The sequence below is a fragment of the Pholcus phalangioides genome, unplaced genomic scaffold (assembly GCF_987345545.1).
Source record: "Pholcus phalangioides strain wild (caught in Gottingen) unplaced genomic scaffold, Ppha-v1.0 ptg000007l_1, whole genome shotgun sequence".
Classification (NCBI taxonomy): domain Eukaryota; kingdom Metazoa; phylum Arthropoda; class Arachnida; order Araneae; family Pholcidae; genus Pholcus; species Pholcus phalangioides.
Genome location: NW_028301600.1, coordinates 38,918,891 through 39,202,341, shown reverse-complemented (window position 1 = coordinate 39,202,341; position 283,451 = coordinate 38,918,891). Strand labels below are relative to the sequence as shown.

Here is a 283,451-nt window from a genome sequence, read left to right as displayed (position 1 = left end):
TAAAATATATTTTGCGATCAAATTTTGCATTTAATCTTAGCTAGAAAGACGGTAATGATATTAAAAAAAAATGGTGTATATTGTAACTTGCCATAAAAAAAAAAAGTCAGCGGAAAAGCAGGAAATTGTTCCATTTTGGGCGAAACGCTCGTTTCAGTATATTCACGGTAGAGGCTTATGTTAAATTGTGTAACTCAATAAATTTCAAAACCTTGAGCACTTAATTTTTCTACTCTAAAATTTGCAAACTTTTCTTCTGATACTACCGGGAATAGCATCAGAAGGTGCGCAAATTACATCCTTTCAATTTTCCCTCAATAGCTTCTAATAAGAAACGTAATGCAATGGGACATGGGCACCGGGGGGGGGGGCGAGAATATTTCAGACAACCCCCCCCCTAAATTTTGTTAGGAGCTGAGAACCCCCTTCCCCAATTAATGAATAAATAACGCGGGGCACTGCATCCTCCTACATACGGGCTCGTCACGAGACGACTGGCAACTTTCAGCCCTCTCAATGTTTTTTTCATACTCACGCCTTTGCCCTGGGCTGCAAAATGTACAGGGCGGTAACTTTTTTTCTGGCGGAAACTGATAAACCGCTATAAAATCATTATGCGGTCTTGAGACTGAAATATAATATCTCCCTACAAACACATCGAAATCTTGTAGAAAGAAAACTTTATCTATATAGCTGTGTACTGTCTATACCAGCGGTTCTCAACCAGTGCTCCATGTCCACTCGATTAAAGTAAAGCGAATCAATAAATTTTATAACCAAATGAAAAAAAACAAAACGAAGCGTAAGGGCTTCGTCGTAGAAATTATATACGAAAAAGGGCTCTTGCGAGTCAGAAAAGATTGAGAATTGCTGGTCGACACTCATTTTCTACTCAATACTGAACATGTTCTTAGAATTTGAACAGATTTGTAGTGATTTGTCAACACGTTGATGGATTAGCAGGGGTTCTCAAACTGTGCGCGCCAACCTTTGTCAGGGGAGCAGCGGCGCAGTGGTCCTGACAAAGGTATTTCGAAGAAATGTTTTGCTTATAACTGCTCTTCGTAAGGGAAAGGGGTGGTGCGGGTGGAAAATGTTTGAGAACCTCCTGGGTTTTAAGGAAACGGATAAACACCGTGACGATTGCCCATCGCTTACTACCATTATCGAAACATGGTTTCTGGTTTGTTTTTTTTTGCTTGTATTTTATTGTTCTGAATATCTGTTATTTCTGTGAATTTGAATGCCGTTTGTTATGAATGAGACACCAGATTTTTTTTTTTCTGATTACATATGAACATTTCACACACAATATATATCTGTATTTCTTACAAAATCGAAACCAGTTTATTTCATCATCCGTGCTTTAATTGAAATTTGTTATGCACAGAACATGCCGGATATAGCCAGCGCCATCTTAACATGGGCCCACTCGGGCATGGCTCGGGGACCTCAAGAAAAAAAAGGGGCCTCACAAAAATGAGATCTGGTTGAGATTTTCGAGAATTTGCCTGGTAGGGCCTCAGAAAAATCATTGGGGCCCATTATGCTCTTAAGACGGCCCTGCATATAGGAGGAATCTATAATTCTGGGACGTCACATAAATAATGGATCCACTCTGATAATTTGTGATTAACAACCACGTATACATTTATGGCTAATAACAATCGTTTTCAGCCATTCACCTTGTTGGGCAATTTGTGTGTTGTGGCATATGTATTTGTATCATTTGTGTTGTGTGTGTGAGAAACTATTCTAAAATTATTAAATACAGGTGAGTATTAAGAATAATGAGCATTTCATTGTCTTCTCTTACAAATGTCAAATGATCGGAATCCAGTAAAGGTTCTTATGTTGTTTATTAGAGGGAAAAGCTGAAGGAATATACTGTTGTAGGAAAACTTTTGATTCGATTCTTGTTTTTCCAGCGCAACAATAAACATGTTTTTTACACTGATATTACCGACACTCTACTTTTTTTTGAAAGAGCAACTACTATTTCTCTACTAATAATGAAAGAAAAACCAACTCTTCTTACCTTTTTGTGAAGTCTTTTTGCCGCGCGAAAGAATTTTTTACCATAGGGAACCCATCGGGGCCCTTTGTGAACTTAACACTTCATTAACACATCTGTATCTGGACGGTATCGTCCGGTGCTCAGGTGCCACAGAATGTAACACGTCTGCTGCGCTGCAATAACGCCTTCGTTGCAGCATTTCATTGCACAAACATTCTTTGGAACCAAAATTTTACAATTTGAAATAGATTCCAATTTACCAAGAAGTTTGACCATACTTTCAGGAAAGTCTAATTTTGACATTTTTATTGTGAATTCATCAAAATTTGTTACGTTCATTTAAAAAATGATTACAAAAAAAAGGTGGCTCCGCAACAAAGGGCCCGGAACTAGAGGGGGACGAGAAGGTGCAACTACCCCGGGCAGTAACATTTTGGGGTAGGAGTTTTAGCTGGGAACAAAGAACACCTTTCTAAAATTATCGAATTTTAAAGTTGGGGGGGGGGGCAAAAATCCTATTCCCGACCATGCCGTAGCACTCCATTCCAGGGCAGGGACATACGCATAATTGACTTTTGGAAGAGGCCAAAAAATTTTCTTCCCGAGCAGTTTGAGTAATTATTATTCAAAAAGCATTTAAATTAACAGAAATAGATTCAAATAGTATATAAAAGGTATTTTCTTTCACTGATACATTGAAATTGTTCCTAATTCTTGGTTAGCTTAGGGAGCAATGCATGAACCCCCTACGCCCTTCTCTTGCGTACGCCTCTTCCCTAGGATGCCGTGCTAAGGGATAAGTACTATATACAGTTTTTTTTTCCTCCAAGAATTTGGAATGGAAATAAATGTTCCAAAAATTAATTTGCAATAACATAATTTTATTATCAATTTATTATATTTATATCAATAACATAATTTTTTCACAGATTTATAGATAGATACATATTCAGAGGCAACAACAGGCAAAATAACCAACGATGGGGCTGAAACAGGATGCCCGTAAAAAAGTATGGATGTTAATATATCTGCTATGAAGTAACCTCATATGGAGAGCGATGACCACGTGAAAGAAAAAAAAAATTATAAAATAATGTACAGTGCCCACAAAAAAAATTATAAAATAATGTACAGTGCCCACAAAAAAAATTACGGTTGCGTCATCGAGGTGTATGGATACCTTCTCGCTTCATCTCATTAACGGTGATATTTTCTTTAGAAAGTATCGAAATTAGATTCTGCGAATTATAGGCATGTATTTTTATTCAGAGTCCGTATCTTGGTTGAAGTATAATTACTTCAATTTTTACACATACTACGCAATAATATCCGAAACAACGGCTTGATACATGAAGTCATTAAAAACATATATCAGGAATTTTACTGTTTTGAGGATTAACGCGTTTATTTTATTGGAATCCTGCAATATTGCCAAACTGATTGATTTGGCATGAATAGGCTGGTAGGGTTACCCAAGTAGCACAAAGATATAGATCTATATCGTAAAATTTCAGTTTCCAATATAGATCTATATTAGGCCTCGATATCGTTCTGGCTAAAAAAAGGCATAGTCAGAGATAAATAGATCTATATCGTAAATGTGATATATTCAAATATTTAAAATTTTAAACGATAGATGGCGCCTTTTCAGAAGAAATTTAAAAAAAGTGTAAGTTTCTGGAGGTGGGTGGGTTTGAACTCATGTACTCAAACAAAAATGAGCAAATTTTTCTAAATTAAAAAAATATGTGCAATTATAAAGTGGCAATTAAAGTTACGGTGGATAAGTTCTTGCTCCTCCTAAAATACCAACATCTACTATATAAAACATACACAGTAAGGATTCAATTATAACTGATGAAATGATTTTGATATATCAACATAATTAATCCTATTAAAATCAAAATTTCGTATGAAAAATTGATCATTCAAACGTTTTTAATTCCCATTCAAACAAAAAATTGTACCGACTTTAAATTTTCTCAAAATTTTTATTTGAAGGCAATATTTTCATTTAAATGCACACGATATGTTGATATATCAGCATATTGTGTATCTGATATATATCTTTGTCAGGTTCACGATATAGATGTATGTCATGTTCAGGACATAGAGCTATGTCTCCTTTGATAGATCTATATCAGGTCTATATTGAGAATCTGATATAAATCTTTGTCAGGTTCACGATATAGATCTATGTTTTTCAAACTATATTAAAATAATTTATTGTCCCAAGTTGTTGTCCTTCAAAGTAGAGATTATTCACATGGAATCAAATACATATTCGGCTGAAAAATTAAAGACTTGATCAATTAACATCATAAATAATTTGCACCATATAGGACAAGATCGTTCTATATCATAGTTATGACATCTGATATTCCTCTGACATTTCGATATATAACAATATGGTCCAGATATTGTACTATATCGTTGTGCTACTGGGGGTTACTAGTTGGCGAGGTGTCACGTTTCCCGCTCAAAGGCTTTTCTTCTTTACCCTTCAAAACGCCTGCTGTCATTTTCGCTCTCTTCTGCATCGTCAGTATATGTGTGGGGACATCGAGATGAGCATCGATGTATTTTCTCTTTTGAAATCGCTCTCTTTGTTCCACTCCCCAGTATGTGTTCGGCCTAAGAAAAAGAAATCGCCACATCAGGCCATCGAGAAGAAATATAACTATATTTCTCCTCTAAGGAAAACACACGGTCAGCTTATGCATGTTAAATTAAGTCCCCTTATATATGGTAATATGGTCACGAAAATCATCTCTCTGACGTCAAATTTCATGCGTTTCTAGTAGTTTTGAATCTGGCAATAACATTAGTTTTTATTTTTATGTGATCTCATCGAGCTTATATTATAATCTCGATGGCAATACTCCATGATTCATCAAGAGATGATATCAACATAAACAGTGTGTAGTAACGTTAGTTTGACAAAACATTTTGCAGGAAAGTCAGTTTTCGTAAAATACTTGAAAAGAGGTTAGTCTTGTTAGATTTCTTGTCGAAATCATCACGATACAAATATGCTTTCTACAGGACCCAATTATGGTAAGCTGAAAACAAATTTGAGATTGGCCATCAATCGTTTGAAATTGTTAGAAAAGAAGAAAACGGAACTTGCTCAAAAAGCTAGAAGAGAAATAGCTGATTATTTGGTCAATGGTAAATATGAGCGGGCAAAGATCCGTGTCGAGCATATCATTAGAGAGGACTATCTTGTCGAAGCCATGGAGGTTGTTGAAATGTATTGTGATCTTCTATTGGCAAGGTTCGGCTTGATTCAACAACTGAAGTAAGATGTCTATTTCTTCTCTTAGTTCCTTTTTCGAAATGGTTAATAAACACGTTATACTTACTGTATTACTTAGTGTCTTGATGCAGGGTTTGTTTTTAAAGTAACAATACTTAACATGTATGCAGGAAAGTAATGCTTTAGTGCTTAAGTTAGCGATTTTGACTTTGATCTTTGTCCTTTAGCTTCTCCCTCATGATTTTTTTTGTCATTGCTGCTATGAGTTTGGCTCGAGTGACTAGATACAAATACAATGCCACAACAGGCAAAATGCCCAACGAGGTGACTAATAAAAAGCCCCAAAGCAGAATGTTTAGCACTGTTCTGCGACTAGCCCTTGGCTGACTGGAAATGTTCTGCGGTAAAAATCCCCATATATGTAATAGTGGTTTTTGCACTTTTTCTTAAAATTCTTCCGAATTGTTCTGCGACGTACGTCGCAGATTTTGGCACATTCTGCTTTGGGGATAAAAAGATGCCCATAATAAATATGGATGTCGTATATTTCAAAATTACAGCAACTCAATTAAAAATGCTGCAATTACAAACAATATATATACATGATAAAATGTTATACAATGCCCATAAAGAATACTTATGGTTGCCTTATTCTAGGTATGGGTAGCTTCTCAATTTACCCTAACATGTTGTCGTATTTCTTTATAAACATGTCAATTGTGTTACAATTTACTACCTCTGGGGGTAAGCTATTCCATTTATTAACAACCCTACTAGAGGAAAAATTCCCTGCCACACCATAACCTCGCATTGTTCCTTACCAATCGATACTGGTATCCCCTTGTAAAAGCAGTCGATTTATGATAGAGTTTATACAATGACAGTGACGATTCAGAATCCTGCCAAAGCACACATCACCCTCTGCCAATTGTGAAGTGTGTGCTCTGTCGTATAGTTCCTCAAATATGAGCGCCCAGTGCATACCCATAAATAAATTTTCTCAAATTACGGGAACCAAATCCACAAAATGGAATGATGTGGTGCTATTAAATTCTCTTGAGAGAACCAATGTTCACAAATCCAAGCAATAATCAACAGAAATAGTGCCATACACTTACATCAAAAGCCAAGAAATTCAGAACAGCTACAGTATAATCTAATTTTTATTGATGTTGACCAACTTTTTTCTTTAGCGAGAAAAATTTTGGGAAGCATGACAAGAAGTCGTTACGAGTGAAACAGAGTCAGGCTTTTAGACATCTTTCTTGTCAAAGAAAAAAATTGCTAACACATCACTAAAAAATTATAATAGGTGATGCAACGTTACAATGTGGCATTCCCGGTTCGTTTTAATGTTTCCCAACATAGAAATTAATTGCGAATGACAACAATGAATGACACGATTATTTCCACTAATATTATTTATTAACATTAAATTAAAATATTTCTAACATATTGTGCAACAAATCTTCTAAAGGTTAACAAAAAAAGGTTAATATATCACAAATATTAGGAAACGACCTCACCAAATAAATCTGTCCGTTAGTTCTCTCAATTCCAACTACCAAAGATTAATCGAGGTCTTCATCTCGATGGTACTAACTCTGCAGTACACCAATCAAACGAGTCCAGGATGGACGCAAGCATGTCCCGAAGTCTGTCAGCAGCATTCCATCTCCGGCAAGAGGGCGTCCCCTCTTGACTTCACTTGCAGGCCACCGGAAGGGACAAAGAGACGACCAACGAGAGGAGAGGCAAAGTTACTCTAGCAGCATCACAGTAGTAAACCCTCTTGTCAACTCATGACCATGAAGGAAGAGGAGCCTTTCGTACAGAGTGAGGTTGGACGACTCAGCGGCGAACGTCTATATAGTTGGTTTGAGAGCTCAAGTATGAGAGTGCATGAATGTGTAAGTGAAAGCGAAGTGATCTAGCACACTGCTGGTTTATATGAAGAAAACCTTCATCTCATTAGCTATGAGAGAACGAATCACAACTGAGAATGGAATGGCACTGAAATTATCATAATTCTTTCTACAAACAACATCTCATTTGCATACCTATATGAAATAAAACACTATTACCACAACTAACATATAGAAATTGGCAACACATAGAATGTAAACATTGGAGACCTGGCCACAACAATAGGCTTATTTTGGATTGTGAGGACTCATGAAATTATTGACTGTGAAGTGGTCCGCTGCTCACAGATGGCATGAAGGTAAAAACATTGCACATTATTCCTGGATAATTACATTGCAAAACATTTATCACAATTTGATATTGCACAATAATATTTTAATTTTATGGAGTTAGACGACGACTCTGCGGGATTCCCACCAGCGATCCGCGGGACCCTAAGATCGGGAGAGGAAGGCAACACGACAAGCTTCAGGATCCATCACATGGGTATTTGTGAAGGATCGGTCGTCATATTACGGTGAAAATGAAGTTTAACTACCCTTATGGGCATCAAGTGAGAAATCTGAATAAATCAAGGAAAAAAATCCTTACTGCGCACACACACGTGTAATAATCCATGTTATAATTTAGAATAATCCACACAATTGAACGAACGGTACACAGATACTACCAAATTTAAAATTGAAAAAAATCACGAAAATGCAAAATTAAAATTAACCAAAAAATAAAGTCGGCAGCGTTTGAAGTGTTGCTAGGCCTCAACCCAACAGAGAGCTGGATGTTTTTCTGGTGTACGGCAGAACAGAAAATGATGTCACTCTTCTATGTCCATTCGGAGAGTGCACGCGCATTAGTGACAAGTGGATGTTCAATAATTAAATTTGGACTCTGCCTAGCATTCATTGTTAGATCAGTTGGTAGAATATAAAACTGGCAGTATGAAGGTTGATGGTTTGAATTTCTGTTTTAACTTAGTATATTTTTTATCTTTTAGTTTCATCTTCAATTTTTTTTTCTTTTATTTTCATCTTCAATTTTTTTCCTCTCTTTCATCTTCCATTTTTTTCCTCTCTTTCATCTTCCATTTTTTTCCTCTCTTTCATCTTTCATTTTTTCCCTCTCTTTCATCTTTAATTTTTTTCTTCGGTTACCAATTTATTTTTCTATGTTTTCCACTTGCATGCAAAGCTGATATCAAGCATCCAGTCATCCCCGGAGGGTCGCCTCAGCCAATTGATTCATTTTCTCGTCCTGTGTGAGCTGTCATGACAAAATAGTGAAAGCAAAATCGTATTGTGCTAATTATAATACAAATGAGATAATTCTTTGTTTTATTGTTTTCAAAAGATTATAGCAAGCCAGTGACGTGACTGAAACAAATTTGCAGTACATTGAATAAACATCCGGTGTCACATACATCACTGCAAGTCTTCTACCATATACAGAATAAATGTCCAGCTTCATATACGTATCCTCTGCCAAAAATATAACATCCTTAGACCAAATACAGGATTGAAAATAATACAAACCAGGATTCTCTCAAATAATACAACACAGTTCCTCCTGATATATAAATAAATATTCTCTGGAATATAAATAAAAACCCAGACTCTTTTAAATAATGCAACGTTTCAGGGTAAAAAAAGGTTATTAGATTCGACAAAGTAGCAATCTTGACTTTCAAATATTATATTGTGAAATTACAGCTGTTCTCAACGTATATCAACATATTTTGACACTTAGGCCTATGTTATTGTGAAGTGTATCTATATCATTGAGAATCTATTTTAAGAAGATGTTAAATTGGTGAAATACATCTCAAGCTCTAAATTTATACACGTGAGAAATAACATCAAAATAGGTGAAGTGGGTAATTTTATATCAAACTGATTTTTCTTCAGTTTGAAGTGTCCACCACTTTTGTCCCGAGATTGGGAGTGATGAGTTACAAGCACATGCTACTGACGCACAAAAAAAATTTTTTTTGCATCATTATGTGATGCATTCCAAAACACTTGTGTACTGATATATTACTATACTTAAATTACTATACTATACTTTAGGGGCGTTGTCGCTAGCTGAAGATATTGATGTGTGTGTCTATTTATGCTTTGAAGTGGTTCTTTTATGAATGCATAATATAGACTGAATTATTCTGGGGAGCTGCAGATGAATGATGAATAAAGTTAAGAGGCCACTGGTGACAACAGTTTGCGAACCTCTGATATAAAGTATAAGCTGGTTTTGGTGTTAATGTTTCATCATAGGTAAATAGCATCTTCATATGCAGATCATGCAATGACATTTTCTCTCAAAGTAGTAAGATTTACATCTGCAGATTTTTACTACTTCACCACACACCAACTCTGGCCATGTCGCTATACTGCAATTTACTGCCATCAATGACTTGAGTTGTAAATGAAGGTCCCCCATCTATCGGTGGTTGTCTCAAGATCGTTAAGGAAATATCTTGTTGTATTTTTTTCCCCGGTTTGAACCTGGGACCTAATGGAAATTTCCATGGTGGTAGATGAGCATCTTACTACCATGCCACTCGGGCAGATTATACATTGCCTCAAATTAAGAAATTCTGAAACATCAGCTATTCCAACACTGTGGCACCAATACATTTCAAAGGACAAGAAAGTTCGAAGCCACCTAATTAACCAATCACAAAACCTTACTGGCTCACAAAAATTTTAAAAAATGGTTGTGAGCCTTCAAAATATCTCAACAACAACAGAATAACAACCAGTCATAAAAAAAAAAAACTTAAAGCCTAGAAAACATCAAGCTCGCAAGCAGGCATTCACCCTGATTTTGACTCTAGTGTTTGACTTGATTAAAAGTGCTATCGTTCTGTCTGCTCCTCTTAAGTTTTTTTAATGTACTGTATGATTTTTTTCAATTTCATAGAGTATTGGATGAAGGATTGGCAGAAGCCATTTCCAGCCTCATTTGGGCTGCCCCAAGACTTCAAACAGATGTCTCTGAGTTGAAGATTATTGCTGATCAACTGGCAGTAAAATATGGAAAGCCTTATGCACAAGCGGCTAAAGAGAATAGCTTGCGGTCTGTAAATGAAAAGTTGGTACACAAATTGAGTGTTCAAGCACCTCCTAAAATACTGGTTGAAAAGTACTTGATTGGTGAGAACAGCCTATCTATCTATATATTTTTTTTTACAAGTAATTTTTTTAATTTAGTTAGTTTTTTTACAATTAATATGCCTACAGTAGCCCCTTGTTTCATCACATCTTGTTATAATGAGCATTTAGATATTTCATGCCTTTTACCAGATCCACTGTTAAAAATGTAACTAATATTAGAATCTAGATAGAGTCATGGGTGGGGGGTTATGTCTTCTGATATATATGATATAATGAGGTGTTACTGTATCAATTCTGATTTCTCACTGTATATACAGTATGTATATTTGAAATCCCGTTTGTTATTTTCACATCTGTTGTGGCTTTTAATAAAAAAAAAAAAAAAAATTTCTGAATACACCCATTCTTTGGGAATGTTTCAATATCTCTTAGAGACGTGAAGTGTGGTGTGTCCGGTCCTTCAATATTCAATGTATCAGTACATTCTGGCTTCTCCTTATATATTATTTTGTTTAATTCTGCCACACCATCAGATATACCCAGGACTTATCAAATAATGATGATTAAAAAAGAAAATGCCAGCCAGAGTTTTTAGGAGCAAAGCATAATTTCTTAGAGAAAAATGGTCAAAAGTTTTTTTTTCAATTTTTTCAGGGACTTGATGACCATTTTCGTTGGGACATGCTGACATAAATTTAGACTTCATTGCTTCTAAGATTGCGAGTCTGATACATGACTTCAGTAGTTTGACAAAGCATGCTACATCAGATATATTCCATACTCACTTGTACTTTACCAGGGTGAACAGCCTCGTAATCAAACATCATTATCAAATTACATCTGGTATAACAAAGATACTATCATCTTTTTGTGTTCCCAATAGTTGAGAAAGTGCTCAATTCACATCCAAAAGTATTTTTCTTTTCTAGATTACTTTTTCTTAATGTGAGATAATAAAATACTTATGAACAAAACTGTACTGGAGTTTTTGGTTGATCATACCAAAAATATTTAGAGTTAAAAGATGTAAATGATTAATTTGAACTATGAATTTGTCTTTGTAAAATGGTTTTGGAAAACACCCCCCCATATATCACAAGCATATTATCCTAAACTAAAATAATCCTTTTTTTTTTTCAAAGTAACTTTTGAATCTTGATGCTTGATGTGCTATCATCATTCAATATTTTTCATTCTTTTTTCTCTTTCTATACTTGGTGAACGATTTTTTGTTCATCTATTTTTTATGTTTCTAGAAATTGCTAAGAGCCACAATATTGCTTATGAGCCTGATAATGAAGTTTTAGCTGAAGAAGAAAAGCCAGCAGATGTAGTCAGTTCTCTTATTGATTTTGATGCTGATGGAATTGCAAAACCACATCAACCAGGGTTCATTGTTGGAGGACCAAATACAGATGTTCCTTTGTATCCAGGAATACAACAACCTGTACCAACACCCCCCAAGCCTTTTGATTATGTTCCTCCTCCAAAAAATGTAATTATAATGTATTCATCTAAATAGGCCTATTCTATTTGTGTCATTTTCCCTGTTTAGGATCATGTACTGTTATATAGAAAGTGCTATAATTATGTGGTGATGAATCCACCTATTCAGTTTTTTGGTTTCTTGACGTCATGATTAAGTGATTCCTGATAGAGTTTATTCAGAATACAATCTCTGTCTCTGTCCTACACATTCAACTTGTTTGTTAAAAACAAATTATTTAAGGTAATAAAAGACAGGTTTATATAAAAATAGTTTTTAATGAAAGCAGAGGCCATTTTCTTACTGTTTCTATTTATTATAATGGACAGAGATAATGAATTAATGCAAGATTTATTATTTGATAACAGACCAATGAGGTTAATTTTGGAATTTTGCATACTCTAGAGCAGCGGTTCTCAACCGGTGCTCCTTGCACACTTCCCAGGGCTCCGCGGCCGTTTTAGAAAAATAAAAGCAGTAAATATTTGAAACAAAAATAATTATAAGTATTTTTAAATAATAAATATAAATAAGTAACTTTTTGATGGAAAAATATAAAATATGCCTACAGGCTCTGCTATAGAAATTATGTACTCAAAAGGGCTCCACAAGTCGGAAAAGGTTGAGAACTGCTGCTCTAGAGCAGTGGTTCCCAAACCTTTTGAACTGCTACCTCCTTTTGACAAGAACTTTATCAGCGACCCCTGGTCCCACACGAGGTGACCATATGTCCTGGTTTTCCAGGACATTCCTGATTTTTAAAAAAATAAATTTGTTGTCTTGCAAGTATTTTTAGAATGCCTTTTTTAACTCAGTTCCACTTTACGTAATTAATGATAAATGAAATCAAATTATTTTTCAGTATTTAGTTTGTAATGCTGTTTTATTATGAAATTGGATGTGTAGAGATGTGTATGTTTTCGTTGATTTTGATATACAGTGTGATTTAGAAAGAATGATATAATCTCAAAATGATTATTTGCTTGAAATCGATTATTAATAATATTGTTCATAATACGTAGACACACACATTTGCCCATTTTTTGGTATATTACTCTTCAAATTCTGTGTTTTTAATTTTGAAAAATACCTATACAATTATAAAATCTGATAATTCTTTCTAAGTCACCCTGTGGAAGTATTAACTTGATATATTGGTCACAAGTAGAATTTGATAAAATTACTTTATATGATACATGGTAAGCAGCTCAATTGGGTAAAGGTATTTTTTGTTTTGACGTATTTTTATTTACGTTGCAAAAAATTGAAATAAATTTCTTATTTGAATAATCTCATGCCCCCCCCCCCCGCCTAGTTCACTCGTGTGACTGGGGGAGGGCAGTGCTACCCACGCTTTGGGAATCAACCGGGGGCCATATGGCCCTCTTGTGGTACTGGGATATTTCAAGGGGGCCACGGAAGAAAATGGAGAAAGGGGCCATGACAGGTGGTTTGGAGAGCTGAGAAGAAAAATTAAGGTGTGAAGAAATAAAGATTTTATATTAGTGACTAACACTTATATACAGTGAGAGAGAGAATCCAACAAAACCACCCATAAAACCAGGGCCTTCTTTAGGGCATGGACCCACCCAGGCCTCACTGTCTACATTTTGCAACAAGTTCCCTAGGATGGGGTTTTTCCTCAAGTCCCTGGCTAAATGTTTCAGACCCCCTTCCCTATATGAAATTTATTGTATGAAAAAAAAAATGATGAAAACCATATTAGGCCCCGGGCTGTAGCTCTGTCAGTCCCACTCTTGTGAGGGGCCTCATGCCCATAAGTGACCCCACCTTATGATATTTTGTATAGTAAAATTAATTTTGAAAATAAGTAGGAAATATGTAGGCTGTTTATTTCCAGCTAAAGTATGGGACTACCATAGCATCACTTTGCCGAAGGGAGGGGGGCCCCCATGATATTGAGACGGTCCTGATAGAACTCGGACTAGCGGGAGATCAATAAATTCTAGGCTAGTGGTCTGGAGGCCAATTTTCTTTGCAAAATTTTTGTTCAGTATAAATTCACTAAAAAATCATTTCAATATGTATAAAGTGTCTTGCTTCTAGATGAGAGTTGAAAACTCTGGGTAGGACAGGGGAGACACGAGAAAAAAATATGGTTCAAAGGGGGCCACGGGCAAAAAAAGGTTAAGAAACTCTGCTCTATAGCATTTTCATTGTGCACTAGGGTGGATCAAAAAATCGAAATATAGATAAAATAATCAGCTTGGTGTGCAAAAGTTGTCTTTTGAGCTTACTAGCATAAATGCAAAATTTTTTCAACTTAATTAATTTCTTCCGGTGCCCCAAGACGCTTAAATATTTGCCAAAAATTGATTTTTATGCAAATTTTGAATAAAAAATAAAAAAACGAGTTAAATAATTGATTTCACAGGAAAAATAGTATAGGCAGAGAAGGGAAAATCATTTATTGCTTATTATTAAATGTATAAAATTATTTAGTATAGTAAAAGTTGGAAGCCATGGTAAAAGTTGGAGGGAATGGTGAACATATTCATGCCATACCCCAATCAGTTGAAAGATGCATTCGCCTAGTGTCTGAGGCGTCAAAAAGTGTGTGTGGAAAAAGAAGAGACACGGCTTCATATTGAATAGAATAAAATCGAAAAGCTATATGAAACATTTTAATACCAAAAAGCATTACAACATTTAGAGATATGTAAATCTTTTCAATTCAAGTTCAAGTTTTATTGCTTTAATTTTTAAATTTATACTTCATGTATTATTATAAAATTATTTTTTATAAGTTTATACTTTAATACCTGAATACTCTGCAAAATTTATAAACATTTTTCACTGATTTAAAATTTTTAATGAATTTTCATAAAATTGTGAATTTTTAACTATTTTTGGGGCTCTTGGGCCACCAGAAGATATGAATGGATTTCAATAAAAAAAAGTATGCAGACTAATATGTCCAAGGAACTTTCCCACCCCACATCAAAAGTAATTTCAAATTTTTTTTTTTATAAATTTTCATTAAAATGTCAATTTTTAACTAGTTTTGGGGCACTTGGACACCAGAAGATATGAGTGGATTTCAATAAAAAAATTATGCAACATATATATATCCAAGACGAAACTTTCCTACCCCATGCCATAAGTAATTTTGAAAAAATTCTTTTTTTATAAATTTTCATCAAAATGTCAATTTTTAACTATTTTTGGGGCGCTTGGGGCACCAAAAGATATGAATTGATTTCAATAAAAAAAGTTATGTAATAATACACCAAAGACAACTTTTCACCCTGAGCCAAAAGTAATTTCGAAAAAAAAAAAATTTTCCTATACTTTTTAATCCACCCTATTGTGCACACAGCTTTTATAGAGAGAACATTGATGGTTACTTTTGTTATTGATTAGGATTAATATGATTTATTTTTATAAGGAGCCATTCTCAAAAGCTCTTTTTTATGCATCACATTTTGAAGTTTTACCATGTGTTTATTTTTTCTTAAATTGAAAATGTGTAAACTAATCGATATTGGTAAATTTTTCTCTGTAGATGGGTGGTTTTGGAGCTAACTCAGTACCACCTCCACTTCCTAGCAATCCACCCAGTGATCCTTATCCTGGTTGTAATGCAAATGCAGTTGGGTTCAACTTTGATGCTCCTGCTCCTTCTTATGACAGTGTAGTCAGCAAGAAGCCATCAGCTCCTAATGAGAAGGCTGTGCCCCCTGCAGCTCCAAATGTCAACTTTCCTGTTGATACTTTGCCGGAATTGCCATCGGTGCCAAATACGGTGATCCCAGGTTCAGATCAGCCAGGTGATAATGATGTAGATTTTGATGATTTAACAAAGCGTTTTGAAGAGCTGAAAAGGAGGAAGTAGAAAAAAGAATGTAGTCAAAATAAATACTGAGAAATTCTATGGAGCTTGAACTTATATATTGCTTTCATTCTCTATGCACATAAGTATTCTGTATCTTCTGCAGGCATTTTTTTTCTTAGAAATGGAATTTCTGCATGCAAAGAAATAACATGCATTGGAGTACTAAATTCTTTAAACTTTGGATACAAAATAAAAATATCTTCAGTAGAAAGGTATGTTATAGACAGAAATTACAAATGTATGCAAATTTATTGATACTTTATTGTATGAGTGTATTTAGTTGATTATCAGTGAAATTCAGAGTTGAAACATTATGTGCTAATTTCTGTTCATTCCATTTGATCAAGTTTTCCATGCATAAATTTTGCTATATGGTTTGTGTACTTGTATATATTCTCCTGGGATACTTTACTTTATTCTCATTTTGTCATTCTAAAAATATTCTTTTTTTTATGATTAGGTTTTGACATGCTATCAATGCATAATTTTTTTTTTTGCAGTTAAAGAAAAACTGTTGTTATACTTGCTTAACTTATTTACATAAGATTTTTTCCCCAAGTAATCTTATACAAGATCTTATACAACCAAATGTTCTAAATGCTAGTGCTAATTTGAATGCTAAAAGTTGAATTTAGCTTGGGGAAAAATTGATAGAAATGAAAAAGTATACTTGTTGTTTTCATTTTACAGGATTTTTCTCTTCAGTAGCTATAAGCATGATAATTGATGATAAAAATGACCACTGAAACCATTTTTTTTGACTAATTCATTAAGAGTATTTTATTTTCATTTTGTTACAGTTAGTAGGTCATAAATGATTTGAATTAAATATTGCTTTTATTATTCCCCCCCCCCCCAGTAAAACAAAGTATTATAAAAGGGAATTTTCTTAATTAAATTAAACCATGGATATGAGGAGGTACATGATAAATCTTGTGGTACAGTTACCACATTCCTTATGTACAATATATCATAAATGATATATTCAAAAATATATAGTTGATTTATATATATACTTCATTCAGTTTGTTTTCAGTAAGTTACTACTCCTGGCTGTAAACTTTTTGTTTTACTGCATATGCATGGATTGATATAATGTTTTTATTTTTCTCTAAAACATGCTAATTCAAGACTCAAGTTTTTGATTGATATACTGTTTCTGATAATGTTTTTCTTCAGGTCAAACATTTATCTTTTAACTTTATTTATCATCTTGTGCTTTCTTTTGAATATTTGCTTTTCTTTGTCTTAATCATATTGATATTCTTTTTAAAATAAATTATGACAAGCTGTAATGATTTTTTCTACTAATATTTATGTTTGAAGTTTTTAAAATTCAACATGTTTAAAATTCCAAGGTGGAAAAAATGAGGTACATACAGGTAAAAAAAAGAATTTGTAAAGTAAGGGTAATCTCTTCACAAAGTGCCTTTGATTCTTGTTGATATAATTCATACCTCAATACCTGTTTTTGCTTATAAATTAAGTTTGGAGTTAATTAAAAATGTTTATACAGGGTGCATGGGAAAGTCCCTTTATCCTGGAATAACATGTGAATGGTTGATTCTAGAAGCATTTTTCAAATTTGAAAAAATATCCAAATAATATTTCATAGCAGCCAAGTCTCCCGGATTTCCACTATACCTCCCAGATTCCCGAAAATTTATTATATCTCGAGAATTTTGACTGTGATTGTATAAAAAAATTGGTACTTTTCTTAGGGGGAAAAATTGTTCACAAAGAATTTACCCGTAAAGTTTTAAACTTTTCAAGTTTTTTAATCCCAGAAATGATGTCATTGCATCAAATAACAAAAAAAAAACAAAACATTTTATCTTTTCAGTTCAGCTTCTTGACATCCGAAATTGGCAAGGTGACCTGTATCTGTGTGGCCGTATGTCCTGTTAAGTCTGTATGTTATGTTTCGGGCCCAATGGTGATATTTTTTTTGTTCACTGATTTGATTAGAAAGTAGTAATGGCAGGTAAAACCTAATGGTTGATGGTGTTTGCCGACTTGGCACTAATCACTGATGGCTTGCACGATTGCACATTTTTGCAAAGGGGAAAATCCCCAGTTTTACTTTTGTTAATGAAAAATCCCTTTTATATTTATTTTCGTACAATATTTGGATTTGTGCAAAAATCTCCCTTAATTCCCACTCTCCAAGGTATGCAGCTATGATGTGTGAACCTCAGATACATCATTCATATTGCAGTGGGCTGTATAGTTATTAAAATAAAAAAAAGTTAACTTTTTATATAGTCACCCTAGTAGTTCTTTTTTCAACCACTGCTCCCCCAAATAGTTAAGAAGATATTTTCACTCATAAAAAACCCCCTCAAAGCATAAATAGACACACAAATGAATATCTGCAGTTTGCGCAGCGATACCCCTGACAAAGGTTGGTCATGCCCACTTTTATAAACACTGGGGCACCCTGTCCAGAAAAACCCAATTAGAAAGTTATTGCCTTGTCTCCTCCTAAGCAAAAAAAACCCCATGGTTTTAAGTGCAATATTTGCTGAGATATTTGAATTTGAAAATTGCTGAAAATGAGGGAAAGTACAGCATATGAAGTGTGGAATAAACTTGCCCGTTAATTTAGGCCAGTGGTTCCCAGACTTTTTGACAAAAATTTTATCGCTAACTCTCCCTTTTTCGACTTCAATTAAATTTGAATCGATAGATGGTACTGCACAGATACTATTTATATATAAATCAACTCTCTGCATTTTTCTAATTTTTTTTTAAACCGACATTACGGTCGAGATACATCATTGCTTGTATGTGTGTATGCAGCAGACACATCAATTTGTGATAGACAACTAATAAAGATTGAATGATTCTAGGGCTTCCTATTATTAAAATCTGCAACTACATGATTTCATCAAACCTGATAATCAAAATTTCACAGGACTGTGTGCAAGCATGAGAAAAGCTTTTTTTTCATTTATCGTTTTTTAGATTTTAAATTTTGATAGCGAGGGGGGGGGGTCTTTTCCAGACACACACTCTGTAGTTTCTAATTTATTAGCTGTGTGCTTTATTTTTGACTAGTAAGCGCATACATAGATAATAAGTGTCTCAGCTAAGAGTTAAGGTGTGTTTTAGGTTTGACACGCATATATTTATTTATTGTGAAAGAATGAAATAAAGACATTTCAATTTTTAAAAATCTTTCGCGACCCCCCCCCCCCTAACTCAGAGGTCTTCAACCTTTTTTAGTTGCGAGCACTGCCTGTACCTATCATCAAAAGAAGAGCACCCATTACGGCAAGCTCTTCATACAAATGTGTGAAATCAGGATGATTTCCATCCTTGAATGCAATTTTTACAAGTTGTTCAATTGAAACGGTGGTCAAGTGCTCGCGAGCATGAAATTGTACACGAGCATTGAGCACTCCGGGTACTTCAGGGAGCAACAGGTAGAAGATGCCCTAGCTCATTTATGTGGTCCCCAGTTTGGGAATCACTGGTTTGGGCAGTTCGTTCCTTCATTTTCAGTGGTTTTCGAATTCAAATATCTAAGCGAATATTGCACCTAAAATCAGAATTTTTTTTCTATTCTCAGGAGAGACAGGGCAACAACTTTCTAATTTGATTTTTTTAGGACAGAGTGACTGAATGTTTAATATCTATACAACCCTTTGTAATATGAATTATGTATCTGAGTTTTTCTCATTATTTGGACACTTTTTTTCTAAATAGAAGTATGCTTATAGGATCAATAGTTCACGAGTTATTCCTGAATAAAGGGACTTTCTATGCACCCTGAATAGTGATTATGCTGAATTCCCAACAAAATGAAAATGCCCTAGTCATTACATTATGTTCTTAAAAATTTAGATAAATTCTCAAAAGCCTGCATACAAAATGTGATATCTCATATATATGTTCAAATAACATCATTTGTTTGTTCTTGAGTGATTTTATTGTTTGTTCAATAAAGATACGTGGGCAGCCTATGTGTTGCTGAATTTATTTTGCTAATTATCAATGAAAATAGAGTGTACAATGTTTCAAGTTTAGGTGTGTTTTTGTTTGGATTTCTGTTCTACTATAAACCAAGGATTTTTTTTCTTAAATGACTGTGGTACAGGAATTTAGTGAAAGACAGTGAAACCTTCCAATACAGAACCTGACAGACACTGTATGAGATGGAGACCTGTCTTAAACATAACAAATGTATAGTGTAGTGCAGCGGTTTTCAATCTTTTTTCATTCACGTAGTCCTTTACAGTATATAATTTCTATGGTGAAGTCCTGTTTGACTCGAGGAACCCTTTTTTGTATATAATTTTTATGGCACACATCTTTTTTTTATTTATCTATCAAATTTACTGATCTATTTTATTTTCCTTGAGTCACCGCGGAGCCTTGTTCCTTGTACACCGAAGTGTACACGGAACCTCAGTTGAGAACCGCTGTTCTAGTGAATAATTAATGCTTTTTCAATTATAGGAAACAGGGTTTAAGCTGGATAAAAAATTCCTTTCACAAAAAAACAAAAATGGGGAGAAAAGCTTTAGCAAAATGCTACAATTCTAATTTAATGATTGATGGTTGGATGTCTACTCGTTCTGTGCCTCCTGTACGCATTTTTGCGGAAGTGGCTACCACTTCTTTTGCATTTTGCGAAAAATGCGATCGTAGCTTAAACCCTGATAGGAAACCTCTGCAAGATGGAAACTGTTTAACGTGGAAACGGAAGGCATATTTAGTCTATGTGTAGATACAAAACCTGCTAAAACAGAATTTTTGACCAAGTGCAAGTTTTTGTTTTTTCGATGGGAGGAAAGTTAAGTCATTCTGAGATCCCCCTTTTGTTAGGTGAACTCTTTCACTTCTTGGAAAAACGATGAATGCTTGTTATCTATCTGAATTGGTTCTGGGGGATTGGGCTTGATAGGAAGTGGATTTACTATTCAAAATTTAGTAAAAGCTTGTTTAGCATTTCGTTTCTGATGAAAATGGTAACTTTTGTTAGAAAACACTCCTATTTCTTGGAAAAAGTTTGATAATTTTTGGAGAGTAACACACGAGAGAGACTGAATTATTGTTCACAATTTAGCGATACCATGTTTTGGTTACTGCAGCGATTTTCATTCAGTGTAGAGATGGCCACCAGCAACAAGAAACTCGTATTGAATTTGAATACAAAAATAGAGTTTGTAGAGGCGTGAAAAAGCAAAATATTAAAAAAAAAAAAGTGTTACAGATATGCAGAATCTTTTTCTTTCACAAATATTGGTTCTTGATCTCATTATCACTGTTTTTTAGAAAGGTATGCAATTTTTATTTTAAATACAGCGAAACCTCACTACAATGATACTCGATATAATGATATCCTTTACTACAATAAATCCCTCTATAACGATACTTTTAGGCAATTTTTGATACCGCCATAAAACGATATTTTTTTATATTTTGCTCAGAATTGTTTTGAATTTAGTTTTAACTTTGTCACTTGTTTTCCTTCTCCTGAAGGCATCTGATGACATCAAAATTTTGCTCTAAAAAATCACAGAAAGCTAAAGTAAGTTATTGGTATTAATACTTTCTGTGTAAGATGCAAAAGTGCAATGCGGTAAACTTCTTTACAGGGGCAATGAATCTTGGTGAATTTTTACAATACATATCAGTTACAATTTTTTTGCTGCAAATAATTACATAAAATCACATTTTCTGATGGTATTAACAATGTCGATGTAGAAAAGATGACAACAGCAGCATAAATTTGATTACCTGTAAGGATAATTTTGTCTCGATATAATGATAATCTAATAATGATGATAATCCCGTATGATATCTAATAATAATTCTACAATCTACACAATATTTTTTATTGGTCCACAGAATATCGTTATATTGAGGTTTCACCATATTAAAAAAATTTCATTTTTGACAAAAGTAAGTTCATTCTATTGCTATTCAAGAGAACATTTTATATTGAAGTTTAACTATTGGCACATTAAATATGAAATTTCAAATGTATAGTTATTTGAAACACAGCAAACATGAAAAAATTCAAAATAATAATATAACATGACGTTTAGCATTGGCAAGTGCATGGTCTTTCATTTTCGTTTGAACAACTCACGTTTCTTGTATGAGTTGAATGGTGTCACTATCCCAGATGCAACTGGGGTCACCGATTTGGTAATTCTTATTGACAAACTTGAATATAATTGCAGCATGGACTAACGATTGGAGCATGACCTTCAGCTAGAAAATTTAAAAAACTCAAGTTTTGGAAATTATTATCAAAAAGCAACTGGGGCAGTGGATGGACGAGAATAATGTATTGGCGGAAAACCAGCACGGGTTCAGGAAGGGAAAGCCGTGTGTAACCAATCTTCTTTCTATGATTATGTGACCAAGTATCTGTGCTATGGCAAAAACGTCGACGTTCTGTATCTTGATTTCCAGAAAGCATTCGATTAGGTCCAGCATAGTAAACCATTGCCTTGAAATGAAAAAATTTACATGAGATTGGCATTGGGGGCAACTTTTTGAACCGGATAGAATCATGGTTGAGAGATACACGGGCGGCTCGAGTTTAGCTGCCGCCCTTACAGAGGACTTTTGCGTGAGGCTGACAGGGTTTTACCATAGGGACAATAAAAAAGGAAAACCTGATTTTTTGCAGTACAAATTCGCATAAAATTGTTTAACAATCGGAATATGTATGAACATACTTCCCGCTTTTAAATAGATTGTCCCAATATTTGGTCTAGAATCATTTTACTGTTTTTAATTATGCCAACTTTCTCGATTCACATTACAGCTGTTGTTATTTACCATAAAATCATCATTATTGACTCTTATCATGTAAAGAGGAAGTATAACGAGGTGATTTTTATATTAAAAATTATTTTTAAAGGGGAGGGGGGGGGGCGTAAAAAGTCGAATTCATTATTTGCCTTCATTTGACCATTCCAAAAAATTTACTAGATTAGGGCATCCAATGCACACTTGCCCCACATTCATGTTTCTGGTATTACTGTCTCAAGCTCAGTCTTTTCTCTCGAGTTTTTTCAACATTTGTGTTGGCAAGAGGCAAATTTGAAAAATGAGTGGTTAAGAAAATTAGTATAAGCGGAGAAGGGCGCCGAATTTTTTTTTTTGGAAAAATATAAATCTGCCTCTTTGAGAGACCAAACGTGACCACAAGTTTGAAAGCATGTTAGTAACCAATAGAGGGATCTAGAGACTTTGCAAGCATGTGAGTCAACAAAACCAGCACCATCTATAGCAGAAGGCCTCCGCGCGAAGCTCGTGACGTCTTTAAGTCATGGAATGAAACTATTGACAGAATTTCATATTTATCGTTTCAACGGTTTTTTGCTCGGCATGCTTTCTCTATAGCTCCGTTCACATGTGAAAATATTGCGGTAGCATTGGGAGTTCTAGCACCCGCTTGACGACTTTTTCCTTCGTAAGGAAAGAAATGGAGAATGCAGTCATTGATGAAAATTCTTGAAGCGGGTTTTAAACCCGCTTTTTCTATTTTCCATGTGAACCTCCTTATGACCCTCTTAGGGGTCGAATTTTGGAAAATCCCATCTTATTGTGATTCTTTACGTTATGAGATAAAACTGCTGACCAAATTTCATAATTATAGCTTCAACGGTTTCGGCTCGGCGATGATGAATCAGTCAATGAGCCAGTCAGTCAGGACATGCTATTTAATATGTATAGGCGAAGCATCAATTCTGCAAATTTTTGTTTCAGTGCTTGACATAATTGTGGCTTCAAAATTACAAAGTTACATGTCTATAGCTTTTTCATTAAAATTTTGTTTGAGAGATTCAATATATTTCTTAATTAAGAATTCTAATAAATTTTACATCTTTTTATTTGTTAGAATTGAGCAAGCCCAAGAAACACAAATCAATGTTACTATCATGGCCTCCACAGGGGGGAGGCTGACAGGGCTCGGGACACGATTCTCATTTTTTTTTTTTTTCACGCCATAAATTCACTATAAAGGGGCCCACCAAAGGTCCCATCCTAGGGGCCCTGCTCCAGGATGTGGGGGCCATGGTTACTGTCACCATTTGTAAATTTTCCAAAATGTACATTTGGAATTTTTCCTTTCGTATTTTCCCAAAAGACAGACCTTTGATTTTTACCTTATGTTCTAGTCTTTTAAAAACATTCAAATATATTTTCTCCCATTGGCCGTTTTTTAGAATTTCTCGAACCATCTTCAGGAAGAACCACTGAACCTTAGCATGACCTCAATATTATCCACAAGTACAGTTGAGTCTCGATAATCCGAGGTGAACGGGACCGAGACTTTTTCGGAGTAATGAAAACTCGGATTATCCGAGAAACAATGGCAAACGACTTTCGGGGGGGGGGGGAAGAACCTCTATATATTTATTTTATATGGTTATAAGGGGACGTCGTGTAGGAGGTGCGTCTCTTTTCCGGGAGGTGGCGGAATATTTCTAAACCCTTGATATTGGAGGGGTGTCCAATTAAAGCACGAAACTGCGGAACTTAAAGAAGAAGCCTTTATTTCGAAGCACACTCAAAACAGACAACTTTCCAGGACGGAAGCCACATTCCAACTCACGTTCATTTCTCTTGGAAGATAGATTTTCTCTTCTCAACTTCTTTAACAACGTATAAACAAACAAAACGCATTAAGTGCTGTAAGGCCACAGAGAGTTAGTAAAAATGTCCATACTGGAAAAATAGATTCGTTACAATCTCCCCCTCTGGCTCCGACGACGTCTCGGCGAGGAGCCAGTAACAACCATCTTTCCTTTGGGAGTAGTTCCTGACGAACAGACCGGGAAGCTCCGGGCAACTGCTGACACTCTTGTCTCAGGTCGAAGTTCAGTTCTCGAGTCACACCGGTTCTGAGGACGCCCACTAGGGTTCGGATGCACTTTTGAAGAATGCCACTCTCTTGGGGTCCGGGTAACCACGGTTGTGGTCTCAGTATCTCGTAATGGAGTCAACTCCCTTTGGAATCGATACTGCTTTACCGGATTCAAGACGAGTTCTCGTTTCCTCCCGTTTAGGAAATCAGCTTCCTGAGTAGATTCCACGTTTTCAATGACCTTATCCAAAACACCATTCCCATGTTGGGAGTCGTGGAGAGTCCGTGCACTCTTCTCCACTACAATAAAGTTCAACAGCTCACACTGCTCGACTCCCTTACCCATTGGGCTGGATAGTTTATCAGCGTGGCTGCCTGGACAGTTACGAGCAATACGACCACGATTTTCACACTGGTAACACACTAACTGATCCCAACATCTTCGGGCAACGTGTCCACGTCGACCGCAGTTATAGCAAGCATGCCTTCCTCGCAAGTTCGAGCGAGAATTTGAAACACGACACTTTTCGTAGTCTTTTCTAGGGCCACCTTCACAGCGGTGTACCCTGTCATCACCACTCTTGTTGATCTGGTGCTTGAGAAAAGATCTTCCTCCCCCTAACTTGGAGCATCTATGGGATTCTTCTGAGAAGGAATAAAGTTCTCGCTGCTCGATGAAAGGTATCGGGCCTCCCCCTGGCTTGAAGCATCGCTTGAACTCCGCCGGGGATGAATCAAGTTCTCGTTGCTGAGAAGTAAGGTGGGTACCTTTATCTTCACGAAGTCGACACGATTGTGACTCAGCAGGTAGTGCCAGGAGGGCACTGCTTTCAGATGGGCCTTCGACGAACGGATGTCGCTTCTCAGGAGCTTCAGAGAAGTACCACTTTCCTTGCTGAACATCCAGGACGATACCAGCATCACTGAGAAAGTCGGTACCGAGAAGGGTTCGGTTTTCTCTGGCCTGGGGTATCACCATCATCTCGGTGGGAATCACTTTACCTTGGACGTTAATGTCCACAATCGTAGTTAGGACTTCGGCTCTACGAGCGTATCCATCGGCTAGTCTCATAACGATAGTCTTGCGGGAAAAGGGCAAACCATGTTCTTGTAGGTGATGATATAGCTTCTCCCCTGCCACCGAATGTGTGGCACCCGTGTCAGCACACACTGCTCCGCGCCTGTTACGAATCACCACTTCGATAGCATTTTTTTGACGTCTCTCAGTTGAGAAACTGTAAAAGTCCAACTCGTCGACACTAACTTCTGGGGTGTTCGTGGCAGGATTGCACGTTCGACATCGGGACTTGACGACACCAGGTTCTCCGCACCCGTAACATCTTAGGATATGACTGCTACTGTCATCTTTCGATTCCGTATTAGGATGGGATGATAAACTGTATAAGTCCAAAGCGTTGACACTGGGTCCTGGTCTATCCGTTGGAGGATTACACGTTCGGCATCGGGACTTGATAACACCAGGTTCCCCACAACCATAACATCTTAAGACAGGATGACGTCCTGCATCTTCCGATTCCGGATTCGCACGTTGATTAGAATGAAAGTCTCTTTGTCGCACTTGGGACCTAAGGGGTTCATGTTGCTTTGACGGAAACCTCTTCCTCTCATATTGGATCTCGCTCTTTTTGTTTCGAAGGTTATCATAAGCATCCAGCTTCTCCACGATCTCTTCAGGGGTAGTCCACTCGCTCCAAACATCCAGAAAATGTTCTTTAACTTCAGGTGGGATCCTCTTCTTCATCTGATCCGAAATCATCAGATCTTTCAGCTCGTCAAAGTTTCCAATGTTCAGTTCGGACAGCCAGCCTTCAAAGTAACTTTGGATCTCAAAGTGATAGTCCTTCCAGGTACATCCAGGTGCTTTTCTGTGAGTAGAAAAGAGCTGCCGGAACCTTTCCGCACTCAGCTTGAAACGGCGTAAGCGAACCTCCCGGATGTGGTCGTAATCATGAGCCTTATCTTCAGATTCTCGAGCAATGAGTTTAGCAACTTCATTCGGCAAAACTCCCAGGAGATATGCAACCCAGTTCACCTTCTCCACTTTCAAGAATTTTAGCTGTCTTTCAAACAACTTTAGGAATAGCGACATATCATCTTCACTCGGATTGAAATTCGGGATCAACCTCTTCACGTCGAACTTGGGCTGATCGATGAGAGCGACGGATGACTCTTCTGCTGGTTGCGAGAGTCGTTGAAACTCAAGCTGCAACCGCATCTTTTCAAGTTCAAACGAACGTTCTAGTGCGATTCGTTCTTTCTCTCTTTCTTCGGCTATTCTGGCTCGTTCCTTTTCTTCGGCGATTCTAGAGCGATTTTCCTTTCTCTCTCTTTCTTCGGCTATTCTAGCTCGTTCTTTTTCTTCGTCGATTATAGCTCTTTCCTCAGCTATTCTAGCTCGTTCTTCTTCTCTTTCCTCAACTATTCTAGCTCGTTCTTCTTCTCCCTCTCTTTCTCCGATAATAGTAGCCAGCAGGGCTTTCACGAATTCTTCCTCATAACCGGAGGACTTTGTTATTATATGCTTGAGATCTACTACACGCGAATCATTCGGAACTTCCTCTCCTAATTCTAGAGTGAGTAGGATCAAATCACGTTTCTTACCTTTGGCCAAGTACGCCATTTCGATTTTAGGAGCTATCAGGAACCTCACAGTTGGGATCGAATGTCCGTTTCGTACTGCCTTGAGTTCCAGCCACGACGTTGGGCGCCAGTTTTATAAGGGGACGTCGTGTAGGAGGTGCGTCTCTTTTCCGGGAGGTGGCGGAATATTTCTAAACCCTTGATATTGGAGGGGTGTCCAATTAAAGCACGAAACTGCGGAACTTAAAGAAGAAGCCTTTATTTCGAAGCACACTCAAAACAGACAACTTTCCAGGACGGAAGCCACATTCCAACTCACGTTCATTTCTCTTGGAAGATAGATTTTCTCTTCTCAACTTCTTTAACAACGTATAAACAAACAAAACGCATTAAGTGCTGTAAGGCCACAGAGAGTTAGTAAAAATGTCCATACTGGAAAAATAGATTCGTTACATGGTAAATATACCATACATATTGTGCACTAAAAAATTAAGAACACACATGGTCCATCCCAGAGCAACCGGGCTGGTTGGAACTTATCCTCCTTATCTGATGAAATTGTTACTCTTACCTTTTTAATTCTTGATTCACGGGCTTAATTATTAGTACAAGATATACGGAAGACTGGATATTGTGAAGATATTTATTATTTCAGATGTTTATTTTATTTTTTTTTTTTATTTTTTTTTTTTAAGGAAGGAAAAAACTCATCTCTGCCTCCACCGGGAGTCGAACCCGGGTCCCTCGATTGCCGGACGAGTGCTCTGACCACTAAGCTACAGAGGAGATAGAGATTTTCCTTCGCTAGAGCGTATATATGCCGAACGGAACCGTGCAATGGACGGTGAAACCGATCAGCTAATAGCTCATTGACGACGAGCCACCAGAGGGCTATATATATGACATGAATGTCGCTCTCCACTTGTTAATACAAGATATACGGAAGACTGGATATTGTGAAGATATTTATTATTTCAGATGTTTATTTTTTAAGGAAGGAAAAAACTCATCTCTGCCTCCACCGGGAGTCGAACCCGGGTCCCTCGATTGCCGGACTAGTGCTCTGACTACTAAGCTACAGAGGAGATAGAGATTTTCCTTCGCTAGAGCGTATATATGCCGAACGGAACCGTGCAATGGACGGTGAAACCGATCAGCTAATAGCTCATTGACGACGAGCCACCAGAGGGCTATATATATGACATGAATGTCGCTCTCCACTTGTTAATACAGGATATACGGAAGACTGGATATTGTGAAGATATTTATTATTTCAGATGTTTATTTTTTAAGGAAGGAAAAAACTCATCTCTGCCTCCACCGGGAGTCGAACCCGGGTCCCTCGATTGCCGGACGAGTGCTCTGACCACTAAGCTACAGAGGAGATAGAGATTTTCCTTCGCTAGAGCGTATATATGCCGAACGGAACCGTGCAATGGACGGTGAAACCGATCAGCTAATAGCTCATTGACGACGAGCCACCAGAGGGCTATATATATGACATGAATGTCGCTCTCCACTTGTTAATACAAGATATACGGAAGACTGGATATTGTGAAGATATTTATTATTTCAGATGTTTATTTTTTAAGGAAGGAAAAAACTCATCTCTGCCTCCACCGGGAGTCGAACCCGGGTCCCTCGATTGCCGGACTAGTGCTCTGACTACTAAGCTACAGAGGAGATAGAGATTTTCCTTCGCTAGAGCGTATATATGCCGAACGGAACCGTGCAATGGACGGTGAAACCGATCAGCTAATAGCTCATTGACGACGAGCCACCAGAGGGCTATATATATGACATGAATGTCGCTCTCCACTTGTTAATACAGGATATACGGAAGACTGGATATTGTGAAGATATTTATTATTTCAGATGTTTATTTTTTAAGGAAGGAAAAAACTCATCTCTGCCTCCACCGGGAGTCGAACCCGGGTCCCTCGATTGCCGGACGAGTGCTCTGACCACTAAGCTACAGAGGAGATAGAGATTTGACCCGGGTTCGACTCCCGGTGGAGGCAGAGATGAGTTTTTTCCTTCCTTAAAAAATAAACATCTGAAATAATAAATATCTTCACAATATCCAGTCTTCCGTATATCTTGTATTAACAAGTGGAGAGCGACATTCATGTCATATATATAGCCCTCTGGTGGCTCGTCGTCAATGAGCTATTAGCTGATCGGTTTCACCGTCCATTGCACGGTTCCGTTCGTCATATATACGCTCTAGCGAAGGAAAATCTCTATCTCCTCTGTAGCTTAGTGGTCAGAGCACTCGTCCGGCAATCGAGGGACCCGGGTTCGACTCCCGGTGGAGGCAGAGATGAGTTTTTTCCTTCCTTAAAAAATAAACATCTGAAATAATAAATATCTTCACAATATCCAGTCTTCCGTATATCCTGTATTAACAAGTGGAGAGCGACATTCATGTCATATATATAGCCCTCTGGTGGCTCGTCGTCAATGAGCTATTAGCTGATCGGTTTCACCGTCCATTGCACGGTTCCGTTCGGCATATATACGCTCTAGCGAAGGAAAATCTCTATCTCCTCTGTAGCTTAGTGGTCAGAGCACTCGTCCGGCAATCGAGGGACCCGGGTTCGACTCCCGGTGGAGGCAGAGATGAGTTTTTTCCTTCCTTAAAAAATAAACATCTGAAATAATAAATATCTTCACAATATCCAGTCTTCCGTATATCCTGTATTAACAAGTGGAGAGCGACATTCATGTCATATATATAGCCCTCTGGTGGCTCGTCGTCAATGAGCTATTAGCTGATCGGTTTCACCGTCCATTGCACGGTTCCGTTCGGCATATATACGCTCTAGCGAAGGAAAATCTCTATCTCCTCTGTAGCTTAGTGGTCAGAGCACTAGTCCGGCAATCGAGGGACCCGGGTTCGACTCCCGGTGGAGGCAGAGATGAGTTTTTTCTTTCCTTAAAAAATAAACATCTGAAATAATAAATATCTTCACAATATCCAGTCTTCCGTATATCCTGTATTAACAAGTGGAGAGCGACATTCATGTCATATATATAGCCCTCTGGTGGCTCGTCGTCAATGAGCTATTAGCTGATCGGTTTCACCGTCCATTGCACGGTTCCGTTCGGCATATATACGCTCTAGCGAAGGAAAATCTCTATCTCCTCTGTAGCTTAGTGGTCAGAGCACTCGTCCGGCAATCGAGGGACCCGGGTTCGACTCCCGGTGGAGGCAGAGATGAGTTTTTTCCTTCCTTAAAAAATAAACATCTGAAATAATAAATATCTTCACAATATCCAGTCTTCCGTATATCCTGTATTAACAAGTGGAGAGCGACATTCATGTCATATATATAGCCCTCTGGTGGCTCGTCGTCAATGAGCTATTAGCTGATCGGTTTCACCGTCCATTGCACGGTTCCGTTCGGCATATATACGCTCTAGCGAAGGAAAATCTCTATCTCCTCTGTAGCTTAGTGGTCAGAGCACTAGTCCGGCAATCGAGGGACCCGGGTTCGACTCCCGGTGGAGGCAGAGATGAGTTTTTTCTTTCCTTAAAAAATAAACATCTGAAATAATAAATATCTTCACAATATCCAGTCTTCCGTATATCTTGTATTAACAAGTGGAGAGCGACATTCATGTCATATCTTAATTATTAGTTTAGGGTTGCCAAGATTCATTTCCACTTTGTAACAGGGTCTCTAGCTCTGGGGACCCGATATGAAAATATTCTTTTTTTTTACGCTGTAAAATTACTGTAGGAACCTGCAAAAAAATTCTGACCTGAGGTCCAACCGAAAACCCCAGTATAGGGATCAAGACCCCTTTTAAGCCCCGTTCACATGTGCAAGATTGGGGGTCGCTTTGGTGATAATTACCGGCATGACAACTTTTTTCCCCTCGTAGGGAAGAAAAAGGTGGGAGAGAAGCTCATCTTTAAAAAAGCCCATCTTTCTTGGGGTGGATTGGGGGTCGACACCGACCTTCTCTCCCATAATCCTTTGCACCGCGAAAACTACTTTAAGCTCCTTCGTCGGCCATCTTGAATCAATCACTTCCGTTTAACCAGTGACGACTTCCGGAAAGAAGAGGGGGATTACCGGCATAAACTAAACGTCATGTGAATAGTTTGTAGCGAAAGTCTCCGTTACCGGGAACTTCCCGGGATGTTTTATCGCACGTGTGAACGGGGCTATACCCCGACCACCTAGGTAACTAGGTTATATACGCTACTCAAAACAATTAGGGGAGCAAGCAAAAAAGTGAAGAAAACCGTGCGAGACAGCCACGTATTGGCATACAATGGATAGTACACGCGTATCAATGCGCAATACAGAAAAAAGACGTAAAAAAATTTGGAATTAAGCTTTAATTCTTTGAAAATATGGAAAAAACATGAAAAGATGATTTTAGGGCAACAATTTGGTTACATGTAAACGATAAAAAAAAGTACTGTTTAGACATGATGCATGAGTTTTAATAGGGCGTGTGGTCTCCTCGAACAGCTAAGACTGCTGCACACCTGTTTGCCATGGATGCGATGAGGTTATCGATCAGACTTTGGGGAATACTGTTCCACTCCTCAAGAAGTGCAATCTGCAAGTCTCGGACAGTAACAGGCGGCCTTGGTCGCACAGCAATGCGTCGTCCGAGCATGTCGACATGCTCGATTGGATTCAGGTCAGGAGAGCACGCTGGCCATTCCATACGCTGTATTGTTTCAGCTTCAAGCATGTTCTCCACCAGACGAGCTCTATGCGGTCGGGCATTATCATCCTGGAAAACAAAGGAATCTCCAATGGCTCCAGCGTAAGGGATGACATGAGGTCGCAGTATCTTGTCTGCATACCTTCGGGCCGTCAAAGTGCCATTCCGAATGATATGCAGGTCCGTACGTCCGCCTATGCTGATTCCACCCCATACCATCCAACCAGATCGTCTGTATTGTGACCTTTCACGAACGAATGCGGGGTTATTTCGAGTGCTCCTGTCCCTCCATACCAGAACACGTCGGGTGTCACACTCCAGACTGAATCGGGACTCGTCTGTAAACAGCACTTGGCTCCAATCATGTTGCTCCCAATCTCGATGTTCAGCAGCCCATCTTCTTCGGGCCGCACGGTGGCGTGGGGTCAACGGAATGCAGACCATTGGCCTACGTGCATAGAGCCCTCCCTCATGAAGCTGATTACGTACTGTTTGGCTGGACACCCTTCGTCCTGTTGCCAAGAGCAACCTTCTTTGCAGCTGCGTAGTATTCTCTGTTCTGTTTCGACGGGCTGTTAACCGTATATACCGGTCATCAGTTGCTGCAGTGGCGCGTGGCCGACGTTGCCCTGGTCGACGTCTAACATTTCCTGTTTCTTGGAATCGATTCCACAGCCTTGCAACAATACTTCTGGCGACTCCAACAGCGTCCGCGACACTACGTTGTGCTTGCCCGGATTCCAGTCTGCCTATAACACGCCATGCCATGGATTCCGGTAAATCACGTTGTTGAGACATCCTCAAGTCACCTTGTCTCAAAAAAAAAAAATACTGCGCAATCGAATTTCACAGTTACGGCAGTAAAACAGACGTTTCTGCAACATCCCGATTTCTGCCCTTATCTCCTTTTTCTGGTTTTTGACGTCATGAACTTTGATTTTCATATGAAGTTTTCTTCTTCCATTTCCTGCTAGGCTTTAAATTATGGATGATTCATTTTATGTTACTTATCGGTATACATCTTTGCGTAATTTTGTTAAAACCATGTGCTCCCCTAATTGTTTTGAGCAGTGTAGGAGGTCGTGGCTATACGCACACACACCTCGTATTATCCGAAACCTCGAACTTTCGGGAATTATTGAGAATCTATTGTATGTTATTTTTGGTTAATCACCATCATCGGGTACCCTTTCTTTCTGATATATTTTCCGAGTTCGTTTGCTACATGGTTCTAGTATCATTTCTTTTGCTTCTATGGTGGATCAAACTACACAGTTGATCCACTTATGATTCATATACGGGTACACCCGTAGATCTACACGTTTTAAGTTTATGCCCTTATTTTGCATAATTTGGCCTACTCTGTGCTTTTTCGACGCATGGTACCACCCGGCCACGCCTCGGGGAAGTGCCGAGAGGGCCTAGTGACAATTACATCTGGCTACAATTTTCGGGAGTAAGTACGCAAATTGGAAGGCACGTATTTTTAGCTAGATGGGGCCTCGGAAAAATCACTTTCCCCGGGGGCCCATCAAAAGCTTGCACAAAATCACAAGGAATCTTTCCAGAGAAATTTTCAGTTACTAATCTTCAAAAAAACATTTTAAATTAACAAATATTGATTTGGTAACATATAAAAGTATTTCTTTTCTCGATGTTTTAATTCTTTACAAAAATATCTTTAATGTTTCAATTATTTTCAACATTTGGAGGGTACGGAGCCCTACCTGCGTAAGCCTTTGGAGCCTATGATGATGTTGAGAATACCCTGGCCTTACTTTATGGAAAATTTGTGACATCTCAATTTCAAAAACTCAGCATTAACGTAAACTCTAGTTTGAAATATTATTAGTTTCTCTAGATTTGAGATTTCAATATTGTTGCTGTGGAAATACAGTTGGATCCCGTTATAACGAATACCGTTATAGCGAAAATCTCCTTATAACGAACACTTTTCCAGTCCTTCATCAAATCACTGTACATAGAAACAATGTATTGTGTAATTCCGGTATAACGAAACGAAAAATCCGTTATAACGAACTCGAAAACAAGTGTCGAAAAGCAAAAGAGTTAATCTTCATCTACTCTCTCAACGTTTTTGAAAAAATCGGACGAAATTGAAAATTCAAACAGTGGTTATAGGATCTTCTAGGAAAAAGATCTGACTTTCGAATTTACAAGATATGGATGCAGCTTTCTGGACATTTCGTTCCCGAAATGTGCCAGTTACCGGCCCACTCATAGGAGAAAAGGTTTTGGAATTCGCACGTGCTTTTGGATGCGGAAACTCTCAAGCAAGTGCCGTCTGGCTGAATCGTTTCAAAGAACGGTATGGTGTGGTAGCAAAACAGATTTGCGGGGAAGCAATTTCAGTTGATATGGAAAATGTGAATGAATGGAAAGTTGGTGAAATAGTGAAAGTAATAAAGTCATATGATCTTTCCGATGTATTCAACGCAGAGAAAGCCGGAATCTTTTTCCAACTCTTACCTAACAAAACTGACATTTAAAAAAGATAAGTGCATTGGTGGAAAATACCTTCCGGACCATTTGTTTGAGCATGCGTATACTTTAGAGCAGTGGTTTTCAACCTTTTTTGACCCACGGAGCTCTTTCCGCTATGTAATTTCTATGGCGGAGCCCTGTACGCCTATTTTTTATTTATTCATCAAAGTTTCTGACTTATTTTTATTATTCAAAAATATTAATAATTATTTTTTTTTTCAAATTTACTGGGTTTTTTTTATTTTCCTCGAGTGGCCGCGGAGCCTCTGGGAGTTCACACGGAGCACCGGTGGAGAACCGCTGCTTTAGAGGAATTTGTTGTTTCCTCGGCTTCCGCAATACTTGTCCAAAAACAAAAAAGTTACGGATTATATGCCTTTAAAATGTTAATTAAGTAAAACTTATGCAAAAAACTCCAATGCTTAATTGATTTGAGTTGCTTTGTGCTATTTTTAAAATTCAACTTCATTCTTTCTATTATCTAGAACGTTGCAGCATTTATTCAAGCAAACGGTGATTCAAAATCTCAATGGAATTTAATTAACAAATTAATTGGTGAGGATAAATATAGCAGCATTGACACGGTTTTTACTGAAACAACTGGTGAAATAACGAATCCAATTGATATTGCTGAATGTTTTAATGACTTTTTTTCTAATTTTTGTAACAATGATCTTCCTAATAATTGTAATTCATTAAATTGTTAAAATTTAAATTTTTTTGAGAAATCCTTTTTTATATACCCTACGGATAGTCATGAAGTATTGAGTATAATAAATTCTTTATACTCCAAAAAATCGTCAGGATTTGACAAAATTAATTCCATAACATTGAAGTGCATTGCACCATATGTAAGTGATGTCTTATCGTTTATTTTTAATTTAAGTTTTATCACTGGCGAATTTCCAGAGTGCCTGAACTTGCAATCGTTTCTCCAATACACAAGAAAGGGGACAAAAAGAATGTAATAATTACAGACCGATTTCTTTACTATCTGTCTTCTCAAAGGTCATAGAAAAAATAATTAAATCCAGAATAATTAAATTTCTTGACAGCATCAATTTTTTTAGTGAGAACCAATTTGGATTAAGAAAGGCAAAAAGTACAGAGGACGCTCTTGTTAATTTTCTTTCAAATGTGTATATAGCAGATAACAATAATTCTAAAGTTGCGTCATTATTTTTAGATATCAGCAAAGCTTTTGATACCGTGAATCATAGTATTCTTCTAACCAAACTAGAATATGCAGGAATTCGGGGTTTGCCACTTAAATTTTTCAAAACATATCTTACTAACAGAGTTCAAAGTGTGAAAGTAAATTCAGTTTGAGTTCTAAAAGACAAATTACATCGGGTGTACCTCAAGGATCAGTACTTGGACCTATTTTATTCCTAATATATATAAATGACCTGTGTAACTTTAATTTGAAAGGAAAAATCACTGCTTTTGCTGATGATTTAGCTATTTGTTACTCTGAGAGCTCTTCAATCAACTAGAGGAATAACATGGAAAATGATCTTAACTCAATAAATATCTGGTTTAGAAATAATAATTTAAAATTAAATACAGATAAAACTAAATATATGTTATTTGGTTTTGGTACTTTCGATGATTTTGGTGTCCTAAAATATCATAGTATGACAGATGGCTGTATCTCGGATTGTATGTGCACAATTGTAAATAGAGTAGACACCTTTAAGTATTTAGGGATTTTTTAGATTCAAAACTATCCTGGAAAACACATATTAATTATTTGAGTGTAGAATTAAATCGGAACATTAGGAAATTTTATTTTATCAGGAATAAATGTTCCCAATCCATTTTAAAACTTCTTTATTTTGCGTTAGTAGAATCTAGATTGAGTTACGGCATTACATGTTGGGGTGGGACATATTTCAGCAATCTTTCTTCACTTTTTGTCACACAGAAGTCCTTCATCCGTATCATTCTGAGTAAAAATAGACTCATGCATACATTTCCACTTTTCAATCAATTAAAGCTACTCCCTCTGCAACATCTGTACGTTTATAAAAGTTTAAAAATGTTTTATAAAAGAAGTGGCCATCTCAATCTGAAATTACATGTCTGGAATGCAATTTAGACGTCATACTATACAGGTACCAAGGCCAAATGAAACTCGTTTCAAAAATTTTTCCTTTATTTAGATCCCAAAATATTTAATTTACTTCCTCAGTTAATAAAGGAACAATCTTCATGTACATCTTTTTTTATCAATTTAAAATCTTGGTTGTTAACTCAAGAAGATTTAAATTATCTGTTTGATATTGTAATGTAATCTTCTTTTATCTTGCATAAGCTGCTAAATGCCAAATTTTTTTGTTTATCAATTCCATTCTTGTTGCCACTTACTTCTTGGTGTTATATGTATGTGTGTTTTTTCTTTCTTTTTTTTCTCTCGTTATTATTTATGCCGATAGATATGTATCGGATATTGTTTTGTGGGCTCACAAGCTTGCTTAGCCCCTAAATGTTTTGTAACTGTGTTTAAAAATCTTAAATAAAGGATATTTGAATTTTAAATGTTAAATATGTTGTCCACCGCGTGTTCTGGCTATAAGGTTGAAAGCACAAATATTCTTGTTCAACAACAGAATCGGAGTATGCCATGGTCATAATGTGGATGTGCTTGCAATTAAGCTTTATTAAACCAAACGCGCCCCCCCCCCCCCGTTAATATTATATTCCTGAGGAACTTCTAACATATAGGGAATGTGCTGGAGATTGCAATTCACCAAAGTTTGCAATCTGACCACTGTTTATAACATTTTGAGGTACCCCCACAGCCAGAAGTTGCAAGGGTTAAGGTGCATCCTGTCAAAATGGGTCTTCAGCAGCTGCTTTGCTGGTATTGCAATGAGCATCTTGATAGAAGTGCTATCCACACACTGATGCTGTGGAAGTGCCGAAATGATGTGGTTGCACAAAATAGATTATACTGCTGGCCAAGTACAGCATCATCTACTTGCAAATTTTGCACTTTTTTCTTTTGCGAAAGAAATGTCCATTGCTTCAGGAGTATCCAAGCAAATTTTCAAGTCATTCTGATCAGTACTTATTGTATAGTTTTGGAATCAAAACTTAAATTACAAACACTCTGTATATAGCTGATTATTTTTCATAAATCTATTACTACTATACAGTAGAACCTTGATTAACTGGGCTTAACAGTGTGTGTGTGAAAGTATAAAAAAACAACTATTGAATATATTAAAACTGGGAGATATACAGTAGGAGATGTGCTACTTCTTATGGGGAAAAAAAATGAAAATGTATGTGAGGTAATGTAACAACTAGTACACTAGTCTTTGTCCTTTAAGGACAGCTGGTGTCTTTATTAGATTATAGGACCACCTGCCCCTAGCATGATGGTGTCACTACTGTAGCTGCTTCTTTGTGAAGGGAAAAAGAAACCCTGTGAGATAATACACCACTACATTTAGATGTGTGATGCAATCCTTATTCATGAATTTGCTAAAGATAGAGCATCAGAATGTAGCCAAAGGGTAGAAAATGTTGTAAGAAATGAGAAATTTTGGCTTTTGTATATAACTTTAAATAACTAAGATACTTCATATGAAAAATATATATATATTCTGGCCACTTTTATGAGACTTTTTGAAAAAAACCACTTATAAAATCTTATGTCATTTAAAGATATACCATCAGAATGTACCCCAAGGATATAAAATGTGATAAAAATGAAACATTTTGGCTAATAATGAACCAATATGATATTTTTCAAGGAAAAAAATGATATTTAGGCAACTTTTATTTGATTTTTTGAAAAAACCACTTTTGGTTAAAACCAAGGTTTAAACCAAACAACCCTGAATTTCACACGCACATATTTGCGGGCGTTTTGCCCGCATCTTTAGACTGATTTTGTTTTCACCCATTGAACGCCATACGTGGATAGCGCGTTCTTTAATAAAAGTATTTAATTTTTTTAAGTTTTATTCACGGTTTTCTCTGCGAGTCACTCAGTCCAGTACGCTCTTAGTTTAAAATTTTGCATAAAAACATTGTTTCTATTTTTTTTTTTGCAATTTTTGTAATTATTTCACTCTTTCACCCCTGATTCAGTGCTCATAGGCAGCCTAGAGCCGTTCTTTGGTGGTTTAATCTAGAGCCCCATAGAATATGGGTATAAAGATGACTTCAGTTCGATCCTCACAAGCAGTCGACGGGATAAAATATCTTAAAATATTTTCAAAAGATTTTGAAAAAAAAAAATCCAAAAATATCCAATGAGGTTCTAAAAAAAATTCAGGAGATATCAGACTTCGCAAGTAGAGAAAAGGGGAGGGATGGAGACTTTCAAAATGTCTGTGCTTAGAAATACATCATAATTTTGTCTTAAGCCCGGATTTTACAGTAATTTTATAATATTAAAAATTTTATAATTCTTTTACAAATGCAACCAATGAGCTGATCGGTTGCATTTGTTCGAATGTAACCGATAAATTTATTAGTTGCATTTTTCAAGTTTCATAAAATAGCTTTCATAAACCTTTCAGAGTGAAATCCTGTCCTTAGATTAGTTACTTCTGAAGTATAAAATTTCAATTTTTTTTTAGTTTATAGACTCAATATCGAGTAAAATATACTTGTAGGTATCGAGGGTGGCGCACCAAAACTATTCAAGTGCTTAGGGCCTTAAACGGCTTAATCCGGCTCTGAGTGAACGCCGTACGTGGTAACATTGTTTAATAAAAGTATTTCGTTTTAAAAGTTAAAAAAATTAAAAAAATATATATTTAAAATAATTTTAAATATTTATATTTTTTTAATAATTTAAAAATTTAAAAAGAAAAAAATTAATTTTTTTAAAATTAAATTTAAAAGTTATCAAAGTATTTAGTCAATTAATATAATTATCGTAATTGAATTACAGAACGGCTTATAATTGTACGTGTTAATACAGATCGCAAATTTTATAGTGTTTTTTTTTTTCTCTCAGAAATAAAATTTCACTCCCAATAACGGCCACTTCTCAATAGCGGCTACATTTTCATGGTCCCGTCAGTGGCCGTTGTTGGCAGGTTTTATTGTATAAAATTGCAAATTATGGACAAAAGGCAGTTAAAGTTGCTATATCTCTTTTATCTCAGAAGGAAACGGAGGGATAGACTTATGTGGGTACATCCTATTGTTGAACAGGGACCTTCATATGGTGTTTTTTAAGGGTATTTATGATTAAAAATTCCATGCAAAATCATCTTTAAAAGTAGCCAAAGATGCGGGCGAATTCCACCCCGACCCACGTCTTGTGAATAGGTTAGGTTTTGACACATGCGGACGCTATCCGTACCCGCACGAACACTTCGAAGTTGCGGGCGCATTCCGCATCGTCTGAAAGGCTCCGTATGTACCAATAGTTAAAACTTCTTCCGGACCCGCGTCCGCTCCGTGTGAAAGGGCCCTTATACGGAGCAATCATCGCTGAGCCGAAATCACTGAAGCTATAAATAGGAAATTTAATAAGTTGTTTTATTTTATGACGTGAAGACTCACTAAGGAGGGGCTTTTCAAATTCAACCTCTAAGGGGGTGATAAGGTGGTTCAAATGTTATATGGGGCAATCATGGAGCCGAGCTGAAACCACTGAAGCTATAAATATGAAATTTGGTCAGAATTGTATTTCATAATGTAGGCACCCAGTAAGACAACATTTCTGAAAACTCAACCCCCAAGGAGATCATGATAGATTCAAATGCTATATTGACGAATCATCACCGCCGAGTAGTTTTCAGATTACCAAATCCATGCATGCGAAGCCGTGGGTAACAGATAGTACTCCATATAGCGGGAATTACTCGCTGTTCAAGACAGAGTCGAAAAAAAAAAAAAAACTCCCGCTATATGGAGTATTTTTGCCTTTTTGCTATCTTTGTATTTCTTTAGCTCCTGAATAAGAAACTTGATATAGTTCCGAAACGCGTCTGTTCTAACTGTTGTCCTCTTCGTATTTTGGGTTTACTGACATTGTTTCCGTATGTATATTAATTCTGGTAATACCTTCTTTTTTCTCACAATGGGGATTATTGACTAACATTCACGATGAATTTAATCCCCCCTCATTAATTCACAGCTCTCTGTGGACCCCTTTTACCACTTATCGTGACTCTCCCTTTCATCTTATTTTGACCCGTGGTCCCCTACAACATTCCAGGACAACAAGGGGACCCATATGGTCCCAGTTTGAGAACCACTGTCTTTTAACATATTTGACACATTTTCTCCTGATTTAAAGATTCATTGCTATATAGAATGTAAAATAGTAATTCCCTTACTTTACTTTAAAAAAAATGAATCTATTTTATAAATAAAAATTCCGAAAATTTCCATCTACAAGTATACAACAATGACAAAAAAAAAGAAAAAAGAAAAAAAAGACACAACGCGACAATGTACAAAAATGTATTTATTTTTTCTCATGCCTGTCTTTTCTTTTAAGTTCTTGAACAGATCAGAGCTGATAAACAAGTAAATGACTAAACATGTTTTACACGCTGGTGTTGTAGTTCTCTGAGAAAACAAATCGCAGGCTTTATTTTTTTTACTCTAAATAACAATTCATGTGATGTATAAAAATTATTTAATAAGATTTGTGTTTAAGGTATCTTGAAATCCGTTTGAAGTTTGTTTCCACTTAAATCAGGTAAATGATGACCAGGCGTAGCGTACACTACATGCAATGAAGCTATAAGGAGCCCGAGAATACAAAATGGTGAAATAAGAAAAACCAGTGGCTTTTACTGTGTTGTTGTTGTACTGAGTTCGTTATTGTATTAAAATAGGTTTTTTTTTCAAACGCGTAGATCATTAAATGTTCATGTGCAATGTGCACCGTATGATAAATTTTCGTATTGAGATGACTAGTTTTTTTGTACGTGCAGCTTAAAAGCACTACAATTTATCTCTTCAAGTATCAAAGTTATTCAAACAATATTTGATAACCATTTTCTGCTCAAAGATACTCGTATAAATTTATACCGAAAAAAATCGCAAAAATAGAATAATTCATAAAAAAATTCATAAGTTTACGAATCGCAATTGGAGTTTTCTTTAAAGAATATTAATCTATTACCGATAGTTTAACATGATTGGAAGAAAAGAATGTGAATTTAAAACACGCGAGTTTTTTTTCAAAACTCACCATCACAGGCAAAGTCATTTACACTTGGCAACTGTGGTTTGCTCAAGAACATCGAGGGACAAGTGAAATCCAGCGATAATAAGAGACAAAAATATTGTGCAAAGCTGAACACACTGCACAACCACCCTATTTTCGTTTTAACGCTTGCAAATTAAAATAAGCAACACCGATTGACTGACTGAATTTGAATGTGGACAATGCACCCCCGGGGATGTTCACGGAAAATCCGGAGATTTTTATTTTCAGCCTATGCATCTAAAGCAGGGGGATGGATTCACCAGTGGTTACAAAAAAATAGGTTATTCATGTAGGCAGATATTTTCGGAATTACATGAGCTTCTGTTTGGCACATTCGGGACATAATATATCTGGCCCATCTGTAATGAATCCTTTGCCTACAAGAGACGATTTGCACATGGCACAGATGAAGCAGTCGTTATGCCAGTTGCGATCTTCGAAGGAGATGAATCGTGTGCCACCAATGCCTATAAAGAACATATTAATATTTTAATATGAATAAATATATCATAATCCATGTAACTTTCTCGCTGTGTTCTCAAAAAAAAAAATTAGTAAAAAAAACACCAATAAATGATATCGTAGAAAGCAAAAACGCTGATCATTTTGCTATTACTGATGGATAATTTTACCATCATCAATCAGGAGTCAGCATCAATTCAGACTAAGAATTCAATGCAGTATAAAATTAACCTATAATCTCTTCTATACCATATTCATTGTTATTGACGAATATGGTGCTATATTCTCACCAATATTTTTTTGTTTCTTCCAAGGAAACCCGCCTTACTTACCGAAACTTACAATCCGCAGTTGGAAAAGTGACTAAAACCTCAGAAAACTGTACTTACCTAGGCTTCGTAAAGAACAGAGAGAAAATATAATAGTAAGAGATAAAGAGGTTGTATACGATTTGTATACATTTTTGTTAAATTGAAAAGTTTGTTTTCTTGTTTCCCGAACAAAAATAATAACACACACACAATAGAATATACGAAATTCAATCGCGTAGATAAACAAATATTTGTACGAGTATCTCACTATGAAAAAATAAAATGAAATTCTCTTGAAACATTTAAAAACACGATTTTTACAAAAGTTTGTCGATTCATTACAATTATGAGTAAAATTTTTTATAGTTGGAAAAATGAGATGAATAACCAAGGCCACTTACTTAACTTCGAAAAATTGGTAAAATGTAATAATATACAAGATACGGGAAATTAGTGAGATCTAATTTTAAAAGAAAAATGAATATTTATTATCATTTTTTTTGTTAGCATGTGATAAATATTTCACTGATGAAAAATGGACAAATAAAATACTAGAATACAACTAGTTAGAAACTACGTATTAGTATGCAATGGAATCAAACACCACACATGCAGAGGAAACATTTTATATTATTATTAGTTATATTGTTCATTGGTTATTATTGTCATATTGGTAAAATAGATTCCATTAATAGTTTAAAATCATTTTAAGAATGAAAATGAGCGATAATATTAGTAGGGTTAAATATTAAAAATTCCATAAAACGTTAATTTCGTGATGCCCAACTACAATACCTTCGTAAACAATTTGAATTTTTCATGTTGGTAGGCATAGACAACAATAAAAGCGTATTGCGATTTCGGTATAAAAATTCATTAGTAGTTTAAATTCATTAAAAGTTTAAAATAGTGTTGAGCGCAGCACAGATGATCGCGAGAGGATGTAATGTATGATTTTGACACATCTTATATTATGTGGGTGAATTTCAGACTAATAATGAAATTATTTTTTCCCTTTCTTCTATGGCGTAACTGGCGTGATATCAGATTGCAACCTCGTCGAGGACAAGATTCCTGCATGTAGAGCTTCTTGACACCCTGACTCATCCGTCATCGTTGAGCGTAAGTGTGATATCACTATTGTCATCATCTATAGCCAATGTCACGTTGAAATAGCCCTGAGGGCAGAGCTCGGCAAAATTTCTCGCATTCCGCATTCCGCACACACCCCCATCTCGTTCGTGCTTTCTTCCCTCACATCAGCACAAGGTTCCGGTGTTCCCATATATATAGATATATATATTGCGTACCGTACACTCTGTGCACTATACTATTTTTATATCTAACAAGAGAAGCGAAATACTCTATCTTTATCTGTTAAGTATATATTCTGTTCTGTATATTCTTTCACCCCCAAGTTGGAATAGATAAAGGAAAAATAAAAAAAGTTCGATGTCAAACACTATGTGCTCCTCACGCTCTAACCACTGTGCCAGTTGTGGGTTGATGTCACTCTGTCTCTTTTGTAACAGTTGCTACAAGTGGCAGTTTTCTTCGACTACTACTACTTAACCACACATGCACCTCGTTGACATTACTCTGGGGAATTTCTAACGAATCGGTACATACAGGAACTTTATCTTTTATGTGTCCGTATTTAGAGTTATGCGTGTTCGTGATCTGGTGGTGCTGCCATCTGTCTTCCATTCCATATTTTGAAGTGAAAATGGCAGATGCCTGAATTTCCGTGTTATGTAAGTATCGTGTTGAAGATCTCTGAAGATCTCGTGATCTCTGAGGAGAGACAACTTTCTTCAACTGAAGGATAAGTTACATTACAGCCAGACGAGGTTTGCTCACCGAAATGAAGGGTCTGAGCGAGATGGCACGGGTGGTCCATAATTGTATATATTCCCTCACACACACAAATATTTATATTTTCTATATCTTCATGCGATCCACCAGAGCGAGTGAATTGAACCCAATGAAACTGTTGCTGGCTTCTAGCCCAGAAATTAACAACACCAACTAATCTCATTTGCTTACATATAAGGTGTTAACAAAGACTGTCCGATGGACATTTTATATTATATAAATGGAATTCCTATGTATTTTATGTATATGAAGCGTTTAAAATAACAGACGACACGGGGCAGCACCTCCTAGAAATAGAAGGCCTCTGCACTGTTTGCCATAAACGTCTACTTACGGACTACTTACTGACGTCACAAGCAGAGTGCGGAGGCCTTCTATCTCTAGGAGGTGCTGCATGGGGTCCTCTAATTACTTCTAAGAAAATAGTACATTCATTCTTTTAACGAAACCTTGGATCATTCTCCAACAATTCCCACCACATCTCATCCGTTATCAGAGCAAAAATCTGTTAATCGCTACAGTACACAATGTCCGGGGAAATATATTGTTATACTTTTGTATATATGTTTGTATATTTTTATGTATGTCACTGTCAAACCCCGAAGTGCGGCCAATTCGTGACAGAATCGACCATTTCGCGAAGTGGCCAGATTCCTGGCCAATGCTCAATGTGCTAATGTACGACGGCCCGGTAGGAGCCAAATCCATTTTTTTTCAATCGCCAACATGTGATAGATATCTATATATAGCAGCTGTATTGGATTAGCTCTATATGACTGGACAAAAAGTGAAAAATTTGAGAGAAAAACTATAGAAATAATTATATAAACATAGTTTTTTCTGCCAAATTTTGGAGATAAAAATGATTACCGAATCGTGACTGCAGTTAGATGGATTGTCATAACTAATGTCGACATAATTGTCACGAAAAAATACGCCAATTTGACGATGATCCCGAATCATGTCTTTTGTTATCGGACTTTGGTCAGGGATCACCGGCCACTTCTCGAAATGGCTGGGTCAATATTTAACGAAATGATTCAATTCGTGAAGTGGCTGGCTCGTCACGAATTGGTCAGTTTCGGGCTTTGACAGTAACATATACATACAGGAGTTCTCGAAATTTACTTTTTATATGGATACCTTGTGGTCAAATGTCAAATACCCAATTAAAAAGTTGTTGCCTAGTCTCTCCTGAGGCCAAAAACAAAAAAAAATTCATGTTTCTAAGTTAAATATTCGCCGATATATTTGAATTAAAAATCGGAGAGAAGTTGGAAAAAAAAAGACGAAATAAAAATGAGGGAAAAAAGCGTTTTCCGTTAGTGTTTATGCTGTTTTTCTAACTTTTCTCCGATTTTGGAATTGAAATATTTCAGCCAATATTGCACTTAGAAATGTATAATTTTTTTGTTGGCCTCAGGAGAGACAGAGCAACAACTTTTGAATCGGGATTTTGAGCACAGGGTGTTGTATAAAAAGTGTTTTTTTCTCTTTTAATAACTATACACCCCCTTGCAATATGAATGAAGTGTCTGAGGTCCATCCACACGTTGTTTGGATACTTTTCCTAATTGGAAGTATGACTTTAGGATCAACGGTTCACCAGTAATTTGCGGTGCCAGGTGTTAGCTATGCACCCTGTATATGTGTGTTTGTACCTTCTTTTTCTTTTTTTGGCTTAATAATGAAGTGTTCCAGACTCTGCCACGAAGTTGGGCTGGCAGTGATTTCGGCAACGGGATAAGCTGGCAGGTCCTGACCTTCATTCATTCATTCAGTCGGACGAGGTTGGACTGGGATCTTAGTCTCTCGCTCGCGATGTGTTTAATTGATTACAGTAGATGAGCTCATGATGCATTTGGGATTCAGAAATGGATAACCAAGTAGCCAGATTATACCATAACTATATTTTTCCTCTAAATTTTTCTGAATTTTCCGAGAGTTCGTTAGAGTTGAAACCAAAGCTTTTTTTTCTGAATTGTGTGCAACAGCATGGAATCATCGTCTGATCTGGTGTAAGTTACATTTTCAAGTGGTATAAATTCGCATCATGCTTCCCCCGAGACAACCCTGATTTCTCCAGGAAATAAGGAGAAGGTAGCCGAGATGGTCATATATTGCGAAACACTTTAGTTGTGGGTGTTTTAGAATAAAGTTTAAAGATGAAGTATCGTAGAACCAAAGCTGGGTGAATATAAGCTGTGAAGATTCTTACACTCAGTATTGCTCAGAACGGTATTATTATTTTTGCAAACTGATCTTCATCCGACTAATATAAGGGAACACATGCTGATAATACGTATGTTAAAAACGTTACACGTATATATTGTCTTACCAGTAATCGGACGGCTACACGCTATGCATCTCTTGGCGAAAAGTTCACCGAAGCAATCAGCGCAATATGGCTTGTCGTCCCTAGAAGTGAAGCGTTGTCCAGCAAGACATGTGTTACAGTTGGTGCAGCAGAAACATTCCCGATGCCATGGTTCATTTCGGTATGTGACACCTCCACTCGTTATAATCTGTTAAAAACGACGATAAATAAATATTAAGAAATAAAATGAAGTTCAAAAAATTAACTGAATTTGAAAGAACATAACAAAAAAAAAAAAAAAAAAAAAAAAACAGTGGATCCAGGAAGCACGATGGATGACACAGTGTATTCTTTGGACATTGTGCCAACAAATTATCATCTGTTTTATTTCCCAGACAACCAACTCGTAGGAAATCCTTCGCAAATGAGAAGCTATCTACGGACTTGGCGTCCAAGATCCCGGATTTTTACTGATAGGGCATAGCAAAAGGTGCGGAATGCTGATAGGGACAAACGGGTATGTGACATTTTCTGTATAGCTTTCTGTTCTCAATGATCACAAATGGCAAGAACATTTTTCGATTAATCAATTTATTGATGGATTTCAGATTCAACTATACCAGCTACGTAGGAATGCGTTACATGTTATTATTCAATAATTTTTTAAAAGTAAGAAACCTCTTGCCGACTGGTTAGCGCATCTAACTCTAGTTTAAATCAACCTGGGTTCAAGTCATAGGCGGAACAGGGGGAGGGCAATGGGGGCAATCACCCCGTTCAGTGAAAAAAATGTGTTATTGGCCCTCCCGCTTATAGGCGTGCTATGCCAAAAGACGGAAGGGCGAAGGTGGATTTCGTTCCCTGTTCAATATACATACCCTCGGTGATTCTTCACCACCTCACCCCCTTCCCGTACGAAAAGCCTATATCCGCTTATGGTTCAATCCTAATAAGTAGAGCCCGGAAGTTCAGGCAAAATGCGATAAATGCCCTTTTTTGCCTATTTTCAAAATTTTTGGTAAAAATGCCTTTTTTGAAATTTTCGTGACATAAATGCCTATTTTAACGTAGTTTTAAGTTTATTAGTGAATTCCAGAGGCCATAATCTGTAAAACTTGGCTATTTTGAGCATTGAGAACTTCAAAAGAATTGCTCTTTTTAAAATTTTCCAATTCTCAGTATTAATTTTCATCAGAAATCTCCCTTCCAGCCCCATTTAAACAAAAATAACTCTTTTCCAAAAATTTTTCCTTCATTTTTAGCTCCCAAAATATTTAATTTACTTCCTCAGTTAATAAGTGAACAATCTTCATGTACATCTTTTTTATCCATTCAAAATCTTGGTTGTTAAGTCAAGAAGATTTAAATTATCTATTTGATATCGTAATTTAATCTTCTCTTATCTTGCGTACGCTGCTAAATGCCAATTTATTTTGTCCATCAACTCCATTCCTGTTGCCACTTATTTCTTGGTGTTATATATACTGTATATTTTTTTTTACAAGCTTGCTTAGTCCCTAAATGTTTTGTAACTGTGTTTAAAAAATTTTAAATAGAGAAAATATCTATCTATATATATATATATATATATATATATATATATATATATAAAAAGAAGTGATCTAGAGAGAGAGAGATTGGTGTTGCCATGCATTAACTTTGCTTTAAGCGGATGGCGTTAGACGTGAACGATTTTGTTTCAGATGAACGCAATCCGTGTTAGAAAAACAGAAGAAAATTAGAAATATTTGTTTCTTCACATGTTTCACATAATATGTCTCGCTCAGGCATTGGACTGCGTTTTATGTGTATAGCTGACCAATGACTGTCGAAAAAAGTCATGAATTGACCTTATGGTTCATACAAGGCGGGGGTAGGAGTAGGCAATGCTCTGGGGCACACGTTTTGATTTTATTTTTTTTGCACCATAAATACACTGCAAATACGTGTGCACACTGCAAATAATGTGCCCGCAAACACTCCTTCAGGCCCCGCGCTTGAATGAGTCTCGCATACGTGGTAATATAAAGTTCTTTTTTTTTAGCCATGATAGCCATGTTTCAACCATAGAAATGATAATGTTTATTCCAAATAATACAACAAATAAACGAGAATTATTCGCAACTCGAAGGAGCCCCACAGATCCTTTTCTCTACCGGCTCCACGTCTGCTAACGGTGGTCTAGGAATTGGCCTAATTCTCAGGGTCTAATAACATTTAATTTTGGGCTTGAAATCAATTTAACTTGGATAATACACCAGTATATAATGTTGGTAACCAGTATATAATACACCAGTTGGATAATGCAGTTATTATAAACTATAACTAAAACAATACACGGATTAAGTGCAACAAATTTTTCAGCTAGTTTTTGGACCCTTAAAATACCTTTGTTTTTAGTTATTTTTTCTTCCTTCTAAAAATTATAAATGCTTTTTTAGTGCCTATTTCGACCATTTTTAGTGCCTAAACTTCCGGGCTCTACTAATAAGTAACATGGAAATAAAGCAAATCGGAATCTGCTTTACCTCTTAAATGACGTGGATGAGATACTTAATTCTAGTCTGAATAAAAAGGCAAATTAGGACCTTTCTTTTGTGACGCTCAAGGTCACGGTATAATTAATCTTTATGTGTATAAAATGACCGTGGTGGGATGAAATAATCATTTTGAGTTAAACTGCGTTTCGTAATGAACAGGTTGTTGATCATAGGTAAGAAGAAACAATATACAGGGTGTCCTGTAAGTGCTAGCACGGCCTTTATCTCATCAACCGTTCATCGTAGACGTAGGATTCAAATTTAAAAAATACTCAGGCGTTCAAAAATTGTCCTGTACCAGTTTTGAGATTGAAAATGCAGTGTGTAACAAAATAAAAAAAATATAAATTTTTAAACGGTCCCCCTGTTCTCTAACTTCCAATTAGGATGTTGCCATGACTCTCTTGTTGCCAACAAAAAAAATATTCGAATTTTAAAAATGGAGGAAATATGGGAAAGAACAGAATTAAATGCGGGTAAAATGTTTTTCCGCATTTAGAGCTGTTCTTTCCCAAATTTCATCCGTTTTTCGAATTCAAATATCTCTGTGAATATTGCACACCTTAAAACACTGAATTTTTTCTTTATGGCATCAGGAGAGACAGACAAGGCAATAACTTTATAATTGGAAGTTAGAGCACAAGGGGACGTATGAAAATTTAAATTTTTTATTTTGTTACACACACGCCGCATTTTCCCTCTCAAATTTGGTACAAAGTAATTTTTGAACGCCTGTTGAGCGTTTTTTAATTGGAATCATACCTCTACGACGGACTGTTGATGAGATAAAGGCCGTGCTAGCACTAACAGGACACCCCGTATAGTGTTCTTCTGGTGCAGTAGCATTCAAACAGTGAAGTGCAATTCACTGGGGGTGGGGGGGTGGGAAGGCGGCTGAAATCTAATGAATTTTATTTATAAATTACTCAGAAATGGGCTTTTTAAGTGACACTATTCACTTCTTCATTGGAATAGGCATGGGGAAGCACGTGTAGATTTTGGGATCTCGGAATAGTCCTGACTATAGCAAAAATTACAAAAATACCCTATTCTAGTATATTCATAACGACCCTAGTGTGTGAGATATTATAATTTAAATATGCAGAATTTCGAACATGAAAAAACATTTTTTTTTCTCTAGAGAGTTTTTATTTATTTATTCAGTTATAATAATCTCGCACATGAAAAAAAGAAAAACGACAAATTTTACAATTTTTCCTGAATTCCTATGAAAGAAAATTAGGTCTCATTCATGTATGAATATCATCGGCTCACCTGATTGCACTTTATGCAGCGAGTAGCATATTTCTCTTCATAACAACCTGTGCAGTATATGTCGTTATCTCTCGGGATGAAGCTTTTGGTACCGATTGGATTTTTGCACATGCAGCAGCAAAAGCATTTCTCGTGCCACTGGTGACCTTTGTATTCCATTTTCTTGGTGCCTGTGTGTAAGGAGATTCCTTATTATTATTCCGTATTCTTATTAATAAGACATAAAAATGTAGGATCAAAAGCATCCATATTTTACAATCATGAAAAGTTGTTACGGTAATTGTGAAAAAATGATAGCGCTTTTATACAATTAATTTTCTCTAAATTTTACAAATACAGCAAATTGTCATTGCCAACAGCAATACGAAATCATTCCACAGTTAATCACGGAAATTATTATTATTTTTTAACATTTTTCCTGATACAAATACAAAGGGCACAACAGACAAAGTGCCCAATGAGGTGGCTGAAAAAAGATGCCCATAAAAAATCTGGATGTCAAATATATCTAAATTAAACTGAAGAGCCAAAAAAACTGGTACAGGCATGCGTATGCAAATAAAGAGATATGGAACCAATCAGAGTACGGCGCTGAGGTCGGCAACGCCTATATAACACAACAAGTGTCTGGCATAGTTGTTAGATCGGTTACTGCTGCTACAATGGCAGGTTATCGAGATTTAAGTGAGTTTGAACGTGGTGTTATAGTCGGCGCACGAGAGATGGGACATAGCATCTCCGAGGTAGCGATGAGATTTGGATTTTCACGTACGACCATTTCACCGGTCGGGAATCCGGTAAAAAAATAAATCTACGACATCGCTGCGGCCGGAAAAAGATCATGCAAGAACGGGACCAACGACAACTGACGAGAATCATTAAACGTGACAGATGTGCAACCCTTCCGCAAATTGCTGCAGATTTCAATGCTGGGCCATCAACAAGTGTCAGCGTGCGAACCATTCAACGAAACATCATCGATATGGGCTTTCGGAGCCGAAGGTCCACTCGTGTACCCTTGATGACTGCACGACACAAAGCTTTACGCCTCGCCTGGGCCCGACAACACCGACATTGGACTGTTGAGGACTGGAAACACGTTGCCTGGTCTGACGAGTCTCGGTTCCAATTGCTTCGAGCTGATGGACGTGTACGGGTATGGAGACAACCTCATTCATCCATGGACCCTACATGTCAACTGATCAAGCTGGTGGAGGCTCTGTGATGGTATGGGGCGTGTGCAATTGGCGTGATAGGGGACCCCTGATACGTCTAGATACGACTCTGACAGGTGACAGGTACGTAAGCATCCTGTCTGATCACCTGCACCCATTCATGTCCATTGTGCATTCCGACGGACTTGGACAATTTCAGCTGGACAATGCGACACCCCACACGTCTAGAATTGCTACAAAGTGACTCCAGGAACACTCTTCTGACTTTAGACACTTCCGCTGGCCACCTAAATCCCCAGACATGAACATTATTAAACATATCTGGGATGCCTTGCAACGTGCTGTTCAGAAGAGATCTCCACCCCCTCTTACTCCTACGGATTTATGGACAGCCCCGCAGGATTCATGGTGTCAATTACCTCCAGCACTACTTCAGACATTAGTCGAGTCCATGCCACGTCGTGTTGTGGCACTTCTGCGGGCTCGCGGGGGCCCTACACGATATTAGGCAGGTGTACCAGTTTTTTTGGCTCTTCAGTGTATATCAAAAATGTAGCAGCCCAATAAGAAAAAAACCAATAATTATGATAAACAAAATATAATACACTACCCATAAAAAATAATCGTTGACTCATCAAAGAATAAATAGCTGCTCGATTTATCCTAATGTATTTATTGTATTTCTTTTTAAACGTATCAATTGAGTTAGAATTCATGAGCCCCCCCCCCCCCCCCGGGGTAAGCTATTCCATTTATTTACAACCTTATTAGGGCGCGATAGCCCAGGTCGATAAGATACTCGCCTAAAGTAGCAAAGGATGTTTAGAGGTGTCGCGAGTTCGATACCCGGTTCGTCCTTGTCAGAAACTTTCCTGACACAAAGGTAAAACAGAAACGGCGATATGGCCACAGAAAAAGATTGCTACTGCAGGGAGCCCCACATCGAGGGATTAGCGCACCAACCTCTCGGTGAGTATAAAAAAAAGCTGCCGTTTGGAATCGGCAATAAACTGTAGGTCCTGGTCTAATTAGCGTTCGTGTGCAGAAAATGACCGTGGTGCGAAAAAAAACCCGAAATAATACAACCCTGTACAAGATTCATTGAAAGACTGGTTACTTGTGGAGATGAAGATTACAAAGAAAAAAATTCATCTCTGCTCCCACGGGGACACGAACCCCGGTCTCTCGCTTGCCGGACGAGTGCTCTACCATCTAAGCGATGGAAACAGATTGAATATTACAACCTTGGAGCGTATTTATATATGTTGAAAGGCTCCGTACATGGACGGCGGCAGCAATCAACTAATACCTCGTGAATGACATAGACCACTAAATGGCCACATGCATATAGAAATGTCCTCTCCACTTGTTAATACAAGATTCATCAAGACTTGTCCCCGTGGGGGCAGAGATGAATTTTCTCTTCCTTGTAATCTTTATCTCTACAAATAACCAGTGTTTCAATGGATTTTATATTAATAAGTAGAGAGGACATTTCTATATGCAAATACAACCCTATTAGAAAAAAATTCCCTGCGACACCACAGCCTGGAATTATCCCTTACCAATCGATAATGGTGTCCCATTGTCGAATAAGTCGATTCACGGTGTATTAATAACTCAGGATCCATCCTATCCATCCCGTTGAAAATGTTAAAAACCTCTATCATATTCCCCGACACCTGCGTTCCTCCTTCTTTCTTTGCACCCCCTCCGCTCTTATTTGCACCCCTTCAACCAAGTCTATGTCTAACTGTAGCTATGGTCTCCAAAACCTTAGGGCATACTCCAGCCCAGGACGAACTAATCCTTGGAAAAGCAGAAGAATGACTTTAGAAGAAAGAGAAGAGACCTTTTCAAGAATGAAACCGAGCATTCTATTCGCTTAATTGACCACCGCTGAACAATGTTCGGAAAACCTAAGCTGCTCGTCAAGGGTAATTCCCAAATTGGTGATCATAGATGCATCGGGAATAATGATACCATTCAACTCGTAAGTGAAACGTGGGTTGTTCGAACCAAAATGAACAACCATGCACTTGTCAACGCTGAAAGTAATGCTCCATCGTTAGTTCATGCAGCAATCATACTCAAGTTCGTTTGGAGCCGCTCTTTATCACTTTGATTCCCGAGTACCCCCATAAGCTTTACGTTATCTGCGAATTTGCTAACAATCCCATCGATACCCTGATCGAGCTTATTGATAATAAGTGAAAAATTTATGGGCCCATGGATATATCCTTGAGGGGGACTTCGCTTTTGACACCTGCCCAATCAGAGAAAAATTCCCGCCCTCACCACAACCCCCTGTGATCTATCTTGCAACCATGATTCTATCCACTTAAACAAGTTGCCCCACTCCTCCAATCCCAATCTCATGTAAACACTTCAAGTATTTACCATGATGTCTGATGACCCAAGCCTTCTGGAAATCAAGATAAACAACGTCGACGTTTTTGCCTTTTCCCAAAGCCTTAGTCACGTGATCATAGAAGCAAAGGAGATTAGTTACACGACTTCCCCTTCCCGAACCCATGCTGGTTTTCCGACATTACATTGTTCTCGCCTATTCATTTCATCAATTGTCTTTTGATAATAATTTCCAAAATTTTCGAGAGGAGCTCGTCAAACTCACTCTACGATAATTCGACACGGCTTCTCTATTAACCTTTTTAAGCATCGGAACTACAATAGCAAGCTTCCGATCCCGTGGGGCGATACCCTCAGCAACATTACTCTTGTAAATCTGTGCAATTGGCTTCAACAATTCATTAGCACATTCTTTAAAGACCGTTGGAAAAATATCATCTGGTCCTGGTGCTTTGCTTGCCCCTACATTTCTTAAAAGTTTTTATAATACCATATATAGCTTCAAAACAAAAATTATATTAATATTAAATTTATCATTAATTCCAAAAATAATTAGCATTAAACGTCATTAATATCTGATTAAGCTGGTTTTTTAGTATCAACACAAAATTTTGAACTGCGAATATTTCAGGTGATGGTTCAGTAAAATATTTGCAGAATAATCTTCAAAAGATTTGCTGCTTTATTACAAAAACTAACTATATAATAATTTTAATGTACGTCAGAAAAAAAAAACCACGTATTATTATTACCTGCACGGAATACTTCACCGCAGCCGTCACAACGAGTGGCAAAGGATGCATCGTAACAATTGGCACAGTATACTTTTTCGGCTTTAGATCCAAAAGGTTTGTCCACTAGTGAGACGTGGCACTTATTACACAAGAAACAGGCTTCGTGCCAGTGCTTTTCCTTGTAAGAAAGGTCCTGGAGAGAAATGATCGAATTCGATTTTTCAATGAGTGTATATGAATGATTTTTTAAAACAATTTATATTACCTCTATACAGTAAGACCTCGATAAGTCGTCACTCAAGTTATCGAGAAATTATGACGGCTTAAGCAGAGTGACGACTTAAACGAAGTGCCGTCAGTCTAAATGTTTATAAATTTGAAATAATACACACCATTTATCAGAATATGAATTAAAACTACACATTAATAAAACTTATAGATAACAAAAAAACAAAAACGAATTTTTGAGCTTTTTAACCGCGCGCGTTTAGTATTCAAATTACTGTATTATGGTAAATACACTGGTAGACTTACGACTTATATCAGTATTTTTTTAATTTACACTAACCAGAGCAAATGTTAGAATAGTTAGCATTTCTCTACCAACACAATTTAATACACATTAATTTTATATGTACATGACACATTTAATTTTTAGTGATTAGAATTTTTTATCAGCAGTTCATGCTATACAAATATGAAGTAATCTAGAACACAGGGTCAAATTTTCACTCAAGGGGTCTCTGGCCAGCGCAAAACCGGCATTAGGGAGCCTTTGGTATCTAAGGCTTTTATGGTCACTTTCGAACATATAGCAGTGTTGTTATCAAGCTTTTTTTTTTAAAGAAATCCATAGAAATCATCTCTGTTCCTTTCTCAAACTTTTTCATAGTGACGAGTAAACCGAAATTAGCGACGAGTAACCGAGGGTTTAATAACATTGTTATCTACGGAAGCCAGACGAGACCGAACAAAAATGACGAATTAACTAGGGCAATGACTTATTAGGGTGACGAATTACTCAATTACTCAATTACAGGTTTTACTGCAATTATAAATTATTGAAAGCATCCGTAAAAAAGTCATTTAAAATGATTACATTGGCCGTAAATGAAATGCGCGTCCTTGATGCGCTGTTTTTGTTTTCTTTTATAACAAGAATGGAGTTTTATGAGATTTTAATCTTTTAATGACTTTTTCCCAATAGGGAAAATCTTTTACATTAATTAGAAAAAATATTTTTCGTTCAAGAAAACGGCTTGCACCGCATGATAAATAGCATGACATCAATGTAATTGAATAAAAATTGATTCAAAATAAAGAGAACTTCATGAAATGAAGCAAGAAATTGAGATTTCATTGACTCAATCTTATTTAAAATAAAATTTTAAATTTTAAAATTCAAAAAATTTAAATGCATTTTTTGCAAATTTGCAAAAATTAAGTATTAGAGATGTGTAAAACTTTATACTGGCATAGGATAGCATATACAATCAAACATATTTGTAAAAAATTTGAAATAAATCAATGGGGGGGGGGGGGTTAAATACTATTTTTAATAATATTTCTACTAAAGCAGTGGTTCTTAACCTTTTTTCCATCCCGCACCCCCAGTGCAATTCAATTTACTTTCTCGCACCCCCTTGAATATTGTGTTGTCTCTTCGTTGAAATTTTTTTTTTGTAATTAATTAAATTAATTATCCAAATAGTTATTGTCATAAAAATTTCAAACTTAAAATATTAATCCTCTAAACTGCAAAATAAATTTATTAAAATGAAAATGCGCACGGGTATCAATGCAACAAAATAAAAATTACTGTTCATGTCGACTGTCACAGTGACTAACTTGTTTTTTCTTTTTTATAATAAGTGAAATTTTGAAATTGAGGTTCTTTCTTTGAAAAGACTCCCTGCATATCACAACCCACATTAAAGCGATTTGTGGTTATTTTCACAAGTAAAAGTGATGTAAATCCCATTTCTCAAAGGAGTAGTGACTTGTAGAAGTATTTGTATAAAGCTGTCTTCCCTAGCGTTGGAAATGGTTCCAACTGAGTAGGCGGAAATTTTTCTAAATAACAGTTCTGAAATTCCATTTAAATACGTGCGCTGGCTCGCATTTCAATAAAACAATTTTTTATTAAAATACCATCATTCGTTAAGTTTGAAAAGAAATGGATCTGAAGTCGCAACAGAGAAAAAGAAACTCTGAAAAAGCATCTAAACTGCACATAAGTGTGTGTTTTCTAAATCCCTTCAAATTGGGGGCTAAAAAAATGAGGTGTCAAAATGATAGATACGATTCGTATTTTTGAAATGCAAAAATTCAATACTTTGCATCATTTCAATTTTCAGGAATATAATCAGCCATCGTGTTACATTTTTATACTCCATCTCGCACCCCTAGGGTACGGGCATCCGTGGTTGAGAAGCACTGTACTAAAGCAGCGTTTCTCAACCTATGGCCCGCAGGCAGACTTGAAAATTCGATTGTAACTGAATGAAAAATTATTATTTTTTGTCGTAATTGTAATATTAATAATACCCGTATGAGTTCAAATAAAAATTACACCTTCATATTATTATGTTTACCATACATCACCAAGGATAATGTGTGATATTGCGATCCTAAATACGGAATACCACTAATTGTAGTCAAAAGATGCAATTTATAAGTTTGGAATCCAAGGGCGCGACCACCGATAGATGGGGGACTTGGATTTCCCACCCAACTCCACTAGTTGGAAATTGCGATATATGACTAGAGTTGGTGCACGGTAAAGTAGTAGATGATCATATTTCATTGAGAAAAATAAGGAGATTGGGATGTCTTAAATACGGGAAGTTGCCAAGTGCCATCAAAACGTTGCTATAAGTCGACAAAATCCCATAATGTAGTTAAAATCGCTGGAAAAATTGAGGAAAAAACGTTATACCTCAAAAATATGTAAGATGACTATTTGTATTTACAGCTGTAATATCGTAATAAATTATGGATACACCGTTTATTCACGATTTTAGTAATCACTAAAAATTCAATTAAGCATCATTAAAAAACGGAACAAATGTATAAAACAATTCCGAACAACTAAAAATACAGGAATGTCATGTAATACGGTACACAAGTAGTCCGTCGAACTGTTTCAAATTTTACTGGTCCTTGGGTTCAGATAGGTTGAGAAAAGCTGTACTACATTATAGTTTCTCAAAGGTATGCGAATACTTCAAAGAGATAACATTTGATTCCGGTGTGACAAAAGATTTCTCTCAAATGATTAAGAAAAAGAGTCAAGGGAATGAACAGTTTTCTTCATTCAACTAAAGTGACAGGTAGTTCCGTGGTAAAATTCTTCATGACCTGCCAAGGCAGAGAAGAAGTCTGTTTACGAAAGGCTGATGGAAGCAGCCAAAACCTTAGAGGATAGCATTTCGTCTTCCTTTTATAACCCAACAGGGAAAAGGAGAACTTCTTTCCTCAATTTTTTTTTATATAATTTATTTCTTTCGTTTCTTATACCTACAGATACGGTTGCCAAACATGGTGCCCTTCAAGTTCCGCATTTAACTTCCTTCCGTTGTACTAACTACCTACATTCCGTCTCTCTCTTCTGCTTCTAGTTCAATTTAACCTCATAATTGGAGCCGAACAACGTGTCCTCAGTAATCATATCAATCAGCTCATCAACACACACAAGAACCCCTTTTTAGAACTGATACGGAAATTTTAAGACCGCTAAGCAGGGTATTTGTATTTACAGTCCACGCCGCTTAATGTGACCACATCGGGACTCAGGGTTTCTGATAACAATAACCAAACGATAACTATATCCGAAAAAGTCTCATTTCAAAGTACGGTGACCATATACCCCGTTTGGTCGAACAAAACGTATGGTGAACTAGTATAAGTGAAACGGGACAACACTGTTTTTCTTTCCCCGCATAATTGGTTTTCAGCCATTGTGAGGTGACCACGAGGTACGGGAGTGCATAATGGAGACCAGCGACGAAAACAATTGCATTGTTTTGTTGCTGCGGGGTTCGAACAACGGGATTTTTCACCTCGAGGTAGGGATTTTCGTTATCTGCAGATTGGTCCATTTCTCTCCCGTTTTTTCCCCTCCCTCTTCTGCGGAGGCATCATCGTCATCATCACCCTTACATTTCAGAACCCCCTTTCCAGCCATTTTCTCTATCCTTTTAATTTTTTTACTATGTGCGCGAGAACGTCCCTTCCTCCACCCTATGCATTTTTTCTTCTTAATCGCAATTCTCGTTCATCTTATCTCTTTTCTCTCTTCGCTCCACAATAACCCCAGCCTGAGATGTTTGAATGTTTGAATGGAACTGTGTGATTTATTGCACGAATTACAATGCATTTTTCAATGTACAATACGTTTCATGGATCTTGAGAAATCTTTCGGGAAAAGAAATTTGAATTCGGTCAACTGAAAGAAATTGATCAAGAAAGGGATTGTTTTTTCTCGTTATAAATTTGCGTTCAGTATTTTCAGACGCAATGGCCGGGCAGCTCCACACGTACATGTATCACAGTGAATACTGTGAACCGATTACGGTGTACGCAAATGTTTGTCAACGGGGAGGAAAGAACAATTTATAGTCTCCTACATGATCTTGCAGCGTGATAACGATAACCTACAGGGGGAAAAATAGGTTTAGTTAAACTTGAGCTTTTTTGAATGAGCAAAAAAGTTTCGACGGAACTAAAATAGCACCATCCGAAGTCCTGACAAATATAAACGATTTTTTTTCCATGTTGTGATAATAGCTCGTTCCGTTTTTTGCAAAAGTGATAACATTACCCGAATAATTACATTGTCCGTGATTTTAATGAGAGGCGTCGGCTGTATTAGGGTGGTTCGATAATGATTGAAGCCAGTCTTTTATTTTAATTACAGTGAAACCTCGCTGCGACGATACTCGATATAACGATATATCCCTCTATAACGATATTTTTCCAAGTCTTGTTTGGATATGTCTATACTCTAATGCTGAACTGCTGCCTCTCGATATAACATAACGATAATCCGTTTACAACGATATTTTTTTCTTGGTCTCCAGAGTATCATTATATCGAGGTTTCACTGCATCTCATAACCGCGTACATGAATGGGATATTTAATAGATCTATCTTCGGACGTTTTATGCAAACACAGTAAAAGTCCGTTATAATGAGTACGGCTTATAATGAGAATCTCGCTATAACGAGTGATTTGCAAGTGATGGTCAAATAGCTAATGTTAAAGACACTAAAAGTATTCGGTTATAGTGAGTTCAAAATTAGAAAGCATTCGCTCTAAAGTAAAAAAAAATTCAAAAAATGCCAGTTTTTCCTTCTCTCCCTTCAGGAATTAAACATGAGGATTAAACTATAAAAGTTTGATAAAAGATCTTTTACAAAACTTAAAAAGTCAACTAATAAGTCTATTGGTTACATTCACTCGAATGTAACGCTTATTGCTTGCACTTTTCAAGTTTTATAAAAGAACTTTTGAAAAACTTTTATAGTGTAATCCCAGCCTTATACAGCACATGCTCCTCGTAAAATTATTGAACAAAGAAAAGTCAAATTTTTTAACGCCTCTCTTCCTATTTTTGGGGTTTAACCTCTGTACATATGGTATGTGTGATGATTTTAGGCCGGTATTACACCATAGAAGTTTCATAAAAATTCCTTTATAAAACTTGACAAATGCAACCAATAAGCTTAAAGACTACATTTGCTGTAATGTAACTGATAAGCTTATTGGTTGCATTTTTCAAGATTTTTAAAGGAACTTTCATAAAACTTTTATAAGGTATACAAAGTTGAGATTACACTATAAAAGTCTGATAAGAGATCTTTTACAAAACTTAAAAAAAAACAACCACTTCTTGGTAGCCAGGATTATTAAGATCAGTATTCTATTTGTGGAATTTTGATTCACAAAAGTTACTATAGTTTTGTCACCACTTGCAAATGAAAGCGTGATGTATACGTATGACCAACACAACACGGCCACAGTTTGGTCGAAGAATTGGCCAAACATAAGAATTTTGTAGTCTCGTCGCACACATACACACCTGGAACTATCAAGTTGCAAATAAATATTTTCCGAAGATTCTATTTTACTTCTATATACGAAAAATATTGGGAATATCGTCTTTCAAGAAGAGTGACCGAAAGGAATAAAAATTTAACCATAAGATAATTATGAAAAAGTAATTAAAGTAAATATGAAAAGCGACCAGTGAAAAAGGGTAATTTAGCATGAGGCTTTTGGATCACGTGATATTTCCCTCTTTTTTTGAAAGACATGCAAACCGTATCCAAGGTAACCAACATGGTGACTTCCTCGGAAGCTAATGAAAGATTGATAGAATAAATATAAATTAAAAGAAATGTAGAAATGAAATAGATTTTTTTTCCTTGAATGGGCGCTAAATATTTCGATTTCTTTTGAAGGTCAAGTTACCTATCTGCCTGTCCAATTGTCTCAATCGCTGCGGAATTATTTCAATGTTCAATTCTCATGAGCCATCACTAATTTAAAAAACTTAAACTATATATACGAATTGATGCAGTTGAATATTAAAAGGCAATACGGGGACATTAACTTTTGCATTTTAAAAAGAAAGATATATCTAAACTTAAAGGATATCACTAAAAAGTTGAAATCGATGCTATTGCATGGATAATCCAACTCAAAAGTAGGACGGGCTAATTATTTCATATCTAATTTTCTGGACTTCGAATCTCTAAGTGAACTCAATATTTCGAAAATCAAGAATTCAATCCAATTTTTAAAGTTATTGATGTGACGAAAAACCCAAATAAATTTCCGTATTTCTAAAGTAAAATCGACAATTTTAACATTGATTTCTATGGAGAATATCTTGTACCTATCCCTGAAAGTGATGCTGATGATGATTATGACGTCTATGTGAAAGCCTGATTGATATATATATAATGTCACCCCTATATGAAATATTATTTATCTATACATATAGAATAACATGTCGTGACTGACTGACTGACTCATTCACGGATTCATCATTGCCGAGCCATATCACATTTGTGATGTGATAATCAGGTAAGAATATATTTTGTTCACCGGACTCCCGCATATAGCCAAACTAAGCTATTTTGTAGATATGAAAAGTAGAAATCGGGGAAGCAGCTGAAGATCTAAATTTGCCTGGTATTTTGTAAATCAATTTGGATCTTAGCACCATTTAGAATCAAACTGCCAATTTTTTTTAAAGAATGGTTTAGTCTCATAATTTAACATATAAGTTGAATCAAATGCTATTGCCGATCTTAAAAGAGTTCTTTCAAAATGATGCTATTTAATATTTATTGACAATGCAGCAAGTCATCAGCCATTCTAATTAATTTCGACACTCTTGGAAGCTTTTTTTACTTGACTTTATGCAAAGAAACAAAAACTAACAACAAAATTACACTGCTTCAACACATGAAGCATATTTCTTTCTATGGACCAAAATGTTATCAAATATTGAATTTTACGTGATGCTCGTTTCTATATAATTTGGAGGAATTTAAAAATTTAAGTGAGTTTTTTAATTACATGTCGGAAAACCAAATTTTTTCGTTGCCATTTTTTTCTGAAAAGACAAGTATTTATCGGAAATTTCGGTTTCAATTAACTAATTTTTAATGTATTTGTAAGCAAAATTGCTCCCCGATTTACGCGCTTATTATTGTCGGCCCCACCTATCGTGTAACTTCAGGATATCACTGTATTTCATTTGAAAGCTAAAGAGAAGGCTGCATAAGACAACGTAAATGCTTCAAATCCATTGAAACGCACTGTATATTATTGGCTCAACTGTATCACCCAAGCAGAAACCCCAATCTCAAATGCCAACTACTACAAGTCTCCGCGACGACAAGATTACACGAAAGTTGGCCTCATCACAAAAAATGTCCTTACGTTAAACTGCAAAAACTTTGCTATATGAAACGTTTCAAAAGACATGGTTCATGGATTAGACAAACTTGGTTCATTCATAAAAGCAATAGCGAGAAAATCATCTCTCACAAAGAAGTATCAAGAAGACCGACTACTAAAGTGGAACCTCGTTTATACGACGTTCAAGAGGCCGAGTCACGACGTCGTATAAATGTGTAAGTCGAATAACTTGAGACTTAAAAAAAAAGACTTCTCTCCCCACAGACATATAAAATATTATAAAATTCAATGTGTTTAATTGCATCTCGAATTCTGTTATAAAAAAAATTCAATCATACTTGAGGAAAAAAAATTAAATCGCATTTACAAAATCACTTAAAGAAGTAAAATTTAGCAGAGCATTACCTTTTTGAGACACGGCATTGGGTGAAAAATTGTAACAAAATCTTCTCGACTTGGGAAAATTTCCCATCTTGGACCCCTCATTTTTTTGGATTTGCAACCAGCAGCTTGGTCTTTGATTTTGTTTGTCCCCTTTATAATAGTTTTCAAAGTTGACACAGGGATATTCAACTGTTTTGCAAGATCAACTTTCGTCATTAATTTAAAATTCGTGTCGAATTCCTCCAAAATTTCCAGTTTTTTTTTTTTTTTTGAGAAAGCGCTTTTCGTTTTTTCGACGTTACGAACGGCGGATTCGACACAGCCAGCAAGCAAAGCACCAGAACGAAAGAAAATTCTAGAGAAAATGATAGAAAAAAACTTACACTCTCTTCGTATTCGTACCGTATGTGTACCAGCAGAGCTGTACGCTCCAAATGCTAACAGTAGACTTTCTTACCGTCTGGGGATAACGCTGAAAACATTGGGAGAAAAAAATTCTGAAAGGACATATGTGGCCGTCAAAGCAACTTGAACCCGTTTCCTTCAAGATCACCGCGTCTGTGTATTATCAGAAGCAAGCAAAAACAAATCCCTTAGGTCTCCACTCTATGACCATCAGCCATATCACTGGCTATTTTCGTATACGTCAGTAATCACCCTAAAATTTATAGCTTTTGCGGTGACAATATGCAAGAATAACTGTTATAGCAACGTGTTTTCACTGCATACAAAAACTGTGCGCATTTGATGGATATAAATGACGTTTTTCCAAAAGATTCGGAGTTGGAGTCGAAGCTAAAACGTTGAATAATTGAGGTTTCACGTCAAATAAATGAATTATTTTAACATTAAAATATATAGGAACAAATTACGACGGAAACCAAACGTCGTATAAATGTGAAAGTTGTATAACAGAGCGACGCGTATAAACAATGTTCGACAGCACTACTAATTGACCACGCACACACGTGCAAATTGTAAACATTCCTCTGAGGATTTACTATCGAATTGATGCACGCCGGAAACGGTCACGTATATATATAAATACAAATTCCAAGTCAAACAGTCAAATTACACAACGGGGTGACTGAAAAAATAAAAAAGGAAAAAAATAATATATATATATATATATATGTTGAATAATGTGTCCATAACAAATAACGCGGATTAATAAGTCCATAATTCCTAATTGCCGCAACCCAAAATAAAAGGATAATATTTGATTAAAAAATACTCTTTTAGAAAAAGAAAAATATGCTGCCATGAGAGAGAGAGAGAGAAAAAAAATATGATTGTGATCAATCACATCACACACATGTAAGCATGGATAGATTTTCGAGATTTTTCCACTATAAATATATTTATTTTTAAACGTGTCTATTGTGGTGGAATTTACAACCACGAAAGTAAACTATTCCATGAATTCACAACACTGTCAGAGAAACTCCCATTGCCACCACAAATTATACCTAACCAAGCGATACTGGTGTCCTCTTGTCGAAGTACTTGATTGACGATGTTCAAGGGCCCATATTATCCATCCATCCTATCGAGAATCTCGAACACTTCAATCCTCAGAACCATCGAGCTTATATTACCATCGAGTAATATAAGCTCGATGCTCAGAACCCTAAAAATTCCTGGAACCCAGAGATGTTTTAAAGAACCAGAAAACTTTTTAGCTACTGAGTAGTCGTGAAGCTATTCTTTATTTTAAATTTTGATGAAATAGTGTCATTTAAAAAAAAATTCAGACCATTTGGATGACTAAATAACTGAGGGACAGCAATTCCAGTGGTTTTCTTTCCCGATCTCATCGGTCAGGGACTACGAACATTTGAACCATGGAAAGAATTCAAGAAAGGCATTTCATTGCAGTTTTCTTTTCTTCAAATCATTCTTTTGTTCAATGTTAAAAGCAAAGCATATGGGAAATTTAAAACGAGTGGCTGTCACCGTGTGAGAGCACTGGAAATTTTGAAACTCCTCACCACAGTTAACATACGGGTGCTTTCACTGTCTAATCAGCATTTTTATATAACATCACAAGCAAGGATAAAAAAAACACTTTGACATTCTTTTTTCATTCTACGTTACTTTATATTTTATTGATCTGCGTAATTTGTTGGAATTTGCCCACGCTGAGATCGCATTCAAGTTAGCGGTAGACCTACACCAGCTCCCTATCGCTTAAGTGTATTCGGGATTTTGTCTGTTCCTATAACGCAGCGTTTCTCAACCTATGGACCGCGGACCACCACCTTCATTTAGTTAGAATTTAATTCTAACTAAATTAACAGTTAGAATTAAATATCCTAACTTTAATTCTAAGTAAATGAAAAATGTTTTTATTGATATTAGTAATATTCTTATGGGTTCAAATAAAAATTACACCTTCATACTTAGGGTAACCATATCTAATTGAAGAAAATACTAGAAATCGCAATATTAAATATGAAGTAAATTGTAACCGAAAAATGCAATTTATGACAAATTTGCTAAAAGTGCTGAGGCGTCGGGAAATAAAGGACCACAGCAAATCGCAATAAACTAAAATGTATTTCATAAAAAAAAAAATTAATCACATTAAAGGCTACTGGGGACCACTTTCATTACGGAAAGCATCATCTGAAATACGGCAAAATACGAGACAATGTCAATTATTACGAAAAACGTTGCCATAAGTCGGCAAAATCCCCAACCCCAATTGTTACTGAAATCGCTGAAAATTATGAATCAGAGTGTACTACTGGTTCAAAATGAAGGACTACTGGCACTCGTAGTGAATTGAAATGTAGTTCACGAAAAAAACGTTGAACATGACAAAATACGTAAAATATAAGATGAGTATTTATATTTTTAGTCATAATTATCATAGTATAATTTTTATGTTATGAAAGTTATCTCTATTCACCATTTTAAGAAAAACTTAAAAATTTCGAATAAGTTGCGTTGAAAAAAACGAGACAATTGTATGAAATCGGAACGGAGAAAAGATGGAAAGAACGGAAAACAAGAGGGTGATAGTGATAGGGGGTGTAATTATCGGGAATTATATGGCCTCTACACACACTCAGTTGTACCTATACAGGCCAACTGTGCAAGTATAACTGAGCGTGTGTAGGAGCCATCAGGCCTAAAATCGCGCAATTTTTCCCTCCGCGTACTGATAGCGAAGTTAATAATGGTAACTGAGTAATTTATGTTGGAGACGAATTTGAATTTTTAGAATTTGAATTTTTTTTCTAATGGTATAATTTTTACGATATTTATTTTTTTACAATTTCATATTAAATACAGAAATCATAATAAAATTTTAGAAATATTTCGACCATTGTTCAAATTCGCAAATTTTGTTTCTGAAATCACTCTATTTTCAATAAATTTGCCCGAAATTATGCACCGATACACATATAAACTCTATATTCAAATAATGTACTATGACAATTAATTGTTTATTGATTATTTATAGAAGAGTTCTTAACCAGGGTTCTTTGGAGAAATTTCAGGGGCTCCGTGACCTAGGTTGCAAAAAATTAACTCTGTTTTTACATAACTTATATATTGGTATTATTGGTAGTCTTCTTATATTATTAACGGTGTTGTATCGTCACCTTTATTTTATTGGCACAAAAGGTCCGTGAAACACAAAAGGTTAAGAACCCCTGATTTATTTTATTAATTATAATTTCCTACGTCTGAAAAATACGTAGAACCAGCCCACTAAAATATGCAGTAAAATGCTCTTATAATAATAAGAATTAAAGAATGTCTTTACTCTTCTCTGCTGACAAAACACACACACACACGCACACACAAAACTCTCAGATCCACTGATAAGAAAATTTAATTTACTTTGAATACGTTTTGTACAGGCTTATAACGGATATATACATAAGCAAATGAATAGAAGAATTCAGTATTTACTTGGGCGGGGGAGGGTGTTATTTACATTGTGTGCGAAGAATTCAGAAACAGTTTGTTAACTACAGGGGTACACACTTATCTGAACTTATCTTTCTCCTTCTCCCTAAGTATTCGGATAATCACGGATACGAATTTACAAAGCTTAATTAATTTCGTTCGTTTGAAAAAATCCGAATTGATCGAAAGACCGATTCGAAGAGATCGAAGAATTAAAATAATCCCCACAGATCACTTAGAAACGGTTCCAGAAACCTCACTTGCATAGGTATAACTGAATCGTGTGGATGCACCGAACTATTCAGTTACACCTGTGCAGGTACAACTGAGCGTGCGTAGGGAGCTGGGGAACAGGGTCTGAGGAATTTTCGGGGTTCCGAGAGCTATTGTCTTCCTGGGGGAAGATTAGCATCGTTCGAGACGTTTTTAATAGGTGAAAGGTCCCTGGAAGGGGAAAATCATGTGAGTGGGAACTAATCAGGTAGGAGCGAATATTAGAGTCTCTGTCAGAGTACCAGGACTTACTATTCTCCGCTCGGGAGGGAGGTTCAGATGTGACAGTGATTTCAGTACTGCCAAGGGGTAGTAGGACATTTAGGAGTGGGATCCAGCATTTCAATTCAGGTCTGAAGGGTATTTGTTCTTCTTTTAAGGGAGGGAGGTCACGTTTTTGGAGCTTCCTGGTTTCAGTGATAGGTGGCTTCGTTGGGATGGGATTCACCTGAATACGGGGGGGGGGGTGTTATAGGTTTTTTTTACTCCCAAACTAGGAGGACGGGAATGTGGGTTAATTAATGATAATGATATGTTTCATGAGTACTGACAGGAACTACCCACCTCTGATTTGGATGGCTTCTCGATTGACACTAAATCTCAAGGCAAATTAAATGATACTAATTAACTCCAGGAGCTTGGGCAATAAGAAGGATTTCTTAGAAACTGTGATAGCTGTGGAAGGCCAAGACCTTGTAGTCATTACAGAAGTTCGGACAAACGATGGGGATGAATCATTCTTACACATATCACGATACGATACATTTTAAAAAATATATGTGATAGGAAAGCGGGTGGACTGTTGATTCACGTGAAATCATGTTTGAAGGCTAGAGAGTGTAACGCACAGAGAAGTGATATTGAAACTATATAGGTTGAGCTTGAAAACAAAAAGTGCCATAAGCTTATTATAGGAGTTTGTGAATGGGGAATTTTCTGATTCGACAGGTGTCAAAAGTGGAGTCTCTCAAGGTAGTGTCCTTGACCCCATACTTTTTCACTTTTCATCGATAAACACGATCAGGGTAACGATGGGATTGTTAACAAATTCGCAGATGACGTGACACTAATGTGGATAGTCGGGAATCAAAATGATAGGGAGTTGCTCCAGACCAACCTAAACAGGACTGCAGCGTGGGCAAATGAATGGAGCATGTCTTTTAGAATTTAAAAGTGCATGGTCGCTGAGTTTGGTTCGAACAACCCACGTTCCACTTTCGAGTTGAATGGTGTTGTTATTCCTGATGCAACTAGTATCACCGATCTGGGTATTTTTATTGATGAGCGGCTTAGGTTCTGTGAACATTGTTCAGCAGTGGTAAAAAAATCGAATAGAATGTTCGATTTCATTCTCAAAAAAATCTCTTCGCGTTCTCCTAAAGTGATCTTTCCCATTTTTTGGGGCTTAGTTCGTCCTGGATTGGAGTATGCCGTCAGGTTTTGACCATACTTACAGAGAGACATTGACTTGGTCAAGGGGGTGCAGAGAAGAGCTACGCGTGCTCTTCATGTCACACAGGGCTTAAGCTATGAAGAGAGACTTGAGTCTTTGAAAATGTTTGCATTGGAAGAGCGCAGATGTAGGGGGGCGGGAATATGATTGAAGCGTTTAAAATTTTCAATGGGATGGATAAAATGGGGGGGGGGAACCGCGAGTTATTAATGCATCTTCAATCAACTGCTTCAACAAGGGGACACCATTATCGATTGGTAAGGGAGAATTCTAGTTTGTGGTGTCGCAGGGAGTTTTTCTCCGATAGGGTTGTGAATAAATGGAATAGATTACCTCCGGGGGTCGTGAATTCTAACACAATTGACACGTTTGAAAAGAAATACGATAAACATATTGGAATGAATTGAGGAGCTATTCATACATACATGAAACAACGATAATTTTTTATGGGCAGTATATTTATATTTTATCATAATTATTGTTTTTTTATTGCTTTTATTGGGTTGGTGTATTTTTGATACATTTTAGATATGTACTCGACATCCATATTTTTCATGGGCATCTTTTTTCAGTCACCTTGTTCGCCTTGTTGGGCAATTTGTCTGTTGTATCCTTTATATTTGTATTTGTCATTAGACATGTAGGCAGAAAAACATAAAAAAAACAATATTCTCAGCTTTGGAACATAAGTACAAACCCAATACTTCTCGCTAAATAATAATTGTGAACTCTAATCAGAGTGAATGTTGTCCGAGAGAATTCTCTTTCATTCGTAACATAAGTTCTCAAGAATTTAGTCGCAAAAACTTGGCCCAATCAAAAAATGATAATAACACGAACACATACCTTGGAATCGATTCCTATCAATTTGCCGCATTCCTCGCAACTGTTGGCAAAGACTTGCTCGTAGCAGCGGACACAGTACGGATGTTCATCTCGAAGTACATAACGTTGCCCTGTCAGAGACTCGTCACACTGCCAACAGCAGAAGTGGCCCGAATGCCAGTCTTTAGACATGGCTTTCGTGTACTCGCCGGAAAATATGAGCTAAAAAGAAACAAAAACGAAGAAAACGGAGTTTCATAGTTCGAATGAACTAATTAATTGGCATTTTAGTTTAAGAATCAATATTAATAACTTGTGTAATTGCTTTTACAGACAATCAAAGATCTGTCTACGATTGCAGAGCTTTACAGAATTATTATAAGTAAAATTAAGTTATTACACTCCGGGAGAACTACATTCTCATCTCTGATATATTTATGAGAAAAATATCTACCCACATATGGATACTTGGTGCAAACAAAAGCTCTTGCCAATAATGACAAAAAAATTCATTTTAACTTACATTAGTTACATTAATGACAAATATATATTGATTGTTATGATTACCATAAAATGTCTGTTGACAGAAGATATTCAACGAAGCCTACTTGACCGCTGAAACGGAAGTCTACAGCTATAGACTGTCTTAATCCAGCTGGTACAGTAATCAATGCCAAATTTGCTTCTACCGTTGCCATGTCATTCGGTACGCTCAGTAACTTCCATATTTCAGTAATACTACCCACATTTCTCATCATTAGCAAGAACATTCCGTTTAATATCTGTTCGACTAATAGCACTTTTCTCTTATCTAAAGCCACAAGAACTCACCTCACATTAGTACAAGCACTCTACATACTTATTGGATGCATAATTATAAAAATTGCTATTTTATGGAAACAATATTAATTTCAATTTTTTAAATATTTATTATTGCGTAAAATACAATATATTAAGGCCTATATGCACTTAATTTCCCAGAATACATAGAACTATTTGAATGATAAATGAAATACGTCGGTGTAACTTTAAATGACGCCTGTAAAAATTAGTAGTAGATCAATCAGAAAATTATGTATCCGGTCATTGAAAATATGTTGTCTTATAATGGCCTTTAAAGTGCAATGTTTTTATGATGCATTATTCAAATGAAAAAAGCGGCATTCTCTTTGCTACTTAAAGGTTGTTAGAGTGAAAACAATTAAAGATTCTCTCTCGCCCCTTCCAAGTCTCTAAAGCTATTTTTGTTCAAAGAAGAAAAGGTAAGGAGAAGAAAAGAAGTCTGCTAGGAATTTTTCCAGAGACATCCGAGCATTAAAAAAAAAAACAAAATGCTCAAAAAGAAACAACTCTACAAGAAGAGCTGAAAATATCCTCAAGACCCTTCTTTATTATAGCTATTCACCTAGACGATAAATTTACGCCACTTGCTGCCATATTTATAGGTTCTTATTTTGAGACACGAACAAATTCAGGATGACTCGGACTTCTTTTCTCGTGGCTGTCACAATTAGAACTTTAAGAAACATTTACCCATGTTCAGTTGTGTGCTATTTCAATGATGATGGAAGGAATCAAGGATCAATGACGGAATTAGAGATTCCATCATTTTATATTTTGATGGCATTGATTTGTTGGATAGTTTAATTGGAAGAATCATAGCGCTTTTTTTTTAACTCATATTGTACGACTATTTTTCCAAGTCAAAATATGATGAGTGTCGCACAACTAATCAGAAATTAACATCAATGAAACAACATAGGTTGAATCTCATTTTGTTATTGCATTTTTCAAACTGATAAAAATGTCAAAACTCACAAATACATTGAAAATTTTCAATGTTTCTCACGTGTATCTTTTGTTTCAAAACCGGCACAACGACACCGACTTACACAGCAATATTGTTAATCCTTGTTACATAATGATCTGTAGACTCCAGATAAGAAAATGTTGACACAAACACACACGCTTTCCATCGATTTTTGTAAAATATATTAAAAAAACTATTTTTATGTTTCACCAAGAAGCCATTACGGGAGTCCATGTTTTATGAGCACAAAATCTCAATTAGCGATGCTACCGTTAGTCTTTCATCTGTTAACAGCATCGCGTTAATAACTATTGCTGCTGGTTATGTGATTTTATGTTAATTAGAATATGATGAAAAATGACATAAACATTTTTTTCACCGTTGGTTAATGGTTAATAACAATGGCATTAAAAAAAAGTAAAGCCGCAAATCATAAAAAAAAACAAGGCAAACGAAATTAGTTTTGCTAATCAGTACCGTGTATTAAGTGAGACGAACATGCAAATTGGCTCCAGCAAAGAACAGAAGGCGAAGGCGGGAGTTGCATAGAGACGATCGCTACCTCATTCTTCTGGTCCTGGAGAGGTCCATCCGGAGTATTTTTACTCTCCTCTGTTTCGACTTCCACCTGGACTTTGGTCTTCTTCTTAGTGGTTTTTTTCACAGTCTTCTTAACTTCCTCGAATTCAGACATGATGGCACAGACTATTCAACGGCAAACAAAGGGCAGATAGATAGAGTGAGAGTGAAAGAGAGAGATGTACGGAACGCGAATTCGGGAGGATAAAGTCAGATGAGGACAGGTGAACTGTCGTCTTCCACTTCAACTTCCACTGAATTCCAAGCGTTTCTCGCTAGCGTTAGTTTCGTTGGGGGTAAGCGGGCAAATTGCCTCGTCGTTTCGTGTGAACTCGCGGAATGTGTGGCTCGCCGTAGCCAACTATGCCCCCGGAAGAACAGACTTATGGGACACAGTAACACAGGTAGAGTTGTGCGCAGGTGGGTGGGGCGAAGTAAGTATGTTAAAAACCCCACCTACGCTTCGAGAAAATGAAAGATTCCAAAGTGATCTTGCTCACGTGACGCCATCTTGGAATACTTCTTGCCACCTCGCACTCCCTCCCTGGAAGCAGGAGGATAAAACCAAGAATAAAACACAACGCAAGAAAGTGAGAGAAAGCAGCGAATCCTATGAGAAACACGCCTCTCTCTAGATACGAAATTGCTGTAGGAAGCGCGCAAGCGGGGCTCTCAGGTTTTCGGTTGAGTGCGGTGGATCCTTAAAAGGACATGCCCTTTCTACCCGTGGCACTGATATCTACTCTCGCGAGCAAGCAAATGAAGCTGTTCTCGAGTTCATAGCACCACATAGTTAGGTAAAACCTGTGAATGGAGGGATGTCAACAGTCCATTAATCCTCAACGAAGTGCGAACACGAACCACGCAAAGCGCGTGTAGAAAGGGTTGAGCTTTTTCATCCAGAAACGCGAAATTCAAACACTTTTCCAACGTTTGAAGATTTTTCATTACTCGTCGGAAATTTCATTTTAATGGGCTCTTTTTAGTCACGATGTGTTTTCACAGATAAAAAATAATAATAACCAGATTGTGTGTGTGTTATCAGCATCCTCAAAAGCTTTTTTCTATAAAAACTGCCGTGCACTGGTCTATTCCTGGCTAACGTTGACCACTCTGACAGTATATTTATTTCGTATTTAAGATCTAATGCAATGTTTCTCAACCTGATATCAGTCAAGCTGGGCCATGAGTGAGTCACCGATTAATTTTTCCAATTAATTTCCTATTAATCGAGTGTACGACCAGGCCTACCAACCTGACTGCGGGCTTCTTAAGGTTGAGAAGCGCTGATCTAATGGAATAGCTTCGCTTAAGTAGAGACTGTAACACATTCGTGGTATTTCTAGTGAACTATATCAAACAGAGTTTTTTCTGAGGAGAGATGTGGTTGAAGTGTATCCCAAATTACAAATGATATTTGATCGTACAGAGCACAGCTTGTCTTCCCGACGGCACCTGTCTTAATGTGCCTCTAACGTACTTCAGGATCGGACAACGGTGCCACAAATTTCTAAAAAAATTTTGGCGATTCCTCCTTCAGATATTTAATTCACGATTATTCGAAACTATGGAATTTCCAGCAAACCAATATTTTTTATTAATATACGTAAGAAAATATACTTTAATACGTAAGAAAATTTATTTTTCATAGCAAGCACTTTTTGCCAGGGTAGGTAAAAAAACCGGGTTTTTTTGGTTTAAACCGGTTTTTTTTGTTTTAAATAGTATTAACATTAAAAACAATGAAATTTCTGAAAAATCATTCAAACTTCCAATAATTAACAAAAATAAAATGTTTATTAATGTAATTAACACTATTCCCATGCTAATTAATCAATAAATATTTATTACATTTTAACAAAAACCAACTTTTGCCATTTAATTATTTTTTGCTTAACTCAATGGATTACTGTGTGTTTGAAAACTCTTTTAATGTTATTATTAATCATATAATATATAAAGGTTTTTCTCCAGTTACTTTCAGTATACTTAATTACGAAGCTATTTTGCAAAAAGTAATAAAAATTAGGTGAATATAATGCATTTCATTTAATGAAGCATAAATCATGCAGATTAATTAGCAATGATTTACGATATACAGGGTGATTATAACTAAGGTTCTGATTTCAAAACACTGTAAAAAAAGAGCGATTGTCAGAATGACTTGAAAATTGACATGAATGTTCCTGAAAAAATTCAATTTTATTTGATAAAGGGGAAAAAATACTTAAAAATGTAAAATTAATGACATCATCCAACATGTGGGAAATTTGCTCGCAGAATGGAAACGATAGCCAGTCATGGCAAAATTATAACTTAATTATAGCATTGCACGACTCCATAATTCACGGAAACATCACAAAAAAAAATGCAGTAATTGAACAAATAACTACGACTTACTCAAGAAATGTTAAATATGTTGTCCACCACGTGTTCTGGCTATGAGGTTGAAAGCACAAAAATTCTTGTTCAACAACAGAATCGGAGTATGCCATGGTCATAATGTGGATGTGCTTGCAATTAAGCTTTATTAAACCAAACGCGCCCCCCCCCCCCGTTAATATTATATTCCTGAGGAACTTCTAACATATAGGGAATGTGCTGGAGATTGCAATTCACCAAAGTTTGCAATCTGACCACTGTTTATAACATTTTGAGGTACCCCCACAGCTAGAAGTTGCAAGGGTTAAGGTGCATCCTGTCAAAATGGGTCTTCAGCAGCTGCTTTGCTGGTATTGCAATGTGCATCTTGATATAAGTTCTATCCACACACTGATGATGTGGAAGTGCCGAAATGATGTGGTTGCACAAAATAGATTATACTGCTGGCCAAGTACAGCATCATCTACTTGCACATTTTGCACTTTTTTCTTTTGCGAAAGAAACGTCCATTGCTTCAGGAGTATCCATGCAAATTTTCAAGTCATTCCGATCAGTACTTATTGTATAGTTTTGGAATCAAAACTTTAATTACAATCACCCTGTATATAGCTGATTACTTTTCATAAATCTGTTACTACTATACGGTAGAACCTTGATTAACTGGGCTTAACAGTGTGTGTGTGAAAGTATAAAAAAAACAACTATTGAATATTAAGACTGAGAGATATACAGTAGGAGATGTGCTACTTCTTATGGGAAAGAAAATGAAAATGTATGTGAGGTAATGCAAGGGCATAGCGAGGGGACGACGACTTGGGGGTCTGGTCCCCCCCCCGAAATGTGAGAAAATGACCGAAAAAAGGGAAAAAGATGGCCAAATCCATTGTTCTGTCACTTTGGTCCCCCCCAAAAATGAAAGTGGTCCCCCCCCGAACGAAATTTCTGGCTACGCCCCTGAGGTAATGTAACAACTAGTACACTAGTCTTTGTCCTTGAAGGACAGCTGGTGTCTTTATTGGATTATAGGACCACCTGCCCCTAGCATGATGGTGTCACTACTGTTGCTGCTTCTTTGTGAAGGGAAAAAGAAACCCTGTGAGATAATACAACACTACATTTAGATGTGTGATGCAATCCTTATTCATGAATTTGCTTAAGATAGAGAGAGCATCAGAATGTAGCCAAAGGTTAGAAAATGTTGCAGGAATGAGAAATTTTGGCTTTTATATATAACTTTAAATGACTAAGATACTTCATATGAAAAATATATATATTCTGGCCACTTTTATGAGACTTTTTGAAAAAAACCACTCATAAAATCTTATGTTATTTAAAGATATACCATCAGAATGTACCCCAAGGATATAAAATGTGGTAAAAATGAAACATTTTGGCTAATAATGAACAAATGTGATATTTTTCAAGGAAAAAAATTATATTTAGGCAACTTTTATCTGATTTTTTGAAAAAAACAAAGTGGTTTTTTTAAAAAAAACCAGTTGGTTAAAACCAAGGTTTAAACCAGGTTGTTGGTTTAAACCAACGTGGTTTAAACCAAACAACCCTGCTTTTTGCCAACCAGTAAATAAAGCACATCAAGATTACGCGTATTTAGAAAGATTTGAGTCCCTTCAAAAAGTTAGTTTCTTACTTATAAATAGTGGTTTTCCATTAGTGTGCCGTGGTGGTTAAGGAACTGCTCCGTAAAAAATAAGTCATACAACCATGGGAAAAGAAAACGGACGAAAATCACTGTTCTTGGTGACTGACACGTCATTTGACATCATGGAACTTGTGGCGAATTTCTCAAAATATGCAAATAGTAAAAACAATCAAATATGTACTCCTTCGACAAGACACCACGTCATTCCCATAGAAGGATTTTATTAATCGTACTAGTATTTCGTAAGAAAGACAAACAGTTGTCCTGAGATGATCATCAGAATTTCTAATTTATAACTGGAAAACGCAATTCTAGTCTTTAAACCTTTTTCAACGGCACCCAACAGTGTCGATACGCAACAGACATTTTTATTACAGTGAACATATCTCTTAAAGGGTTTTTTTAAATTAAATTTTTTAGTGTTGTTTTTATCATTGTTCATTCAAGAATATTCTAAACTTCAAAGACAATTTAAAAATAGTACTAAATTAGATGACCCACAGCTATATACAGGGTGATTCAGAAAAGGTGGGAAAAACTTTAAGAGGTGATAATACACACCAATACAAACAATTGTCATCAAAGAATGCATGGTCTAACATGAAACGCAAACGCGCTAGCGCGTCTCGAAACGGCCGCTCCGCAAACTTTAAAACGACATTCCTGTTGAAATTTATCAGGAGAAAAAGGACACCATGCATGCAAATGTAACCTGGCGAAGAAGAAGAAACCTTATACAAATCTGCGTCACAGTGAATAAAAGGCGCGGACTCAGTATTACTAAATTACGCCAGTATCTCGTACGTTACAACTGTTAGAACGGTTGCACGCTGGAATAACTACACAGGGCTAGAGTCCGCACTTTTTATTCACTGCGACGCAAATTTGCATACGGTTTCTTCTTCTTCCCCAGGTTACATTTGCAGGCATGGTGTTCTTTTTCTCCCGATAAATTTCAACAGGAATGTCGTTTTAACGTTTGCGGAGCGGCCGTTTCTAAACGCGCTAGCAGGTTTGCGTTTCATGTTAGACCATGCATTCTTTGATGTCAATTGTTTGTATTGGTGTGTACTATCACCTCTTGAAGTTTTATCCATCTTTTCTGAATCACCCTGTATACAGCTTTTCAGAATTTGAGATTTTCATAACTGACGCAATCTTGATCATGCTAACATGCAAGCAATGGGAATTACTTTAAAAAACAATTCTGCTAGGGCAAGATGTGACATCCATTAAAAATTCAATCGGTTTTTTTTTTTGTTTATTCCATGCTAATTTGTTTTTTTTTTAATTGAGGGAAGATATTCAGCGTGTAAGCATATTTTTTCCCTCTCTCTAATTCGTTCATCTGAAACGGATCTTGTGAGTTAACACGTCATAAACGGGCAAGGAATCAACAATTTCAAAGATTCAACTTCTTTGCCACCGTAGAAGAAAGTGAAAAAAAAAAGAGTAAAAAAATGCGTAGGGGTTTTTTGAGTGATAGCTCGTGAAATAAGTAAAACGTTACGGCAAACTCAGCAAATGGATTCTACCCGGGGAGAAGTTTTAAAAAAGACTTATTTTAACGTAAAAGTTCCCTGTTCAAAACACTTTCAGACCTCTTTCGTTTTTCGACAAGCTCTAAGCGTTTTTATGAGTTGCTGCTAAAATACACAAAGCTAGACTAAACGGGGGGAAAGTTTTGCTTAGTACTTGAAGATTTCCTGACGGAAATAGAAATTTAGAATCTTTCGCGAGAACCTTGAGAACCAAATTAACGCGATAGTTACTTTCTTTTCAAGTAAAGATTCATTCAATGACTGTTGAACTATGAAAATAAACATGCTTCTCAGTTTTGACGTTTGAAATAAATTCAAAGTTGTTTTAATCGAAATTGAATAGTTTGGAATTTTTTACCCACAACAATATAAGTGAAAAAGTCTGGAAAAATCTATAAATAACCCCTCTGTTTAGATGTAGTGCTTAAACCTTCGGGCTGTCCGACCATGTTTTGGGGAATTCCTACTTTTCATCCTCAATTGTGTGGCGGGATCTTTAGAAGTGTTACGCGTGGGTTTCTTTTTTTTGCGACAAGCAAGGAATTTTTACAAACACACAGACACAGACCACAAGAAGCAAATTGCCCATCAAGTGAGCTGAAATGAAATAAAAAAGAAAAAAATACCCATGACACACCCAAAATTCAAGAAACAAAACAAATGAACTGATTGTTTTGAAAAAAGACAACACGTAAAAATATGTTGGTCATCTAAGAATATAATTATGATATCCCACGAATATCATACTGCTTCGTAAATGTGTCTATTGGTAGAATTTACAACCTCGGAAAGGTAAACCATTTCATGGGTTCACAGTCACACCCCTGTTAGTAGAGAACTTCCTCAACACCCCAACCTCGAATTGTGAATAAATTAATGCTGTTGTCTCCTTGTTAAAACACTAAATTGACATTATCAATGGAGCCGTAGAAGAATTTGCCAGTATGATAGTTGCCTTATACACAAATCGTCTCACAAAATTAGATGTGCCAAAATGCTGGAATAGGGTAATGAGTAGAGCCCGGAAGTTTAGGCACTAAAAATGGTCGAAATAGGATGGCAAAAAGGCACTAAAAATGCCTAAAATAGGCACTAGAAAAAAAGCAAAAGGTATTAAGGGTCCAAAAACTAGCTGAAAAATTGGTTGCACTTAATCTGTCTATTGTTTTAATTATAGTTTATAATAACTGCATTATATTATCCCAGTTAAATTGATTTCAAGTCCAAAATAAAATGCTTGTAGACCCTGAGGATTAGGTGAATTCCAGGGCCACCATTACCAGACGTGGAGTCGGTAGAGAAAATGATCTGTGGGTCTCCCTCTAGTTGCGAATAATTCTCTTTTATTTGTTCTACTATTTGGAATAATCATTATCATTTCTATATGAAATGTGCCGCTGTGGTGGTCGAGTGGTTATAGTGCCGGACTCGTGATGCGAGGATCCGGGTTCGAACCCCACAGTGGTGGTCGGCTGAAGTTGGTTTTCTGTGGTTCCCAACTTCAAGGCGCAAATGCGAGCCGATCTCCCCGTTAAAAATTCTCGCCACAGAGAGCAACAGTCCTACAACGGTAAATCATTCAACCATAACACTTCACTCATAGTTAGTAAAACTGGGGGCAGATGACAGCACTACACATAACAAGCATTACACAGAAACAAACTATACGTCAGGTTGCACTACACGTACACGCACATTCCCGCATTTACCGATTCGTTGGGGGGTTCCGCGGGGGGGGGGGGGTGCATGTGTGGTGTAGCAGTAGTAGGTAGGGGCTCGGGGATCCATGATGTTCTTAAGTCAGCCACCTCGTTGGGCAATTTGCCTGTTGTGGCGTTGTATTTGTATTTGTATAGTTAAAACATGTGTATCTTGTTCTATTTTTGTAACTTTTTTTTATATTACCGTATGCGTATGCGGGACTCCTTTAAATAAAGGGTCCCTGTGTGCCCGCATCTGTCACACACCCCTGAGGGTGACTCTGGTCACTTTAATCGAATACTAGATATATATGTTTAATGAATAGCCATGGTTGTTTGCAGTGCATTTATGGTGCAAAAAAATAAAATCAAAACAACATGGGCCCCAGAGCCGTCACCATCGTTATCTCATGAGATATCAAGATGGTGGTGCCAGAGCCCTGTCTGCTCCTACCGTGCTTTGTATGATCCATGACGTCAATTCAAGACCTCTTAGTCTTGAATTGACGGCCAATCATCGGTCCGCTATACAACGCTGTGCAATGCCTGAGCGAGAAGCCTGTAGGGAAACAAAACTTCCTAATGTTCCTCTGCTTTTCTAACATGGGTTGCGTTCATCTCAAACAAAATCAAGCAAAGTTAATGCATGGCAACACCAATCTCTCAGATCACTTGGTTGCGTCTAAATGGGTCTGGAAGAAGGGGCAGGCTTTCTTATGATAATTAACATTGAGAGTTGGAAAATTTTAAAAATAGCAATTCTTTTGAAGTTTTCAATGACCAAAATATCCAAGTTTTACAGATTATGTCCTCTGCAATTCACTATAAAACTTAAAACTGTTAAAATAGACATTCATGTCATGAAAATTTCAAAAAGGCACTGTTACCAAAAACGTTTGAAAATAGGCAAAAAAGGCATTTATGGCATTTTGCCCGAACTTCCGGGCTCTAGTAATAAGGGTTAGTATTTTTTTAAAAAAAAGGTGAGAAAGAGGATATCGGTAATTTATAAGATCTTCATCAAAGTGTTTACGTCTGGACTCACATTGAACGCATCTCAATCAAATGAACAAGCAGGCTTTCGAAGTGGATTTGATACAATGAATCCCATACAAACAATCAGAGAACTCATAAAAAGACAAACAAAAACTACGAATTACTATTGTGTTTGACTTTGAGAAAGCTTTTACTCTGTCTCCATATCTGCTGTAGTAAGCTCTAGAGGCACAAATACAGAGTAGAGAAGATCTACATAGAACAGCATTAAAAAAAATATATAATCCATGACAAAGCAGTGCTGCAACTATTCGTTTGGATAAATGAAAGGCAATGATTAAACTTGGGAAAAAAAGTCAGACAGAGTAATGCTATTACTCTGTCTAATGGTAATGCTGTTTCCGGCGAAAATGAAATGTTACCATTTCTCCACAAATTTCCACTTGACCCAATTTATTACTGGGCATGGGAATTTTCAAAGTTATTCGCCAGAATGAAACTTGCCAGTAGTTCGCTGTGTACATGCGGAACCGATGAAGAAGATCCCACGCATCTTCTTCTGTCTTGCAAAAATCTGACGAAGGAGAGGATTCATTTCAGAAAAGAACTTAAGAAACTGTCTATTTCTTGTCCTCCTGCATTGTCCGATTTGGTTAGATCAAAGGAAATCCTTCGCATTCTAAAAACATATGTACAAAATATCTTTGCGAAAAAATAATTGGCTTCTATTTTACTTTTTGTATATCCAGTGTATATACAGTGTGTACTAGTGTACATTCTCATTTTCTGTACAAGTGCTGTTTTTGATTTTTGAATAATTAATCAAATTTTCATTTAATTACTAATTCCTTTTACTTTTGTTTTTAATATTTTTTCTTTTCTCACTATTTTCATATATATATATATATATATTTATGAGTGGTCGTATATTTTCTATTCATGTATGTATTGTCTTTTTTTTTTTTTAACATTGCATTGACACCCATATGGCATCCACTGGTGCTATATTGCGCTTTCGAATTGCATCCGTATGTTGTTATTGTACATATTGATCTGATTTATCCTTTCTTTTTGTATTATGCTGTATTGCAAATTTGAGTTTCTTGAATCGTATATTTTTGTTGTTGTTACTTACGTTTGTAAGCCTCGTGGCATACTCTGTGGAACACGGGGAGTTGTTTCTGAAGGACCCAAATAAAAAAAAAAAAGAGTACTGCTATTTCACCAAAGGCATTTATTCCAGCATGTTGTTGTGGTGGTTTGAGTAGGACTTGGTATCGTCGATGTGTATAGAATAAGATCTGGCGTCGTATCTGTTTTTTCGGTTGTCGATGAACAGTTCTCCAATAATGTGAAGGCGAGTTTTAGCCTGTCTACACCGATTGTGACGTCTCTAGTTCCTTGGTCGATGGTGAAATGTTTCCCAGAACGTTTGAGCACTTTGAACGGTCCATCCTATGCTTGGTGTAAAGGTTTTTTCACTCCATCGCGGCGCACGAAGACATGGGTGCACTTATCGAGCTGAGGATGGACGAAGGTTGTCGGTTCTGAGTGAGATGATGTTGGCACTGGTGTCACCTTTCGCATATTTTCTCGCAGTCGAAGGATGAAGTCTGATGTATCCTCCTTTGATTTGGGTGTTGGATTGAGGAATTCGGCTGGTAGTCGGAATGGGGAACCGTACACCATCTCTGCAGTGGAGCACTGTATATCTTTTTTGAAGGCTGCTCGCAAACCCAGGAGAACAAGCGACAGTTTTTCGGTCCATCGATGATCGTTGCGGCATTGAAGCGACTGCTTCAATGATCGGTGAAACCGCTCCACTAGTCCATTGCTGGCAGGATGGTATGGTGTCGTGCGAATTTGTTTAACGCCCAAGAATTTCGATAAGCAAGAGAAGAGGGAGGATTGGAACTGGCGTCCTTGGTCGGTAGTAATAGTAGATGGGGTCCCAAATCGAGCAATCTATTGCCCAACAAAAGCTCGAGCAACGGTTTCAGCCGAGCAAGCCATCTGATGAAACGGTTAACACAGGTGAGTAGATAGGTGAACCCGTTAGATGGAAGCAACGGACCCACCAAGTCCAGATGAATGTGGTCGAACCTGCTCGAAGGAACTGCTGGAGAGGGCTCCTAGTGTGCCTAGTGATTTTTGACCGTTGGCAGTCCATGCAGGCACACGCCCACGAAACGACATCTTTATATAAGGACGGCCATATGTATTTCTCACAGAGGAGCTTTTTCGTGGCCCGAATCCCAGGGTGAGACAAGCGTGCAATGCCTTAAATAGAACAGTTCGGTAGTGCTCGGGAACGAATGGTCGTATTTTTTGTCGGGAACACGTTGGATCACTCAGCAACTTTTGAAGTTCTTTGTCGCTCTGTTGTGCAGCAGCGATGGCGGTAAAGTCAATGGTCTGGGCATTGATGGTCTGTATGCGTGATAATGTATCCGCGACCACATTGTTAGAGCCGGATACATGTCGAATGTCGGTACTAAACTGAGCAATGTACGATAAATGTCTGAGTTGCCTAGGGGAGGCAGAGTCTGAAATCTTTGTGAACGCAAATATGAGAGGACAGTGATCGGTAAAAATAATAAAATTCTGGCCCTCGAGGCTATGGCGGAAGTATTTGATAGAAGCGTAAATCGCAAGGAGCTCTCTATCATAAGTGCTGTATTTGCGCTCCGCGGGACATAGCTTTCTTGAAAAAAATTCGAAGTGTTTAGGACCATCCTTTACGTGAGTATGAAGAACTACTCCGATGACAATGTCTGAGGCATAGACCAGTACAGAGAGTTGTTGCCTAGGGGCCTGGAATGCAAGAGTCGCCGCTTGGGATAAGTCGTTAGCGAGAGACTCTGTGGTCCATGGGACACTCAAACAATCCAAAAGGACTTGTGACAGCTATTTTTGGGATATCATCTGGGTGCACTGGAATTTGGTGGTATGCCTGTGTGAGGTCCAAGGTTGAGAAGATGGTTTTGCCGTGGAATAATGGAGTGCAGTCCTGGATGTGAGGGACTGGATAGCGGTCTGGTACTGTGATGGCATTCAATCGACGGAAATCTCCACAGGGTCTCCATTCGCCATTGGATTTTCGGATTATATGAAGGGACTAGGGGAGAGAGAGAGAGCCCAAGGACTTTTAGAGGGTCTAATGATACCTTGTGCCATCATGAATTCAAACTCTTGTCGTGCTACTGACATTAATTCGGTAGATAAGCGTCTCGGCTTAGAAAATACTGGGGGGGGGGGGCTTTTGTTTCCAATATGGTGGAATACTGTGGTATTTTTCGCCTTATCAGATAAAAGAAAAGGAGGACTTGTGATTTCTGGATATTCCAGAAGTATTTTGTTGAAGTCGGAAGCTTCAAAAAGAATAGTGACGCTGGAGCTAGATGAGCTGATGTCAGCGGTTTTACCATATGAAGAGATATTGGTCTCTTTATCGATGAGGCAACTGCTTTTGGCATAGACAAGTAAACTTAAATGCTTGAGGAAATCAATGCCTATGATATGATGTTCGGCATCGGCTACTACAAATGACCAGGTAAATGCACGACGTAAATTTAGGTTAAGAGTAAGCAACTTATAGGAGATTTTGGTGCTATTTGCAGCACGGACTAGACCATCATCGGTTTTTTCTTGTGGGCGCTGGATTTTTGGGAGTACCGAAATGAGTACCACTGGATCTATCTGCATTGGGTGTTTCTGGGACGCACTAGATACACCACAGCTACACTGAGATTTAAGACAAGTCTGGTAGCTTCCTGCCCCTAGTTCATTTATACAAATTCATTGCTCGATGAAATGCGTGTCTGTCGGCCCTCATTCTTCTCAGCAGACGTTGAGCTCTCGCATAATCACGGGGGTGACATTTGCCTAGTTACAGACACTTAGACGACACCTGCAACTGAATATTTCACAAACCGCTCAGTTTCAGACATACTGTGATACTTGGCTGGAAACCGACAATCGTAGCATTTTTTTAACTTCCGATAAACATCGTTTTTAACCCGCGACAGTAACAGCTGATGCATTTTCAGAATACTTACACATCCTACCTTATATTTATATAAAGCCTGCTCGTGACTTATGCCTTATTTTATCAGCTACACGGAGTTGACTTCTATAAAGGGACGTGGTCACAATAATGTAACTCGACTGTGTATCATTTTGGCGTGAATTTTTTCTTCGAACATATCATTGAAGACACACGAGGAACATCAACGCTCTCCATTATAGAAAGTTTGTGAAAATATCGTACAATAATGTTATTTCTCGTTTATAGAAAACCAGTCCTTGAAAATTTTTCATTTTCAACCAAAATTAACGAGCCATGTTTAGTCTTGACTACAGCACCAACAACATAAAACAAATGAATGTTTGTTGTCAGTAAGGAAAAAAGGCAAAAAACTCGTCAAACAAGTGTGAAGTAAAACACATCACTTTTCAAATATAACTGAGATAGATATACATAGTATTTAGAGGAACGTTTAAAACTGAACAAGAAAACAGGAAACACGGTCTGAGTGTATAATAATTAAATGGTTGTTTTCACAAGACATTATTCAGATTACTTGGGCTGATATGTGGTGTGGAAAAGGGCTAATAAAAACGTCAGAGAAGGAAAGATATGTATATATTTTTTGGATATTATGCCTGTGAGCTCGGAAAGTAGTCAACTTGTCTCCGCCGGGAATCGAACCGAGTCCTCTTGCAAACCGGGCAAGCGCACTATCCATGTACACCACTGGAGACGAGACCAATCCTTGTCAAAAAAATTGTATTTCCTTCACCTATTGGGCCGAGAAATATCATCTCACTCTCTCCAATTGAATATACAGAGCGATTCGGAATTCATGGAACAAACTTTAAGGTATGATCGAATAAGCAACGCATTATTATTATCTTTTTTTTTCCTTGAGCTGATATTTTTTTTCATAATTAATGAAGCGTAGATAAAGCCAGAAAAAATATTTAAAAAAAAATCTAGTTCGAATTTATTGCTTATACAGGGTCTTAAAAAGAACGTACAGGATGTATAATCGCATATAAAATAAATGTATTCAAGTATTATTGCTTTCTGAATATATATACGAGTACCTTGTTTGTGATTCAAACTATGGGAAGAAAAAAAATCGTGTTGCAAACTTCAACTTCAAAAAAAAAGAAATGCAAATAAATCATTTTGACCCTGCACTGCATGATTTTCTTTTTTGACAGGTTACAGAAGATTTATATAGATATTGTTTATTTGAGTAGTTTTACTGCCATCTATGAATGGCTTTCGAACGAAAATGAAAAAAGGGAATAATGAATGTCTCAAAAATATGAAGTTTCCAATTGGCAACAAAAAAAGAAAACATAATTATTTAAAGTAAGTGTTGCCAATCGGCAACAGTAGGGTTAAACAAGCATTTTTTTGTTATGAAATATGTGGTCGAATATGAAAAATTGGGGGTGCAAACACTGTAACAAAACTAATCGGTTGGTCATTAACGCTATTCATTTTGGCAATAAAGTCCCTAAGAAGGTTTCGATAGGAATCGTGTACACAATGCCCAAGAGATGAATCGACAAAAAGAAATCGACAGAGAAGAGAGTTCGGGGGAGTCGAGTACCGCGTGTAATGGGTTCGCCGTATCCAATCCATTGGAACAGAAATACACTGCTGGCCACCGTAAATGCAACACCCTGAAGAAAGCATGCAAATAATATGAAATTTACAACATGCATTAGCGGAGGTGAGATATGCAAATGATTAGAAATTCTGCGCAGACGCACATCACGCGCGCCTGTGGCGCCACTTCAAAGCGCTATTTAAGGCTTGGAGATTTCGACGATTTGAAGTACGGCAATTGTGTTTTTCTTGTGGTTTTTTCAAAAAAACGATCAATTATGCCTCGTAGAAAACAGCGATCATCTTTTGATCAAGTGTCCGAGTTCGACAGAGGAAGGATAGTGGCCTACCGAGATTGTGGATTATCTTTCAGGGAAATCGGTAGTCGTGTTGGACGAAACCAAACAACTGTAATGCGGATATGCGATCGTTGGATGCAGGAGGGTACGACGGACCGACGTGTTCGATCGCATCCACCTCAGTGCACCACTTCACGTGATGACAGGCGTATTGTGCGTATGGCAGTGACGGATCGCTCAGCCACATCACGAACCATAGCACAGCACATTCAGTCTGTACCGCATCATCCAGTGTCTGCGCGTACCATTCGACGCCGTTTACAGCAGAGTGGTCTGTCCGCAAGACGTCCATTGCTTCGTCTACCCTTGACGCAGAACCACAGACGTCTCCGTCGCCAATGGTGCGATGAAAGAAGGATGTGGACGGCACAATGGAATGAAATTGTCTTTACTGACGAGTCACGCTTCTGTCTGCAACACCACGATGGTCGGATTCGAGTCTGGAGACACCGTGGAGAGAGGATGCTGAACAGCTGCGTTATGCACCGCCACACTGGTCCTGCACCGGGTATTATGGTATGGGGCGGTATTGGATATCACTCTCGCACTCCTCTAGTACGCATTGCCGATACTTTAAAAAGCCAGCGCTACATCTCCGAGGTGTTGGAGCCAGTTGTCCTTCCTTACCTTCAGGGCTTGCCCACAGCCATATTTCAACAGGATAATGCGCGACCACACGTGGCACGCATTGTCCAAAGGTTCTTCGTCAATCGCCAGATTGAATTGCTTCCCTGGCCAGCTCGCTCTCCGGATCTTTCGCCGATAGAAAACATGTGGTCCATGGTTGCTCAACGATTGACCCAGATTACATCCCCAGCTGCCACACCAGATCAACTTTGGCAACGCGTGGAAGCTGCTTGGTCTGCTGTACCCCAAGAACACATCCAAAGTCTCTTTGAATCAATGCCGAGGCGTGTGGCAGCGGTGATCTCCAACAATGGCGGCTACTCTGGCTACTGATTTTGGCAGGAACCACACTTCACAGAAGTCTATAAATTTAATCATTTGATGCTTGGTCAACATGTTATCTACAAAATAAATATTGTTGCGATATCTCTTGTCTTTCTTGGTGTTGCAATTTGGGTGGCCAGCAGTGTATAATGCTTGAATAATTCCGTATTTCATTGCAAAAAGGGGCCTACTTCATTATGCTGTTGTAACCACATGCACTCTCGAATTGAATTTTGGTTTACTAGTATAGGAAGTGTGAGGATTATGAGATAGTCCGGTAATATAGAATTCTAGGTATTCTTCGCCTTCAGATATGGGCAAATGGAACAGTGATAAACACAGAGCTGTAGCGTAACTTCTTGAGGCTCCGGGGCAGACACTTTCTTGGGAGGGGGGGGGGGGCTTAAAAAGAAAAAAATTACGCAAAATAACTGCACATTCATTGTGAAGCCCCAATTTAACTCGGGGTCCTGGGGCAGTGTCCCGGTTGCCCTAGCCTAGTTACGGCCCTGGATAAACAACTTCAAAATGCCCCATGATGTTGTAGAATCAGCGTCGTTCGGTTATCACCGTCATCGGCTGCTGTTAGAGAAGATTTGTTTTTAAACTTCCAGAAATTTACTCAGGCAAGTTTTCAAAAGTGTTTATTGTATGAGGAAGTGTAAGTGAGCGCCATTGCATTTTCGTTTTTGACAAAATGGCAGGAAAAATTTTAACAACGCTACTGCATTAAATTTGCGTGGAGCTTGGTGATTTCCAAGAGGAAACAATCCACAAGATTCGACAGACCTTCGGAGATGAAGAAATCGGCACTACGCCGATAAAGGAGTGTCACAACCGCTTCAAAGGTAAGTCGCACATCAATGGGGAGTGAAGCACGTTTTGGTAGGCCCTCAGCATCGAGAAATGAGATCATTATTGACTAAGTGAGGACTCTGGTGATGCAGGATCATCGAATCACGATCGGAGAACGCGCAGACGAGGCGAGCATTAGCACTAGAACAATCCATTTCATTTTGGTATGTGATTATCAGGAGATACGCACCGCACGGCACAACCATCACTAAGGAGCACACTACCAAGAGGTTCTGCGTCGCAATTGGCAGCTTTATCATGATTGATGTAGTAGCATTGTTCAAGTTGTTCCTTCCATTTTGTCAAAAACGGAAATGCGACACGGCGTTCACTTATACTTCCTCAGTCATCGACAGGCTTCTGGCGACTGGCAGCTTCTGCAGGCAATAAAAAATTCAAGCTTGCGCAATGGGATTACTTACATACATCCACCAAAGCACGCTTATTTGGCTTCATTGGTTCAAGCACGAAAAATTATTGGTCGGATAGTTTTTGAACAAACCTCGTACATCACAAGTGTATTTTATTGTGATGTGCTCATTTTTTAGCCAGCGATTTTTCCGTTCAGATGAATCGCTATTTTTTCACAGATGGTGTGTCGGGTAATATGGAATATTATAAGTATTATCTGAGTTGGGCTAGAATATCTCTTCAAGAAAAAAAGTTTTGGAAGATAGACGAAGAGAGAGAAGAGGTCTGGGAATAATTTGTGAATCCTGTTCTCTGTGGAGCCCACGTCGATTGTTTTGGGGCGGAGGAGGAAGATTGCATCTGGACTGTTGTAAACACACTATGATGCTACCCCATCATCAACTACAAAACAAACAAACAAACGATGAAATTTTCATTTTGTTAATATTGCCTCATTAAATCTGGTTTTTGATCAATAGTTAGTTTGCTTCATTTTAAACCGACTATTTCATATAACCCCTCAAATACTATTTCTTATAATTCCCGTTTTTCTCGGACATGGCATTTATTTTTCAGTACCGTACATTTGTCAATGTTACGACAAAACTACGTACTACTTATTATCACAAGTACAATGGCCTGTGGTAGATTTTGCGTTACCCATGTTGCACCACGAGGAGGACTACCACATTGTAACCTCCTGCACTCTCGAGAATGGCTGATAGCATATATCGCAGTAAATACATCGGAAAAATATAATATTTGCTTTTGGCGAAGTGCTATTTTGCATTCTTTAACAGCACCTCTAACGCTTCTGCTATTGCCCTTCAACCACACATTCTGTGACCAAAAATGCTTGTTTAGGTGTCTTATACAGGGTGGGCAAAAAGTACATAAACTTTAAAAATTCATAAAAACCGGAAAAATAAACGAAATAAGAAATGGATTGCAGGGTTAGCATCACTAGGCCACGGGAACTTTTAAGACAGGAAAAAAAAAAAAAAACTAAAAAAAAAACAGCTGATAGGTGACGCTGACGTACACAAGTCAAAGAAAATATACGCAAATAACGAACAAAACGCCTCCAAATCGTTTATTACAGCAGTATGTGTTCCATATGACCACAGGGGATAACACATTGCAGGCGAGTCACAAATCCAGCAACGGTAGAGTGCAGCAGTCCCACATACATGGTTTACAAAGGTGAAGTGATTGTGGATTAGGAGCGCCAGTTCTTATAACCGTCTCATTTGCATATTTTCACCGAAGTCACTCGTACCAGCGTCACCTACCGGCTGTTTTTCGAGTTATGTTTTTCCTGTCTCAAAAAATTTCCCGTGACTTAGTGATGCTAACCCTGCAAACCGTTTTTTATTTCGGTTATTTTTCCGGTTTTTATTCATTTTTAAAGTTTCTACGGACTTTTTCCCACCCTGTATAACCTCTTAAAGTTTGTCTCAAGATTTTAGAATCACCCTGCATATTCAATTTCATATGTGCAAAGAGAAAAAGAAAAAATTATGACTATGTTACTTCGTGGATTGTGTGGCAGTAATATAAAAAGATTCTAAAAACGTTATCCTATGTAAGCCCAAGAAAAGAATTGAGCTGTAAAAAGACTCGTTCAGACTTTACCAAGTGGAAATAAAGAGAAGTTTCTTCAAGAACAGAGCCGCTTTTTATAATGCAATAAACAAATTATGCCACGCTGCTTTGAAGACATATCAGTGCAAGAGGTAAACCTTGATCCCCATTGCTGGCGCGAGGAATCTGGGCAGTAAATGTAGGAAGTAGGTGTCTCGAAAGAAGTATAAACTCATGGGTTTTCTTGGCGGTCGATCTGAAAATAACTTAAGCTTCTCTCTCTCACACACAGACACATTTTCTAGTTCCGTAGATACCTCGTTGTTCTCAAGAGCATGGCTTTCTGATTCTATGACGTTGACATAGTGGAAACTTTGCAAGGTGCGTCGAAGTTTGTGAGGTAGAAAGAAATTCAAAACGGTGCGACGAAGGACGCATACATACAATTATGTAGGTGGTAGAAGCCAATGATGAAGAAAAGAAAACATATCCGGGAGTACCCCCTGAATTGGCACCAAAACAACGCAACATCTCTTCTCGGCGGGAAAATAAAACAAAACCTCTCTTAACCTGAATAAATGAAAAGTGCAAAAGCAAAGCTTCAGCATTCTACAAGTTGACTAATGAGTCTGTTTTCAGTGTCCATGCCTCCCTCGTGTTCGCAAGTTTTAAATCATTCTATGACGACAGGCTGTAGTGACTTTTTGTTTTTGCACGTTTCTTTTTCGACGGATTAAAAGGTTTTCGACCGTGCACAGAGAAACCAGAACAACTTCATAAATACAGTTAAACTCGGTTATAATGACCTCAGTTGTAACGAAACATCGGTTATAATTTCAATAATTGGCGGTACGGGCTGATTCCCATAGAGAATGATATTAATGAACCTTGCTTATAACGTTGATTGAACGCAATGACCTCGGATATAACAACACATTTTTCGTTGCGTTTGCTTATGTTTTTATGGAGTTTCCCAAGAAATTCCTAGAATTAGAGTTCATCAGATTGAGGCGATGTTTGTTTGTTGCTCTATTGAAGCCTAATACAGTATTCAGAAAAAGATGTTGTTTGACGATCAGACTTGCTCCTCATTCATATGACCCGCATTATCTTTTTTTGCCCTTCCCAATTCTTTCTTTCTTTATAAAAATGTCCTGTTTTTCCAACAAAGCTTGCTTACATTCACAATATTTATTAGGATTAGGGATAAAAGTAGTTTGAATAACTTACAAATTGTCTTATATAATAAATATCTATAAATATATTCATCTTACATATTTGTCATGCTTAATTTTTGTTTTCCGTGAAATGTATTTCAAATAAGCAGACTTGCTATAGCACTGCATATCTCGCCAAAGGATGATTCATAAGCAATATTTGGCAATAGCGCCAATGAATGGCAACGGTTTTGGAAAGAATTGGTGATGCTCCGTATTTATGAATTTCCCGTATTTTTATCGACCAGATTTGATCACCTCTACTTCATTCACGATATCTGCACAGCATCTGATTATATTTTTGGTCAAAAAAAGGTCGTGAAAATGTCAACCTCGGTTGTAACTACACCTCGGTTATAAGGACAAAATTTAACGGAATTTTCGATGTAGTTATAACCATGTTTAACTGTATTTTCTAGAAATTTCTAAATACGTTTTATGATCACCCAATATTAATTTTTTTCACTGAAAATCTGAAACAGGACTGGATATATGTTATTTTCAATTTTATTTTATGACCCCGTTGTTTTACTTCTTTGTAAAAAAATAGTTCAAATAGGATGCAGTATTTAATTTTACTTTTGTAAGTTGTTTTAGTTTCTACTAGAGTCTTTTGATTGGATAAAGAGGAAAGATTTGAGATGTGAAGGAGGGGGGGGGGGGCTTGATTTTTTTGAACATGTTTATACTGGTCAAACGTAATGTCGTAGGGATAATAATAATAAATAATAACGTGATCATCACATATTCCCAAGAAATCTTTATGATCTGTCCAGGGAATTTGTTAGTGCGTTAGTAGACATCCATGCCCGAACCCAGACCTGCACAGTCAGAAGCTAGCTCCCTAACCACTGGACTGCCAGGCGGCAAACATATATCATTGAAGTTTTTAAAATTTTCAACGGGATGGATAGAATGGACCATGAGTTATTAATACACCATGAATCGAGTGCTTTGACAGAGGGGGGGGGGGTCGCTAGCATAGATTGGCAAGAGACAATTCAAGGTCATTGTGTCACAGAAAGTTTTTTCTAACACGATTGTCAATAAATGTAATAACCTGCTTCACTCGAGAATTCAAGACACTCGAGTGTCATGAATTCTACCACGATTGATACGTTTAAAAAGAAATGCTATATTCACGTTGGGATAAATTCAGAAGCTATCCATGCCTAGATTAAGACAATATAATTTTTATGAGTGGGCAATATATATTATATTTTTCTCATAGTTTTTATTTTTTTCGTGAATTTTCCTTTTTTAGTTGCTATATTTTTTTAGATGTATTTGCAACCATATTTTTTATGGGCATATTGTTTTTCAGCCACCTAGTTGGGCAATTTGCCTATTGTGGCCCTTGTATTTTTTTATGTATTTATTTGGAAGAACTTTAAATGTCCAGTTCCATTACTTACCGGCATAAAAAGACATGCCTTACTTTTATTGAATGTACCCAAACAGCGTCTTGACGAGATGACATGTTTGAGCTTCAACTAAGGTATTTTGTTTGACAGAAAAATGATTGGGTTTAGATGCATTGTTGTTTCAATTTCATGGTCATAATTGGGGAAAAAACAAATATTGTCCTATGTCTTAAGATTTAAAATATTGCAAGAAATGAATGTGCTAATAGTGGACACAGTGACAACACCATCTACATCAGAAGGCCTCCGTGCGAAGCTCGTGACGACACCGAAGAAGGTCATCTCACCTATATCTATTGGATATAGCAGGCCGACGCATGCGCCATCTTTACCCTTTTTTGTAGCATATCCAATGGCTATAGGGAGATGACCTTCTTCAGTGACGCCACGAGCTTTGCGCTGAGGCCTTCTGATATAGATGGTGTTGACAGCAATAACATACGTATTGTGTAAGGAGACGTCATTGTCTACGGATAGGGCTTTGATATCAAATTTTCCATGAAACTTTCGTCCAACAAATTAATTGTCCAGATTTTGTAGAATAATCATACTTTATGAATTACCTATAAGTATGAAATTTGGATAATCTAACTTTACATCTTTCCTTCGATTACCAAACAACACGAATACTGAAAAAACAAATTTCAATGTTTTAATCCCACTTTTATTTGCTGTGAACACTACTACTTTTGAAGAAACGCTGGTGAATAAACTGGATAATGGAAGGAACAATGTGGGAGACAGAGTTGACACCAAGTAAGCGTAGATAAAGAAATGAATTAGGTGTGAATACCTCGAAAAAGATAAGGAGAGAGAAATGCACACGATGCCAGTTAGTAATGATGATGATGACAGAAAAGCGCGTCAATTTCAAAGACTTATTCAATGAGAAACGCGATTCTCTCTCGTAGAGTTTTTAGACTAAGTGCAAGTTGAAATTACAAGCCGTTGTTCTAATCTAACAGTGCTAAAAGATGCAATGAGTTTCTTTGTGAACTTTTCGAATAAAAGAATGATGAAACAAGTCTTTAAAAAAAACAATTTTGTCCCAAATTGAGGACGTATTATGTTGCACAGACTCCAGTAAACATATAAAAGGAGTCTTACAAACCAACAGCACGTCATTGAAGTTGAAACAAACGTGATTATTGAATTGGATGTGTAAAAATATTCGCCATTATAACTTGTAACAAATTAACGATGATATCTTATAAAATTACTATGGTGATAAAATAATAAATGACACTAAGTATAATCTTTAATTGAAGTTTTGAAATTCTTACTCAGAAACTTTATTATATTTGTTTCATGCCACATTTGATATGACTATTCTCACAAATAGCTTTATCAGGCAATAAATGTCTATAGTTTCGATTAATTATATTTATGAAACATTATTTCTTTTATAGCTGTTTCTATCAGGTAAGATCAAACAAAGAGTTCAAAATGACAGTAAACATGAAAGCATAAAATATTTTGTTTTTTATTAAGGCACCAAAATTATTAGAAAAGGTTGAGTTGGACGTCGTGTTAAAGTGGTTTTCGGGATAAAAACCCGAGAACTAAATTCGTGACGAGATCCACAATATTAGAAGGAGCTACTCATGCAAATGGGGCAGGGTTATCCTATGGCAGAGGTTACGTCACACGGTGACGTGAAAAGTAAGGAAACCGGGGATGTGGGCAGGTAGTAGCTACCTAGAGTAACGAAGCTATTTTTCCTACCTCCTTGCTAGGCTCATAGGACAGAGTGCATGATTCACTGACAGATGGTTCGTCTTCATCTTCTTCAGATTTAGAGCACACATCGCCGTCGTGAACACGTATTTTCGAATCGATGCTCACGTCATTATGGATTTCGTGAGAAACTTTAGAATTCTGTTGGTAGCTCCTTATAATATTCTTCGTCTGATCATGAAACACATCGATTAGTTTGTTTCTGAACTTGGAATTGATGACGAACAAGAAAATGATTATGCAAGCGACCACGTTCCCGACGAACAGGCACGGTATCATGTTACAAAACAAACCTCAAGGAAGTGCGACACAAACATCACACTCCAGATCTTTCAGTTCTGTTTTCCCTTCCGCAATCAAGTTTTGCCAGGGACGTGGCTTCTAGAGGTGAATAAGGAGATGGAAGGGAAGGGATTAGTGAGACACACACAGATAGGTGCCCAACATTTCGGTCATGGTACATGCGCAGAAGAAAAAGAGTTCTCTCTCTCCTCTATCGTCTAAGAGAAAAGCTTCATCTACCAAAATGCATTGACGACAATAGAAATCCCTTACGTAATATCTAAAAAAAGTACAGGCAATATAGGATAAAGCTCAACAGAAAGTAAGAAACGCCCTTGAAAAGGTCTACAATCTAAGTTCGGGGAGGAAGAAGTTGAACATTTTGGATGTGATGAGCATTTGCGCACTGCTGGGTCGGTTTTAAACTGAAACTACTCTACCAACACTATAAGGAAATAAAATTTTTGTGAAGAATAATCATAGTGGAAGCACTAAAAAAAACCGTTGGGAAATTCTTAACGACATCATAAGAATACCAATTATCAAAAAAGTCATTAGTTTCAAAGTTTAGAGCTTCCTTCTTTCCTCCCTCAAAATAAAATGAGCAGCAAGTGTTGTTCAACAATCTAATTTTAGTTACGAATCCAAACCTCAGGGAGACGTAACTAACGACTCGGCGCCCCTTTCAAATTTTAGATCTTGGCTTCTACAAAGAGGAAGATGCTAAAGAATAATACAAAGAGGAGTGAGTAAGTACTAGGCAACAAAAACCAAAAGGCATCAGAATCTTCTCCTTCGAAAGTATTTGGCACCATTTCCGTTATTATTCAGCTTCAAACAATACTTCAGGTTGCTGTTTTCCAGTGGGGAGAATAAGGGAGGATAAAAAACAGACCATGATTGTCCGAAGCTCGTTTGATTCGTCTGTTCAGAATCAGAAGCAATAGTTTCTATGGTTGTAAACTCGAGGCGAGAAGTTGCTTCTAAAACGTTTATTCTTGTTTATAAGAGACTTGATGAAGCATAGAAAAGACAGCGTAAAATAAGACAGCAGCCCTTATTATCGGCGCGATATTTTATGGGTCTCAGGAAGACCTGCAGAAGCTTATTTGGATCTCACTCAAATATGCCCGTTATTTCTTACGATCACATCAAATTTATGCTTAATGTGATCACAGCGAAGTCACTGCTATGTGTGGTTGACTTGTGGACAACGATATACCTCACGCTAGTTTATATAGTATAGTATTCATTGTGACTGACAAGTGACAAAGCTTCGAAGGAAATTAACTATATCAGTGTTTCTCCATCTTTCGGAACCCAAGGACCAGTAAAATGTCTGAAACACTTCGGTGTACCATTACATTACAGTGTATGGGCCTAATTTCTTATTTGAGCACCATAAATATTTTCAGTATATAATTCAAAGTTCAAGTCTGCCCATATTCGCGAACCACAGGTTGAGAAACACTGAACCATATCATATGAAACAATAATAAAACTCTTACCAGTGAATGACTTTAAAACCTTACCTCATCACAAGCTGAACAACGAGGCTTCAACTGTTCGGCATAATGTCGCTCGCAGTAAAGATCGTTTTCTCTGACACAGTGCGTGAGATCCACGAGCAATTCATCACAAATTTTACATACAAAACATTCCGGATGGAACGATAGATCTTCACCAAGTTTAGGTGCTACCACAGTTACTTGTCCGACAGACATAAGTTTATGGCACTTAGTACATTCCTAAATTGAAAACAAGAAAACAACCTACAGAATATGTAAATGTTTATGAAAATTTCAAATCCTTACATGAATTAAAGACACGAAACATATCCGAGTACAACCTTGATAAATTATGAATAAAATTTGCATGCATGTGCATATTTACATAATACCTTTCAGTCTTCCGAAAGACCGCATTCCATTCGCGTTTATTTTTTATTCACAACAAAGAATCATTTTGATGACATATCCATTATGATGTTTCTAGATTACATCTATGTCGATGTCTTTATATTATGGTTTGGGCCCTATGATGTGTAGAGATCTATGCTAAAAACAGAACTTACTGGTCAACCATCTCAAGATGATAATTTCATCAGTTCTATGTCCGAACAGATTACTGAAAATTGTAAGGACTACTTCGAAAAATGTAAAATTGGCTATAAGCAAACCGATTTTTTCAATCTCAAATTATCTTAGATTACTTCGTTAAACAGATTCAGAGTACTCGGTACTCACTAAAATGAGAATACACATTTGAAATCATGAAGAAAGACGTGCAATGGCTTATTTCTGAAGATGTGCATTCTAAAATGCAACCTTATGTAAGTTCATATATATGTTCGCTCATCTCTATCTACTACTACTCTAGCGCGCATCAACTCCGGTCATACCGCCATACAGCAATTTAATACCGATAGAGTTAGATCAGAAATAAAGGCGCCATCTATCTGTGGTCACCTCAGGTTCGTCGGTAAAGAACTTGTTATTTACGTTCTTTCCCGGGAATAAACCCGCAGGCCTGACGGAAATATTCATGGTGGCAAATGAGCATCTTACCATGGCGCCACTCGGACACTGCTCAACTCTATATTGAGCATGTCATTTCCAGAGAGGAAATCAGCATCGACTTGAAATATAATTGTTATTCTACCTCTGCGATTTTCCTAGTTTTAGTGAATAATAAATTTTGCTCGTGTGTGTGTGAATATTAAAAAATACAAGGGTCATTTCATAAGTAATGCACACAACAAAAAACTGAAAATTTTTGTCGTAGTGTTATTAAAATTATTTTGTTTGCTATATTGCTGCAAGGACAAACTATTTCTAGGTATGATTATAGAGCCTATTTCAGAATATAAAAGGTTAGATTTTTTCAATTTTTTTTCAAAAATTAATTTTTTTAAACACCATAATATGAATATTCATTTAAAACTTTTTTACAGTCGGAAGGTTTGGTCTACGACCAACGAGTGAGAAGAAAAAGGCTTTTGATTCGATTTGATTTGAAGTGGTTCTGGTGCTCTTCTTAGCACAGTGAATTACATCATAGTAAACACAGTTGGTTCTATTGTTCAAAAATATCGACGAGTAACAGTAAATGAACCCTTTGAGGTATTAAATTTTTTTCATGGCAACTAATTGATCAGTCAAAACTTGGACGTGCAGTAGTGATAAAGTCACCCTTGCCATGAGCCACTTCATCTGAAATATGTTACATGCGAATAAAATGAGCGAAATAATTCCTATGTCCATATACATATAAATTGGAGTTTGTTTCATGAGTGAAGAAATCTTTAAATCGCTCTATGTGATTCACCCCCATAAAATATATTAACACGTACGCTGCGGGGCCTAAATTGCTTGTCGAGTCCGTGGGGCGCATTTTTTTTTAAAGATTAAAACCAGTTTTGTACATGTCCTTCATGACGCCCGTGAACGTGTTAAAATAATTATTTTTTCAAACACGGATGTAAATGGGCGTTGTTAGTATATTTTTAATTGAAACAATGCATCATCATAGCAATTAGAGTGAATTTTTTAACTAAGCGGTTATTTCAGAAACTCCATAAGCACAAAATTTCAAATTTTGATATATTCAAGAAAAACCTTCTAACTTAACTAAAACCAGATATTTTTTTACGAAAAACTTCCTGAATGTGGAGGACGGTTCTATACATAAAATGGAAACGTGAACGTTCAGGGAAGAGAAAAGCCTCTGTAGTTATGGGGTTTCTGCAATAAAATAAATTTACACCACTGTTTTATAATTTTTATGATATTGATAAGTTTAGTTAGGGGTAAAAATGAGCAAAAAGCTAACTTTTTAATAACATTTTTATTTTTATTTTGGTATAACATAATTTTATTTTGGTTAATTACAGATATTTTTTAGAAATAAAATAATCACATGTAATATCATTCTCACTATTCTGCACACATGCACACACACACACATACACACACATATATACGGGGTGATTATAAAAAAACTATCCCGACATATGGGCCCCTAACTATCATACCTTTCACAGAAACTGAATGAAATTTTGGCATAAGGTATTTTGAGGTATGCGCTCAAGAATGATATGGAAAACAACAGTGTCACTCTAACAGTTACGGTTACAGTGAGAAAATTTCGAAAATATCAAATGGCAACACCAAGTTTTTTGAATTTGAATGCGATCTCCATACTGAAAAACATTAAATAGCGTTGGAATGGCACCTGTAGCACGAAAATCCCCGGAGCTAGGCAAGGAAAAAGTAAAAAGGACTTTGCCGTGCACCAAAGCATTAATGTTCGTTTCATTCGTCACACCGTTTCTTCGGCTGAGATCCCAGCCTGATTAGTCCTCCACAAGGTCATGTGGAAAATTTGTGAAACACAATAAAATGCTTTATTTTATGCTGCTTCTCTGTCCTTATTGGTTGTCCTCACTTTTAGCCTATCTACCGCCGGTGATTTTCATGCTACAGTTGCCGTTCGAACGCTATTTAGGGTTTTTCACAATGGAGATCACATTCCAATACAAAAAACTTGGTGTTGCCATTTGATATTTTCGAAATTTTCTCACTGTAACCGTAACTGTTAGAGTGACACTGTTGTTTTCCATATCATTCTTGAGCGCATACATCAAAATACCTTATGCCAAAATTTCATTCAGTTTCTGTGAATGGTATGATAGTTAGGGGCCCATATGTCGGGATAGTTTTTTTATAATCACCCTGTATATACTGTATATATATATATATATATATATATATTAAATTTCATTATTTATATATGAATAACTGAAAACAAAGTTAATTATGAGAAGAACTGGAATTTGAAAGCAATACATGAAAATTGTAAGCAGTATATGGACATTGAAAAATTCGAAAATGAAATTCATCGAAGAATTTTTCGAGGAATTTAATTACCACTATTAGTGATAAAAATTATGTATTACAAAATATCTATGTTGTTAAACGAATTAAGAGGAAAAAAAATCTGGAGGCGAGTTTAAAAATATATTGACGTCGATTTTGAACGAGATATAAAAAAATATTGCAGCGATTTCAAAATGTCTTGAAAATATTTCGCGATAGAGAGAGATTTACCAGTAAAATAATATCCTTATATTGAGATGAGTTGAACATTAGAATAAGGCATTTCCGAGGAAAATTTGAGAAAAAATATCATTGTAGAGATTTATCGTAGTACCGAGTATCTTTATAACGAGGTATCACTGTGAATAATTTTTCCAATCAGTATGTGTTATTAGATGAGATTTTAAATGATAATGCTGTCTCTAAAACATGTTACTAAATTTAGTAACGTAATTCAGAGAATGATTATTCATCATAATGAACAACTTTATGAATTAATAATGAATAAATAATTTTCAATTTTACTAATTTGTCTCCGTTGCTCTCGCCTTCATCAAAAAATGTACACGCGAGCGCGGCCATGTTTATTTCCGTAACGCGAGCTCAACGACTCGGTTCCAGTCCTCGTTAGCTAACATTTGGCGTAGTTATGACGATAACGAAGATCGCTAGTAACGCTGTGAGAAAAATCAATCTTTAACGATGGTGACGTAAATCTATCCCACATTGCACCACAAACCCCAAACACGTCTGAAACGCAGGCGTAACGACGCCAGCGTAATAGACCCCCCTGGGCTACCGCGTCCTGAAGCGTCAATCAATCAAGTACAAGAAATCAGTAGTAACTCAATTAGAATTTTTTTGGCGGTCATGGTGTTTCTGAAATAAGCGCTTCAATTAGTTACAATTGACAATTTAAGGGTTAAATAGCAGTTTCCCTTTATCTTACTGTTATCTATAAAAATTGTTAAATTTTGCTTAGCAAAATTGTTGCTTTTAATTTAATTTCCTATCCCTTCAATTTGGTGCGATTTTATAAATCTCTGAACATGTAATATTTCAGCAGCTTTCAAAAAATGACACCGACAAGGAATCAACTTTAATTGAAAGATTAAAAAAAAGTATCGCACTGATATAGCCGTATTTTGTACTGAAATGACACCAAAAAATGTAGCTTCTCAAATACCAAAAAAAGAAAAAGAAAAAAAGAGATAAAAGAAATTGGTACAATGGGATTTTTTGACCATGTATATTCAACTATACTCCGCAGGGCCGGAACTACAGGGGGCAGTGGATGCAACTGCGCCGGGCTGAAAAATTTGGGGCAGAAGTTTCAGGTGGGAACAAAGAACGTTTGTAAAATTACCGAATTTCAAAGTTGTGGCGGCGGCAAAATCAAGTTTGCCCCTGGTAGCAAAAATCATTGTTACGACTCTGATACTTCGGACCATAGAGGGTTAGTCCGTGCGAACAAGTGTTGAAACGTGGTCAATGAGAGGCACAGTGGTTATATAAATATTGTAAATAGATATTGTTTGTAATAAAATATACATGAAAATATATAAAATGACATATGCTTCCTCCAACCCGCACTGGCTAGCGTGGAGGACTGGCCAAAAAACCCTCCAAAAAGAATCATGAGCTCTGTGAATAAAACAAGGCCCTCCGTCCCCAGCATTTTCCTGGTTACAGCAGCGACCAGCAAGTCATGGAGACAGAGGGTGCTAAGAATCTCTGAGTTGAACCAGGCTGCCATAGAATGATGACCTTGGCTACGTATAACGGACGACGGACGATCTCTTTCATCGGAAAATCACTTATAGAGGAGTTGGAAGAACTGGAAAAAGAATCTATGAAGTAAGAAGGGGAGAGGCGAAAATCGAACTTGCCAATGCACATGTATTTTATTACAGAGGAACAGATGATGGAAGAAGTAACGGAGTAGGATTTCTCATTCATAAAAAGTGGAAAAATCCCATTGTTGAGTTAGATAGCACATCTGATAGAGTCGCAAAATTAGTTACGCAAATATCAAGCAGATACCGGATATCAACAACAAGCTATTCCGAGGAAGAAGTAGAAGACTTCTATGAAGAATTAGACGAGATGAATAGTAAAGGAAACTATCATATCAAAATAGTACTGGGTTACTTCAATGTTAGAATTGGAGAGAGAAGAAATGGTGAAAGCTCAGTCGGAAGTCACGGATACGGTATGCTAAACGACAGAGGAAACAGACCCCTCTAATTTGCAGAGAGTGAACAGTGCATCATGAATTCGTTTTTTTAAGAAGGAACCCCAAAGAAGGTGGACGTGGAGGAGCCCAACTACTTTACCAAACACCAACTCTGACCATATCGCTATATTGAAATTTACTGCCATTAATGAGATGGGTTGGAAATGAAGGCACTGTCTATCGGTGGTCGCTGCGAGCTCGTTAAGGAAAATATCTTATCTATATCCTCCCTCGGGTTTGAATCTGGGACCGGGAAAACAACCTTCACGGTGGTAGGATCTTCGATTTGTTTTTGAGACATCAGTTTGTTTTTCTCTTTTGTCTTCGATCGAGAAAAAAAATAAGTGTAATTTCCTGAAAACATTAAAAAAAAAAGTAAATAAAAATTAGACGCCATCTTTGATAAAGGAAATTAAGGCTGCGTCAAGGCTGTGGAGCTATTTATTTTATTAGTTGATTCTCGCAACCATCAATCATCAAGACACTGCCGGTTTTCAGACACGATTCCATTGTACAAGTAGAACGTGTCGAAAACGCGGCCAAGACTCAAACGTGTCCTCCTCCCCATACATATCACGTACTATGCAAGTTGAAATTTTGCCAATATGTGTCTGTTCCTTAAGTCTCATTTTCATGGACTCTTTGTCAATTTTTCAACAATTAAACTTGAGATAAAAACTCAAACGGGCGAGTTTATTTGAAGACCAAAATAACATCAATTCGTAAAATTAAATATGACCACTCTGTTTGATCGAAACCAATAATAAAAAACTAACCACACCGGTCATTATTTTTTTCATCTGTTCAGATGATTTTTGCAACTTTTGGTACTTAAAAAAATAAAAATAATACACAATAATGAAGCAGCACAAGCGACTCATGGGTTATTTCAGTGAATTGATGCCGATCTCACAGCTGTTTCGCATGTTTCGCCAAGATGAGACAGCCTTGTTCAGCTATATATAGATCCCCTTCCATAGAAGCACTCACTCGATCCCATCCAGTCCGCAATGAGATAAAATAAATCCCCGTCGCATTCCTCGATGTCTATCAGATCTTCAAGTGACAAGCCGTAGCAATTGACGGTCGCGGTTAATTCGTGCCACGTGTGTGCTTCCTTCATCACTAGACTCTTCCATAAAGCCAGACCGTGTATGCACTTGTAGAGGTCTAGGCGACTCTCAAGAGAGAGTCGAGTGTTTCTTATTTTTTTAGACAGCACAACTTCAAATGATAAACGTTATGGCCATCTATAACTTTTCATACGTAAAAGACAGCTGTATTGTTTTGAGTATAAGCGAGTTGCCAAAAATTGCTTCCCCAATATTCAAGAACAAAAAACAGAATAATCTTGAAACATTCAATTAAAACTTGAGCAACTCCCAACTTGATTAAAAATTTGAATTTTTTTCATTTTGGAAACTTTTATTGTCACTTTCCTCAGTGAAAAGAAAGGAAATTTAATTGAAATATATGTATATTTTTTTTAAGTAAAATATTTTGAAGCTGAGTTTTTCTCGAACACTGAGTGAGTGGTAGGTTGTGTTTCGGAGAGAATTGAGCTTCAAAAATAGCAAGTGCGAGTCATCGTAGATGAGAGCAACCTCGACGATACGAATAAAAGCTCTTTATGTTTTAAAGGCAAAAATACGTGTGGGCGGCATCAAAATATTCTGAAAAGAATTTTACGCTTAAAATAGCGGATAATTGCGCGAGAAAAATAATACGATAAGCTTTGTGAACACAAGTTCCTTCTTTTTTGATACCATCAACCTCTTCCTATATCTTGTACGATATGATATATTCTAAATTACCAGAGTGAAACGTTCTCTTTCAAACGCAGTTCAGGTTAAGCTCAAATAGCTTATTCATTTGTTCACACCATAGTCACGTAGACTAGTTGGACCTGGACCTCATAAGCATAAACTTGTATTGAACCCATGGGTATGATCTTCCCCCCCCCCCAATATTTCCCACCATCTCTATAATACTTAGAGATATTGAATTTGAGAGGAGCCCTCACAATATTTGCAATAATTTTAGGTCTATGCCTGGACCTGAAGTTTATATCCGGTCTGACGGGTTAAGATGCAAATTAGACACCGCCGTTTACAGCCATTCAGACACCTATACTTATACCTATACGTGGAAACTTTCGTACCTATACTTACACTCAAGAGCAGTGGTTCTCCACCTTTTTTTTTGCCCATGGTCCCCATTCAAACATTTCTCATTCTGCGGCCCCCTTGCGACCATGATTAGTTTCCACCCCCTACCCCCCCCCCGTTTTTCGTTGGAAGGTAGTTATTCAAGTATTGTTTGAAGTGTAAATATGTTTGAATTTAATTAATTTTTAATTTATGGAATTATAAAAATAATGAAAAAGCAAAAAAAAAAAACACAATTCAAAATACATTAAAAAAATTATTAATTTAAATTAAAATTTGAAATTTACATCATCGTGAAAAATCTGATGCCTCGTGTTGGATGGCAAGCTACCTCCGAGTGGCTTTTTGGTTCATAATGTGGCCTCTCTCTCGCAGGCGAACGAAGCAACGTGAGTTGGCTCCAACACATGGGCGGAGATACGGGAGGGCGTGGGGGGCATTGCTCCCCCGACAGACCAGACACGACCCAGCTCTGTCCCTCCCGGGATATAAGCCTTTTACCCTTGCGGGTTGGGTCGCGCTGGGGAGAAAATGTTGTTCGCTCATTGCTCCCCCCCAGCGTCAAAGGTGGAGTCGACTGATCTAATGTATATATGTATTGACACGCACACTTCATCATCATCGTGCCCCCCAGCAATAGTGGCCGTGCCCCCCCCCCCCACAGACTTCCAAGTTTATCTCCGCCTATGCTCCAACACAACACAATGTTTCACATAACATATAATAATCCGTACTATATTTAATATATATACACGTAAAAAAAAAACAGTGAGATGGATTACATGGATACATGGTGATTCAAAAAAGATGGGAAAAACTTTGAGAGGTGGTAGTACACACCAATACAAGCAATTGTCATCAAAGAATGCATGGTCTAACATGAAACGCAAACGCGCTTGCGCGTTTCGAAATGGCCGCTCCGCAAACGTTAAAACGGCATTCCTGTTGAAATTTCACGGGAGAAAAAGCACACCATGCAGGAAAATGTAACCTGGGGTAGAAGAAGAAACCATATGCAAATCTGCGTCACAGTGAATAAAAGGCGTGGACGTAAGCCCAGTCATATATCGCCAATTTCCAACCAATGGAGTTGTGTGGGAAATGAAGACTCCATCCATCGGTGGTCGCCTCAGGCTCGGTAGGCAAAGAACTTGCTTCTATGCCCAGATTCGAATCACCCATAGACCTTGATGGTAACCTTCATAGTGGAAGACGAGCATCTTACCACTGTGTGTCACTCGGGCACTTCGCTTAAAGATAAATATTCTGAAAGGGAGAGAGATAAACCTTTTTTTTTTTCCCTTTTATATCTCATTACTGACTGAAGTCAGCTATGCCTGATTTCCGCGTGGGCGAGTAGGGAATTCGCCCAGTACCACCATATTTTAGATGCCGTAAATTAAAAAGACGAATATTCGCTGACCAACCATGCATCTTTGCCTATGGTAAATAGATTTCAATAAAACGAAGCCAGAATATCTAACCCCAGCCAAATGTCACCAATTCTCGTCAAATATTGCTTATCAACGACCAGTAATAAGACCAAACTGTATTATACAGTATCACGTTCTCCCGCGACAATTCAAAGATCAACTGGGACAGATCATTCAAAGAGGCGAACGGGGTAGGTTAAGCGGGCTCTTGCCCAGGGCAGAAAGTGCGGATGGGCGGATAATTATAGTGATTGGTGGCCAAGAATGTTAAATTAGAACCGGTGAAGAGTGGCAAAGCCATAAATTCGCCTCTGGCCATTCAGACCCGGATGTTTGGTGCCCCTATCTTTGACCAAGTCATTGGGATCTTCTCTTGGGGAGGGTCCCTTGGGCACTCTCTTTATCTTCATCTTTTACACAATAAATTTACTGGAAAATCAATTCAGATAGGGCTAGGGGAAGCCCACATCTTCCCCTAGCCCTAGAGGAAGTTTTCTAAACCACAGAAAAATCTGGCCTTGGGCTGGAAGATTGGAGACCCAGCACTTCAAATCCCTGCTTTGCTCTCTTAAATAGAAGTCTCACCATGATATTCAGCCACACCTGCTTTTTTACGGGTCCAATCTGACCTACCATGAAAAAGATGAGGGCTGAAGCATGGCGTTTCGTACTCGTAGTGCATGGTCACGGGACTCAAATCTAGATTTAGGGTTATACACAGTATATTAACGACAACATCTTCTCGTGTGACAACAATGCATACTCGACATTATTGTATACTTACTTTATTTGCTTCAAGCCGTTCCTTAACGAAACCGATATCAAGAGCAACTTCATTTCGATTGTTGACGAAATCTTCAAAGTTTTTATGGAAATCGGCTTCAAGGAATTTACAATATGCCAAAGCAAGATCCTGTTTCGGTAATTGAAGTATAAGTTGACGATCTCGATACTTCTCACCAGGGGTACCTAAACGAGGGACTTTCTCACTTGGTAATTGTTCAAAGTACTCTTCTACCTGCCGAAAATAAATAAAGATATATTTATATACATTTGCTGTCTAAAAATACACCATAAAATAATTACAACATTTTTCTTCAATTACTAAATAAACTATTTGATACGAAAAACAATCTCCCTTACAGCGATCAATCAGCGCCACAACAACAAAATACATTCATTTAAACGTATTCTTATCAGATGATTCATAGCTTCGTATTTGGGAAAGAGATGGCAGCACATACAACAGTAGGTCATTTGTAGTGCATCCTGGCAGTTTGCCACTTATGACTGACGACTTCAAGTGTTAATAGCCAGGCAAAGAAAGAGAAAAGGCACAATCAGGGTCATCCACCATTTAACCCGTATTTTATAGCATTCTTTGACTGTCCCGACTTTTTTTTATAGAAATGTCCCGTTCTTTCAACGTCGCTGAATGAAGCTTTACTCAAATTGTGAATATCGTTGATTTTCATATAACTTTATAAGTAAAAATGTTTTGCCGAGTGAGGCTAATTTGCATGTGGACTTTGTTTCTTTATCTCCCACTTATTGTATTTTTTTTATTGAAAAACCACACATTATATACAATAATACACATTATTACAATAAGTTTGTTAAAAGATCTTTTAACAAACTATTATAGTGTAATCACGGCCTTACTACAAAATTTCTACTACATGCGCACTTCAAAAGTCGAAACATACTATACTCTGACGTGACGTGATTTCACTTCACGTCAGAGTGTAGTATGTATCCGCCTTCACGTCACGTCAGTATAGTGTGTTTCGGCCTTTAGTGTTATGGAGAAGTTTAAGCCACATCTCTTCGTAGATGTTTTCTTGTTTCTAAGTATGGATAGCTTCTCGATTTACCCCAACATGTTGATCGTATTTCTTGTTAAACGTGTCAATTGTGTTAGAATTTACTACCTCCGGGGTAAGCTATTCTATTTATTCACAACCCTCTTAGAGAAAAATTCTCTGCGACACCATGACCTAGAATTGTCCCTTACCAATCGATACTGGTGCCGTGTGCCAATAAGGACACCCGTAGCGCTTCTCTGCACCCCTTTAACCAAGTCTATGTCCCTCCGTAGTTATGGGCTCCAAAACCTTACAACATAATACTTCAGTCCAGGACGAACTGTCTCGGAAAAGCAGAAAAATGACTTTAGGAGAACGCGAAGAGACCTTTTTGAAAATGAAACCGAGCATACTATTCGCTTTTTTGACCACCGCTGAACAATGTTCAGAAAAACTGAACCGCTCGGCAATGAGAATTCCAAAATCGGTCGCCCTAGTTGCATCCGGGATAGTGACACCATTCAACTCGTAAGAGAAACGTGTGTTGTTCGAACCAAAATGAGCGACCATGCACTGGTTAACGCTAAACGTCATTTTCCATTCATTTGCTCATGCTGCAATCCTGTTTAAGTTGGTCTGGAGCAACTCCTTATCACTTTGATTCCCGACTACCCCCATTAGCTTTACGTCATCTGCGAATTTGCTAGCAATCCCATCGATATCCTGATCGAATTTATCGATAAAAAGTGAACAAAGTATGGGGCCAATGGCACTTTCTTGAAGAACTATTAGAGAATTCCCGTTCACCATAACTCGTTGTGACCTATCTCTTAACCACGATTCTATCCAATTCAGCAAGTTGCCCTCCAATCCTAATCTCGTGTAAACGCTTCAACAGTTTACCATGTTGGACCCTATCGAATGCCTTTTCCCAAATTATTAGTCGTGGATCATAGAAGCAAAGGAGATTAGTTACACATGACTTCCCCTTCCTGAACCCATGCTGATCATCCGACAATACATTATATTCTCGTCTATCCACTTCACCAATTGCCTTTTGATAATAATTTCCAAAATTTTCGAGAGGGAGCTCGTCAAACTCAATGGACGATAATTAGAATAAGAACCCAACCCTGATTCGTATTCATGTAGTCTGGAGTTTTTTGGCAGTTACAGTTTTGTTGTGATTGATATGATAGATATGAACTTTAATGGAGATTTCTGTACCAGAATTTAAGCTTTAGGTTTTAATACATTGATATTTCTTTTTTTTGCACGTTAAATTCAAGTTTGTTTACAATCATCCACTGATTAATATGTCTCAGGCCATCATCCGTCTTTTTTATTAAATTTGCTATATCGTCATCTTCTAAATACAGAGCTGTATCATTGGCAAAGGAAATCGATTGTCCGTCCAGTTTTCTGATGATGGGTAGCATATTTTGGCAGTTTTAAGAACTACAATCGGCTCTACTTAATTGGAGGCACCAAAATTGCTCCCATAGAGACGATGTTAACCCCTAGAATCTAGAATGTTACAAATCCTCTCAATTTTTTAAACGAAATGCATTTCAAGTCAGGGCGTCTTAATAGCATCAGAGGCCCTTAGGCAAAGTGATTTTTCTGCCTCTACCACCTGACCAGAAATACTTGCTACCAAATTTACATCCTCGTTGCCAAAAATTTGACCAGATCTCAGTTTCACGAGGCCCTTTCTGCACTGGAGGCCTCCGGGCCGTGCCCGGATGGACAAATGACTGCACTGCCATCCTTCTCCACTTCATTATATGACTTTATCTGTTGGTGAGTAAACAATCGTATTCTCAAAAATGGATGCTGCGCTTTTCTTCTTAAAGAGCCTTCATATCCTGGAGCAAGCTGGGCCTTTGTTAGAATAGCATCTACCCTGTTTGGAAGCAACTTGGGTTCTTGAATTCGGGAATTCAAGAACCCATGAAAAGAAGGCCCAGCTTGAATTCTGGGAATTCAAGAATCGACGGCGAGTGGTCGAAGTGTGTGGACATGCGAACAAAAAAAAAACATATACACAAACACTGCTATCAATGAAAAGATATATTTTTCAAAGTGAAACAAAAAATCCCCAGAAAAAAAGAAAGAAAAATAATTCCAGAAACCTGAAAAGGAGTACAAAAGGGAGAATTTTTTAAAACGGAGGTGGACGCTAGAAAAGGCATCAAAAATGAGGACGCCTGGTAAATTGACGGCCCTAAGTTGACACATCTGATTTTTTCCAAGTTTCTCGGCAACTCATTAGATTCAGCGAAGTCAGTAGATGCTGTATGTGCGGAGTTAGAAAAATTTCTACTGATGGCTGAATTTTGGACTTTGCTTTCTTCATGGTTGCGAAACTTTTCCCAAGCATTTCGTGGTAGAAATGTGGTGTTGGTTGGTGTATCTTTTTTGCAGATTTTTCGTACGTGGTAAACTTAATTTTCTCCTGAGAATTTTCTGGTTTGGGTTTTTAGCCCTCGAGTTGATGTCATTTGCTCGCAGCTGGGCCAAATCTTTTTTGTACGCCTCGCGTATTTTTTTTTAGTTTTACTCACAGAAAAGGAAAATTTTTTGGGAAATTTTGCTCGTCCATATTACTATCATTGACTTCCGACTGCATAAGAAAATCTGCTACTGTTACTTCCATAACTCTCCCACAGTAGGTTTTAAAATCAATCACGTGACCTGTGTGTTTAACGATTTTTTGTGTTTATGTGTTGAAAATATAAATTGTTTTTGTCAAATCAGAAATATATATTTTTTTACCCGTAATCTCGTCAATCGAAACTAATATCGAAAATATAATAGTTTTTTAATCTTGCCGCCGGTCAGCTGTTAGCCATCCTTGCTCCAGAAAAAAACAAAGATTTAACGCATGGGTGGCAACCTTCGTACCACAAATGGCACTGCATGGTATCAGGAGTAGCACGCGAACGCTTTTCAAAAATTGAAGAAATTCTATTCCATTTTTCAATCAAAGAAACTCTCTCCAACTTTTAACCAATCCTTTCCTTATGAATGATGGTCTTGTAGGTTGCCAAACTTGGTATTCGACACAGGGCCTCTTAAAATAATTACTGATGACTTTTTGTTTCTATTTAATGCGTTTCTGTTCGGGCATCATCTTTGCGCATAGTATTAGCTGAACGTTCCACTGTACGAGAATCAGGATCGTCCACATGGGGGACATGTACAATGTAATTGAAGCGTTTATTTCAGAAACCGCATAACCGACAAAAAAAAAAATTCGAAATTGAGTTAATATTGGTTTCTTGTAGTTGATTAATAGACGCTTCGTTTGGTGCAGAAACCCACTGAAAAAACATTTTTTTATACCTCCATTTTGCATCCCTGAAAATATTCGTTTAGTGCAGAAACCCCATAAGCGACATCACTTATGGGATTTCTGCGCTAAAAACTTGTAACAGTTAGCAGCACTGACGTCATTTGGCGGGTTTTATGAGACCTAAATGGAGTTAAACAGGTCGATCGGATTATTCTGTGTTTTGAAAGTTTGCTTGGTTCTAGTGATTATTTTCCCATCTCTGTTCTCTAAGTTTGAAAAAAGTGTCTAGTGAATCGTAATCAGACGTGGAAACTCAGAAGAAGAGGACAAAAGGTGTCGTTAATCCAGGCACTCGCAAACGCAATATAGTATACAAATCACGAGTTTAGGGCAAAGAATGTGCCACTTACAAAGGTAAGACAATTACTCGGAGAAAACTCTTCCTGACAAAATCAACTGCAAATGTTCCGCCAAGTGTTTCAAACTTGGCACCCAAGAAATTCTGAGTACCATGGGCAAAGTGAAAGTCAAGACGTTCATTAATGGCTTGGCCACATCAACATTTATTTGTAGAAAGACCACTCGCCTTCTAGAACCGCCAACTACGAATGCCTACCCGGCTGGAAAAATCCCAATCAACAAGAAAAAAAAATTGATAATCTGCAAAAGTTGGCTGAATATACCGCAGACTATGCTGAATTCTGCCACATAATTTGGAGTTGGCCGACATTTGAAGTTAAAATAACAGAAGATTCCCCACGACGCAGAATAGAGAATGAAATATTACATATGATTGAAAATCTATAATTCACCAAAATAAAAGTCAATGTTATTAAAAAGTCAGCTTTATTGATTTTTACCCATAACTGGACTCATTAATATCATAAAAACGGTAAAAAAAGTGATGCAAATTTATTTTATTGCAGAAACCCCATATAACAGCAGAGGCTAGAATTTTCTCTCTTTTACCCTTCTCCCCTGAACTTTAATAAAGATATCACATTTTCATTTTATGTATAGAACCCTCCTTCACATTCAGGAATTTTTTCGTAAAAAAATACCTGCTTTTAGTCAAGTTAGAATGTTTCCCTTGATTATCTCAAATTTAGAAATTCTGCACTTATGGGGTTTCTGAAATGAACGCTTCAATTGTATTATACGCATTGTATATCCATGAATTCTTGGGGGTGGGAGGGTAGGGGGTTAAGTCCTTCTACAAGATTTAGTGGGGAAGGGACCCAGGGCCGTCTTAAGAGTATCATGGGCCCCTGGGCCAACTGATTTTTCTGAGGCCCTAGCGAACAACTTCTCGAAAAATTCAACCAGATCTCCGTGTGAGGCCCCTCTTCGCTCGAGGCCCCCGGGCCGTGCCCGGCTGGGCCCATGCCTTAAGACGGCACTGAAGGCACCCCAATCACAGGTTTCGGTGTCTATTCCTAACATTGTGCAGGTAAGATGAACTACTTACGTATGCTACATACTGAACCTGCATTGCGATAATCGAATTTATGACTAAATTATTTTAAAAGTAAAAACAATTTAGAACTCAAAAGAATGACAAACTGAGCATTTTTACAAAATAGGAGGACAGTTCAAACATATTTTACAGGAAGGGGGAGCGTTACAATTTGTTGAGTGGCACGAGCATTGAAATTAATTTTGGTTTTGGTTCCCAGTGGAAAAAAATCAACCGACTCCGATTCAACGTATTTTAGCGCCATCTCTTACTGCTCAAAAGAACTATACACTACCAGATTTGCAAATAATAAGTTCGTGCTGCCACCTATTGACTTTATTATAAACTAATACATACGTATTGAAATTTTTCAACATATTTTCAATTTTATCTGAATAAAGCATCACTTTTTAATATAGTCAGATAAACAAGAAGAATATTGGGCATTTCTGACTGAAACGGTGGTATGTATACTTAAGGTTACCAGACGTCCTCCTTTCGGAGGACATGTCCACTTTCGAGCGTCGTCCTACGTTGCGAAAAATTCACCCTTTTCAGGTTTCGGAATTATTTTGCTTTTTTTTTTCTCACGAAAATTTTTGTTTCCACTCTGAGATATCTCCACTAATATGAGTGTTTTTTTTTCACGCATTCACCAATAGCCGTCAATGCCGAGAATTTTTTCTGTTTTTGGTTTTTTTTAGCGGTTCTCTTTTAGTTAAAAATTATTGTGCCTGGTTTTATTAGTCGGCACAGTGGCGCCATCTGCTTTACAAATTGGAATAAGGTGACGTTACTAAGGTACGCGCGCAGGTGCGCTCTTTTATCAGTTCTTGTGAATCTGATACGTTTGTATCGCCATCTATTTTTCTATCAAAGAAATACAGACGATGATATCGATTCTCGTATTCTCCTCAAAACTGAAGCAAAACTAACCATTAAAAAAAAAAAAAAAAATTTCGATTGAATTTTGTTTATTTGAGTGTGTGTCAAAATGTCCTTCAAAAAGTAAAAAAAAAATTATTATATAATTAATTAATTAATTTCGGTCGATATATTTTTTCCAAAAATTAAAATCATCTTCCAACTCAGAAATTACATTACGATAATTACGACTACAAATAAGAATATTTATTTCACTTATTTATCATGTTTTTTTTAATTCACAGCAACTTGAGAGGTGGTGCTTCATTTTCCTCGATTGGCAACTTTTCTGTGATTTTAGCAGGAATTCGTGACTGCATACTTTTGGCATCATTTTTGGCTATTATTAGCAATGCCCCGTATTTCGAAGCCAAATTTCACGTATTTTTCTCGAGCAAATATGGCCCCCCCACTTTCACGCATATATCGAGTCTCAACTTCGGGGCCGCTTTAATCTCAGAGGGACTTAACCACTTTACGATAAAAGGACGTAATATTGCGTCCAAACGCAAGTGGAATAAATTCAAAAAAATTCACTCTGTTTCCTTTCCTCTCTCCTGATCATCCCGAAGCTTTGTTGCAACCTTACAATTTTTTCCCCCACATATGATGCATCTTTTTTATAAGAGTGAAGGAGAACAGGTAGGGTGAGGGTGAAAAAAGAGAAATCTAATTTCCTACCTACATTCTTTTTTTTAATCACCATATCTATTTTTTTTATACTCTTTTACTCTTTCGATTCCCCCCCCCCCCCTACATTTTTTTCTTTTTCTAACGTGTGGTTAGGTTAGGACACGGTTACTATATTTCCTATTCGTCAAATAAAGCGCATCCGAATTTCTTGCCAATTCCCTTGTAAGCGAAGGGGTTAAATAAATATCAAAGGCTTATTCCCTAAGACAATTCAATTTGCTCAATCAGTCAGTCGCGTCTCAACATGAAAAAAAGAATCATTGAAACTATTTAAAACCATTAAAAATCGGTGAAAATGAAGGTACACATATGTGTACCTAGAAGCCGATCAAGTTCGGTTAGGCGCCATGTCAGGATCGGACTTGAGGGAGTGCGAAAGGCACGGCCGCACCAGGCAGAAATTGTTCCAAAACAGCGGTTCTCAACAGGTGCTCCACGGCCGCTCGAGGAAAATAAAAAGCAACAGTAAATTGGAAAAAAATATATACATATTTTTAAATAATAAAAATAAATCAGTAAACTTTGATGAATCTATAAAAAATAGGCCTACTGGGCTCGGCCAAAGAAATTTTTTACCAAAAAGTCTTCGCAAGTCAAAAAAGGGTTGAGAACTGCTGTGTTCCAGAAAAAAACCCTTTCCTTTTTTTCTCAGCAGATGTTTTGGAAATTTTTGATTACAATATAATTTTTTTCCTATCAAACTGTCATTGATTGTGAAAGGAGGTTTTCAGTTTAAGAAAAACAGTGTATTTCAAAAAGGAATACACTGTTTCCTAGGGGATACCGCAGGGATATAGAATGCCGGTGGTCGCATTCTATATCCCTGAAAAAGTATGGCCTTTCTATCTTCCATTAAAGAATAACAGGGCTATATTAACCAAGAAAAAAGAACATGCTTAGGGCATCAAACGAAAAGGGACACCACAAAAAAGAAATTTAGTAATTTTTTTTCCCTTGAAAACCTCCCCTCTCGTTAGATTTACCATCTGGTCTAGGGGCACCAATAGTGCTCACGAGGTGAATGTGCTTGGACATCTCTAGATGACGACTGCCCCGGCGCGAGGCAACTTCGATTGTCGTTTGCAGTGTTAAATACATGCCTTCCCGGGAACCTTTGCACTGTCGTGTCATGATGTCTGCCTAGAGGAGACTTGAGAACTTCGAAATTTTCAGTCATAAACACTACCATCTGAATAATCTCTCATATATTCCGGAAGGCGGATATACAATGTATGAATGCTAAATTTTCACTACTGCACTTCCGAAAAAAAAGGTAAGACTCTATTTGGTTTTTTCAATCTAATTATTCACCTGGTACAGTACCAACATTAGAGATATTTTTGTTTCATGAATAGAGATTTCATGTATAAAAACGTTTAAGAGCACAAAGATCCGAAAATTTAGGATGTAGGCTATGTTGCTTGCAGCCTCGATAGTACATTCTCTGATAAGACAATGTGTTTGCCTACTATTAAATAAATTATATCTGAGGTTTAGGCTGATTGAAGATAGTGTTTTTAATTTTCGACAACCTATACCAGGGCGTCTTTTTGAATTTCGAATTTGAATATCCAAATATTGAGTTTGTAATTTTGGATTTTATTTGTGGCAAAAAACTCGTGGCTTTGAACAAGTGAATTGGCTTTGAACAACATTGAACCATTGAAGTAATAACATATTATAAGCTCATATACAGTGAATCCCACTAATAGCGAATTTTCAAAAACTCGTAATGGAAAAATGTTGTAGGCGGAAAAACGCTTTGAACAGGAAATTCCGATAAGTGTTAGTAAAAGTTAGGAACACGAAAATAAGTCGTACTAAGCGAGTAAATTCTCCAAGTGGGAACGTTCAACAGAATACTCTGCAGTGATTTAAAATTAATACAGTTCTAACGTGTTTCACACAGAATGTTTTTCTTTATTTACTTATTTTTTTATTTTTTTTTTTGTGAGGTCCTGTACTTAATTCTTTGCTTATATTAATTAGCATTAATTAAACAAAAACAGCAATAAAAAATTCGAAAAATTATCGAACGCTAGCGAATTGCAACATGTATTTGATAAAGATGGTGAAACGGTTTAAAAGTGTGTCAGAAATGTATGTCTCTGTTCGATATGATTTTAGAAACGATGAAGTGTAAGCAGGTGGACCACACTAATTATTATTAATCATTTATAAATTTTATCAAATTAATTAAAATGCGATTCCCTCTCAATGGATCGCGTTTGATTACTAGAGCCCGGAAGTTCATGCAAAATGCCTTTTTTTTTGCCTATTTTCACGCTTTTCTGTAAAAATGCTGCCTTTTTTGAACTTTTCCTGGCATAAATGTGTGTGCCTATTTTAACATAGTTTTAAGTTTATTGATGCATTTCACAGGCCATAATATGCAAAGCTTGGATGTTTTAAGCATTGAGAACAAAAGAAATGCTTTCTTAAAAAAAATTCCAACTCTCAGTTATTAATTTTAATCATAAATTCCTCCCCCTTCCAGCCCCATTTAAAAATGCGAATAAGTAATCTGAGAGATAGGGAACTTTGCTTTGACCACGGATGATGTTAGACGTGGTGTTTTCAGATGAACTCAGCCCGTGTTAGAAAAGCAGAGGAAAATTATAAATTTGTTTCTTCACATGAAGATATCTCGCTCAGCCATTGGATTGCATTGTGTATGTATAGCTGACCGATGACTGTCCCAAGAGGTCATCAATTGACGTCATGGCTCACACAAGGTGGGGTAGGAGAAGACGGGCTCTGGGGACCCTTGTTGTTTTGATTTCCTTTTTTACACTATAAATGCACTGCAAACAACCATGGCTATTATTTTACATACATATTTTGTGATATTCGATTAAATTGACCAGATTTGCCCTCAGGAGTATGTGTCAAATGGGGCCTCGCGCTTGAAAGGGTCGTGCGTATGTGGGAATATAAAAAAAATTAAATTTTTTTTTACAATAGACCAAGGTAGTTATGTTTCAACCATAGAAATGATAGTGATTATTCCAAATAATGCATCAAATAAACAAGAATTATTCGCAACTCGATGTGAAGCCCACAGATCATTTTCTCTTCGGGCTCCGCGTCTGGTAAGGGTAGCCCTGGAATTGACCTGAGGGACCTCAAATACTTTTTTGGGCTTGAAATAAATTTAACTTGGATTCCCAAGTTAATGGGAATCCAATCCTTACTTATGCAGTTATTATAAATTCTAATTGAAACAGTAGACGGATTAAGTGCAACCAATTTTTCAGTTAGTTTTTGGACACTTAATACCCCGGTTTTTAATTATATTTTTTTCCTTCCATAAATTATAAATGCCTTCTTTAGTGCCTATTTTAGGTAAAAAATGTTAGTGCCTTCTTGCCTTCCTATTTCGAACATTTTTAGTGCCTAAACTTCCGGGCTCTATTGATTACGATCCCAACTATTAACGCGTTTCTGAAATAATGATAAAATGAAGCAATTTTCCCCCATCCAAGATTTATGTTCGTAACTCGAAAAGTTCATAAGGGGATTGGCTACATAAAATTTTTTGGAGGGGCCATCAAATTTTTTTTGCACCTGGCCGCGAAATTCCTAAGCCCGGCCCTGGCCCATGGGCGGAGATATGGCAGGGAATAGCCTCTCCCCCAGCACTAAAGGCGGAGCCGACTGATATAATGTATATGCGTATATATGAATCCCATCAAGAAACATTTCATGTAAAAACTGAAGCCAAGTCTCGAGATTCTTTAGCCGTAAAAAGTTGAGATCTGATGTAGAACCAAGTCGAATGCTGTTATTAACTGTGACACTTTTCATTCACAAATCACTCCAAGGCTCTACACCTTTAGTTGAAGAACATTTTGGGACTTGGCAATTAATAACAGCATTTGACTTGGCTCGACATCGCGAGGAGCCAGGTTAGAACTCAGTCGTTGCCACAGTGATGGTAGGCTGAAGTTGGTTTTCCGTGGTTCCCAACTTCGAGGCACGAATGCGAACCGGTCTCCCCGTTGAAAAAGTTTCGCCACAGAGAGCAACAGGCCAACAACGATACAATTAGTCAATAATTACACTTCACTCATAGTTTGAAAAATTGACGGCAGATGGCGGCACACAATACACATAACTAGTAGAAAAAGACTTCACGTTAGTGAAGGTCTTCTTACACCACCTGCTAAAATCTCTTCATTGAGACAGATCAGCGGGCCATGATCTGGCTAAGAGGCTATGGCATTGTATTAGGGTGACTGTATGACCCGTATTTCTCGGGACATACCCGTAATTTTCAGTTATTTTGAACACATTCCGACTTATAAAAATACCTCGTGTTTTCTATAAATTTTAATTCTCTTTACTGAAATTAAGAATTAAAATTATATATATTTTTCCTCACCGTATTACTTATGATAATTATGACTAAGAATACAAATACTCATCTCACATATTTGTCATCTTCACAACCTTTTTTTTATTACTTGCATTTTAATCAATTTCCCGCCACTTAGCAATTTTTTAGTGATTTCAGCCATGATCGCCAGTTTTGCTCACCTTTGACATCATTTTGGAGACAATTGACGATTTCCCGTATTTTTCGGCTTCCGATTTTCCATCTTTTTTTCGAAGAAATGTGGTTAAAACCAAGCATTTCCGCATCGTTCGTGCAATTTTATGAACTTTTCTATAATCAGTTACCAACTTTACACTTTTTTTTCTAATTTAAGGGCCCAATATTTTATTCTGTGCCCGGGAACTTAACCGACTTTAATCCGCTTCTCCTATCAATGGAGCTTTTCAAGGGTTGTTTTTCAGCGAGACAATGAGCATGCTAAACAGCAAACAGCCTGTAGGCTTTGCGAAGTATTTCCTAGATCATTTTCTGATCTCACTCTAGTAGAGAGAGTATCTTTGGGGCATAAGTGGACTAGGACCGAACACTCTTCCTCATAAGACTCGTTCTCACTGGTTATTAAGATAGTACTGTATATATATGCATTTTTTTTAAACCTTGTCAGTGTGGAAATTAAAAAATCAAAGAAAAACTCACTTTGTCTGTATTTAATCCAGGTGGCACCCAGGAATAACCAGTATAGAGGATATTTTCAGGTGTTGGCGCTCGTGGCCGATGTTCTGGTGATGGCTGGAAACCGATTCGGTCACATACATTTACAACTTCTTCGTGGTATACATCATGTGCCTCCCGAGGACATTTGCAGTTGTTGCATACCGTCCTAGAAAAAGACAAACAAACGATGAATAACGTGTAAAATGCTGATGCATTGCGTTATGTTGAATCGTCATTTTTGTAATGTTGAAAAATTAACACTTTGATAAAAATGTATCTGATCATAAATATAACCCTGGCGTTCCCTATGCGACAATTAACTGCTCCGCTGCCGTTACAGGAACGTACTTCGCTCCGGAGGAGTTAGTTCCCTACACCTATCCCTTACTTATGAACTCCCATAACACATCACCTGGGGCCCGAAAGCCCAAGGTCGTCATCGTAAGACCGGTATAACAGGAGGCTTTGCTGATGGTGAAAAAAAAACAAAACAAATATAGTTACTGTTTGTGAACAATACGCTGTAGGTGTCCACTAAAGTGCCGGGAAAAAAGCATTGAGCCAACCCTATACGAATTTCATTGCAACGTCTTTATTGCACGATCGTTCATACTAAGGGGAGGATGCAGGCTGTTACTGGCTCCGTGATGAGATGATGGTGCATCTAAGTCGTATGACTGACCGACGTACTACCTGAAAGCGAGTTAGCCAATAACCTGAATTAAAACATCTACGGCAGGTAGAAGCTAACTAAACATCCTTTCTAATAAGTTACACCCAATTTTTATTTTGCAGTCATTGGTGTACCAAATCAAGATATGAATTCATAAGAATTTGAGGTCAAAACCCCTAGCCATTTAAGTCATTAGGCTATAATGCCATTGAGTGCATTATGAATGGCGCACCACACACCTTTTGTGGGACAGAGAAACTAAGCAGCTTGGAATACAGTAGAATTATGGACCACTCGCTCTACATGGTGCACGATGCTGAATTCGCCTATAGAGAGAGAATATACTTACAAAAGCTCACGGAGTACATGTCTTGTCTAAGGACCATCTTGAAAACATGATGGGTTCCCAGGTAAGTCATGTTCAGGGGATCCCTGTCTGGATGGATTTACCAGCCTCCCAGTTTACACATACGTACTCTCGGAAATCATGAACCATGAGGCCTTCCTATATACTCGAGGCCCCTGAGCCATGCCTAGAGGTGGAGGTTATTTCTGCAGTTCTGCGGTCCCTCGGGGGGGGGGGGAGGAGCTACCGAGTATTCACCCGGTACACCAGTTTTTCGAGAAATACAATGATAACAAAATAAAATAAAAAACAAGGGCTAAGCCCTCCAGTTTTCTAGCAATTTCAGTTTGTATTAACCTTGTACACAATGATTCCAAATTGAAGCCATGATAATGGTTGAATCCAACTGCGAGTGACAAGCGAAAACTCTATAAAAGCAATAACTCTCTTATTACAAAACAGCAGCAGCATTCTTCCAATGATAATTACAGCAACCTTATCATGGGTGACTCTTGACCTTGCAGAATATTCATGGTTAGAAAAGCGAAAGCGCTCGGAACGTGACACAAGAACGTGGAAATCTCATTAGACAGATTCTATAGCGTGACCTGAGCAACAGATCACAGGTCTATGATTCTGTCCGGGAGGTTAACAATAATCTCACGACATTTTGTGGAATACGATGGAACAGAAAACAGTAACCAATAGTTAGCTACTTATTTTTCGTTACCATCTCTGTAAAATTTAGTGAAATATCCATTTTTTTGGAAACTGGCTATTGACGTCATACCAAATGGAAATAAAAATTCTTGTTTCACGTGAATCTGGAATGTAAATCCTAATGGAGTGTGAACTAGTCACATATGCAGTATGATTATTTTAACTAGCAAACATTACGTTTGAATATTTCCACTTTTTGATGATTTTAATCATAAAATAAATGAGTTTCTACAACTTTGAAATACAGCTGAAAAGCTGCCAGAAAGTATGTTAAGTTTCTTTTGGCTAAATCCTCTATTTTAAGAATCGTGAACTCAATAATCAACAAGGTGTAACAGTAGTTTAATTTCCGACAGATTTTGGAAACGCGTGATGTCCAAAATGGAGAAAAGATGTATTTTTCGATGGATCTTATTCAAATTTTGGAGAAGCAAAACATAGGACTTCATATGGTTGTTTTCAATAAATATCTCTGTCAAATACTTGTTAAACTATTTGAAGAACATGGCGAATATCGAGAACCACGTAATTACATTATGTTCTACCATTCTTTTCACACTTCGTAATAGTATTAATACAGTATAACCTTTCATTCTGGACACCCCCTATATTGGACAGTTTTAATTGGAACCAACTGTAATCCTATAGCAGATAATGTCCACAATATTCTATATCTTGGACACCTCTATATCTTGGACATTGGACACCCTTTGTGTCTTATCTTGGACAAGTACTGCTCATATATTGTCTGCTGATTATCTATTCAAGTATTGAATACCCGAGAGTGTTATGAAGTTGTTGAGAGGATAGGTTTCCTCCTCCTTTCTCTCTCAAATGGATTTAAATAACAGGTTTCTTGAAACAGTTTGATTGTTAACCTGCAAAATAGGGGGTGTAACAGTCAGATTATGGTGTTTTTCTTGCAAATGCGCATCCTTTTATTTCTAAAGTCTTCTTTTTTATCTCTCTGCGTTTCAAAATTTTTTACCCAGTCTTCAATAGTGTTCTGTATGAAAAGTCATGCAGAATGGGCATTTTAAATCATCAATAGAGAAAATATTTAATCGATTTTTCCAAAGCATTGGTTTTATATGTGAAAAAAAAATGGCTTAATATATACATTCCAAAATACATACCGTACTTAATGATTGCATTCAAATTTCTTCATTGTAAAATATTGTTAGTAATTAATTTAGATTTAGATTAGTTTAGATTAGATTAATTTTAATTAGATTTTTTTGGCACACAATTATTTTATAATGAATTAGTGGTTATAAAATTTTGTCGCCCTTCTCCCATTATGTACTAATTTTCTTAGCCACTCATTCCTAAAATTTGCCATCCCTCCGAACTTGATGCCCGATAAGCCCGACTGTAAATATGCCACTGGTTTTTCACCATTTAACAGATTGTACAGGGTGATTCAGAAAAGATGGGATGTAACCTGGGGAAGAAGAAGAAACCGTAGGCAAATCTGCGTCACAGTGAATAAAAGGCGCGGACTCAGTATTACTAAAGTGCGCCATTATCCCGTACGTTACAACTGTTAGACCGGTTGCACGCTGGAATAACTTCACGGGGCTCGCGTTTGCACCTTTTATTCACTGTGACGCAGATTTGCATATGGTTTCTTCTTCTTGCCCAGGTTACATTTGCATGCATGGTGTTCTTTTCCTCCTGATAAATTTCAACAGGAATGCTGTTTTAACGTTTGCGGAGCGGCCGTTTCGAAACACGCTAGCGTGTTTGCATTTCATGTTAGACCACGCATACTTTGATGACAATTGTTTGTTTTGGTGTGTACTATCACCTCTTAAAGTTTTTCCCATCTTTTCTGAATCACCCTGTATAGTATATTCGTTTCCCCATAGGTCTATCTGGGCGTTCCATTATGAGAGACGCATGTATTGGTGACTGTTTAGGATACGACGAGTATGTCTGTAGGTATGGGTGAGGGCAGCGAATTGGTGATTGTCTTAAGCTGGAAAGGCTATTTATCTTCATAACAGAAGGCGTGCTGTAATATCTTGCGTCTTGCACACCTTTGAGTGTGACTTACAGTTGATAACAAAGATTGTCAATTGCTCTTTCTTGAAAAATCTTGATAAATTTGGTTCACAGCGATCCGTGTTCTTGCAATGTAAAAGGCTCCACTCCATTATGCAGTCAGTTGACCCAAGACATGAAGCTGCACCTTCAAGAGCCATCTACGCCTAACATCACAGCATATAAGAAAAATCTTAAAAATAGTACAGAGACTTAGTTTAAAGGTATCGCGGGATTTTAGAAAAGCATCCTGATCCGATGTGGACGATTTCAACTGCCCACATATTATGTAATATCTACACCTCATCAACAGGTAACGCTTGTCGGAACGTACGTCACCCACAGAAAACAAGAACTTGATTCTCCGGATTGAAATCTCATTAGACTCTTTTTAAATTTTAACACTAGACGACTCAAGAGCATTATGTATATTGTCACTCATCATTTAATTACTTACGGTACCAACACCTTCTATAGCAGAAAGCCTTCGCGCAAAGCTTTGACGTCACTGAAGTCATCCATTTCACTTGTAGCCATTGGATATAGCAGTCCGACGTATGCGAAATCTTTACCTTTTTTACAGTATACCCAATGACTATAGGTGAAATGGACGACTTTAGTGACGTCACGAGCTTCGCGCGGAGGCTTTCTGCTATAGAAGGTGTTGACGGTACGGTACCGTGAAATGGTGCAACTTTGTGCCAAGTTTACAACATTGTGCCACACACGGTTTCCGAACGTCAACGCGTGAATGGTTGCGAAAATAGAAATTCGGAAAAATACTGGTAGGAAGGTACACGTATGTAGAAGTAATGCTGGGTAAGAATAACCTTCCCAGTTATCCCGCGTGCTTATCAGAAAATTACAGGTGATTTGCAAGTTTTTAGTGTTCATGAAAAATTGAAAAGAGTCTCCTTTGGTTAGACCATTTAGGGTTTCCTGAGAGATCTGGTGCATATGTGTTTATTGCTGTTATTTTACTACAAGTTTTTTTGTTTACCCGTAGTATCATTTGTTATCAATAATCAGAACTTTGTGTTACAACTTTGTACCACCAAATTTTTTCCAATTTTCATATTTTTATCTTTTTTTCGCTAATCGGGTTGAAAACCGAGATGAAGTCGAGAGTGTCCACTTATTTGATGATGTAGAGGAGAGTATACAAGATGATGCACAACAAAAGGATGAAAATATTTACGTTATTGTGAAATATTGTGGAAAGCGTCATCTAGGACTGGTGGTTTCTAAGCCAGACGACGAAGGAGATGTACTAGTTTCCGCTATGGTGAATGGAAAATACGTATTGGACACACTGAGCTATAAGTAAACTGAGCTTTACTTATAGCTCAGTGATTGGACATGGCCAGACCCTGCTGACATCGTCTGGAATCGCGCAAATCAAATTGTGAGCGAGGTAAGCCCACCAAAGTATGCGGGCAATAGCATGTACCTAGTTGACATGAAAAGTCGTGAGTGTTCTTCATAAGGGTTTTTTTTTAATTGTTGTTGTTTTTTTAATTGAGATGTGTATCAATCCTACTAACAGTTCCTTGATAAAAGAACTTTAATTAAACTTGTTTTTTCATTGTTTTTTTTATCATTTTTCATTCTTCAATTTATAAAAAACAAAGAAAAATATAAAAATAGGGGAAATAATATTTGGAGGATTTTTATCAAAGCAGATACATAGAAACGATAAAAGCAGTGACGAGAATGTGCCAGATCGAGTTTATAATGATTTTTTTTCCGACACATTATTCAATAGGTGAGATGTGCAGGTATAATGAGTAACACATTCTCACAAATAAGTGCATAATTGAAGGAGATACTCTTTAAAAACCTCAAAAACTGGCACAAAGTTGTGCCATTTTACGCGGTATATATTTCATATACACGTCATTTTCACTTATCATTTATGAGTTACATGTGTTTATCATTCACATCGTAAAGCACTTTCATCGAACCATCTAAAAGGTTAACGTTGCCACATAATGAGTTATTATGATAAGTTTGCTGTGCATGTGCCTAAACCTGAAAGAATTTTGTCTACGGTCGATGAATATATGTTCAAAGAAGCTGGTAAACTATGAAATTTATTTCGTTACTATTCATTATATTGTAATTAAGGCAACACACAAACACCACGCTAAGAGCTAGAGATGCGACGAATATTCGCCTGCTATTCGGTATTCGGCCCTTTTGCAGAATATTCGGTTGAGCCAAATAATGCTTAGGTACTTCGAATGCTTAGGTATTCGGCCAATATCTGTGCAAATCTGGAAACAACAAAATAATTTTAAAAAATTATATTAATTCGAATTTTTCCCATTAAATAAAAAATTTACTGATTATATTTTATTGTGTGGCGTATACCTATCCTTTTCTGTGAAAGAGGTTATGTCGGTAAATTTCTAGGATAAGAAAAACATGAAACTGAAAATAGAATCCTGCTGCAAAATAAGGTGGAAGTGTGAGAATGAATTACACAAGTTCACTAACTGAAGGATGTACACAAGATACGTATTGAGCTACTAAAAGAGGCAAAAAGGGCAAAGAACATCTAAAGAAGAAAAATAAGAAAATGTCAAAATTTTATGATGCGTTACTAGTTGAGAGTAAATTTTGGTTGACGTTTTTTCTCAATTAGATGAAAAATTGTCACAAAAAAAATTTGATTCTGTAAGTTATATTAAAATGCAATACATCATCGTTGAATTTGATTGTCAGTATCATGGCAATAAAAATCTTTCAATTACCAGTTTTTTAATATTTATTTAAATGATAAATTGCATAATTAAAAAATCCAACAATATAAATCATTTGAAATAACTAATATTTTATTTTCAATTAAAAACACCAATTTTATTTATACTTATGATGAATTTTAAGAAAACTGATGTTCGGTATTCGGCCAAATCGCTATTCTTCTCATCCCTAATAAGAGAGCTTATACAACATTTAACATCCCTGCACTGAGAAATTAGATTGCACTTTTATTTTCAGAAATCTGTGGAAAAATACAAAAAGACAAGTTTTTCTTGGTTTTTCTCTTTCTTTCAAGTTTTTCTCTAGCAATAATGAAAAATGCCATTTTAGCATGCGGTACAATACAATTTCCATTGATGTTGAGCATCGGTTGTATATTGAAATATTAAATAACATATTTTTTCATACACATATACTAAAAACAACAAATTAGTTTCGATTAGCGACTTATGTTGCTGATTACGTTTCAACCGTTAGGCGCCGAGTAGACTAAACATTTTCAAAGAACAAGTGAAGTTGCGGAAGTATCCCGTGGGTTTGACAAGGATGTTGCAGGGCAGAGGTCAATTTCATCAGATTCTTAAGCTAACAAACATGAACAAGCTTCAATCTTGGTGCATAAAAAAAGAATGCGTCCTAGTTTAGTTGAGTGGTGCTGACAATTTGAAGAAAATATACATTTGTTTAATTTAAAAATATTTAAGGGGATCATGTCTTTTTACACACTATAGTATTTCAACTACTAAACCTGTAATAAAATTGAGTACATAAAGATTTGGGACAGATGCTCTACTATACTTATACTCAAACTTTTATCATAAGTGTGGTTTGTGCATGTATGTTAGGGATGCCTAGTCAGACCCTAATACTCGTATCATGTTGCCGAGCTATTTTTAGTTCTAAAACGGTCGTTCGTGGAGGAATGAAACGATGCAATTTGTGTTCATATGCTCTATCGGATTGTGATCAGACTTCGATGGCCACTCATCTCGGATTCCTCCCTTGCAAGGAAGTCGCCTAAAATTTAAGTGTGGTTGAGTACACGGGTTATAGTCGTGAAAGGGAACTGTACGCCTTCTGCACCGCCTGCCTACGTCTTCGAAACAGACAATAGAGTGCTTTGACCCTCAGAATGCTTCCATCATCTACAAATGATCAGCGTAGTAGCCTGCTCAATCATCTTGTGATGATCTGAATTTTATCCCCTTCTTCACTTGAAGTTCTTGAAATGACGTGTAGATGGCGTACGCATATATATATTCTAGTTATTATTAATTTTTTTTATTGTTTCTCTATTTTCTAAGGATTTGTTTGTACTATATATAGTGTCCCTAATCAACTGACGGTTTTCCAAATGGCAAAAAAACGGTGACAGATATTAAAGCCATTCTTGCGGAACATAAATGTGCAAAGTCGTTAATTTCTGATACGTCATTCATGTTGCAAAGTGATGCATAGTTATTAAAGCAAAAAAATTAACTTTTTATATGGACACCCTGTGCCCAAAAACCCAATTAAAAAGTTGTTACCCAGTCTCTCCTGATGCCAACGAGAAAAAAATTCACGTTTCTAAGTGCAATATTCGCTGAGATATTTGAATTAAAAAATCGGAGGAAAGTTGGGAAAGAAGCTTTGTTTTTTCTTTTTTGCTGTGTTATTTTCCAACTTTTCGCCGTTTTTTAGTTCAAATATGTCTGCGAATATTGCACTTGGAAACGTGAATTTTTTTTTATGGCATCACAGGAGACAGGGCAACAACTTTTTAATTAGGTTTTTGAGCACAGGGTATCTGTATAAAAAGTTAATTTTTTTACTTTAATAACTATACGTCCCCTTGCAACATGAATGACGTATCTGAAATTCCTGACTTTGCACACTTACATTTCGCAAGCATGACTTTAATATCTGTCACCGTTTTCTTGCTATCTCATTTTGAAAACCGTCAGTCGATTGTGGGACACTCTGCAGGATGGGTGTACATTGTATCATTGAGACAGCGGCGGGCCATGATCTGGTTAGGAGAAGGGGGTTGAATAGCGGTAGAGTACCTGCCTACCACCAATCACTATTTTTTTATATAGTGAAACCTGTACGAAACGGAACGTCAAGAGACTGAAATAATATTACATTTTAGACAGATTTCCGTTTCACACATAAAGGTGCACATAAAAACATTATTCAATGAAGGGATTATTTTTTCATTCTAAAGCCGGAATTACACTGTAATCTACATCTATTTAATGACATGTCCTGACTGACTGATTCATCATCGCCGAGCCGAAACCACTGGAGTTATGAATATGAAATTCGGTCAGAGTACCGAATGTAGACCCTTTCTTAGTGGGTCTTTACTTCATAAAATAATCCATTAAGAAAGGGTTTTTCGAAATTCGACCCCTAAGGGGGTCATAGGGGGTTCAAAGGTTATGCAGAGAAATCACACCGAGCCAAAACTACTGAAGCTATATTTATGAAATTGTGGCACTGTGTAAAATGGCAAAACCCTCATACATCGGTTTTATTGTTATTGCTGACTGTGCGCATTCCTTTCACATATACATATGGACTTATCTTCTAACATTTGCATATTCTCGCACTTTAAGCTGTTATACTGTTGACTGTAGTATCCATTTTGTCGCACTTTATCCCTCCGTTTTAAGCACTTTATGCAAGGTACTTAACTTTTGCATATGTGTCTACTACTGTATCTACGAAATAGTGAGAAATTTTCACAGGAAGATTAACGGACGTCTCGTCCGCAATGGTTCAATGGATTTCAACAAAGGAATAAAAAAATTGTGTTCAAGACTTCAGAATACTATCTGAGACAATAAACGGAAGTGAGGAACAGATTATTTTCGACTCTTGACGGAACAAAGGGATCTCTTTGACTAAAAACAAAAATGGAGCCGATGCAGAGGTGAAAACGAATTGAAATCCTAGACAATACTTCATGGAACTTGAAAACGATAAACTCAAGAAACAGTAGGTAGTTGAGGAAACATTTCCCGCACGATTGTAGAAATAATTCGCGTTTCGAAAAAACAAAAATATTCAGACTAACGAGGCCATTGCTTCATTCTCGCAATTGCCTTAATAAATGAAAACACAAAAACTATTGCTATTAAAAAAAGTAGTGCGGTCAAGGGTGCGGCACTAACATACCCACTCAAATACACAGGGGATCTTTTGGAATCTTGGAGCTTCTTTTCTTACAAGAAAACCTACGCTCATACAGCAACAACAAAAAATGTAATTATATGAACATTTCAGGTTTCCTACTAACCCGTCACAACCTTTTGACCTAAACAAGTGTTTATCCACACGATTCAATATAACAATTTTTACTCTTACTTTTTATGAAAAAAATACATGCTTCCGAAATTCTCAAGTGGGCGACAATATCCATTAAAAGGTAATTATACTCCTTTAATATAATTCATTCGAAACTTGCTTACTAATAACTGAGGGGGCATCCATTGAAGTATGCGCCGATCACGCTAATTTCGTTGGTTTATCTCCATGCATTTCACATTAATATACGTTTAAAAGAAACTGAAACAATCCATAATATCACTGATAATGATAGTAATGAGTATAAAATATTAATTATTTCTTAAACGGGTTGACCCCGTTGAACATTTGCAGTTCAGATATAGTAAAAGAATTTGTCAGTATAATAAAGTGTTAAGTCTATAATTGCATGGTCGATGGAAATTTGTCCTATCCACAACTAAAAAGTTTTACCGCAGTAGAAGCCCTTCGACCAAGTAGCCAGAAATAATCTATGCAGAATGCCGATAGCTGCTGAGCCCAAGTGATTTCTGAAGTGTCAACAAATGTTCACATGTCCAGATAAACTTCTGTCACTTTACATAGACGGAGATAGACTTGAAAGTCTGGGGAGGGGCCGGCACGATGATGATTACTGGGAGGGGGGGGGGAAGAATGATGATGCTGTCAGCTCATATACAGACGTCCCTCGTTTTACGCGATAAATTGGGTCCACAAAATGCTCGCGCTCGCGTAAGACGAAATCACGTAAAGTGAGTTAAATTTAACATGGATAACAAAAAGCAAACTCAACTTCTAGCAGCAAAATAAAGTTTTTGCAATGAATTAATTATTCAAACTTATAAGTAAATCTCATCAATTTAGGTTGTACGAATAAATTTAATTAGTACTTTCTATTTCGGTAGCTGGTATTTTACTGCTACCTCTGATTGATTCTGAGCCTGATACGATAGGATGATAATTTTTTTAATGAAAGTAGTCGAGATTCAGTTGAGAAGTAGCATTCTTCGTCTCTTCATGAAAACTAGAAGCTGAGCTGGAAAATTCTGAATATCCCTCTCAAATACATATGGAAATTCTAGTTTCATTAGGATCGTTTTCTTTGACTAAAATTCTGATAGCATTGTAGATGTGTTGCCAGATGTTAATTTTCGAGATGAATTTGAGCGTTTCTTCCATATAAATCAATATGGAATCAATTTATATTCTCAAATAAATCAATAAATCGAACACATTTTAATTGTCATATTGCTAATTTGCAAGCCCATTTTTAAGATTAAACTCAAACTAAATTTTGCAGGTTTCAGTTTCTGAAGTTACCTTTTTCAAAATTTCGTTATAGCGAATAGCGAAACCGCGTAAAACGAGGGATACCCGTATACGCATATACGCTGGAACTTGAACCTGTGCCCCACCCCCGTATTTCCGCCCATGTCACTTTATAGCTAATGTTCTGGGTTTTCGGATCGCGTTTGGATTGCGAAACTGCAGTGCACACTGGAAGACATCAAATGAATGGTAAATGAAGAGTTTGGCAGAATAACGGTCTATTGGTTTTTTTTTTTAAACTTCAGAGGAGACAATAAAAGTCATCGCTGAATTAGGGAAATTTTTTTTGCCTGGATGTAACATAGACCGTTATTTTGTCAAACTCCTATGGCCTGCGTGGGAAGGTAACTGAAGAAAACAATAAACGCAATGGACCGTTGTTCCAGTTCTGGAACTTAAGGAACGTGTAACAGAAGCTACATAGAACGTTATTTAATAAAAACCCGATTTCGCAAAAAATGTATTATAGACCGTTATATTCGGCTAAACCTTCAAATGTTATTTTTCAAAGCGTTTCTTTGGGAGAACCCCAAAGAAACATAATACAAGAGTCCCTTCCCTTGAAAATGCATACAATATGTATGGGCTGTATCGCAATACGCTTCAGACATCAATTGAATCGTTTAAGAACGTGTGAAGACCAAAAATGGCAAAAATACTTTTTTGTACTCCAAAGTATCTCCAAGCTTCGCTCTACACGAGTGGTGAGAAAAAAAAACGAAAATCGTTCCATAGAGGCAGTCATAAGACCAAAAAATTTGGAGGTTAATTGAATGAGAAAAACCCTACCACTCGGTACAACTTTTTTTTCGATTTCTCAAAAACTATTTTTGAACTTATTCCCTTGTTAAACCCGACGATTAAATTTTACCTGCCATTGGAGAGCGGTATGGGTAACGAGAAATTTTATTTGCAACTAGCTTACCCGTCGCACGTTGCTGCGATCTCAGAAGAAAGAAAATTCAAGGAAATGAAGGAAAAAGGAAAAAAAAAAAAATTCAAAAAAAAAAGAAAAAAGAAAGAAAACCTCTCTCCCAGAAACCTTCGCGGGAGTGTACTGAACAACTTCCCAAAGTTTCATGGCGATCGGATGAATGGTGTAGTAATGCATAAAGGACAAACAGACATACATTCGTTTTTATATATATAGATGAGGTAGTCATAGCTCGGCTAACGAAGATGATCATATTCGTTAGCCGATACGGGATTTGCCATAGGTTTCTATGGAAAATTGTTCAATTCGTTCCAGGTAAGACCCAAAATTTGAAGATGTTCTATAAAACACTACGAAGCACTAAAAACGACAGTGATCGAAGGCTGAAATGAACAGCCTCACAATTGGATATATGAGGATTTACACAGGAGGCCAAGACATATATGTATATATATATATATTCAGAATATTTTACTTTAAATCATGTTAACGCTTAAATGACCGCATATTATTTCCCGTAGGCACTCTAAGACCGGCGATTTTCTCGTTTGGAAATGAAAAACAAATACATAGGAAATTAAAAATCGAGAAATCTCGTTGCCGGTCTTTTACGTCTCGTTGAAACACGAGAAATCTCGTGAGCGGTCGTTTAACTGTTAACAGCATAGTCGGGTTCACAGGCGTCCTCTTATGTGATCTGTTGGGCCAGACATGACAAAGGCTGCCCCATGGGGGATATGGTCAGCTAATTTGTTTCATATTCTTTAAATGGAAAAGATATTCTTAAAGAATATTAGAATTCTGGTATGTTGAATCTCACACCGAGAGAACGTGTACACTAAAAACATTCACGTCCAGGGTCTTAATACGGTATTTTAATGCATTTTTTTTTTTTTTTTTTGCTTTGAAACAAAAATAATAATTAAAAGCAGTTCTGATTCTCGTGAGGCTTTCTGAAAAATGAAATTTGGAACGAATATACGTTTTATATAAATCACAAAACAAAGAAACAGAGCCCCACGGTAACCAATAATTGCTGTAACAGCATTGGGAATCCTTCTCTGTGAGGCAGCCTAAGCGATCTAATATTAGCGTCTGATGTTCTCTTATAACGTTAACTTGGAATAACGCAATTTGCGTTATAGTTCGGAGGGCTTGTATATCCGCTTTCGTTCTTGTTTGTGGGCCTGGGCAGAGTTTTGTTCTTATTCTCAGAAGTGATGGGCTTTCACTTGAAGTTCAGTATGTACTTCATTAGCGCAATTCTAACAACGGCTGCTCGTTTACTGTCTTAACATAGACGACTTCAAATTACTTGGAATTATTTCATGCGCTCTCTTCCACTTTTCTTTAGTGATACTGCCACATAACTAATTTTGAAGTTCGTATCGTCATCCATTCCAATTCTCTGTCTCTCTTCCACCATACCCCCTTCTTAGTTGCCAAGAAGCCAACTCGAGATCAATCTTCATTCCGATACGGATTTCAGTCCACAAATGTGACATTTTCTTCTCATGTCTCGTTTCTGTGTTCAGAGTATCCTTCGCTTTACGCGATCTCGCTATACGAGATCTTGCCCAACACGATCATTTTGCAGAAGCAACTAATCAATTAAGTAAGGGACATACTGCGAGCGAATTCGTTGTTTTAGCACGGGGAACCCTTGTATTTGAGGTATCTGGTCTGAGATAGATTGATATAAGATCTAGGTTCATTCATCATGGCATCAATCGCATTATAAATTCGTCCCAATCTTTTACATTTTGTCTTCCGTCTTTCATAAGAATTTCAATACCTTTAAAAACGTCTAAAATCGATGCCCAGTGTATTGAGGCAACCGCGTCCAAATGACAGTTTTTGTCGAAGTAACTTCAAACTTCAATAACTCCATCAAAAACAGACATAGCGCTGCCATGTTGGTCTCATTTTAAAAACGAAAAATGAAAATTTGTGCTAGTATAAGTTTTATATTTGTGGCAGCCTAAAATCAGGAACTGTGCACGCGCAAACTGAACCAATGATTTTCGAGTTTGTGGATTCGACGCGTGTCTATAAACGAGATCGTAACTCAGAAACTACTTATCCAATCCCAGTGAACCAAGTGTTGTTTTGAAGAAAATTATATGTACTGTAACACATTTAGAAGAGAGAGATTAGAAAAGATTTTTTTATTTTGAGTTGGTGTGTGTGTGTATCTCTCTCTCTCTCTCTCTCTCTTTCTCTCTCTTTTGAAGTTTTAAAAAGATACAAGGCCGTAAATTTAAAAAGGTGTATACATCTCCGGTTTTTTTCAAAATTTCGCGATATATGAATGCAAAGTAAAACCAAAATAAAATCGTTCACGAATGCGTAGAATACAAAAGAACGAAGAGAAATGACACCAAAAACGCTGTACCCGAACCAACGCGCAGTACTACTGTGAATATAGGCAACGAATGCGCGCTCGGGCAACTCCAGCGGCATCTGATGGAGCTGGTTGAAGTATGGCTGTGGATTTCGTTACTGATGAAATGGACAGTGCAATGGAGGTCGACCCAGACCCATTGGACCCCTTGGCATCCCAATGCTGCATCGGGGGGGGCGATATTGGACTTGCACCGGGGCCGACAACTATTTTAAAAAGTCGGCAACTACTTTTAAAAATTTCACAAGAACGAAGAACCAATGAGAAACGAATTTGGAAAACGTTCGCTTAAATTTCACAAGAAACCGAGCCCCACGTGAACCAATAAAATGCAGTAAATTTAAAAGCTAAAGCCGGGCCCAAATAAAACCTTTTTCTTCCGCAATTCTGGTTCTACTCTGCACAGTCCTGCTTTCTCAGGCCTTTGTTCTCGTTTTCATGCCCGGACTGCCACTTTCGTTCTCTGGCCTTCATTACCATTTGCGGGCATAGACGATCACTCTCTTATGGGCCTGTGAAAAAATCCGCATTTGTTCCGATTCTTAGAATTGATGGGCTCGTACTTCAACTTCAGTATGCACTTAGCGCGTTTAACAACGGCTACGGGCTTACCGTCGCAACACCGATAATTTCAAATCACTTAGCAGTATTTCATGCAGTCTTTTTTTTAAACAATCCTCTACTACCTATTCATCACTAGTTTCAAAAAGTTCGTTTCCTCATCCATTCCTATTCTCTGTCTCTCCTCCACCATTCTCTCCTCCTTAGTAGCCGAGGAGCCAACTTCAGATCGATCTTCATTTTGATATGGATTCCGAACCTTCCCTTACGTGAAATTTTGTTTCCATGACCCCCATAACAGCATTTTATACTACGAAAAGTTTAATCTCAGTACATTATGCAAGACTAGCTGTTACCCGCGACTTCGTTCGCATGAATTTAGTAATCCGAAAATTCTTCCTTGAGACCCCTTTAGGGAGTGAATTTTGAGAAATAGCTTCTTAGCGAGTTCGCATCATAAAATGAAGATACTGACCAAATTTCAAATTTATAGTTTCAGCAGTTTTCACTCGGCATGATTTCTCTTCATAGCATTTCAACCCCCGTTATGATCCACCCCCTTAATTAAGGGTTGGATTTTAAAAAACCTTGGAGTGAGTCTGTCATGAAATAAAACTACCGACCAAATTTCATAAATATTGCTCCAGTGGTTTTGGCTCGGCGTGATTTCTCTGTATAACCTTTGAACCCCCCCCCCCCTTAGGTGTCGAATTTCGAAAAACCCTTACTTACTAGGTCTTTACTTCATAAAATAAAACCAGACCGAATTTCATATTCAAAACTCCAGTGGTTTCGGCTCAGCGATAATGAATCAGTCAGTCAGGACATGTCATTATATAGATAGATTGACGTTTTCACACACACACAAAAATAACCGCGACACTGCTTTTTTTTCAAACTTAATTTTTTTAGATTCTACGAATGAAAAATAAATCAACGTGATGTTTTTTCGGACGATGGAGGAGCCACCCGGAGCATGGTCATCATTCCAACCAACACCGTAAAGGTTAGTCAATTAAAAAAATTGCGGAACATTTTATCAACATTTTAATACCACTTGTGGGTTTGACATTGAAAATATTGAATTTTTTCACATCAATTTTCTGCGAAAAAATTTTATGAGTTTCTTGTTACAAAACGAAGTTATTTCATACTTCCAAACCAACTTCCAACCGGCTATCCTTTTAGGATAAAACGGTGATAAATTCACTCAATGGTGAGACTTGGTTTCGTAGTGCTTAATTTACTAATAATTAAGCTTTAATTAAAAACATTGTCTAGTTTTTCAATCGGATTGAAATGACGTGTGCTTTCCGTGTTGATTAAAAATTAGTGAAACGTCGACGTAACAATACTCTGCGGATCAAGAAAAAAATATCGTTGAAGAGGGATTACCGCGTTATATCGAGAGGCAGCAGTTTTCCATTACACATTGGGCATTTCCAAACAAGACTTGAAAAAATACCGTTGAAGAGGGGTTTATCGTCGTATCGAGTATCGTTACAGCGAGGTTTCACTGTATTATAATTAGATTTCGTAATGTGGAGCTAAAGCATTGTTGAGCGCTCCTCCAATTCGTGACGAAATCGCACAATTTTCATATGTATAATGACTGGTTATACTTAAATAACATACAGTCGTACCTCTGCTAATGAAGATAATTCGTTCCGGAATCACATTCGTTTGTGTGAATATAATACCGATACGGGATCCCCCCATAATGGAAAATCGTTCAATTCGTTCCAGGTACGGCCTAAAATTTCAAGATAAGTTTTATAAAACACTAAGAAGCACTAGAAAAAAGACAAAACTGACCGCAGGCTCAGATGAACAACTTCGCAATTGGATAAATGAGAATTTACGGGAAGATACGAAACTGAAGATAATTTTATTTTATATTATATACACAACCCAGTTGGGTCCGTAGGTGTCCTCTTATATAATTTGGTCAGCTAATTTCTGTCTGATAATGCAGATGCGAAAGATATTCTCCTAGAATGTGTAGACTAGTGTTTCCCAAACCGTGCAATATCACTCCCTGGGGGGGTGGGGGGGGGATTGGATTTTTTGGGGGCGGTAGATGTATAATAAATTGTAATTAAATTTTTCGTAGTATAAAATGCTGTAATGGAGATGACGGAAACAAAATTTCACATAAGTGAAGGTTTGGAATCTATATCAAAATGAAGATCATCTGAAGTTGGTTTCTCGGCTACTGAGGAGGGGAGCAAGTGGAGGAGAGACACAGAGAACAGGAATGGATGAGGATGCGAACTTTAAAACTAATAATGGGGCAGGATCTGTCTAAAAAAGGAGTGCAAGAGTGTATGAAATAGCGCTAAGCGATTTGAAATTGTCGGTGTTGCGAAAGTAAGTCAGTAGCCGTTGTTAGACACGAGCTAACAAAGTACATGTTGAAGTGAGAGCCCATCACTTCTAAGAATCGGAACGAATGCAGATTTTTTCATAGGCCAACAAAAGTGGGAGTCTATGCCCGTAAACTTTAATGGAGGCCCGAGAACGAAAGTGGCCGCCCACAGTGAGTGCCGTCTTACCGCATGGGCCCACCCGGGCACGACCCGGAGACCTCAAGAGATGAGGTGCCTCAGAAAAACGAGAAGTGGTTGAATTTTTTGAGAATCTTCCATGTAGGCGTTCAGAAAAATCACTTTGCCCGGGGCCAAGACTGCCCAGTTTCAAACTAGAATGGCAGCATGAGAAAGCATGACTGATCAGAACGAGAGTGGAAAAGTTTTTATGGGGCCTCGGTTTCTTAGTTTTTGCATTGGTTGCATTTCATTGGTTTCCGTGGGGCTTGGTTTCTTCACTTGTGTGAAAAAAATTTTGTTCTCTTATTACATACTACGAGAAAAATTTAATTTCAACTTGCACGTAATTGACGTTTTCATGAACATAACCGCGGTAATACTACCGAACCGTTTTTTAAAGTAATTGTCGGCCCCGGTGCAAGTCCAATTTCGGGCTCCCACCTTCGCATTGGGAATGTCAAATGGGTCCAGGCCGATCTCCATTGCGCCGTCCATTTCATCAGCAACGAAATCCACATACTTGATTCAGCCCAGTCAGATACCACCAGAGTTACCCGAGCGTTGCCTATATTCGCGGCAGTACTGAGCGTTGGTTTTGGGTACAGGCCCGACGTTGTCATTCTCTTCATTTTGTGTTCTATGCATTTGTTCCCGACTTTTCTCTGATAGTACTTTGTACTTATATATTGCGACATTTTGAAAAAATACAAAAATGTTCATACTTTTTAAATTTACTCTTGTATCTTTTCACCTATTTTACTCAATCCTCAAAATGAGTTTGCATTAAATTTGAGCGAATGTTCTCCAATATCGATTTTTTGTTTTTATCATTGGTTTTCGTGGGGCTCGGTTTCTTGTGAAATTTAAGCGAACGTTCTGCTTTCCATTGGTTCTCGTGGTTCTTGGTTTCTTCTGAAAGTTCAGCGAATGTTCTCAAATTTCCAAATCTTTTTTTTTCATTGGTTTTCATGAGGCTCGGTTTCTTGTTCAATTTGAGCGAACGTTCATCAATATCCAAGTTTTTTTTCTCTTTTCATTGGTTTTCGTGGGGGCCCGGTTTCTCGTGAAATTTGAGCGTTCTCCAAATTTTTTTTTGCAGTGGTTCTGGTAGGGCTGTTTCTTCTAAAATTTGTGCAAATGTTCTCCAATTTTCAGGTTCTTATTTTTTTTATTTTTTGTTTCCATTGGTTTTCGTGAGGCTTGGTTTCTTGTGGAATTTATGCGAACGTTCTCCAACTTTTTTAAAGTAGTTGTCGGTCCCGTGCAAGTCGAATTTTGTGCCCCCGCTGCAGCATCGAGAATGCCAAGTGGGTCCAATTGGTCTTGGTCGACCTCAATTCCACTGTCCATTTCATCAGAAAGCCACAGCCATACTTGATCCAGCCCCGTCAGATGCCGCCAGAGTTGCCCGAGCGTTGCCTGTATTCGCGGCAGTACTGCGCGTTGGTTTTGGGTTCAGGTCAGGCGTTTTTGGTGTCATTCCCTTCATTTTGTTTTCTACTATTCGTGCCCAATATTTTTTTTTATTTCTGTTGTACTTTGCACTCATGTATAGCGACATTTTGAAAAACTCTAGAAATGTCCATACTTTTTTTTTACAGCCTTGTATCTTTTCACGTGTTTAAGATACAAACTCAGTCCTCAAAATGGGTTATACCACATTTACTTATCTTCAAAACAATACTTGGTTCACTAGGATTGAATACGTAGTTTCTGAGATATAATCCCATTTATAGACACGTCAATTCCGAAAACTCAAAAATCATTAGTTCATCGGTTGCATTTGCTCGAATGCAACCAATGCGCACCTATTGGTTGAATTTTTTAAGTTTTATAAAACTTTTTATCAAACTTTTATAGTGTAATCCCGGCCTTAGACTAAGTAATTGGTCTTTTGGTCTTCCTCCACGTAAATGGGAGTTCTATTTTCATTTTCGAATAACAAGAACTATATGCCATGGAAAGCTGACAAGGGTGTGCCCCCCAGGATTTACTTTCATGGGGGGGGGGGGGGGTACACAGATCAATTCGAGGTTTGAAAGGGGAGCACAGAGAAACCCTCTAAAACCTTCAAAGGGTACTTTAAAGTCACAGAATTCAATCAATTCACAAACTCAATCAAACAGCATTTACATTATATAAAGGATATTTTTTTCAATATATATTTTTAAATTTTTTTATCATTTTGGACAGGTGGGGGGGGGGGGGCGCTACTACTACACCACACATGTACCTCGTCCATATTCCTCTGCGGAACCTCTAACGAATTGGTACATGCGGGAATGTACGTGTAGTGAAACCTGACGAAATTTGTTTCTGTGTAACGCTTGTTATGTGTAGTGCTGTCATCAGTTTTTCTAACTATGAGTGAAGTGTAATGATGGAATAATTTATCGTTCTAGGCCTGTTGCTCTCTGTGGCGAGACTTTTTAATGGGGAGATCGGCTCGCATTTGCGCCTTGAAGTTGGGAACCACAGGAAACCAACTTCAGCCGACCACCACTGCTGTGACGGTGGGGTTCGAACCCAGATACTCACGATGCGAGTCCGTCACTATGACCACTAGACCACCACAGCGGCGACAGAGCTGGGGGCTGCAAAAAGGACCTACGTGCCCCCTTCCAATGTTCCTCTCGGGGGAGGCATCAGGATTTTAAAAGATGCTTAGGTAGGCATGGCGGAAAAAAGGTTAAGAACCACTGGTCTAGACCGTTCAGTTTGATATTGAGCCTCGCACTGAGAGAAGGTGTGCAATGAAATCATTTTCAAGATCAGGCTCTTTTTTTTTTTTTTTATAATGCATTTTTCTCTAAGTAAAATCTTTTATTTTACATGAAATGACTCGAAAGATTTCTGGAAGAAAAATAGAGGGCATATATAAGTGGGAAATAATTCTGAGACGGACACAAATGAATCGGGCCTCTAGTAAAAATAATTTTGATGATGACTGTCACTAAAATTCAGCTCACAACGCTACTGTGTTATGAGAGAGCGTGCATCTTGATCTACCAAAACATTTGTTATTCGAATCCATATTCGTTAGACGAGGTAAAATATATTCGTTAGCCGAGGTAAAATATATTCGTTAGCCGAAAAATATAAAGCCTCGTAAACCGAGGTAGCATTGTACGAATACACTACTATTGAGATGCTAGAGTGTGATGTAGATGAAATTATATCTATATATATTCCCAAAGTATCCATCAAGATTTTTTTGGCTCCCGGGAATGTTTATGAAATAACACTTTTTAATCATAAATTCTGATATCAAATATCCTGCCAAACACGCAAAAAATTACACATGTGTAACTCTTTAGGTAAGTTGCAGTTACTGCAATACGTAATGGGTATGATTCCAAATAAATTGATTATAAATTGATTCCAAAATTTAAGGACATCTTTCAGGTAGATTTTTTTTGGGGGGTGGGGGGGACTCCTTATCGTAATATTTCATTCATCAAAAAAATTATATTTTATTTTCCAGGTGATTTTGAACTACTGTAATTTTTTTTGAATTTTTTTTTCGAGGAAAGGGAGTAAAATACACACGAAATAACAAGAAAAAATTGCCATGTGTTTTGGCGTGAAAAATATATTTTCTTTTATAAATGTGTGACGCGAACAAACATAACGTTTGTTTTCATCGCCGAGCCTTCCTTGTGTAATTGCAAAAAAAAGAGAAAAAGCCACAGACACTGCAACTTTCTTTTCATTTTAAACAACAAAAATAAACTTTGAATTACTCATTTCACGCTTTTCAAGAAAGTTGATTTTGGCATCCGAAATGCAAAAAAAGAAACTTTTCAAAAATCACTATTTTGCTATTTATTTTATTTTACGAGTTTTTCCCGTAGAAAAGGCTAGAATTTTTTTTATCTCTCTCTCTCAAGCTATTCTGTGGACATTCATTGTAATTGCACTTGAACGTTGAGAGTTCTCACTAGCGAAAAATTAAAACTAAAAACTAGAAAAAACAAAATGGAGTTGCGATTCATGTGAATTAGGAGAATTGCCAGACGTTGAATGACGGTGTGATTCGATGCAAAACAGAGTAAGTAATACTGTCTGTATAACTACTGCTTTTTTGTGATATTACTTGGCTGAATTCCCTCAATTTTTTATTACGTAACAATATGTGAAAAGTCTGCTGAAGTAAAAGAAGCAAAATGGTTTTATTCCTGTGTGAAATAATGTCTACTTAATGTTTCTGTTTTTTAGAGGATTATTTTAAAATACGACGTCGTTACCAAACGTGGCACCTCATTTCTCTTGTTAAAACATCTCGCTACCGTGAGTTTACACCATTGCTTGCGCAGGCTAGTCTTGCGAATGAAAAATAACAATCTTTAACCATTCGAGTCTTTTTATACAGGTTTGTTTTTCTAATTGATCTTCTTAGCTTGTAGATTGTCATTAATTTTTTATTTTGCAACAAGGCACTTTTGTGTTCACTATTAACAGTTATTGGTGTTTAGCACTGATTTCGAACGACATGATGTGGATTTAAATCTACCAGGAGGTTCTGATTTGAGTACAGTTTTCCTATTCAGATCCAATGTGAGACCAGTCGAGGCCCGGGCTCTGTCCCTTGAGGGATATAAGCCTTTTACCCCGAAGGGTTGGACCACGCTGGAGAGAGCTGGCTGCGCCGGGCCGAAGGGCCATATTCAGATCTACTGGAGACATTTGGAATTGTATACTTAAATTGGAATCACCCGATAGATTTGTGTGGATTGAATATCGGTGTTGTTAATTATCACGTAACAATATGTGAAAAGTCTGCTGAAGTAAAAGAAGCAAAATGGTTTTATTCCTGTGGGAAATAATGTCTACTTAATGTTTCTGTTTTTTAGAGGATTATTTTAAAATACGACATCCTTACCAAACGTGGCACCTCATTTCTCTTGTTAAAACATCTTTCGAGATAGAGAATTAAAAATTTGGTTTTTATTTTTTTTTAAGCTTGACCTTTTTCTCTGGTCAAGAAATATCACCGTAATAGTACCAATTCCGGTGAAAAGAACGGCTGTGAAAATTCTTATAGACGTTAAAATGCTACTTTAATAGCATCATCCGTTCGTAAAACTACAAAAAAAAAAAATTCTTTTTCGAGTTACAACGAAGTTTGCCAAATGATATTTGTCAAAAAATATTAATTATACGCTCATTCAAAGAATGTTGTATCTTATTTATTCAGTACAATTTTTTTTGTTTTGACAAATGTGTTTCGCCGTGAACATCAAAGAATTTTTTAGCGTCAATCTCGATTATAAATAATTTAAATCTAACGAGTAGCATTTTATTTTTTTTTTTTTGTCGTGTTTTTAAAAAAGAAAAGTGAGCGTTTGCCAGACACACGAATGCTGACTTCAAAAATCTTATTGGATTGTGTAGTTGAAAGCGACAGGTTTCTGTATCTTGGCAACTCGTGCATTATTTTTTGAATCACTCTTATTCGTTCTCTCGAGTCCATCTGCTACACATTCTAATCTAGACATCTTCACTAATCATCCTGCCCAACGGCTGACTCTTAAAAAGACACCGCCGATTTCAGACTTTTTGTACTCGGAGGAAAAGTGAGATTTCATTGACCTTTTCACATATACCTTTACATCTTCTTGAACCTGTGTTCTTGATAAAAATCATTAGAAAATAAAAAAGAACCCCGAGAGAAGCAGAAGCACTGAAAGGGGTTCTTGCTTCAAAAATTACTTATATTAACAGAAAAAAAATAAATAAGATGTTTATTTATAGAGGAGACAAATTACACGAAGGCGCTGTGTAAGTTTTAGAAACGAAGCAGGCACTGACTGAGTGCACTTGGCACAGGCATTAACGTTGAACTGATCTTACCCTGATAACACTCATTTTATTATGCTGTCAATTTGTAAGATCGTCAAGATGATGGGGCTACAATTTAGATGCGTCTTGTTAACTCTTTTGCTTTTTCCCCCCATCAAAACCATTTTACGCATTCATGTTAGAATTAATACAATCTTTAGCTATTACATTTATATCAGAACTCAAGGTCATCGGATTGAAACCAACACCTTACTAGCGGAGAGCCTAAAAATTTGAGAGAAATGTGACACACTAAAGTTCCATATTAATATGATTATATAACGAACGAAAATGGCCCATACCTCCACATGTGAGGACTGAATCCGGAGCATTTTTCTCGACATGTAAGACACGGTTGGCCTTCATCGACTTCTTGCACGAGAACACCCTGTTCAAGAATTTACAAATAATCAATAAAATCGATAACGATGTAATTACCGAACAATATAGGGGAAAAAAATCAATCACAGTAATGCTTCTGAGACTTTTAAAAAAAACAATGATTTCTTTGGTACAATGTATGCCATGAAGAGGTTATGGCACCAAACCTCTTAGGGACTTTTCCAGGTCACCATCTGCTAGAATTAGCCGATGTGAAATTGATACTTATTCTTATCATGCAAATGAATTTAGTTTTTCCCCCTATATTAAGCTACAGTAAACTGAGTTTTCCGCATTATTTTAATCAGAGTGAATAATAATAATAATACTTTGCGGAGCATCAGAGCGAACAAAACACAAGCAAATGACACTTCTAAGGATGGTTGATCACCCGAAAGGGATGTGGCAAGTCAAGCTTCGTCGCTTTATTCTATTTCGTGTGGCCTGATCGACACCACAAACGGACCATAGATTTTCCTATGTGAGATTGTGTACGTTACTCCCACATCACACGTCAAATAGATATTTGAATACTTTTAAACCTCAACTAATGAAGACATTTAATCGTTTTTCGTGCGGGGGAAATGAGCAAATGACATGTTTAAGACATGGTGGGTGGCACATTGAGTTCCATAATGCACGCGATGGATATGCAGTTCATGGCAAAACGCATCGCTTGACTTCCTTAATTGTTGCACATAAATCCATCTGGATATTAAAAAAAAGTATTCGGAAAAATGCTTGTATGAATCACGAAAATAGCTGTAAGACAACTTATCAACAACGCTTGAACAAGCTGGAAAGCATACTTCAATGAACAATAATGAACACGGACACATGGTAAAAGAAGAACATCATATTTTCATGATTTGCAGTAATGAAATGCTCTGATTTTTAACATAATTTTTTAAAGAATTTCAATCTTTGAAATGAGGCGCAGATTCTGGTAATCTTCAGTATAAATTTTTGTCAGTCGCAAACTTCATATGGATTCCAATGTACTTATCATGAGAATGGATACTATTTATTTTTACATTTCAATAGTCCTGTAAAGGAAAGTAAGAATTGCAAGTATCAAATTTACAGCCTTACGATCATTTCGGCACTCGTGGTGTCGTTCGCACAGCAAAATAACAATTTGCGAAAATAGTTTCTGTGTCAGACAGAAACCGTAGTCAGAAATCTTGTTTTGGTTTTGATGGAAATGCCACATATGATGAAATTGATAGCGTCGAAAAGAAAGGGGAAAGACATTTTTTGTTTACTTAATTCAGAGATTTCCATACATGTGTACAAAATCGTTAATTCCGACTTGTCCTATAAATTTTCTACCGCATTCTAAATTCTCCAATGGATTTAAACGATGGTAAATGTCTATCTTTCTGGTTGTAAGAGATAAGTTCTTATAATACAAAACACTTTGCAGTGTTACATTGCGTATTGAAATTCTCATCTGCCACTTGAAAAACTGACTGATGACGACTTGTGGCAGAAAACAATTACTCAATCTCGTAAGCTTTAGAATGTAGATACTAATAACTAAGGAAGCAAAAACATCATGTACAGCGAATGAGGTAAAAAAATCTTGTAAAAGATAAGCCGATAGCGTTAAATTATGGAACGCATGGTCTTTCAGGCATGTCACGATGCATGGCAAGGCGAGGCAAGACAAAAAAAAAAAGCAAAGAACTATGGCTATGAATGATCGAGTTTCAAGTAGGGAATCCCATTGTGAGTAATTTCACGGAAAGTGGCGCATGCTGCATGCAAGCAGTACGAGATGGATAGAGCAATATAGACGTAAAAATAAAAATTTAGTAGAAGATATCCTTCGCATAAATAAACATCCTCTTTCGTAGCACGAGATTAGACACCTGCTACCGTGAAAATACCAGCTTACCTAATTCACGATCACTAAGCAAACATTTTTTGCCGAAACCACGAACTTGACAAGTACTGTATTTACATCCTTCAACTCATCACAAGTACAACACATTCCAATTATGGATTTTGATCTAAAGGAATCTCTATTATATTATTAAGTTTTATTGATGAACAAATAAAAATAATAATCATTTGACATATATTTAATTGACTTGTCTTTTTTGATTAACTCGCAAATATTCTAATCCACGTCTGATGCGAAAATGAAAATAATGGTAACATAAGAGACGATGCGTTATGGACTGCCTTATGTAAATAGTGTGGCGTTTCGTGGGGTTTTCACAAAATTTCCGGAGAAGGACCACACAATGAGTTTTGCAGTACCAAAACGGTATAAACGCGAGTGAGAGGTTAGACCCCTTGCTGTTCGTAAGGTAAAAATCCAATATCCAGATGGTAAAAATCCAAAAATACTTCTCACAGCGGCACCATCGTCTTTTTCAGCACCTACAAGCAACTCTACTCTATAGTTTCCTGTCTTATTTACTTACTGTATGTTAACCTGGGTCTTTTTTTTCCCTTAGGGTTAAAGTAAACGGACAAGGTATCACCTCATTAATTTGTTTCTATGACACGCGTTAGGTAAATATTTCTTTTTTTTTAGTGTGCGAGTGAAAAAAAAGTTCCTCAATCTTGAACAACTGGGTGATAGAATTAAAGTTCCTGTTTTAACCCAAGCGAACAAACCACTTTTACAATCATCTAGCTTCTTCACCTTACAGTCACTTATTTTTGCATTTTTTAAATGTACTTAATTTATCGTATATTTTTCATGCTGTCGTCTCTCTAAACAAACATGTGAAAAATACGTTTCGTGTTCAGCTTGAAACCGGTTAGCAAACTCAAGCTGTCTAATATTAGTGTCCAAATCAAGCCTTAGTCAGTTGATTACTTAATAGAACGTAAGTGATAGTATATTTGAAAAAAAAAATTGAAAGTGTTTATCAAGGAATTGTGTGTGTGATGGAGACGACTCATTTATTCTGAATAGAATACTCATTATTCTATGTACGAAAACTTTGTTAAATATCTAAAAAGTATATTAAAGCAATATTATTTCACATTCTAGGATGGCCTGATGAAGCGCTATCATGGCGGTATTTAGGCTATGGGCTAAGATACGGGGGCAGCGTCGAAGGAGGAGCTGACTGATCTAATGTATATACGTATATATGAACTGACATCATCATCATCCTGGCCCCCCTCAAGCAATTATCATCGTGCTCCCCCCAGACTTTCAAGTCTATCTCAGATTATGATTTAGGCATATACAACAAGGTAGCTGCACGAAATTGCAAAATTTAAGTGGCGGCAATTCATTTTAAATATTTTGACGTTCGGTCAAGCGGGAGAGTGGGTTAAAATATTTTATTGCTTGGGGACGTAAGAGACCCTGAATGTGGATCTCAGTGCTATTTAGAAATCTTTATCGCTCTTAAGCTTTTTTCCTAAACAACACACACACAACTAGGATTCGGTTCAAAATACACTCGGAGATTAAAAATTTCAAAAATTTATTTCGAAAAACGGTTGAAATAAATAATTTTTCTCTGCTAACTCGTGTTTGTGAGCACTCATAAAAAATATAATTATATTTTGAAATAAAATAGAGATAGTAAAAGAGATAAATGCATACAATATACACAAAAAAGTTATGGTAATCTAAGAGTACGAGAAATAGTAAATAACTTAATTGTGTTAAAACTTACAGTCGTAGCATGATCGTCCAAAAACAAACGATTGTAAGGTCCATAAATCCATTTTATTTTTTGTGGTGGTTTCGGAAGAACGATAGTCACTTTCCTTCTTTGTCGTACACTGTCCGAATAGGACCTCACCCAGTCTCTACTCCAATCGCGAGATACGGTGATGTTATGTCTAAAACTGAGAGCTGAAACACCCTCTCTATGTGCCATAATAACAAAAACAATAACAATACAATATTAATAATTATAGAAGCAGAAGTTGGGCAGGTGTTGTCCGTTTGAAGTGTTTAAAGTGAGGATTACGTTCAACACCTGCAAGCGTAACCATGATTATTATCAGCGCTCTCTTGTTTGTGTGTGTGTTTTTTGTGTCTTCTCGTGGAGGTGACAGATGACGCATATTCGTCCGAGCTTACGGGGTTAGAGTAATAAGAAATTGTTGTTTCTTTCTGATGGTTTTATTTTCGAGTATTGTATAAATAGCAGGAATGATTCTGAATAAAATTACAGTAATACTCTGAGTTAGGCGACTTTCTGGGAAAAATGTCCAGTCTTTTGAATTCAAGCATAGAGGAAAGGTGGATAAGAGTATACAGTCCGGTAAGAGTATGCACATAAAACTTTTTTTGCTGTTGACAGCAGGGCAAATAAAAACGAATTGACCAAGCCAGCCCATTAAAGTGTCTGAAGAAACCGCCATGATTGGTAACATCCTCGATGCTCCCAACTTGTTAAGCAAAATGTGTTTTTGTCACTTTCGTCTCTAATTTTTCTGTGAAGGAATCTTAATTTTTCTGTAGATAAAAGATTGATGAAAGCTTTCAAGTTTTGTTACTATGAAGAACATTCTCTACCGAACAATATGGTGGCGTTAGAATTTAGCTGTACCGCAGGGTGGTACTATCTATGAGCAATTAAGAAAAGCAATACACGGGCAACTAAGAGTAAGCACAGAACTGTGCAGCTTGTGGGGGGGGGGGCATAGGTGGGGTTAGATTTGAAAGTCTGGGGAGGCACGGTCATTATTGCTGGGGGGGGGGGGCACGATGATGATGATGACAAGTCATATATACACATATACATTACATCAGACGACTCTACCTTTGATGTTGGGGGGGGGGCAATGACGCCTCATGCCCCCCCCCCCCGTATCTCTACCCATGGGGGGGAGGGAGACGAGTCTGGTGCCCCGGGTGCTTGACTTGAGGTGGCGCCGAATTCATTTTTTAGCTACTCCTTCTACGCTACATGAGGGCGCCAAAATGCGTGTCTCTGCCCAGCTAACAAAATATCTAGTGGCGGCTCTAGAACTGTGATACGCGTTTTCTCTGTTAATATGAAGGGAAATCTAGAAGTGAAGAAAGCAAAGGCCGGTCGAACCCATGAAACGAATAAAAAGCGTGATATCATTGAAAAGCCTTAAAAAAATACTTTCGAAAATCCACCGGAAACCAATTTTCTCAACTAGTTTGATCATGCCACTAAGTTGCATGTTGCGAAGTCCACCTCTGCACTAAGTTGCTCAAGTTGCGAAGTTATGTATGGGCATTCATTTGCGACTACTGTCAAGTTTTTGGTGCGTGCTCTTGGTTGTCTGCCTTCGGGTATTCTTACCCGACTAGACGAGAAAAAGTGCGCATTCGAAAATGTTTTTTAGAAAATTTATAACTAATTTGCTTATATATGAAGTCACCACTTTCATTTCATGTGCCTTCATTTTTGATTTAATAAACTCCCAGTTTTGGTTTAAAAATGCTTAGTCAACTTTCATGAAATTTTTGGGACTTCATCTCGTTCTCTCACCAAGTCTAATTTTTTATAATCACAAATCCACTATAGTAGCGGAGTTTTACCCGCCTTTCCCTAATTAGTTACGATCACGAGGTTTTTGTGGAGATAGAACCGATAGTGGTGTGTTAATCAAGTAGGAATTGTCCAGTCTGTCAGAAAACCATATCGTCAGTGTTCAGGCAGAAGTCACCAACTGTAAGTCCAAAATTGTAGTTTTCGGATATAGGCAATTTAAACTTTTGAGTCATTATGAAAAATAGTAAAAATTATTTTAAGATTTCCAACTTCTACAGTCGTTTATGTCATGAAACTGGAAGTTCTAATTGACTGCAGTAGCCCGTTAAAAGGTTTTTTGTGGACTTAGTGACTTTTGCTTGCCAAAATGTAAACTGATTCTATGAATTATTTTTAATCCAGTAATAACGATACTTAACAAAGATTTTATTGCCGTAATACTTCAGTTATTTTAGGGTGACTGGAACGCTGAATCAGAATCTGGCATTATTTTTATCAGTTTGGCTCTAGTTTTTGAGATAAAGTGAAAATTGAGCTTCTCAATATTAATTATGGGCGGAGATACGGATTAACCCCCCCCCCCCAACGTCAATGACAGCCGACTGATCTGAAGGTATATGTTTATATATGAATTTTCATCATCATCATCGTGACCCGCCCCCCACCAGCATTTCATGTCTATTTCCGCCTATGATATTAATACAATAAGCAGCATACAAATCTCATTGAAACTGTGTAAAATGTAAATCTAATAATAAACTTAAGATCAATACGTATAAACCACTGATGTCTGATGATGATATAAATGCAACAATGTAGCGAATAAAATAGGAAAATAAATAAAAAATTAACGCTAAAATTCCTATCACTAAAATTTCAATGTGAGTCGTTTGAACTAAATACATGAATAACACTCAAGTCCAGTTTTGAGATTTTTTCAATTTAAACTTTTGAGTCGTAATTATATGAAAGATAGCAAAAACTATTTTGAAGATTTCTAACTCCTACAGCAGATAACTGCTTCGTGGTTCATAACTGTTCATATGATATAATTAATTGGAAATTTTAATCAATTGCAGCAATCTACCAAAAAGCTTTTGGTGAACTTGATGACTTTTGCTTGAAAGCGTACGAAATCGGCTAAAAATCACGAAGTAGACTGATTTTTGCCTGTCGATTAAAGTGCCTACAAGACTTTGTGAAATATGGACAGTTCACGAAGTCTGTTGCTTAGCAACAAAAATTCAATTTCATTAGTGAGCTTTACCAGACTGTCGAACATTAATTGGAGATGATGCTGGGGTTCTTGTCTCGAAATCGCACTTTTTGGACTTGGTGACTTTTGCCTGAACGCCGACGATATACAGGGTGCATAGCTAACAGGGCGTATGGTATTTTATTGGCGAAACGTTCATCCTAGAATCATACTTCCAATTACAAAAAGTATCCAAATAACGTGTAGTACTCAGATATTTCATTCATGTTGCAAGGGGTTGTATAGTTATTAAAATTAGAATGCTAACTTTTTATACGGGCACCCTGTGCTCAAGAACTCAATTACAAAGTTGTTGCCCTGTTTCTCCCGATCACAACAAAAAAATCTATGTTTCTAAGTGCAATATTCACTGAGATATTCGAATTTGAAAAACGGTGGAAAGTTGGGGAAAAGCAGCATTAAAAATGAGGATAAAATGGTTTACCCGAATTTAACGCTGAGAAGAGATAGAAAAACTTTGTAATTGGGATCTTGAGCAAAGGTGTCCGTATATTTGTCAGGGTCCCGGGTTCGAACCCAAGGGAGGATATAGATAAGATATTTTCCCTAACGAACTCGAGGCGACCACCGATAGACAGCGCATTCACTTCCAACCTATCTCACTAATGGCAGTAAATTGCAATATAGCGATATGGCCAGAGTTGGTGTTTGGTGAAGTAGGGTGTCCGTATAAAAAATTAACAAATATATTTTAATAACTATACAATCCCTTGCAGCATGAATGACATATTTGAGTACTACAAGTTATTTGGATACTTTTTCTAATTGGAAGTATGCATCCAGGATCAATCCCCCCCCCCCGTTCGTCAGTAAAATACCATACCAGGTATGTACCCTGCATAATGAAGCTACGGTGATTTTTTTGAGACTCTAAAAGTAGCAGATGGGGAAGCAGCTGAAGTTGAACACATTGCCAGAGATTTCGAAATAAAATCCAAATGCTTAGGTGACATCTTAATTTTTCGAAAACTGGCCACAGTTTTATGCCTGAAATCGAATTTAAGAGCTAGTTAAAAATATTTATTGGAAGTGATGCTCATTATTGCTTCCAAACAGAAACCTGGTTTAATCGCTCTGTCAGGAGAGATTTCATAAAGTCAACGATATCAAAATAACTATTATTATTTAATAAACAATGCAGAAAAGGCTGTAGTTTTGGTTTCAATTTTCACCAAAAAATAGGTGATATAAATTTTAAATTTTTTAGTCCCAGTTGACTACCGTATGTCTCGGTCTATCTGCCGCGGTGTTCATGGACGGAGATACGGGGGGGGGGGGGGGGGGGGTATGGGAGGAACAATTCTTTCCCCCCCCCCCCCCCCAGCGTCAAAGGTGGAGTCGTCTGATCTAATGTATACGTGTATATATGAATTGCCATGATCATCATCATGCCCCCCCCTCAACAATAATGACCGTATCCCTCCCCCAGACTTTCAAGTCTATCTCCGCCTATGGTGGTTACGTTTTTTAAAACACTTAGAGGATTGCAATTCATCAACTTTTGTTTCAAAAAACACAAAACTTATGAACAAAATTACATTTAAACTATTCAAAAACGGTTCCCTGACTTATGAGTAATCCAAGTTTTCGAAGCAAAATTCATTCACTAAAACTGCTTCAACGGAAGAAAAAAGCTTAATCGACATACAAAAGCTTGGGCTCTTAAACAAGTCGAAGCCGGCCTACCGTGTACTATATTTGTAATGTGATCGAAACTAGTTTTATTCTGCATAAAATACACTGTACTGCATCCCCATACTGATTAAAGTACTAATGTTTTGGATAGATGGAACGAATAGTTTGGATTTTTTTTCCATTACCGTATTTTCCAGCATATAATCTGCGGATAATACGTTCAAAAATCGTCGCAATTTTTTATTGTGGATGATATAGGCCTATTGCTGCATATTATCGGCCGCTTTTTTTCTGAGGTGTTGAAATAAAAATTAATACTTGAAAAATTAATTTGTAAAAAATATTTTAAAAAGATTTATGGATGGCACTTGTCATATACACACAGGTGAATAGCAAAATTAACAGTTTTTCTACAAAATCGTTATAACTCCCCCCCCCCCAGCCATTCCTTATAATTTCATTATTGATGAATGAAATTTTCACATGCGGATTGTACGCACGAAATTACTGCATTTGAAACGGAAAAGTTTTTTTCGAGACAATTTTTTGATACGAGTAACTTTCAGGAAGGAATTGAGCTCGTTACTCGGGGTACTACTGTTGCTTACAAATTTATGTACCTATAACGTATTATGTATGTATATGACGGAACTATATAAGCGTTTTATCTGGTACGAGGAATAATGCGTTTACACACATAGCACTGTCATTTAACTGCAACAAACTCTCCAAAAAAAAAACTTGATTCACTCCATCAAAAAATTCATTACGGAGAAAAATAATTTCCTAATAAAGTAAATTAACAAAAACCGTAGAGATCCGTTGAAAATTTGTTTCATAAAAAAATCGTTGTATAGAGACCGGTGTATTCGGAAATGAAGTCATAAAAAATTTCCCCCATTTCGTTCTACCTCGACAAACATTTGTAGGCAGATATTGTAAACAGAACTCTCAGAGCGCATTCTGATTTATGAAGGCCATAACTTGACGGGTTAAATCAGTTAGGAATAACTGGGGGAAGAAGGGAAAGAAGAAAAGTGATTTGTATGTGCGGAACTACGAAAGCTGAATCACGAATCGTAAAAGAACTTGATGATTCCGCACAACACGTGGTGAACAGACATCTATAGAGAAAGAAAAGCACGCTTGTACCAATAAGAATTACTTCGAATGAAGAAGTTATGACTAGAAGTTGTACATAAGAAATCTAGTGTTTGTTCATAACGTTGTTAAAATTCGAAAATAAAAAACTATTTTCAGTTACTTAATATCCCACATTTTGGACTAATTATATTACAGCAATATCCAAGAAGGATACGAACATTCTCCAAAATTCGATTCTGCGAGAAGCACTTAATTACAGATCCGATCAGTTACTAATAATTCAAATCGTGCTTTATATATATATCTATATGCCGGAGAGAAAGGCACTATGTCCCAGTGACGTCTTGACGCATGGGCCCACCCGGGTCGTCCCCGGGTGGGCCTAAAGAGAAGAAGGGCCTCACAAAAATAAGATTTGGTTGAAATTTTATAGAATTTACCTGGTAGGGCCTCAGATAAACCACTTGGCCCAGGGGCCCATAATGCTCTTATGACGGCCCTGCTATGTCCGTTTTCGTCAATATTGACATAACGTTATTAGTTCGCACATGGGTGGGGAGATACACCCCCCCCCCCCAGCGTCAATGACGGAGCCGACTGATCTAATGTATATGCATATATATGAATTGCCATCATCATCATCATGCCCCCCCCTCCCCCAGCTTTCAGTATCGTGCTCCCCCAGCCTTTCATGTCTATCTCCGCCTTTGAGTTCGCAGTGCTTTCATTATACTACACATAGGTATAGTACACTAAGTCCTGTTTCAATAAATTACAGAGATATTCACTTTATAAAACAAGTGAGCCCAATAGAAGCTATACTGAAAAAATCTTTTTAAACGGCTTCTCCTGTGAAATTTCCCTTTTGTGGCATTCACTGTGTGATGCGTCTAATTAAAAAAATAGTAAATTTTGAAGGAAAATACGAAAACATTTCATTATGTAACTTTCAAGTTTTCGGATTTTTTTTTTTTCAATCTACAAGTTAATGGGAGACCATGAAGGAGTTTTTATATTGGGGTAGTGTTACAAAATGAGTCCTAAACTGCAGAAAGTAAAATTATGCCACTTGTCTTTTATCCACAAATAGCCAAGGCTTGCTTCTAAGGTCTTAAACTTTCATCATAATCCAGTTTTTATCGCAATGCAATATTCCAACTCACAATTTGTATTGCCACATCCATTTCAATGGGAAACTTCTTCGAAAGTTTCTCAGGAGAATTCTCACAGCCTTAACTGTTTAAGTCTCAAATGGTACTTATCCCATGGAATTTCATGCTTAAGTGAAGTACTTTTATACCCCATCAGAGGATCAAGAAAAATGATCATTTTTGGTGATCTGTCACCTACCTACTTGAGAATACGTATGTTGTTATATGAGAGCAATATTTAGTCTTCAGTTTTTACTATCTTTACTTTGATGAGATTCGATGAGAGCCTAATCCTTGCCCATTCGAAATGGTAAAACGATCAGGAGATATCTCAGAGAAGAAGCCAAAATCTTCTTATGAAAAAAGAAAAGGAAGAGAAAGAAACAGAGAGAGAGAGAGAGCGAGAGAGAGAGCAATTGCTTAGATACCTGTTTGTGTGCTATAGTCGATCTTTGTCGCACCTCAAGAGTGTCATACAGGAAGCTAGACACGTCAACCACCACGTGCAAGAGGAAAAAAAAGCAAACAAGGGGCCTGAAGACAGCATCAAAAGGTAACGATAAATGAGCCAGGTTTTAAGAAAAAAATTAAGAAAGAAAAAAAAAAGAGTGAAAGATTAAAAAAAAAAGATAACTAAAAATTTTCAGCACTCACCAAACGTGCTAAAATCACGTGAGCAGGATAAAGGCAACACATGGCACCTCGTCCAAGGCGATGATGCGACTCGCACCACTTTACCCTGTAGCAGAGATTCTAAGAGCAAGAAGAGCCGCATTCTGCCAGAAAAATGTAGCAAAAAGTGAAGCAAGCGGGAAAAAGGTTTTTGCCTTCAACATTCAACGCGAGCGGAAGCCCCCTCTTCCGCCAATTTGTGCCTGAAATTTCTGCTGCTGTAGCAGCGAACTAAACCGTCTGTGTTTGCTTACTTTTGAAACTGCGGAACTGAATTCAGACAGAATAAAAACTGGAGCTTCCTCCGAGAAGTGAGAGACCAAGTAACACATCCACACTCAAGGTGAACGCAACCAACCACCTTCACCCATTCGGTTGGTTTTTGTTATTGATATTATGTATTTTGAAATCTCTTCTCCGACAGCCACTCTTCATAGCACAGTCACAGCAACTTTAGCTAAAAGGCAATTAAGGCAACCAAACGAGAATACGTATTTTTCGCATTTAAAATAAAAAAAGGAAAACCCACGAAATAATCTCAAAAGAAAATCTTCAACCAGAAAATAAAAATAAGGTAGAAAAAATGTTACATGAAGAAAGTGGTTCATTCGGGAAGGAAAATGAATGACTTAACGAGTTGGTTGAAGCAAAACAAGAGTCGTCATATGGTGTAACTCTAAATAAATCCCAGACTTACTCTCTTCCACATCTCCCGGCCAGACAGAAGTTGCTGGCAAAGTTCATCGATAAAGGTCTTCGTACTCTAAACTCAATCCAAAAAGCATTACTTACATTGCAGAGGAGAATCCTAATTCATTGCGAAATACACTTCAAACAAACAGAATCGACCGAAATTGAACTTACCAAATTCGATCGTCGAGAAATTTGAATCATGGTACTCTGGCAGCAAACTTGACATAATTAAGAAACACCAAAAGAACCATATTTCTGATAATGACTCTAAATACAGAATGGTTCCTTCCTGAACTCTTTTTTTTTATTGAATTCCACGTGATCAATAAATCCTTCTTCAAAAAATGTGGAAGTTCAGAAATTCTCTACTCATTTTCTTATAGTAATTTACACATTTCACAGGGGACTGTTTTTATGAAAATTGGACGAATCGCTATTGTTCATTTGGTTATTAAAATAAAACAATAGCTAAAAGTTTCATTGACATGAACTGATATGCGTTCCGTTACCAAGGATATAACCTCAGAAAAGAATCGAAAAATTCTCACAGTACCACAAAGAATGACAATAATTTCCTTCACATAATCAAAAAATGGATTCCAATAGTATAGAATTTTACTGGTGGGAAGATTTCTAATAAGCGCCTACATACAGTTTTTATTTTAAGGTCACTTTATAAAACAATTTCCGTGTTCATTTCGTATAAGATTCCAGTATCACATTCACTCATTTTTAATACCTTCTTAATTTCGGTCCTATCAGTAACAAAAAATAATGAGCCAATAAAATTCTGCTCATTAATTTCCGTCCTTTTATTGGACAAGAGAGCACAACGTATTCTTCTTGCAGATTACCAGACACGGTGAAGTTAATTTAAGCATGATATTGTGAAGAGGAAATTCAGTATGAGAAAGAACCTTATTCGTATTCTCAAATGGATTCACTATAAGGGAAGACTTTCTAAAATACGCCGCATATTTCTCAGCAGCTTATAACATAACTGTTGGGGAAAAAATCCATTAATAACTTCTTTCATTTTCTCCGAAATGGATGAGAAACACTGCCATACTCCTATAAGACGAAGTCATGCAACCTAATGAGACGAGTAAGGCACACCTTAATTTCGTTGAATATACGATTAGAATTTTGTTTTTCCTTTCAACTTGTCGATTCTTGCTTTTTCTTTGGTAAAGTCAAGGCTCTAGCATTAAATCATCAACAATGTTTAGTCGTGTCCGTATATTGCAACATTTCTCATAGAAGATTTATCGACTGTAATTAGTTAGGCATGTTTTTAACCTTTACTTATTAAGGTGAAAGAATACTAAATTCAAATATACCCACATCGTTCGTGCGTTGGAAATTTCGACCTCCTATTTTTTTCATTAACATTGAAAAAATTTTGAACCAACAATATTTTTCAAAATAAATATGAGTAACACACAGAGACAAATAATTGAAATTTCATTAGACGCTATCCGTATATTTCGTTCAAAAAAAAATCTTTTTGCTTTTCAAATCAAAGTTACGCCATTCGAAACATCTCCAAAGATGGGAGAAAATAAGAATAAAAAGAAAGGCAGTAAAGTAAAGAAAAAGCCAACAAGTATGTGAGACTGATTTCACAAAGGCGTAATTGTTTGGCTTTTTCATAGCACCAAGTATCAGACCGGTTGTTCATTTTTCTCTCTTTGCATTCAAAGCTTGACCTTCAACAGGCATTACTCAAGTGAAGTAGTCTAGCACGCGGTTGCAGCAGCACTAAATATAAGAATCAAAATTTTGGTGAAAAGAAAAAATTCTCCTCTTTTTAGTACTTTAATATGTCAAATGCCACATCCGAAAGATCAGAATAATTGAAATGAATGATCGAAAAAAATTTATATTTGAATGCATTTGATTAACACCATTCATTGAAATCATCAAATATCTGTCAAGTAACATTCATGATATGTGTATAAATTACAATAATTGTATTATTGTAATGTAACGAAACGAGTTTCATAAACGTAATGTGAACGAAAGGTGAAAAAACTTACATATATTTCCCATTATATAAATTCATTACTTCAAGAGGAACTGTAATTGAAAAGGCTTTGATTCTTTTTGATATTCTTCACTATAAATTGCCTTATATAATTTACTCGTTATCATCATTATCGACATTTCCTTGAACAGAAGTTTTAAAACTCTACGATACGCACAATTTCTTTCAATGCCTCTGAAAAGAAACCTCGTTTTTCTTGAGTTTAATCACGCAGTGACCCTAAATGTCATATGTAAATTGGACGACCTATAAGACCCATCATTCACAAACGGTGTATTTTACCATCGTAGAAAATGAGGAATCTTTTATAAATACTCAGAGCCGTGTCTTGTCGTAATATCATGTTTTTATGGATAACACTTGTCATTTTGAATCACCAAGCATTTGCTCATCATTCATCATAATCACTGACTATGAAAAAAAATCTAACCCTATCTGGAATATTCTGGTAACTGGTCTTCAAAGATCTCGGGTCTTCATTTTGAAAACATATTTTGAATCGGTAAAGATTCACAACTAATTCTTAGTAGAGGTTTCCCCTATAAAAGTGTAAAAGCCGTTATATTTTCGATACCCAAATGTAAGTTATGGGCAAAAGCGAATCCTAGGAACCCTCACGAGAGAACGATTTCATCAAAAATAGCATCAGAGGTATACAATAAAACCTCTCTTTTGCGGACACTCGCTGAATAAAAAAAAATCTTCCATAAAATAGAGGTGTCTGCATCAGAGGGGATTCCTGTTGAAACTGTAAAATACAGTACTGGAACGGTACTTCGTTTGCAAATGAACGAAATTCTGACAAAATAAGATGTGTTTAAAGGCATGAAAGCACATAATTATTGCACGGGTACAAAATTAAAATTAAAAAACAAATATTACACTGAATTTATATCTTTTGAAAAAACTGATAAATCGATGTTTGGTGGGTTTTGCTGAGTATTCCAACTCCTTCAAACGTTGGCCGCTTGTGACCCGCGGGCCACTTGTTAGCCATCCTTGGTGTATATATCATTGGCTAAATATCCCTTGTTAATTTTTAGCAATTTTTTACTCTATTCTTCACACACTTCATCAATGACATCAACAGATTCACCTACAAGTTTTTAAATGCAATTTCGTGACGCACATGAAAACGATCCAACCAATCGTACACAAGTGCGTCTATGGCAAGTTCTTCTCTGTCTTCAGAAATTTATTTTTTCTTGCTCGATTTCGATTTTTTAGCCATTCTTCTTGCCAATGGTTCCCTCCCATCATCGAATCAATTGGCTAGAGTACGAACTCTCATTTTACGTCATTCATTGTATTCGATGACATCAATTTTTACTCTTCGGAATCGCTTCTCTTAGTGATAGAGAGCGACGATTACTAGATCTGGTCATTTTAAAAAGCGTGAACTCATAAAATATACAAGCATAACCAGAAAACTGACATAAAAAATTGGCAAAAATAAACAAACTTCAAGCCAAAATTTTATTGAAAAGTAGATCAAATATTAGAACTTGTGCTGCCATCTAGTAAGCGTAAATCTAATCCAAAATTCCAACTATTGTGTCCGTACAAGGGTTTTAGTTCAATAGAACGAATGATGCAAATGGTGTCCGCGACCGTATCTAAGGATGACCGTTATCAGGGGTTCGAAATATATTATATAAATAGGCTTTTTCCGGGATATTTTTATTTGGACATCAAACGGGTGTCCACATCTGAGGGGTGACCGTTAGGAGGAGTTTTACTGTATTACGTATACACCAAAATATGGTTATACATAGCATATTTAGGATTACGTTTTCTTTTAGTAAAATTTTAGGAAAGGGCTGAGCGAATGTTCTTTCTCGTTGTTATCTCGTTCTTACTCAGAATGGAAATGTTGCTCTGTCACAGAACATCTTCTAGGTCACACGAGGTTTTTGATAAACGACTAAGAAGTTGATAAGGCATTTTTTTCTCCTCTTCAGAAACATCTGATCTTTCAAGTGGTCGTATAAGAATTCAATGCAATAAAGAAATAATAATAATAAATGCGGGGGTTAGAAACTGATGACCGCAATGTCCGCGCATAAAAGGAAATCTCGAATGTAAAAGGCTGTTTTCATGCTTTTATACTTTTTCTTCGAATTTCTTTCATGATTTATAAATGTATAGAGTATCTCAATTAACATTTCTTTACATTTCACAATAACCACAGAAGTTTTTCTACTCAAGCTTGGAGCAGCAAATTTCAGAGAACCGCACCAATGTCAGAATGATAGCGGCAAAAACACATTTAGTTTCTATAAATATTTGAAGCTTCCATTAAATTTTGTTTCATAAAACTACGAAAATGACGTTAGGACGCGTTAACTCATCCTAAGCTATTTGGAAGAATAGCATATAAACTTCCCCGTACTTTTGCTACTATAGAGTGAAATTATGAAAACAAAAATTCTTCCATTCAATCTCCTTTCTCTCCGATTGAAAATAATAAGAAAAAGATATATCACGGGTTCAATCTCATAACAATTACACAAGTTCCATATCCCAGTTTTGGGGACTTTGATGATTCCAAATTTCATCCAAATTTGTAGCCAAAACTCTGTAAATGAAGGGGTAAAAGTCAAAATTCAGCAGTGATTCAACGCTATTGTGTATTATTTAAATAAGCCGATGACAGATGCATCATACGGAGCAGGTTTATACAGGGATTATATTCCGGATGAGATAAGATGAGAATAAAGTTTCAAAATGTAATGTAATGTTTACAGTAGAAGAGCGCAGATGTCGGGGAGATATGATTGAAGTGTTTATAATTTTCAACGGGATGGATAAAATGGACCACGAGTTATTAATGCTCCGTCAAGGAAACACCAGCATCGATTGGTAAGGGACACTTCTAGGTTGTGGTTTAGCAGGGAGTTTTTCTCTTAGAGGGTTGCGAATAAATAGAATAGTTTATCTCCGGGGATCGTGGATTCTAACACTATTGACACGTTTAAAAAAAAATACATAAATATATTGGGATAAATCTCGAGAAGATATCCATACTTTGAAACAACCATAATATTTTACGGTCAGTATATTTATATTTCATCATAATTATTAGTTTTTTATTGCTCTTTTTGGATTGCTGTATTTTTGATTTAGATATATATATTCGATATATATATCTTAGAAATCTATGGGCATCTTTTTCTTTCAGCCACCTCGTTGGGCATTTTGTCTGTTGTGGCCTTCGCATTTTTATTTATCAAGCAAGCTTCTACGAGATTAGCATATGCAATGAGAAACAAGGTTAGAGCAAAAAAAATCATCATCGGTCCGATATCATTGTTTATTATTTAAATTTGCCGGTAAAAAATTGCATCATACAGAGCTGGTTTACTGATCAGGAAAAAGAGCAAAAAAAAAAATCTATCAAAATACCTATTCCATATATGGCGTATTATTTTGATTCGCCGTTGAAAGATGCATCATACAATGCTATTTTAAACATTGCGGTTCGGTTGGAACAAGATAAATATAATGAGTAAAACAAGATTCTACGAGATTAGCACAACATGTGCAATGAGACACAAGATTAGAGCAAAAAAATCGTCACCGATTCCGTAGTATTGTTTATTATTTGAATTCGCAGGTGAAAGATGCTTCACATACGGGCTGGTGTAAGCATTGCGGTTTCGTTAGCGTGAATGAACGACTTATTACGCATACGAATTACGACCTTGCATGCTGTATTAGAATAACTCTCTCAGTCTCTCTCTCTCTCTGAGGAAGTATTTCGTGAAAATAGAGGAGGATTACATGCACAACCTACGCTATCTATGATGACTGCTGTAAAATACGAACAGAGAAGGAAAAAAAAAAGAATGCTGACCCCTTGACATAAGATGACGTTAGACAGGGATTGGCAATGTCGAAAACTAGTTTTAAAGAAACTGACTGCCATCATTACGACCTTTCGTTGGTTTCCCGTGCGTCTCTTGGGCACCGGAATAGATGATCAAGTTGGAAATATTTGCACCTGAAAACAGGTGGGTGTATGTGTGTAATGAAGACTATGAATTATGCTAAAGATAATAAATGATGGATCCGAATCGCTAGGCTTGTAATTAGTATCTTTTAACCTAATCTGTCATCACTTCTTTATCATGTATGCATGTTGAAAATTTTACATAATGTGCGTGAGATTAAGAAAAATAAAAATTAATGTAGTAGGTGTAGCATCAACACAACGCACATACTATGAGACCGAGTTCAATCCCAAGGCATCACAGATCGTGATCACCTGACTATATTGGATTTTGTGCCTAAAAAAACATCACTGACCGCAATTCGAGATTCTCATCAATTCTGAAAGATTAGTGTGGTACCATCTCCAGAAATTCTTCGAGTGCTAGTAATACCCAAGAGTGATAGCAAACCATTATGACCAATAGTAAATATGACGAATAGTCCATAATTGATGGTTTTATTTCACAGAAAAAACAACGAATGCCACACATCTAACTTATAACAAAGGCAAAGATCCTTGCAAACTTTACAAAAACTAATCCTTATTAGAAATTAGTCAATAATCTTCACGAAGGGTTCCAGAATAAACTGCATGTATTCAAATCACTTCTTAATAAGGAGTACAGGTCACGAAAATGATATAATAAACCGAAATACCATTTCCTAAGGCCAAACTTTCACTCGCCGCCGTTCAGATGAAGCCAACGGACAAGGTCTCAACCCCACCTTGCCAAATAAGGTGCTTGTCTTGGTTTGAGAAACTACGATAACGGCATCATGACCACGTGAATCAAGAAAGGAAAAGAAAAGAGAGATTTACTCGTCGCTCGACTTTTTTGAAGCAGCTCTAAACACTTTCTTCTTGTCCTTTTAGGAATAGAGCTCAGCAGCTTCTTATTTTATCTAGGACATGCACTGCCAGAAGCCTGGAGATTTTTTTTGCCATTTTCTTCTCTTTGAGCCATCCATTTTATTAGACTTGTGAATGTGTGTGTTCGTACAGACAAAGGAGCCGCTTTCTCGATGGCCATGGTGGACTCTCTTTCTACGTGCACATCATACAATTAAAGCGAAGCAAACAGAAGGAAAAACAATATGGGGGTTCATTCTTTTTTTGTTTTGAAGACCTCTTTATATTTCAAGAATAGAATTGTGCAGTTTTGACATAATAGTGTTATTCCGTCAGTAATGTTCATTTCAACGATGTCAAAAAGGATTTATGGTGATTTCTGCAGGATTTCTTCACCTAGATAGGACTGTATGATGCTTGTTTTAGGAACAAACGATGGATCAATGTGGACACGATCAAATCTAAAAGGGGGTGATCAAATGAAAAGGTGACGAATCGCACAGGTTAGAAGTAACTGTCTTCGACGTGAAAGCAGACAGCCCATTGTTTCGCATGTCCCCTGCAAGTCCTCTTCAAAGAAGGCCTTAGAGCCTACTCACCTAAAGTACCAAAGGATGTTTAAAGGTGCGGCGAGTTCGATACCCGATTCGTCCTTGTCAGAAACTTTCCTGACGCACAACAGAAACAGAGACAACATGACCACAGAAAACGATTGCTACCGCAGGGATTCCCACACCGAGTGATTGGTGCGCCAACCTAATGTCGAATGCTGCCGTCGGCAATAAATTGAATTGTGGGTCGTGGTCCAATAAGCTCTCTTGTGCAGAAAATGACGGTGGTATGACCAAAATTATCAAATGATCAAAGAAGGCCTTGGACTCAAATCTGGGGACTCTAACCTATAATTTTTTATAAAAATACAAATACAAAGACCACAACAGACAAAATGCCCAACGAGGTGACTGGAAAAAGATACCCACAAAAAATATGGAGGTCGAATATGTATCTAAGCTATATCAAAAATACAGCAACCCAATAAGAGCAATACAAAACAAATAATTGTGATAAAATATAAATATATTGCCCATAAAAAATTAAGGTTGTGTCATCTAAGTATGGATCTCTTCTCGATTTATCCCAATATGTTTATGTATTTCTTTTTAAACATGTCAATAGTGTTAGAATTCACGATCCCCGGAGATAAGCTATTCCATTTATTCACAACCATCTTTGAGAAAAACTCCTGGCTACACCACAATCTAGAATTATCCCTTACCAATCGATGCTGGTGTTTCCTTGTCGAAGCAGTTGATTGGCGATGCATTAATAACTCATGGTCCATTTTATCCATCCCGTTGAAAATCTTTAACACCTCAATCATATCTCCCCGACATCTGCGCTCTTCCAATGTAAACATTTTCAAAAAATCAATCTCCCTGCATAGCTTATGCCCCGTATGCCATCAAGAGCACGCGGACTTTTCTCCTCACACCCTCCATCCAGTCAATGCCTGTCTGTAACTATCATAGACTTAAGATATAAATAGACCGCGCACGCTATTCATAAAACTTGTCGAACGTGAAGAAAAGATGAGCAGTATTGTCGGGGAAAGAACAGGTTCTGCGCTATTACATTTGGCGCGTTTTCGCAGAAGCTAGGATGTTGCTGTAACGAAATTTGACTCAATTCGATCAAGTTGATGAAAACTTTCCTTCATTTTTTCAATGAATTTCCCTCATTTTTATGTGAAATATTTAGGGAGTATCAGATTTGAAAAAATAAATTCTATAAAATAAACAAATATTGGAAAACGGAACAACGTATATGTTGTAAAGCCTAATTCATTTATATTTTTAAATATTCTCTTCATTCACTTTGTCGCTTTTAATTTCGAAAATTTATTTATACTAGGGGTTATTAAAACAAAAATATATCTTTCCAGAACATTACAATTACTCTATATACTCATAATTAATGTATAATTAATTATAATGCATCATATTATGTTATGTAATATAACACATTCACACTCATACCATATTCAGTCATGAAATAATATTCAAACAATAAGAAAAAGTTTCATTTCTAACATTCCTGAAAAACCTTTTATAACCTCATCACACAAAACTGTAAACACTTACATAATATTTCAGGATTAAAATAGATTTTACTCAAGAAAATTACAGAATCTCATCATCAATTTCTCTAAATTATAAGAATTAAAATTCCATGTAGAGTATATATGTAATAATTTAAAGTGTGTATATATATATATATATAATATTTTAGGATATAATATTTCATATATATAATATAATATTTACACATGTCATATATATATATATATATATATATATGTGACATATGTAATCTCTTCGCTCCAAAAGTATGCATATGTTAATCTTAATTTAAGGTATTAAATCGTTTTTAGAATGATTCTTTTTCAAGATAACATCTGAGGTACACAATATATGACTTCAGGTCTTAGTACAGATATTGACTCAAAAAATCAATTGAATAATTAATTTTCTTGTTTGAAGAGGCAATTTCACATACAACAAACATAAATTAATGAATAAAAACATTTCTTTTCTGTAATAGTTTTATCTCAGGTGTGAAGAGGGGTAAAAATACTATTATTTTTAGAGGTTGTTATGCATTTTTATGCAAAACTGCAATTGTCTAGAGGGGGGGGGGAAGTTTTTCTCACATTCTATTTAAATAGAATATTTTTCATAAATTTCTCCTTCTGAAAAGCATATTTTCTTCCAAGTTGAGCAAAACTCGAATGAACTCACTAGCTCGCCAAATCTTGCGGAGACGTATATTTCAGTTAAAACTTCATAAAACTCACAATTTCAATCATTTATTGCCAAAAATTCTATTAAAACATTTAATAATGATTCATGACATTTGAATTTTACCAAAACTTGGAACTTTAATTGAATTAAATCCAAAATGGAATCGTTAAAAACTGAGATTACGTCAGAAATCCATTGCATCGTCAATTTAATATTCCAATTTTTAATTTATAAGAAGAGGAATAAGCAAAAAAGTATTCCCTTGTGAAAGGATACTGGTCCCCCTTTCCTAAACCGCTCAGAACATCCGAAAGCTGCGCAAGTGTTGGCCATTCTAATCAAAAATAAGACAGCGCGTGTAGATCGTCATACGAGTAGCCATAAGGAAAGCATTGCCAGCGAGATTCCCTGACCAGCCTTTCGACCGGAGTCACGTGACTCCGGATCTTTGCTTCACATTGTAACCCCTCGCGCGCACTCTATAGTATTATTACTCTGTGGTAACTATGGTCTCCAAAACCTGATGGCATACTCCAATCCAGGACGAACTAAGCCCCAGAAAAGGGGAAGGATCACTTTCGGAGAACGCGAAGAGACCTTTTTGAGAATGAAACCGAGCATTCTATTCGATTTTTTGACCACCGCTGAACATTTTTCAGAAAACCTAAGCCGATCGTTCCAGAATTCCCAAATCGGTGATCCTAGTTGCATCCGGGATAATAATACCATTAAACTCGTAAGTTAAACGTGGGTTGTTTGAACCAAAATGAGCGACCATGCACTCTCAATGATAAAAGACATACTCCATTTATTTGCTCACGCTGCCATCTTTTTAGATTGGTCTGGAGTAACTACTCCCTATCGCTATGATTCCCAACTACCCCTATAAGCTTCACATCATCTCTGCGATTTTACTAACAATCCCATCGATACCCTAATCGAGTTTATCGATAAAAAGTGAAAAAAGTATGGGCCCAAGGATACTTCCGGGACTCAAATCCGTGACGGCGGCGGGGGGGGGGGGGACTTGAGGGTCTGGTCCCCCCTCCCCGAAACGTGAGAAAATGACCGAAAAAAGGAAAAAGATGGCCAAATCTATTGTTCTATTACTTTGGTTCCCCCCCCCGAAATGAAAGTGGTCCCCATTGAACGAAATTTCTGGCTATGGGCCCGGAGAGGGACGCTGTCATTTTTTGAAAGGATATAAATTTTTATTTATATCTGCTTTGGGTACTTTTTGTGTAAGTTCATTAAAAAACAACGGATTCTCTACTACCCTTTTCATATATCGGAGCCACATTAGCAAGCTTTCAGGCCCTTGGGACGATACCCTCAGCAACACTACTTCTGTAAATCTGCGCAACTGGCCAGAACAATTCATTAGCACATTTCCTGAGGACCCTGGGATAGATATTATCTGGTCCTGGTGCTTTGTTTGCAAATACACTTTCTAGAAGTTTTATGTCTTCCACATCTTCCATTTGAATTTCGTTGAGGACTTTGCCACCCCATGAAATATTTTTATATACTTTCTGAACAGAGGAGACAAAGTGATTGTCTTAAAATCATCCGAATGAACTATTACCACTACTTAATCGTACATGTACTTCATAAATATTCCTCTGTGGAATTAATAACGAATTGGTACACGCCGGAACGTGTTTTGAGTGTATGTGTAACCTTAACATATTTATGTTGTCAGAGTTATGCGGGTTCCATGTTCTGGTTATACTGCCGTCTGTCTTCTATATTATGAAGTGAAAATATCGGATGCCTGAATTTTCGTGTTATGTAAGAATCACGTTGAACGTCTTCCTGCTCTCTGTGGAAAGACTTTTCAAATGGGATACTGATTATCCTTTGCATCTCGAAGTTGGAAAACAGTAGAAAACCAACTTCGGCCGACAACCAATGCGCCTCCAACGGGTTCGAACCTGGATCCAGACGCTGCCCAAACGATCGCGCAAAAGCATTGGAATGGAATGTAGAGCTCGTGTTCCAGTACTTCCTAGCAAAATTTGGTGATAATATAAATTATTTGTGAGACACGTGAGAGGGTTCGCTTTATTGGGCAAAAAACACCACACCCGCAGTTAGTGTTATAGAATGTTTGTTTTTCATAGCAGAATGCTTGCAATGTCTTGCACTCAGGGCCACAACTTGGGGGGGGGGGAGAGAAAGTGGGTCTGGTGACCCGGTCACCGGACCGGAGGGGCGCAAATTTCACACTTTAACCTCTCCTTCAACATTACAAGGGTGCGTCAAAATGTGTGCTGACCAAGCATCCAGTTGCGGCCGTGATTGCAGTACGCCTGATGGATCAAGGAGCTTAATCAACAGCTGTCACTAAGATGAAGCTGTGAGAGTGAACCCAGGACCGCCCTTACAAGACGCGGGCTCGGTGCGAAAATAATAGTTGGGTCAGATACATTTCAACAACTTCGGGGCACCAAAGAATGTTTAAGATCCCCTTTGCCCCGATTTTATATACTTCGTATGGGAGGGGAATCTTCATCCATTATTTTTAAACACACAGGAATGCTGAGAAATATCCATGCAAAAAATTTTAAACACACAATTGAATGTAAATCAACACAAAGATTTATGAAAACTTTGAATCGATAAAAATTAAGAGCTGGAGAAAATTTTTACCTGAGAAGAGAAACAACTCTTGTGTGTGTGTGAAACCAATGAAAATTTCAGATTAGATGAATTAAAAATAATTCAAAGAAGTAATTTCAGCATTATCATAATAATAATTATTATTATTATCATAATAATTCAGAATTTATGAAAGAAATATTTCCCACAGAGTTGATCAAAATTCAGAACTAATGGGGGAAAAAATTCAGAATTGACGGAAGAAAAAATTCTGGAATTAATGAAAATTCAGAACCAGTGAAAGAAAATAATTACAGAATCGATGAAAAGAATAATTACAGAAATGGTAAAAATTCAGAATTAACGAGGAAAAGAAATTCCATGTTTTTAAGTGCAATATTCACAGCGATATTCAAATTCGATAAACGGAGGAAATTTGAGAAAGAACAGCGTTAAATGCGGGTAAAACTTTTTTTCCACATTTAACGCTGTTCTTTCCGAAATTTCCTCCGTTTTTCGAATTCAAATATCTCTGTGAATTACCTCTGTCACTTAGAAACATGGAATTTTTTTTTGGCATTAGGAGAGACAGGGCAACAACTTTCTAATTGAAAGTTAGATCACAGGGGGACCGTATAAAAATTTAGATTATTTTTATTTTGTTACACACTGTATTTTCACTGTCAAAACTGGTATAGGGAACCAGTTGAACGCTTGCTGAGCATTTTTTAAATTGGAATCATACCTTTACGACGGACTGTTGATGATATAAATTCTTTGCTAGCACTTACAGGGCACCCTGTGGAAGAACTATAGAATACTAACTGCGGGTGCTGTGTTTTTTGCCGAATAAAGCTAACCCTCTCACGTGTCCTACAAATAATTCATATTATCACCATACTTAGCTGGGAAGTAGTACTAAGCCCCACACATGTACCTCGCCCATATTCCTCTGCGGAACTTCTAACGAATTGGTACATGTTGGAATGTGCGTAAGCATGTTGTGAACCCGACGTGAAGTTTATTTCTGTGTAATGCTTGTTATGTGTAGTGCCGCCATCTGCCATCGGTTTTTCTAACTGCGAGTGAAGTGTAATGAGTGGATAATTGTATCGTTGTAGGCCTGTTGCTCTCTGTGGCGAGACATTTTAACGGGGAGATCGGCCCGCATTCGCGCCTCGAAGTTAGGAACCACAGAAAACCAACTTCAGTCGACCGCACCTGTGGCGACGGTGTGGTTCGAACTCGGTCGCCGCGGTGCGATTCCGTCACTATAACCAGTCGACCACCACAGCGGCTAGCTGAGAAATAGTGGAACACGAGCTCTACAGCCCATTCCAATGCTTTTGTGCTTCACGTAGATCCAGGTTCGAGCCCTGTGGGGGCGCGTCGGTTGTCGGCTGAAGTTTGCTTTCTGCTGTTTTCTAACTTATTTCCTTAAGGCAAGAAATAAGTTAATAATTGGTGAGAGCTTCCAATAACTTGCCGTAAGTGCGGGGCCCGGTGCGACCGCACCTGTCGCACACCCCTAAGGGCGGCTCTGAGTTCCTCTCTTCGAACGCGTAATGTCTTGCTGATGTAATTTTCCCGTAACATCTCCCTCATTACCTGGTGCAAAACACCACACTCAGCTTTATCGAATTGTGATGTATATTCTTTCTGCGATCCTCGTGAACAACTCCATTTGATTACGCCGGATATAACAGGAATAAAAGATTGTAGATAATATGAATAATTTCTCTGATTGGAACGTCGATATGGGATTATAATAGCTCGAAAACTATCCAAAGAAATTGCATATATTATTTCATAAATTGTGTGAACACAAACCAGGGCCACCCTTATGAGACGCGGGGCCCGGTGCGAAAATAATTTGATTTTATATATTTAGTGGGGGTTGAGGAATCGCCATCAAAAGATCCGTGTATTATCACACAGTATCATTAAAATTCATCAGAAAAAAATCCGAGAATTGATGAAAATTCAGAATTAATGGGAGAAAAATCTCTGAATTGTGTTGAAAATTCAGAATTAATGAGAGAAAAAATTCCAGAATTGAAGAAAATAAAGAATTAATGAGAGAAAAAATCCTAGAATTGAAAATATATTTAATACACACGCATATACATATTTTTTTCACTTCTATTACCGTAACTGCGGGTCCTCACAAAGCGCATGGCCCGGTGCAACCACACCTGTCGCACACCCCTAAGGGCTGCTCTGACACAAACAGCGTATATAGACCACCCTCATGAAAAAGATAATATAATAGTATATCAATTTTGATATATATTACAGCTACCGTTTTTTTCCTTCTTTTTCTTGTGTTTTTTCTTATCAAAAAATAAACCATGGAAACTAGTTCTGATGTATCAAGAAAGAGAAAACAACAGTTTTTTTGTTGTTGATGTGGTTATTCTAAAAAAGAAGAAGGTTACCACGGGCAGAATCAAAGTATTAGGGATCAATGTGCTATATATATGTATATATATATATAATCTTTATAACAGGTGACTCAGCAACATACGAAATGTTGAAACCGGCTTCTGCTTCTGCCCTTCAATAAAAGATCATGCCACCCCATTCTAACGTTTCTTTTTTAGAAGATACTCAAGCGAAAGTGAAAGTTCAAAGACAGTAAACGTTACTCGAAACAGCGACTTGGATGTTTTCATTTTTAATTCATTAGCTTTAGATGGACTCGAAAACAATAATCAAGTCATATAAATCAATCAGATTGGATGTAGATTTACGTATTTATCCATAGAATTATCAAATATATATCTTTTCTTTTTTTTTTTAAATTCCATTGCCATAATTTATTGATTGAGTCGCGTACTGGCTCAGGCACGAATTTTTCAATCGAATGATGAAGCAGCAACGGTGCACCGAGTCCCAAATATATATTAAGAGCCATGAAACGGGATAAAATTACCACATTAACGAAGTATTCTGAATTTAATTGTGTTGAACACTACTCTTAAAATTATTGATACGTCATATCAAAAATATGCATCTCTTATGAATTGTCAACAAATACACACACTGAAGAATCTTGATTCTAGCCCGTCCAGGTGAGAATCTTTGAAAGGGCTCTCACACTCTGGACTTTATAGCGCAATGCCCCCCACCCCGAACATTAATTTCTACTAAATAGGCCTACCTTGTAGACCAAAAAATACGTACCATTCATACAATAAAAAACCATCCAATTTATTCCTGCCCTCAATAAGGAGCAGTGGTTCTCGACCTAGGGCCATATGGCCCCTCTTGCGGTACAGGGATGTTCTAATGAGGCCAGGGTTATTTTTTAAATGAATGGGAAGTTATCACAGGTGTTAAGGTTTCCACGTAGAGAGCTATGAATAAAAATCATATGAGAGGAAAAAAGTTTTTGAATGAAATTTTGTGGGAAAATGAGAGAAGAACTGAAAATAGAATCACAAGGCCATCTTTACGCATTAGCCTATCGGAATGGTCCATGGACATACATGATGAGATCTGGTACTATAATTTTTTAGAGTAGGTACTGAAACATGTAGGCTATTACTTTCAGCTAAGTAGGGACCCCAGAAATATTACTTTGCCGTGGGCCCATGATTAATAATCGCGACCCTGTGCATATAACCCCTTACAAGAGGGAAGCTCGCTTAGGTCTAACCCAGGGATTTGGAGATTGACATTATTTTCACTCAAAAAACTAATTTAATAAGTATTTAGAAAGGATCTCGCTCTTGTATAAGTGGAAGGGCATGGGTAAGACAGAGGCCTCATGAGAAGAAAATATGGCCCGAAGGAAGCTATGGGCAAAAAAAGATTTGAGGTGCCCAGGGCCGTTTTAAGGGCATCGTGGGCCCCGGGCATTTGATTTTTCTGAGGCCCTACCTGGCAAATTCTTGAAAATTTCAACCAGATTTCATTTTTGTGAGTCCGGCCCCTTCTTCACCTAAGGCCCCCGGGCCATGCCCGGGTGGACCCATGCGTTAAGACGGCACTAGAGGTGCCCTTTATAAGTTAGAGCTCTGGTGGCCTCCCTCTTTCGAGGAACATGCATATACAGTAGATATTGTAGAGGTTCACAAAATCTCCCAGCCCGATCCTATTCGTACCACATTTTGTTACCTGAAATTTGTCAAATACAACAGACTTTCAGCAGGGAATGAAAGTCTTCTATAGTTAGCAAATTTGTAGTCGGATGCAACTAATTCAGAATATTAATGAGTTTATACATCGAATGACCTCTGGGAATCAAACCTAAATCACTCAGCGTGGGAGTCTACTGCTCCAAATTCCCTACCACCGGTTGCTAATAGTTCTTGTCGCGACATTATATCGGATTGCAGTCAATTATTCGTGTTTATTTGATCCGGACTAACTCATTAAAAAGAGCGCATTTTCAGCCGCCCCACTGACGCAAAAAATGTATATTAGAAGAACCTTTATTTCTAATACAATAAAAACAGATGGAAGAGCTAAAATGAATTTCGAATAAAATATACAACTTGACAATTAAGGAAAAGGAAATCAGACATATACAACAACAGTCACATCCTCAACGGAAATGTGCAACAAAATCAAAAGAAAGGAAAGGACGGACCCCCTTTTTAGCAACAAGTCAGTGTTAGTTATTCTTTTATTACGCTGAGTTTTGAAAGTTGCCAGCCGCAAAAAAGACGACTCCCAGATGAGTAGCAGGCATCCTTTTGTTCTTTTCCATTGAGAAAAAAGACGCCTAATTAGAGACTGTTTTTTACAGTCATGAAACCGTCTACATTCAAATGGTTCATTAAAGTAACAAAAGAATATAAAGTCGTGTTGCTTTCAATCACATAAACAATGGTATCCGTATTAGTAGTGGAATCGTTGACATTATTTGTTAGATTTTAGATTATTAAATGCAGAGCCACCCTTTTAGTAATGTGCAACAGATGCGACCACACTAGGCCTCCTTGAGCTCGATTTTATAGGAGTGAGAAAGTGGGAGCTAATGGGACAAATTTTAGTTTTTGGTTATTTCGAAGTGGAATAAAAAAATTAAAATTTCAATTTTTTGTTCTACATTTGTTTTTGATAAGAAATATTCGAAAGAAATCGTTTCAGTTGCTTTTCCAGTCATGATCAATTTTATATATGAATTCTTTTGTTCTTAATCTCTCTCCCTATGCTTTTCCCATTAGACCCGCAAGGGCTGAAAGTTTATATTTTTGTAATCTAACAGCACATGTTTATTACAAGGAAATTTAACTTGGATTTAGAAAAAGTGCATTATTCACAAAGCATACAAATTAGCAGTATCTTCTATGTAGTATCACCAATGTAAAGAAATTTAATACTTCAAAATTATTCAATCAAAAATAAAATCAAATTTACTTTTTCGGGTAAAAACTTTGTTGTTGTTGTGTGTGTGTGATTTTCGTCTTACTTTTTCCCTAATAATCAGGAGTGATTTATTTTTTGGGATTAATGAATCAGATGTGAAAGAAATATTTGAAAAAAAAAACAAATGCTGAAATTAGGCCTTATATCCCACTAGCCTAGCGGTTCTCAAACTTTTGTCAGAACGATTTTGCAGCCTCACCACTGCAAAAATACGATGATTTTATTATGGTATTTTTGTTCTTTCCGAAAATTCACCGCCCCCCCCCCCCAACGTTTGCTGCCCGGGCAGTTGCCCCTCCCCTAGTTCTGGTCCTGTCGTAGACCCCTCGTGATGTGGAACAAATGGTCCCAACAACCTTGATCGGTGCCCCTGATCAAAGGATTTTAGTCGGCTATTTATATTGATTTATAAATACAAATTCTAAATCTAAAACAAGCAAATTACCCAACGAGGTGTCTGAAAATATAAATAAAGCAAACATTTTTGTAGTCTCTAGAATAAAGTCCTGTTCTCCATACTTGTGGAGGGTACTAAAAAGAATTTCCCCCATCGGGCCACAAAATGTTCAAGAATGACATTGGGTATCAAATATGGATTAGAAAAATTTAGGGCGCTATGCACGTGGGAAAAACGACGAGACCGAAACTATCAGTCTAAAAAGTAACGGGGCCTTAAATCCAAAATATTACAATTATAAATATTATATCAATAAATAATATTTCAAAAAAACGTCATTTTTCTAGAAAACTATTTATATTTCACTGAAAAGTAAAAAAATATTATAAAGAAACGAGGTTTTTTTTTGGCTATTTACAAAGAGCGCTAAATTGCCAAAACTAGATCGAGAACCACTTGTTGCTTTCTCTAGGTCAAAACTAAAGAAATAAAAGCCGGGCTTTTTTTCTTACGAGGCTTTTTTTTGGCTTCTTGTATAACAAAAACAAAAATATAGCGAAAAATTATAACTCACCGTTTCTTTATAAATTTGTTTGGGGCTTTTCTGTTGATGAATTCCATTCGTGCCATTCATGAAATTTTTCAAGCCGTTAGCGGACATCTTAGAAGTGGCGGTAGAAGAAAAAGACTCAACCGGTGGGTCGCATTCGTTGACCACCACCACATGCACGTCGGCGGGGCCCCGCTTTTTGGCTGCTGTTGCGCCGTCGCTGCTTCTACTGCTAGTAGTCTCGTCGAGATCCATGCATGAGCTGGAGAAATGGATGTGTGTCCCATGGGTTAGTGGTTATACACGTTCTGAAACGGGCCGCTGCTGTTGTTGTAGTAATATAGAGGCTTGTCTGGTCCACTAGTGGGCGTCGTCCGGCAAAGCGAGCCTATAGGAAGAGCCGAAATCCAACGCGTTGCTTGCTTGCCTACTTACTAGCTACGCTTTTTTTTTTTTCACGAACTGATTAGTGCGGCTCTTGATTGTGCAATGGCATAAAAAAAAATGTTATGATGTTTTTTTTTTGTGGGACGGAAATGCGATTCATTTTTATTATACGGACCAAAGGACGCGCTTTTTTAGCCTTTTTATTTATTTATTTAGCTTTAGATAAATTAGAAACCGAGATATATCGGTATCACTTTCGAAGGATTCATTCAATGATTATCGCGACGAAAGATGTCTAAAAATAAATACGGATTTGATGTCTCTGTAGGTGGCAATAAGATGTCAAGTGATATGTCAAAATAATGTAACGCTACTGTATAATATTTACTGATGACGAAATTTATTTCCGAGAAATTTCGCTTTGTTTATGAGGAATCGCGTAAAAAGTGTTTGTTGATTTCGGCATGAGATACTAGTTATAAATCTTATTCCGGATAAAGATATCTTTTATTTCTCAATAATAATAACAATAAAATTATTTGTGCAGGATTTTTTTTCTAGTTTGATGTAATATATACGTTTTCGTCTCGACTATCTTTCAAAGTATTCTATGAATACTTATATTATTTGGATTATTATATGAATGCATTCTAATAAATGTGTAAAATGGAATTCGTGATTTAAAATTATGTTTCAAAAACTAACGTATGGCTGTCAGATGGTTTTGTTTTAGAATATGGAATTTAAGAGTCTGGTTGCATGAAATATTTCATTTATGTTTCACTTTTATGTTATTTTCCATAAATAAATTAATTAATAAATGGATGAATCATGATTATTTCTGTTAAATGATTTTTACATTGATTTTTCACAATATTTGTGCAGATACTTTTTACATAGCTCTTCTCAACCTTTCTGTAAACAAAGACTAGTGAAATGTCTGAAACAATTCGATGGACCTTTAATAGCTTGATTGACCAAATGTCCCGTATTTTAAAAGACGTATTTTCACATATTTTTGTTTGTTCCGACATTCTTTTCACAATTATCCCGTTTTTTTTCAAAGGAGCTCATTTGAAATTACAGTCTTTACTGAAATCGTTGATGAAGATAGTTTTCATTGCGAATAAGTTATATGATAATTACGGCTATAAGTTATATAAATTCATTGCATATATTTATTTGTCATTTTCAACATTTTTCCGTTATCTCTCATCTAATTGCATTTCAGTTCACTGCGATTTCCAAAATCTCTTCGTTTCCCACCTATTGGTAATTTTTCAGAAATTTTAGTAGAAGTTGGTGATTTTGCGGACTTCTGACAAAGTTTCTGGGGAAAATTGTCAGAAACTTTGCCTTATGATATTTTGCCTTATAATATTTAAATTTTCCGTATTTTTCTCAATGAAATATGGTCACTCAGCCACGATTGTGAGAACGACTTTTTTTTTTCCTAAAGCATATTTTCCTTTGCTGCGATTTGTAGTGATCTTCATTTCTCCGCACTTCAGCAATTTTAACAAATTTATCCAAAATGACATTTTTGGATAAATTAGCACACATCTACAATTAGCGTGATATCACGTATTTTTCCCGATGTTTCTCTTTTTTTTGCTTTTTTCAACTTGAGAAATTCAGTCAGTAAGTGCATCGGTTACATTCAAGCGAATGTACAGCAGCGTTCGAAATCATTGGTGGTCCGGTGGTCTGAGACCACTAAATATATGATCGGACCACCAAAACAAGAATTGCAATGGTCCACGGGACCAGTAGCCCAAAAAGAAAAATTTCCCAGCCGAGAAGGTATTTTCAGCCGTTACAAATACAAGCATTATGAACACCGATGCTCAATCGTTACAGAGGCTAACTCGATCGCGATAGTTGTTTTGAGTGCGGTGCAGTGGTACAAAGAATTTTTGTTTGTTTGTTGGCTTTCACACATAATATATTTCAAGTATGTGGCGATATATGGAATTAAAGAGCCTCCCTCTAAACAAAGCAAGAAAGATGTGCATGAGCTTGACAAAAGTTAACGAAGTATGTGTGACTCTAGTTGGCGAACACGTGTGTTCCAAGACCAATGGCTGGCGAAGTACAAGTGCTGGAATTTGATGATGAGAACAATAACATGTATTGCTCAATCTGTAAGACATCTAAAGTTGCAGAGAAATCTGTCTTTGTTGATGGGTCAAGTAATTTCAAACTTGATTCCATCAAAGCTCACGATCGAAGCGCACCGCATTTACGGGCATCGGAGGCTTGTAAAACTTCGGAAAAACTTCCTGGAATTCCAGAAGCTAGCGAAGCAATGTTGATGTTGCAAGTACAACAAAAACATCGACTTGTTTCGTTATTTCGCACGGCACATGCATTAGCGAAAAATTCACGACCTTTTACCGATTTTGTAGGGCAGTGCAAATTAGATATAATGAAAAAAGTAGATGTTACCCAGACTTATCAAAGGCCCCTTTTACACGCGGGCCTTTTCACACGAGCACATATTTGTGGGCGTTTCACCCGCATCTCTAGACTCATTTTGTTTTCACCCAGTGAACGCTGTATGTGAATAGCGTGTTGTTTTTTATGGTATTTAATTTTTTTTAAGTTTTATTTTATTATTTAAAAATAAAATTGTCAAGTACGGTCAAAAAGAAGGTTCTACATGTACTAGAAATATTCTTAAAACATTTTAATATATACTGTTGGCAGGCATTACACATGCTAATGTTTTTCACTAAAATGCTTTATTCTCAAAACTAAGTTTTTTGTTAGATAAGGAACATTTTTTCAAACATCACTCATTCAAAAGTCTTGAGACTCTGTGTGTCTCTCAACACTATGGTGTTACATACCGTAAACTGGGGTGACTTTGTGGCAAGGTTCCGACTATGCGCCATTCACGGATTTTAGGACGCAAGTGCTTCCTGGGAGCGTATGGATGAACAATAGGTTTCAAAATTTTTCATGCCGATTGAGGAGCTTTAGTTGACTCACCGACAGAATTTATTGAACCATCTGCTGTCAGCTGTTGTCTAGAGAATATTTCAGGTTATATTGTGATTTACACGGAATTTTTCAAGTGCGTGTAAACCTCTCCTGGTGCAGACAGTGTGTGTTTTGTGGAAACTAGGTAATTTAATATTTCTATGTAGAAGTTACTTACGATAAGAAATACCTATTTGAATTGTAAAAATACTGCGTTTTGGCAGAAATATAACGCATAAACAAAAAAATGGGGATTCAGGTGGTGACTTTGTGCCACCTGTTTTTTCAGGGTTTTTGCCCTTTTTTCATTAGTTTGTTATTGTCCCAGCAATGGTTCCCAAGTATGTAGGAAGCTTGGTAGTCGACCCTACCGCAGTTACTTAAATGAAACACTTGAAGAGGCTCTTTAAACCAGAAATTGAAAGCTGAGATGTGAGGCTACCTCTAGTAAAATCCCCCAGCAGCCCAGGCAAAGCATAAGGGGAGATATCAAGGAAAAGCCTCAAAAAGTGGCACAAAGTCATCTCAGTACACGATATTTTAGCACGAGCTTTTAGGATTTTAATTCATGGTTATTTTTTATTGAATTTTAACTTTAACAACATGCAACTTTTTCAAAAATCACTAAAATTTACCCATATTTTGTGCCATAAAATTTTTTAAAAATAAATTTAATAAAAAATCCTCGTGTTAAAGCAGTTTTCCAACCTTTTTTGTTTCTCATCGCCCCCTTCTTCAGAAAGTTTTTCTCCCATTGCCCCCCAACGCAATCTAACCCATAGGATCCTATGTTATACGCGTAACTTCTACCGCGCCCCTGGAACATTCCATCACCCCTCAGGAAGCGTTAACGCCCACGTTGGGAATCACTGTGTTAAAGTATGTATCACGTAGGCAGTTAAAGTTGCTATTACCCCGGCGGTGACCTATCGGTTAGAAATTCTTCGGAATATGGACTTGGTTGCCTTTTCGGTTAGCAAGTAAGTTAAAGTTGCTATATCTCCTTTATCTCAGAAGGAAACGGATGGATAGACGTAAGTGGATACATCCTTTTGATGAACAGGGACCTTCATATGGTATTTTTATGGGTATTTATGACAAATAATTATCAAAATTCCATGCAAAATCATCTTTAAAGTAGCCAAAGATGCGGGCGAGTTCGACCCGGACCCGTGTCGTGTGAATAGCTCCATGTAACCTAATGTACAAAACCTGTATGTGCGGAGCCCGCAGTTAGGGCTCTTTCACATGGAGCGGATGTGGATGCGGACGCGGGTCAGGAAGAAGTTTCAACAATTGGTATATACGGAGCCTTTCACAGACGATGCGGAATGCGTCCGCAACTTCGAAGTGTTCATGCGGGTCCGAATGGCGGCCGCATGTGTCAAAACCTAAATGCGGGCTCCGCATCCGCATATACAGGTTTTGCACATTCGGTTATATGGAGCTATTCACATGATGCGGGTCCGGGTGGCTTATAAACAATCCCTACATTTCTAGCTACATTTTAGAAATTCAGCGCATTGTGATTGGCCGAAATGAGTGATGAACCATTATATGGTGAAATTTTTGCTGGCAAAGTTTAACAATAGATGCATTTAATTGCGCTGGGATTCAACATCCGCGATTGGAGTAATGGTTATAGTACGAAACTCAGGTACCGAAGGTTGTGTGTTTGATTCGATTTGAAACCCATCCAAATTATTTTCCCCATCTTTGCTGTCATTTATTGATTTACTAAAAAAAATGTTTCCAATTTTGTTTTTGATTTAATCAAATGCGGTTCACGTGTATCGAGAAGACAATAATAACGGCTCGCGAAGCTGGGCCAAGCTATCACACATTTACTGATTCAATAAAAAATGCTTTCATTTTTCGTCAATGAACTTCGACATTCAGTTTCACCCAAAACTCCGCCTCTTGTGACGTCTTACTCGCTTTTTTGCTCGCAGTAACCAATCACCGGCGTGCTAATGCTTCCTGTGTTACTAAGAGAGTAAGATTGTAATTACGGGTGGAATTCATCCGCATCATTGGCTACTTTTAAAGATGATTTTGCATGGAATTTTTTTAATTATTTGCCATAAATACCCTTAAAAAACACCATATGAAGGTCCCTGTTCATCAATATGATGTACCCACATATACGTCTATCCCTCCGTTTCCTTCTGAGATAAAAGAGATATAGCAACTTTAACTGCCTTTTGTCCATACTTTACAATTTTATACAATAAAACCTGCCAACAACGGCCACTGGCGGGACCAAAATTATAAGCCGTTCTGTAATACATTAGCAAAATATAATTGATTAAATACTTTAATAACTTTTAAATTTAATTAAAAAATTATAATTTCTTTTCTTTTTAAATTTTTAATCTTTAAATTTTTAATATTTTTTTATTTTTTTAAATATTTTTGTCAGCCCGCTCATTCATGCTGACTTGTACTTAATTACTAAGTATTTAATCAATTATTCATTCTCAAGATTCGATCGTACAGTTGCGTTGTGTTTAAGACAAATAAAAACAAATTAACATACAATATAATCCTTAAACAATTAACCATTTAAATAAATTAACAATTTTAACTAATTACCTTTATATTCAAATAATTACGAATAATTATGAGCGGAACGGACCCGCTCATATTTTTTTCATTTTTTTAAATATTTTTTTAAATATTTTTTTTATTTTTTTTTTATTTTTTTTAATATTTTTTTTATTTTTTTTAATATTTTTTTTATTTTTTTAAATTTTTAATATTTTTTTATTTTTTTAAATTTTTAATATTTTTTTATTTTTTTACATTTTTAATCTTTAAATTTTTTTAAACTTTTAAAACTAAATACTTTTATTAAACAACGTTATACACGTATGGCGTTCACTCAGGGCCGGATTAAGACGTTTGAAGGCCTTAAGCACTTGAATAGTTTTCGTGTCCCCCCGATGTCTACATATATATTTTACACGATATTGAGTCTATAAACTAAAAAAAAGTGAAATTTTATATTTCAGAAGTAACTAATCTGAGGATGAAATTTCACTCCAAAAGGTTTATAAAAGTTATTTTATAAAACTTGAAAAAAAGCAACCAATAAATTTATCGGTTACATTCGAGCAAATGCAACCGATCAGCTTATTGGTAGCATTTGTAAAAGAATTGTTATAAAATTTTTATAGTGTAATCCGGGCTTAATAGAATTGTGATGTGAATATTTCTAAGCACAGACATTTTGAAAGTCTCCCCCCTCCCCCTTTTTCTACTTGCAAAGTCTTTGATATCTCCTGGTTTTTTTTTGGAACATCATTGGATGTGTGTTTTTGGAATTTTTCATATTTTCCAAAAATACAGGTCTTAGATTTTTTTTTTTCAAAATCTTTTGCGTGTGTGAAAATATTTTCTCCCATCGACTACTTGTGAGGATCGAACTAAAGGCATCTTTCTACCCATATTCTATGGGGCTCTAGATAAAACCACCAAAGAATGGCTCTAGGCTGCCTATGAGCACTCTGAATCAGGGGTGAAGGAAAAAAATAATTACAAAAATTGCGAAAACAAATAGTTTTATGCACAAATTTCAGTGTTCGTGTGAAAGGGCATGCGGATCCGGACCCACGTCCGCATCAGTGTGAAAGGGGCCTTAGGTTTTGACACATGGGGACGCCATCCGGACCCGCACGAGCACTTCCAATTTGCGGGTGCATTCCGCATCGTCTGAAAGGCTCTCCGTTATGTACCAATAGTTAAAACTTCTTCCGGACCCACATCCGCTCCATGCGAAAGGGCCCTAACTTAAAAGGCTTGTAAAGAGTTTATGAATCATATTGCTGAGGCCTGTCTTCAACAATTGATACACGATGTTCGAGAAGCGATATGTTTTTCGCTGATTTGTGATGAATCAACAGATATATCTGTCACTGAACAATTAATTGTGTACATTTTTTTTATTGCATCCGAGGAAAGCGAAACACCAAATTTTTAAACTTATGTTCCTCGGACAAGGCTAATGCTGAAACAATTTTTACAGTTTTGCGTCACACCTGTGTAAACGTACTGCAAATCAAAGAAGGCAATTCATTTCAGAAGCTTTTGTGTTTCGCTGCTGATGGTGCAGCAACCATGCAAGGCGCGAGAACAGGAGCTGAGTTGGTAAAAAGATATGTGAAAAAAAGAATTTAATAAAAATTCCCTGCATGGAAACTTGCGTTCAAAGATACCATCAAACAATTTGCAGAATTCACCAAAGTTGAGGAATTTCTTCTACAACTTTTCAAGTTTTATCACAATAGCAGTGCAAATAGAGCTCAGCTGAAAGAAGCTTCAATTCTTTGGAACTAAAGGATCTTGTTCCAATTCAAGTTGGTGAAACTCGATAGCTTGCCACATTTGAACAGGGCATTTAACAATTTATTTCTTCTGTATGACTATTTTGCTACAGCTTGAGAAATGTAGTCTTTCATCGAAAATAGAATCAGCATCTGTTTCCAAATGATTTCTGAAATAGCTGAAATCTGAAACTTTCTTGCGTTCTTCAGTTGAACTTGTAGAGGTAGTTTCATACCTGGAAAAAACTTCACTGACATTTCAGAATAGAAACACCACTCTATTCCACACTAGTAACACTGTTTTTACAGTTATCGAATTTTTGTCAGATTTGAAACAAAATGATGAAAAACCATTTGGAAAAAGTTATCTAAATACAACTTGACCCCAGACATGAAAAGAAAATGTTCTGTCAATGAAAGTAAAATTAAAATTTTGATTGAAGAAATCATCAAACAGATGAAAAACAGATTTTCGGATGTCAATGAAAACTTGATATCAGTTAGTAAAATTTTGTCATTAGTTGAGTGGCCCAGACCTTGTCCTGCAACCTTTGGGAAACAAGAGATCGAAAATGCCGTCAGAGAATATGAAGTTTTGTTAAGAAGCTTTAATTTTGAAACCGAAAATGTGAAATTTTAATGGGTCTCACCCGTCAAATCTATTTATTCACGTACAAACCCTCTGACACAAACATGAAAGTCTGAATTCTCAATTTCATATGGGGCACAAGAATACAAGAATATTTTTGCAGTGATAGACATTTTACTTTCGATTCCGTGTACTTCTGTGGAAGCCGAAGGAGGATTTAGAAATTTGCGAGACCAGACCGATTGACGAAACCAATGAAACTTTAAATGATTTAATGCGTGTCTATCTTGACACCCCAGACATCGAAAATTTTTGTCCCTTGCCTGCTATTACATTGTGGCTACAATCAGGCGAGCGATCGAAGAAGGTTACAATGAAACCTTTTAGTGAAATGTTATAATATGCCGTAAACTTTTCATGTAAAAAAGTCATTTTCTGCCACTATTAATTTTTTTTTCTTCAAAGCTAATTTGCTGGTAGTTCCCTGCCCTACCCCATATTTGTGACTTTTTTTTTGGCCAAGTATACCCAAGTATACTGAAAAATAAAATTATGTACATTCACAAAGTTATTTTGTTTTTTAGTTGTTTCTAAATTAATATAGCTAGCACACCGTTCAGTATATAAGTTTTATGTTAAATATATTTTATTTAGAATTTTTTCTTGAATCATAATTAAAAAAAAGGAAAAAACACTCTAAACTCTCACGTATATTCATCGAAAATACCACCATAGAACCAACAGAAGCAGTTTAATGAGGTTCGACTACTTCTGATTATATTATATGTTTTTTGTATCTGTTAGTGTGGTGGGCCTATACCACTCTTATAAATAGTCGTTTTTTAAAGACAATAAATATTCTGAACGAGTTTCGTTTAGTGGACCAGTGAAAATATCTGCGGACCAGTAGGCATTCACTGGTCCCATGGATTAGTGAATGATTGTGGGGATTGTGGACTAGGGTATCATGTGGTCCCATTGACCACATTCATTGATTTTTTAAATTTATTTATTGTAATTAATTAGATAATTTGTGCATTAAAATTTTATTTTCAATACGTCTGTCCAAATAAAAAAAATTCATGCTCAATCTGGCAGTGTAGAAGAAAACATTCAGCACAGTATGCCTGAACACAATTTTTTTCCACAAGATGCTGAATTTATGCAGGGTGTCTCAGTGCCAGGTTTAAGAAATTTCTAAGAAAAGGGTAGGGCACACCCAAACGACTCGGATTGACATAGCAATTTTGAATCGGAAATGATACGGTAGCGTACATAGAAAATACAGCACGTTAGTGAAGTGTTATATGCATTTCAATAAATAACAGAGGTCAAAGAAGGTGTTCAAAGTGTCGGTCCACGAGCTGTAATGCGGATCTCACATCCCCGGTGCATAAAATTCCGATCGGCATTCTGGAAGATTCCGGCCATGTCCAATACCCCCTGTAGGTAAGATCTTATCTATAGGGGGTGTTGGCATGTCTCGGATTTCCCTGCAATGCGTGCAGCCAGTTCATCAGTGCTCTGGATAAAATATACACTGTGAATATAACATACGGTTTTGTGTTTTACGACTTTTGTCCCATTCACTCCTATATATTTTTACCCCAGTTATAACATACCTAGCTCAAAACATACACTGTGGATATAAATTACCAAAAAAAAAAAAAATTGACCTGACCAGAATTGAAGGGTATATGAAGGGGAAAGACAAGTTAGCGCATGTGCGTGAGTTGTGTAGTGTATGTATGTGTAGAGAAGGATTTAAAAGAGCTAGGAGAGGATTTTGTTCCCAAATCACTGCAAAATGAGTGTTCATCCCGAGAAAACACAAAAACAACGCAGTCGAAGGAATTAAGCCGTAAAAAGTAAAAAAGTACCCAAGAGAAAAACCCGATGTGAATTTTCCGCACGTTGTGAGCGGGAATAGCAAAAAATTTAAACGTTGTATCCAAGAAAAGTTAACATTATCAATGTAGGGGAAAAGTTAGATTTACGAAAATTAGTCTTACTAAGCGGGAACTTATAAGCGTGGTCGACTGTAATTATAATTATTATTGTAAGAGTGCCTACCATACTAAATTATAGGTTTAGCAGCCTATAAGACCATAGTCCATAAGAAAAGGATTGTTTAAAAGTTGGAGAGAATCTCTTTGATTGAAAAATGGAATAGAATGTCTTTACTTTATTGAAAAAAAGCGTTCACGTTCCTGATACCACGATACCACGGCCACCTTGCTTCAGATGCTAGAATCCTAGAACTAAGATGATTTAAGACTGTTTCGCAAGAGTGGTATAGCTGCCACAAGTATGATAATTCGCGATTCTCATGTGACCATACATTCATTCCAGTCTCATTTTTTTCAGGGAACATAACGTCAGTTTTGGACATTCATGCTTTCATGGGCGTACTCACGAACATGAGTAGATACTTTCACTGCTACCTTATACTCTCTAACTATACCAAGTGTTATTAAATTCTGTCCGGTTTGTTTTACGAAACTTGAAAAACATATTTATTCTCTTAAACTAGAGTATGAAGCGAGAAAAACCAGGCTCCTACAACTCCGAAAATCCTTAACAGTCGGAGATGAAACTCTCGAATCAGGGAGTTTCGAAATAAAGGTCACAGGATGGACAACACAATCCTCCAAGTATCTACGGCGTCAACAAATACAGCCCACTCAGCCAGAGATTACATGTCATCTTAGCAGCGGCTAAGGAAGCAGCAAGACGGAAAGAACATGCTCACTTAAGAACGGACGGTCTCTCCGGGATCATGGCCATCCAGAATGCACAGACACACCACCATACGGCCCGGAAAATAAGAACATTGCTCCAGGCACCCGAACATCAAAATATCATGCATAAAGGCGCATGCGGGTTTGTGGGCAATGAGGAGGCCGCCCGCTACGCAAAGGAGGCCACAAAGAATGGCAGCTTCACAAATGAAATACGCTTACCGGCATTCGCTGCCCCTCAATAGATGGCCCTCAGTGTTTCATTTCCGGGTGGTTTGCGCTGGTGGCAAGCGTGGCCTGGGGGGACTCGCCCTTTTTCAGGCTTGGCTGAGGGTTGATCTCTTCTTGTCTGTGGGGACTGTTCCGGCGTGGATCGCTGATGGCTGCGAACTGTGGGGAGCCGATGGGGTTGTGGCGGTGGGTCCACCTCTGGGATTCTTTGGGGGATTGGCTGCTTTCCAGCACACTCCCTATACGTTAGAGGTTCCATAGGAATAGTAACGTGGGAGTGTGTCTGGTTTTTCAGGTTCAGGCATTCGCTGCCAAAGCCAGGCTATGGGGTGACATGATGATGAACAGGCAAATAGCGTGAGATGATCCGGAGGCTTCGGGAAGGTCCACGCATAAGATCCTACGTCGCGTTAAAACGTGGAACAGCAAGTGGTGCAGAAAACTGATTATGTTCGTTACTGGACACGGCCCATTCTCTGCTAAGCTCAGGAGGTTCAACCCATCCCCAGTTCATCCCCAACGATCGCTGTATCTGTGATGAACTTGGCACAAAACTCCACTACGCCACATCTTGTCGCCACACCAAAGAGTTCCACCTAAAGCTCTCTCGGAAGCCATGGAAGCAACATGGATAGCCAATGCCTTAAAAAGACCGGAGCCGACAAGAAAACTGATCAGGCTTGTTAGATTCCTACAAGAAAACCTGCACAAGGCTAAGATGATCGGACCGGACTTGGATGGGGAGAGGCGCAGCATCATCGCTGTTCCAAGACGCTCAGCCAGGCTGGCAGAAAGACATCAGCGATACGTCGAAGACGCATACTCGTCAGACTAGGTCTCACTACAGACTTGTTTCCTGACCAAGCTGGACCCAAGAAAGTTCTGCGCTGACGGCCCTCGGCGAACGTTCAGTGTACAGTTGGCTTCCCAATCTTTCTTTTATTTTTCTGTCACCATGATTTGTATATATTGTAATTAATCTAGGATTCTCTTTTGTCTGTTCCTTTTTTTCTTTCTTTTGTAAGTTTTTTAAAACTTTTTTTATGTATGTATTCTATGTACATGGAAAATAAAGTTCTCCCCGACACCACCCAGCCCGTTAAACGGGACAAGGGCTGAAATTGGCGAATGTCGATAGATCCTGTGTGGTGTACGGTTTAAAAGTAAAAGTAAAAAGTAGTCTAGGGCACTAACCCGGCGAATGAGAGGACGTGGGTTCACTTTCCCGCAGGGCCAGTTGTATTTTCTTTCCTAGATTTATTTTCGCATCATCCAGCTGTCGAAACCTTCGTAGTAATAGTGAAGAGTCATCATCTTCGGATACGTCGCCATCTGGTGGCAGTGTCAGAAATTGTGCACTTTCACTTCAGTTAGGTCTGGCTGTCCATGTACGGTCCCGTTCAGTACGAACGAGCTCTAAGGAAAGGAGATTTGTGGTCTAGTGGTCTAGGGCAGTGGTTCTCAACCGGGGGCCATATGGCCCAGGTGGGCCCTAGGATATTCTAGGGGGGCCACGGATGAAAATCTCGCAAAAGGGGAGCCACGGCTACTGATACGGAGGCCACGAAGAAGTTTATGAAATTAAATTTTTTTAGTCACTCTGACTAAAAAAATTTAATTGCAAACAAAATGCATACAATAGCATATATATAGCATATCTTTCTCGCGAATTTTCCCCTATTCAAGTAACATTAACATGAGGAAGAAAATAAAATAAGTTGTTCATGTAATCTCGGTGGTTTTACGACTTGGGGGTGACAGTAGGCCCTGACACAAACTATTAGAAAAGGTTTAAGCAAAATGGAGTGAAGTAACTTGTAAAGACAGAAAATTGTGTGTGTTCGAAGACTTTTCATTCAAAAAGGGCTGCTATAAGGAAAGCAGACAGATTTGTTAACCATTCATTGACATTCTTTTTGAGTGCTGGTAGTAAATGCAATCCGAGAAGTCGATGAGTGAAAAATTAAAGCTTTTTTAAAAAAAAAAACCCCCATCGTTTTCATGCAATTACAGACGGATAGCCATCTAGTTTAGCACAAAGCTATCTTCAGTAGTGGTCTGATAGGGAATATATTTATAAAAATCGAATAAAGAATGATTACCCTGGGGTATTTTTTTATGAATTTTGAGGGGATGCCAATTCATTGCCTTTGCAGTTATAACGAACTTCAAGGGACCAAATCATACGTGAGCAAAAATACCCACGAAATTTAATTTTTTATAACTACATTGCTGTATAACTTAAGAAACTATAATTGCATAAAATTACTGTTGTTTCAATCGCAAGTGTTCATATGTCATTCCTTTCAATTTAACAGGAAAAACGTAATTTTGAACAAATTTAAGACGGTCTTAACGTCATTTGGTTTGCTGATCGGTGTCTATATGCAATCCAAGAAGATAATGTATTAGGACTTCCTCTAAGATTGACACAACACCTTTAAAGTTTTTTAATCGATACTGCAATGCTTCCTATTAATTAACTGACTTACTACTTAAGCCTGCTGCTGGCCTACTACTGGCCTTTGACCTTTGAAGACCAAACACACCCTGCTTCCCATCTCATTGAGATATCGAAGCGTTCCCGGAGGATGGGTATGTCTGGAAATTTTATTAGATATCTTCAGGATAATAAATAAAAATATTACATATAGTTTGCACATATAAATTCACACATAATCAATGTTCGTCAATGGACGGATCATAATATACGGAGGAAAAAAAATCGACTATAAAATATACATCGTAATCTTCCGAAAGTTCTTGATTCCATCCGAAGATAAACACTAGTGCCATGCGCTCTAAACAGCGTCCCTTGACACTGTGGTCATAGCCTTGTTGAGGTGTAATATATATAATCTCAATTTTTACAAGTTGATCAGGCATTCATCAGTACGAAATGTCGATAGGCGCCTATTACTGGCCTGCAACATCCCAAATAATTTCAATATAATTTTCCTATCCTGCAAGAACAATGTTGTGGACATTAGAAAAAAAAAATCTTAAAGGGCGTATGACCACATTTAAAGCAATTTAAATCCGTTTATTTGAGACTCACTGCGTCTGTTGATTTCTCAGAAAAGTGCAATAAATTCTCACGTAAGTCTTCACTTTGAAATGTCAGTAACCAGCTGAATACATCTCTTTGTATCTATCAACCTAAAATTTATGGTTTTTAGTGTTGATAATACGCATGCAAAACCAATTCAGCGACGCGCTTTCACAATCTGCAAAAACTGCGTGGATTTGATAGCTTGAAATGTCTAAATGCCAAAGATTTGGAGAGTTCGAATTAAAATGAAAATGTCAAATAATTTAAATTGTTCTTTGTATAAATGAAATATTTTAATATTGAAAGAGCTATATATATAGAGATTAATCGTGACCGTAGTCAAACGTCTCATAAATGTGAAATTTTGTCATAAAACTGCGAGTGAGGCGCGCATCCCCTTGCGTACAAGTGGAATTTCGAGGCATTTACGCACAACCGAGCCCCTGTTGGTCATTTTTCTTTTTTTCTTCCCACACTTTCTTCCTTTTGTTTCCTTCCTAAATTTATAAAAGTAAAAAGGACATAATCATTATAAAAAGGGCTGATTTCAGATCAAATTGCCGAAGTTCAATTACTTTACTGCAAAAATGTCAGATTTTTTTCGGGGGGGGGGGGGGGAATACAGTCAAACCCCATTATAATGAACTGCAAGATACCGGAGAAATCACTTCGTAATAACGAAATTTCGTTACAAAGGAATTTCCGATTTTTATATTGTTCCTATGTAAACTTACCCGGGGATTAGAAAAGTTTTCGGTAAAACGATATTTTTTCCCGTTATAACGGTATTCGTTAAAACGGAAGTCGACTTTATTTCGTCCCAAACTATTTTTTACGTGTATACGCAGGCTCATGGGTAACAGGGCGTATGACACTTTACTGGCGGGCCATTCGTCTTAGAGACATACCCAACTAGAAAAAGTATCCAAATCACGTGTCCAACTGAGATATGTCATTCATGTTGTAAGTAATACAAATACAAATACAAATACAACGCCACAACAGGCAAAATGCCAAACGAGGTGGCTGATAAAAAGATGCCCATAAAAATATGGATGTCATGTTTCAAAAATACAGCAACCCCATTAAAAATGCAATTAACACAAATTATAAACAATATATACACATAATAAAATATTATACAATGCCCATAAAGAATACTTATGGTTGTCTTATTCTAAGAATGGATAGCTTCTCGATTTACCCCAGTAAATCGGGGGTGTATAGTTATGAAGTAAAAAAAAAACGTGCAATATTCACCGAGATATGCGAATTCGAAAAATTGAGGAAATTTGATAAAAAACAGCAACGGATAAAATTGTTTCCCCGTACTTAATGCTGTTTTTTTTTTCCAACTTTCTTCGAATATCTCGGTGAATATTGCACTTGGAAACGTTGAATTGTTTTGTTGGAGACCGGGAAACAACTTTCACATTGGATTTTGGGGCACAGGGTGTCCGCATGAAGAGTTAACATTTCTATTTTAATAACTATGTAACCCCTGGCAACATGAATCAAATATCTGAGTACTACACATTATTCGGGTACTTTTTCCAACTGGAAGTATGTTTCTAGGACCAATGGTTCGCCCGTAAAATGTCATATGCCCCGTTACCTATGCGCCCTGTATATTAAATATAGTACGGACTGTTATGTGAAATATTGCCCTGTGTTTAAGCCAACTCACACGTTGCTTCATCCGCCTGCGAGAGAGCGGCCATATTATGAACCAAAAAGCCACTTGAAGGTAGCTTATCATCCAACGAAATATCAGATTTTGACCGTATCGAAATTGAAGTCAACAAATTGATAATTTTCTTATTAGAAAATCTGATTATTTATATTTTCCAATGGGCTTGAACTCCTGATAATGAATCATTATTATGTTCACATGAACAGTGTTGTCACTGCGTACATGATTTCTCTGGAATGAATGGTTCAAACAAATATTTAAAATTTTTTCGCACATATTTTAGTTCATTTTTTTAAATTGATAGTAGGGCTACAACATGAACCTATATCCTTGATACATGTATTATTGTTGAAAACGATGTGAAAGGTTGAACTTTTCAATTGTGATTCATTTGTGTGGCTACTCCCTCATTACTACTTTTATCCACATGAAGAGAATAAAATTAATAAAACTGCTTGTTACCACTTTTTGCGATTTTTATCATTATAAGAATGCGTATTTTGGAAGCTACAACTGACATTTCTCAATGAAACCATAATCATTTACACACACAAAAAAACTAATTTGGAAATAATACAAATTTCATCCAGTACAGTGACTTGATGACATAGTGCCGTCTTCAAGCGCAGAGTTTACATTGATTGAAAATAATTTATTCTATTTTTTACTGTCTTCTATTATGTTTGTTTTGATTTTTCATTATTTTCATAAATTAAAAATTAATCAAATTAAATTCAAACATATTTATACTTCAGACAATTTTTGAATAACTATCTTCAAATGGGAAAACGGGGGGGGGGGGGAGGAGTAGAAAAAATGGGGGGGGGGGAAAGGAAAGGGGAGTAGAAAATTATTCATGTTCGCAAGGGAGCCACAAGAATGAGAAATGGGTGAAAGGGGGCCATGGACAAAAAAAGGTTGAGAACCACTGGTCTAGGGCACTCACTTGGTAAGTGATAGGACGTGGGATCTATTCTTTGCAAGGCCAGTTGAATTTTCTTTCCTGGATTTATTTTCGGATCATCCACCTGTCGAACCTTTACAGTAATAGTGGAGAGTGACATCATCTTAAGTTTTGTGCGCTTCGACCTGAGTTAGGTCTGGCTGTCCATGTTCACGGCCGCGTTCTGCCAACACCATCTACAGTAGAAGGCCTCCGCGCGAAGCTCGTGACGTCACTGAAGAAGGTCATCTCACCTATAGCCATTGGATATACTCCAATAAGGTAAAGATGGCGCATGAGTCGGCCTACTATCTCCAATGGCTACAGGAGACCTTCTTCAGTGACGTCATGAGCTTCGCGTGGAGGTCTTCTGCTATAGATGGTGTTGGTTCAGCGCACGCGAGCTCTAAGGAAAAGGGAATCATTGGCTTTGTAGTCTATTGGTCTAGGGTGCTCATGCAAAAAGTGAGAGGACGTGGGTTCGATTCCCCGCAAGGCCAGTCAGATTTTCTCTCCTGTATTTATCTTCGCATCATCCGGCTGCCGCAAATTTCGTAAACATATTTAGAACACAAAGTATAAATTAAAACAAATATGGAAATGTTCTGGTAAAGCAGACATTTTCCTTCACTTCAGGGGAAAAGTCTGAATTTGTGGGGAATGAGAAAAATAAAAGTGAATCAATTAACGTGTGTGAGAAACAAAATATTCGAAATTCTCGAATCACCACAGGCATACTTATTCTGATAATCTTTTCAAACTTTGGGACTTAAAACAGCTATTTGTGATATTTTAGAAATTTTTCATTAGTTTTGTGCCATAATAGGCTTATCATAATTTTGCGACCACTGGCAATGTCCCGTATTTTCCTGTATTTTTCTCAAGGAAATATGGTCAGCTAGTAATCACAAAAAATTTTCGCATCTGGCGTCTCATGTGCTGTCTCGCGTCTATCGACGCCAGAGAACGCGCGTTGTTTCCAGAAGGTTCCTTCGAAACTGTCTGGAACGAATGAAATGTTGATGACCAATGTGCATTTTCTTTCTCGCTGGCATAGCGTGAACTGGCACTGTCTGAACGGGCGTTTGTTACTTGATCCTATCACAACTGCTCTATTTTACTGTTCTGACAAAAAAGTTGTAATCATTTCTTGGTAATTATGTCTTATTACCGGTATTTAAAGTACAATGACAACGAGTCCGCAAAACTGGTTCCAGAAAACTTCAAACCTATCCTATCTGACTTGGATACGCTGGACTTCGTTTTCGCCCAAAGAAGAATGGTTCTTCTGAATCCCAAAGTTAGAGATGGACTGCTTTTGCAAGGTGGGTACATTCCTCCTTATGCTCCGAAGAGAATTTTGAACAGAATTAAAAGATGTAGTAATGTGCTTTTAGAGAAATATGAGGAAACCATTCGGTATTACGTGCATCAAGTGCACAGCTGCTCAAAGTACTTTTGTGTGACGAATCGTCATTTCACTGACTTTCCAGCATCACCCATGTATGTTCGAGGCTTCTACCTTGAAAGCAATTTCAAGCCAATCGGCGAGATCAAAGAATCTGAGCCAGAATATATGCCTGATACGAAAAAGGATTTCCTGGAAATTTTTTGCAAACTTAAATCGGGAAACAATTTGAATGCGATTCCTGAAGAGGATGTAACCCATGATGTGCAAAGTGATCCAATTTCCGATGTTAATGGAAAGCAGAGCAATGACAACGAGATGCAAGCACCAAAAGATCGTGAAAAGGATGAAACCCTTGATGTGAAAGGTCAGCAAAGTGATCCAATTTCCGTTGTTCAAGGAAAGAGGAGCGTAGGTAATGAGATGCAAATACCAAAAGATCCTGAAGAAGATGAAACCCATCATGTGCAAGGTCAGCAAATAAATCCCATTTCCAATGTTGATGGTGATGAGAAGCAAAACATGGTGCAAGCATCAAAAGATCCTGAAGAGGATGAAACTCGTGAAGTGCAAAGTCAACAAAGTGATCCAATTTCCGTTGTTCAAGGAAAGAGGAGCGTAGGTGATGAGATGCAAATACCAAAAGATCCTGAAGAAGATGAAACCCATCATGTGCAAGGTCAGCAAATAAATCCTATTTCCAATGTTGATGGTGATGAGAAGCAAAACATGGTGCAAGCATCAAAAGATCCTGAAGAGGATGAAACTCATGAAGTGCATGGTCAACAAAGTGATCCAATTTCCAGTGATGATGAAAAGAAGAGCGTGGATAACGAGATGAAAGCAACAAAAGAGTCCAAATGCTGTTCGAAGCAAAACAACGTGTGGGGATCATACTTTTTCACTGATTTGTACAACTTTTCACCGACGACTCGACCAAGCAATCACCTTTTAAAGCGTGAGTGGCGTACAATAGAAGAATGGTCGAAACCGTTTTCTACTCGTTCCTGTAGGCATAGTGGATATGGATATTGCTTCCCACCTGATATGTCACCGCCTCTCTACTATGATCCGGAAGCCGCTTTTAAACAATAATTGTATACACCTGAAGACTATACTAAATGTGATATTGTGATCATCATAATTTTTTGCAAGTTTGTAATGAAATTTACAGTGCACAATTATTGTAACTAATACTTTCTGTATTGTGTTAGGGAGTTATTTCTGTTTTTGTTGATAAAGATAAAATACAGTTACTGTTATGCGAAACATTATGAAAAATTTAATTTTTGTTGAAATTTTTCCCCTTATTATCTCCAATGTTCAAGATTGATTCGCTCCACTTTGCTCTCAAGCTTCTCAATTTGAATTTTATTCTAGATTTTAAAATTAATTTCCAAATACTGTATGTGTTGATTAATCCGATACATAAACGGGATTGAAGTAAATTCATCATTTTAGAATCGATGAAGTGATCCTTCTCACTTGTTCCTAAAGATATTGAAGTCCGATATTCAGGACTAGATCAAATCCTGCGAACTACGTGGCTGCAGAAGACGCCAACTGAAGGGGAGGGGTGATTTTTTTATCACCAAAATACTATTCGCTTACACTTAAATAATGGCCAAAACCCGTCTTGCCGATATTACAGATTACAACAGCATTAGACTAAAAACAATAACAATAAATTTCTGGAATGAATTTGAAGAGACGTTGGAAAATTAGAAATTGAATGAAAACCTTTTTTTTTTTGTGGGTTTATGGTGTTCAAAGAAAATTTTATAATATTAGCTTTATCATGGTTCAACCGCATACAACATTCTATAAGCCAGTGGTTCTTAACCAGGAGCCCTTGGAGAGGTATCAGGGGTATGTGAGACTCGTTGAGATAACAACTGCTTTACCGCACGCCAACTTCGGTTATATATCGCCATACGGGAATTCCCAACTAGTGGAGCTGGGTGGGAAATGAAGGCTCCCCCCCCCCCCCGTCGGATCAGCAAGTAAAGAACTTGCATCTGCCGTTCTATGCCCGGATTCCAACCCATGGACCTTGACAGTAACCTTCATAGAGGAAAAGGAATAAAGGTTTTTAACAGCTGGCTGATGTGAAGATATATTTTGGAAAGAGAAAATTCAACTGTGTGTCCCTGCGGGGAATCGAACCCACGTCCTTTCACCTCACCTTTGAGTGAAAGGACATGGATTCGATTCCCCGCAGGGGCAGTTGCATTTTCTCTCTTTCCAAAATATATCTTCGCCAGTCAGCTGTTAAAAACCTTTGTATGGATAGCGGAGAGTGACATCATCCTCGGGAAAAGGAGTATCTTACCACTACGAAACTCGGTCACGGATGTGATAACAATTAAATTATTATTTCTTACTTTATTATGCGCTGAATATAACTTTACAAAGGAGTCCGTAGTCTTACTGGAAAAGGGGGGGGGGTCCCTGGCCCTCATCTTATTGAAGCGAAGGGTTTGCATAAAACCAAAGGTTAAGAACCTTTAAGGTTACCAGATTCCGAAACTTAGAAATAATGGCGCATGCGCGCGCAATCTTGGCTACGTAAATTACACGTGTTCACACAGATGGCACCACAATACCAGGGACGAACATTAGTTGTTTCCCAACCAAAACAAAACAACTTTTTTATTGCGTATACAGTACTAGCTATAATACCCGGCGCTGCCCGGGTTTTCTTCAATGAGGCTGTTTGGATCACGTGACATCTCCCTCTTTCTTTGAGGGGCATGCAAACCGTGTCTAAGTTAACGAATATGGCGACTTCCTGCGCGACTTCATGAAATAAACAAATCTAGATTTAAAGAAACATAGAAATAAATATATTTTTTCCCCTTTTTTTAAGGGGCACTAGGTATTTCGATTTCCCCCCCCCCTGAACTTTAAGTTATCCATCTGCCTGTTTCAGCTTTCAAAAATGCTTAATTGAAGCTGTGGAATTTCTTCGATGTACTTTAAGGGCCCATAATTAATTTTAAAACATCCTAAACTATGAATTTATGCAGTTGAATATCAAAAGACAACACGGAGACATTAATTTTCATGTTTGAGAAGATATAAATAAAAAGTTGAAATCAATGTTATTGCATGTATGTCCAACTCAAAAGTATGTCCAGTTAATTACTTAATATTTAATCTCCCGGGCTTCGTATATCTGTAATCGAACTTAATATTTCAGAAATCTAGAATTCAATACAATTTTTAAAATTATTGATGTGACAGAAAACTCCACAAAATATCAGCATTTCTACAGTAAAATCGGTAATTTTAACACTGATTTCTATGAGGATCACCCTTTTCTTGACCCTCAAAGCGATGCTGATGATGATTATGACGTCTATTCAAAAAGCCTCGTTACTGGCAGGATTGAAAATGTATCGAACCATTATAAAGGCATAAACTATTATACATATGTATATACTAACAGAATTAAAGAAGTGACAAACTGTTGTAAAGGCATACACACAGGGAACCACGGTAACCAAAGTAAACGTTCGGAAAGTGATTGTTGAGGCCCAAAAACCATTGTTGCCCGACATTTTTTTGCCCGTTTGGGGCATTTGCCCTGCTCTGACGAAATTTAGCGACGATCGTTCAAGTCGGGTCCCATTTGGTATATATGCAAAATTTGGCGACGATTGATCTAAAATTGTAGATTTGTATAGAGAACACACACACACACGGACAGACAGAAAATCAATTTTATATACAGTATATAGATGTGGTGTTTTTTAAAGTATCAGGCACACACACACAATGTTATTTCACCCATTTTGTTTACTTCCGAATGGAAGAGGTAACCCCAAGGGCCTTTGGTGCATAAATGGTTCTGGGTACCTCTGTCAATGCAGAGTCATTGATAGAGAGCTGTCATTGATTGTTGCTAAGCAAGCAATGGGATTCTCAAGGTAGATAGTAGATGTTGTGGTTTTCTTCTTTCTGAACTATTTTCGGGCTACGTTCTTCGTGTTATGTACAATGGAGCGCGTGGAACCTTGGCTAAGATAGCATCTGTCCTGCTTGGGGTTGTCGTTTTCTCGACAACGATTGGTCAAAGCGTGTAAATGTGCGTGGAAAAAAAACATAAACATCCCTCCGACATAGACATAACTAGAGTGACCATATTTCCTCTAGAGAAATACGGGAAATAGGGGTTCCAAATACGGGAAAATACGGGACATCGCCAATTATTGCCAAGAACGACGCCAAAAGTGAACAACGTTGCCAAATATTGCTGAAATTACGGAAAAATCGCAATGGCGGGAAACGAAGCAACACTGCAAATTGCAGTGGATTCCACAAAATAAAACGTTTACCAAGACAAATGTGGGAGATTAATGTTGTTATTTGTAGTTGTAATTATCATAATATAATTTATGAGTTCAAAAATATTTTCGATCTTTGACTTCAATAAAGAATAAAAATCCAAGTAGGAGTCATGTAAAAAACGAGAAAAACTGGGACACTTTTGCTTAAAAGTCGGGACGGCTAGAAAAAGAAAGAAAACCAGGACTGTCCCAGGAAATACGGGACGTATGGTCACCCTAGACATAACTGATCGGTAGGGGTCCCGTATTCCACTGCAGTAGCGGTTCAATACGGGACCCCTACCGATCAGTTATGTCTATGTCTACATTTATATTAAGTGTTAACATATGTAAATCTCACAGTGCCATTTTTTTCCCTTGAAAAAAAAACTAATTCTGGAAACCTGAGAATGAGGACAAAAGGGAACAATTTTAAGAACGTATTGAAGTTGTGTTCAAGTGTATTTCAAGTGTTTTAAGAACACTTGAAGTTGCATCAAAAGGGATGGGAAAAAAATTAATCCCCAACCCCCTTGAGTATCCTGGGTACGCTACTGCTCATGATATCAGGCCCGTTGCCAGGAATTTCGTTCGGGGGGGGAGAACCAAAGTAATAGAATAATAGATGTGGCCATCTTTTTCCCTTTTTTCGGTCATTTTCTCACATTTCGGGGGGGGGGGACCAGACACCAAGTCCCCCCCTCCTCCCCACTACCCCTTTGCATGATTTTAACAGCAAAATGCTAAAAACCATTTGGAGACGTCATAACTTTGGGTCCATCTGATATTAATCTGCTTAATCGAATATCGTCGTTTTAATTTCATAGCATCTGTCATATGTCTGCTTCCCATTATCTTCTGTAAGGTAGGTTTTCTGCTCCTACTGCTCAAACACACTAAACACGCATACCCTGGTAATCTCTTAACGTACATGTGTATATGGGAAAAAAAATACATTCGCGCTCTCTTTCTCCCTTCTCTCGAGGCTCTTCATTGGTAACCCTGTAAACGAGCTATGATTTTTTTTTTCTTTACCTCAGCAATAACTTTTTTATTTTCTCCATCGCAACGGTTTGACAAGTAAAAAAAATAGTATTGCATATATAGGGAAAGGGTAGCTGGAAGAGGCCAAAAGAATGGAAAACCTGCTCCTTCTCATCTTCTTTCTCTTCATTTCTTATATCTTAACAATAATACCACTTTTGAGATTTATCTCTGCTAGTTCAACTGCACATCATTTAAATCTGTTGCCAAAAGCCTGTACGTAAAGGGACTAAGATGCGTCCAAATATACTTATCGCTTTGATTTTTTTTTCGATACGCTTTGGCTTTCCTTATGTTTTTTCTTCTGTTCTTTCCCCCCTCCCCAAGCGCAATCCGGTTCAGATCGCAGCACCCCAAAGCATTCACTATACAAAATCCAAGAAACGGAAAGCGAGTCCCTTCGATGTGTTGACCGTCGACGGGTCATCAAAAGTTTGACGTTCGTCTAATGCACGTTGCTCGGCTCGCAATGAAATATTTCGTGACAGCCGCACATGGATGAGAAAATCTCGACGAACTACTCAAAGATAACGCATAGCGCGCATGTAGACGCACCTTTAGGTTTCAGCTTTTAGCATGAACCAGGTACCATGAACACTGAACTGGCAAAGATGACCGCAACAGCATAAGCTCAGTGATAGCTTTAGCTCTGATGGTGATGGTGCTCATTATCTATGTATGTCTAATCATTGATTCACAGCCCCGATAAAAGAGGTAACGTACAAGTCCAGTCCTATGGGGTGCAGTTAACGATCATGCATAGTGCCGCTGTGGTAGTCGAGTGGTCATAGTGACGGAAGATCAGCTTTGCGAACCATGGAACTGTTTGTTGTTCGAAATTGATGAAACCAATGACACACTAAGAGCAGACTGTAAGGGGATTAGTACGACTTATCTAGGGAGCCTCTGCGAATCAAGTTAGGGTCGTGACGCACATAGTTCAAGAGTCCCTGGCTGTAAGTGAATTTGTACGACCCATCTCGGAAGTCCTTGCGAATCAAGTTTGGGTCACGACCCATAGGTTGAAAACCCCCGAGATAAGCAATTTTGGGGGGGGGGGGGGAGTAAAAAAATATTGAAGAAAACTGTATATATATTTTGTGCTTTCAAAACCGTAAAAGCTACGGCATTTCTTTCCGAAATTAGGTAGTTCTGCTTATTTCCATGACTTCGAAGCCGGGAGCTGCTGTGAGTTCTCGAGCATCCACGGTAATTTGTGGCATGGGTTCCGAGCACCCAGAATTGATTCAGAAAAATCAAAAATTTTCCTATATAAAACTAAAGACGATCATCCACAGGTTTGAAACACTCCCGACACCCCTGCATGTACATTGTACAGTATTCACTGTGAAAGTCTTTTGAGAAGTGTTAATATTTTTGGTGTTGTAAACTGTTCCCGAATCAGGCGGGACAGCCAGATTTTTTTCGAGCTCATTTCGTAAAATTCAGTAAACTTATTGCATTCTGGAAATTGTTTTTTTCCAAATTGTTGAGAAAACGTTTGTGTTCTAGGGTCTAGGGCAGCTACTAGGAACAAAAAATTATTTCTGTCGCCTATTATTATTACTTAGGCAAGTATTTATTTTGCCACCCTCACAACTCGTAATTTCGAACGAACTTAGTGTGTATCGTTGCCACCTTTACTTGTCCAGCACCAGACCACAACCCCCCCCACCAGGGCCACAACTAGGGGGGCAGTAAGCGAGTCTGGTGCCCTGAGCGCTGAACCAGAAGGGGGCGCCGAATTCCCCCTTTAACTGTTTCTTCTACATTACAAGGGGCGCCAAAATGCCGGCTTGCCCCGGGTGACAAAATATCTGGTTGCGGCCCTGCCCCCCACTTCCCCTAGTTACGTTCTGCTATGGTCCGACTTTTCTTCTCAGGAATATGCGGAAAAGAAAACAAGAGGGGTCTAAACGACTGTTGTCAAAGATGTTTGGTCGATTGTGGAATATATAGGGTAATTCAAAATTAATGGTAGGCCTACAAAAAAAAAAACCATGCCTGTGACTGTTCTAAGGGTCCGTTCAAGTATTACGTCAGCGCAAATTTTTAGCCATTTTTGACCCCCTTCCCTCCCCCCCGACAGAAAAAGTCAGCAAAACTCTGACCCCCTCCCCCTCATCAAAATTTCATCAGCACTGCACCCTACCTCTTAACGCATATTGGTGGGATCAGAGACGTACAGGGGAGGGGGGCATAGAGGGGCTCGTGCGCCTCCCAGACGAAAATGTATTTTTTTTATGTAAAAGCTTTTTTTTTTTTAATTAAAATTTCGAAAAAAATACCTTTGCATGTATAATCATAATCTTATAATCGATTTCTGTTAATTTCAATGTTATTTGAAGGATAAGAACTAAAAATTTCTTTTTAAGAAATTCATTGTGACCCACCCTTTAAGACATATATGGCCCACGGACCAAATGTGGCCCTGAAGGTTATCTGATGTGGTCTGCTCCCTCAAACCTAATTTTGTGAGAATGAACTAGGCGGCACATTTACAGATCGCTTAAATGACCCATGGCACAGTTCCTGAACATTTAAGCGGCCCGTGGCACATTCACAGATCACTTAAGTGATCCACGGCGTAATTACGGATCATTTGAGTGATACGTGGCGCAGTTCCACAGCACTTGAAGGATCCGCCAAACATTTAGAGATCAATAAAGTGGATCTGTAGGGATTATTATTAGGGAGAATATTAGTTCAGGTGCCCACAAACTAGCAAAAGGTTTTTCTCGTTTTTTGCGCACCGAGTTGCTATTAAGAATATTTCATATTTTTATAAAGGTTGGTTGATGACGTAAGCATCATCCAAACCTCACCCCCGTCATCAAAAGTCAGCAAATCAGAAACCCCCTCCCTCCCCCCTCCCCCCATCGATGCTGACGTAATACTTGAATGACCCCTAATTAATTTATTTCATACATATCAACATAAATGTTCACTAGCAGTACTCATAGAGCTAGGAATCCATGGAGGATGCGTGACCAGCTCGTCCGTTGAGAATAAGGGTTGCTAGATGAAATCCCAAACGGGCCGTAGATCATAAGGGGGCGTCAACGTTATTTGTTGATTTCGGTAATGAAAACAAATTAGAAATGCTTCAAACTTTTTTTCCCTAATTCTTTTTCCTATTTCAACGTTACATTTTGGAACTGAAACTGCCAGTTTCATGGAATGTGATGTGAAAGGCTGGCTGATTATCAAATTATTAAAAGGGGGCAGGTGCATGCTCTTGGCTTCCCATGCCTTCTTATGAGAAAAATCCCCAGCGTTTAAGGAAAATTTAAAATTTTTCTTTTCACTCTTAAGGAACTTAATTTTTTTTTCTCAAACTCTTTGTGGGTATATTTATACAATTTAACGAGAGCTTTTGCAATTTTAATTGTTATTTGTTTTTTTCGAATTTTAACTTCAACGACATACAACTTTTTCAAAAACCACCAAAACTTACCCATATCTGGTGCCATAAAACTTCTTTATATCATTTTAATTTTTAAAAAAATCCTCCCGTTTAAGCATATAACACCTCAGTGCTGAGAGACACAATGTTTCAAGACATTTGAACAAGTGGTGTTTGAAAAAACATGTTTATCTGCAAAACAAAAACTTTCGAGGAAACAGCATTAATGATGAACATTAGCATATACAGGGTGAGTCAGAAAAGATGGGAAAAACTTTAAGAGGTGATAGCACACACCAATACAAACAATTGTCATCAAAGAATGCATGGTCTAACATGAAACGCAAACGCGCTTGCGCGTTTTGAAACGGCCGCTCCGCAAACGTTAAAACGACATTCCCGTTGAAATTTATCGGGAGAAAAAGAGCACCATGCATGCAAATGTAACCTGGCGAAGAAGAAGAAATCGTATGCAAATCTGCGTCACAGTGAATAAAAGGCAGGCGCGGACTCAGTAATACTAAAGGGCGCCATTATCCCGTACGTTACACCTATTAGAATAGTTGCATGCTGGAATAATTTCACAGGGCTGGCGTCCCCGACTTTTATTCACTGTGACTCAGATTTGCATACAGTTTTTTCTTCTTCGCCAGGTTACATTTGCATGCATGGTGTTCTTTTTCTCCCGATAAATTTCAACAGGAATGCCGTTTTAACGTTTGCGGGGTGGCCGTTTCGGCACGCACCAGCCCGTTCGCGTTTCTTGTTAGACCATGATGATGACAATTTGTTACTGTCCACTTTTATTGTATCATCGAGAACATAACATGTTGAATCAGCGTTATCTTCAGGTCTGTCTAGTCACAAAAAATTCTCTCGCGCAGTCCCCGCACTTGGCGACCGTTGGCCACAGTCTTTGGTGAGCCGCCGCACACTCCCCCCCCCCCCCCCCAGTAGCGAACTTACGGTTCGAAACGGTCCGGGAAATGGACAGTTCGTCCGGAACGTGTTTTTCTTGTCTGAGGAACGGGAGGCGTAGGTAAGGTAATTCTTGTTGGTGACGGACTGGAATCGTTCACGTCTGAAGCCAGGAAGGCGGGTTTCAGTCTGTTCAGAGAAACTGTTCTTTTTTTTCCACGGACATCGATGTCGAATGTCTTTTCACGTCGTTGAATCACTTGAAATGGTCCGTCATATGGAGCTTGAAGCGGCTTTCGCACTCCGTCGTGCCGAATGAATACGTGTGAGCAGTCTTTCAAATGAGGGTGGACGAAAATACTTTGTGGTGCATGACAAGATGTTGGTCGCGGTCGTAATTTTGTAAAATGTTCTTTGATAGTCTCAATAAGTTCTTTTGATGATGTTTCCCTCGGAGTGGGATCGAATATTTCTCCGGGAAGTCTGAGACTAGTGCCGTATACCAATTCCGCGGTAGTAGCTTTCAGATCTTCTTTGAAGACGCTACGGAAACCGAGTAATATAGTGGGCAAAGCAGTACACCAGTGTTCTGTGTTATAGGCTTTGATGGCAGCTTTGAGGGGTCTGTGTAGCTCCTCTACGAGGCCATTTGCTTGCGGGTGATATGGTGAGGACCGTATTCGTTGAATTCCTAGTACTCTTGCCAGTGCTAGGAAGAGGGAGCTCTCGAATTGACGGCCTTGATCGGTTGTGATTTTGGATGGCACCCCAAAGCGAGATATCCATGTTGCGTAGAATGTGCGAGCTACAGTCTCGGCGCTGATGTCTGGAATCGGGACCGCCTCCGGCCAACGTGTGAACCTGTCGATCATAGTTAGACAATAGGCATTGCCACCAGAAGGAGGAAGAGGACCAATGATATCAAGATGGATGTGATCAAATCGCTCAGTTTGGTCAGGAAATAAACCTAATGGGGTTTCCGTGTGTCGTGTTATTTTGGACTTTTGACAAGGTATACATTGTCTGGCCAGTTATTACAATCTTTATTTAATGAAGACCAAATGAAGCGAGTCCGAATCAATTTAGTTGTAGCTTTAATTCCTGGATGGGAAATATTATGAATGGTCTCGAAAACCTGCTTACGAAACTGTTCTGGTATGTATGGTCTAGGTGTGCCAGTGGAGAGATCACAAAATAGTGAAGTATTTGAGTCTGGCAAAGTCACTTTTTTGAGCTGTAATCCTCGTGGATTTTGTAAAAGATCAGTTAAAGTTTGGTCGCGTTCTTGTGCTTTTGAAATTTCGTTATAGTCAATAGGATTGGGCATTGAAATTGATGTTATGCGGGAAAGTGCATCTGCGGGTATGTTTTCGCTACCTTTTATATAGTGTATGTCAGTAGTGAATTGGGCAATAAAATCTAATTGCCTGCATTGACGAGGGGAAGCCTTGTCTAATTTTTGCTTGAAGGCATATGTTAGTGGTCTATGGTCCGTGAGTAAAGAAAAGTCTCTAGCTTCTAACATATGCCGAAACTGCTTTATAGAAGCATATGCAGCCAGCAATTCACGGTCGTACGCGCTGTAGTTGCATTCCGCGGGAGATAATTTCCTAGAAAAAAATGCAAGAGGCTGAAGCTCGTTGTCAACCACCTGAAACAGTGCGCCGCCAATGGCAAAATCGGATGCATCTACCTGAAGTACGAGTTTGGCATCGGGTTTCGGATGTGCTAAAAGGGTTGCGTTGGACAATAGTGTTTTGGAATTTTGAAATTCCTTATTTGCTATGTCAGTCCAAGCAATTTCTCTGTTGTCGTTTTTTTTTGACCCTTTCAAATAATTATTCAGTGTAGTTTGTGTATGTGCTGCGTGTGGTAAAAATCTACGAAAAAAATTGAGTAGTCCAAGGAAACGTCGTAGTTCTTTAATTGTTCTTGGTCTTGGATAATTGAGAATCGGCTCAACTTTTTCTGGCAAGGGTTTGGTGCCTTGTTTGGAAATGGAGTGGCCTAAGAATGATATCTCCGCAACACCGAAGACACATTTGGAAACATTAATTGTGAGGCCATAGTTATTGAGCCGTTGCAAAACAGTGCGTAAGTGAACCTTATGTTCAATTTCACTGTCACTGAAAATCAAAATGTCATCTAAATAGACATAACAAAATTTCAGATCACCAAGAATCTCATTCATAAATCGTTGGAAAGATTGGGCAGCATTACACAAGCCAAAATTCAGGTAAGGAAATTCAAATAAGCCGAAAGGTGTGCAAACAGCTGTTTTCGGAATGTGGTCGGAATGAACAGGAATGTGAAAATACGCGCGCACAATGTCAAGTTTTGAAAAACAACTTTTACCGTGTAATGCATTTGAAAAGTCCTGAATGTGAGGAATGGGGTACCTATCTGGGACCGTGCAGGCATTGAGTTTGCGGTAGTCACCCACTGGACGAATACTGCCTGAACTTTTTGATACGACATGTAATGGTGATGACCAGGGCGATTTAGAAGGCCTACATATTCCTTGATTCATCATAAATTGGAATTCCTCCTTAACAGCATCATAGAGCTTGGGATTTAATCGCCTGGGTTTGCTATGTATAGGCGGGCCGGTGGTTTCGATGTAATGTACAGTGTTATGCTGAACAGGCTTCACTTTGTGCGACACTTTTGTCAGTTCAGGAAATTCTGCCAAGATTTTGTGATATTCCGAAGTTTCGGATATTACCTTAATGGAATAGTTTTCAGAGTTATATTCAATTTTTCCAATTTGCGAAAGTTTCGTGACACTGTCCATTAATCTGCGGTGTTTGAGATCAATTAAAAGTCCAAAGTTGAGAAGAAAATCCGCGCCTATGATCGGTATTGGTACGCTTGTAATGAGAAACTTCCACTCAAAACAACGTCTTAATCCAAAGTCAACATTGAGAACTTTGGTGCCGTAAGTGTGTATCTTAGAGTTATTGGCAGCAAACAATTCAAATGAATCAGGAACTATTTTTGTGTAATGTTTTGTGAGTGGAATGCAAGAGACGTCAGATCCTGAATCAATTAAAAATCTCAAATGGGATCTTTTATCAAATACATAAAGGCGACAAGTTTTCACGGCCATCGGTGTTGACGTCGCCGATATATTATAGTCGACGGCCGTGTTTAGTTTCCCTGTTCCTTGGTTTGAAAAGAGCACGGTTGTTGACATCTGAAGGCGTTGTTGCCGAATCTAGCATGGTAATAGCAATAGCCGGTTGTTTGTGATGAGGGAGTGAAACGACGATAAGGAGATCTGAACCTCCGTCTCGTATAGTTTGTTTCTCTCTCTCTAGACAAGCGGTCGAGTTTTTTGCTAAGAGAAGCTATCTCCGCTCTCATGGCACTCATTTCTGTCAGAGGGGAGGGATTATCGGGTTCAACGTTGTTGACATGTAGCTGCGGGGTCCCTGTGCGTTCCGCTCTCCCCATGGCATAGATGCTGTTGTTGTATGTGTCTTTACTAACTTCTATTATTTTGTCGGCCATTTTCGCTAATGTCTCTAAGCTCTCTGAGCTAACTGATAGGATGGCCTGTGTTTCTGACGGCATACGTTGGAACCATAGAGTTTTTAGAAAATCGTCGCTTACAGATTTGCCGGCTAAATCTCTCATTTCCCTTAATAGGTGTGAAGGTTTTTTGTCCCCCAACCTTAGTTCGGACAACAACTTGCGTACTTGACAAGTGTTAGAATCAGAGAATTCTTCGATTATCCGTTGTTTAAGAGTCTCATACTTGTTTGTTTCGGGTGGGTTCAATAAAATATCTGAAACGGAAGCGAGCGTTTCTGGATCTATAACCGCAATCACGTTATTGTATTTGGTAGCGTCGTTAGTTATGGCGGATATTGAAAAACAACTTTCCACTTGAATGAACCATAACTTTATATTTTGCCGCCATATGGGCGGGAGTTTCAAGGCAACGCGACAAATTTGTAAGTTTTCTGGTGATGGGTCAGGTGGCGAAGGGTTAGGAGAGTTATCGTTAGGCATTTTTGGATACAGACTTTTATGCGAATCTAGTTATATACACTGCTGGCCACCCAAATTGCAACACCAAGAAAGACAAGAGATATCGCAACAATATTTATTTTGTAGATAACATGTTGACCAAGCATCAAATGATTAAATTTATAGACTTCTGTGAAGTGTGGTTCCTGCCAAAATCAGTAGCCAGAGTAGCCGCCATTGTTGGAGATCACCGCTGCCACACGCCTCGGCATTGATTCAAAGAGACTTTGGATGTATTCTTGGGGTACAGCAGACCAAGCAGCTTCCACGCGTTGCCAAGGTTGATCTGGTGTGGCAGCTGGGGATGTAATCTGGGTCAATCGTTGAGCAACCATGGACCACATGTTTTCTATCGGCGAAAGATCCGGAGAGCGAGCTGGCCAGGGAAGCAATTCAATCTGGCGATTGACGAAGAACCTTTGGACAATGCGTGCCACGTGTGGTCGCGCATTATCCTGTTAAAATATGGCTGTGGGCAAGCCCTGAAGGTAAGGAAGGACAACTGGCTCCAACACCTCGGAGATGTAGCGCTGGCTTTTTAAAGTACCGGCAATGCGTACTAGAGGAGTGCGAGAGTGATATCCAATACCGCCCCATACCATAATACCCGGTGCAGGACCAGTGTTGCGGTGCATAACGCAGCTGTTCAGCATCCTCTCTCCACGGTGTCTCCAGACTCGAATCCGACCATCGTGTTGTTGCAGACAGAAGCGTGACTCGTCAGTAAAGACAATTTCATTCCATTGTGCCATCCACATCCTTCTTTCATTGCACCATTGGCGGCGGAGACGTCTGTGGTTCTGCGTCAAGGGTAGACGAAGCAATGGACGTCTTGCGGACAGACCACTCTGCTGTAAACGGTGTCGAATGGTACGCGCAGACACTGGATGATGCGGTACAGACTGAATGTGCTGTGCTATGGTTCGTGATGTGGCTGAGCGATCCGTCACTGCCATACGCACAATACGCCTGTCATCACGTGAAGTGGTGCACTGAGGTGGATGCGATCGAACACGTCGGTCCGTCGTACCCTCCTGCATCCAACGATCACATATCCGCATTACAGTTGTTTGGTTTCGTCCAACACGACTACCGATTTCCCTGAAAGATAATCCACAATCTCGGTAGGCCACTATCCTTCCTCTGTCGAACTCGGATACTTGATCAAAAGATGATCGCTGTTTTCTACGAGGCATAATTGATCGTTTTTTTGAAAAAACCACAAGAAAAACACAATTGCCGTACTTCAAATCGTCGAAATCTCCAAGCCTTAAATAGCGCTTTGAAGTGGCGCCACAGGCGCGCGTGATGTGCGTCTGCGCTGAAATTCTAATCATTTGCATATCTCACCTCCGCTAATGCATGTTGTAAATTTCATATTATTTGCATGCTTCCTTCAGGGTGTTGCATTTACGGTGGCCAGCAGTGTAATTGCGAAAATAAAAATAAGAACATTTGTTATCCTGACCAAACAAAATAGAGCGATCACAAAAAGGTCCTACCCTGATCTTAATGGCATCGGCGGTGCTGCACACATTGGGCTTCGGCTGAGTAGATTCGTCATCTTTATGTCATCAGAAGGTTGCTTCGGTCTAGGTCACCACTGTTACTGTCCACTTTTATTGTATCATCGAGAACATAACATGTTGAATCAGCGTTATCTTCAGGTCTGTCTAGTCACAAAAAATTCTCTCGCGCAGTCCCCGCACTTGGCGACCGTTGGCCACAGTCTTTGGTGAGCCGCCGCAAATTGTTTGTATTGGTGTGTACTATTATCTCTTAAAGTTTTTCCCCATCTTTTCTGAATCACCCTGTATGTATGTAAGATATGTATATGTATATATCACAAGGCTCCCAACATACAGGGTCCGGGTACCCAGTGCAGGGACTTTGACAGATACCCTTAATACAGGTACCTCCTGTATTATGAATAAAACACTGTCAACTCATACCGGTCCATGTACAACCACATAAATAAAACATCATTTGCATATAATGTCATAACCATATATTCATTGAATGGGCCCTAAAGGCCCCCGATGAGAGGGCTCCTGCCGGGGAATATAGGAGGGTCCTGGTTTGATTCGTTGGTTTAGTCCTAGCAAATGAGTTTTATTCATGGTGTCGCCGTGGGGGGGAAGGGTTGAAGTTCGGTATGACTCTGATTCTCTTGCTGCTTTAACACCATAAATTCGCAATAGAGGGAGCCCGTGATAAATCTCAGTCTGGGGTTCCACTAAATGTTTGTTCATTGATCATTGATACCCCGGCTTTCCTTCCGCCCGGAATGTGGTGGTCCTGGATTTTGTTCGTTGATAAAATAAATATATTGATCATTTTAGTCGCACCACGGTCATTTTCTGCACACGAGAATTAATTTTTTTTTAGACCGGAACCTACAATTTATTGCCGATTCTGAACGGCAGGCTTGTTTTTTATACTCATCGAGAAGTTAGTGCGCTAACCCCTCGATGGGGGACTCCCTGCGGTAGCAATTTTTTCTGCGGTCATGTCGCCGATTTTGTTGTATACCTCTGCGTCAGGAAAGTTTTCTGACAAGGACGAACCGGGTATCGAACTCGCGACACTTCTAAACATCCTTTGGTTACTTTAGGCGAGTATCTTATCGACCTGGGCTACCGCGCCCAAACTAAATATTTAAATGAAGTTTTCTTGATAGTCTTCACAGGGTAAAGTGCGACAGGGCTCCAGTTTTGGGCCTCATGGGAAAGTTGACAGGTTTCATTCCGGGAAGGGGATGACATTGATGAATCTCATAGGTTTTCTTTTTTTGCTTTAACATTGTAACATTTGCAATAGCAGGAGCTCGAGATATATCCAGTTTGGGGCCCCACTAAAAATCTGCGTACTGGATTCCGGATCCTTGGTTGGGGGGGCTCCCTTAGATTTTATTCGTTAATAAAATGACTACAAATGAAAACTTTTCGTAGCTCTCACGGGGGAGGGGGTAAGTGCAACGGGTCTCCAGGCTGGGGTCCCCTATAGGGAAGTTGACTCATTTCGGGGGTCCTCCTTTTTTTTTTTCTTTATCATTGATCATTTTTTCCCACCACGGCTATTTTCTGCACACAAGGTGAGCTTTAACACTGTAAAATTCGTCAGTAAGCAGGTGCTTTTACATGCCATTCTTCATAGCACTCTGACGAAGTGGGATGAAATAAACATTATATGATGATGTGAAGAGAAAACGGGGTTTTTTTGGCCGTCGAAGGCCAAATAAAAACACAGTGTTTTTATTTGGAATTAAATTATTTATTTGGAAATCGGTCAAACATGTAATAAAACATTAATTGCCACTTTTTACTTTGTTGTTGCATTGTACTTTGATAAAAAGTGAGTTGAAGCATTTTAAAAAACTAGGTGAGGCAGTATTTTTCTTAATATTTAGAAAACCATACAGAGTATTACTCTTACTGACATGCTTTCTTTTTTTTTTTTTGTCAGAAGCCTGCTGTTTTTCACATTTGGCAGAAAGCTATAAACGAATCATTTAATTTTTGCATAGTAAACACATTCAGAGTACAAAGTAATGTAAACAAATATGGAAATATTTTAATAGTAGTCTTTTTCCTTTACTCGAGGGGATCTAAAAAATAAATTTGATTAAATTAATGAAAAGCAAAATATTCGGAATTGTCGAATCACCACAAACGAACTTATTCTGAAAATCTTTTTCAAACTTGGGGATTGATAATTAGCGATGTCCCGTATTTTCTCGTACTCGCGAACTGAATGTCCCGTATTTTTCACGAGGAAATATGGTCAGCCTACTATTTCCAGTAGTCTGTCTAGGGCTAGTTATCTGTCTAGAATTTCAAAGAACGATATACCTCACACGATTAAAAACATTTTTTATAACAAGCTATTAAGATGATGGAGAATACCGAAGTTATATCTGTAACGGAGCTGCGCCAGTACAGCTTCTAGATGTTTCGCAGTTATCTGACGTCAGTTCCAACTTCTAGATATTTCGCAGTTATCTGACGTCAGTTACAGCTTCTAGATGTTTCGAAGTTGCCTGGAACGAGATCGTTCTTTTTAACTGCCGGAGTTATACCGTTCTATTTCAGTGCTCCAAACTGATACTCGTATTTTGATACGTATTAAATATTCGAAACCTAATTTTGTGGTTCTCGACGCTGACTGTATTGCAAACATGTGTTTCTATAGGTACTTGAAGTATTGCAAAATCGAAAATCATGCAATACTTCTTCCATGGGATATCGAGTCTATTTACACTCCACGTCCCTATAACTTCGATAAGCTAGATTTCGTTTTCGTCGAGAAAAGAATAGTTTTGCTGAATCCTGAAATTAAAGACTATTTGCTATATCAAGGAGGATACATCCCTCCTTGTGCTACCCCAGCAGTTATGAAACGGCTTCAAGAAAAACCTGAAGCATCCCTACAAATGTACGAGGAAATCATCGACTACTACGTTCATCTGGAACACAGCTGTTCAACGCATGGTTGTTGGCAATTTCACAGTCTTGCCACTGGCTTGGATGATGAGTCAGATGTATCTTTCGAATTAAGAGGATATTACTTCAGAAGTCATTTCAAACCGATTTTTGATGAAATTCAACATCCTGATTCTGAATTTAACTTTTCACCGATGATTCGACCAAGTGATAAAAATCTTCAACTCGAATGGAGCAACATACAAGAGTGGTTGAAACCGTTTTCAACGGAGTGGCCATCCTCAACTGGATATTGTTATCCTCCCATTATGTTACAGTCTACATATTCTATTCCAACCGTGTAATGTAGACGTCATGGAATTGCACTATAAAACTGTATTGTAAACTGAAAATGCCCAACGTAGGAAAAAAAACTGAATCAGAACTGCAAAACTATATTTTAAAAAAAACATTGCGATGTTCTTTGTAATATGCTGTATTAGAAATTGTAGTCAGAGGTTGCTATTTACTTGTTTATTTTTTGAAAAAGCATATATTTTTTTAAGGCTATAAAGGAATTTTTCTTTTCGTTCAATTTAATGCAACATCAGTAACTTCTTTGTTCTTTTTTCTGTCCATGTTATAAAGATGATAAGGCACTTATAAATGCCTTTAATATTAATTAAAAACTATATATTAAGACATTATGAATTGCTTTCCATTCACGTCCTTAAATTGTGTGACGCGCGACATAAGGGTTTTAAATATATTTATTTAATTTTCCTTCACAATTACTCTGAATTTTTTACGTTATTGTCAGTGCCGTCTTAAGGCGTGGGCCCACCCGGGCACGGCCCGGGGGCCTCACAAAAATGAGATCTGGTTGAAATATGATATAATGATCATGCAGAAAAAATAGTTACGTCAATCAAAATAATAATCATATTTGTGTTCGCCCTCGAAGACGTAATTCAGCTCAGGATGCGTGCAATGTCTTTCACTGAGGGCCGCAACTAGGGAAGAGCAGGCGGGTGTGGGGCCCGCGGAAATTTCGTCCTTTAATCTCTCCTTCAACATTACAAAGGGATGCCAAAATGCGTGCTTGCCCCGGCTGACCAAGCATCTAGTTGCGGCCCTGTATTTGAGAGCCGATTCCGAACAACTAGACTGAGAAACAACAAATGCTGTAACTGGGACCCTAACCCAGATCTTCACAATCAAAGACCGGTGCACTTATTACTCAGCTATCAGGTGATTTAATTCGGTGATGGGGTTTAGACGATTCGGTTAGAATAGTGTTGCCCAAATTGGGCAATATCACCTCCCGGGGGCGATGGAAAGTTTCAGGGGGCGGTAGAATATTTGGGTTTAGTAAAGGATTCTGTGGGTTGGGGGCGATGAGAAGAAAAATTTATAAAAAAGGGCGATGAGAAGAAAAATTTATAAAAAAGGGCGATGAGAAGAAAAATTTATAAAAAAGGGCGATGGACCAAAAAGTTTGGGAATTATAGGTTAGAACCAACAATTAATTAGGTGAACCGGCTTCTTAAAACGTCACCTGTAACCAGGGTTCGCGGTGGCTGCTCGGGTAGCCACAGGTTCGCAGGTCAAAGCATTAACAAAATAATAACCGTTTAAATTATTTGAGTTTCACTGATTCGACGAATAATTTGTTTCAACAATTCTGTTGATTTTTCATTATGATGGCATGAATGTATTATGTAAATAATTACTGTGGGGGGAGATGGTATTTAAAGTTATTGTCAAAGCCGATAGTATGTTTGGTTATGTATGGAGGCAAAAACCGGAGCTATTGGTAACGTTTACTCAACTAATCATGTATTGTTCATGATGAAATTTGATCTAAAAAAGTGAATAAAAAAATGATTTACAGTTTGGTGTTTTGAAAATAGAAATATGAGTATGTAATACGAGACTAATGATGGCGGCATGTAATTTACTCGGAAAACAGCATTATTGAAGATTCGGGTACGTGCGTATTTTAATATTTTTGTGATCAATTTAAACCTATATATATATATATTTTTTTTTTGATTAACGGAATTTATGTACTTTCTCTTGTCTGTCAACAGCACCACCCCACATCCTGAAGCAGCCCCCCCCCCCCAGGACAGTTTTTCTCTCTCTCACTTCTTGTTATATTCTATAGCAAATTAATAATGTAAATATTTATTTATGCAATGTTGTAGGCCGAAGAATCTACAAGAGAATGCGTTGGGTGGTTATGATACAAAAGATTCATTCCGGGTGGGTGGAGGGGACTCAGTGGCTGCATCAGCCTCTCCATATGGGGCCTGTGACCCTTGATCTAGTATAAATTTTTAATAATATAGTGGGACCCCATTATAATGGAAATTCAAAAGAAATAGAAATAATAATAAAGAGAGTATATTTTTATCTGACAAATTTTACATTTCCAAGCGAGTGATTAAGATGCTTACGATTATGGTGTGTGTAGTGACCTTTTAATTTTGTTATTCAATATGTTGAACAATCGGACAATAAAAATGTTTGCATATTCTGAACACTTGCGGCACCTTGGTCAGTTATTAACTAAAGAAATAAACTACAGAGACTTTTGATAATCCGACTGTGTGCTAGTGCAACCCGTTCAGTAATCTGGCATTTTTAGGCGGGTTTTCTTTAATTATTGAAGAGGGAAAATGTCACTGCATTGTCTGTGTGCCAAAGTTTATATTATTTAAAAGGGAGCTTTTTTTCAATTAACTTTCAGTAATCCGGCACACTCCAGTCTGATATATGCCGGATAAGCGAGAGTCTAGAGTACACAAACAAGCCCATCAAAAAAAAAGTTACTTTTTCAAACAAATGAATGTAAGCAATCACCAGGAACCAGTACCTTCTTGTTCTAAATATTAATCAGTGTATACATACACATCTTATTCAATTCAACCTATGTTGAAGGCAGTTTTTTATTTGATATATAATGAACACTTTATAGCTAACTGTACTTTCATTGATGTACACCCTGTTGCGTTACACCCCTATAAGAATTATTTATTATAAACCAGACTTTCATTAAAACAGACAACCTAATGGTAGGACAAAATAATGGACTAATACAGGCTAACCACATTAGTTCATTATGTGGTTCTACTTTATTTTGTTTTCATTGATTGAAGATTTTGTTTTCATAATCAATCTTCTTAGGAGTATTCCATGTTGGGACGAAATAAGAAAAATTATATACAGTGAAACTTCATTACAACGATATGCTATCCAATGATATTTCAAATCTTGTTTGGCATTGTATGTAGTCTAATGTTAAACACCTCTCGATACAAATGATATCCTTTATTACAAAAAATCTTTCTTACAATATTTTTGAAGAGATTTTGAAAACACTATCTAGATAATTTTTCATATCTCACTCAAGCTTGTCTTGAATATAATATCCATGGCTTATTTTTGTTCTTCTGATGGCATCTAATAACATCTGTGTTTCACACTACTTGGTCACGAAAAATGTTGAAGTTGTTGGTATTGCTACTTTTTCTGTGTAAGACACAAAAGTGCAATGTGGTAGGCCTATCCTCTTTACAAGGACAATGCATTCTACTGAATTTTATTAATCAACTAATCAGTTATAATTTTTCACAATACTCTGAAAAGCATTTTGTAGTAGGTACTAGCAACACTGATTTAGAAAAGATGTCAAAAACAGCATAAATAGCCTCTCAATGTAACGATAATTTCTCTACAACAATATTTTTTCTTGGTCAGCAGAACAGGACCGTAACTAGGCTGGGGCAACTGAAGCACTATCTCTGGAACCCCGAGCTGAATGGGGCCCCAAAAAATGTACTCCTATTTTACATAATAACCCTTTCAAGAATGCCCCAAAGGAAAAGTCTGCCCCAGGACCCTGAAAAAGCACGCTATAGCCCTGCTGCAGAGGATCGTTATATCGAGTTTTCATTGTAATTCATTTTGTTATGGTGTAAAGTAGGGGTCTTCAACATTTTACGCTTGAGGGCCATATAAAAAATTTGTCATGTTCCGTGGGCCACTCACTAACAGTGTGGGGGGGGGGGCCCAAGAACGATCACAAACTAAATATATTTCAAAATATTTTAAAAAATTTAAACATTCAATTAATTTTGACAAATATTCATTTTGAATGATTTAAAAAAAACCATTTCAAATTAGTGTCCAAAAATGTCTTTTTTGCTATATTAATACATTTCTGTTACTTGAAAATGCTTTTGAAAGTTGGTAATATTTTGTGCCTCCAATCAATCTCAGTGTGTCTCACTCCCCACCTCCAAAGGTTGATCCTACGTACACTCAGATACGACAAATTAAAATGTGATGTGAACTACATATTTTATGATTCCATTATGTAGCATTTTCGTTTTAAAAAATTAAACTGAATTGGACGTAAGACCAATTATTTTAGGTATTTTTTATATTGTATTAAACAGAATGAAAGTGGATGATTTTTGTTTATACATGTGTATATTGTATTAATTACTTACCAAATCAAGAAAAAAAAATCTTTGGTTACTTACATTACAAATGCAAGTGGATGTAATTTCTAAATTAATGCAAAACTTGACATTGTTTTTGCTTGACTAAAGCTTCAATGTTAAGTAAAATTTGTGGTGTTCGTAAAGTATCCTCCAAATGCTGATCAGTCAGACGTGTTCTCTTTTTTGATTTTGTACTCTTTATTCGACTAAACAACTGTTCACATATGTAAGTGCTGCCAAATATAGAAGACATGAACAATGCATGTTTGCATATTTCTGGATACTTTTCTTCAGACGCATACTTAGAATAAAAATCAATTAATGAAGGAATTTCAAAAAACTTACATTTAACTGCAGAGTCACATTGCAAATCTGCAAATTCTAATTGCAGCTCTGGTAGAACACTTCAGATATCGACAGAGAATGGCGAGGAAAAAATTTTTATAGAAATTTCGTTCTCACAGAAAGTGGGCGAATCTGCTTCTGAATTCCGTTCTCAGATTTGAAATGACCTGTACATAATCGTCCAGTTTCCAAGTTGTAGATCTATTTACCAACTCCAATAATTTAAGAAAATGTATGCAGTTTTTGTTTTTCAACTGACATTCTCAAAGGACTAATTTAGTTTCGAATGCTTTCACGTTGTCATAAAGATTATGGACAAGTGGGTCTTTTCCCAGTAAGCATAGTTTAGATCATTCAGATGACCAATGATATCAACAAGAAATGCAAAATCTCTCATTCACTTTTTATATCTTGACTCTCCAATAAGTTTTCCTTTTGGATTTCATGAATTCATCAACTTCCTCCTTCGAGGAAAACAGGTGCTGAAGCATCGTTCTCCGGCTCAACCAGCATACTTCTGTATAATAAATAACGTTGCCATGCTCAGCTTCCAAAGCCTCTAAGAATTTTTGAAACTGTCTATGTTTAAGTCCTTTGGATCGAATGAAGTTAACCGCTTTCACTACAAATACAAATACAACGCCACAACAGGCAAATTGCCCAACGAGGTGGCAGACTTAAGAACATCATGGATCCTCGAGCTATTTTTTGGAGGCCCTACCTACTACTGCTACACCACACATGCACCCCTCCCCCCCCCCCGCGGAACCCCCAACGAATCGGTACATGCGGGAATGTGCGTGTAAGTGTAGTGAAACCTGACGTGAAGTTTTTTGTTTTGTCTGTAATGCTTGTTATGTGTAGTGCTGCCATCTGCCACCAGTTTTTCTAACTATGAGTGAAGTGTTATGATTGAATGATTTATCGTTGTAGGACTGTTGCTCTCTGTGGTGAGACTTTTTAACGGGGAGATCGGCTTGCATTTGCGCCTTGAAGTTGGGAACCACAGAAAACCAACTTCAGCCGACCACCACTGTGGGGTTTGAACCCGGATCCTCGCATCGCGAGTCCGTCACTATAACCACTCGACCACCACAGCGGCCAGCACCACAGGCATTACATGTTCAAAGTTGGAGGAAAAACTTTTTGCACAAGTTTTCCTGGTGTATGATGCAGTGAAAAGCCATCATCATATTTCCACATTTTTCAGCATCTGACTTTATCATTGTGATTACTCCTGTCTTCTGACCGGTCATAGAGGGAGCACCATCTGTAGTTATGGCAGATATGTTGCCTAAGTCCAACTCACATTTGGCCAATGTTTCTGCCAAACTTGAATATAAGTCAAAACTTCGTGTGGTATCCTTAAGTGCAACGACACTAGCTAACTCCTCAACAATTTTTAAGTTTCTGTCAATACCATGAATGAAAATGGTTGCTTGTATCTGTTGCATCGGTCGATTCATCCATAGCTACTGAGTAAAACAAAAATTCTTCACACATTTGGATTTGCAGGTCTTGAATACATCTGCAGACAGATCCTCCACATGTCTTGCTGCTGTCACATCAGACAAACTAATGTTTGAAACAGCTTGAGTCTGTGATGGTCAAAGCACATCAACTGCAGACTGAAGGCGTTGTTTAACGAATTCTCCATCAATGAAGGGATTCCCACGTTTCACAATTTTTTCTGCTATTATATAACTTGAACTACGAACACAATTTTCAGACTGTTCATTTCTTCCGAAAAATAATGACTGTTGACAGTTCAGCTTCGATTTCAGTTCATTGAATTTTTCACTTCGAAAATGGCCCTCCAATCCAGAGTACTTTGCACTATGCTTGTTATCGTGATGTCTCTTAATATTGTATTCTTTCATCGTGGCTATACTCTCATTGTAAATGAGAAACTGCTTTAGCCTTGTGTTCGACAAAAAAATAAAGGAATGACCACTTTTCTTGAAAAACTCTCACTTTTTCTTCAACTTTCTTTTTTTTTTTGCTATCACGGTTTGCCATCATGAACTCATGACTAAAAGACTTCTGATCAAAGGCTTCAAAGACCAAAAACACAAGCAAACTAACTGTACCAAAAAAAAATATTGTACAAATCCTTCTTTCAACCAATCAAGATACATACATCCACCTGCTCTTTTACCAACCATGCACCCATAAAATACGATACCATGGAAATTCCATTCATTTCTGCTTTCTCCCACTCAAGGAGAATCGAATGTACTCGAAGTTATTTATGGTTTAGAATTGTATGGTGTGGTTTCTTTTGCGTTAAAGGCCTTATTAAGAAGTTAAATACTGTACACTGATCAGCCTGTCCTTGTTATGAACTGGGTGACCTTTTTTTTGTTGAAATCTTTGTTTTGCCCTAGTTTTGAATTATATTGCGTCAATCGATCAAAATGTTTTGGCGGGCCACAGGTTTAAGACCCCCCTAGTGTAAAGAATTACAATGTATCAGGTTGAAAAATAATAAAATTATAGTAATTGACTGCATGCATGCACTTCTGTGTACGCAATTTATGGTTTACACTTATTACAGACAAACATGTTGAATTAATGTAAAAAAGAAAGTGTTTATTTTCAGTACGAGAACATAAGTCTATTCTCCTATATAGCCTATTCTTTCCTCAACTGAAGAAAGTAATTCTCATTATGAATGTCATATACTTTTATTTAACATTTCCTCATGTTATGGGCAGAACCTTTCATACCCTTTCCCTTCAATTCAGATACTGAGAAATCCCTGACCTAGAGAAATGGAGAAGTTAGTCACAATAGTTACACTACGGCCAGAACTTGAGGGGAGCACATCAAAACTGCCCTGGGTGGCAAATTACAATAAAGAACAATAATACCATTACAAAATCATCAAATTTTGCAGTGGTGGAGCGGCACAATTATGTTTGCTTACCCCCCCCCCCCCTTACAAAAACCTAGTTATGAGCCTGAGTTGCACAGGTATTTATCAGACATTCCTTTGTCTCTTGCCATAAAATTGTGTGTGTGTGTGTGTGAAGAGCAATTATATCAAATTCTCTAATATCAAAGGTAAATTTCAAACACGCTTATGGGTAGATTTCATTCATTTATTTGTAAAAATTGGAAAAAAAGGGGCAGAGCTATATAAATATAAGTTGTGTTGAATTGAATGGTTTTGCAGGTCATGTCGTATTGGTCGTATGATAAGTCCCAAAGTTACAAAGAAATGGCCACAATAACGTGTGTGATACTTATAACAAACGTCTACTATAGTATTAGAAACATTTTATTAAATTTAAAACTGGAGTACAATTTTTGAATAGTTTGATATTTGCTGTTTCTTTATTCAAAAATTTTATTTTTGTGGCTGCAGCATTGTTTCTACATTTCTAGTATATAAAGCAATGCATTAACACTAGAACAACAGGATTTTGAACTACTTAGAATGACGGATAGCTCTCATTTTCACCACAATAGGGAGAAAACAATATAAATTATTTCTATTTACCAAAACTTCTTAAAACAGTATCTATTCAGTATCTTTAACTAATTTTTGCAATATACCTTTGTTCATGCATCAATTTTTTGGAATTTTGGACAAAAGGGCTTGTTATGACACAAACTAATCTTGTGTATTGTTATTTTGAAAAGAGGTTTTTGCTGAATACATTTCGTTTGGCTGAATATTGCTTAGGTATTCAGCTGAATGTGTGTAAATCTTAGCACAACAAACTAATTTTAAAAAATTATATTAATTGGAATTTTTTGCATAAACTAACAATTTACTAAGTATATTTTATTGTGTGGTGTATATCTGTCCCTTTCTGTGAAAGAGGTTATGTCAGGGTGAATTTCTACGATAAGTAAAACATGAAGCTGAAAATAGAATCTTACCACAATAATGTGGAAGTGAGCATGAATTATGAAAGTTCACTAACTAAAAAAACTGAAGGATATACCTAGACAAGAAACGTATTGAGCTACTGAAAGGGGCAAAGAACATCTAGAGTGGAAAAATCGTAAATTTTATGGTGCATTAATACTTGAGAGTAAATAATGGTTGGCATTTTCTTAATTAGATATAAAATTGTAACAAGTGTTGGAAAAAAAATTGATTCTGTAAGCACAGAGATACTTTGGCTAACAAATGCCTTGACTTACGAATTTTCCGGCTCATGAATATTTTTTCGTGATTTTTCTGCTTCGGCTAATGAATACAGATTCAGCTAACAAACATTTTTGATGATATGTATGCACGCACTAACATAAAATATCCTTGCCATGAGCTCAATTTTCGCTCCAATTGTCATCAGAATTACTGCCACTAGGGCTCGGTTTAACTCATGTTGATCTCCAAATCTTTTTTCAAATGCACCTACACTTCTCTTTCTGAAATTTTTTGAACCATTTCATATGAAATGAAAGGTTCAGCCAAAATAGAAAATGCATTGAAAGAAAAAAAAGGTAGCCTATGTTTTCAGAGCATGCATTCTTGTAGTGCGAGACTCATCAAGCTGAACAATCTGAGAGAGTATTTGTGCACTTAATAAATTCATTTTGTTGAAAAAATCAATAACTCATTAGTACAGTAATAAAATTTCATAATTTCTGGCAGAATTCAATTTCAATTTTCTGTATGCATGGTGCTCTAGACCTAAATTTTCTCTGCTTACCAATGGGAGAATTATTTTTTTGCTAAGTTGAAAGCATGATAAGTGGTGAAATAATGACTTCCCACATTATAGAGCAAGGTCCCTAGGATTGGATATCCTTCCCCCCGCTATAGTAAATTTATAGTGTGAAGAATCTAAAAAATGATAAGAATTGTCTCTGCCCTTAGGCTGGAGCCCTGTCCATGGGTATAATCTTGAAAAATAAAGATTCTATTCGTCATTTGACATTGCACTTTTATTACATTGCATTCACCAGTACAAGATCTATAGAAATGCTAAATGAATTGAATAATGTACAATGATACGATGACAAGCTTCTTCAAAAGTATACCTTTGAAAGGTACAAAATGGACACTGGAGAAAATCAAATACCATGATAGAACATCTGTTCCCTCAATATTAATGTCTGCATAAAAAAGGGAGAGAGAGAAGACTGTCCATTTCAATTTTAAATTCGTTGGCACAAGGACCAATTTGGTCAACTGTCCATTTCAGCATATTTCGTAATCATATTAGTTTAGTATCTTTATAGTGGTCATTTTGACCGCTATAAACATATTAACTATAATATGATTAGAAAAGCAAATATAATATTTACTTTCCTTTAATACCCATTATAGCAGTCAAAATGACAGCTACTGTCATTCTCGATAGAACTTCATTTTACCACTAAACTAAAACCAAGAGCCTCAATAAGAGGAGAAAAGTCATGAAATTTCAGCGACCTAAGATAAACTGTTTGGGTATAATTGCATGTGAAAGTAGCTTTGTGGCAAAGTGACTGCTTCTGTCATTCTAGTGTTAACTTTCATTCAATTCCTCTGTTTGATTTTCATTACTGATGTGACTGGGCAATTCTTTGCACATAAATAGAAATGCTAAAAACATCCTTTTTTTTACTTCATGACAATGTGAACTCCCAAATCATGTAGTGGCTGAATGATGTGGGCAGGAATTTTTGCAGACCTGTACCAGTCTGTGAAGTAGCAGTTGAAAAACACTGATTTAGCAGATGTGAGCTAAAAAAATATTTCATGGTTATTCAAAGGGTTGTGAGAGTATAAATTGAGTAGGCCTATCACTGGATATGCAAGAATATTGAAGTTAACTAGAGGTGCAGACCAGTAAAAATATCAAGAGCCACCATGCTAGGGTATCTTGTTTGTATTTTTTTTTAAAGTTTACTATAGAACTGTAGTCGAATTATAATTTTTTTAAATTACATACACATCTATTTTGTTTAATTTTTAAGTGATTATTAAGCGCCAATAACGATTATGTATTGTATTAAAAATCTATAAATCTCCTTGCGGATAAGTTATTTAGGTGGACAATAGATTTATTCATTTTATTTTCAAGATGCATTTTTACTTCATGCACAAATGAGCTCTGTTGCCCTCTGACTGGAACAAGGTAAAAATGCAGTATCGGAATTCAAAGATTCAGAATAATGCAAATAAAGAACGTTTCCAACTACTGTATAATAATAAAGAATCTCAAGACACACATTTGCCAAAATTGTACAGGAGCAAGCATCTCTGTGAAAGGAAGCAATTTGAAAACCAAAACTCAACTTTTGTAAATGTGGTGAGTTTTGTACATTATGGAACATTTACAGTGTGGATAATTAAACTTAACACTGCATCTTTGATTACTTTATCATGAGATTAACTGCATGCTAATTAAAATTATTCATCAGCATGTTGAGTTTGTTACCCTCCATGTGCATGATGACATTTTTAAAAGTCTGCTTTCAATATTAGTGTAGGCCTACATGTTGACTAGAGATGTGAGGTGAGAATATTCTGTTGGATGTAAAAATCTGAGAATGGATGGCATGCAATTTAGACCCCTTGAGAAAGTCGCCATCTGGTGGCAGTGTCAGCAATGTGAGCTTTGGCCTGAGTTAGGTCTGGCTGTCCATGTACGGCCCGTTCAGCACACACGATCTCTAAGGGAAGAGGATTCATTGGCTTTCTAGTTTAGTGGTCTAGTGTGCTCACCCAGCAAGTGAGAGGACGTGGGTTCGATTCCCTGCAAGGCCAATTTTCTTTCTTGGATTTATCTTTGCATCAGCCAGCTGCTGAAACCTTCAGAGTAATAACGGAGAGTAACACCCACACACACCTTCAGATAAGCTAATAAAACCTCATTTGTCAGCACTTATCAAGATTGCAGATGGAATATAACAATAAAATACAAAGCAGGGAATAGACTACTACTACTCAACCGTACATGCAACTCGTAAACATTCCTCTGTGGAATTTCTAATGAATTGGTACATGCAGGAATGTGCGTGTATGTGTTGCAAACCTAACGTAATGTTTGTTTCGGTGTAATGCTTGTTATGTGTAGTACTGCCATCAGTCAAGAAATAGACTGCAAGACCTTGAGAACAATTTACATGTTTCATTGCCAACTGTAAAGCCTGATTTTAAGTATCTGTTCTCTAAGCATCAATCACAAGTTTCACTTTCATGATTAATCGAACAAAACTCTACTGATGTATTTTTACTTAGTGATTTTTGTTGTAGTAAACTGCATTCTGTTTTCAAGGAAGGGTGCCCCAAGTTTTAAATGTTATAAATGTGTGCCATGAACTTCAAAAAGTTGGGAAATGCTGGTTTAGAGGGTGGGTTCCAATGAATTTCTTAAAGAGAAATTTTGAGAGTTCTTAGTCTTGAAATAGCAATGAAATTAACAGAAATTTATTATAATGGCATGTAAAGTTATTTTCTGATATTGTAATTTTTTTTAAATATAAATTTTGATTGTCTGAGGGGAGGGGGGGGGGGGTCAGAGTTTTGCTGAAAAGGGAGGGGGTCAAAAATAGCTAAAAATGTGTTGACAATACTTGGACGACCCCTATGTCATGAGATGTTAAAATTACATTCCTTCAGAAAATATTACAATTTAAGATTTCTATATAATAAAAAACTTGAACATTCTCTAAAAAATCTATATGTCCTATGAGAAAAGTAAAGTTAATAAGAATGAGAGGAAACATGCACAACATGTCAATGTAAAAAAAAGATGAAAAAATACATGTGGAAATGAAGTAAATAAAGCAATTGTTACCACAAATGTTGAAGAAATATTGATTTTTAATACGTAGTAGTAGATGTAAACTTTTTGCTTTACGTTGATTGGTTGAATGGTGACCTGAACTGCAGAGCTGAACGAATGAACCAAAAGACCAGTTTTTCCTCTGCAACCCATCACGTGATCATAAGGACAATGTTCAAGGCAAATGGGAGAGTGCGGCTTAAGGAATTTTCCTAAGGACAGTTCCTTACTTAACGACAAGTGCTGAACGGACGTTATATAAAGGAAGTGGGATTGTTCACCCCACGGAGAATATTCTCAAGAATATTATATATAAATAAATAAACTATATGGATATATACTTCTTCCGGGGGGTTCCTGGGGGGTTCCGCGGAAGGGGGGGGTGTGGTAGGGGTAGGTAGGGCCTCCAAAAAATGGCTCGGGGATCCATGATGTTCTTAAGTCAGCCACCTCGTTGGGCAATTTGCCTGTTGTGGCGTTGTATTTGTATTGTATTTGTATTATTATGGACAAATATTCTCATAGATAATAAGAATTATTCTCAAGTTATATATATATATTTATGATAGGCCTCCCAAAGAATATATATTCTCCTGGATGAGAATATTCTCAAGTTTTTTATAAAGATTATTTATTATAATACATACCAGTAATTGATAATAGTTATTCCGGAGAACATTCTCTTCAATGAGAATATTTTCAAGAATATTCTACTAAAGATTATTCTGTAGAATTTTACACCTCTATTCTGAATCATTCAAAATAAAAAGGGGGGGGGTGAGATATATTGCTTTATTTCATGAAAATGCAAAAATGTTAACCCTTTAAGCTGCAATGATGAGATCTTGCCTCCATAAGAGCCTCTTATTTCACCATTGACAAGCCCAGATCAGGGTTTAAGCTGGATAAAAAATTCCTTTCGCAAAAAAGTGAAAATGTGGGGGGGGGGGGGAAGCTTTAGCAAAATGCTACAATGCTAATGTAATGATGGATGGTTGGATGTCTACACGTTTCGTACCTCTTGTTCACATTTTTGCAAAAGTGGCTACTACTTCTTTCGAATTCTACAATAAATGCGATTGTAGCTCAAACCCTGGCCCAGATGTATGGTAAAGTAGATTTCTCAAACATTTCCCTGTACCCCTTAGTTTGAACTTGCTGAAAAACAGGCACAACACTGGATACGCAGCTAAACTGTTAGATACTCAAGTTTCCGCACAACTCATTTAGTAGTAAATTGCCTATGGCGATATATTTAGGAGTGGAGTTGTGCTTGGTTTGAAAGAAAGAACAGAAAAAAAGAAAGCAAAACTAGTATAGGAGACTAAACATGATTGGTGGTATGATTTAACCCTGTGCTATAACCTAACCTCAATACAACACTGATTTATAAAAATTGTTATTATTAATTTAATAAAGTGAAAGGAGACATTATGGTGAACACAATACAGGGGGGGTTTGTAATTAAACTGACACTACTCTGAGTCATCTGCAGCTCAATCTAGCAGCTGCAATAACACCAAATTAAGGATTAAAAAAACTATAGTTCTCCAAACATAGTTGATCAGGATAAATGTGGTGCTGTTTTAGTCTACATAGCCAAGAATTTTCATAAACCTCAGATAAGAATTCAAGATGCAAATTCATCAAATACAAATACAATGCCACAACAGGCAAATTGCCCAACGAGGTGGCAGACTTAAGAACATCATGGATCCCCGAGCTATTTTTTGGAGGCCCTACCTACTACTGCTACACCACACATGCACCCCTTCCCCCCCCCCCCGCGGAACCCCCAACGAATCGGTACATGCGGGAATGTGCGTGTAAGTGTAGTGAAACCTGACGTGAAGTTTTTTGTTTTGTCTGTAATGCTTGTTATGTGTAGTGCTGCCATCTGCCACCAGTTTTTCTAACTATGAGTGAAGTGTTATGATTGAATGATTTATCGTTGTAGGACTGTTGCTCTCTGTGGCGAGACTTTTTAACGGGGAGATCGGCTCGCATTTGCGCCTTGAAGTTGGAAACCACAGAAAACCAACTTCAGCCGACCACCACTGTGGGGTTTGAACCCGGATCCTCGCATCGCGAGTCCGTCACTATAACCACTCGACCACCACAGCGGCGAATATAAAGAATATATCACCAGTGATATATTCTTTAAAGACATGGGTAAAGGTTGGAAGGCTATTATGTGGACCAACTTAACATGTGTCTTAAACCACAGCGCACATTACTTGTAAAATTGTTTTATCTTCACCAGTGCACTGCAGCGGTCACTCTTTGTGAGTTTAGAAACTGGCAAAACCTACATAAAGGATAATAATGATTAATCCTCCAACAATCAATTTAAAGTAATGATTCAGAAGTTTGAGAAAACAGGCTTGCTTACAGTTTGTCCTAGCAGAGGATGAGAACCGGTGTCCAAACAAATGATTGCAAATGTTATGACTGCAATCAGGAAACATTGCTGGTACTAACAGAGAATGCAAAATGCATTCCATGAGAGCAGCAGTTGTACTGAAGATGGTCAATGTCCTTTGCTGGGAAGGTGAATGTGATGAATAAAGTGTGATGTTTCACTGCGATTTCGTCTTTGTTATTCATTCATCTGGTCTTTTTAACTCCTTTTTATGCTGCAATGCATCACATTTTCTCCTATTGGCTGCCTTTGGAACTACAATTTTTTTCACTGAATTCTTCCCATGTGGTCATTAGTCCCAAATTTGTTCTCATTTGGGCTGTTAGATTGAGCTATAGATAACTCTGAATAGCGTCACTTTAATTACAAACACACTATATGTCTGGTTCTTCAGTATATTACAGTTCTACTGTACACTGAAAATGTGCAGGATTTGAGAATATAGATTTGCTTTGGAGCATGCTGTTGACAATGTGCTAATACAGTCAGACCCAGTTATAACAAACACAGATTTACTCATTTTCACATGAAATGAAGTTTTTCCATGTCCTGTGAATTTCTTATTGCTTATCTTAATTGTATATAATGAACACCGATTTCAGCAAAGTACGCCTATAAAAAATTTTCATAACCAGTTTTCAAACAAGAATTTTCAAGAGTTTCTTTGTATTCGTATCTAAATCTTTTTGTCTGAAAATTTACCTTTCTACAATGTTTAGCTACATCTGAAGATGTTCTGGAAGACACTCTGTTGGTGCGTTTTTTGGTACTTATTATAAAATCTTCTTTGCTTTTTTTTTAACTGTCCTCCAATGAGTCCTCTTTTTACTTGAAGAAAGTCTCCGAAGAAAGAAGAGAAGGGTTATTTTATTCTTAAGACTAAATAACTTCCTTCCAAAACACTTTTGTTACATTTGCCACCAGTGGCATCAGAGCCGGGGTGCTCTCAGTGGTGCTCCCAACACTATTTTTTTATCACACATCAGAGCAGCCCCAGAATCGATACAAAAATCAATGTTTCCTACATAAAACTCGATTTGAGCACCCACAGGTCTAAAACACTTCTGACACTGCTGTTTGCCACCTTTTTTTAGCTAGATTCGAACATTGGTTGTGGTAGTGCAAGTAAATTTTGAGAATGTCCAAGAGCAAAATGCTTTCTGTTGCTTTCAAAATTGAATCTATACAGTTGGCTTAAAGCCGAAAACGGACAAAAAGTGAGGTATCAAAGAAGTTCTGGATTATACTCGAAGTTTGTTATTTACGATTTTGAAGAGCAAAGAGGAGTTGAAGAGGAATTCAACTCATTTTCTCTCTCATTCAATGGAGAGAGAAAAAGAATCCGATAGTGATCTGAACATCTGCAAGAAGAGATTCTGAGAAGGAACTTGCACTGAGATATTGAGGCAGCTCTTGCATTGTTCGAAAAAAGTAAGAAAATACTGTACGTATGTTGTTGCACTGACCAGGACTCTACTAAAAGAAAAGACTTCACATTTGGCATGCCTAATGTGAAGGTAAATATGTTTTTAACATAAAATATTCAACATCCAAAATCATATCATGGAAAATAAACTAGTAACGGTATTAACATATTTTTGTCACGTATTCAATTATGTGCAATTTCAATCAAATTTAATTTTTTTTAATATACAGAATTTTTATGACAATTTATTTTTAAAATATTTATATTATTAAAAAATGGACATGTGCTTGTAAATTATGCTTCATTTTGCTTGATCATATAATTTTGGTGCTGTAGTGGTGGGTTGGTAAGATACGGAGTAAGAGATGGGAAGAGTTCAGGGTACATGGACCTCCAGAAAATTACACTTTTTTTGCCGCTGTGGTGGTCGAGTGGTTATAGTGCCGGACTCGTGATGCGAGGATCCGAGTTCGAACCCCACAGTGGTGGTCGGCTGAAGTTGGTTTTCTGTGGTTCCCAACTTCAAGGCGCAAATGCGAGCCGATCTCCCCGTTAAAAAGTCTCGCCACAGAGAGCAACAGTCCTACAACGGTAAATCATTCAACCATAACACTTCACTCATAGTTAGAAAAACTGGGGGCAGATGACAGCACTACACATAACAAGCATTACACAGAAACAAACTTTACGTCAGGTTGCACTACACGTACACACACATTCCCGCATGTACCAATTCGTTGGGGGTTCCGCGCGGGGGGGGGGTGCATGTGTGGTGTAGCAGTAGTAGGTAGGGCCTCCAAAAAATGGCTCGGGGATCCATGATGTTCTTAAGTCAGCCACCTCGTTGGGCAATTTGCCTGTTGTGGCGTCGTATTTGTATTTGTATAAAGGAGTTTGCGTATGATGAACAAATTCACTGTTTTTTTCTGACTGTTATAAGTGGGTCCGACTGTATGCTTAAGCTCAAGTAATTATGAAATGCCTTATTTTCTGCAATTTTTCTTTATTATCAGACTGATGGATGCAGTTTGCATAGTAAAATACCTCTACTGAAAGCTGTGAAAGGCTCTTACACTGGGTCATTGTCAAAAAGAGTCAGGTAATGCATAAAATAATTAAAATAATGTGACGGGTATTTTTTTTCAAAATCTATTGAAAAAATTAGAAAAGTTATGCTCTTTCTATATTTCTACTTTTTTAGACTTCCTCCAATTTTGTCTGCTGAAGAAAATGTACAAAAAAGAACAAGTAAAGTATGTCAAATTTGATAATTTTTTCTAAGTTTTGTCTTTAATTCATATCATTGTCTATTGTTGGAAATAATCCTAGGTGCCACCAACGAGATGTATCTTCCTCCAGGTTAATGAGTGATCCTGTACCTGCATGTAATTCCATGCGATTTCCCATGTTTTGTGTTATTTTAATTCACTACCTGCATGGTGGGTCGATCCGATCTGTAGTTTCTGTGCCTTTTTTACTTTTTTTTGGGAACTTTTGTGTATGTTATATGAGTTTTCTTTGTTATTGTTCTTGCATAATGCTGGATACGGTTGGTGAAAGCTGATTGTGCATTATTGTCTGGGGTGGAGAAAGCAGCAAGAACAAACACCAAATGAACTTTTATTGGATAGGCTGCTGGTTATTTCAGCTAGAGTTTTAAGGTGGCTTTAGGGTTTGAACAAGGCAGGTTCTTGAGATGAATTTCAGGGTTGATGAGGATTGGTTAGCTGGAGAGTGAAAGAAATGAAATGAACAACTGGTAATTTTAATGGGATATTAAGTTAAGATGAGGAAAAAGCCGGGAACAAGAGTTTTGTGGGTGTCTAGGAAAATGAGGGAGTTTCTGAAAAGTGTGAGGAGTAAAGAGATTTGGGGTGGAATTGGCAAGTTCTTGGGTCTGAATGATTTTATTTATTCAATATTGGTTGGCCGAGGCCTATACAAGGGAATGCAGTGATGAAGTTCAACAGAGACGATTGATGTTACAAAGATTAGAAACTATTGTACAATCAATAATGTTTGATGGGAGGTTGTTGTTCGAGGAAAAGAAACTAAATTTGAAACAATCTGGGGATACAAAGATGGGTTTCAATTTTTGTGAATGGTTAATTCTTTTTGAAAAGTATGAAGCTCAAGTTAGAAAATTTGAAGTGTTGATATGAAAATGGCTGTGATGGATTTTGAAAAGAAAAGATAATCGAAAGATATATCTATGGGTAAAAAGTTGTTGCATATTGAGTTGGTGCTTGAGTTCAGTGATGGAGGCAGAGGATGACCAACAGTTAAGAATGAAGCGGGCAGATTTATTTTGAATAGATTCTATTTTTTCTATATTTGAGAGTATGGGGGGTCCCAGATTTCGCAGGCATATAAGAATACAGGAAGGATGTAGGTTTAGAAGCAGAGATGTCTGATGTGACTGGTGGAGTTTCTGAGGTTCCGACAAAGAAAAAAAAGAGTTTTTGGAGACACTTATATGAAAGACGTAATCAACATAGAGATTCCAACGGAGGTGAGCAGAAATAATTACATCCAGATATTTATAATTAGAAACTTCAGTGATTAAGGAGTTATTGATAGTGTAAGAATCTAGGGGAAGTCTTTTTTGCTTAAAGATGGTTGTAATTTTTATAAAAATTGTTTTTGAAGAATTAAGGGGTAATTGCCAGGGCAAGCACCATTCAGAGACAATATTGAGGTTATTTTGGAGAGTTGCTTGGTCAGATTCTTACCCGAGAGGGACTCCAATTTGTGCCAGTCAATTCGGGTAGGATCCAGTCACCAGCTATGATAAGGAGGTGTGAATTACAAAATCTATCTAAACTTGATTCCAATTCGACGAAACAGTGAAGATCTGGGGCAGAGGGAAAATAAAGAGAAAATATTGCAATAGGAGTGCAGTTCGGGCAACGCTACTCAGCACCAACAATTTCAAGATTGGTGTACAAAGAAATTTCAAAAAGAGGAATGGAGCTGCTAAAGAAGAAGGGCAACGCCCCTCCTCCGGTGATTCTATCTTTATGAAACGCAAGGTAGTTAGGAGGTAAGAATTTGGAATTGCTGATATTTCTATATAACCAGGTTTCAGTTACAGCAAGAAAATTGGGATTATGAGCTAACAATACAGATCCGAAAGAATGAATTTTATTGGAACTGCTTCTTGCATTAATAGCACCAATTTTGAAGGAGTTTTTCTGAGCTACTACAAGGGAATTTGAGGTAGCAAAGTTTGGGGTGCAAAGCCTAAAGGTGGGGTGAAAGAAGGTTGAGGGGAGTCAGATGGGGGTAGGATTACCATGAGATTGGGGAAATATCAATGGCATTTGGATCCCAAATGTATTTAGTGTTATTGATGAGGGCAAAGTTATGAAAAAGTTTCGCTTTCAGACCAGCATCGCACAATTTCTGGGAAGCCCTCCAAATCTGACTCCGCAGTCTGCATGTCTCGGGAGAAAAATCCTCGGAGATGGAAATTCCACTATTTTTTAATTTGGAGGTACTTTTAAGAATTTTGACTTTGTATTTATTGAATTTAATTATTTAGATTCTAGATCCGATGTCTCTTTTAGAATCAAGTCTGTGGAAACGGTGAATATCGGAAGGTGAGATTTTGATGTCCAAAAGATCGGACCAGTAATTAATTATTTTTAATTCAAACATCGATTGGGGATTTCCAAGTCCGGGGGTTCCTCTGAGATGTCACGAAAATCCGGTAGAGTTCTTTCCATTTAGCGAATAATATAAAAATTTCGAGAAGTCCCGTCTGTGAAACGCGAAGAAAATCTGAAGAAAAAAAGAACTTTCAGCATCATAGTAGATGAGAATACGATGATCCCATATCCACCCTGATATAATAGAGTGATGAATTTATACAAGTGCTGAGGCATCCCCTTTGCAGCGAACAAGTTCCAGATGGCAGCAGGTGGCACGAGAGAAATCCAAATCTGGGAGGTATGACAGCTAGCAAACAAGGGAGATGACGTAGGAACATAATTCTTGGCACAAAGTGAGGAAGAAAATATCTGAAACAATGAAAATCTGGTAGAATTCTTTCCATTCTGCAAACAATATAAAAATTTCAAGAAGTCCCGTCTGTGAAACACGAAGAAAATCAGAAGAAAAATAAAAACTTTCGAAAAGATCAAGGAAGTGGTAAATCTGGAATATCCTCTCTAGTTCTCTCTCGTATGTATTTAAAAATTGTCTAGAAACTGTGTCATTTATAAGGATGTCGCTGAATTTAAGTTACTAAGTATTTTAAAATTTTTCATGAGTGGAGGTCCAGGACAATCTACCAAGATTGATTTTGATTGTATACGCAAAGAGTTGAAATTGAAGTATGTTCTAAAGTTTAAAATTGTTTGCCGTTAATTATTTCAATGTTTCTCATGGGCGCTACAGATTATAAGAACCTGATTAAATATTTAGTGTTCGGAAAATTGTGGCCAATGCATGCCTTTGTTGCAAGCACCGTACCAGCCAGTCACCATGGTGACTATTAAAATTAGTACACCTAGAATTTTCTATGTATGAACTTTTTTCTGACTTATTAATATTGGATAGCTGTATTTAGGCTGTGACAAACATATTTTTATGTGTTTTTTTTCCATTATTATTTCTTTTTATTGAACTATTTTTTCCAACCACCTTGTTTTTCAATTTGCCTGTTGTAGCTTCTTATTATGTATTTGTATAACAGTTGTATATTAGGTTTGATGTTCTCCTCAGTTGAAGAATAAGGCTATGATTTTCAATCAAAAGGGGTTGTAGTTTGGAGGCAAGTTAAATTTGGTCATGGTTGTCATTCTAAGTAGAATTTTGTTTTACCACTCAATTAACCCCTTTGCTTATAAGATATTGGTAAGAAATTCAGATGATCTCTATTTGACAAATCAGCGATAAATATGGTAATCTTGTCCTAACCTAACCAAGGAAAAGAAGGAAAATTAAAAAAGGAAAGGAAAAGTGTTATAGAGTTATAATGTAGGTATAAAGTAGATTTTTCTTTTTTCACCCTCGTCCTACTTGTTCTCTTTCACTCTTATATGTATACAGTAGAAGGTCATTTTGATCATTTTTGTCGCACCATAGTCATTTTCTGCACACGAGGGCTAATTAGACCGGGACCTACAATTTATTGCCGATTCCGAACGGCAGGCTTGTTTTTTATTCTCGTCGAGGGGTTGGTGCGCTAACCCCTCGATGGGGGACTCCCTGCGGTAGCAATTTTTGCTGCTGTCAAGTCGTCGTTTTTTGTTGTACCCCTGTGTCAGGAAAGTTTTCTGACAAGGACGAACTGGGTATCGAACTCGCGACACCTCTAAACATCCTTTGGTACTTTAGGCGAGCATCTTATCGACCGGGCTACCGCGCCCTACAGCAGAAGGATACACACATCATATGTGTGGGAAAAACACTAATAGGAGTATAGAAATGAACAGGTGAAAAGAAACTTTAACTTTGTTTCATAGGTTAACAACAAAGCTTTGCAATGGTAAGGAGAGCGGAAAGAAAACAAAGAACTTGTTTGAATTTATCTCACTGGCATTTGGATGCAATATTATGTCCTTTATTGCAAAGTGGTTAAGAAACTTAGAACATTTATATTCTAGGAATTCAAAAGCCTCAGGAAGATGAGAGAAGTCATTAGGTTGCAATAACCTGAAATAAACTATTGAGGCTGTGTGCCTACTTATGTGACCAAGAGGTATGAGGATTTAAAATTGAGATTAGTGACAAAACAGTTGCATTGTTTTGTTATACACAGCACATATTCAAGTAGCGAGACAAAGGGGGGAAAGAGGCAACTCAACAAGGTGCGCAAACAAACTTGTTTTTGCCTCTGCAGATTGACCCTTTTTCTCTTTTTTATCTCTCTCTCAAAAAAAATTCTGTGTAGGGATCATCATACCCATTTTGGTTTGGACAAAATGTTTCAAATTTTTTTCAACTATGAGGCTCTCTGAATTGTTAATCAATCAAAAAATTGTTACTTTGAATTTAAAAAAAATTGTATAAATATATTTCCCTGGACAGATGTTCAGAACAGCGATTCCAAAAAAGGTAGCACTGCAAAGCAGAGCTGTCTTAACAGCATCATGGGCACCCAATCCAAGTGATTTTTTTAAGGCCCTACCTGGCAAATTTACATGTCTACTCTCAAAAAATTTGATCCAGATCTCATTTTCATTCTCTTGAGGCACCTAGGTAGGCCAAACGTTAAAACAATACTGCTCTAGGGCAAGGGCATATGCAGGATCGACCTTATCGAAAGGTATTTTCTTTTATTTAATTTTTTTCACAGAAATATTAAAATTGTGTCAAATTTTTAGTTGGCTTAAGAGGGGAGAAACACAAGCCTCCTATGCAAATTCAAAAGCCACAACAGGAAAAAAGGCCAACAAGGTGGCTGAAAAAGGATACCCATAAAAAATATGATAATGTATCTGAAATACAGGCATCTCTCACTTTACGCTATTAATTTGTTTTGCAAAATAGTCACGTAAAATAAAATAGCATAAAGTGAGTTGAATTTAGCATTAGAAAGATAGGGATAGTGGATTGGTTTTCTCCAGAAGGATTAAAAAATTTAACCCAATTGCAAAGAAACTTTGTTTTTTATTCAAAATTATGAATAAATCCAGTGAATTTAAACAATATAATTGAATTAATACTTTTTCTGTCTTCACTACTTCTGAATGATTCCATTGAGTATAGTTGCTTTCTTTCCTGGAGAGCCTGGTACGGTTGGCTGATAACTCTCTTTAATGAAACAGTCTAGATTCGGCTAACAAGCAGTATTTTTCATCTCCTTATAAAAACTTTAGTAGCAAAGCCAGTGAATTATGCATATTCCACGCAAATATGAAAACTCTAGTTTCATGGGAACTGCTTTTTCGATTAAAATTTCTCATGGTAGTTTTAATGTATTACCAAACATTGTTCATCAGTGAGATCTGGTGAGTTGTATCTTTTTCTCTGATTTTTGTCTTAGCTACATTATCAAATCCAACTTATTTCGTCATGGAAGGATTTCACTATGTTATATATCTTCAGTTTGCAAGCCCATTTCCAGGATTAACACAGGAACTACAGAGCAGTCATTCTGACTGCTTTACAAACTTTGATCACCATTTTCAACTCTATTTTGCAACTAAAAATTTGAAAATTTCCCTGTGACTTTTCCTAATTTGTTAAAAGGAATTAAAACAAAAACGATTGTTTTAAGCCACTCCATTGATTTTTAGAAAGTACTTCTACCTAGAACTACCAAGCAGTCATTTTGACCTCAGCTGAAAATTTCATTGCTTAACCAGATTTTGAATATACATACTATGAATGTAAATTTTATGAACCTATTCATTTTCTCTTCTAAAAATAAGGTATAGAATCGTTCATTTTTCGTTACATTTCAGATGTAAGCAAACACATAGGGTGTTTCAGAAAAAGATGAGCTAATTTTTCTAAAAGGTGGTAGAATGCACTAAATAATCTATTTTTTGTCTTAAAAATACTTGGCGGCACATAGGTGCTAATGTGTCTTTGAGGGTAAGGCCAAGGAGGGGTGAGTCACATTTTATTTTTGATCATGCATTTACCGGCCGCAGACCCAGGTTGATGTGTCAAAGGGTCAACTAAGTGGACGTTGTGCAGTGACTTTAGATCGTGTATTTTATCAGACAGAAACCTTGTTTTCCATATTATTTGGGCTCAATATACAATTACATGTTAAGTGACAAAATAATTTGCCTGTTGCAAGAACTTGAAAACAAAAACGACAAAATTGCAACGACAACACCTTGCATTCTTTCTGCTAGTAAATTGAGTATTAGTTAGCTTCAAATATAAAATTTTCTTGACTGCTCCAACTGTGTTAGGGGAAGAGGGACTGAGGTGGTGGAACCCTAAGGAATGGGGTCACTTGAGCCCCAAGAATTTCTATGCAGCATGCCCTCAATAATTCATGAACATACAAAGCAATGCATGTACCTTTTCCCACGTGCTTTATTGAATCTTTTAAATGCCAGATCAGACACGACCTAGCCTCTGTCCCTTCCAGGATGTAGGCCTTTTACCCTGTGGGTTGGGTCCTGCAGGGGGGAACGATGCCAGATGTCTGGCATCCCTAGTAATCCTTTGTTTTTTTTGCCTGAACGGAACCCCTGAATAAGAGGGGGTGTCATTCGGTTGTCATGGAGAAATTTATGTATCAAAATATTCAAATAAATAAATAATGTGCCATATATCAGTAAGTTCGGCTGTCCCGCCTTTACAGGCATGCGGCAAGGTGGATTCGACACAGCAATAAAAGCAAACAACTCTCTCGACAGTATACTGAGCTTAAAAGAAGTTAACAACAAAAACATAAACTTCAAAGTAAACAAAAGTAATTGTGTCACAAACAAAAAACATTAAGACTTAAAATTATCGTTGAAATAAATAAAAAGCTTAACATATAAGATTAAAAGCAAAATGAAGGATATAAAAGTATACAAATTAAAACAAAAAAACATTAGAACTTAAAAATTGAAATATAAAAACCTTCAAAACATACAAAACTTTAACCACAACAAAAATTGACAGATTTAAACACAAAAGCATGTGCCATATAAACTCGAAAAACATAAACATGGGATTTTTCACAGGGTTGAGCTCCCCATGTCCTCCAAAATCCCATATGACAATATTTCAAGACAGGCAACCCCAGTTCTTATGACACTTGTTGTATTGAAAATAAATCCATATTTATAGTTATCATGTATAGCAATAGCAGTCAAAAGGACTGCTCTGGTAGTTCTAAGGAATATGGAAATTCAGGTAGTTTTAGTGTTATAGTTAAACTCAAAGCCAAATTTTGTCACTTGGAATTCCTTAAATCAACTTTTAACAATCATGTTATAGTGAAATCAAGTAAAGCAAGGTATACCTGTACAGCAATTTGATATAAGAGCAATTATCAAGAAAAAAAAACAATAGTAAAATGTGATGCACTGTCCATAAAAAAAAATTATATATGATTGTCTTATCTAAGTATGGATAGCTTTTCGATTTATCTCATCAATGGTGATATTTTCTTTAGAAAGTAGTGAAATTCGCATCCGCGGATTATAAGCACATATTTTTATTCAGTATCTGCATAATATTCAAAACAACAATTCAATACAAGTCATTAAAATATATATCAGCATTTGTAAGCGTAGAATTCAAGCATTTATTGGAAGCCTCCAATATATTGGAGCCAAATTAATCAATTTGGCATAAACAGACTGCTATGGTTGCTAGTTGGTGGGATATCATGTGACATAGTATTTCCAGCTCGAAGGCTTGTCCTTTACTCTTCAGAACCCCTCTGGTAATTTTCTCTGTCCTCAGTTTGTGTGGATATCTCTTCTTCCATCCCTATGCAATTTTTTCTTCCTAGTTGCAATCCTCGTACCTCTTTATCCCAGTATGTGCGTAGCCTTAGGTGTAATCACATGTCAAACTAGCTTTACAGTCAACATGACTGCTTTTTTCATTCTAGTGTAAGCTTTATAAATGTGAATAAGCTTTTCCCTATATGTTCCAAGCTCATAAGTCAAATATTTCCTTACAAGTCAAAGCATTTTCAGTGAATGCAGTTTGTAAGACTTTCCTGGCCATTATTCATAATGGTATTAGTTTTTCTGATGTAAAACCATTCGTTGTGGATTAAAGTGTTCACTCATCTTTTCCCTGGTTTAGTGCCAAGCATCTTTAGAAGTGATGCTGCTTGGCAATAGAGTGAATGAAACGTAGAGTGGAAACTGGGATCCATTGCAAGCTTACGGCTCAAAAATTAATTTTCAATGAATATTTTTTTGCTCATAACTTGAGTTACATGCAAGTTGAGACTCTTGTAACATTACTACAGTTTATCTAAATTGTTCTCTTATTTTTTATCCGTTTCAGATTCCTGTTGTGAGCAGAAAACATTTGTTGGATCCTTCATCAACTATCTACACCTTGAGTATTTTTGAGGCTGGTTTAAGTGCTGCTGCTGCAAGGTTAATAATTTTTTTTTTTTTCCAAGTATGATTTTTTTTATTTCTGCTCATCAAGCTTACAGCACATGCAGAGTGCTTAGCTAACAGCACACACCACAAATTACTGGCGAATTGTTGATCCTAGAGGCATACTTCTAGTTAAAAAAAGTATCCAAATAACATGTAGACCTCAGATGCATCATTCATGTTACAAGGGCTTGTACAGTTATTAAAACAAAAAAAAATTAAATTTTTATATTGACACTCTGTGCTAAAAAACCCAACTAGAGAGTTGTTGTCCTATCTCTCGATGTTAACAAAAACAATTCTGTTTTTAAGTGCAATATTCACTGAGATATTAGAATTCACAAAGAGGAAAGTTGGGAAAGAACAGCATAATTAAAGGAAAGAAACGTCGGGGTTATCCGTAGTTTTTGCTGTTCCTTTCCAACATTCCTCCGTTTTTTGAAATCAAATATCTGAGTGAATATAGCACTTAGAAGCATGAAAGTTTTTTTTTTTTTTGGTTGGCCTCAGGAGAGACAGGACAACAATTTTCAAATTGGGTTTTTTGAGCACAAGGTGCCTGTATAAAAAGTTAATTTTTTCATTTTAATAACTATACAAGCCCTTGTATGACTTATGAATGACTTATCTGAGGTCTACGCTAGGGATTAATATTTCCCAGGTTTTTCTCAATCCCGGGAAAGCAGGAATTGGAGTGGCTCAATCTTGGGAATTTCTTGGGATTCGGTTATCATAAACAATTAGAGTAATCGATTTAATTTGTAATTTGAGCAAACAATGAGCAATTCAAGTAAATTTGGAGGCATTTAATAATTTTAATTATTAATAACTTTTTAATTAATACTTAGTTTATTAACTAATCATTAATAATTATGTGTTTAATTAATTTATTTTAAAAAATTTAATGCATTTTATAAAAATAATTTGTTAACACCAAAGGTTCGACTTCAAAATAGGTCATTGTTTCTGTGAGGAGGGTGAATCAGTGGATGTATCTCGCGGATTTCCAATAGTGCTCTGAGCCTTGAATACTATTTAGTAATGGGTGTGGTTAATATTATAATTAAACTATCACACTATAATATTCTCATGAATTAGAAGAATTATTCCAGCATAAACAATTCTATAGCATTGTTGTAAATAATGTAATTTTATAAAAAATTTCGTTTGGAAACTTTACTTTAAACATACAGTACTTTCCTTTCAGAGTATTTTCAATATTTGCAGTACAATCTTTCAAACAATTTAAGCTGGTTACTTCTTATTTTAAAAAACAAAACATTTCATTGAATTTGTTTTGAAACAGATTTGCCATTGCAAAAAGGCTTCATATTCTGAACTTACAGCAACCTTTCAGTGGTGCTCTAGCTCAGTGTTTCTTAACCTTTTTTTTGCCCGTGGCCCCCTTTTGAAGCATATTTTTTTTCTCGTGGCTCCCCTGTCTTACCTAGAGTCTTCGACCCTGATCTTGAAGCAAGATCCTTTATACGTATTGAATTGATTTTTTTCAGTGAGTTTATACTGAAGGAAAATTTTGCAAATAAGATTGGCCTCCAGACCACTGGCCTAAAATTTATTCAGCTCCCCGCTAATCTGAGTTCTATTCAGGACAGTCTCAACATCATGGGCTTCCAAGGCAAAGTGATGCTATGGTGGTCCCGTTAATTAGTCAGAAATAAACAGCCTATATATTTCCTACTTGTTTTCAAAATTTATTATACACTGGAGCCAAAAAAAACTGGAAACCTGCCTAATATCGTGTAGAGCCCCCACGAGCACGCAGAAGTGCCGCAACACTCACCCAAATAATAAATTGGGATCAAATAAATTTTGAAAATTTAGTTTCTATCGTATATGCCGCGCTTCCCGCTTTCTGTAGAGATTTCCATTTCTTGCAGCGAGGGGAGTTGGGGGGTGCACATCGAAGTAATAAATTGCGATCAATGTGGCCGTCCCAGCACGATTTCCATAACTCACTAATAAATGTGTCCATGCAGAGAATATATCTTTGAGGAATTTTTTATGACAATGCATCTAAGTTTTATGTGTAACAGGTGCAAAAAGTCTTATTTTCAAATTATTTTTTTGCAGTGCAATGCACATTTCAAATCACTTTGTATTATCACACCGAAATAACATTCAAACACTTCAACCATAGGCGCCAGAAACTGGGGGCACATGCCATTTGAGCCTCCCCCCCCCCCCACTCCAATAACTCATGAATATACAATGCAATGCACCATTTTGCCTCCTGAGTACGGGTTTGAGTTTTGTTGTTAACGGAATGAATGGCGATTTTCACCCCCCCCCCCTCAATGTTTCCTTCATGTCGGCACCTTTGACTGGCCAAGGATGCCAGTCCCTCCCCATTTATATTTGTGTTTATGTAAAAGTGTTTATACACTGAAGAGCTAAAAAAAACTGGTACACCTGCCTAATATCGCGTAGGGCCCCTGCGAGCCCGCAGAAGTGCCACAACACGACATGGCATGGACTCGACTAATGTCTGAAGTAGTGCTGGAGGTAATAGACACCATGAATCCTGCAGGGCTGTCCATAAATCCGTAGGAGTAAGAGGGGTGGAGATCTCTTATGAACAGCACGTTGCAAGGCATCCCAGATATATTCAATAATGTTCATGTCTGGGGATTTTGGTGACCAGCGGAAGTGTCTAAAGTCAGAAGAGTGTTCCTGGAGCCACTTTGTAGCAATTCTGGACGTGTGGGGTATCGCATTGTCCTGCTGAAATTGTCCAAGTCCGTCTGAACGCACAATAGACATGAATGGGTGCAGGTGATCAGACAGGATGCTTACATACCTGTCACCTGTCAGAGTAGTATCTAGACGTATCAGGGGTCCCATATCACGCCAACTGCACATGCCCCATACCATCATAGAGCCTCCACCAGCTTGAACAGTCCCCTGTTGACATGTAGGGTCCATGGATTCATGAGGTTGTCTCCATACCCGTACACATCCATCAGCTCGAAGCAATTGGAACCGAGACTCGTCAGACCAGGCAACGTGTTTCCAGTCCTCAACAGTCCAATGTCGGTGTTGTCGGGCCCAGGCGAGTCGTAAAGCTTTGTGTCGTGCAGTCATCAAGGGTACACGAGTGGGCCTTCGGCTCCGAAAGCCCATATCGATGATGTTTCGTTGAATGGTTTGCACGCTGATACTTGTTGATGGCCCAGCATTGAAATCTGCAGCAATTTGCGAAAGGGTTGCACGTCTGTCACGTTTAATGATTCTCGTCAGTCGTCGTTGGTCCCGTTCTTGCATGATCTTTTTCCGGCCCCAGCGATGTCGTAGATTTAATTTTTTTCCGGATTCCCAATATTCACGGTACACTCATGAAATGGTTCGTACGTGAAAATCCAAATTTCATCTTTACCTCGGAGATGCTATGTCCCATCTCTCGTGCACCAACTATAACACCACGTTCAAACTCACTTAAATCTCGATAACCTGTCATTGTAGCAGCAGTAACCGATCTAACAACTATGCCAGACACTTGTTGTGTTATATAGGCGTTGCCGACCGCAGCGCCGTACTCTGATTGGTTCCATATCTCTTTATTTGCATATGCATGCCTGTACCAGTTTTTTTGGCTCTTAAGTTTACTATACAAAATATCATGAGGGGTGGGGTCACTTATGAACATGAGACCCCCGGACATGACCTCTCACAAGAGTGGGACTGACAGAGTAGCCCGGGGCCTAATAATATGGGGGAGGTTCTGTGAAAAACTCCATCCTAGAGAACCTGCTGTAAAATGTAGGTGGTGAAGCCCAGGTGAGTCCATGCCCTAAGACGGCTCTGGTTTTGTGGGTTTCTGTAAGTGTATAGTCACTAATATAAAAGCTTTATTTCTTAACACCTAATTTTTTCTTCTCAGCTCTCTGCAGCCCTCCAAACCACCTGTCATGGCCCCTTTCTCCATTTTCTTCCGTGGCCCCCTTGAAGTATTCCAGTATCACCCGGTTGAGCACCACTGCTCTAGCTAACCTTTTAAGGGGCACTGCAGAAATCATTAAACCTTCTGTAAAATGTCTCATTTCTTTTTTTAATGTGAAGTAGGCTTTCTTTCCATTTTCAGCAAGTGTAAAGATAGTGATATAGGGAAAAGTGATCCACCGGGAAATAAATTTTCAACTTTACAAAATATCTAGGCTTGTCAGTGCTCAAATAAGAGGCTTTCAAGGAGGTGAGAGATCTTGTCAGTGATGCATAAAGGGTTAATAACTGAATTTAAATGAATGAAAAAAGAAAATACCAAATTTGAGTGAATTCTTTATTCCAGATACTCACTATCCAACTAATTACTGAAAATTTTTTCAATGTTGCAAAATATCTGGGTTGTCAATGCTAAAGTAAATGGCAAGAGATTAATGGGATATCTTGTCTGTGTTGCTTAAATATACCATGTGTAATTCATTAATTTAATAATTTATCTATTATCATGATTGATTTTATTCAAAATTTATTGATTGCACTTCTAAAACGCATGCTTGTAGTGATGAAAATTTCTAAGGCATGTCAAATTCAATACAGAAATGTAATCTGGTTCAACATTGTTCTTCTTCTGGGATCCCAGAAGAGAAACCTTAGTCCATACATTATTTGGATACTTTTTCCACTTGGAAGTTTGCCTCTAGGATCAATGGTTCACCAGTAATTTGCGGTGTCTGTGCTGTTAGCTATGCACCCTGTATATTTCTATAGCTTTGATCTTATAATGAAGTCAGATATAGTAAAGTTTATGTTATTCATATTTTTTCCCTAGTGAACTGGAATGGGAAAAAAATTTAGATTGCCTTATATTGCAAATAGTTGATACATACATATTCACAGATTCAACATCTGTGAATATGTATGTATATGTCAGATATCATAACGCTTTTAGCATAATATGATCATCACGTATTCCCAGGAGATCTTTACAATCTGTCCAGGGAATTTGTTAATGTGTTAGTAGACGTCCATGTCCGAACCAGGATTCGAACCCAGACTTGCACAGTCAGAAGCTAGCTAAATTAACTACTTTTTTTTTTCAATTGAAAGAAACTTGTTTTGACTGAACAAAACATTTTTTTGAAACACTTGACAATGTTTGTTCTTAGATATTGTTGTTCTTAGAACAGCTTGGATGAAGAGCTAACAGCATATAGAGATGGCTCTCTACACTAATTTACATGGTTCTCTTTTAATCACAAATTAAAATTTTCATACTTCACAGAAATATGAATCCAATTTATCTGATTCTCGAGACTCAGGTTGTTGGTAAAACCTGGTTTCTTTTTGAGTAAACATGGGTCCCTCTCGAAGAAAATGAAAATTTGTTTTAAAGACACATGCAATCCAAAAGTTCACTAAAAAGTTTAATTTACCAACTAGATTTAGTTATTTTCCTTTTTGAATATTCTACTAATAAAGAGACCCATTTAACACTGGGGAAATAACATATCAATATAAAAAATCTAAAAAATTTAATCAAGAAAAACCTTGGCTGCGCTTCCAGTAATATATTCTGATAAACTTGAATCTCATTGCAGAGCAATTTCCAGCCTCTTTAAGAGACTTAAAAGTCAAACTTCTAAAGTTTTAACTTTTATCATGTTATAAAAACCTCTCTCAAAATCAGCTGAACTGATTTTCTTTTTTTTCCCCTGATGGTCCACAACTTCAGTTTATTGCCATTAACCCTTTGAGGACCACAAGGATTTATGGAGTAACACAAAGTTTTTAGGTGTTGAAATGATTATCTACTCAATATGAAACATCATAAATTGCAAAAAAAAAAAAAAACTTTTTGATAAGGGACACTAATACAGTGGAACATCGGTTAATGAGCTTAATTCGTTCCGCCAACATTCTCGTTATACAAATAGCTCATTATTCGAATTGAACTTCCTCATAGGAAATAATAGAAACTCAGATAATTTGTTCTACAATTATTCTTTCACATAAAAATGACTAATAAAAACGACATTCAATCAATAATTAGACACAATAATAATAAATAATACAATAAAATATACATAATATAAATAACACCATAAATAAACGTACAATACGATAATGTTTACAGACATTATTGACCATTAATTTACTCTAAACGATGAGAAAGAGGACTATTGTTCAGGACAATTTACAGACTCCTTGTTTTTTGCAAACTTATTTTTTTTGTATGACTTTCAAAAAGAGCCTTATCCTGTGACACTTGCTTTTGCCTCCTATTTAGGATTTCTAGGAAATGGAAAATATTGCAGTATTCACATTGGACAGATTCATTGCTCGCACACTCCTACAGCATAATTTGGGTGGTTCTTTTCTACAGAGTTTTGCACAGATTCCCACACTCTACACATCTCTCTAATCTCATTTTATGTGAGAGACATCTCCTTACTTCTCTCTTTTTCAGATGAGGTACCGTTCATAAACTCTTGCTGGTGCGTGCAAAAGAGATCCATCACTTCATCTATCATCAACTCCTAGACATTTTTCACCACTAGTTCTTGAATGTCATCCCTAGTCCATGGTCTTCCCCAATCTCACAATCTCTTCGACAAGTAGTGCCTCCTGTTCATGAGCTAGTCCTTCAAAGTCACGTTCAATAATTCAAATCAGCCCAGTTTTCTCCAAGCAGAATTTGAAAAAAAAACATCTTCAAGCCACTTACGCATGTGGCTACAATATTACATCTAGTTTCGCATCATAAATATTTACATTTGCACGTGTGTTAATTTTCTGAGTGAGGCACACTTACCGGAGACTTTAGGGGAGAATATTATTGCAATTCCATAACACGTGTGTGAGCGGAAGCAAAAAATCATCAGCTCAGTTGTGATAACGTGAAAATAAATGAACAAAACGCAAAAATTTTGCTCATAATGCAAATCATCACTCATTAACCAAGTCAAAATTTTTTGCTCGTTATCCGAACTGCTTGTTATTCGAAGTTACACTGTATGTGATTTCCAGTAATAAAACTATCAAAAATATATAAGATTGCATAACTGCTAGAAAATAATTTTAAAAAAATCACCTTTGTTCATGTGTTTAATCAATATTTCACATTGGGACATATGTGTCCCTTGGTCCTGAAAGGGTTAAGGCAATTTACCATACAAACACACCATATTAGGGAAGCTATGTAAAGTTTGTATTGTTGAAACCTAACATCATACTTTTGTGTCCAGCATTTGTGTGGATGTGCAAATGATTGAATGCTTATTTATGTTGTAATTCTGCTGATTGTCATGGCAACACTTTTTTCAGAAGGATAGCCTAATAAAAGATGGAAAACCATGTGAAATCAATTTTAGCCAACCATCACTATGCAGTAGCAGGTGTCAAACCCAGACCAATGATAACCACATGACTGCATAAAGGCTAGATAGCAAAACTGTGGATAGTTTAGCTAGAGTTTTTATACAGATTCCGTTTTTTCCCCATGGTCTCTGAAAAATATTGGTGAATTTAATGGATGAACCAATCCTCCTATACAGTTTTAACAAAGGTGCATGGGCAATCTAATGGTTTGCTGTAGCAATGTAAAATAATATTTCATGTATAGAAAATCTGACAGGAACCAAGAATTTTGTTATCTTACAGGTTTGCTATAGCAGGGTTTCATTGTAGTTTCTTAGTTTACAATTTATAGGAAATTGTGAAATACTGTCATGTTCTTTGATTTCACCATATTATAGATTTGATATGAAGTATTTTGTTTTATATTTAATATGTGTATTTCAGGTGTATTATTGTATGTAACACATTGTTTTATCTAGTGAACTGATATGACTTTCATTATAGGCGGCAGAAGTATCATTTGAGCAGATATCCTGCCATAACAACACCTAAACAGGAATATAAAATTGAAGAAACTTTCCTAACTTCACCGTCTAGAGAGTTACCTTACCACAAGTTCCTGCCAACTCTCTCTTGTGCTAGAAGTGATAAGCCCTCACAAGTCAGAGAAACAGCACCACCAGAAAATTTGCCAAAAACAAATGTTGCTTATGATAGAATTCATGCTGACTCTTTATTACCACCCATAAAGGATACTCATCACAATAGGTTTTCTTCAAATGTAAATAGTGAAACACAGATTCAATCGAAGTGTACTGTTTCCTCAAAAACTGTTGACAATTTGTTTGGAAAGAAGAAGAAAGGTATCATTTAACTTTTATCTTTTTATTATTTATATTTGCAGCATAAGTAAATCGCTACATACTCTTGCATAAGTCAAGTAATTTTGTTTAAAAAGATTTGCTTCTATATTGTTGGGGGGATAAAATAATTTACTAGAGTTTTACGAAAACTCCCTATAGAGCTGCAAAGCCACCACACAGCTGAATCAATGATAACACTAATTAGTAGGGAAGCCTTGTAGCTAAAAATGGTTATGGTTTTACCCTGCAGGTGAAAACTGGCATTGTGTTCCCTGAATGGTCAATCATTTCCTTAGTCATGCAGTAGCCATTGATCTGTTACAAAAGTATTGTTGCTGTCTTAATGTTGGAACTTGTAGATAATGTCTGTCTAACTGTGACTTATCCGAGGATAATGTCACTCTCCGTTATCCATACAAAGGTTTTAACCGATAGCTGATACAAAGATGTATTTAGGAAAAAGAAAATTCAACTGCCTTGCAGGGAATCGAACCCACGTCTTCTCACTTTCCAGTAGACCACTAGACTACAAAGGCAACAAATATCTCAATCTTTCCTTGGAGCTCATGTGCACTGAACGGGACCTACATGGACGGTCAGACCTAATTCAGGTCAAAGCTCACAATTGCAGACACTGTCACCAGATGGTGACTTATCCGAGGATGAAGCCACTCCCTGCTATCGATACGAAGGTTTTTAATGGCTGGCTGATGCGAAAATGTAATTAGGTAAGAATGCAGGGAATCTAACCCATGTTCTTTCATTTGGCAGGTGAGCTTTGGTCTGAATTAGGTCCAACCCATCATGTATGGCCCCCGTTCAGTGTACACGAGCTCTAAGGAAAGATTGAGATATTTATTGCATTTGTAGTCTAGTGGTCCAGGGCGTTCACCTGGAAAGTGAGAGGACATAGGCTCAATTTCCTCGTTATGGGATGAACTACTTGTCACACAGTTGAATTTTCTCTTTCATAAATAATTCTTTGCATTAGCCAGCTGTTAAAAACCTTCGTATGGATAGCGGATAGTGATATCATCCTTGGATAAGTCACCATTTGGTGACAGTGTTGGCAATTGTGAGCTTTGGCTTGAATTAGGTCCGACCATCCATGTACGGTCTCGTTCAGTGCACACAAGCTTCAAGGAAAGATTGAGATATTCTCACCCGGAAAGTGAGAGGATGTGGGATCGATTCCCCACAGGGGCAGTTGAATTTTCTCTTTCCTAACTACATCTTGGCATTGGCCAACTGTTAAAAACTTTTGTAACTATGACTAGTGATTTGACTCCCTGACTGCAATCAAAACTATTTCAATATCTATTCTAACATTAGAATAAAAAATATTCGCAATCAATAAAAACCAATAACCTCTCTTTAAGCTGTGTGCGTGCAAGTCCATACATAGCTGTACAAAAAAAATTATCTGAAAAAAATTCACCATAACATCTGTGTCTATGGAAAACTCTTACTATATTGTCATACCACACGGAGAAAAAATAAGTCTGCATGTGTTAATTAAAAACTTGAGAAAGCGCCCTCTTTTCTACTGCCATTTTCTTATTTTATGGTTCCTCCTAAAAAAAATGGAATACCAAGTTACATTGAAGTGATTTAAAAATATTCCTTTACAGCTTCCAGTACCCCTGGTGTTTCCAAATTTATAAAAAATAATTTTAATTGTCTGCTGGACTACTTTTTGAAAACCCTAAAAATAACTAATTTCTTGACACTTTTTAGGAAAGAAAATATTACACAGGATTACAAAGTGAATTTTATAATGATTACTTTAGGGATTATAGCCCTCTTCTTGGTGTAGTATTGACAGCATTCACATGTTGCTAAAGCTGTTTTATGAAAAGAGGGAAAGTTTTGCCTTTTGCTCAACTCATTCTTGTTTTTCTCACTTATTGCTGTCTCAAAGTAAAAAAATATGAAATAGAATATTCCACCCTTGTTGGCGATCTTGTATTTTCTGCGGTTACTTGAATTTTGTTCTACTCATGGTTCCACATCTTTCAAAAAAGCTGAAAGGTCAAAGATCTTGGTGTCTCCCTAGGTTCACTGCATGTTTTGGCTAGCTGAATTGTATCAGTGATATGTGTTAAACGTATGTACAAACAGATTGGAATGTGGAGCTTCCCACATCCATATCAACAGTGTATTGCTGCAGCATTTGATTTAATACAAACTCAAATGCTATCAAACACTTGACGAAAGATCAAATTACATTTGTACATCTGCAGAGCCATTAATGGCACTCACATTGAACATCCACCTGCAAATAAACTCGAGGTGCTCTTTTAATGCAGCTAAAATGTATAACCGATCATGGGTAGTTTCTCTCACTAGAACCCAATTACTTTTGGATACCTTTATGCCGGACATCCCATATATGTTTAACTCATTAAAAAAAACAAAGTAGGCTTATTCATGTTTAGGGCAAATAATGGTAAAATAAGTATGCATAACTGTTTTCCCTCCCATCCATAATGTTAATAAAATATTTCTTTGATTGTTTGATATTTTATGTTATCAACCTTTTATTATCAATGTAGAAAATGATTATTCTATCATTTATTACTCTTATGTTCTAGTTTTTTCTTTCTTCATAAGCCCAGTGATAACCCCCAATTTTTTTATAGCTGTGTAGTGGTAAGAAATACTCTGGTCAGAGCTCTCTAAGACATGGTAAAAATCCATATGCATTGTGATGTCTATTTAAAAATGAAAGCCTTACTGAGATGTGAATCAACTGGCAGTTTTATTTAACACAGTAAAATGGCTCTGATGAAAACACTAAGACACTGCTCCTGTAAATATTTAGTTTTTATCAGAGTTGTTTTATTTAAACCATGTTGGTTTTAACCAAGTGGATTTTTCAAAAAAATCAAATATAAAAGTGTCCTAAATATAATCTTTCCTTGAAAAGAATCATAGTTCGTTATTAGATAAAACTTTTCATTCTCACCACTTTTTATATTTTTTGGGTACATTCTGATGGTACATCTTTGAATGGTATAAGATGGTATAAGTTGTTTTTATATTCAAAAAGTCTCATAAAAGTGGCCTGCAAATATATATATATATTTTCATGTAGAGTATCTTAGTTATTTAAAGTTACATACGTATCAAAATTTCTCATTCTTACCGCATTTTCTAACATTGGGCTATATTCTGATGCTCTATGTTTAACAAATTCGTGAATGAGGATTGCATCACACATCTAATTATAGTAGTGTATATTATCTCACTGGCTTTTTTTTATACCTTCACAAAGAAGCAGCAACAGTAGTAACTTCACCATCATGCTAGGGGCAGGTGGTCTTATAAGCCAATATCAACACCAGCTGTCCCTAAAGGACAAAGACCAGCATACTAGTAGTTACATTTTTTACTTCACAGATATTTTAATTTTTTCCCACATAAGAAGTAGCACATCTCGTTCTGTATATCACCCAGTCTTACTATTCAATAGTTTTTTTTATACTTTCACCGTGAAACCCAGTTAATCAAGGTTCTACCTTATAGTAGTACCATTTATGAAAAATAATCAGCTACACACAGGGTGATAATAGTTGAAGTTTTGATTCCAAACTATACAATGAGAACTACTAGTCAGAATGACTTCAAAATTTCTATGGATACTCCTGAAGCAATGGAAATTTCTGTGGCAAAAGAAAAGAAAAATGCAAGTAGTGCAAAATGTGCATGTAGATAAGTGTTTCCCAAAGTGGGTAATATTGTTCCCTGGTGGGCAATGGAATGGTCCGGGGGGGGGGGGGGCGATAGAAGCTACGAGTATAACATAGGATCCTATGGGTTTGCTTGAGTTGGGGACAATGAGAGAAAAAATTTCTGAGAAGGGGGCGATGAAACAAAAAAAAGTTTTGAAAACTATGATGTAGATGATGCTGTACTTTTTTGGCTAGCAGTATAATGCATTTTGTGCAGCCACATCATTTGGGCACTTCCACAGCATCAGTATGTGGATAGCACAACTTTTATCAAGATGTACATTGCAGTACCAGCAAAGCAGCTGCTGAAGAACCATTTTGGCAATAACAGGATGACACAACACCTGGCCGGTCATCAGCATCAGTTCACCTGATTTTAACCTTTACAACTTCTGGCTGGGGGGGGGGGGGGGGGGGGGCGCGTACCTCAAAATGTTATGAACAGTGGTCTGTTTGCAAACTTTGGTGAATTGCAAGCACATCTGCATTGTGACCATGGCTCATTCTGTTGTTGAACAAACATTTTTGTGCTTTCACCTCATAGCGAGAACACGATGGACAACATATTTAACATTTCTTGAGTAAGTTGTAGTTATTTGATCAATTACTTCATTTTTGTGATGTTTCCACGAAGTATGAAATCATGTAGTGTTAATTAAGTTATTATTTTGCCCTGACTGGCTATCGTTTTCATTCTATGAGCGAATTTCCCACTCTTGGATGAGTACGGTGTCGCTAATTTTACATTTTTAAGTATTTTTTTCCCCCTTTGCCATATAAAATTCCATTGCTATAGGAATAGTCTTGTAAATTTTTAAGTCATTCTGACAATGGTTCTTTTTACAGTGTTTTTAAATCAGAACTTTAGTTATAATCACCCTGTATATATCATAATCATAGCTAATTAATCTACATTATTTATTCTTTATTAAATACATTATATTCACCTAATTTTTATCAAGTTTTTACAAAATAGCTTCCTAATTAAGCATGATGGCATTCTACTGAGCACAAAACATGCCAAACGCTGGACACATGCAAACGCACTGTTTAGTTTCACCAACAGAAATCTGAAATAGCTCTCCATATTCAGGTTGTGTCAGTTAAATGGTGGTAGATCTGAGCTGTGGACCATCAGGGAGGGAGAAGAATTTCCAACGATTTTCATTCCAACAGAAAATCACTTGGCAAATATTTATATGATTAGGTAATCTCAAAAAAAGATAAACTTCAGAATGTCACGTGCTTTAAATTGAATCAGAATATATTATTGAAAGAACTAAGTTTTTCCGAATTGGAAAATCAATCGGAGCAGAATTTATGGTCGAATTTTTATTAGTTAATATATAATACAACTAATAAAAAGTTAATACAAATACAACGCCACAACAGGCAAAATTCCCAACGAGGTGGCTGAGAAAAAGATGCCCATAAAAATATGGATGTCATATATTTCAAAAATATAGCAACCCTATTAAAAATGCAATTAACAAAAATTGTAAACAATATATATATACATGATAAAATATTATACAATGCCCATAAAGAATACCTATGGTTGTCTTATTCTAAGTATGGATAGCTTCTCGATTTATCCCAACATGTGGTTATATATTAATAAATATACATAAATGTGGCTAATTTAATTATATTTGTTTTGGATTTATTACATGTGTTAAATTCTCAGTGTTTATAGGTTTTTTTGCAAGCTTTCTTTACTAGTACCCAATGGAAGTAAAAGAACCTAGTTATAAGCTGGTAAATTTTTTTTTTACCTTTTTTTTCAATGAACCTTTGGATTGAACATCTTTTTAGAAACATTATTTGATTCACAGGGATAGCAGTGAATGATGGGGGGAAGACCATACTTGAATTTTTTTGAGAGGGATCCACTTTCACCCTCAAAGAACCCAGATATTGCCAATAATCCAGGTCCCGGGACCCAGGTAAATCAGAGTACAGTGGCATCTCTGAATATAGTTATATATTTTAGTTTATTGTTTTTGATAATATTTCTTGCATGGTGAAATATCAAATTTCACTTCAAAAAAATTTCACAGGTCTACGAGGAGAATTCACTCATTTTCCAACTGCCTGCAATGTTATTCCAATAAAACAGATTCAACACTGCATTACTGGGTTAGTTCCAGTTCTGCCAAAAATTGTTCCAAAGGTACCTGCAGCACCACCACCAAGTGTTTCATCATCTATTGAACAAGAGGTGTTTTTTTTCTTTTTGTTTTCAAAATTTGCTTGATGTAATATTATTTTCCATAAATAGTGATAAAATTAATTTGATACTAACTAAGAAAGAAATTCAATAAAAATGGAATTTATTTATTTATGCAATATTGTTAACCTTGTAGGCCTATACAAGAGAGTGTGGTTAAATGTCACATAGATATTGTTTGATATCATGCAATAAACTAGTGATAGTGTGAGAGTCGACAATAGGGCTGGGGAGTTTGTTCCATTCACCAATGGTATGAAGAAATAAGCTGTATTTAAAGCAGTCAGTAAAAGCAAAAATAGGTTTTATTTTATGGAGATGGTCGAGTCTTTTGGAGATGTAGGATGGTTTGGCTATAATACCAAAAGTATCAAAGTTGAGATGACCATGAAAAATGTTATGAAACAGAGTTAGTCGAGAAATAAGACAGAGTGAGGAATTAAGTCTGTTGTTAAGTTCAGACACGGAAACAAAAGGTTACCAGCAGCCGTAGATGAAACGGGTGGATTTATTTGGATTGATTTGAGTTTGTCTATATTACTAGAGGAGTAGGGGGGGTTCTCAGATTTCAGCGGCGTAGAAAAGTATGGGAGAGATATAAGTTTGGTAGCAGAGTAGTCTGATATGCCAAGTGGAGTGTTTAAGGTTGCAGCAGAGGAAGAAAAGTTTGTTGAGACATTTCTGGAAGACTTAATCAACATATTGGTTCCAACGTAGGTCAGCTGAGATCATGACGCCAAGGTATTTAATTTGAGAAACTTGGGATATAGTTGAATTATTGATTGAGTAAGAGTATTCAAAAGGAAATAATTTAAATAACTTTCATGAGAACTGTTTTTGAAATGTTGATAGGCATCTGCCATAATGAACACCGGTCAGAGGTGGAAGCCAGATTATGATGGAGAAGTTCTTGATCAGACTCTTGATAAATGATGAGGTAAATTACGCAGTCATCTGCAAAGAATCTAGTGGTGCAGTTAAAAGATTCTGGGAGGTCATTAATGTAAATTAATAATAATAAAGGGGAGAAGACCAATCCCTCAGGAGTACCTGGCTTTACGGAGGCAGATTGGGAGTTATGATCTTTAAAATTGGACAAACTGCTTACAATATTTTAGGAAAGGCTCCAACCATTTAAACAATTGTATGTTGAGGCCAAGATTAGAGAGTTTAACAAGAAGTTTGTCATTGGGGAACTTCATTGTAATCTTTAGAGAAATCCAGGAAAATAATATCAATTTGTAGGTTTTTATCTATGGGGGCTGCCGATAAGTCATGGATGAAGAGGGGTCAGTTGAGTAGTAGTGGAGAGGGATTGTTTAAAGCCATGTTGTGTGTGATTGAGGAACAAAAGTTGATGGGTAAGTGGGTAAAGGTTTTTTTTTGCTACAATATGTTAGAAGATTTTGTCATTTTTTCATATATTTTCTCATAATTCATAATTTTCTCATAATTCATAATTTTATCACATTTATTTTTAAAATCCCAGTCTCAAAAACCAGAGTTTTCTAGACTAAACTACATATCTGTACATACCAATATCTTGATGAGAGACATGAAAGAAAAGCGATTTAGAATTAGATCGCCCCTTGTGTGCATGAAATGACTGTGGTGTGACAAAAATGATCAAGTTTGTGATATCAATATCATTGGGAAGTATTTTTTAAATTTCAGCTTTTTAAATATCTTCCTCTCTTGAAATTACTTTTTTCAGTGAGAAATAAAGTTTGAATTGAATATTTATTGTTTGAGCCTTAGCTCATTACAATATTACAATGCATCAATAATGATAACAGTGAGAAATAAAGTTCCAAGTGTAATTGCTCTTGAAGTCATTTTATTCTAACTTGCCCAGGTCCCTTGAATCCGGGTGCTTAATAAACTCAAGTCTTTTAATGTGTAAAAGTGAGGAGGAGGTAATTGCTGTTGGCCTAAAGTTAAGAAGATCAGGAAGGGGACCTGATTTGGGAATTGGAATTGTTTTATTGATTTTCCAATGATTGGGGAAGATAGCAGTGTTTAGGGAAACATTGAACAAAATTAAAAGATAGTCATAGACTTTATCATTGGAATGATGAATACATAAAACTATCTAGATTAAGATTTTCTGCGGACTAAAAATGATTCAGAAGATATAAAGTAGTTGCTGTAAAATTTGTATAGATGCAGTATTGAGTCCAACCTCTTTAATTTGCTGCTTCTTGGGAAGAAATGAAACCCATGACTATAGCTTATGAAAAAGTTGACTTGACTATGGGCAAATTCACTGCAAGAATTAATGGAAAAATTTCAAAGATTTCAAAACATCTGATTTCGTTGCAATCATGAAGATGGGAAGGGATCCTATTTCTAAAAGTGACACAAAAATAGCCATGGAAATGTCACGCCCAAATAGTATGTCAAAGCATCTTAAATACTGTGTGATCAGTTAGGGGTGTTGCAAGATATTTTAAGGGACAAAAATGATCAGAGAGAGATGCCACTTTTGCACACCACCAAAGTGCCCAGATTTTGCTTGGTTGCTACAAGATATTTAAAATTCTAATCACATTTGCATGTTACGAAAGTGAAAAGGTTGTAAAACTTTGGCTTGAACTATTTAAACTTTTTTTTCCTTGCTGTGAGGTTCTTTACTTTATATTTGGATATTGTTAAATAAAATGAATTTTTCTCTTCTGTCTGATCATAAACTTGACAATATCAATAGATAGACTTTTATTTGAAAACACTATCAAAATAAAGAATTTATGTATTGAAAAATAATTTAAATCTTTTATTTCATTATTTCTGCACTAATATTGATGAAGTTGCAGCATAATGTTTGTAATGTTTTGTTGTATTAAAAGTCAAAAACTCTACTCTCTCACACCTATTATTCTGTTAGATCTTTTTTACTATACTTTAGAATTGTCCTGGGTTTAAATCTTGATTTGGGTATGGAAGTGTTTGAGAATTAAGTTCTTCAGAATTATGTTGTTTTTTTATTATTTTTACAAATATCATGTTACTTTAGGAAGCAACAAAGGAAAAGAAAATGCAGGATTTGAAGGAAGATCATGCTGCAAAAAAGGGTGTTGCTGGTACTTTGCTGCATAAAAGATTATCAGAATCCCAGAACCAAGATCATCCATTCCATGGTGTGAGCATCGTGATTGAACCAGCAGATATTGATGAACTGGAAAATGTAGAAAGTAAGATGATAACTTGTAATGCTTTTGAAAGAATCTGATTTTTAAAATTTGAGAATAAAATGAAAATGATGCTTTTTCAGAAAATTTCTTCAAAACATAGCAGGGTCTCTTTCCTTCTATTCCTCATGAAAAATGAGAATGATTGTGTAGTCAACTGCCAAAATTTGTTTCCAATTTTATTGTATCTCACATGTAGTAATTCACAATCTTCAACTCTTGATGTCTTGCTCTAGAGCAGAGGCTTCTAAATGTATTCTTTTCACCTCCTTCTCCCCTTTCTCAGTGATAATAATGTTTTCAGTAATCTGCCCATTTGCTAAGCCAACTTATGGAATTTTATTTTGTATCTGTGACTTTTTCTTCTACAGTCTCTTGTTTGTCTTGTTCAAGAACAAATAAGGAAGAAAAAATAGTTCTGAAATATTGCGAAAGTGCTAATTTTATCATATAATTTCAAAATCCCAGTCTCAAAAACTAGTTTTTCTAGACTAAATTACATATCTCTGCATACCAATATCTTGGTGAGAGACATGAAAGAAAAGCGATTCAGAATGGAATCGTCCCTTGTGTGCATAAAATGACTGTGGTGACAAAAATTATCAAGTTTGTGATATCAATATAATTGAGAAGGAGTAAGAAGTATATTTATTTAAATTTCAGCTTTTTTAAATATCTCCCCCTCTTAAAAAATTGTTTTCAATGAGAAATAAATTCCCAAGTGTATTGCTCTGAATAACATTGAAGTCATTCTATTTTAAATTGCCCATGTCTTTTGAACCCGTGCTTAATAAACTTTAAATGTGTGAAAGTGTATTGTGCAATACACATGAATTGAATTTTCAAGCTTTTTTCTGAAATTTCATGTATTTGATGCAATATAGAGCAACATTGACTTCATTGGTACAAGAATGCCAGAATCAAATTTATGTAGCCTAGTCTTTATTTGAAACTAGCTCATGATCCTTGCTTCGCAGATTTTTGCTATAATGCAATTTTGAAAAGTTGATTTAAAAGTATCACAATTATAGTCAGTTTGTGGTTAAGCTCATAGTGAAGAGAACGCTAAGAGGGAACCGCATCACTCACTTCTATGGCAACAAACCTCTTAACAGATGTATCCATGTGCTGCCTCAGTGAGGTATATTTTGATCAAGTTCATCAAGAAAAATATTCTTTTATATATAATAAAGAATTTTTTAATAGTTTTGGCAATACAGTCGATGCTGCTTATTAGAATCACATGTTATATTTCAGGTACTGTTATCGCTTTCTCCAAGTATGGAACAGACCAATATCATAACATGGAGAAAAAAAATTTATAATTATCAGAACTTCTCTGTTTCTGTTATCAATTTTTTTTTCATCAAAAATTTTTTCTTGCATATTTTGAAACTAAGGCTAAACCAGACTCGTTTCTTCTCTATAAGTTATCATTATCAATCTGAAGACTACAGGAGGTCAGAAGGCTTGTTTGTTGACAAAAATTTCCATACTCAGTTCACAATATCCTAATCAGGCCATAATAGCTACTACGACCCATGTACGTATAGCTCTGCTTTTACAATGGCTTTCCTATAGTGTGGTTTGTATTGAAGTCTTGTAAATTATTATTTACATTAAGGTTTGTATTGGTATTAATATAAGGTAAAAAAAATGGCTTTCTTTGGCTCTTGTCAACACAGTTTCTTTCAACTAACCATATTCGCAGTCCTTCGGCTGTAAGACAAAAAGTATCACATTTCATGATGCACACAGACCTGCCAACCATCATGTGGGAAAGAAAAACTGAGTTTCTCCATATCCATATGTCGCATTCGGTCAAACGAGCATATGGTCATTGTATTTACCACTGAGATGGATTTCTTTTGGATATAGTTATCAATCAGTTATTTTTATCAGAAACCAGAGTCCCAATGCGATCACATTAAGTGCTTTGTGCTGTCTAAATAAAAATTCCAATTACTTTTACAGTAGGTGCCTTAACCCTTTCTCTACTGAAATACTTTATATATTTTATATACTTTATAGTATCGCTAATTTTTTAACCCCTGTAACATTCTTACATATGATGTTGGGTATTGGTATTTTGAAGTATAAAAGCTGTATAACTATTTTATGATTACCAGATGATAGCACGAGTGTGGGACAACTAGTTTTTTAAATATGTTAATTAAAATTCAGTTAGATATTTCGCCCCTGTAAAAATTTTTACTGCATTATACAAATACCACAACAGACAAAAATGCCCAATGAGGTGGCTGAAAAAAAGACGGAAAAGTGTAATGCAGTAAAACACTGCTTTTACAGAATGTATAAAACAAATTGTGGTTTTTTTCTTTGTGGAAAAATAAATATTCATTATTATGTATTATTCAACATATTTAAATTGGTATTTTTTTACTTTTATTGTAAGCATATACTGCTGACAAAACTTTAAAGTACCGAGTTAATTAATTCATTGTATTCTGAATGAACGCCAGAACTGTGTCACTGGACGTATCCTGTTGCCAAGATCTCTTCCAGCCCAGCTTCATAGCAGAATTTGTTGTGCGCTAAATAGTTTTTCTTAGGCTTTAGAACTAAAATGAACTACCAAAAATAATTTACATGATAATTATTTCATTCTTTTCATAATGTGGCAGTGAAAGCGATGTGAATCAAAGTAATTAAATGTGTTCACATCAAGACTTGGTTTCTGATAACACTAACAGATTGATAACTATGTCCAAAAGAAATTTAAAAGTGAATACAATGAGCATGCATCCCATTTGATCAAACAGGACGTATGAAAATGGACAACTCGGTTTTTCTTTCTCACATAACTGGTTGCAAAATGTTCTATCGCACCATTTTTCCCCTATATTGTTCTAAAACTGATTAAACCTGGATATTTTGGCTTTAAGCTAAAATCCTGTATTTTGTATTGATAATACAACCTCTGACAATAAAGTTTGGTGAATAGTCCTGTAACATTAACGTAGATGAAATGTTAACGAAAGTTACCTTACTGTCCTTCGAAATAGTCACCTCCCATTACTATGCATTATACAAATTGTGGATTAGGACATTGTGAACCAAGTACAAAAATGTTTGTAAACAAGGAGAAGAGGGTACACCTACATATTCTTGCAGGAGGCCTACTATCTTCTAATGCTTATAAAGAATAATCTGAGTGACAAAGATCAGTTCTCAATGATTGTTCCATGGATTACGGTTAAAAATGATCCCCCCCCCCCCCCCCCGTGCCAATCTTTGAATATTTTCCTTTTCATCTGACCAATCACTGGTATGCATTTAAGATATATATTTTTCTGCAACTGATAGTCTTATTGGCTGAATTTTTAAAATTTTATAAAATAACTTTTATCAAACTTTTATAGTGTAATCCCAGCCTAACTCTAATTTCTATCAACTCTCTATTTTACTAACTTCATTTTTTATCCACAATTTTTTTTTTCATTCATTTTATTCTTCCAGCTGCCTGAGAGTTGTAATTAAAAGTAAACTTCAATTTGAGTGTTCTATATGTGTCTTAATATAAAATAGAGGAGGGGAGAGGGGTAGCTCACCAATTTGTCATCCCCAGCATACAAGAGTTTTGCAAACGTGCCAGGAAGGAGGCTTCAATTTGTGGGTGACCATGAATTGAAGATGTGCTGATAATGTAACTCACTCTTTGTGCATTATGACTGGATAAACTGGTGTTTTCAGAAATGATATGAGGCATTCAGAGCCACATTCTGATTTTTTCTGCCTGTGGGCTACACAAATTTTACTGCATTTCTCCCATTCTAGCCTAATTTTTTCAACTACTCTTTCATCAAGCTTGCTACCCTGTGCTACAACCCGCTTAGCCTCCCCCTCACTCCTGAAAATACACCCATGTCTCTAAGTCACTCTTTTAGTCATGCAGATGCTTGCACACATTCTAGATCACTCTTTTGGTCACTCATTGACGTGGTTCCTTGCTTTATGGGTCACTCTTTTAATCCGTCTCCCTGTCAAAAACACATGCTCTGTCATTTTTTTGGCCATTCACATGCTTGCATATGCTCAGTCACTCTTTTGCTCACTCATGTGCTTGCAAACTCTCTAGGTCACTCCTTTGCTCACTCACATACATGCAAACTTTCTAGGTCACTCCTTTGCTCCCTCACATACATGCAAACTTTCTAGGTCACTCCTTTGCTCCCTCACGTGCTTGCAAACTCTCTAGAGCATTTTTTGGTCACTCATTGACCTAGTCCCTTACTTTCTCGGCAGAGACAAATTTATTTAGGGTTATACAAATTTTGCCCTTCTGCCATTCTACTAATTTTTCTTGGAAACTCATTCATCAAGTTTACTGTCCCTTGAAACTTGCCGCCCTGGGCTAAAGCCCGCTAAGCCCCCTTTAAATATGCTACTGGATACATTAGATTATTGATAGGCCATTTCTATGTCAAGAGTTGATTGAACTCTATTTCAGCCAAATGTTGTTTGCCTACTTTCCTCTTCACAAAAAAGAAAAGATTATGCTTGATAGTGGATGCAAAAAATTTTTTGAAAGAAATTAATGTGCAAACTCTTACTTAGACAAACATTGTCCAAAAGTTCAGGATTCAGAAAATTACAGTCCTAAAATCAAATATCAGCAAAAGATCATTTCTACGACAAGTGTTTCCAACAGCATTCCACCATCCTGAAAATATTTCAGAGGAGCAAGATTCACATGAAATGTTATCCTATGTCAATTCTGTGTAATCTTATATTTACCAAAATGTTACGATGAATGAAACAAAAAATGTGATTTTTATGAAATTCAATAAATGAATGACTCATTTTTTATTTCTTGAGTTTTTTTTCAATTCTCTCTCACATTTATGATTGCGAGAGACAATGAAATACTTTGATTGCAAAAGACAGCAAATACTTTGATTTCACAAATTAATCAAGTCTGTACGGGTTCGTAAAAACGAGCGTTGACTCTAGTAAGTTTCCAGATTGACAATAGTAACTTATTGAGGAAAAAATAAGTCTGGTTCTCCAACCTTAGCTTCTAAATGGGCAAAAGAAAACCTTTTGGCAAATAAAATTTCATAACGTATAGCTGAAGTTTAGATGACTAAACAAATTTTTTCCCATTTTATGTTATTGGTCCATTCTGTACTTTGTGAAAGTCATAACAATACCCGAATATTAACATTATCCATGATTCTAATAAGCAGCATCTACTGTATTTTCAAAATTAAAATATGGTTTTTGAAACCAGATTTCTATTTTCATTTTTATTTCTTATGGAACTAAACAGACCAGAAATTAAAATATAAAGAGGTGTTGAAAAAAAGTTTTCTTGTAATTATAGAGCGAGGTGCTTGCTCTTCATTGACTTAATTTGCACAGTAAGTAGAACAGAAAATTGTGGAAAGCGCGAAATATTTTTTAACTATATTTCCATTACTGCCGATGAAACATACTGTACGATCATCCGAAATAGTCAATATCCATGTTTATATTGGCTTTCATAAACAACAAAATCTAAACAAAATAACTGCTGGTTCAGGTAATTTCATTTGTGTACAGTCCCTAGAAATTAAGATTCTCAAGCTAATACCAACACATCACCAAAACGTAATTTGGCATCTTTAATATCTCCATCATTTAAAAATATTTCTTTCCTACAAATGACTTTTCAATGCCAATTCTATGTTTTAGTAATTGAAAGTTTTAGCACACAGGGACTGTATAAAAAGTTATTTTTTTATTGTTTTTTTATATACATGACCCCTCAAAATATTTGACATTTTAAGAAACTGTCATTCTCAAAAACTTTTTGTCATTGAAAGTATACTTCAATGACAAAAAAGTCAATGATTGCAGAGATGGTGCTATCGGCAAACAACTTTAATTGCCCTGTACACTGACATTTGCCACCAGATGGAGACTTATATAAAGATGTTACTCTCCACTATTTATACAAACTTTTCAACAACTGTCTGATGCGGAGATGAATTCAAGAAAGAAATTTTCGGTATTCTCTGATTTTATGAAGTTGCCTTTGCATGCTCTTAAAAAACAGTTTTGCTTCTCTTTCAGAAAAAATTCATATTTTGCTTAAACAAAATATCTTGACTCTGTTTCAGATATTTAGTTGCGTGCAGACTACTATTTATCTAATCCTTATGTACAATATATATTTTCTTACTAAATTTATGATGTTCTGCAACTTTAGTTGAATATTTAGCCATATATTTAATAGTTTTGGGATACAAACCGTAATTCTGAAATTTACTGCTAAAATGTTGCTGAGAGGTACTACGTCATGTAGGGCAAAGTCATTTTAATTTACCTAAATACCACATTTGTAACTGTAAGCTGACTTGGTTTACAAGTTATTTGAGCCAAAACAGACTTCAGTTTTTACCATGTGTTAAAGTTTCACTACAGTTTGGCTCGTTTACACATCAACTAGCACTGAACATGTTAAGTGATTCTAAGTTTTTTCACCTTTATTGTTATTCTTTTTTAATGTGAAATTGGCTAATAAACTTTGAAGTCAGGTCACATAGGGAATAAAAGAACCACATTCAATGTCCAAGCCTGACTAGCAATAAGAAAGTGTGCATTTAAAGTTGTTTCAGCGTGCACGCACGCACACACACACACACTATAGGAGATATAATTTTTTTCACGAGAATTCTTATAACTTGTAATGTATTTTTGCACAGCTACTTAGCTGGGCTAATGACTGGGTCAATGATTCTGTGACTGTTGGAAATTGTATTGCATTGTACAATAGTCTGGGAAAAACTGGGTAAAAAATGTCAATATGACTTAAGATAATTAACCATTTGTTGGAAGTGTTAAAAATAGCACTGGTGAACATTTAAGTATTTTAAGTGATATTGATGAATGCAATACTTTGCATATATAAGGCCAGAATTACACTATAAAAGTTTTGAAAAAGTTCTGTTATAAAATTTGAAATGCAACCAATAATCTTATTGGTTCCATTTGAGCAAATGTAACCTACACAACAGCAAATAGACTTATTGGTTACATTTTTAAAGTTTTATAAAAAAACTTAATAGTCAAACTTTTATAGTGTAATTCCAGCCTAATATTCATATTGGATATGCTTTGATGTGTAATATTTTTTGTTTTTGTCTTCTCTTATAGATGAATCACCATCCAATGATATTGTAAGAACTCTCATGGTGAGCAGTTTTTTTAAAAAAATCTAAATGTTTTGTGGAAATGGAAAGAAAAGTAGTTATAAAAATGTTTGTGTGTGATTGATCACAATGTTTAATAATGCTGATGCCTCTTGGTATCCCAAAAGTCACTGTGTGATGATTACAGCTTTGTTTATTGTCTGCCTTTCCATTTTTGAACAATTCAGTTCTGCAGGCATTCATCTATTCTGCCAATAGTCATCTACAGTAGCATCTACAAAAGCAAGTGACTTAACAATGGGATCATGTGTGTCCTCATTTTAAGGTTTTTTAAATTAAAACGAACACCAAATTACAAGATACAAATACAAACATAAATTACACAAAAACAAACATAAATTACACAAAAACAAACATATATTACATGCACTATGTAGCCTCAAGGGATGGGAAGGTCCTTCCAACAGGCCTATATGATTTATATTATTGATTTTTTTTTTTACTTTAGCAACAGCTCTTTTATGTATTAGATGTATTTTACTATATATATATATATATATTATCATGAATTGGACAGTAATTGATTTCAAATCACTGCATTTATATTTGTGTTTTTGATCATGTTAAAAATATATATTGTATTCTGTATTTCTGTTACTATTTGTACGATTATTAGTGTAGATGAAGTTCATTATTTTTGGAGCGATGTAATAAATATTTCTATATCTATTCAAGGTTCTATTTTTTACTAACCATTCTTCATTTCTGATGAATTTGAAAATTCTGCACATGTAGTTTTGTCTCAGTGTCAATATGTGGCACTGTATTTTTTTTGTTATCTATTGGAAAATTTATTCTCTTAATTTATTATAAAGATTATTTAAATGGCATATGTTTTCATAATACACTCCTCCCTAGACACATATTAAATAATTTTATAACTGATTAATGAGTTACGACCACAGTTAACGAACCACAGCTTAAAGAGTTTCAATTTTCTGCCCCCCCCCCCCCAAATGAAATTCTACAAATAAAATTTCTAAACATTTTGATCAACCATTTTTGGAACGGATCTATTTTTAATCATTCTGTGTATATTCATGTAACACAAACTGAAAAAGTACACATACAAAAAAAACTATCAAAGGGGAACAAAGAAATAAAAATAATTTTAGAAACATAATTTTTAGCTATGTAGCTGTTCAATGTAAAAAGTCATTTTCATTCAAAAACTCATATTTCTTATTTTTTTTCATTTCATAATCATTAATCCCTATTTAACCCTTAGCCATCCGGAAGTTTTTTTGCCTTTTTTTGGTACAGTTCGATCTTTGTGACACTTCCCCTGCAATGAGCAAGGCTCCCTAATATTTGTCCCTTTCTGATTTGCAAAGTTCTGCAAAGAGAGAAGCTGTATTCACAGGGGCCTGCCTATCATTGTCAGGGGCCATTGTAACAATGAAGTACCATTGTTTTCTGATGCAGTCCTATGTAGAGTCCACCTCGACATAGGACCATAAAAGGTTAAAAAATTTCATCTTTGTTTTTTAGTCACATTATGTATCAATTTTCTTTTTTATTTAATAGTTTCATACCTGCAAATCAAATTAATTTTTATAGTTTTTGTTACATTTCAATCCGTCTATTTTTAGGAGCTTGCCCAACTTAGAAAAGAGGCTTTTATTCGACTTCTTGAAGAATACGCTGAGATAGTGCAAAAAATAAAAAATGCAGAAGCTGGGAAGATCTAAATGCATTGGCTTGAAGAAATACACTTAGCGTCCTCAGGTGTACACTTGTTAAACAAAAATTTATATCTATACTTATACCATTGCTTTTTATTTTGGCACTTGGTTATTCAAAATTAACAAAATAATTTATTTAAATGGGCATTAAAAAAACTGTATATGTTTATTGCAAGGAAATAACTTTGTCTATCATTTATGCTGAGATTCTCTTCAGATAGCAAAGAATTTTTCAACCTGAAGAGGAGACTAAAATTTAAAACTTTTCATTACCATAAATTTTCATGGTTGGCATCTGATGAATCTCTGATAAGATGGCTTTTGGGCTGTGAGTTATTGTTTCTCTCTTTAATATTTCAGCTGCTGCTGTGATGGAAATCTTCAGGGTAGAAGTACTAATTTGTGCCTCTGAGATGATCTCTTAATAAACTCTACTTCCACTCAATGCAGCCTGTGATTGAAATTACTGGAAGAAAAACCTTGACATTCTTGGTGTACAAATTTTACTCTCGCTACAGAGAAGCTGTTCTTACTTCTTTCCTCTGTGGAGAGTTGCTTTCTTTCTTTTTGCACCTGCTCCCCCACATGGTGATGCAACAACAACTCTAAACAAGTGCATTTGTTCTTATTAATTGATAAATAATTTTTTTTTTTTTTTGCTGTAGTGAAACAATTACTAGATCATGTTCCCAGAGGATAGGTAAACCCCATTTTGCTCAATATTTTCAATTGATCCTGAATCCCTGGCCCTAGAAGTGGAGAGTCAAAACCTCTCCATAGTAAAGGTGTGTCAAATGAATGTTCTATATCTAGCACAAAGTGATTCAAGAATCTTTCGTGTTGCAGTAATTTGGTAATTTCCAGTGTTTAAGTAGTATTAGTACATTGATTTGACATACAAAGAAAAAATGTGCACAAGTAACTTTCGTGTTTAAGTAGTTTATAAAGATCATGGTCTGGCTTTTTATTACCAGGACTAGATAAACAAACCTCAAGAGAATATTTCTCTGTTTCAGTAGTGGATGCTTTGAACTCTAATCCATCCTCAATAGAAAGTCTCTCTAAATCACTACTCTGTAATAGATAAAGTCTTATCTTCCTGAAATGTGATATAATTTGCAGTGCAGATCCAAGGTTGTTCTAAGTTGGTTATTACCAAGGCCTGGATGTTGATGACATCTGCATTTTTTACATCTTTTGCATTTTTCTGCTTTTTGTCACTGCTAGGGCATTTTTTTTTCGTTTTGGGGCATTTTCAGGATATTTTCACTTTTTAAGTTTTTTTGACAAGGGAAAGGATTAAAAAATTTATTTGGTTACTGATTGCATTGAGCACTTATGAAAAAATAAGCTTGAATTTCTTGGAAAATAAAAACAGAATAAGGAATTGAAAAGTGTTTCTCTGGTGTTATTAGCTGTCACACTTGCCCGATATGCAAGGGGACTCTGGTTCGATTCCCAGAGGAGACAAATCACTTTTCTTTCCAAATATTAGTTTCAGCATAACATCCAGAAAATTCAATTTCTCAACACAGTGTGTTCAAGAATCTCCTGGGATTTGATGAAGAATAAATTGTGCACAAGAAAGTAGCTCTGGTGGTAAATAGTTGATCTAGATCTCAGCAGTTCCCAAATACTTTTAGTCATGAACCCCTGGAAATCTTGATGTCTGTCATGAACCCCCATTTATAGCAGCAAAAACTACGGCCTATCTATCTATCCAAAATCTATCAGTGAGAATGTTCACTTACAATTGGAACATATTCTTTCCAGTGCTGGGAAATGTGATGTGATAGCAATCCATCTACTGGCCTGCTAAAGAACTAAAACAATGTTTCATACTCCTATTGAGAGATGTCATCACAAGTACAATTTTTGTTAAAAATCATAATATACTACAGCAGTCTACCAACGTTTAAGCAGCGCTTTTGTGCATAAATTTAATTAAAACTTTTCTTTTTTTAAGTTATTTTTTCAACTTAGCATTAGCGTTTTTCATAATTCTATAATTGGGCCATAAACCCCCTAATAAACAGACCCCTAGGGATCCAGGCAACCCCAATTGGGAACCACTGATATACATCATGGTTAGACTTTTCATTACCAGGACTTGAAAAACAAAAGCCTCAGAAAATCCCTCTGATGTTGTTTTTCGCTCTTAAACATTGTCCAAAGGTCATCTATGTAGTCTCTGCTCTATCTGGTATAGGGTAATTGTTATCGCAACTTGATAATGTTAGTAAATAAAACGCTACAAAAAAACAAAAGAGACCCTCTGTCAAATAGCCAAATAAGTTCTACTGTATTTTCCTGCGTATAATCCACAGATTATATGTTAGAAAACATCTGAATTTTTTAGTGTGGATAATTTTTTACATACAACTGCGTATTGTACCTTGGGTTTTTTTCTGAGAGGTTAGAATAGATAAATATTTAAAAAATTAATTTCTAAAATATATAATTTTTCAATGGTTTATAGATGTAAATAGAGAAACTAATAACTTTTCCTTTAAAAAAAATGTGGCAAACAACCCCTTCCATTCCTCAAGATTTCATTATTGATGAATGAAAATTTTTCATGCAGATTATATGGTGCTGTGGACTATACGATGACTTTTTCTCAGTAAGAATTTCATCTGCAGATTACACTGAGGAAGTTACAGTAGTTATTCATTAACAACTTTAATATAAACCTCAACATTTTTTGTATACAAACGCAAAGTACTAGTATGCATCTCATTCTTGATAAAAGATGATATTGGGTCGTATTAATAAAAAAAGGAAATGCTCACGAGCAAAGGGGTCAACGTAAAAACATGCGCTTTAAGTAAAGAGAAAAGCTTATTCTTCAATTTTCACATATTAATAATGATTACTGTTTACTCGCAAGTAAATCCTTCTCATCTATTGGTGAAAGGTGAGTGGGAGCCAATCACAGTCAACCCCGGAAATCAGCTGTTTTGCCCTTCAACTCCCTTTCCTACTAGGGTTCTTTACTCTAAATCTCAAACCGATTGCTAAGACACTAGCTATTTCATAGAGTTCATGACTTTTTTTTTTTTTTTGTTCACAGTAGTTTTTTTTCACAATTTCTTCATAAATAATTTTAATTTTTCTTAATAATTTCTAGTGTTTTCTATAGGTTTACTGTTTTATTCAGTTATTTAATCAGAATTAAAGGTGATTTGATTTTGTTGCAAGATTATATTAAAATTTTAGGAAATTTCATGTTATCATGAATAACTTAATTTTATAAATTATATTATAAAATTATGTCAGTTTCATAATTCTACGTAATTACAATATAAATAACTATTTTATGAACTACAATATTATTTATTGGATATATAGTAAAAATTCTGGAGTGTAAGCATGTAAATTGATAGGCAGATGTTTCTTGCCAGGTATGGGGCTTCATAAAAATTGCTTTTCCCCGGGGGGGGGGGGGCATGATGCTCGTAAGACAGACCTGGTTTTGTTGTAACTTATTAACTTTGGTAGTGAAATTATTTTACAATTATTATACATTAATTACAACTGCACACTGTCTATTTAATTTTAGTAATGTACACTGTACTCATCGCTATAGATGTTCAGTTTGAGCATTTCTACCCGGGTGCAATCAATCGCACCAATTGCTGTTGGGAAGCACTATTTACTCTGTCATAAGTCCTTTGCCTCTAGTATTTCATTTTGTGTAATTTTATTCAGTTAACCACGTGAGCAATTATATACGACATCACGTACAATCAGTGATACTGTATCTTGTGACATTCCAAGTTCTTTGCCAATTCCACTTTGATATTCAGGATCAGTGAAATACAGCAAACATATTTCATTTTTACCAATGATGAAAGTGCACTATCTCTAAATTCTACTTTTTCATCCAAAAAGTAATTTGTTACCCATTCCAAATTATTTTCTTCAAAAGATCATATTTCCTTTAAGATCATATGTGGGTTTACATAAGGCTTGTAAGTTTTTACCTTTCTCATGTTCATTAACTCAACGATAGCAAAGTGAAACTGCAGAACTATTCTTTCAGTCTGTTACTGACCACACATCATTTTTAGAGGATTTTTTCTTGTTTAAAGTAAAAAGAAATTTTTAGTAATAACCATTTTCTTCGCTCTGAGCAAAGGGTCAACTAAAGAAGGATTTGCTTTTACTAAAAAGTAAAAGATTTTTTTCTTCATTTTTTATTAAATACAAATACAAAGGCTACAATAAACAAAATGCCCAATGAGATGGATGAAAAAAAAAGATGCCCATAAAAAAAATATGGATGTCAAATACATATCTAAACTATATCAAAAATACAGCAACCCAATAACAGCAATAAAAAACCAATAATTATGATAAAATTTAAGTATACTGCCCATAAAAAATTATGGTTGTCTTATTTACATATGGATAGCTTCTCGATTTATCCCAACATGTTTATCGTTATTTCTTTTTAAATGTGTCAATTGTGGTAAAATTCACGAGCCCCAGAGGTAAGCTGTTCCATTTTTCCTCAACCCTAAAAACTCCCTGCGACTAAATGAATATGACAAGAAGAATTTACTTCATATTTTGCAAGTAAATGGTTTTCCTTCTTTTTATTAATACGGCCTATTCTTTCTTCTCTCTCCCGTTTTTTTTTCACACCAGTATAAAATTTCTAATTTTCTCTTTCCTGTCTTTTTTTTTTTGGTTAACACAATATATTCCATGGTCACCATGGAATATGGTATATTTCCATGGTATATTTAGTGATTTTGATGCACAGAAGCATTTTCTCCTGGTCTTGCTACACACATGTGCAACTTAGTTGGAGCAATAGTACTAATGACCCCTTATGGTTACACCAGGGTTGTTTGGTTTAAACCACGTTGGTTTTAACCAAGTGGTTTTTTTTTAATCACATACAAATGTCCTAATTATAATATTTTCTCTTTATATTTTTTGAAAAATATCATATTGGTTCATTATTAGCCAAAATTTCTCATTCTTACCACATTTTCTAACATTGGGCTACATTCTGATGCTCTATGTTTAGCAAATTCATGAATGAGGAGTGCATATCTAACTATAGTAGTGTATTATCTCACTGACTTTTTCTTTATACCTTCACAAAGAAGCAGCAATAGTAGTAACTTCACCATCATGCTAGGGGCAGGTGGTCTTATAAGCCAATATCGACACCAGCTGTCCCTAAAGGACAAAGACCAGCATACTAGTAGTTAAATTTTTTACTTCACAGATATTTCAATTTTTTTCCCCCATAAGAAGTAGCACATATCGTACTGTATATCACCCAGTCTTACTATTCAAGTTTTTTTTATACTTTCACCATGAAACCCAGTTAATCAAGGTTCTACTGTATAGTAGTAACATCAATGAAAAATAATCAGCTATATACAGGGTGATTGTAATTAGAGTTCTGATTCTAAAACAATATACAATAAGAACCACTAGTCAGAATGACTAAAATTTGCATGGATACTCCTGAAGAAATGAATTTTTCTTTTGGTAAAAGAAAAAAAACCTTAAAAAATGTATACGTAGATGATACTGTACTTGTTGTCAGCGGTATAGGCCTAATCTATTTTGTGCGACCACATCATTTGTGGCACTTCAACAGCATCAGTATGTGGATAGCACAATTTTTATCAAGATGCACATTTCAACACTTGCAAAGCAGCTGCTGAAGAACCATTTAGACAAATAGCAGGATGATATGACACCTGGCTGCCATGTTCACCTGACCTTAACCCTCACAACACATAAGTGGAGATAGACTTGTAAGTCTGGGGGCGCAATAATGATGTCACTTTATATATGCACAAATACATTAGATCAGTTGGCTTTACCTTTGATGCTGGGAGGGCGTTGCCCTCCATGCCCCCCCCCCCCTATATTTCTGCTTATGTTGCGACATTTGGCTTTGGTGGAGTACCTAAAAATGTTATGTACAGCGGTTGGATTGCAAACTTTGGTGAATTGAAAGCACATCCACATCATTACTATGACATTTGTTGTTGAACAAGCACTTTTGAACCACATAGCCAGAACATGGTGGACAACATATTTAATATTTCTTGTGTATGTTGTAGTTGTTTGCTCAATGACTTCATTTTTGTGATGTTTTCATGAGTTACAAAATCATATTAGTTATCATTTTGCCCTGACTGGCTATTGTTTCCATTCTATGAGCAAATTTCCCACGTGCTGGATGAGTACAGCATCATCTATTTTACATTTTCAAGTATTTTTCTCCTTCACTGTACAAAATTGTTCTGCTTCAGGAATATTCATGTAAGTTTTCAAGTCATTCTGACCAGTGGTTCTTATTTTATAGCATTTTAAAATCGGAACTTTAGTTATTATTATATAGTTGTTATGCCATCACCCTGTATATTGTCAAATCATTGCTAATTAGCTGCATTAATTATGCTTCATTAAATACATTATATTTACCTAGTTTTTATCAGTTTTTGCAAAATAGCTTCCTAGTTAAGCACAATGAAAGTAACTGGAGAAAATATATTTTTTATAAGATAAAAAAATTAATATTTTTTATAATGGTTATAATAACATTAATAGAATTTTCAAATAGAAAATAATTCCTTAAAGCAAGATGTAAAATAAATTGCCAAAGTTTGTTTTCGTTAAAATGTAAGAAATATTTATAGATTAATTATTAAATAATATGGGAATAGTTACTTACATTAATAAACATTCTATTTTAATTAATTTTTAGAAATTTTATTGTTCATTTCATAAATGCTATTTAAACCAAAAAAATAGTTTTTTGGGGTTTATTTATTTACCCTGGGTTACATATGCATCTCTAGACAGGGTGATTATAATTAAAGTTCCCATACTTTGAGTAGTTTTTGAGAAAAACTACTTATCCTAACACAGCCAAATTTTATTATATGTTAATGAGATAATGGGAGAAATTTATGAAATATAAAAAAGTTTGATTTTTGACCACCATGTGAATAAGTGTGACTTTTTTTATTGAATTTTCCTTTTTTCCATGGTCTATATATATAGTATATATATATATATATACCAAGTTTTGATGGAATACTTCCATCAGAACGGTGCTTCATAGGTCTGCGTAGTATCTGTATGCTGAAACTACTCAGGCCTATGTAGCGCCCATTCTGGTAGGCGTATTTCATTGAAACTTGGTATATACTCTATAAGGATTACAGGAAAAAGGAAAATTCAATAAAAAAAGCACTACTTATTCACTTGCTGGCAAAAAATAAAACTTTTTTTTGATTGCATAAATCTCTCCCATTGTCTCATTGAGATATCCTGAAAATTTGGTTGTATTCGGATAAGTAGTTTTTCTCAGAGTACACAGAAACTTTAACTTAAAATCGCCCTGTATATTATGATGGCTCATCTCAGCACCATCTTAATACATGTGTTCACCTGGCACCTTTCCATGAGAGACCTCTGATAACCTTGCAAGTTAAGGGCCCATGATGCTGTTAAGATGGCCCTAGTTCTTGGAGATGGTCCTTATAAATAATAATATGCAAGGTTTTTTATGCATCAAGAAAAAACAGGCGATGTAGATTTTGAGAAATCATTTTTAATCACTTGCTCAGGGGTGTCTGCAGTACTCTGGTGAGTCAAGTGGGGTACATGAATGAATGGCAGAACTCTGCTGCTACATTATCCCATTGCTGAGATCTCTTCCAGCCCAACTTTGTGGCAGAGATTGGAACATTCAAATGGGGTACAGGGAACCTCTTTCAAAAAAAAACAAATTAAGCTTCAAAAAGTAGCTTTTGGAATTGAAAGAAATTACTGTAATCATCATGAAAAGAACCAAAGCTTTATTTTTTTACAATTAAACTTATTTTTTATCACCTTCAGAAAGTATGTACCCCTCTTTATGTATGCCTTTGCAGTTACTAAACCAAGATGTTTGAAAACTCAGTATAAAACTTTTTACTACTTTTATGCTCATTTTTAAAGAAAATGAGAAAGTATGTACACCCGAAGTCTGTTGTAATGAACTCCAAGAGACCGGAGAAATCATTTCGTTATAACAGAATTCCAGGTTTTTGCATTGTTTCTATGTAAACTTACCTGGGGGATTGGAAAAGTGTTCGTCAAAATGAAATTTTTGCTATAACAGTATTTGCTAAAACTGGATTTAACTGTAATGAAATTTGTCATCACCAAAACATGTTCTCATTTTGTGAGTTAAACTGTTAAAAGAATTTTCAACATCAAATTATTAATGTTGATCAACATTCAAGAGCTTCTTCACATATACTGAATATTGGAGCATATTTCCCTCTTTCTCATCCAAAGCATGAGCTTATGTGTGCTTCCAATTCACATATTTATTTTCTGTGGTATTCTGGTTGTTCAGAGTGTTTTTAAAATCATTAGTGTATTTTCATAAGAATATACAATATTTTTGTTCTTTTAAATTCAACCTGTTTTCAGGTGCAATTTTACTGATATGTACATTTTTTACATCCTGCCAGTCTTGTTATTTTTTATAAAGAATACAATTTATTGAATCATTAGACATTTTAATGAAAAAATTTTTCCAACAGTGCTTTTTTTCTTGATGATATAATATAAAAACAACTGTTTTTTAAAAGTCACATCAAAAAATTTTTTTCCTATAAGATAGGCATTTTTAGGCATATCGCATCTGATTAAAAGGTTGAAATAAAAAAGTTAGAAATATTTTTATGTTAATTATCTTCAGAAAATTGCACTGGTGTATTTTTATAGTGATGTTTATTATGTTCTGTTACTTTTGTTTTCTTATGGGGCCGTTCAAGTATCATCAATGGGGATCATCATCAACAATGGGGGGGGGGGGGGTTTGGATAATGCTTACATCATCAACCACCCTTTATGAAAATATGAGTTGGATTCAGAGGGGCAGAGCTGATGACGAAATTTTGCTGATAAGGGGGGAAAGGTGGTCAGCGTTTTGCTGACTTTTGCTGACAAGGAGGGGAAGGGGGTCAAAAAGGGCTAAAAATTTGCTTACGTAATACTTGAACGGCCCCTATCCAATGAAGAGCTTTTCCAGTAGGTATATTTTGAAATATTAGAAAACTTGGTCATGTTCATGATTGCTGGTATAATTCTTATGAAAAGTATTTTTCATAACAATTGTACACTGTTACATTTCTTATGTATGAAATGTTTTGCATTAATGTAAATTATCCAGAATATTCAATGCCTTTGTGTATTTTATTTAGTAATCAGTGGTGACTAATATATATCCTAATAAACCATGGCCTAAAACTAGAATCATAGTGTTGTAATGTTAGGTTTTTTTTTGGTTTTTTTTACCAAAATGAATGTTTTCTCACACACATTTAATATTTCAAATTCATGAAATTTATTTAAAATATTCTATTTCAAATCTGTTATGTGAAGTGTGAGTGACTATTATTCAAGTGTTGTTGAATTAGTGATAGGCAATGACAAGGCTGGATAACCTTTAACTCAGTTTTGGCCAATCGTATGCAAATCCCCAAAATTTTGTCTGTACAGCTAGGGTAGAGGGGGAAATGTCTGCTGCCATTGATATATACAGTCGATGCTCATTGTAACGACCAGTAGAATAAGTCCCAAATATTTTGATAGAATAACTATCATCTACCAGGTGTACAAGTATGAAATGCGGATTTCAGAAAACAGATGGTGCACCAATGCAGTTTGTGCTATAAAGATTTGACACTGCGCTATTTTGTTGTGTCATCAACAAGTGTCAGATGCGCACGAGTGATAAATTGGAAAAGTGTGTGCATAGGGTTGTGTTCAATATGTCGAAAGTTATACCGAACAAAGAGCATTCGCGGACAGCATTAATTTTTTTGTTTTCATTTGAAGAAAACTGCTGCTGAATCATACCGATTACTTCGAGAAGCTTATGGTCACCATGCTTCATCGCAAGATACGTGTGAATGATGGTTTCGGTGTTTGAAAAGTGGGGACTTCGATGTTGCAGACAAGGAACATGGAAAATCGCCAAAAAAAAAAAGATGTGGAATTGGAAGCATTGTTGGATGAAGATGATACTACACAGACACAAAAACAACTCGCAGAGCAATTGGGCGTTAGTCAACAAGCTGTTTTCAATCGCAATGCCCCATTACAACGTAAAATGCTCCTTGATAATGTTCAATGGTCAATGTGCAATGCTCCATCACATACAGCAAAAGCGGTTCGCGGCACGTTGGAAGCACTCAGCTGGAAGTTCTGCCCTATGCGGCTTACTCGCCAGACTTGGCTCCTTCTGATTACCACTTGTTTGCATTGGTGGATCACGCACTTCCTGAGCAACGCTTTGGTTCGTACGAAGATGTGAAAAAATAGCTCAATGAATGGTTCGCAGCAAAAGGGGAAGATTTTAACCGGTATTCACAAATTTCAGGAAAGATGGGGGAAATGTATAACAAGCAATGGAGCATACTTTGAATAAAACACTTTTTATCATTCTTCCGAATTTAACGTGTTTTTTTTAAAAAAAAAACCCGCATTTCATACTTGTACACCTGGTATGTTTTACTTTCAATATAACGACCCTCCCAATATGCCTGTTTTCGATGGGACAAAGGGAGTCGTTATATCTAGTGTCGACTGTATGTAGTAGTTTGGGTCAGATTAAGGCGTGCACAGTAGCATGCAGTGAAATTTCACAAAAAATGGCATGAGTGAAAAAAGAAATAAAGGCATAAAGTTGTATTGGTGAAATTGAAAACGGCACGATTCGATAGTTTTAACTATTTCTGCTTCAATGCTGTGGTTTCAAACGGTGGTAAGTGCAACTGAGGTGCCTATAAAGGAGGATTTAAGTAGCTTTTGATGGCATCTATTTCACATTCACTATGCAAGTGATGTTTCCCACTATCACCAGTCAAAGTAAAAGTATTGTCTGTAGAGTTAGAAGTAGAAGGAAGGTTCAAAATTTTTTGTTTCGGATAGAAAAGGAACTACAGCAGTTTGATTCAGAAGATATGGTGAAGTTCCTACATTGATTCACAAGAGCGTTTAAGAAAATATTTTTTCCCCCTTTCATTTGTTGGTATGCTCGACTGGCGAGAAGGAAAGGTTAGAAATTTTATCCAATCGAACAAAATATGACCTCAACAGCTGCATTTCACTCACAAAAAGTGATTGTGTGATACTTTGAGGAACCATGCATTTACTCCTTCAATATCGGTCAGTGGGAGGTCAATTCAAGGAAGTTCATGAGTTTTATAAGTATGAAAGAAATCATACGGAAATATCACTTTAATTTATCCACTTTTATTGTCAGTTTAGCCAGTACGTGATTCGTGCACTACACGTATTTTACCATAAAATTCAATTAAAATAAGTATGAAGGAGATAGATCCTTTGTGATGAGTATCCTGCGTAAATGTGTGACGTTTTGCTTTTTTAATGTTTTTAAATCAAACAAAATGGGTTTTTATGCTTGTTTACAAGTTAAATAGCAGTAATCCCATTGTAGGAAGAAAGCTTTTCAGACTTCTTCGTCCCTTAATATCGCACCAAGAGGGGGGCGATGGGTACGATCATCACACCAAGAGTCTGATAATAGGATAGAATTAATCTGTCCCGTATTTTACGGGACAGTAATGACTAGCAAAAATTGCCTCCTCCGACACATCACTCTGGATCTGCACCTGGGGGGAGGGGCGCCACTAGGTCTAAGACCAGCCCTGCATCAAGGTAGCATTTTAAGTGTTACACTTTTTGTTTTGAAACTCAACGGGGTGTTGAACCCACTCCCGTTGTCTGTCACTGGCGCACTTTACGTGGATGATCTGCTAATATCGTATCAGTGAATATGAGGTCAGCCGAGAGACAATTGCAAACCGCTCTCAACAAGATCAGCAAGTGGGCTCATGATAACGGCTTCTCTTTCTCCGCTGACAAGACTGTCGCTGTGCACTTTTGCCGGCGTAGAGACCTTCATGATGCCGCACAATTGTTTCTGAACAATAGTCAATACCAATAGTAGAAAATACTAAATTCCTGGGCATCACATTTGACAAGAAACTCACTTTCAAACCTCATATTGCGCAATTAAGAGCTCGTTGCATGAAGACGATGAACCTCTTGAAGGCCATCTCTTCTACATCGTGGGGAGCTGACCGTAAGTCGCTCCTTCACTTATATAAAGCTCTAATAAGATCGAAGCTCGACTACGGCTCCATTGTATACGGGTCAGCACCTCGGAGCTATCTGAGTGTGCTCGACCCAGTCCACCATTTAGCCCTCCGGATTTGTTCAGGAGCTTTCCAAACTTCTCCCATGGAAAGTCTCTACGTAGAATGCAACGAGCCATCCATTACATCAAGACGTCGGCAACTTTCTTTAAAATATTATATCAAAATGAAGTCTCTACCAGATCATCCACTTCATCGTGTTTTCAATCCTTCATTTCATAGACTTTTTGCTGATCGCCCTTCATGTGTTCCATCTTACGGCCTTCGTATGAGAGCACTCGTGGAAGAATTGCAAATCGACATTAGTCGCGTGGCTCCGGTTGCTCGACAACTGGCACCATGGGAACAGTCTCCGCCAGATGTCTCTTTATCATTATATTCTACAGCCACCACAGCCGATGTCGTATATCGGCAGATATTGTTTAGGCATAGGAGTAGGTACTTCCCCATATATACCGACGGCTCTAAGAGGCACAACTGGTAAGGTTTTTAAAGCTGTTAAAAACCTTCGTATATGGATAGCGGAAAGTGACATCATCATCCTCGGATAATTCGCCATCTGGTGACAGTTCAGCAATTGTGAGCTTTAGCCTGAGTTAGGTCCGACCGTCCATGTACGGTCCCGTTCGGTGCACACGAGCTCCAAGGAAAGATTGAGATATTCGTTTATTCGTTGCCTTCGTAGTCTAGGGCGTTCACCCAGAAAATGAAAGGACGTGGGTTTGATTCCCCGCATAGGCAGTTGAATTTTCTCTGTTTGCTAAAATACAGTATATCCTCTCATCAGCCAGCTGTTAAAAACCTTCGTATAGATAGCGGAGAGTGTCATCATCCTCGGATAAACCCATAGCTTCTACCGCCACTCTTGGACCATTCGCGATATTTGCCCACTTTGGGAACCACTGTCCTAGAGTCATTTCACCATTCTTAATTATGTCAGATAACTAAATTCACATCACAGTTTTTGTTGATGAGTCATCATTACTGACACTTATCCTGTAAAGAGGAAGTATAACAAGGCGACTTTTAAAAAAATTATTTTTAAAGCCGTTTCTGATGCACAAGTGATCGGACAAGAAGCCAAATTCATAATTTGCCCTCATATATTTGACCTTTCCAGAAAAATTACTAGATGAGGGCATAAAAATGCACACTAGCCCCTGGTGAGGGAGTACATTGTTGTTCCTGGTATTATCTCAAAAGCTCTGTCTTCTCCCTCAAGTTTTCTCAACATTTTTGTCTGCAAGTTATAGTTCAAAAGCATGATCTCATGTGCTGAGGAGTATTTGCAGAAGGGCTTCACGGAGCAGTAAATTTGAGAAATGAGTGGTTAGGAATATTAGTATAATGGAGAAGGCGCCGAAATTCACAAAACTATAAATCCACCTCTGCCCAGAGAGCGAAGGACAAGGTCGATGAATGATCAAACGAGTGACTTGATGAGTTTTAAAGCACGTGAGTTACCAAAAGAGGGATCTAGAGAGTTTCAAGCCCGTGAGTGACCAAAACAGTGTGCCAGTGACCAAAATATTGTGAAAGCATATGAATGACAAAAAAGTGACCTAGACAGTAAGGTACCGCGTCAAGAGGGGAAAGAGTAATGAAAAAAACAACTAAAGAAACAGAGCCACGTTTGCAGGCTATAGCAGGTCAAATTAAAGAAACAAATTGTCAAGAAAATTAGACTGAGATTAGAGAAGGGCGGCAAAATTTGTATAATCCAGTCAGCTGAACAATAAATTTGCCTCTGGCCATGTGAATTTTTAATATTGGAAATTAAAAAAGAAAAAATTGTCTGATTAAAAGCTTAAGCTGCCGCCCGGATGCACCTCACACCTTGCACCCTCGCTTAAGCCACCCCTGATTGGGCATCAGTAACTGTCAGCATGCAAACTGTACGGAGCCGGAAGCCCACCTGGGTACCTTTGACGACCGCAAAGCACAAAGCTATGCACCTCACCTTTGGACTGTTGATGACTGGAAAAACGTTTCCTGGTCTGATAAATCACGTTTTCAATTGTATTGCGCTGATGGACGTGTACGGGTATGGAGAAAACCAAATAAAACCAAGAACCCCGCATATCAACAGGAGACTGTTCAAGAGGGTAGAGGCTCTGTCATGGTATGGGACGTATGTAACTGGCATGATATGGGACCCCCGATAAGGCTACAGACGACTCTGAATGGTGACTAGTATGTAAACATCCTTTCCGGTCACCTATACCCATTCATGTCCTGTGTGCATTCCGACGTGCTTGGACAATTCCAACAGGACAATGCAACACCACACACGTCGGAAGTTGCTACCGAGTGGCGCCAGAAACACTTTTCTGACTTCAGCATCCTCAGTGGTCCACCTTAATAGCCAGACCAGACATGAACATTATTGAGCACGTATGGGGTCTTAAGAGCATCCTGGGGCCCTAGGGGAAAGTGATTTTTCTGAGGCCCTTTCACAAATTTCAACCAGATCGAATTTTCCTGAGGCTCCCCTGCACTCGGGGACCTTGGGCGCATATTTCGCAAGTGCACCGTTTTTCCGTGATTGTAGGATTTTTTTCTGTGAAGAGCCCTATTCAGCCAATCACGTCCCTTTTTGGTTTACGATAATTCCCACTATCGTAATATCGTACGATCGGTCACAAGGCTTTCGTTATTAACATTGTAACTTCGATTAACACGCTGTATAGCATAAATTGTTTACTTTAATTAGCTTAAGGGGCCATTCAAGTATTACGTCAGCATCGATGGGGAGGGGGGGAGGTTTCCGATTTGCTTACTTTTGATGACAAGGGGGGAGGGGGGTGTGGATAATGCTTACGTCATCAACCACCCTTTATGAAAATATGAAATATTCTTAATGGCATCTTATTCAGTGCGCCAAAAACGAGAAAAACCTTTCGATAGTTTGTGGGCACTTGAAGAAACATTCCCTCCTATTGATAAGTGCCCTACAGAGCCACTTTAGAGATCTCTAAATGTTTCGCGGATCCAAGTGATCTGGAAATGTGACCGAGCCTCTTAAGTGCTCTGCAACTGTGCCACGCATCACTCAATTGATCCGTAATTATATGCTGCGGATCACTTAAATAATCTGAGAATGTGCTGCGGGTAACTTGAGTGATGTAGAACCGCACTGGGGCCACTTAAGTGCTCTAAAACTACGTCACATGTCACTCAAGGGATCTCTAAATGTGTCACGGATCGCTTAAGTGTTCTAGTACTATCCCGGGTCATTTAAGTGATCTGAAAATGTGCCACGGGCCGCTTAAATGCTCTGGAATTGTACCACGGGAAACTTAAGCGATATGTACATGTGCCGCTTAGTTCATTTTTGCAAAATTAGGTTTGGGGAGGGCAGGCCGCATCAGATAACCGCCAGGGCCATATTTGGTCCGCGGGCCATGGGCCTTTATGTGATTTACCATTATATGGCTTAGAGCAGCGTTAACCTTTTTTTGCCCGTGGCCCCCTTTGAAACTTTTTTTTCCCTCGTTGCCGTGGCTCCCCTGTCTTACCCAGGGTCTTCAACCCTCATCTGGAAGCAAGATCTTTTATATTTAATTGATTTTTTCAGTGAATTTATACTGAATGAAAATTTTGCAAATAAGATTGGCCTCCAGATCACTGGCTAGAATTTATTGAGCTTCCCGCTAATCCGAGTTCTATTCAGGACTGTCTCAACATCATAGGCCCCCTAGCATGGGCGGAGATGGGGGGGGGGGCATAGCCCCCCAGCGTTAAAGGTGGAGTCAACTGATCTAAGACGCCTTCATATACTCCGCCCATGACCATACGTCCCTCATTTTGTTCCGTATATTTTCCAGGACAGTACCGGTTTTTTTTCTTCGTCCCGACTCTTATTCCCGAGTCATTCCCGTTTTTCAATCGAGGTTTTCTTGAATCTGTTATTTAATCAAAAACGTGTTGATATAGGTCATTTTCAACGGATTGATTCAAAATGTAATATGATATAGGTATTCCGAAAATTTCACGAACTACCGCAATTCGTTTGGGGGTGTGATTCCCCCCCCCCATAGATCTGCGCCTTCACGTGAGTTTGTTAAAACAGTTATACTGTAGTAGATTCCCAAACAGTGTGCCGTGGCACCGGAAGCAGTGACAGATTAATGCAATTTTGTGGGGGGGGGGCGGTTGGTTTGAAGATGCAACCACCGGGGGGGGGGGGGTCGCGGAATCTTTTAATCGGTCAGTGACTTTAAGGTAAGAGCAGTAACGCATGCAGCATTTTCGCAGGAGGGGGGGGGGGGAGATTCATATTTTTCTTTTCTTCCAAAGTGTGTATTAAGGGAGGTATTAAGGGGAGTGTATTAAGGAGTTCTAAACTGATCTAATGTATATATGAATTGACGTCATCGTCATCGTGCCCCCCCCCCCCCCTCAGACTTACAAGTCTTTCTCCGCCTATGCCCCTAGGCAAACTGATGCTATGGTATAGTCCCATACTTAGCCGGAAATAAACAGCTTACATATTTCCTACTTATTTTCAAAATTTATTGTACTATAGAAAATATCATAAGGGGGGGGGGGTCACTTATGGACATGAAACCCCTCGGGCATGACCCCTCACAAGAGTGGGGCTGACAGAGCTGAAGCCCGGGGCCTGATATGGTTGTCATCATTTTTTGTTTTTCACACTATAAATTTAATATAGAGGAGAGGTCTGTGAAAAATCTAGCCGGGGACCTGCGAAAAACCCCATCCTAGGGAACCTGCTGCAAAATGTAGGCAGTGAGGCCCGGGTGGGTCCATGCCCTAAGACGGCCCTGGTTTTGTTGGATTCTGTAAGTGTATAGTCACTAATATATAAAAGATTTATTTCTCTTCACACCTTAATTTTTCTTCTCGGCTCTCTGCAGCCCTCCAAACCACCTGTTATGGCCCTTTCTAAATTTTCTTCCGTTTCCCCCCTTGAAGTATCCCAGTACCACAAGGGGGCTATATGAGCCCCGGTTGAGAACCACTGAGAGGGTGGGTCGCAATGAATTTATTAAAAATAAATTTTGAGTTCATAGCCTTCAAATAACATTGAAATTAACAGAAATTGATTATAATAACATATAAAGGTATTTTCCTTCGAAATTTTAATTTTTTTAAAAAATGTTTTTACATTAGAAAAATATTTTTTTTTTCGTCGGGGGGGGGGGTGCGCACGAGTCCCCTATGCCCCCGTGTACGTCTCTGATCCCACCAATATGCGTTAAGATTCAGAGGGGCAGAGCTGATGACGAAATTTTGCTGACAAGGGGGAGGGGGTCAAAAATGGCTAAAATTTTGCTTACGTAACACTTGGACGGCCCCTAAGGGAAAATGAAGATTCCTTGGTTAAAAAAAATGGTAGTGAGTGACGAAGGTAGTAATGCATTTCGAAAAAGGCAAAACTTTTACGCTTCAGGGGGCTTCACTAAAATTGTATGCTTTTGGTAGTAAGCAGTAGGACTGGGCGATATTGAAAATTTTGCATCGTGATATATCGTCAACTTTACATCGCGATATAATGATGTATCGATATATGCAGAGCTCCGACTCAAAAAATTAGAAAAAGTAGGACAAGGGGACGGTACCCCTCTGCACCAAGACATCATAATCATAGCCTAAGGAGAAAAAACTGGGAAATTTATTTTTTTCTTTTTAATTAAAATTTTTTTTTTTCGTAGTACTAATTCAGTATCCTATAAGACTGGCTATAGAAAATAGGACATTTTACCAAAAAATAGGACAAGTGGGAGCCCTGCGATATGCCATCCTGACCATAATAGGCTCCTTGTATGGGGCGGGGCGAATCACTGAGTATGTGTACACTATACACAAACTCTGTACTCACTGTTTCGTAATCACAGTCCACTACATTGCTTAATAAAACTATCAGCACAGAATATTTGCAGCACAAATAACGCAGCATCCCAAGGTGCCATGGCACACCAATTAGAAATAAAAGCCCTGCCATCATCTTCAATATAATTTAATTTGGAACATATCTCGCGACCCTATCACTGGCGTACGTGGGAGAAAAGAGGTAGGCCGAGATTACAGTGGTTTTCTTTTTAATAAAAAAAATACCCTTTGGAAGAAAAGAAAAATATGAATCTCCCCCCCCCCTCCTGCGAAAATGCTGCATGCGTTACTGCTCTTACCTTAAAGTCACTGACCGATTAAAAGATTCCGCGACCCCCCCCCCCCCCCGGTGGTTGCATCTTCAAACCAACCGCCCCCCCCCACAAAATTTCATTAATCTGTCACTGCTTCCGGTGCCACGGCACACTGTTTGGGAATCTACTACAGTATAACTGTTTTAACAAACTCACGTGAAGGCGCGGATCTATGGGGCAGGGAAATCACACCCCAAAACGAATTGCGATAGTTCGTGAAATTTTCGGAACTTCTATATCATAATATTACAATTTGAATCAATCCGTTGAAAATGACCTATATCAACACGTTTTTGATTAAATAACAGATTCAAGAAAACCTCGATTGAAAAACGGGAATGACTCGGGAATAAGAGTCGGGACGAAGAAAAAAAACCGGTACTGTCCTGGAAAATATACGGAACAAAATGAGGGACGTATGGTCATGTGCTCATGGGCGGAGATACGGGGGCGTGGGGAGCATTGCCCCCCCCCCCCAGAGTCAAAGGTGGAGTCTACTGATCTAATGTATATATGTATATATGAGTTGACACATCATCATCGTGCCCCCCCCAGACTTCCAAGTCTATCTCCGCCTATGCGTATGGTCACTTCAGTGCGCCTAATTTTTAATCTATATATATAAAATTGATTTTCTGTCTGTCTGTGTGTGTGTGTATGTTCTCTATACAAATCTACAATTTTAGATCGATCGCCGCCAAATTTTGCATATATACCAAATGGGACCCGACTTGAACGATAGGCTACTTTAAAATTTCGTCAGAGCAGGGCGAATGCCCCAAATGGGCAAAAAACCGTAGGGCAGCAATGGTTTTTGGACCTCAACAATCACTTTCCGAACGTTTACTTTGGTTACCGTGGTTCCCTAGCAATGCGTTTAAGACGTGTATATGCCTTTACAATGGTTTGCCACATTTTTAATACTCCCAATAATGAGGCTTTTTGAATAGACGTGATAATCATCATCAGCATCGCTTTGAGGGTTGGGAAAAGGGGGAATCCTCATAGAAATCAGTGTTAAAATTGCCGATTTTACTGTTGAAATGAGGAAATTTAGTGGAGTTTTCTGTCACATCAATAATTTTAAAAATTGCATTGAATTCTCGATTTTTGAAATATTGAGTTCGCTTAGAGATACGAAGCCCAGAAAATTAAATATGAAGTAATTAGCCGGACCTACTTTTGAGTTGGATATCCATGCAATAACATTGATTTCAACTTTTTATTTATACGAGTATCTTCTCGAGCCTGAAAATTAATGTCTCCGTATTGTCTTTTAATATTCAACTGCATAAATTCATGTGGGTTAGGATATTCTAAAATTAATTATGGGCCCGTAAAAAGTACATCGAAGAAATTCCACAGCTTTAATTAAGCTTTTTTTGAAGAAGAAATAGGCAGATGGATAACTTGAAGTTCAAAGGGGGGGGGGGAATCGAAATACCCAGCACCCTTTAAAAAAAAAATAAATAAATAAATATATATATATATATATATATATATATTTATTTATTTATTTACGTTTCTTTAAATCTAGATTTGTCTCTTTCATGAATCGCGCAGGAATTCGCCATATTGGTGAACTTAGACACGGTTTGCATATCCCTCAAAGAATGAGGGAGATATCACGTGATCCAAAAAAGCCTCATTGAAGAAAACTCGGCCATCGCCGGGTATTACAGCTAGTAATATATAAAATCACCTCCCTCCACCTCTCAACAGCGAGTTCTAGACTCGCCATGCTCACTCACTATATCGGCATCCTCATATCGACTTCGATGGCATTCGTTGTTGGAACACGCGCAAGCGCACTCACTATATCGGCGTTAACCGATGTAACAATATCGCGCAAGCGCATTCCTATATCGGAGACATCGATGTAACTACATCACGCAAGCGCACTCGTTATATCGGCATCGCCATTTCAACTCCGATGTTTTTACATCGGATTCTACCGATATTAGACATCGAAATTAACGATACATCGAAGTGTTCAAAATTGTGAAATCGGAATATCGATGTGGGCTTTACATCGATTTATTATGAATCGATACATCGCCCAGTCTTAGACCGTTTTCCGGCTGTTGAATTGGTGCAGGTGGTAGTGTATTAGACTGTGAAACACTGGATACCAAAGATAGAATCCATCTCGTTTGGCGAGACGCCGACATGAAGAAAATATTCGGGGGCTGAAAGTTGTGTGCTGGTCGTCCCGTATATACGGGACTGAAGCACATATGCAGGAGAGAGAAGGTGCATTGTTTTTTTTTCAGAAATTATTGGGGGGGGGGGGGGGCCTCACACACACACAGTCTCCTTACAAAATTTATTGGGAGAGGGGGTCAGAGGGCCTCAGTGACTAGGTTTCGGTGCCTATGCTCGTTGGTGCTGTATTTTTTTCCCCACTCCTCTCTCGTCCGAACAGGATTTAAATCTTTCATTTTTCTTTGCTGATACAATACATTACAATATACACTCAGTGGCCATCCCTTACTCAAACTTCTCGTCCGTGCAGCACGTGCGCTGAAGTTATAAACCGGATTTACCGATAAAAAATATCTCCTGGTCAGAAGCACCAGTTAACGTTGCAATTTGCCTGTTCATGTGGAAAACAAGAGATTTGAGTGACTTTGAATGGGGCATGATTGTGGGCGCCAGAAAGGGCGGTTCCAGTATCTCCGAAGCCGCTAACCTTCTTGGCTTTTCTCGTACAACAGTATCTAGAGACTTCAAAAGATAGCAGTTAAGCCAAAAACTTCGAACATAATAGTTTGCGGAAATCACTTGTGAATGAAAAAGATGCCAGGTGACTGGAACGCATTATGTACAGCAACAGAAGAGCTACAACGCAACAAATTGCAGCGCAATACCCAAGTAGCACAAAGATATAGATCTATATCGTAAAATTTCAGTTTCCAATATAGAACTATATCAGTCCACGATATCGTTCTGGCTAAAAAAAGGCATAGTCAGAGATAAATAGATCTATAT

At 37.0% G+C, this 283,451-nt stretch overlaps 4 protein-coding genes across 10 annotated transcripts; 1 reads left to right on the top strand and 3 right to left on the bottom strand.

Annotated features, from left to right (window-relative positions):
- The first annotated feature begins 4,882 nt into the window (after positions 1-4,882).
- Ist1 (increased sodium tolerance 1-like protein) lies at positions 4,883-19,622 on the top strand. The gene is made up of 4 exons (XM_089233164.1): positions 4,883-5,318; positions 10,119-10,351; positions 11,569-11,807; positions 15,325-19,622. Exons 1-4 carry the CDS (start codon positions 5,050-5,052, stop codon positions 15,652-15,654), a joined length of 1,071 nt encoding a protein of 356 aa, XP_089089290.1. The 5' UTR covers positions 4,883-5,049; the 3' UTR covers positions 15,655-19,622.
- Positions 19,623-40,721: 21,099 nt separating this feature from the next.
- On the bottom strand, positions 40,722-173,605 carry LOC149085256 (four and a half LIM domains protein 2-like). 7 transcript variants are annotated; one of them, XM_089233156.1, is made up of 10 exons: positions 172,877-173,605; positions 142,169-142,254; positions 118,386-118,569; positions 105,959-106,192; positions 95,993-96,208; positions 69,365-69,565; positions 54,567-54,741; positions 50,270-50,439; positions 46,476-46,662; positions 40,722-41,956 (listed from the first exon to the last, which is right to left on the bottom strand). In XM_089233156.1, the coding sequence occupies exons 1-10, from the start codon at positions 173,105-173,107 to the stop codon at positions 41,799-41,801; spliced, it is 1,842 nt and encodes a 613-aa protein (XP_089089282.1). In that variant the 5' UTR covers positions 173,108-173,605; the 3' UTR covers positions 40,722-41,798. The 7 variants fall into 7 exon arrangements, with proteins under 7 accessions (XP_089089282.1, XP_089089285.1, XP_089089283.1 ...); XM_089233159.1 differs by lacking the exon at positions 172,877-173,605 and adding an exon at positions 153,524-153,605; XM_089233157.1 differs by lacking the exon at positions 172,877-173,605 and adding an exon at positions 145,901-146,122.
- A 27,344-nt stretch (positions 173,606-200,949) lies between these two features.
- LOC149085255 (uncharacterized) lies at positions 200,950-201,777 on the bottom strand. The gene has a single exon (XM_089233899.1). The coding sequence runs from the start codon at positions 201,775-201,777 to the stop codon at positions 200,950-200,952; it is 828 nt and encodes a 275-aa protein (XP_089090025.1).
- Positions 201,778-204,055: 2,278 nt separating this feature from the next.
- On the bottom strand, positions 204,056-204,922 carry LOC149085254 (uncharacterized). Its single transcript, XM_089233898.1, has one exon. It carries the CDS (start codon positions 204,920-204,922, stop codon positions 204,056-204,058), a length of 867 nt encoding a protein of 288 aa, XP_089090024.1.
- Positions 204,923-283,451: the final 78,529 nt, after the last annotated feature.

Bases quoted from the DNA above. Each gene is read 5' to 3' on its own strand.
- Ist1 (XM_089233164.1), top strand. From the start codon at position 5,050: ATGCTTTCTACAGGACCCAATTATGGTAAGCTGAAAACAAATTTGAGA. The intron at 5,319-10,118 runs GTAAGATGTCTA...TCAATTTCATAG, and splicing joins GGCTTGATTCAACAACTGAA to AGTATTGGATGAAGGATTGG. The intron at 10,352-11,568 runs GTGAGAACAGCC...TTATGTTTCTAG, and splicing joins GGTTGAAAAGTACTTGATTG to AAATTGCTAAGAGCCACAAT.
- LOC149085256 (XM_089233156.1), bottom strand. From the start codon at position 173,107: ATGGATCTCGACGAGACTACTAGCAGTAGAAGCAGCGACGGCGCAACA. The intron at 142,255-172,876 runs GTGAGTTATAAT...ATTCTTGAACAG, and splicing joins AACAAATTTATAAAGAAACG to GGTGTTCTCGTGCAAGAAGT. The intron at 118,570-142,168 runs GTATGGGCCATT...GTCTTTTTCTAG, and splicing joins TTCAGTCCTCACATGTGGAG to GACGGTATGCAACAACTGCA.
- LOC149085254 (XM_089233898.1), bottom strand. From the start codon at position 204,922: ATGCCTAACGATAACTCTCCTAACCCTTCGCCACCTGACCCATCACCA.
- LOC149085255 (XM_089233899.1), bottom strand. From the start codon at position 201,777: ATGATCGACAGGTTCACACGTTGGCCGGAGGCGGTCCCGATTCCAGAC.